Source organism: Corvus cornix, chromosome 1 (genome assembly GCF_000738735.6).
Source record: "Corvus cornix cornix isolate S_Up_H32 chromosome 1, ASM73873v5, whole genome shotgun sequence".
NCBI lineage: Eukaryota > Metazoa > Chordata > Aves > Passeriformes > Corvidae > Corvus > Corvus cornix.
This window is the reverse complement of record NC_046332.1, coordinates 116,030,069-116,314,856: the sequence shown is the minus strand read 5'-3', so window position 1 is coordinate 116,314,856 and position 284,788 is coordinate 116,030,069. Positions and strand designations below refer to the sequence as shown.

General features: G+C 45.7%; 6 protein-coding genes across 11 annotated transcripts; 4 read left to right on the top strand and 2 right to left on the bottom strand.

Annotated features, from left to right (window-relative positions):
• Nucleotides 1-112,366: 112,366 nt before the first annotated feature.
• On the bottom strand, nt 112,367-129,581 carry SETD4 (SET domain containing 4). Of its 4 annotated transcripts, XM_039553599.1 has the most exons (12): nt 120,069-120,130; nt 119,088-119,191; nt 118,554-118,649; nt 117,721-117,758; nt 117,408-117,496; nt 116,630-116,771; nt 116,342-116,524; nt 115,294-115,468; nt 114,710-114,791; nt 114,378-114,458; nt 113,086-113,209; nt 112,367-112,826 (listed from the first exon to the last, which is right to left on the bottom strand). In XM_039553599.1, exons 2-12 carry the CDS (start codon nt 119,155-119,157, stop codon nt 112,692-112,694), a joined length of 1,215 nt encoding a protein of 404 aa, XP_039409533.1. In that variant the 5' UTR covers nt 119,158-119,191; nt 120,069-120,130; the 3' UTR covers nt 112,367-112,691. The 4 variants fall into 4 exon arrangements, 3 of the variants coding, with proteins under 3 accessions (XP_039409533.1, XP_010409520.2, XP_039409526.1); XM_010411218.4 differs by lacking the exon at nt 120,069-120,130 and adding an exon at nt 129,343-129,581 and having other exon boundaries at nt 116,342-116,771; XM_039553592.1 differs by having other exon boundaries at nt 116,342-116,771.
• LOC104696752 (carbonyl reductase [NADPH] 1-like) lies at nt 121,400-126,557 on the top strand. The gene is made up of 3 exons (XM_010411217.3): nt 121,400-121,704; nt 124,285-124,392; nt 125,209-126,557. Exons 1-3 carry the CDS (start codon nt 121,419-121,421, stop codon nt 125,643-125,645), a joined length of 831 nt encoding a protein of 276 aa, XP_010409519.2. The 5' UTR covers nt 121,400-121,418; the 3' UTR covers nt 125,646-126,557.
• A 318-nt stretch (nt 129,582-129,899) lies between the features above and the next one.
• DOP1B (DOP1 leucine zipper like protein B) lies at nt 129,900-168,992 on the top strand. 2 transcript variants are annotated; one of them, XM_039553584.1, is made up of 37 exons: nt 129,900-130,045; nt 132,530-132,696; nt 138,987-139,168; nt 139,375-139,545; nt 141,325-141,514; nt 142,056-142,154; nt 143,157-143,280; nt 143,775-143,875; nt 144,308-144,422; nt 146,202-146,322; nt 146,767-146,886; nt 147,461-147,566; nt 147,649-147,840; nt 148,945-149,629; nt 150,848-151,116; nt 151,298-151,450; nt 152,073-152,173; nt 152,762-152,952; nt 154,948-156,544; nt 156,975-157,086; nt 157,433-157,621; nt 157,795-157,920; nt 158,434-158,568; nt 158,973-159,028; nt 159,354-159,458; nt 159,540-159,606; nt 160,670-160,811; nt 161,022-161,104; nt 161,298-161,407; nt 162,089-162,235; nt 162,542-162,603; nt 163,230-163,358; nt 164,305-164,441; nt 164,869-164,924; nt 165,318-165,467; nt 165,892-166,021; nt 166,314-168,992. In XM_039553584.1, exons 2-37 carry the CDS (start codon nt 132,559-132,561, stop codon nt 166,569-166,571), a joined length of 6,849 nt encoding a protein of 2,282 aa, XP_039409518.1. In that variant the 5' UTR covers nt 129,900-130,045; nt 132,530-132,558; the 3' UTR covers nt 166,572-168,992. The 2 variants fall into 2 exon arrangements, with proteins under 2 accessions (XP_039409518.1, XP_039409517.1); XM_039553583.1 differs by having other exon boundaries at nt 132,522-132,696.
• Nucleotides 168,993-172,131: 3,139 nt separating this feature from the next.
• MORC3 (MORC family CW-type zinc finger 3) lies at nt 172,132-192,137 on the top strand. Of its 2 annotated transcripts, none has more exons than XM_039553571.1 (17): nt 172,132-172,212; nt 177,461-177,533; nt 178,904-179,036; nt 180,078-180,292; nt 180,583-180,730; nt 180,989-181,136; nt 181,224-181,355; nt 181,601-181,720; nt 182,124-182,221; nt 184,016-184,120; nt 184,230-184,352; nt 184,464-184,538; nt 185,106-185,148; nt 186,105-186,289; nt 186,792-187,623; nt 187,737-187,900; nt 190,501-192,137. In XM_039553571.1, exons 1-17 carry the CDS (start codon nt 172,174-172,176, stop codon nt 190,652-190,654), a joined length of 2,787 nt encoding a protein of 928 aa, XP_039409505.1. In that variant the 5' UTR covers nt 172,132-172,173; the 3' UTR covers nt 190,655-192,137. The 2 variants fall into 2 exon arrangements, with proteins under 2 accessions (XP_039409505.1, XP_039409510.1); XM_039553576.1 differs by lacking the exon at nt 190,501-192,137 and adding an exon at nt 189,793-190,494.
• Nucleotides 192,138-194,240: 2,103 nt separating this feature from the next.
• On the top strand, nt 194,241-206,387 carry CHAF1B (chromatin assembly factor 1 subunit B). Its single transcript, XM_039553561.1, has 14 exons — nt 194,241-194,280; nt 194,741-194,871; nt 195,798-195,930; nt 196,063-196,180; nt 196,594-196,697; nt 197,472-197,568; nt 198,324-198,408; nt 199,361-199,454; nt 201,100-201,169; nt 201,264-201,355; nt 202,361-202,523; nt 202,773-203,180; nt 203,877-203,968; nt 204,350-206,387. Exons 2-14 carry the CDS (start codon nt 194,746-194,748, stop codon nt 204,469-204,471), a joined length of 1,704 nt encoding a protein of 567 aa, XP_039409495.1. The 5' UTR covers nt 194,241-194,280; nt 194,741-194,745; the 3' UTR covers nt 204,472-206,387.
• An 11,142-nt stretch (nt 206,388-217,529) lies between these two features.
• CLDN14 (claudin 14) lies at nt 217,530-218,239 on the bottom strand. The gene has a single exon (XM_010411222.2). The coding sequence runs from the start codon at nt 218,237-218,239 to the stop codon at nt 217,562-217,564; it is 678 nt and encodes a 225-aa protein (XP_010409524.1). The 3' UTR covers nt 217,530-217,561.
• Between the last annotated feature and the right edge of the window lie 66,549 nt (nt 218,240-284,788).

The window sequence follows — 284,788 nt, the reverse complement described above, 5'->3', positions numbered from 1 at the left end:
TATGAAGATAATACTGAATTTTAATCTGGATTTCTAATCTAAACTGCAGATTTAATCCCTGTTAGGAATTATTTTCTATTCATGCCTATTTAAGGTATTTAATTATGTTAAAAACCTTTTTATTCAAGATTTTGTTGTTTTATTCATTTTTTTCACTGTATCCTCTCACCTGGATTAGATTTAAAGGCTGAAACCAGATAAAACTGATTTCTGATGAGCAATTAATGCTCACTTTAATCCACAGTTAAACATTCCTTGGCCTTTAAATGTTTGATCCAAGAAAAACTCCCTTTAAATCCATCCTCACCTCCATTCAAACTTTGGGATCCCTCTTGAATTTTTGGGTATTTAAGGATAATTTCTGAGGGAATTCTGCCTCCCTGCCTGCTAAATATATGGCTTAATTAATAACTGATCACTTAATAACTCATAAAAACCTAGACTCAGCTTAACCAGAGCACAGCCACAGCTTAAGATGGATTTTTGAATTATCTCAACAAAATTTCTGTGGCCTGGACACGATTTGCTTTTAAATTTGTGTTGATTAAAAGAAAAATTCTTCTAGAAATATTTGATTTATTGCCTCGATATCCTCCTGTTTCTAGCAGTGTCAGTGTGCAGCCAGAATATTCATGAATATTCTCATTTCCTTTTTTCATTTTTAAAATAGTTCTTTTTGAGTCTGTGAACTTACAGAGAGATTTCAGATAAACTGAATTCTCCTTTGGCTGACTTTGTTTGGTTTTCTGAAACACAGAGCACAAAATAAGTGAAGTCCTACACTTTAGTGACTTCTTCCTTTTATTTTTAAGCCTCAAATCTTTGTTTTCATATTTTTTGCTGGCCATTAAAGCCAAATCCTGTTTATAAATGTCCATGAGACCACCAATATTCCGATTTTTCTGGGTGAAACAGGTTTTGCTTAACAGGGTACACATCACAAGCAAGTCTGGATATTTCTGGGGCGCGAGGGGAACAGCTTTACCTCTTGATTTATTGATCTTATTTCTGCCTTTTAGTCTTATCAGGGTAAACCAAATATCATCAGAGTTATCACGCAACTGCATCTCTAAATTTAGAGAACAAAACCACCAATGGCTTCACTGTTCTATCCTCAAATATTTTATTTGTTTTTTTGTTTTGTTTTAATTCTGATTATTTCCATTGTTTGAGCCAAGGTGGTTTTCTCCTTGTAGGGAAAGACTGGGATGAGGAATTCCAGCATCCACCCCAGGAGTGTTTGGTCTATAAAGGTACAGAAAATACAATTTATTATTAAAGCACTGCTGGATCTTATCCTGAAGATTGGAACAGCTTGGGCTGGTTTTGAGCAGCTCCTGCTTTTCTTCTCCAGGTGGAAAGCTCAGAGCAGGGGATTGGCTTTGACTCCCGAGTTGGCAGAATGGGAATATTTCCCATCCCAAGGGAAATTCCTTTGTATGCTTCGCTTGGCCTTGTAGCCCCAGGACATCCCAGTAAAACCAGTGACTCCAAGGAGGTGGATGAGAGCAGAGAAGGGGCAGGTTACACCCCAAACTGGCGCGAATGGAATGATAAGGGAACAACCCCTAGGAACTCTTGGGGTAGGGAACAATCAAAGCAAACAAGCGTGTGCTGGAAATTAAATCTCCCAGCTGGATTGACTGCTAATGGGCTTTTTTAAATTCCAGCCTTATTTACTGGGGAGAGATAAGAGCTGACTCCGAGCACTTTGGCTGATTCCGAACCTCGTGGAAGAAATCTGAAGATCACTCAAATTAAGAGGGGCTGGGAACTGCTCCCCGGGGGGATCCAGGGAATGTTTGTCTTGCCCCCATTAGAGCAGAAGAAGAGCACAGAGCAGATTCAGGCCAATCAGAGAGACCATTCCATGAAAGAGTAGCAGCTGCTTTCCTTTTTCTTGAGGAGCGTGGCAGAACACATCCATTCCCATTAGCACCACGCTTTCCTCCTTTGGTTTTCCTGCCGCTTCGTGTTTTCATCCGGCAAACTCCAGAGCTTTTTGGAAAACAACCCTTGAAATGTAAAATAATCTTTTCCAGGTTATCTGTTCTAAAAGATAGCAATGGATTCATTTGTGTCTGAACAGTTCTGGATGTGATTCCAGTTGTCTCCAGATGGGAAGGAGGACCAAAGGCACCTGGGCTGGATCAGGAATTGTGTGTCCAGCAGGAGCAGGGCAGGGATTGTCCCTCTGTGCTGGGCACTGAGAGGCCCCTCGAGGGCTGTGCCCAGTTCTGGCTCCTGCAGGAGAGCCCTGGAGGGGCTGGAGCGTGTCCAGGGCAGGGAAGGGAGCTGGGAAGGGGCTGGAGCCCCAGGAGCGGCTGAGGGAGCTGGGAAAGGGGCTCAGGCTGGAGCAAAGGAGGCTCAGGGGGGACCTTGTGGCTCTGCACAAGTCCCTGACAGGAGGGGGCAGCCAGGGGGGTCGGGCTCTGCTGCCAGGGAACAGGGACAGGAGGAGAGGGAACGGCCTCAGGCTGGGCCAGGGCAGGCTCAGGGTGGACAGCAGCAGGAATTTCCCCATGGAAAGGGAGCTCAGGCCTTGGAAAGAGCTGCCCAGGGAGGTTTGGAGTGCCCATCCCTGGAGGTGTCCCAGGAAGGGCTGGAGGTGGCACTCAGTGCTCTGGGCTGGGCACAAGGTGGGCATCGGGCACAGCTGGGACTGGATGGGCTGGGAGGGCTTTTCCAGCCTGAATGAGTCTGTGATTCTATAAAATATTTTGGATGGGATTTGTTGCTGCCTGTTCTGAGCTTCCCCTCCCCCCTCCCAAAGACATGTGCTCGGAGCTCTTTTGTTCCAAGCGCGGGCAAAGCCAAATGTAACTCAGACTCTTCAGCAGTGTCTGATTGGCCGCTCACCCCAGGTCCGCCCCCAGTCCTCCCCTTTCCCCTTCTCCTAATAAAAAATGGTCGAGGGGAGGGAAATGCTCTCTCTCTCAGCTCAGCGACTTTCCTGTGAACCTCTCTGGTTGTCTGTCTCATTTGAAAGCTTCTAACTGCAGGGAATTGAGCGGGCAGGGAGCTCTATTTCTCCCTCTTTGTTTCTGCTGATGGTATTTGCTCTGCAGCTGATTCAGGTACCGATTTTAGAGCTACTAAAGTGCTAGATCGCCCTTGCTACCTCTCAAGGCTGCTCGAGGCTTTCTAAGGCATTGAAATACAAGCGCTAGCCGGTATAAAGCTGAAAAGATACCTTCCACAGGGATTCTCTTTGGATTCTGAGGTCTTTCCTCCAGTCCTTCAGACCCTTCGATGCCAATCTGGTGCTGACAACTGCGGTGTTCTGGCACAGTGGGATTTTTGTTTCTTTTTCAGTCTGATTTTTGAGTCTGGGAAGGCTTTTCCAACCCAACTGATTCTGTGAAAGAGACTGTCTGGCAGAATAAGAATCTCCTGAGTTGTAAGATACAAACCAAGAAGCAAAAGAACACAAAACACCTGCTCTCTCAGAGAAGACACCACATTTTTCTCTGGCTCAACAGCCCTGAAATCCCAACAGAAGGCACTGCCACAACCTCTGAGTACCCAGCACTGATTGAAAGCTCTCATTAACTCTATTTTAGTTTTATATTCCCCAGGTGGCTCGGCCTCACAAATAGAGCTGTCACAGGCAGCAAGAAGTGGCTGTTCTTTCATTATTTTGAACTTTCCCAGCAGGATTCACCGCTCAGGCTTTTTTGAGCCACTTGTGGTTTGGAGCATGCAGGCCCCATGCATTATGTACTAGCTGGGATATTTCTACCTTCAATAGGTGGTGGAACTCTGCAGAGACTGAGTAACCTGTTGGCAAAATGCGACTCGCTCCAAACCTCAGCACGAAACCTCAAACCAAACTTTAAGATTAGAATTGGTTGAGAAAAAAAGGTTTCTGCCTCGTGTCTCTGTGGAGAATGGGGTTGATGGAAAGGGGCCAGCACCTTGGTACAGGATTAAAAAGCCCCAGGTTTTCTTCTTCCTGCAGCTGACAGAACTCCAAAATCGGGCTGAAAAAAATCACTCAAAATCAGGCTGGGAAAGAAAAATATTAACATTGCTGGAACAAACCAGTGGTCAGCATGTGATTGGGATTGAAGGGTCTGAAGGGCTGGGGAAAGACCTCAAATCAAAAGATAAATAAATCCTAAATATTTCATAGAATCCCAGAATAATTCAGGCTGGAAAAGCCCTCCCAGCCCATGGAGTCCCAGCTGTGCCCAATGCCCACCTTGTCCCCAGCCCAGAGCACTGAGTGCCACCTCCAGCCCTTCCTGGGACACCTCCAGGGATGGGCACTCCAAACCTCCCTGGGCAGCTCTTCCCAAGGCCTGAGCTCCCTTTCCATGGGGAAATTCCTCAGCAGAGGCAAGAAATTTTGGCAGGACTGGGATGAACATAGAGAAAAGTCCCCAGGCCCTGTCCCTTGGTGGAGATGAAGGCACCAACTGACGTGGCTGAAGGTGCTTCAAACCCTGTGGAAGTCAACAAGAACCTCGTTGTTCTAAAAGGGCTGGGAAATTGGGCATGGAAAAATGGATGAATCCCACACCTGGAAATAGCTTCATGTGTGTTGTCCAGAGCAGCTGGGGCTGCCCCTGGATCCCTGGCAGTGCCCAAGGCCAGGCTGGACATTGGGGCTTGGAGCAGCCTGGGACAGTGGGAGGTGTCCCTGCCATGGCAGGGGCAGGATGGGATGGGCTTTAAGATCCCTCCCAACCCAAAGTATTCCAAGATTCTCTGTTCTGGAGCAGATTGAGAACTCCCAATACCTGAGTCAAGAAATGCTTTGCAATCAGGAGCAGCACTTTTGTCCCTCAGCATCTTGGGAATTGCAGAAAAACGTCCAGTACTGAACTTTTCCTGTGCTCTGGAAAATTCTCCCTGCATGATTCAGCAGAGGCTAAAGCCTCTTTTTCTAAAGAAATTCTCATAAATAAGGATTTTCCACCATGTTCAGTTTCAAGAAAAGAAGGATATCGTCCAAAAGGGTTGGGAAATAAAGGCAGTGAAAATGCAAGTTTGTCCAAATCCCCTAAAGTTTTTGAGGTTTTTTTCCCCATTTTATTTCCTTCGCAATCTTATCCCAATCTCTTGCAGAACGTGGTGTCTGGTATCCAACTGAATCCATTTCCTTCCTATTCCTAGAGACAGATTTATTCCCAAAGGGAAGAGGAGGAAGAAAGGAATAATTTTTCGAACACTTCCAAATTTCCTACAAGCATTTAACGAACATCTGAAGGAAAATGAAGCCTTTCCTGGGGTTATTTAATACCAGTTTCAAGCCGAGCCCTTCCAGTGGTCATAAATAACAGTTTGTGCTCACAGGAAGCAAAATTATGTTTTGATGAAAGCTCATTAAAGAAAAAAAGCCCCACTTTTTTATGCTTTACCACAAATGCAAGGCTTTGCTGGCAGAGCAGGCTTCAGGAAGAGGGCAAACTCCATGGAAAAGGAAGGATTCCTTTCACACTGGCTGCCAGGGTTGCATTAGTATTTCTCAAGTGCTTCCTGATTTTGTAGTTCCCAAAAGAGCTGTTGGGTGTTTCACATTCCAAGTGTTGTGAAGTTCCTCAGCAGATCCTGGCTGGATCTGTCCATGGAAGCACGACCCACCTGCTCCAGCACATTCCCTACGTGAATTTTATTCATTTAACACCACTTAAAGTTAAAAAAAAAAAAAAACAAAAACCTTCAATCCAGGGGGAAAAATCCTGCAAAAATCTGCACTATTCCCCTGTGTACACATAATTCCAAGTGCTGGAATATTTTCTCTTGGATAAAAGGAAATAGTAAATTAACCTTTTTAAAAATTTATTTAATTGCTATGAAAACTTCCTATCAACTCATTTTTCCCTCCAAGATGAATCAAAAACCTACCAAAAAATCTGTTGGTGGTACAGCCCTACCACATTTTTTGTTCCTGTGTCCTCAGCCTTGTCCTGGAAATCTTCTCTCTGTGGGACACAGGAACATCCTGAGCTTTCCAGGGTCCTGGGAATAGAGAAAATTCCACACCCTGTCACCTCTCAGCCCTCAGTTCCAGGTTCTATTTCCCAGCAGGATGTTGAATTCCTGTACTTTTTATCCCCTCTGCTCCAGCTGAACATTCCGAGTGACCTCAGCATTCCTGGTGTGGTTTCTCCTCCAGGACCTGGACAGAGCCAAGGCAGGGCCAGGTTTGGGTTTCCTGAACTTTTTACCAAATCTCCTTTCTAGCTGAGCATCCCTAAACATAAACTCACTGCCTGGAAGTGATAGACACACCTTTCTTAGGGATTTTAGTAGGATCTGGGCCCGGTGTGGAGCTTTAACTCCATCCTTAACTCATTATTGGTGCCTTCCCAGCAGGAATTATCCGCTCCCGATTCTGCCTTGCTCTGGAAAGGCGAGGGAAGCATTTCCGAGGATCTTGGCTCTCCATGTTAAGAACAGAATGACACCAAAAGGCCGCTGGAAGAAATGCAGGCAGGGACTGGGAGCTAAAATCCTTTGGGAAGGCAGAATGCCGCCAGGGAACTGCTCCCGAGGCTCTGCTGCCTCAGTGAGCGCATCCCTCACCGCAGCTCCCAGTGCAGGGATGGGCATCTCCCGAAAATCTGAGTCCAGGAGCTGCAGGAACTCGTGCCTTCTAATCAATGAATCAATCTGATTACACAGAAGCATCTTACTGTTTCAAACACCCCTGTGCTCACACATCTCACAACTTAGACATCATTCCTTACTTATGCACTTTGCTTATACATTCTACCTACTTACACATTTCACTTGCTTATCTTACACTACTTATAATAAACACATCACTCTACTTATGCATTTTCTTACTTACTTATGCTTTTTACAACTTCTGCATAACACAGAACTTACACATTTTACCTACTTACATACTTTACTTACTTCTACATTTTACCTACTTACCCATTCTACCTACCTTTACACACCACTCTGCTTATACATTTTACAACTTACCCATAATACAGTACATATCCTTTTTGCAACTGCTGTGCAAGAGGTCTCACTTACTTGATTCATTTCTCTCTCTCATCCATGAGCTCTGCAGGCACTTTTCTGATAATATGATTGGTTTTAATGCAGCACAGCACAGTCCTTTTTTATCTATTCCTTGCTGTCTTGGTATTTCATTTTTCACCTTCTTCTTTCCCAATTTAGCACAGTTTACCTTTCAGACCTTGATGAATTCCTGAGGGCTCTAACAGGTGGGGCTCCTGATCCAGGCAAGCAGAGTTGAGATGATGACAGCAACAAAACCAATCCAGCAATAAAACCTATCCAGCAATCAGCAGCCAAGTTAGTCCAGGAAATCCAAACAACAAGCCAGCAAAGAACAGGGAGCAAATATAAACCCATCCCACCTCTCCTCAAACCTTCAGACTGGAGCTTAAAAACCCTCTTGGCGCTGATGTGCTGCAGCTGAAGGTGGAAAGGCCAGGTGAAGCCAGTGAGGGTAATTCCAGCCTGGTCCCACTCTGGTAAAAATCACTAAAAATGGTTTGGCAGGGGCACACTATTAAGGTTCAAATACTTTACAACAAGGCACCCTGAGTTCCAGAGAATTCCTAATTTTAACATTTCCGGCTGGATAAGGCTGAAAGAACAGAATCAAAGCAGAATTCAGCAAAGTGAAAACAGGGCTGAGAGCAGCGAAGAGGAGCAGAGACAGAAAATATCGTGAAAGGAATGAACTCCTTCAGAAAACCAGAATCAACAAGGTTGGAAGAGACCTTCAAGATCCTCCAGTCCCAACATCATCACCCCAAAGAACTCCTCGAATCCCTTTTTTTAATGTTCTGTTAAAAGAAGTCCCTGCATTTATAGGGAAAAGATCTAAAAATCCACATGGTTGTAGAAACTAAGCATGGAAAGAGTTTGCAGGCTCCACAAATGAAAACAAATAGCCTGAAACAAAATATTAAATGATCCAATTCCTCCAAACCTGCTCATTGAAGGACATTGGCCCAGTTAAAAAATCATGGGGAAGGGGAAGGGGAAAGGAAAGGGAAAGGAAAGGAAAGGATGCAACTGTGCTGTGCATCCTCCACCTCACACAGGGCACTCACTGCTCTGGGCAGGGAAGAATTTTTGCCCAGAACATTCCCAGAGCACTTGGGCAGAGCAAATCCTGTTTGGCTGTAGCTAAAAACTTGTTTTCCTTGCAGTGGTGTTGGTGTTCAGAATATTCCCAGTCCATAAGCACAGCTCAGGTGGTGCAGGTTGATTTTCTACGAAAAAGAGCTAACATGGAGTGAGGAAGGGGGGAAAAGGGAGGAGGATTAACACCAGTTTAAAACTGTCAAACCCAGGCAGCTTGAAATGCAAAAAGGAGCCAAGGTTAAGGTCTTTGCTTGATTCACTGTCACTTGAGAGCTACAGGAAATTAAACCACAGCAGCTCAGGTCAAAAAGCATTCATAAAAGCAAGGAAATTCAGGACAGAAAAAATGTTACGATGATTAAATGTCATTTTTTGTGTTTTGGGGACTCTCAGGTGAGGGTGTCCCGTTGTGCACTACACTGGAAGTGTGGCAGGAACTGTGGATTTTGGTGTTGTCACTGAGTTTTTCCAGCTTGGCTGGTCCCAAGTCCTAATGGAATATTACTCACACACAGCCTTAATCCCACCAATGCAGTGTAAGAACATTCCAGCATCTGTTGGGAATTGTGGCAGCTCCAGAGGGCACAGCTGATCGTGTTTGAAGTTGAGACCCTCTGGTTTGGGCAAGGAGCTGTGGTGGAGAAGGAAACACCAAGTTTCTGGAACAAAGGAGGGAATGGTTTTCCTTGTGGAGCCATTTTGTGTTGGCCAAAGGAATGGTGTCACTCACCAGAGAGCTTTGGGAATTAGCTAACTGGTCTGAAATGGTCTGAAACGGGGATGTTCCTCTTAAAAATGCCTAGATTGGAAATCTGGAATGGTTTCATCCATGCTTTTTCACCCAGCAAGATGGGCACCCTTTTCTTTGCAGTTCTATGGGAAGCCCTGGAATTTTTTGGTCTCTGGGCTTGCTCAGTCCCTGGGGTTTGGATGTGGAAAAGTGCCTGGGGATCATCCTTCATTCCAACCCTCTTGCCCCTTTCCCAGCACTTAAAAGAAAGCTGAAAGTCTCTCTCATCACAAAGGCACCCCCTTAATGGAAATCTTTGACATGGATGGAGCAGTGAAAACACTCAAACTGCTGGAAATGGCTGGGAGAAAGGGGAAAAAGGGGAAAACTCAGCAAGAACAAGCCCAAAATGAACTATGTGACAGAGAATCATAAGCTTGGCTCAATTATAAAAAGCTGCTTGAGCCCCCGTGTGCGTTCCCCGCGCACAACAATAAATCAAGATCACTTTGTTATAAAGCAGCCCTGCTTCTTTCTGGGATTAATGACTGAAAATCCTGCTAAAGATTAACTGGCTGGCTTTAATTTCATTAAGGGGGAGAAAAAGGCAGCATCTCCCACATTTTTCAGCTTTGGACAACCCCCACCTCGCACTTGGTTGTTGGGGTAAAGGTTGAGGAGGCAAAATCTTCCAAAATAGTTTTGTTTCAGGGAATTTGATTCCCCAAAGTGTTGGAATTCTATTCCTCTTTCTGCAGTAATTCCCACATTAATACAGAGCCCACTGGCTTCCTGAGGGTTTTGGGAATCAGCTGTGCAGGGCAGCATCGATGGGAACAGTCTGAACTAATGGGAATCATTTCCCCATTTCCCCCACAAAGACCAAATGCCCAACAAATCCTTCATTGCTTTGGGTTTGGAATTTTGAGCTCATCCTCCTGGGCATCCACTTTATTGGGGATTTTAATCATCTGCCATGGATTGCTCATGCATTTTCCAGGATTTGAAGGATTCAGCCACACAAACTTCCTAAGAAAATCTTGGGACAGAGTGGGCATCTCTTGACATCCCCCCTGGAGCACAGCAAGAGCTGGATAACCCGGTTCAAAGTGCAAAACCAAAGGAATTTTCCATATTTAAACATCTAATTCCCTCACAAAGCATTCCCTGTTTTCTCCAGGTAGGTGAGAAAGGATTGTGCACTCAGCTCTCCTGAAATAATTAAAAGGTCATCAATTTGCTGTCACTGTAGTGATAGGCTTTAATTACAGTCCACAAATCTATTGAACGAGCCATCAAAGGCAGATTATATTGCTGAGATGTGTTATTATTTTAACAACAAACCGATGTCTGTTCGGAGGAATGCATGGAAATATGATCTGGGCACAGCTCAGATGAATCCAAATCTTCTCTACTGCAGCATTATCGGGATTTGCCAAGCAGAGAACTGAGCTCAAAAAGGAAGAACAAAAGAAATTTAGACAAGCAGCAGATCTTGCACTTCAAGACTCAACATTATTTTGGGTTCAAATTTGGGTTCAGGCTGAAATAGGGGAAATTTAGGTTCAAATTTAGGAGGAAATTCTTCTCTGGGAGGGTGGGCAGGCCCTGGCACAGGGTGCCCAGAGCAGCTGGGGCTGCCCCTGGATCCCTGGCAGTGCCCAAGGCCAGGCTGGACATTGGGGCTTGGAGCACCATAATTCAGAAGTACAACCCATATCCCTAAATTTTAAAGTTGCATTTCCATACTCGATCCCAATGATCTCCAGCTGATTGGCTTTCCAGCATACTCAGAGGATCTGCACTTGGAATCTTAGCAGGAAGCTCAAATATGAAATTAATTCTATTTTATCCTATCAAAAGTGAAAGAATTCTCCCTCCTGTCAAACGAAATGGCACGGAAAGGTTCCTTCAAGTGGAATTAGGATAGGGAGGAAGGATGAGTTAAACAAAAAGAAGAACGGAACACAAGAGATTCAGAAGATGATGTCAAGGATTTATTGGAAGTGCCTGTTGGAAGGGGAGTTTTCCCTTTGCTCCTCACCAGGACCATGAGGATGGAGAAACAACAGCAAGAGAGGAAATCTTCCAGACCTGGAACTCTGTCCCTCAGCTTGGCTGCAGGTCTGGGACTCAAGTCTGCCTCATGAATTTTGCAGGAATAAAGGCACAATAAAAAGGCAGTTTCAGAAGAAAGGAATGAGTCAAGTCCATAAAAGCCTGGGGAATTTTGGTGCCTTCTCAGGAGGAATTTCCAGCATCCTGCAGGAAACGTCCCACCAAAATCATCCATGGTAAGATGGAAGACATCTAAAATCTCTGAGTGACAACAAAAGATTGGTGTCATCCTGTCCAAGGCTGCTGAAAGTGTCACTGACGTCTGTGTCACATGTCCGGAGTCACTGAGGTGTGCTGGGGTCTCCTGCAGGGCCAGGGAGCAGGAGGGAGGAGCAGGAGGAGTTCTGTAACTCACCAAAATCCAGACAAAAGGAGTCCAAAGGCACCACCTCCTGCCACTGACAGAGGCTCCAGGACACTTCCAGGAGTTCATGTTCTCATTATCCTTGGGGAGCTGCCAGGAGAGGAGCTCTCCTACATTATTATTACAAGGAGGGGACACTCCATGGACCCGGCTCCAGAATTGCTGAGGGATTTGAGAGTGGAAACTGCAGCCAAGGCACAGACCTGCATCTTATCACAGAATCCTGGAATATCCAGGGCTGGAAGGCACCCACAGGGATCACCCAGTCCCACCCCTGGCCCTGCCCAGACCACCAATCCCAGCCTGGGCATCCCTGGCAGCGCTGTCCAAACGCTCCTGGAGCTCTGGCAGCCTCGGGGCCGTGCCCATTCCCTGGGGAGCCTGGGCAGTGCCCAGCAGCCTCTGGGGGAAGAACCTTTCCCTAAAATCCAGCCTTGATTTCACTGCACTTCACTCGTCTTTGTCATCCTCCAGTATCTTGAAAGGATCTTGCTACCACCCCTTGATTAAAAGGTTCGATTAAAAACCTTTGATGGGAAGGCTGAGAGAGTTGGGATAATCCAGCCTGCAGGAGAGAAGATCCAGGGAGACATCAAGGCCCCTTCCAGTGCCTAAAGGGGCTCCAGGAGAGCTGGAGAGGGACTGGGGACAAGGCATGGAGGGCCAGGAGCCAGGGAATGGCTTCCCAGTGCCAGAGGGCAGGGCTGGATGGGAGATTGGGCAGGAATTGTTCCCTGGGAGCGTGGGCAGGCCCTGGCACAGGGTGCCCAGAGCAGCTGGGGCTGCCCCTGGATCCCTGGCAGTGCCCAAGGCCAGGCTGGACATTGGGGCTTGGAGCAGCCTGGGACAGTGGGAGGTGTCCCTGCCCATGGCAGGGCTGGAACTGGATGGGCTTTAAGGTCCTCTTAAGGTCTTTAAGTCCTCTGTGGGCAACCTGTGCCAGTGCACCAGAACATTTGGGAATGATTTGGGCAATACATTCTCCATGCAAGCCCAGAAAGTTATTCCTCTTCCTGTTCTGCCATTGCTCTGTGTTAGCTGACTAACAGCAAGGGAACAACCTCGTGGTACTTCATCTTCCTTCCCTTTAAATAAAAACCCTACAAATCCTGATAATTAGAAACTTTCCCTCTCGCCTTGTTACTGTGTGCTCAGAGCTCGGTGTAGGCAAGTGGTGTTTTTTCTTCTGAGTTACTCTCAGTAATTACCACAAACTTTTCCCAATAACAAGGCTGAATTCCCAGTGGAATTTGCTTGGAAAAGCACTCCAGCAAAACCCTGGACACTTTGGGAAAAGTTTTTACCTCAGACCAAGAGCAAGCAGCCACCTGAGGAACCAGATCAGCCGCACAGGAGAAGTGTCAGCCCTGAGCACACAAATCCTGGCTCCCACCACCTCCTCCTGGCTGGAAGAGCTGGATTGGGAGCCCTTTCCCTCCATTAAATCTGCCACCAGCCCTATGGAAAACACCCCCAGCCTGTGGTCAGCGGCCGCACGCAGACTTTGTCATTTTGCTTACTGACCACACGCTGCCATTGATCAATCCCAAATTGGATTATTGTTAGCTTTAAAAGCGCCTCAACAGCAGAAAGTGGCGGGGGAGGCTGGCAAAGCAGAGATGGATCGCGGAATAAACAGGCCCAGTGACAGGATTTCAGCCAGAATTGATCACTGTCAGCGAGTTAGTGGTCAGCTGTCTGACCTTTGGGGCCCAAAGCAAACATCAGAATAATGTTTAGACAAACACATTTGATTTTGGAGGTAATGGGTATGTCAACTAAATGACAAACCTTAGAAAGGTCAAAGGGAGAGCCATTTTTCAGGCTTTTTTCAGGCATTAATCGTTCGTTTGGGGAGCGGCGTCTTTTGGAGCTGGACGGAGGGAGAAGTTCACTTTGTGTGTGTTTGTGTGTCCTCACAGGTGCCAAAATTTCAGCCACACAGAGCATTCCCATCAAGCCCAGGCTGTCCCTAACCCCTGTCAATCCCAGCTGCCTAAACCCTCCCTAAAAGCAGTGGAGTTGGGATTTGGGGCTCTGCAGGAATTTTAGCAGAGCTTTAACCCTACCACAGTTCCCTGTAGCATGTGTGGGGAAAGGCAGCTGCTCTGAGCACCTGGATGAAATCCAGCGTCTCCACCAGCACTGGGAGATGCCTGTGGCACATCACAGCCTGGCACCACTCATCCCAGAATCCCAGAGTCAAGGATTCAAGGGTGGACAGAGCCCTTCAGGATCATCCAGTCCCACCATCACCACCCCAAGTGCCACATCCAAACTCCTGAACACTTCCAGTGATTCCACCACCTCCCTGGGCAACTCATTCCAATTCCTGAGCACTCTTGAGGGATTACATTTCTTTCCTAACGAATCTGAACCTCGCCTGGTGCAATTTAAGGCCATAAATGGGGTTTTCCCCTCACCCGTTGTGCCACATCCTCCAGGCTGAGAGACTCCTGCAGCACATCTGTACAGGCAGGAATGCAAAGGAAAAATGCTTGGATCTGTTTTGGAGAGGGTAATAACTAAGAAATCCTAAAGGGACTGGCATGTCCTTGTGATTTCACAAGCTGCAGTAGGGACAATGCAGGGAAAACCCCAGGAATGCTGGTGAAAAATTAAGAAAAATGAGCGAACATTGATAACACAAAAACCAAAAAAGCTTTTGGGTGGACTCTCACTGGCTCTGGCTCTTGGGCTGCTCTTCATCCAGTCTTGAGAATTCTTTTTTATTAGATTCTTTTCCTCAGAAGGGGTGAAAGCAGCCCACAATGTTCTTGCAGAAAACACCAGAGGGGTTTTTTTCTTTGAGAATCTCTTGGGACACAAATAATTTGTTCTTCTTATTAAATAATTTCTTCACGCCAACCCCTTGTCCCCAAAAAACATCTGAACAGCAAGGCCATGTTAAGGAAGGAAGACTCTGGAATTGGAAGCAGGAAGCAGCTTCTGCTGGTGTGTAGAAAGAGCAAGGGAACACTTGGAAAATCCTAATATCCAAATTAACAGTTTATCCCCAGGCAGATAATTTATGCCTGGAAATGAGGAATATTTTGCATTTCATGTTCTCTAGGCCTTGATTTTTAGGTCTCTGTCCTCACTGCTGGAGCTGTCAAAGCTTCCTTGTAGGATTGATCAAAAGTCAGGGATTTTGTTTGGCAAAAAGACTTTCATCCAAAACAGAAATATCCAAGACAGGAAAATTCTTTCCTCAGAGAAATTTTAAATGCATTATTTTTAAAGTTCTCCCAGTCTGATAATCATGACCATCTCAAGCTTTAAAGCAGCTTTCTCTGAAGAAAACCTATTTTAACCAAACTTTTGTATCAACATAATTAATTGGAAGGAAAGCACGGAGAAGTAAAAGTTTCCTCCTTATTGCTCCTACAGGGAAATCTCACAACAACCCTGGGATTTCTTTATGTTTCAGCACAGGAATATTTTAACACGGCCAAGGATATGCTGGATTTAGCTCAGACTAAGAGGGAAAGGAGATAAAAACACTCCAGAAGACACCTGGTGATCAAATGCAATTTTATTTAATTGTGGATTTGAAGTCATGGAAAGGCTTGGGTTGGAATAAAGATAATTTCGATCCAGCCCCATAAATAAATACATTTTATTTTTCCAATATTTATTTACAATCAGGTGTAGGTTCTGCCCCCAGAGTAACCCATCCCACAAAGTGGTTTTTTTCCATCAAGGAGAAGAGGAAGGGGACACAAGGTACTGGAGCTGAAATTTTCCAGCTGTTTTTCTAGAGCTCATTTTCCAACAGAACCAGATGGACCCTGGAGGTGGAATTGCAGAGGGACACCAAATTTTGGGTGATTAATGTGGTTGCCCAGAGAGGTTGTGGAAACCCCCTTCCCTGGAAGTGCCCAAGGCCAGGTTGGACAGGGCTTGGAGCAACCTGGGATAGTGATTGCAGGATCCCAGGCCCTGGAGTTTCTTCAGGACAGCTGGAAAAGCCATAACATGTCCTGGTCGCCTGGCCTCCCTCGGATGTTGGAATATCCTTATCCCAGGTTTCCCATCGGCCTGTGTTGGTAATTAATGTCCCTGGGCTGCCTGCACGTGCTCATAAATGAAGGAAATAAAATGAAAAATGAAATAAATTCAATATTAACGGCTTTAAGAAAGAAGGGCATGAAAATTGTCCAAAGGGAGGCACAGGAACATCAGGGAACAGTTGTCCTGGCAGGAACTGAGGACTGGCACGGGATGCAGAGGGAAATTGTGGAGTGCCCATCCATGGGGATACTCAAGTCTGGACCTGAAACTGGCTTTGGGTGGCTCTGCTTGAAGATTTGGACCTGGGGAACCCCAATGTCCTTTCCATCCTCACACATCCATCATCATCAGGACCAAACCCAACCATTTGTATCCCAAAATCCCTCTGCATATGGAACCACCAGCAGCGCTGTGCTGTTGTTGGAGCTTAAACTTAAACTCTGGCATTCCAGGCCAGACTTAACTAATCCTTGTCCCTTACACCAGCCTTTGGAAAGGTCCTTGCAGATCCGCAGGCTCTTCATCGATTCTCATGACTTGTACAATGGCTGGGGTGTAGCAAAGTATGGTGTAAAATGAGAGAAACTATTGATTTCCAGAAAGTTAATATTATTAAAAGGCAGTTGTATTCATCTCCTTCTGGAATTTTAGCTGGGGGTTTTCCTCTTGGAAAATCAATGGAAGTAATAGTCTTGTTATAGCAGGAGCACTTGTTAGGCGATGTTTTCACTCCGAAGCTTTTAAGTTGTGCTAAGAGCAGAAGAGTTGAAAGGCTATAAAATTATTGACTGGGATTTACAGGACTTGAATGACCAAAGGTTTTATATTCATCATTTTTTGGCACTTTACCCAGCAGAGAAAAAATTTAATTCAACAGGATTTTAATTGTGTCTGGGTTCTGTTTGCAGCACCAGAGAAACCTCCAAGTATTTGAGGCCAAATCTCCTCGTCCCAATTTGCTTCAATGATCAGATTTGTGAAAGGACTCCAAAATGCCTCAGAAAGATTCAAACTTACACAAATTCTGCAAATTCCTGGAACGTATGGATAACTGACAAGAAGATGTTTAATATTGCCCTTTAAAAATCCAGTTTTCTCTCTCAACAATTGCTCAGATTTTCTCCCATAATTTGTGGGAACAGCTCATTTCACCTTCTCACCAATGCAGCCCTGACAAGGCCAAAGCCAGGTCCAGTTTCAGCTGGGAATCAAATCTCTAAGTTTAACCAAAATCCATAAAATTCCCACAGTTTTCTCAGGAAAAGCTCATAATGACCAATTCCTTGACTCCAACACAGAACCTTCCTTTTTAGCCAAAAACCACCTTCACCTCATGTTTGCCTCTGGGTGTTCCTGTCCCTATTTTAAGCCAAAATATTATATAGATAATAGATATAATTTGTGTTATAAACCACCTGAAATCTCACCTGAAACATTTGCCCTGAACTGTTGCACGAAGAGAGAAAACTGGGGGCGTTGCCAGTCTCAACTCATGAGCCAAGGAACCATTTGGGCCAGGGGGTTCAGACTGAAGGAGGGCAGGGCTGGATGGGATTTTGGGCAGGAATTGTTCCCTGGCAGGGTGGGCAGGCCCTGGCACAGGGTGCCCAGAGCAGCTGGGGCTGCCCCTGGATCCCTGGCAGTGCCCAAGGCCAGGCTGGACATTGGGGCTTGGAGCAGCCTGGGACAGTGGGAGGTGTCGGGGTTGGAGCTGGATGGGCTTTAAGGTCCCTTCCATCCCAAACCATTCCATGATTTGATGTCACCCTGTCCCTGCTGCTTCTGCATGCTCAGGTGTGGAAATCACCAGCAAAGAGGGCTTGGATTTTTCTCTTTGCCCAGCTTTTGATCACAGGATGTGCAGCCAGAATTCCAAAGCTGGTGGGTTGCTAAAACCACTTGGTTTTTGGGAGCTGTGGTGGAAGGGGGAGCTCACACAAACCCTGGAGGAACATTCCCAAGGCGTGAATGGCTGGTGGCTTCCAAACCCAGGGAAAGGCTGTCTCCCTGTGATTTCTCCTTGCCAGTAAAACCACAGCCTCCTCCTTTCCTCCTCCATAACCCTCTGGCTCTCAACTCTGCCTGATCCCTCTAAATCTGTCAGGGCAATTATCTGCTCCGTGCTATCAACAGGGAACAAGTGCTCCATGTGACAAGAGGAGCACTACAACAACACAATTTGGAGCCAGATGAGGCTTGACAACAGCTCAGCTTCCCTGCTTTTGAAAATCCAAGGTGCAAAAGGCAAAATCCCTTCCCTCACGACGATTTCTTGGCCGAATAAATGATTTCTCCACGTCTACGTGGACCACACACCCCCTTAGGCTGAGAAGTGTTTGTAGAATAAGGAGCTGATAAATGGCTCCTGATCTGAATCATCAATAATTAATTACAAAAAATTAAAAAATCTGAATTAACCTTCTTCTTCCTGCAGCGCAAATGCGAGTGTTTCAAGCTGCAGTAAATGCCTACAAATTAACTTGTAGCACAATGAAGAGGGAAACATTCTGCTGTTCCTGTGTCACGCTGGTGTTTTACAGGCATTTAAGGAGAATGCCTCGCAGTGAGCTCACTGTGTGAACTCCTGGTGATCAAAGCAGGGCTCACCAATCATATCCTACACCCAGACTGCTTTTCCTGAGGAAAGCTTGGCACAGGAGTTGTTGGGTGGGAAGCTGGGAGAGGAGTGAAGTGCATGGCCTTTCCGGAATGGATGGGTCTGCAGGGCCAGGAAAGCTGACAAGGTGACACCACACGGAAGGAGTGCCACGGAAAACTCTTGTTTAATCTCTTCTTTCACAGGATCATGGAATTCTCCGTTCTGGAGCCAGGCTGGGAGAGCTGGAGCTGTCCAGCCTGGAGAAGAGAAGGATCCAGGGAGAGCTCAGAGCCCCTCCAGGGCCTAAAGGGGCTCCAGGAGAGCTGCAGAGGGACTGGGGACAAGGCATGGAGGGCCAGGAGCCAGGGAATGGCTTCCCAGTGCCAGAGGGCAGGGCTGGATGGGAGATTGGGCAGGAATTGTTCCCTGGCAGGGTGGGCAGGCCCTGGCACAGGGTGCCCAGAGCAGCTGGGGCTGCCCCTGGATCCCTGGCAGTGCCCAAGGCCAGGCTGGACATTGGGGCTTGGAGCAGCCTGGGACAGTGGGAGGTGTCCCTGCCCATGGCAGGGCTGGCACTGGATGGGCTTTAAGGCGTCTTCTGATGCAATTAGCACCTTAATTGTGTCTCCTCTGATGGAGGAGGCTTTTTAGAGTCTGTGCCAGGAGTCAGAGATGAGCAGGACTTTTGGCCTTCTCTCTCTTTCTTCTGTAGCTGTTTATTAAGTCTTATCAGAGAAGCACAAGCCACTGGCGTGACCCAGACATAGCATGAAGTAGAGAATGCAGCAAAAGCCGAATTATCAAGATTTGACAGCCTTTTTAAAGGTAAATCACCCAATGAAAACTTAAAACACAAGGTATTTTCACTTTTCTACCAATGTCTAATAAATCATCTAGTCACACAGGCAGGAACTGCAGAATTCTTTATCCAATCATCCCAGACTACTTCTGCCACAGAATATGGAGTAGATGATGAAGAAGAAGAAGGTCTGGAGACCAACAACAACAATCCTGCATTTTGATGGTTTTTGCTTTTATCTAACTATATTAATAAACCCAAAACCTCTAAATTTTTCACCCTGTGGCAATCTAATAATAATAATAATAATAATAATAATAACAATTTATTATTATTATTATTATACGTATAATAGATAATAATATTCTATTTCCTAATTCACACCATTGTAGATTCTAGTTCTTCCCAGAGGCTAGGCAATTTTCTCCATGGACAAAGGTCAAAACCAGTGTTGTCCAGGGGGGTAGAACCCTTCAAAACAGACAGAGAAGTATTCTCTGTATTCTGGGTTCCCACACCTTCCAACCCAAACCATTCTGGGATTCCATGACCAGGGAACAATTTCCATGCTGGGATTAAGCACCACATCCCAACACGGATACTTTTGGAAGCCTGCTGGGAGCCTGGACCAAGGAAAAGGGCAATTTGGGACACATCCACCAACTCACAGGTGAGGTGATGCCTTCTCCCACCACCCTGTCCCATCCCAAGGAGCTCCACAAAGGAAGATGGGGCTCAGGCTGTCCCAGTCCTGCTGCCCAGGGAGTCATCCAGGGAGCCCCAGTCGCCATCTGGGATGGGAACTTGCAGCCAGCTGAGCTGGGGTGCTCCTCTTTTTAAAATAATACAGTAAAAACAACAAAAAATATGATTTATGACCTGCCTGTGGGCAGCTTTATTACAACCCTATGCCTGGGTCTAATAAACCACACCACAACCCCCCACCCTCTCCCCAGTCCTAAATTATTAATTCCTTATGTCCAGTGATCATCAAGAGACGTGGTGGCCTTTGAAAAGGAAGATTTAGCAATATTAATAACTCCAAATTGCCCAATCTCACCCAGGCCACAGCTCAGGGTGGCTGGAATATTCTCAACAGAATGTCATTGCATTAAAATATGGTGTTTATCAAGGCTGGAATATTCTGTGGAGATTTATTGGGTTTGACCAACTTTTCTGAAGGTCAGGGTTTCTGTCTTGAGGCCTGCACCAAAATCTGGAGCTTCTCAATACAAAAAAATGGTAATTTTTGACCCAATTCCAACTAAGAAAAATGTTCCTTAAGTTTTGTTTTCATTCCAGTGGGGAACAAAAACATTGCTGGAACCTTTATATTTTCATGACACTGAATTTTTACTCTCTGGCCAACATCAGCAAAAATTCCCTTGGTGGGAGTTGATTGCGAATGAAACGTCTTTATTTTGTGGGTTTTGATGCTGTTCTGCCTCTGTGCATTTGTGTATGAATTCCATTCATCCTGTTCACGCTTTCGATTTTTTGGGCAGCTGATTTCTGTAGCCGTTTCTTGCTGTGGATCAGCTGGGAAAGACGGGACAGAAGAGCATTCCCAGGAGTCATGGAATCATCAAGGTGGGAAGAGCCCTCCAGGATCACCCAGTGCCACCCCAGCAGCACCAGCAGCACCCCAAAGCCTGTCCCCAAGGGCCACATCCAGACTCCTCCTGAGCACTCCCAGAGACAGTGACTCCAGCACTCCCTGGGCAGCTCATCCCAAGGCCTCACCACTCTGGCAGGGAAAAATTGTTTCCAATCTCCACCCTGAGCCTCCCCTGGTGCCATTTGAGGCCATTTCCTCTCCCCCTGTCCCTGCCCCCTCCTGTCAGGGACTTGTGCAGAGCCACAAGGTCCCCCCTGAGCCTCCTTTGCTCCAGCCTGAGCCCCTTTCCCAGCTCCCTGAGCTGCTCCTGCCAGGATGTGTTTTCCAGCCCCTTCCCCAGCTCCCTTCCTTCTTTTGGATACACTTGCTTCATGTCCAAAATAGAAACTACGGGAGGTGCCCATAAACACACCAATAAGTTTTTAATATACAATCATGGAATCAGGGAATGGTTTGGGTTGGAAAGGACCTTAAAGCTCATCCCATCCCACCCCCTGCCATGGCAGGGACACCTTCCACTGTGCCAGGCTGCTCCAAGCCCCAATGTCCAGCCTGGCCTTGGGCACTGCCAGGGATCCAGGGGCAGCCCCAGCTGCTCTGGACATTCAAAGCTTTTCCCCTCCTTTCTGTTCCCTATTCCTGCACATCTGACTAATGCTTGGATCTCCCAAAAGGCCACCTGAATCTTTTGCTACCACTGGAATGATCTCTGAGTTAGGGATTTTTATTCCTTTTCCCAAAATGCTGTGGGGGCTGAAGAGATACAGAAGAGTCTGGGCAGACTGGGCCATTATCTTCATATTTCACCCTGAGATGATATTTGTTTTTTCAGTTTTTGTGGTTGTGGCTGGGCAGGGAGGAACAACGTCGCTGTTAATTCAATTTTTGCGTCTTCTGATCCGTCCACATTTTGGACCAGGAGACCTTATTCCAAAACACTCTTCTTTGGGGGCATTATTGAGTAAGAAAGGGCTGTCTGGAGGGGGTTTTGAGGCTCAGGGGTGGGAAGTTTATCTCATATTAAGCCTTTCATTTAGAGAGAACCCAACAGCTCAAGCACCAGCGGGAATTCACTCATTGATTCCCAGGTTTCCTTTTCCACAGAGCTTCCCTTTGCCAGTAACCCCGTGTCATTTGTGGCTAGAAAATGAAGATACCCCAGTGTGTTATTGTCAGTCCCAGTCCCTGGTCAGGCTGTGACAGCCTGGAGAAGCCAAAGCTCACCAGGCTCCTTCTCCCAGCTCCCAAAGAAACCCAGGCAGCAGCAGGACGGCAGGAGGAATTTCCATGATGCCAAAATGCAAGTTGATTGATAGGAAGGCACTAATAAAATGTCATCTCTCATCGAGGGGGAAGGACCCCAGCAGCAGTGACAAAGTGACGTTGGCCAGCTCTGACAAACGGGCCTGGGAGCTGCCTTATCGACGCTGAGGGCTGCTATTGATCCAGCTGCCAGCTTGATCATATTACACAATTATGAGATTGGATTTGCATTTTTAATTCTTTTAGAAGGAATTGGCCCCGAGGCAATTACAAGAGGGAAATGCTGTGATGGAGCCTGCTGGTCCAGCCTCGGAGAGTCGGAGGCTTTTAGGGAGAAGCAGCCACTGTCAAAGGGAAGTTCTGACAAGGAAACAATGGGAGCACAAGAGCAATAAAGCTTAAAAGGATTTGTTCCCAACAGTCTGGTCTCGAGGGACAAAAAGGCAAAACCAGCTCACCATTAAAGCTGGGCTTAGAAAGGTGAGATTCACGAGATCTTGGCTTTGTATGGATCACAATCCCATGGATGTGAGGCCTGGAGAGCTTGGACTGCACAGCAGGCAAAGAAAACTAAAAGTATTTTAACCCCAGGCCTCCCTTTTTGCAGAAGCCGCCCAAGCTGGGTCTAACCATGTCAGGCTTTTGCAAGCCCGGCCAATGGATGAGTTGGACAAAATCTCTTCCCCTCTCTGACGTGCCCTGTTGTAGGATTAGCTCTCCTGGGATTCTGTCCTCAGAGGAAATGCCTTGAGGGATTTCTCTTGGCTCATTCAGGTCCTGTGAAGTGGGTATGGGGCTCTCGCTGCCTTTGCTGCAGTATCCGGGCAAAAGACAATTATTCTTCATTTTCACTATTTTTAATTGGAAAAAAGAAGAGGTTTGTGGTGTTTTGAGGCCTGATGGATTTGGTGGATGAAATGTCCTGAGCAGGTTCTTGACCACAGAGTTCTTTTTGGGAGTACCTGATTTTGGAGGAAATTATTTTTCCTGATTCAGCAACGTTGTATTAAATGATTCCTCCCTTCCCCAGTCCCAGCTTTTCTGCACCCAGCAAGCTCTTCCTTGACTCCCTTGACCTTGATAACAACAACCGTCTGATCTGGAGCTGTTGGAGATGATTTGCATTCAGGGATCACTTTTCATTTTTTTTCTGGAGACAAAAAATCCGAGAACCTTTGGATCTTCATCGAATCACAGGAGATCAGAGGATCTCAATGAAGACCTGACTGTAATTACCCATTAATTCCCATCAATCTCCAAGGCAAACCGTTCCATGATTCTGTGACATGAGTTAACATCATATAAATGGGACGAGCAGGGCAGAGGAATCCAAGCACCCTCCTCCCTGAGAGCCCTGGAACTCCACAAAAAATTGTGGATAAAGAGCTTGACACAGACAGGAAAGGAAGAAAAAAGAGACAGAAGCCCAGGCAGCTCCATCACAGAATTCAGGAGGCACAGGGATGAAGAGAGAGCTGCCAAAATTCCGAGTTTAGTTAAATTTTCTGAAGGAAAGGAGAACGACAAAACTTTCTTCAGTTATTGAAATAAAAGAAGAGTGCAGGGTGGTCAGGAGAGGAGCAATGCCAATTGCAAAACTGGGGAGGGATTAGGGATTTAATGTAATGCAGATGAGCTAAAAAAAAATTTAAAATTTCAAAATTAAAAATATTAAATATATTAAAGTTATAAAAACATTAAATATTAAAAATAGTAAAAATATTAAAAATATTAAACTATTAAAATATTGAAAATATAACAATATTAATATTTTAAAATATTAAAATATAATAGTAAAATAGTAAAATATTAAAATATTTAAAATATTCAATATATTCAAAATATTCAAAATATTAAAGTATTAAAGTATTAAACTTATTTAAAATATTTTAATTTTCCAAATACTCCAAATATTCCAAATATTCCAAATAATAATTTGCTTTACATTCACTAAGGGTCATTTAATACGGAAAATTGGAAAATGAAGGCTAGCCAGTGAAAATGAAAAGAAATGGCCACTGTTTGAGATGAAAACAAGATACAAAATTCTTCAGATCCTCCAGGATCATTGCAAGGTCCATCCCAGAATTCCAAAGGAGAACGAGGCAGAATTCCAGACAGTTGGACATGGTTAGGAAGGGTTTTTAATAAATCTGTCAGATCAGCGATTAGAGCAAATCCACAGAGAACAACAAATGTAGCACCTGAGGAATTCCTCCCCTTCTAACTCAGGTATCTCCCTGCTCATTAGCCTGACTTAACCACATGCAGAGTTTTGAGACAAATTTCGAAGGGAAGAATAATTAAAGTCTTGAAAGAAAATTGCCAATGTTATTACATCGACGTGGCACTGGGAAAGGGAATCATTCCAGGCTCATCCAGTGCCTCTCCCATGATGTGCTGACTGATTTATTCCGTTTTAAGTCAATTCATGTTTCAGGAAAACATCTGCTTTAGGTGCTGTAGGAGAAGTTATTAGGTAATAAAGGCAGATAAAGATTCTAAAAGAGCCATCAGGATCTAATTAAAGAGAGGTGATAATGAACTTGGATGAAAGGAGAATGTTTGGGTTGCTGAGAGGTTACAAGGACGCTGCCAAGATGAATTTTAGCGAACCAAATAAAAATGGAAATGAGCAAGGACAAACAGCAAGAAATTCTGGAAGTAATTAGGAATTTATCAGTCAGAAAAGACACAAGGGGAGAGATCTTGATATGCCTTGGTTTATCACAAATCCCTGTGGAAAGGCAGGTGGGATCCAGGGATGTGGGATGGGAAACACCACCAGGAAAGAGCTGAAATCTTGGATTTTCCCTGAGTTCTAATCACTAATGTTCTTCATGTTCTGGCTTTGCTCTTCCAGACAGATTCCTTGTCTGGCTGATCCAAGGGGATTAAGGGAAGAGTTTGAAGGAATTCTGCCCTGGAAATGCTGATTATTGGTGTTTTCTTTATGGCACACCCACGTCAACTTTTGGTGGGGTTTTTTTTGTAGCCACACTCTGGGCTGACCTCATTGTTCCAAACAAAGCAATTCCAGGCAGGATTCAGTCCTTGGGACCCTTCCCTGCCCCTCATCAGGCAAAGCCTGGAAGTTGCCATGACCGGGACTCTAAAATGTCCTGTCACTATAATTTTTGTGCTTTTTTTTGTTGTTTTTGTTGATCTGAGTCCCAAAAAAATAGCCAGAGTGGTCCTTCTAAAGATCCTTTTGGACACTGGGGGAGGGCAGTGGTGGGAGGGGTGTTTGGGAGCGTGTTTGGGGTCATGAAAGCCAATGGAAAAGAGGCCCATCCTCAGTTTTCCTGGGAGGCAGAAGGATCCCCCTTCCCTTCCCATCCTAACCCCGAGCTGTGGCTGAGAATCACCTGGAATCAAACTAAAGGCAATTCCAACAAGACTCACCATTTTTGGGCATGGATAATCACATTCCAGAGGCCAGGAACCACCACCATGCTTCATTTTAGCATTCTCTTCACTTCCCATGAGGAAATGAGGCTCAAACACCAGAATCAGTAAAATTCACGGGTCAGGTGAGGTGCAAGGCACAATTTCCTTGTCATAACCTTTCATTTATTTGCCTTAATCCCTTTATTTCCCTTAATCCTGCATCTCTCCATCATTCCATGAACTGTGCTCTGTAATCCCCATCTTTAGTCTCAAGACTAAGTAAATCTACATGCAAACAAAGGCTGATTTAATTTTCCTACACTTCTGCAAGCAGAAAAATCACTGCAACAAGGCCAGAAATCATCAGGACCATCCTATTTTTCTACAGGGATACAAATAAATCATATTTTAACGGACACTTATTAAAAATGGCTTTTCCCTGTGGGAAAGAAGCCCATGGATATTAATATATTTAAGCTCTCCTATGTTCTCTGGCAAAGTCGGGCTAAACAGAAGAGTTGGAGCTGAGAAGGGAATTGAGAAAACAGGAAATGAAGAAAAACAAGGAAAGAACCAACCTTGAACAATTCCAGGGATGAGACAGGCACAGTTTTTCTAGGCAACCTGTGCCAGGGCCTCCCCACCCTCACAGGGAAGAAACGTGGGTCAGTGCATCGAGTTTGGAACACCTTTAGCAATTTTTGACCACCTATAACAAGATTTGAACAGCTGTAACAAGTTTTTTTCCCCCCTGAACAGCTCCTTTCCAGAGAAATCTCCGTACCTCAAATATTTCCCTGCTCTTCCTTGTGTTTTGCCATGTCTCTGCTTCGCTCCTCTGGTTAGAAAACTCAAAACCTCCATTTTTACATCACTGTGTGAAAGAGCTTTCATTCCTTTGCACAAGCAGCCAAAACTTCAGGAGCAGCTTTTCGCCCATCCCTGACTGTTTGCCTTCAGTCTCCTCTAGCGGAGCATTACCAACCCTGACAGCATTGATTTTCAAACGTATGATTGCTGGTGAAATATTAAACCCTATTGATCCGAGATTCAGGATCGGCTGCCTGCGAGATCCTCTGCATATTTTGGGCCTGGCCAGTTTCATTTATCAGCTCCTCCAATGGCAGAATAATGAGAGCTCCATCATGTCCCTGTTTGGAGATGGAGAGTTTCCCGTCAGATTACGGCATCTGCAATCTGGAGAAGTGTCCTCTGCAAGATGTTTGCTAATTGGGCAATTTATCCTCCCTGGGAAGCTCTTCCATCCATTTCTCGGGAAATACGCTGGGACAAAGGCATCCATCTTTTCACCCGCTGAAATTTCGCATCATTCTCTTCTTCTTATGGAAGAAGTGATAGGAGCATAATGAAGATTTCCATGATTAAACCAAAAAATCAAGGGAGTTAGCATTGAAACAGAGCTTTTCTGGTAGGCTGGATTTTAGGTTTGGAGATGGAGAGTGGAACTTGCCCCAAAATTGCTCCATGGAAAGGACATGGTGATACAAAACACCCCAAAAACACTTCCTGTGGGACACTGAAGGGAATCCTGCCTAGGGTGTCCTTTGGAAACTCAAAAATACACAGAAATATAAAAAAACCCCATAAACCTGGCTCGTGGTTTTCATGCTAAGAAAGGCACTAAAGGATTAAACTCCATAAGCATCTTCCAAGATTGAATTAGTAAATGAGGCCATAATTTTAAATTTGGATTTTTTTGGGGCAGCCTAAGGCTAAACCAACCCTCCATTATTAAACAAACCAACTTATTTCTCTAGGAAAGCAACCTGACTTCGTTCAGCTCATTTACAATCTTCTGATTTCCCCTCATAGCAAAACTTTTTCACAAAAAAATCTTCCTTTCCTTCTTCCTCTGTTTCTTCACTTGTGGTTTTACTGTCAAGGTGAGATTTTAGTGCCACAAAGTGCTCGTTGCCTCTCCAAACGAAGGTGCCCATATCCACAGTTTTCTTCCACAGTCTCAAATAGGCTGACCATCAAGAACCTCAAATCCATCTGTGTCAAACGTGAATTTCCAGTCTTAAATAGAATCTTGGAATTGTTTCCATAACACTGCCTGAAATTCGAGTAATTATGACCATAAATATGTATTTTATAATTTTAAAAAAATCCCTCTTTACATTTTCTGGTACAGACACAATCAGCATGTTCTTAATTCCTGTGTGGATTAACCCTTTAAGGGATCTCAGGTTAAGAAATGATATTTTCACCACAAAGTCTCAGTCATGTGCTGTCACAAAATTCCGTGGTTTTCCAGCCATCAACTTTTGTATGGAATAAATTCCATTCCAAATCTGGGGAACATCTGTCTTGATGCCTGCCCATCTCTAGCTCATTAAACAAGTACATGGAGAAGTGTCAGGTTCTTAATTCTGCCAGGAACACTTCAGGAATTTAAAGCCAATATTTTCACTCTGCAAAAATGTTATCACAAAAATATGTAAAAAAACTGAAAAATATTCAGAGTTTGGACTTACACAAAGCAATCTTTATATTAATATGAGGAAAGAGTTGCTCGATTACTAGAAAACACTTACTTCTTAATAAAGAAAATCTGGGAATTCCTGCCTAAAATTGTGGCCTCGGACACATCTATTTGATCTTAAATCATTGCCACTGATATTTTCCATCCTAGAAGATCCCATGTTGAACCCACGCAGAAAAACCCTCTAATGCGAGCCTTGAGTTCTTCCACCTTCCCAGCCAGCTGGACTCTGCATGAACCAAGGGTACAGATGGATGTGGAGGCCCACTGATGGAAGAATCCAGATTTTCAGGGTTAAGGAATCGCTTTGTGGGATGGACAGAGCAGTCTGGACCAGAAGGGCTGAGCCTAGAGCTGGGTGATGTCTGCAGGCATGGCTGCTGTCAGCTGCTGCTGAATGAGGATCTCCCATCCTTTTTAAGGGGTCTAATTCCAAATATTACAACTTCTGCTCTCGAGAGGCAGGGCTGACACCTTGGAGAGTTCAAAGCCCAGTCAGGGAAGCACCAGGAAAAAAACCAGTGGAGGATCCAGCCACCGGTGTAGGAGAAAGAACTGTGATCCCAGAAGCCCTGCTGGGATCTGAGGGAGCTTTCCTTTAACTGATCCTCAGCTCGAAAGTCCTGATTGCTTTGCTTTAATGTAAAGGCAGCACAGAAAATCCATCATCCCTCGTGTCATTTTGGTGTTTGGCTTTTTAAAATATTAATGAACAGTCTGGGCCTTCCTTTTGCTGACCACTGAAAAGAGCCCCGAATTCCCCTGGGGAAACCAAGGCTGATTCTTTAAGCCTGCGATTGAAATTCACTCAAAGCTCGGGGTGAACGGAAATCATTTGTTGTGTGACAGTGACACGAGGCAGCTCCTTTTTGTTTGCCAGAGAGCTCAGGGATTCTGTGTCTATTTATTGTCATCAGCTGAGGTATTGATGGTCACCCAAAACTCTGTGGCTTTGGAGAGGGGACGCAGCTGCAGATTTGGCAGAGGCGGTGCCTGGGTTGGAACAAGAAGGACTTTGTTGGTGTCTGTTCAACAAACTCTGCTCAGAACAAGGAAACTCCAGCTGGTCTGTCTGGGATGGGGGAGGAAGGGCCAGGATGATCCCAGATGATGGAGGATGGATATGCCAGGGAAGCGCAGCTCTCTCCATCCACTCCCTCTGATGTCGTGGAATCCCAGGATGGTTTGGGCTGCAAGGATCAAAAAATCCTTGATTCAAAGCTCATCCAGCTCTGCCCCCTGCAGGGACACATCCCACTGTGCCAGGCTGCTCCAAGCCCCAATGTCCAGCCTGGCCTTGGGCACTGCCAGGGATCCAGGGGCAGCCCCAGCTGCTCTGGGCACCCTGTGCCAGGGCCTGCCCACCCTGCCAGGGAACAATTCCTGCCCAAGCTCCCATCCAGCCCTGCCCTCTGGCACTGGGAAGCCATTCCCTGGCTCCTGGCCCTCCATGCCTTGGGAATTGTCTCTCTCCAGCTTTCCTGCAGCTCCTTCAGGCCCTGCAAGGCCACACTGAGCTCAGCCCAAAGCTTCTCCTCTCCAGGCTGAACAATCCCAGCTCTCGCAGCCTTTCCTCCCAGCAGAGCTGCTCCATCCCTCTGCTCATCCTGGTGCCTCCTCTGGCCTCTCTCCAGCAGCTCCACGTCCTCCCTGTGCTGGGATGCCAGAGCTGGATGCAGCTCTGCAGGTGGGCTCTCACCTGAGCACAGGGGCACCATCCCAATCCCTTCCCTGCTGGTCTCCCCTCCTTGGATGCAGCCCAGGATGCCGATGGATTTCAGGGCTCCCAGCACTCACTGATGGCTCCTGTCCAGCTTTTCACCCACGGGATCCCCAAGTCCTTCCCCACAGGGCTGCTCCCAATGAATTCTCCTCCCAGTCCATGCTCATGGCTGGGATTGCCCTGACCCAGGAGCAGCCCCTGGCACTGGGAATTGTGGAACTTCCCAAGGTTCTCCTGGGCTGTTTCTCATGTTTGTGCCCTTTGCAGTCCCCTGCCTCAGTCTGCAGATGACATTTTGGGTTCCTGACTCCTCCATCCAAATCCCTCCAGTGTTTGGCACACACAGTGACCCAATCCAAAAATCTCCACATCACATTTATTTTTTCAGGTCTCCTGAGTGGACAATTCATTTTCTTCATGGAATTATTTGCTCCTGCCTCAACACTCAACTTTGGAGTTGCTCAGTCACTTCCAGCAGCCTTAGCAGCCCCTACCTGTGGCTCTTCCACACAGGATGCAGCCAAATGGGGATAAACAGCAATTCCTGATTTAAGGAATTCGAAACACTGCCCTGCCGTGGGGAAAAAAGGTAGGAAATTCAGCAGGACAAAAAGAGACAAAGCAAATTATTGCTGGAACTCTTAATAGACAACCTTCACATAACACAATCACCTAAGAAGAATCGTTTCATTTCCTGCAAAGGTGATGTAAAATCTGAGAAAAATGCCAAAGTGAAGAGATTTCTTGGGAAAAGCTTAATTGTGGTGCAACTTTTCCTCTTTTAATGGTGACTGCTTTGCAGGAGAAAAAAAAAGGTTTCCTGCTGGAGAAGCCAACAAGACTTTCAGCAGGACTGAGTCTGCTAAGAAATCTCCAAAGACAAAAAATTGTCTTTTTCTCTCGCACAAATATATTTTTCCAAGACAAAAAAAAATATAAATAAATGAACACATAAAAACAAATAAATAGAAATAAATAAATACTGCAACCTCTCCATTTACAGCTGAGACTCTGTGCGACCTTGGCTCCCAGGGAGGTTTAACCTACTCTGATTAACTTTCCCATGTTATTCCATGAAATAAAACCAGTTTTGACACCCAGAGACTGAGGCATCCTAGGGATAACACAATAACCCCATGGAATCATTCCAAATTGAGTTGCAATAATTCATTTAGGTGACCATACAGATTTGTTATGTGCAATATGAAACATTGCAAAATGAAATCAATAGGAATGTTTCTTGTTAATGAAGACAGACTGGGCTCTTCTGGGTGGGGTTTGGACTCCATAGCGCAGAAATCTGATTTGGATTCGGAATTCCAGGGTATCTGACTGCTTAAAAAATGAGGAAAACATTCTTTTATAATTATATGATTGGACAGCTGGGAAATGATATGCTGAATTTTGTTCCATGCTTTGCTCATTAAAAATGGAAGTACAGAGCAGCCAGCAGCACTGGGAGCTTGGCTGTTCTCTTCCACAAGGGCTTCACCCTACATTTTTTAGGGATTATTATTGGATTCCCAGTGAAATTCATCCTCCTGCCATGGGTTTTGAAGAACGTGAATTTTCATGGGTGGATTTTTTAAAACCTTCCAAATCTTTGATGCTGGTTTATTCTTAAGAAAGACAAACACACTCAAGTGACAGGAGGAGAGGAAACAGCCTCAAGTTGCTGCAGGGGAGGGTTAGGTTGGATATTATCAAAAAAAAAATTCACAGGAAGGGTTGTAAAGCATTGGAATGGGCTGTCCAGGGAAGTCATGGAGTCAGCATCCCTGGAAGTGTTCAAAAAACCTGTGGATGTGGCACCTGGGGACGTGGTTTCATAATGAACATGGTGGTGATGGTTGGACTTGATGGTCTCAAGGATCTTTTCCAGCCTTGCCATATTTATAATTCTATTATTCCATAAATGCAGCTGGATTTTATTAATGGCCAAGCAAGTCCATTTCAAATTCCCTGGAAGATCCCTGCGTTGCAGTGTGGAGTTACCCAGTGTTCTTCGCTTCTTCCTGCTTGTACAGAAATTCTCTCCGTCTTTGTTTCAGAGGCTTTCAGCCAAAAATCCAGGGACTGGCAGAGCTGCATAAAGGAGATCTCTGGGAAGAAGGAATAACCCAAACAACCATGGACACAGCGGAATATTTAACACCAGGTCCTGTGGGATGTCATCCCTTTTCCTGCTGGAAACATGGGATGCCTTTGGAGTCAGTGCAGCATCAAATTTAGGATAAAGTGGCTGAGTTTAATTTATTTAGGGAGATCCAAATTGGCTCCTTAAAGCCCTGAGCAGAAACTTGTGATGGGTTCAGCCAAGACAACACCAAGGCAAAGATTGGGACTCCATGGGAGGAAAAGGAGCTCTTGGAATGTTATGGAGAGCCCTGGACACAGTGATTAAAGGAGGTTGAACTCCTTGACCTGGCAAATCAAATTGGTGACAACTCACTATGTTAAACTGCATTAAAATTTATGACATTGAAGAAGAGGATCAATGTGTGAATAAAGCCTAAATTAAGAGATCTCTGGAGCAGGGAAAACAATCACCTGCAGGATTTCCAAGCATGCGAAAAAACGAAGATTCCACCTTCATTTGCTGGCCCCAAAAGAATGTAAAAGTCTCTTTGAAAGGGAGTGGAAAAGAGATAAAATGCCTTGAAAAACAACCTGAAAATGGTCATTAGAGGGAAAATCTGAAGAAGTTGCACAAAGTAGCTGTAAATGACTTTTTGTAAATGGCTTTTCTGGCTCAGGGAAACGACCCCGTGACAGCAGCAACCTCTGGCCAGGGATCAGGGCACTGGAAATTCAAACACCTCGGCCACAGTTCAGGTGTCAAGCAGGGCTTTGTGCCCTGCAAAACAAACTTATTATAGAGCTGAAAACTTATGATGAAAAGCAGTGCTTACAGCTCCTTAAAGCATTTTGGAATTTCAATAATGATTTCTGGAATTAAAGGGATGCTGTTGAGGTAAAGTCATTTCTTAGAATAAAAAACTTTAAACCATTTATTTTGCTAGCAACAGTCTTTTTTATTTCAGAACTTGGCATGGAAAAGCATTTATTTTTCAGTGGCTTCACCTTGAATTTGTATTTTTATATCGTCCAGCCTGAACTGACAGTTTTATTTCCATTTATAATCAATGTTATTTCTGATGAAAATAAAGAAATTCTCCTAACCCTTCCCTATATCACCTGTGTTTCCAAAAGAGGAAAAGCCAAAAACAAAGCCCAGGGATTGACTCTCTAAAGAGTTATCACTCTAAAACTGCTTCTCCTTAGCTCTATTTTGTAAATAAAAAAAAAAAAGGGGGAAATTGATAAAAAGCAGACACAAAGCCAGATCGAACCAACAAGAAGCACAGCTACTCTGAAGTTAAATCAAAAATTTGTTAAATATAATCCATGAATGCTTTCTCCTGCTTTTTAGTGCCACTAGAAATGTCCTTTCCCCATCACCTTGGCCACCACTGTTACACAGGAACACAGCAGCAGTTTCCACCTGCAGAATTTATCTTTCTTTTGTTCTTCCTCCAAAAGTGAAGAGCTTCAAGAGCCTTTGTTCACTTCCAGTGTCTCTCTTTCCTCTCAAAAAGATAAACATTTTTGAAAGCTGGGATGTTCGCTACACGTTCAAGGGCAGATCTCCAAATAATCCTTTGGAATCCCACGAAATATTTTCATGTATCCAAGTGGGTGACAAGAGTAACCCCACAGCGGCAAAACAAGCAGTTGGAGGGAAGAGGGAATTCCTGGGGGTTGTTTTGACTGTTCCAAGGTGTTACTTGGATTGGAGATGGGATTCTTCCCAAAGTGCCTGGATTCTGGGGAAAATTCTATTCTTGCATCAGGAGCAGGGTTTGAAATCCTCTGGTGTGGCTCAGTGATTTTTACACCCCACGGTCAGGAGATGAGATCCGTGGGCTTCTCCATTTTCCCAGTTTCCTCTGGTCTTCTGGGAGAGCTCCTCAGTGCTCCCTGAGCCAGAGGGACCCTGAGAGCAGAGCTGGTGGATTTAATAAGCAATAAATTAAGAATTTAAGCCACTTTGACTGAATCCACTCACATCTAAACGGCACCTCCGCGGTGCTGAAGGGATCCCTCAAAATGATGGATGAAAATCCAATAAAGATTTCAAAACCAGGAGGGGACAGGGAGCTGTGTGACTGCAGTCCTGACACAGAGCCAGCCTCTGCTCCATGGGCATCCCAGCCCCACATGGATCGGGATGAAAGCTGAGGTGGGTTGGGAAAGGTGCAATCCAGGCCTGGCAGAGTGCAGAGGGTGAGTTTGTTACGGGAATTCTTTGGAAAGATTATCCCGGGTTTTAAATTGGTTTTACACTGCCAGAGGGCAGGGCTGGATGGGAGCTTGGGCAGGAATTGTTCCCTGGGAGGGTGGGCAGGCCCTGGCACAGGGTGCCCAGAGCAGCTGGGGCTGCCCCTGGATCCCTGGCAGTGCCCAAGGCCAGGCTGGACATTGGGGCTTGGAGCAGCCTGGGACAGTGGGAGGTGTCCCTGGCCATGGCAGGGGTGGCACTGGGTGGGCTTTAAGGTTCCTGCAACCCAAACCATCCCATGATTCTATGAAAATATTCTGATTTCCTCCTAGCTGCTCCATCATTTCCCTCTCCTACCCATATGATGTTCCTAACCTGTGTCCCAGTGAATCCCAACCCTTGCCCACTCCTTCCCGTGTTTCCCCCCTCTGATTTTTCCACGCTGCTCTCAATCCAACTCCAGACTTGTGATCTCTCCTTTATTTCTCTCCCTAATTCCCCCCTACAAAAGCAGATCAGATCAAATTACACCCTGCATGCTCCTGTCACCTTTTCCCATGACCTTTGGCCGAACTGGTCCAAGAGCAGAGCTGGCCACCGGCCGCCAGCCCCGGGTGCCACGCGTCCATCCCGGTGGGAACTGTCCACCAGGAGCCGGGAGCTGAAGGATGCTGGACACGGGGACACTCCCACGCCGTGCTGGGACTGAGGGAGGAATTCCCGGAGGCTGCATCACCTCCCTCCAACTTTCCAACTCCTGGGAGAGCTCTCCCCAGAATGGTAAAGTAGGTGTGGGCTCTTCCTCTGGAAGGAAAAGGCCAGGAAAGATCCTTCAGTGTTTCCCCAAACGTTCAAAAATTTGTCTTCTCAACAAAAACAGAGGAAAATTCACCCCTGGAATTATTTCATCTGCTCTTAAGGGGCTTTTTTAATTTAAACATTTCTCCAGCCCCCCATTAGCCTTTGCCATGTCCTTTTATCACTTCTTTGGGATTTTTTTAGAAACTCAGACCTTGTCATCAGGTGGTGATTGCATGGCAACACATGGAGTTCGTGCTAAGAAAATGGAAATTAAATGGTTGATTCTTCTTTTGTGTGGCCAGCACAGCATCGTCTTGTGCCCAAACATTCTTCCCCTCCCTGTTCCTCCAAAAGGTTTCTTCTCTGCTGAGTTCTTAACAAAAGGAAAAAATAAAAATAGATTGGATTTTTCTGCCAGCTTCTGTTCCTGATCTTTGAGATATCCATGACAACATACTGGGACGTTCTGATGACTGAAAAACATATTTCTCATCTCTGGAATTTTAACTATTCCATTTATTTTAACTATTTTAACTTTTACAGTATGGGATAAAATGTCTCCTTTTCTCTCCCATAATTTCCCTGTCACGGCCTGCACAAAGTTTGGTGTTCCTATTTCATGGCAGAGACACAAAGCTCCGATGAAAAGACACCTTTTCTGCCCACTGCTTAATTTCTTTTTAAAATTCTGTCTTGCCAGCATTGAAGATGAACCATTTCATTTCTTTTTTATTATTAATGTGAATTCCTGCCACGCTGTTCTTCAGCCACAGGACTCTCCCAAATGGAGAAGCTGGACAGAAATCCTGTTCTCCCCAGGATTTTTCAGTCATTGATCCACGTTCAGTTACATCAGCTTCCGATACTTTTGCTTTCCAGTGCATTTGTTTTTTCCTGCTGAATTTTTCAGGACACTCATTTCACCTGGGAATAGTCTATTGAATGCTTTGGGGCCAGTGCTGAGATAAAGAGTTGAGTGTAAGCCCTTAATAAGGAACTTTGGAAGTTGTTTTATATTTGTGGGAGGGGAGGTTGTTCTTGGTAATTTATCCTATTTATAAATTGCAAAAATTTTATCATTTTAAATTTATAACAGTTTTTCTTGGTAATTTATCCTATTTATAAATTGCAAAAATTTTATCATTTTAAATTTATAACAGAGTTTTTCTATGGATCCTTTCAATGCAGGCAAAGTCCACAGACAATTTCCTGAGTAACAATTTCTCAGTTTTGCTTTACCCCTATTTGACAAGGCAAAACTCTCTGAGGTTCTGTCTGGAGAGCTGGAAAGGCCTTCAGTCAGGATGGGCATTATTCCTAAGAGAAGACTTAAGAGAAACCTGGAAGGGAAGGAAATGTGACTCCTTCTTGGTCAATCTTCTTGGATTTTAAGCTGCACAAGATGAAAATTCCCAAAAAATTATTCCACCCCTCTTTTTTGGACTCAGCAGTTTCAGGGGGGAGCTCCCCAGGAAATGGGCACGTCCCTGAGGCTGCCAGAGCTCCAGGAGCATTTGGACAACGCTCTCAGGGATGCCCAGGGTGGGATTATTGGAGTGTTCTCTGCGGTTGGGTTTGGATGATCCTTGTGGGTCCCTTCCAACTCAGGATATTCCATAATTCTATGATCCTCTGGTTTCTTTAATCTGCCCAACTCACAAGGAACTTGTCTCCTAATTAATGAGATCAAAATCCCTTGTCCATTCTCCCACCTCAGTCCCACAGCCTGGTAATGCTCTAAATGAAACATTTTACGGAAAACAAGGACTTGGACTTCTGCCTCCAATGCCACCGGGGCAGCCACTTAATGTTGTTAAACCAAACCAAAAAACAAAGTTAATTGAATGACAATTTCTAAATTTAATAGATGTGGATCTTCACTTGGAGCAGGCTGGAATTACCTTGAGTCCTAGGGAAAGGTTACCCATTAACTCCTGAGCTCTGATTGGAGGATTCCAATATTGGGATTTCATTAACAAGATTTATAGGAGCATCCAGTGACCACTGCAGTAATGATTGTTATCATTCCATAGCTGGAGAAATATTTTCTATATTTTTTCATTAAAGTCAGATTTCTTCTGAAATTCCAATGTTATTGAAGCAGGAAGCCTGATTTAATGACAAGTCATGACTGCAGTACTGTGACACCAACACCTCACTGTTTGTCCTGAACCCTACTGACACAAATGTCATTAATCCTAATTTCAAAAGGCCAAATTCTGCTGGTTTTAAAGAGTCCTCAACAAGTCCAGCCAATTTAGAGAGGAAAATGTTGTTTGATCCAAAAGAGGGACACTCAGAGAAGTTTTCCTGACTCCCTGCATGCAACACATCCCATAATCCATGGAAATGCTTGAATTCTGCCAGTGTGGTGTCCATGGGGAGAGGTTTTCCATATGAGGTCCTCCAGGTGAGGGAAGGGAGCTGGGAAGGGGCTGGAGCCCCAGGAGCGGCTGAGGGAGCTGGGAAAGGGGCTCAGGCTGGAGCAAAGGAGGCTCAGGGGGGACCTTGTGGCTCTGCACAAGTCCCTGACAGGAGGGGGCAGCCGGGGGGGTCGGGCTCTGCTGCCAGGGAACAGGGACAGGAGGAGAGGGAACGGCCTCAGGCTGGGCCAGGGCAGGCTCAGGGTGGACAGCAGCAGGAATTTCCCCATGGAAAGGGAGCTCAGGCCTTGGGAAGAGCTGCCCAGGGAGGTTTGGAGTGCCCATCCCTGGAGGTGTCCCAGGAAGGGCTGGAGGTGGCACTCAGTGCTCTGGGCTGGGCACAAGGTGGGCATCGGGCACAGCTGGGCCTCAGTGGCCTTGGAGCTCTTTTCCAACCTCAATAATTCTGGAATTCTGTGATTGTAAATCACAGAACGTGTCCCAAACACCTTCAAGTCAACTCTGTATCCCACACAAGTTGTGAGTAGAGCTGGGTAAACTTTTCACATCAAGAAGATGTGACCATGTATAAAATCTTCTGAATTTCCCCCTACTTTTATCTCCTCACTCACTCAGAAATGGTTTCTAAGTTCTGATGCCTTGGGAGAAAGTTCTAAATTATTTACTCTATTTCTCCCCTCCTCTCTCTCCTCTTAGGCTCTGTCACCACAGCGAAAGTTCTGAGAGTAGTGACAAGTCCAATATCAATAAACATAATAATAATCGATTTCTGGGAGATGAAAAATCTGAAATTAGTGGCAATTTCCCCCCAGTGTGTTGTCTGATTAATTTAATGTTCATCTAAGTCTAAGTCATTCTAATACTTATCTGCTCAGCAAACCTTTGGGATGTGTCTGTGGGCCAAAGACCAGAAGAAAGTGAAGAATTATTGCACAGTCCAGGGGTTTTTAAAGTTTCCAAACAAAACAAGGAAAGAAAGGCTTGAGGAGATGCTAAAAGTTGTGTTTGCTGTAATAATTTTAATTCTGCCATTTGTTTTTGAAGGAAAAAGTGACAATATGTGACAGGAGGAGGAGCAGGAAACGTCCCATCCCACAGCTGCCATGGAAAAGCTGGAATGTCTGAAGGAGCATGAGAGGAGTGATGGGGGAAGACGAACTTGGGCTGGGATTTATGCAAAGAAATGTTGTCAACATGATCAGGGACTAAAAGCCTGGGAGCAAGGGAAGATTTGAGACAACTTTAGGATATAATTCAAGAAAAAGGGAAAAGATTGCTTTAATGAATGAATTTGGCACAAAAAGGGGACCAGCAAAGGTTGTGCTGCAGCAAAGAATCTCTGGGAGGTTTCTCCATGTCCCAGCAGGAGCAGGAGAAGGGGGAAGATGTGGCCACTGACATGAAACACAGCACAATTACCTGAGATTGGGATGGACCAGCAGGGGAACAACTCAACAGTTTTCCAGGGAATGATCTTCCCTGTTAGACCATCCTGGATTTCACGGTTGCATCCTGAGCAAAACATGGACAGAAACCTCAGGCACTTTGCAGATAAAGCCCAAACTCAGATGGCAAAGGAAGGATCCTGTGAAACCCAGCACAATTCCGAGACACGGAAGTTTTCCTGCAGCCCATTGAAGCCATTAACGATTCAGACAGCCCCAGAAATTGTTCATTACTGGGGGAGACAGCATTCCTGTTGTTTAGGCAGTGGCATCCTTCATCAGTCCTTAATCATCCCTAAATTGAGCTCTCCTGAGTGGGCTCCCTCCTCTCGGAAAGGAGGAAGAAACCCTGCACGACAGGAACTGGAGTTAACTGCCCGATTCTTTGCACCCAGTGTGGTTTCAGAGAGGAAATAAAGAGCATTTAGAGTGACTGAATCCCATCAGATCTTCCAGACATCCTCATTAGGCTGTTCTAATTAGGGTTGTGTTGTTTGCTTCACTTTCTCTCGATGGCGTTAGCTGGCAGAGACTGATGCCTTTAGCCCTCTAATAAATTAATTATTAATGGCGGAGTTAATAATTCATGTTAATTGGTACTATGAGCTACTTTCCCCAACAAATGTGAGCAAAGGTCAAAACTTGTTAACAGCAGAGGTGAATTCTATTTTTAAGTTTTCTGTTCCATAATATATCCGGAAAATCAATATATAGCTTGCAAAATTAACTGGTTTTCAAAAGATGGGCATGACTGAGGGCAAAGGTGTGGCCTAGTCACTTGGTTGGATTTAACTGGGAGTTTCCACAGCTTTTGGCATATCCAGAGACACAGGGAACTTGGGATTGGCCACCATGGATCGTCAGGAAGTGTCTCTCAGATGGACCCAAACCTGAGCAGGGTGAGATGAACAGAAAAGAGACTGAGAAAATGTCAATTGGTGAACCTCAGGCTGTTATTTTAATGCTATCTGGGAAGTGCATTATGGAGTATGCATGGTGCCTTTCCTGGAAGAGAGGAACCTGTTCCATCATCATCGGGAGGTTCACCTTAGGGGAACATCAAAATAATTCCCTAGAATTATTCCTTGCTGCTCAGATAAGACAAATTCACCACTCACTCCTCGAATGAGGTGCAGTGCTTTGATCTCTGTCTTCCCAAATACAGCACAATTCCATGTGAGTGCCTCTCCCAGCCCCTTCATCTGCAATATTGGAGCTGGGATCTGCTTTTGATTTGATGGACTGTTTGAACAAGGCCATGTGCTGTCACATGTGTTCAGCAGCCATTTTCCCATGTAAGGAATAAATCTCTGGCCTCTCTTCCCCAGCCAACGGGAAATCGTGTCCTAGTTTGGGTTTTGTTTGCAAAACAGACATTCCAAAAATCAAAGTTTGGGAAGAGATGCGTAGAGCTTGGGAATGGCTTAAAAGGAAGCAGCTAAATATGCTTTTAATTTAAAAAAATTAGCTTTTATTAATGGTTTTAACAACCTATTGTAAGTAACTTATATAACACCTGGCTTTGCCAGTACTCACCAGAACCCAGCAACTCAATTTTCATCCTTTAAACACGAGGATGAGGTGGGAATTCATCCAACATCCACTGTCATCAGTGGGAGCTCTTCCAGTGCCTTGTGTGGGCGCTGGATCCAGCCCCTGCTCAGCAGGACGTTCTCATTCTGAGAAGAACAAGCAATCTCCTTGGAAAAGCTTTCCTTTAGGACATGGCCAATATATATCTACTCTTTTCTTGATATTTTGGAAAATCCAGCTGATGTTTTATAAGGAGAAGAGAGCACAGCTGAAGACAAACAAGCAGAGTCTTCTAACGCGTGGTTTTATTGACCGGAAGTGTTAAAAATTTGGATGGGAAACATCTCATGTCCTGTGTCCAGTTTTTCACTCTGAGTGTATCCAGTTTCCATGACATAACTGACCTACAGTTCCACAAAGTATGGCAATTATTCCACACCTTCCACTGTCCCAGGCTGCTCCAAGCCCCAATGTCCAGCCTGGCCTTGGGCACTGCCAGGGATCCAGGGGCAGCCCCAGCTGCTCTGGGCACCCTGTGCCAGGGCCTGCCCACCCTGCCAGGGAACAATTCCTGCCCAATCTCCCATCCAGCCCTGCCCTCTGGCACTGGGAAGCCATTCCCTGGCTCCTGGCCCTCCATGCCTTGGGAATTGTCTCTCTCCAGCTTTCCTGCAGCTCCTTCAGGCCCTGCAAGGCCACACTGAGCTCAGCCCAAAGCTTCTCCTCTCCAGGCTGAACAATCCCAGCTCTCGCAGCCTTTCCTCCCAGCAGAGCTGCTCCATCCCTCTGCTCATCCTGGTGCCTCCTCTGGCCTCTCTCCAGCAGCTCCACATCCTCCCTGTGCTGGAGCCCAGGGCTGGGGCAGCTCTGCAGGTGGGCTCTCACCTGAGCACGGGGGCACAGGGACAGAAATGTCACGCACTTGCAGAAAATTTTTCCCTGGCCCTCCTGTCCTTCCCTTATCCCTGCACTGCTGGATCCACCTCCCTGGATGTGGTGTGTGCAGAGGGCTCTACATCAACTGTTTACCTCACACCTCCTTCACAGCACTGCAGAGGTGGAAACATTGGAATCTGGTTCCAAGAGTGATCCTGAGCTCAATGTAACAGGCAGTGGAAGCAGGCAAGGAAAAAGGCAAACTGGTTTGGGCTGGGGGCAATTCCTCATTTCCTTCTCTGCCTCAGGCTCCGTGTTCCCCTCTTGTGCCATTGGGGCACAAATCCAAAACCAAGCCTGGCTTGGGTAAAGAAAAACCCAAACCCGATGAAATCCCAAGCAAAACAAAACTCCACATGATGATGCCGAGCCCTGACTCACACCAATAAAATAAACTCCATTTCTTCCTCCACGCTCCATGATAAGCAAGAAAGAATTTCAAGTCAAAGGAAGGAAAACTCCAGAGGAAATAATCCTGCAACACACAACTCGTAAAAACCCTGGAAATCCTTCTTAGGGCTCGTGGGAGGTTCCAAACACAGTTTGTGGGCCGGGGTGTGAATCACTGGGGCTGTTCATGGTGGGGGCACCACAGGAAGCATTTGCAGGATCCTCTGTGTCCTCCCTTCTCCATGAGCAGGAATTTTCCAGGCTGGGGATTGTCATTAATGCCTGGAAAGGTGTAGATCAGAGGGGGGTTGGTGAGTGGATGAGTCTTTCCTGGTTGTCACTCCCAGGGAAGGGAAGGGACAGACTAAAAGGCAACAACAGCAGCTCTTGGCATGGGTTGTTGTTAATTTTCCTTGGCTTGGAGTACCTGTCTGAAAAGCTGCTGCAGTGCAGGAAGGAAATTTTTCCAGAGATTAAACTGTTATTGTTTCCTGTGGGGCTGTCTTCACTGTATATGAGGGGGAAAAAAAAATCCACCAGCTCTAAGGGCACTTGAAAAGGGATTTGTCTGAATAGCAAAGTTGTTGTGATTCATCCCCCGCCTCCCGCCTCAAAGCGCCGGGATTTGGCCAATTTCCTCAGGAAAGTGGCTGATTAGACCCACGGATCTCTCCACATATGAGATGTCATAAAGGTGATTAATGGTGAACCCTCCATCATAGGAAGCCCAGAGTTGAGCAGAGCTATTTTCAAGGGCAGGGAAGGAAAAGAAGTCATTTGTGTTTTTGCCAAAATGCTCCGATGTTTAAATGCCTCTTTGTGCTCCTGGCAATTAATGTTGCTGCCTATCAGAGGCTGGGGGATTTTCTGGCTTTACAAGTTGGTTTGAAAAATGGATTCAATGTGTTGCAGTGTTTACCTAAGAGGATCTTGTGGAATTAAAATGAAATGTTTCCACAAGACCGGCGTTTGTTGCTATCCCCGAAACCAAGGATGTCGGAAGCTTTTTATGCCCCTTCCCAAGAAAAGGCTCACCTGGATTTTCTCCAGGAGGCAGTGCCATTATCGTGACACTTGATGACTGTTTGGGGAGATAATTACCTGCCCTGACAAAAAAACCTGCACTGAGGCTTTGAGAATTCACTGAAAGTTCCAAAACACGAGATTTTTTAGGCATCTCCTGTCTGACACTTCTTTAGTCCAATCCTTTTCCCCACTAATCTTGGTCCTCACGTATTCTTTTAATTTTCAAGTGTGGTTGGGCAAAATAAACACCACAGGGCACGAAGGCAGACTTAGATGTTTCTTTTTTTTATTGTTTTTGGTTGGGTTTTTTGATGCTGCACCCAATCCTCTCTGTAAGCAGTCAGGGATTTCCACCTGAAGTTGACCCAGGGCTGAATTTAGGGAAAACACCAGAGGTCTTCCACCATTGTATGGGACTGAAAACTCTGAAAAACCAGGACACCTGCAAACAATACTGTGCTGGGATGATCTACACCAGCAGGACCAGCTCTGTGTTGGAAAATAACTCCATAGATCAAAATCCTATGGAAGGAATTCAAATAAGTCCTGGTTCTGGTATTAGCAGAGATCCCAGGCTGCTGCAGGTGAGCAGGCACCACCCCCAGCCCTCTCCTGGTTCTCCTTCCTGGCCTCTGCTGACAGAACAGCAGCTTTTTCCCCCACCATGGAGTAAACACTTCATGCCAGGCATGGGGTGGAGGAAACCAAATCCATCTGGGCATTGTGCAACGTGATGCAACATCTGTTAATGGGAATTAGCTCTGGAATAAAAAACTGAGGGATCCTGACAAACTGGTTTCCCAACTGTATTTTTCAGAGCTGTTATTATCCAGTCTCCCCTTCCTTAGGGTTTTGTCCCTGCCACTCCTTCCTCTTATCACACTTTTTCCATAGCTGCTCCCATTTCCACTTCATTCCCATCATTCAAGTCCTTGCTCCCATTTTCCCTGCTCCTCCTTCCACAACCCCTTAACCATCATCAACATCTTTTATCCCTTTCTGTCTCTCAGGCCCCTTTCTGTCTCTCGACCCCGTCTTGTCTCTTCATCTCACCCTCATTCCCAGAATTCCTGCTGTTTTCCAGGCCCTTCTATCTTCTTACAGCCACAAGGGGATAATTTGCACCCTCACTACCACCAGAGATGATGCACAGCTCTGCATTTTCAACCTGTATGGTATTTTTAAATGTTATCTTCCTCTCTGCCATCATTGCGAGTGCCAGAATGTTTCTAACACAAACATTGCTCCCTGAAATGATCCAGGAAATTTGTCCCTTAAATGAACACCCTTATCCATTCTGAGATGTCATCCACAATTAATTGCTCACAGAAATTCCTATTTGAGGTAAGAGTTTTCAATTTTAAAGGAAAAGCCTTATTCTACAGGTTTCTTGTGTTTTTCCCAATCTGCTGACAAATACTGAACTTTGAGAGAAAACTGCCTAAAAAAAAGCCCTGGAAAACACATATTCCAGGATAGCTGAGATTATCACCTTCCCTCTGCCAGAGGGCAGGGATGGATGGGACACTGGGAAGGAATTGTTCCCTGGGAGGGTGGGGAGGAGCTGGGATGGAATTCCCAGAGCAGCTGTGGCTGCCCCTGGATCCCTGGCAGTGCCCAAGGCCAGGCTGGACATTGGGGCTTGGAGCAGCCTGGGACAGTGGAAGGTGTCCCTGCCCACGTCAGGGGGTGAGAACAAGATGATTTCATGATTCCATGATTTCAATCTCTCCAATTATATCAGCATTTGGAATTCATGAGCCACGCTGGAAAGATCACAAAGGGGCTTTGGTTTGGTTTGGCCTTTTAAGAATAAAATCAATGCTTTGCTTGGCCCTTCACCTTTTCTCCTGCAAATACAAGGCTGGAAGGTTCCCTGTCCATGGCAGCGGGGTTGGAACTTGATGATCTTTAGGGTCCTTTCCAACCCCAACCATTCCATGATTCCATGATTCATGATGACAGCAGGACTGGCCATGCACTGGTGAGCAGGGGTGGAGTTGATCAAGATTTGAGGGAGGCACAAAGTGTGAAAGGTCCTTTTCAGGGGATTTGTCACCAGGAAAAGTTGGGCTTCTCAGAGGAAGGTCTCAGCTCTGTCCCAAAAATTCGTGCCATGTAAATGGTAACACATGTTCGCAGGAATTTTAAATACCTGAACTTTTAGCAAGGTCTGTGGCCTTTCAACAGTTCCAACACAGCTTGGATTTTCTGGCTTCGACTTCAGGACTGAACTCCAACGTGGAGTAATAAAAAAAGGGAAAAAAACCTCAGCCTAGCACAGAGACTCTATTTAGAGCTTCCTGGCAGCAGGCAAGGGGGGGGGAGCTGTTTATCCTGAGCAAGGATTTCCTTAGGCGCTCATGGAAAACATTCCCGTTGTGAGAAGGGCCCGTGGTCACACGTAGAGGGACACTCAGGAGTCTGGGATCACCGGGGTGTGACAGGAGCCCAGACAGGAGGAGGATCTGCTGACTTCAAACCATCGACGTCCCACAGCGCTGACGACACCGATGACGACGGCCTGGGAAGAGGGAAAAGGTTGTGGAGTTCGTATTTTCCTGTAGGAAATGTCATCACCACCCATCCACAAGGCAAATAAAGCCCAGAGAACAAGAGGCACACACAAACTGCGTTTCCAGCACTGAGGGCTCCGACTGGAGCACAAATGGGAAGTTATTTTTCCTACCCACTGACGTTTTTGAGGAGGCAAAAAGAGCCCAGATTTTCATGATGACCTACTGGGAAGAGGATGCTCCATAAAATATCCAGAATCCAGTCACAGACTTGGGATATGGGCAGTGGGAGTTAAGTTTCTTGCTTCTCATTCAGCTGAATCACAATCCCCAAAAAGGATCACAGAATCATCAAGCCCTTCAGGATCACCCAGTGCCACCAGCAGCACCCCAAAGCCTGTCCCCAAGGGCCACATCCAGACTCCTCCTGAGCACTCCCAGAGACAGTGACTCCAGCACTCCCTGGGCAGCTCATCCCAAGGCCTCACCACTCTGGCAGGGAAAAATTGTTTCCAGTCTCCAACCTGAGCCTCCCCTGGTGCCATTTGAGGCCATTTCCTCTCCTCCTTTCCCTTGGGACACGGCAGCAGAGCCCGAGCCCACCTCACTCCATCTCCTTTCAGTGCTGAAGAGGGAATTTCTGCTCCTGCCCTTGGGAATAACAAGGTATTTGAATTATCAGGCAGCTCCAACACACCCATTTTAGGTCTGACCAGAGAGTCCAGCCTGGGCCTTAGTAAATTTTCTAAATATTGCCTTGAAGTTGGTCCATTCTCTCTAAAAAAAAAAAAAAAAATCAGATTTTAAGCCTTGCATGTGTTTCCTTGAGGCCTTTTCTAGCCACTCACATTCCGGTTCTAGAAACTCTCCCAGGAGACGATTTCCTTGCACAAGGACTCCAATAATCCTTGAGGCCCAATCCTGAAAACAAAGGGAATAATTCCATTGTCTGCTGTGCAGCCTGGTTTGGGATGAGGGACCAAAATAGCAGCTGCTGTAGGTGAAAATATCGAAATAGCTATATTTAGCTTTTTCAGGATAACCTCCTGACCAATTTCAGCACGTGGAAAAATCTCCACCAGTCAGCACTCACGTAATAAATCCCGTCTTTTTTAATATATTAGTAGGAATTCTCTAAATGCAGAACAGATGTTATGACCCTACAGGAGACTGAGGTCTAAAGCAGCTGTGACAGAGCTGCCAGTGGTAGCTTATTCTCGTGTAGTCCAAGCAAAAATTGTTATTATTTGGATATTCTGTGAGGAAATCCTCACTGAAGGCAAAGAGAGCAGTGGAAACCATGTGGAATTCAGGAATAACACAAAGTGAAGGGGTTCTGAAATCCAGCTCTCTGATTTTCTTGGATTTCATGTTCATAAACATGAATAAAACCAGTTCTAGCTGCCCTAAAACCAGTTCTAGGTACCTCAAATCCAGTTCTAGCTCCCCTAAAACCAGTTCTAGCTTCTCCCCAGCACTCTCACCACAGAGCATTGTCACAAAGATTTTGGCTAAAGCTGTCTCAGCCTTGTTGAAGAATCCTATGGAATTATCCAGGCCAAGGAGCTGATGAAAACCACTTTTTTTTTTTTTCCAAAGGGGCACCTGGAAATAATTAGAAGGAAAATACAAAGAGAGATCACGTCAAATGTAAAGTCTGCCATCTCTTCTTGATCATCTGCTTAAATTTTATTGGTCAACAGACACCGGGAGATGTTGCAGGAAAGAAGATTTCGTTCAGATCCCATTTTTCAGACACTTGGCTGATATTTGCCACCTGTTTCATCAACTGGAAGAAAACAAAATCTGCCAAACTGCCTCGTGGACAAGAGAAGACGAGTAGAAAAAGATGTAATTTGCTGTTTCACCCCAGTCCAGGACAAGGGAGAAGCCAGTGGGTGTTTGAAGTTTGGCACTGAACATGTCAGGGAGCTCAACATGGCTCATTCACATACCCAAAAATGTTTCCCCAGAATCAAAAAGTTTGGAAAAGCCCTTCAGGATCATCCTGTCCCAGCATCACCCCCCGCCCCACCATCATCACCCCTAAATTATATCCCAAGTGCCACATCCAGACCCCTCTTGAGCACTCCCAGAGTGACTCCACCACCTCCCTGGGCAATTTATTCCAATGCCTGACCACTCCTTCAATGATTTTTTTTAATATATCTGACCTGTTTTGTTGCAGAGAGTTCATTAATCCTTGCTCTAATTAATGGGGGAGTAGCAGCCCAGCATTCACCTGCTGCTTTCCATGCTAAGAAATGCTGGACACATTTCAGGAACACCTCCCTAAATTGCAGCAGGACCTCTGGATTTGGGAAGCAGATGGTCTCCAGCTCAGGCTGCATTTTGTGCTTGCTCTGGTCTCCATTCCCTCTTTGCCAATTCCATACTCAACCAATTTCTCCTGTATTTCCAAAATTTTCTCTTTATTCTGCTCATTCCCTGCATTTCAACCCATATAGCTGAACACCTGTGATTTGTGGCACATCCAGTGGCAATTCCTTGTTTTCCTACTCCGTTTGTGCCATGTGCACTTCCCTTTTTCCTTCTTTCCTTGCTTTCCCTTTTTGGACCTGTGGGCTGGGCTCACCTGGATGCATCAGTGGAGGCTGGAATTGCTGCCACTTCTGTGTCCTTGACTTCTTCGTGGGGAGTGAGTAAAGACTTGGATCTTATGGAATGGCTGTAGACTGAGAGGTAAAAGGGCACAACATTTAATATTATTACTATTAATAGGTATTATCAACATATTAATATATTATTAATTTATCAGTAGTAGTTAAATAACCATTTCTCCATAAAAAAAAACGGGGGATCAGTTGTGCAGATGGATTCTTTCATGGTAGGTAGTGTCCACTGCAAATCACCATTCCACTCCAATCAAACTCAATTAATTTCATTCCATTTCAATCAATTTCAATTAATTTCATTCAACTCCAATCCATTTCAATCCATTTCATCCAATTCCCATCAATTTCAACCCAGTTTGTTCCATTTCAAATCAGGAAATTCATTTCAAATCCCCGCCAGACCTCGCAGAAGGGAGGAGCTGACCAACTTCCCACCAAGGCCACCCTATTCCATGATTTTTCCTCAGCTTTTCAGGCCTTCAAAGGAAGGAAAGCAGAGCCCAGTTTTAAATCAACCCTGCCTTAAACTGCTGTTCCTTCGGAACGACTCCTACGCTGAATCCATCGATCCCTTCCCAATTAGCCCTGCACTACATTTCATCCCTGACTTCGTTTCCTAAGAGTGATTGCTCCTCCCGAAACATCCAAAGCCAGATTCCAAAACCCAGCTGATTTTATTAAGGCCCGTGATTCAATTTGCCCTGACATTTGCTGTTCATATCTGCTGGGAAGCATTTGGACCTCCATCTTTTTGGAGTTCATGTGGAGTTTAACAATATGAATTCCTTATCAGGGAGAAGAACTGTGTTCATCGGGGAGAGCCAAGGATAAGACGAATTAACAGCTATCAAATTCCAGAGGGAAAGCAATTTCTGTTGGAGGCTCTTGCCGGCTGTCAGAATTCCATCTGAGCCAGGATTTTCCTGTTTCTCCAGGCTCCTGATCCTCGTTTCCTCAGCAAACTCAAGATCCCAGCTCCCACTTCTCTTCCTACAATAGTCAAAAAGGATATTTTCCTTTATTCCCATGGAAATGGAGCTGGAATCTTCACCAGAGATATTCCAGCTCTCTTCTGATCTCCAGTGTTTAGATACACAAAGATGGAGCACTTTTGTGTGAAATGTTATTTTCTTGTCTGCTTTGTGATTTCTTCTTCCAATAAAAAGCCAAGATTTTCCAGGAAAAAGGGAAAAAAATAAAAAGCAAACAGCTGATTTCCATTAAAGACTTTTCATTAAAAAAAAAACCAACTGTTTCATCAGAACAAAAGTTTTCCATAAAAAAAAAAAAAAAAAAAACAAAAAAAACCAAACGAGTTGAATGGAAAAAATCATTTGTCAGACCAAATATTTGCCCATTTTAAATAAGTGGTTTGTGACTTATTCTTCTGGGAATACCCAGCACAGATTTAACTCTTTCATTGCCTTATCAGAACATCCCAGATTTTTCCAAGATATCCAAGTCCTAGTCCTGAACATTATAAGCCATTCCAAGGCTCTTTTTGGCCAAATGCTTTCCTTCTCTTCTTTCCCTCCTTCCCATTCCTAATTTGCAAATTATTTGGAATTTTCCATCTTCTTTTCCAAATTAATCTTTGTTTCCAAAGTTAGGAAATAAAATCTTATAAAAATTTAGTAAATATTTTTAAAATCACGAATTTTACCAAGCAGCACTACCTATACATAGATAAATGGATAAATAAATAGATAAATTATTCTAATCTGTAATTCCAAAGAAAAATAACCATGGATCTTTGATTCCACTACAAGATAATTGCAAGGAAATGCTGATTTTTTTTAGCAAAAGCTGCTGGGAATTTCTGGACTTTGGTAATGATCTTTCAGTCTCCATAATAGAAGTCTTTATCAATATTTTAAAATGTAATAAAAGTATTTCTATTATTTTATTTATTTCTATTAATATAAGTACAATAAAAATATTATAAAAATTAAAATATTGCCTTAAAAATAATAATAATAATAATAATTGAGTTGAGAAAAAAATGCTGAAGTCTGTCTCTACCTTTTCTCATGCTATTTAATTTTAGGTTTTTTTCCTACCTCAGTACATCAAATTTTCATCTTGCCCAGAGGCAGAACTCTGAAGAATGGAATAAAACTGCTTCATCCTGCAAATATTCCACATATAAACCACTATTTTTACAACAAATCTTTCTTTCAGGCTCATCCCAGGAAGGTTTTATATGAAAAGAGAAAAGAATTCCGAAATTCAAAGGAATTTTTTTGGTGTAGAAGTGATGGAGGTACCCAGGCAGGTCTTATTTGGATTATTCAAATAAATGAGGAGAATCCTCCAGGGAATAACACAGGGGTAGTTGGACCTTTTTGCCTCAAAATCTACTCACATAAACATCTTTTTTTTTTTTTTTTTAATGAGAATAAATGTGAGATGGACTAAATTGAGTGGTTGGATTATTTATTCCATGTTCTTATAAATTTTAGTCCCTGAACCTTCCCATGCTTGCTAAAAATGGGTTTAATCTAAAAATCAGAGCTGAAAATTCCTGTAAAGAGATGGAAGACCAATAATTCGGCCTGTGTTTCAAACATTACCTGGTATCTGCTGCAAAAAAATCCCAAAATCAGTTTTCACAAATCATCTTTGAGATGGCAACTTCAAGTTCTCAGTGCCAATCGGCCACCAAATTAATTTCCAGTGTTCAAACCAAGACATCTTGGAGTCAGTCAAAGATATTTTCCCAAATAAATGGTTTTTCATGGCTTCTACTGGACTGGCACAAGAACCTGGCTTTTCCAGATAAATATAAATATAAATATAAATGTAAATATAAATATAAATATAAATATAAATATAAATATAAATATAAATATAAATATAAATAAATGTAAATGTAAATGTAAATATAAATATAAATATAAATGTATACATATATAAATATATAAATATATAAATATATAAAGACATAAATTAAAGTACATTAAATATAAATATATTAAATATAATTATAGATATATATATAAATTTAGAAATAAATCTATTGCAGTGCAGTTTTGCACTCTCCATCCCCATGTGGAATCTTCATTAAATCACAAAAACCAGACAGTAAAACTCACAAAATTCTGTAAAATAAACTCAAAGATAAACACTTTAAAACTGGCGCTTCCAACTGATTTTTAAGCCATGCTGAACCATCCTGCACTATTTTTATTATAAATAAGAAGAAATTATCAAATAACTGCCATGTTTTTAACTCTGATTTTTCATTTATACCTGGATTTTCAGCATCTGAGTGCAGAATGTCACAAAATGATTTTATCCCCTGGTTTGGTCCATCTGCAGCACAGCCAGAGCCCTGTCCGTATAGAATATAAAAGATTGCCTCTAAAAGGTTTAGTCCATGAAAATGAGATAATATAAAACTATATAAATATAAAATAAATAATAAAATAATAAATATAAAATATAAATCAGTGAGGGTTTGAGACTTTTTATCAATATTTTAATTAGCATAATTCCTGTGAATGGGATATTCAAAGAAAAGGATATTCAGGCTGGATGGGGTTTGGGACAACCTGGCATGGTGGAAATTTCCCTGAATTTGAAGGTGCCTCCCAATCCAAACCATTCCAGGATTCCATGATTTTAAGTGGAACAGCTGGAGCAGGAATTAAACCTAATTTTTGTGTATCACAACTTAAACCCTCCCCCCCCCCCCCCATTTTATTATTTTTAGTGTTTTCATTAAAAATAATGAAGAATGTTTCGGTATGTCTTGAAATCATTCCTGCTCAGTTGAAACAGTCAATTTTAATGTATTTCTTAGTGGTTTTTACTAAATTGTGTCTGATTTCACCTCGGAAATCTCTCTGTTTATGATTTAATGAAGATGCCAATTAACCACGTTGGGGAGGAGCGTGTAAAACTACATTGCAATATATTTATTTTAGTTTCTTTTTAAAAAAATCAGGTTGTTCTGTCCGTGCAGTTTTAGTCATGAAGGTGACAATGAGCACAGAAAGTGTTCAATCCAGACATCTAAAACCAGCAAAAGCCAGAGGTTAACAAAATGTTCAGGAATTAAGGTGACAGAAAAATACAGAGAGTTTCAAGGACAGCAATAAACCCAAATCTCTGGGAACTGGAGCCTTCCTGTAATGAAAAGTGAAGGGGAAGTTAAAAAATTATGGGGGTGTGATTTGGAAAAAAGGAAATTGCCTGGTGGAAATCAGCCTGGAAAGGCCATGGATTGACAACACAGAGGATCAATCAGGCAATAAGAAAACATGGAACTCTCCTTTAAAATGAGGAGTTTTCCTCTGGCTCTGATTTTAAATATCTGCAGGACATCCCCCAGTTCCCATTAACACCAGTAAGAGCCACCAGTTTATATCTCCCAGCACGGGATTTATCCACATCTTTTCTCCTGTCACCAAGATTTATCTCACCCACTCCTTTTAAAGGGAATTTATCCAGGAGGAATAGCTCCCATGGGATCCAATGTGTGTTTTTCCTTCCATTCTGTTGGCACAAGAATGAGGATTCAAACTGGAAAACGAAGCTCTCAATGGGGTGCACAGGAGCTGGTCCTCGAGGCCTCAGGGGCAGGGTCCCACAGGAGCATTCCCTGGTCAAATACTACAGGTTTGCAACATGGAGCAAGAGGCAGAGCCATAAATTCCCACTGAAAATGGGAGAAGTGAAAGCCAGGATGAGACTTCTGGGAAGACAGAAAACGCAGAGAGGTGAAGTCTCTTGTCACAATATTACAAGCAATGAAGGGCGAGCTCTGTGTAAGAAACAAATGAATATTTGATTGTAGGCAGCTCAAAACACTGCTCAAAAATTGGATTAAACTCGGAGATGCCAAGAAAATACAACCACTTGGCATCTAAAATCAGCTTTCTCCTTTAGCCCAGAGTCTGTTTGATGGTTACCTAAATATACGAGCAGGCAATTCTGGCGTGGCTTTGCTTAAATGTGGTTATATAAAGTCATGCAAAAATAAGTTCTGGCTTTGCTGCAAATGTGCATAATGGAAAGACAAACATTATTAAAAAGCCCATCATTTTTTGAGATTAAAATAATCCACAGCAGAGGGGGGGGAAAAAAAGGAAAAACTCTTCTGTAACTTTCCCAGTTGCCATTTATCATAGTTTTGCAAAAAGAAGCCCCGGTAATTTCATTTTTCTTGACTTCTATTAAAAAGATCAATACTTATGATTCCAAAGAGTCTCGGCTCATGAAAAGATGGAGCTGCTCTGTAATCATAGCTGAAAGTATTGGTTGTCATTAGCAGGAAGATTGATCTGTAAAGACAGAGTGAAAGTACTTAAAAATTTCCATCGGGCTCCTGCAGAACAACAGTGCCCAGCAACCTTTCACCTCGCAGATAATTAAATCCAGATAACGAATTACCATATTAGGAGGAAGAATTGCATTGGGGATATTCAATAGATGCCCACTTTAGGAAAGGAGTTCCAGATCTCTGAATAATGATTTTGTTTTGTGCATAAAACCTAATGAGCTCCGACGGGGAAAAAGTCGTTTTTCAGCGTGCATTTCAATCTGACTTGTCAGGGAAGATATTAATGAGTCACCTGAGCTCCAGGAATTGCTGATGGCCTTGGAGCAGGGACATTCCAGGGCCTTGCACCATCTGGGCTCTCAGAACAGCATCAGGTGGGCTTTGCAAGGCAATGACTTTGCTTGGAGTCACAGAGGAATTCTGGTCCTGCTGAAACTGGTTTGGATGGAGAGGAAAATCCTCCTGGACACTTCTGACCCCCTTGTGTCCCACTCAGGTGAGAGCTGGGATTGTTCAGCCTGGAGAGGAGAAGCTTTGGGCTGAGCTCAGTGTGGCCTTGCAGGGCCTGAAGGAGCTGCAGGAAAGCTGGAGAGAGACAATTCCCAAGGCATGGAGGGCCAGGAGCCAGGGAATGGCTTCCCAGTGCCAGAGGGCAGGGCTGGATGGGAGATTGGGCAGGAATTGTTCCCTGGCAGGGTGGGCAGGCCCTGGCACAGGGTGCCCAGAGCAGCTGGGGCTGCCCCTGGATCCCTGGCAGTGCCCAAGGCCAGGCTGGACATTGGGGCTTGGAGCAGCCTGGCACAGTGGGAGGTGTCCCTGCCATGGCAGGGGCGGGATGGGACGAGATTTAAGGTCCCTTCCAATCCAAACCATTCTGGAATTCCATGGTTCCATGGTATGTCCCTCCAGGCTGCAGCTGCCCCACCATGAAGGAGGAACACTCTGCACCCCTTGCTCTTCCCAGTCCATGAGAGATCTTGGACAGCAATGGAAAGAGAAGAGTTTCAGGAATACCGGGCAGGAAGGGAGAGTCAATCAGTTGTTTTCAAACTGATCTGCTAAACTGAAAGCAAGCCAAATATGGTGAATTCCAAGGTTTTGTGATCCTTGGCTTCCATCAAATCCCTTGAAACAGTCAAGGACCAACAACTGTAGAGCATCAGCAGCTCTGCCTGGTAAAGGTTTTAGAAATGAGGGAGAAAATTGGGAAGACAAGAGAAAAATCTGGTATTTCCGAGAGGTGGAACGTCAGTGGGAAAGGGAAACAGCTGGAGGAAATAAAATAAAATAAAATAAAATAAAATAAAATAAAATAAAATAAAATAAAATAAATAAAATAAAATAAAATAAAATAAAGTAAAATAAAATAAAATAAAGTAACATAAAACAAAATAAAATAAAGTAAAATAAAATAAAATAAAATAAACCAAAATAAAATAAAGTAAAATAAAATAAAACAAAGTAAAATAAAATAAAATAAAACAAAACAAAATAAAATAAAATAAAGTAAAATAAAATAAAATAGAGTAAAATAAAATAAAGTAAAATAAAATAAAATAAAACAAAATAACATAAAATAAAATAAAATAACAAAAAAAATTAAAAGGGAATTCTGGAAATAAAAAGAGAAAGGAAGTGAGAAAGTCTTGGGGACTGCCATAATTTGGGATGCAAATTGGTCAGTGAAGAGCAGGAGTTTGTGTTTTACTTTGTAGGATCTAGGGTAGAAAGTCTGGGAAGAAAGGGAATATAATAAAAGGGAATATAAACCAGGAAAAAAATCTTCATTTATCAATGGAGAAGAACACAGGTGTTGGACACCTGAAATCTATTTGTGAACCAAAAGCCCTGGTGGAAAAAATACACATCCAGGAATGTCACAATTCCCTGGAATCCAGATAATCCCAAAAGTGGGTTTTTTTAAGCTTTCTGCAACTGCTCCATGAAAGAAACAAGCCCAGAAAATTGTGTTTGGTTTGGAGTATCCTGGGAAGGATATTCCTGAGGGTTTTCATGAAAAGCTCTTTTTCCCTCTTCTAAAGAAAATCATGGAAGAAAAGGTGTTTTTATGGAAATGCCGTAAGGTAAGGAATGCTGGGTTCCCTGGAATTTCCTGTAGGAATGCCAGAGGGAAGGTGTTTCCTTGTGTAATTCCACTGCAGAAAAATGGTTGTGGAAAGGCATTATTATTCCTTCCAAACCCAGAATTACCTTTCCCTTCTGAAATGTGGTTAAAATTAGGTTTTGCTGGATTATTTCACTCCTACCAAAATCCATCTCAAATCCATCCGACGGGAGATTTCGGCAGCGCTTCCTGACCTTCCATGATCTCCGAATCCCATCACAGCCAGCACGGAAAAAAACACCTTTTGGGTTCAAACATTAGTTCCCAGCAGAAAAACACCTCCCCTGCCATTCCAAAGTGCAATAAAAGAGGGGAACATGGAATGCAAGGTTGAGGAATTTGGCTGGAATTCGGCTGCCGTGTGGCCCTGCCTGTGTCACTGCTGGATGTCAGGACAGTTTTATTCCATGGTTTTGTTGGGTGTTTCCTGATGGAATGTTTTGAAGGGTGGGCCTTGTGTGGTGATGAAAACTTCACTTCTCCAGAGCTGCTTCGATGGATAATTGTGTTTGTTGTGTGGGGAGGGTGAGATTAACGAGCTCTTAAATTATTCATTTCCCAGCTCTTGAGTGCTCGTGTTTTGTAAATTATGTGATGGAGTCTTAACTGGCTTTCCAAAAACGTAAGGGAGTTTTGGCATCTCTCAGGGGCTTAAATGGTGTCCTAAAATCCCTTATGCAAATAATACTTCCCAAATTATTCCTTTTTAATCGCACATAGTAGAGGAAGCACTAAGAGCTCCTTTGGAACTTTCTTCTCCTATAGGATCATGGAATGGTTGGGTTGGAAAAGATCTTAAAGCTCATCTCATCCCACCCCTGCCATGGCAGGGACACCTCCCACTGTCCCAGGCTGCTCCAAGCCCCAATGTCCAGCCTGGCCTTGGGCACTGCCAGGGATCCAGGGGCAGCCCCAGCTGCTCTGGGCACCCTGTGCCAGGGCCTGCCCACCCTCCCAGGGAAGGATTTCTTCCATAAAAATTGACCTGTCTGGAGCTTTCCTTACTCTTCCAGGGAAACTGGATCCAAGACCAGGGAGGGAAATCAGGGATCTCCCACAGGACTCCGGGATCTGTCACCTCAGCAGCTTCTTGGTCTCCATCTGAAGGGTCAAAGGCAACCAGGGTTGATGTTTTCCCTTCAAAAATGTCCCTTCATCCCCGAGGTCAAGGGACACTTTTTCTTAGAAATGGCCTTTCCCATCTTCCTAAGCTACAGGGATCCCACCAAGCTCTAATGGATGGAATAATTCCCGGCTTTGCCCATTTAGGAATTGCCAGTTTTGGTCCCAAAGGATTCAGTAGTGTTCAAATCCCTTTTTCCTACAACTTCCAGTTTCTTTCCCAAGCAATGTAAACATTCATGGAGAGTTTTAAACCAAAGCACCAAGAGAATTTGCTTGTTATGTATTTGTCTGAGAGGGTAAAGCTTGTCCTGTGCCACCAATGGCTTGGAATTAGGGCTGTGCTGGGTAATCCCTTTGTGCCTTAATTTGGATGGAGATGAGCATTCCACCGGCAAAGTCCAGGCAATTGCTGAGGAGAAAATTGCACTGAAAACATTTTTCTTTTCCTAAAGCGAGCTCAGGGAGGCACATTTATTTAATAAAATGGAAAATCAATATAATTTTAATTCTAAGAAGTCAGAGCCAATGCCAAGCTGTCCTTTAAGGAAGCCTGATAAGAATTCATGACCCTTTTTTTTTTTCCCCTTTGGTAAGAAAAATAAAATTAAAACCAACATTGATTTAATGATCCTCCCCCAGCTTTGTTTAGAGTCTAGAAGTTTTGTTCATCACTTTTCCTCCAGTATCTTTGTTTTACTTGTGCAAAACCTGCTGGATCATCATGAATTGACTGAAGAGCTGGAACATGCATGGAACTCCTCCCTCCCTGGAAACTTGAGGATTAAATCCTTGTGGCAGTTGCTGGTGATAAAAATAGTGAATATGTTTACATGGCTTGGTGCAGAAAATCCGACACTGGGATTTCAAGTGTCTTGTGGGGCACGTAAAGAGAGGATGCCAAGGAATTTTGGCGTTTGGAATGGAAATGCTCTTAAATCTCTGGGATTTTAGCCTGGAGAGAGTGATGGCTCTCATGGGTGAGGGGGAACCAGTGCAGGTCTCTGAGTCACAAATGACTTCCCAAAAAACCTCCCAAACTGCTTTTGAGATATTCCCATTTTAACAACCTCAGGGAAAGCCACAGCTGATCCTCATCCTGAGGTTTTTTTATCAGTATTAATATCAACCAAGATGATTTTTCATTGTTCCAGGTACTGAACCACACAATGGAAATTATCACACCCCCCAAAAAAGCAACATTAATCCTTAACAAAACATCAAAGAACCAACTGTGACCTTAAAGGTCACACCTGGGCACTCATATTGCAGAATCAGAAAGAGAATTTAAGAGACATATTTGATTGTGGTAATAAATAAAATCCATGAAGGATTTGTGAAAAATCCATGAAATTTTCAGCCTGGAGAGGAGAAGCTTTGGAGTGACCTCAGTGTGGCCTTGCAGGGCCTGAAGGAGCTGCAGGAAAGCTGGAGAGAGACAATTCCCAAGGCATGGAGGGCCAGGAGCCAGGGAATGGCTTCCCAGTGCCAGAGGGCAGGGCTGGATGGGAGATTGGGCAGGAATTGTTCCGTGGGAGGGTGGGCAGGCCCTGGCACAGGGTGCCCAGAGCAGCTGGGGCTGCCCCTGGATCCCTGGCAGTGCCCAAGGCCAGGCTGGACATTGGGGCTTGGAGCAGCCTGGGACAGTGGGAGGTGTCCCTGCCACGGCAGGGCTGGCACTGGATGGGCTTTAAGGTCCTTTCCAACCCAACCCATTCCATGATTGTATGAATCTGCACTTCGTAGAATCCCACATTATTCCTACCCAAATCCAGTATTTTTTAAAACAAATAAACAGGCAGACCATTGTGTATTGACTGAAAAATAGATTTCTGAGCTGAAAGCACAAATCCAGACTAAATCTGTCCCCAATGTGTGTGTTTGTGTGGATCAGCCATGATGTCACTTCTCCAGCACGCTGAGGACACAGCCAGCTCTGGGAATTGTTTATTTTCCTCTGCTCCATCAGGATACAGAGTTTGGAAGTCGGGGAAGTGGCTCTCCCAGTCTTTGCTGGCCTTTCAAGTGGTGCCAAGGTCAGGCTGCCACTGCTACAGTGGCTGGAGTGACCTAAGGATGTCCCAATGCACTTCCCAAGATTTGGAGCAGACTGGTCCCAAGTCCAGGGACCCAAGAAACCATAAAACACACAATCCCAAAATTAACTGGTTTATATGTGTGGGGTTTGGTTATTTAAGGGACTTAAAAACATGACAGTGATGATGTGAATAATTCTCCTTCTCCTGTATTGATGAAGGGAGAGAAGAAGAATAAAATATTTTTTTTTTCTCTTGAGTGTTAATTAAGGGGTTTTTGACTTTTGATAAACTCCCCCTCAGAAAGGAAGTTTGGCTCATGTCCACAAGCCCGTGTGTGAGGGAGGAATATCTACAGGCCTTGATGGAAGTTATTTATATCCACTTGGATCTGGAGGGAGGGGACTCGGAGACATCAACAGGAAATTATTTTCTGCTGATACTCCCTGAAAAGTGACAGTGTTGAATCTATAACAAGCACAAGAGTGAGAGAATCATGGAATCACAGAAGGTTTGGGATGGAAGGGACCTTAATAAAGATCATCTCATCCCACCCCTGCCATGGCAGGGACACCTCCCACTGTCCCAGGCTGCTCCAAGCCCCAATGTCCAGCCTGGCCTTGGGCACTGCCAGGGATCCAGGGGCAGCCCCAGCTGCTCTGGGCACCCTGTGCCAGGGCCTGCCCACCCTGCCAGGGAACAATTCCTGCCCAATCTCCCATCCAGCCCTGCCCTCTGGCACTGGGAAGCCATTCCCTGGCTCCTGGCCCTCCATGCCTTGGGAATTGTCTCTCTCCAGGTTTCCTGCAGCTCCTTCAGGCCCTGCAAGGCCACACTGAGCTCAGCCCAAAGCTTCTCCTCTCCAGGCTGAACAACCCCAATTGTCCCAGCAACACATTTGATACAAAAAGTCAGGAAGCAGAGCCATAATTCATCCTCCTCCAGTCCATCCCCACAATTAACCAGGGAAATGTATCCTCATTTTTATGAAAAAAGAGATGTTTTTTTGTGACCAGCACATTGGCATGAGCATTTCTGTGCTCAGTTGATTATGAAATACTATTTTTTGGGCTCAGTATTTTTGCTGAGGGGGTGGAAATGTGTGAGAGGGAAAATCTTCCAGGAGTTGTGTTTTAAAAATGATACTCAGGACTGATGTTTTAATCTACCTGACATGCAAGGCTTAATCTTCACTCCTTACTCCTTCCATGGGATTGTTCATCCACACACAGGTGATTCTTGTCATTAATGAGGCCAAGATAAGATATCACAGCGCTTCCCAAAGCCATGTCCTGCCAGAAGTCTTCCTGAGGGAAAAATTCCTGCCTGTAGTTATTTCTCCTATATGAAAAGAATTTCCCTTGTGCACAGAACTTCCAGGAATGCTGGTATGGGGCAGTCCTTGGGAAGTGCAGCTGGGCCTGGATGCAGAAGGAACACACCCACGTGTGCTGGTTCTACCCTGGGCTCTAGGGTGTCTCCCGGGTTTAAATATCAATTGACTTTGAAATTTGTGGAAGCAGGCGGATTTTTGCAGCCCTTAATGTGATATAACGGCAGGGATTTGAAAGCTGTCAGCCCTTTTGGTGCAATTCAATCCAGGCTGCTTAAAAGGAGCAATAGGAAATCTATGGGAGCAGTTTCCAGCTGTCAGCTCCAATTTGCCAGGACAGCCCCTGATGCAGCCGGGCTGAGCAGCTCCGAAAGTGAAATTTGAATTCCTGGGCTCTGCCCTGGAAAGATGCTGGGAAAGACACCCAGAGCTCCAGCAGAAAAATTCTGTGGCCTCTGGGAGGATGGAAGAGAGCAGAGCTGTCAGTGAAAGTGATTTTACGGGGATTGGTTCTTGTGGCTCAGTGTCCTCCCAGAAAAAGGGGTGCTAAGGACAGGAGAGACCTCTGGGAAACCCCTTTATAGAATCCCAAAATTATCTGGGTTGGAGGGGATCATAAAGCCCCTCCAGTGCCACCCCTGCCATGGCAGGGACACCTCCCACTGTCCCAGGCTGCTCCAAGCCCCAATGTCCAGCCTGGCCTTGGGCACTGCCAGGGATCCAGGGGCAGCCCCAGCTGCTCTGGGCACCCTGTGCCAGGGCCTGCCCACCCTGCCAGGGAACAATTCCTGCCCAAGCTCCCATCCAGCCCTGCCCTCTGGCACTGGGAAGCCATTCCCTGGCTCCTGGCCCTCCATGCCTTGTCCCCAGTCCCTCTGCAGCTCTCCTGGAGCCCCTTTAGGCCCTGCAAGGGGCTCTGAGCTCTCCCTGAAGCCTTTTCCTCTCCAGGTGAGCACCCCCAGCTCTCCCAGGCTGGCTCCAGAGCAGAAGGATTTCATCCCTCACATCAACTTTGTGGCCTCCCCTGGACTTTTTCCAATAGGTCCATGTTTTTCCTGTGTTCTCCTTTGCCCCAGTATCATTCTCCTGTGGCAGTGACAGCATTCTTGCCCACAGTCCCTATCTTCACCCTGTTTCATCTCTTTCTCTTTAAACCTAACAGTGTTTTCAAATCTGTGCATCCAGCCTTTAGGCAGGTCCATAACAATCATGGGAATTGCTCAGGCCCCACACTCTGGTCCAGGGGTCAGACACTGTTTCTAACAACCACCTTTCCTTCCATGAACCTGAAGGATTGAATTCCCTACAGCACTACAGGAATTATTTTTCCACAAGCAAAGAGCAGAGTGCCCATCATTCATTTCCCTGGCTTAAGGGGCGCTGGAATGCCAGGCTGCTTTTTCTCCATTAGTCCCAGCCTGCCACAGTCAACTTTAAAGCCAGGCTTTGGCACACCTTATAAATAACAATACATTTATGCAATTGAATGCCTGAGCAGTAATTCAATCAAGGCAGTTCTGCTGCTGGTCATAAACTACTTAAGCTGTTTGAGTCTCAGCTTAAGACATCAACAGAGGGCCTTGATTGAATTGCAGCCTCAGATTTACCTTCTATTATTCAAGGCTACCTGTCTGTGTGGTGAAACATTGATATGATGAGTAAATCTTGAACTGCTACCAAAATAAACTGGGTTGCTTGCTGGGTGGAATATTCTGATGCTGATGTTGAGGGAAGTTTTACCTCAGATTTGGATGAGGCCAAGGCTGCAGGCCTTTAAGAGCAGAGTAGTTTGCAGAGTTCTTGTGATGCAGCATTTATAAAGGCAGGGAATAGCTTCCATCGGGCCAAAGAATTGGGGAAAAACTAAATTTGTGATGTTCAAGGCCAAGGAGCAACGCAATGACTCAAAGCAGGTTGGCCTCAAAGATCTCAGGGGTCTTGTCCAACCTAAATTCTGGGACACTGGGGGTTCAGGTAGGGAGTGACAGCTCTGAGTGTAACCAAAGTGCCACAGCTTGGGAGAAAAGCTCCTGCCCTCACTTGAGGAGACACCAACACCTGCCTGGAACCCTCAAATTGCAGCATTTTTGAGTATTAATTTTACCTTCCACATTTCTGTCATTTGAAGGTGTGGTCCAGACCTTCTGTGAGGATGAGGCCTAAAGCAACCACGAGCAGGAAATGTTTTCCTTGAAGGCCCTCCCATCTGTCTGTGGAAGTTCTGGAATGAAGTTTGGTTCATTAAACCATTTGGTTTCACCCAAATGGGAAGAATTGGTGTGAATGGTAAAATAAATTGCATTGGGGTGTTTGTGGAAGAACCAGAAACTTGGGCATTTCTGCTGTGAGGAGAAATTTATTTTAACTGTTTTTTGGTGGGAATTGAATGCATCACCCACCCCCATTTCTGAGGATTCCTCTCATCCCAAGGCTTCTCCACCAGCCCAGAGGGTGGAAATGGCCTTGACAAGTATCCAAAGGCCTCCTTGGTGTAGATCTCTGTTCACAGCCTCATCCACATCCCAGCCCCAATTCCCAGAGCAGGAGCACATCAGGACAAGCTGTGGTCTGGCCAGGAAAAAAGGGAAAGAACCGTTTTTTCCCCTCCCAGAAGAGCAGTGCTCATCCAGAGAGCTCCTGAGCCTGAGAGAAAGATCACAGACATCTCCAAGGGTGGATTTGGACAGAAAACTTTATATGGCCCAGAGGATTTCAGCTTCCGGTGCCTCAGACAGAGCTGGGAATTATATCAATATTTATTGCCAAATATAGATTAACAAATCCAGCTGCTCCCACTGCAGCGTGAAACAGCCTCTATGGTAAATTTTGTCCCCAAAACCTGAGCCCTGCACACAAACCCCACCAAAATATCCCAGTGAATGTGGAGAATTCTGCCCAGAGCTTTTACTGGGTGTAAATCACCACCATTTCTCACACAAATATCAGCAGATCTCAAGCACCTCGCAGCCTCTGACACACAGAACCTTCAAGCTGCCTCAATATTTCTTTTTCAGAGGAAATTCAGCAGAAAAGCAGCAGCACTGGGGCTTTTTTTTTCTCTACCAGTCCACGATCTTCAGAAAAAAACCACATAACAGAAAATGGAATACTGTGAGCAGCCCACATAATTACTCATGATAGATAACTGTATTAAAAATTAAACATAAATTATTGGAGGCATTACAGTGTTGGCACAGGATGAAAAAGGTGCTTCATATTCCTGAAAGGTTGAGCTAACTGCCTGAAAGTTTGGCTCCATAGAAAAGAGACTAGGCTGGATAAATGGAAAGCATTTATTGTTTGAAATATGGATTTTAATATAGCCCAGCACAACCCCAAAACATCAGTCCTTTTCAATAGGGTTAAAGTAAGATGGATCTTGCAGATTAAAGCAGTGGGGAAGATGCTCTTTGGCAGGGAGAAGCAGGAGAATGAGGAAAGAAAGCTCCTTGGAGTCACTCCATGTCTTTGGAGGAGGAATCTTCACTGTTTTATTGGGCTCCACAGAGTCCTGCCCAGCTGGTTTGTCTGAGAGCACTGGGACACGCTGATGGCTTGGCATGGGAATGCCCATCCCGATCCTGAGGGCATCCAGGAGTCAGCCAGAGGGGGAAAAACCCTGAGGTGGGAGTCAAACAAAACTCACTGCAGGCAGATCCACATCTCCCCAGACTGGCTGAGGAGAGAGGATACAATTTTCCACGGGTTTATAAAGTTCTATCACTGATGTAGAAAATCTTGGAGCATCTTGAAGGTGTTTTTTGCAGGGCTGATTCCCTCCTGCATTTGGCATTGCCGCTTTTAGCAGCTCTCAGCAAAGATTTGATTTTTCCATCATGTTCTGTAGGTTTGAAATATTCAAACCTGGCCTGGTTTCTTAGAATTTCACTTCCAGCTCTGACATCAAGGACCGACTCTGAATTTAAAAAGCTGCAAATTCCTGGACAGCCCTCAAACTGAGCCTGGCCTCTGACAAGAATGTGACTCTCAGTGTTGCTGGTCAGCTCAGAGCACTGCTGAGTTGTTCCTTGAAATGGGAAAAGGCAAGGAAAAAGCTTCTGTGCTAAAGTCCCTCCTCAATGGGAATTCCTGGGGAGGATTTAGCTGAAGCTGACTGGAATAAGAGTGGGGAGAGAGAGGGAAAGGTGTAATGTCACTTTCACAGACAATTAATTGAAGAATGCCAGGGGTCTTGGGATTTCCAAGTCCTTCCATGATCAAAAAGTTTGCACATCTGAAAATATCCTTGTGATTTTTCATACAGCAACAAAGAAAAGGAAAATGGCAATCAAGTAATTCTTAATATTGAGTTCTTGGTGTTTTCCTGGTATAAAAAAATGTCATAATGTAAAAAGCTGTGACAGGGAACTCACTTGTACCAGATATTCCAATTTTTCTTCTTGTCATTTCTCCTGTTGCTCCCCCAAGCATGACTCAGATGTTTCCAGAGGAAGAAAAAATGAAGATGTGGGACCAAGTGTCTCATCTTTCAGAAAAGATGCTTTCAAAGAGGAAATCCTGGGGAGCAGCCCTGAGGAACTTTATCCTGAGTTGTGTGTTATGGAGGAAACGATGGGATTGAGGATGGATCTGTGGGAGCTGTGGATTATACTTAAAGAAAAGCTTCTTCCTTGGTAAACAGTGTAACACTGAGATATTTATGTCTATAATGACGATGTATATCTATAACCAGGACAGCTATTCCTTCAGAAATTCCAGACAAGTCTTGGAAAATGCCAGGGAGAAGCCTCTCTGTGTCCAGGTGCCATTTTCATGACCCAATCCATGGGCAAAGGGCTTCCATGTGGTGGGGCAGGAACACAACCAAAACCAGCCCAAGGGTTTCCTCAATCTGCTCTCCAGGAGACCCCATGGGTCACCCAAATCAGGAATTTCACCTCTTTCCCAGAGCTGCTGCTGGCACAAGGGACAAGGAAATGTTGGAACTCCCCCCTTTCCTCCAGCCCATCTCTGACCAGAGCAACACCCAAGGAGCTGGGATTTGCACCCTTTGTTCTCCTGACCTCTCCAGGTCTTGTCGCCTTGTCCGAGAGAAGGAATTGTCCTGTCTGTGCTTTTTCCCCCTTCACCTTCTCTCTACTTCTCCAAGGCACCCTCAGGAGATTCCCCAATCCCTGTAAAGTGTCCCCAGCACTGGAAGGAGCACAGAAAAGTGAGATTGTGCCTCACATCCTTCACGTCGGTGGAGAAGATTTTGGGAACCTCTTTGCAGCCATGTTATCCCTTAATTGTGCTGCATCCCACAGCTTTAGGAAGAAATGTTCAACCACCACAGAACAGACTTAATAAAACCCCTTTAATGTGCAACTAAATGAAGAATTGGAGCTGAGCTGTGGGAATTTTGGGTAATTTTTTCTCCTGCCCATCTTCTCAATAGAGGGCAAGACAAAAAGCTGGAGTTTTTATTCCTAATCACAACATTCCCACTCCAGCTCAGCACCTGGCCAGGACGGAAAGAAGAGCAAAGCAAGGAGTGAGAAAAACGGTGAGGTCATAAAAAATTCATCCAGGAGGGGATCCAAGTGCAGTAATGAGGCCTCACACGCAGGCAATGGAGTACTTAGCACTAAAACCCTCTCTCGGTGCTATCTGGTTACCATCTTATCAACACGACACCCATTAGCCACTGATAATAGTAACTAATCAGCTGTTCTGCCGTCCTTTATTTGCCTCCCGAAAAGATCTTCTTCCCTGTGCAGCCCCTCCCCGCAACAATCTCAGGCACTCAATAATTCATAGCATTGAGGCACTGTCGGCCAGCCCTGATGTCACTTCCTGATGAGCTGGTGGGGTGTGCTGGGGACACTCGGAGCTGCTCCCATCACACATCCCAAAAAATGGCCCTGGTCACCTCCTGACATCATGGATCAGCTGAAGTTTGGGGCAGCATCTAGGTGTGCACTGGGACACGCTCCTCGTTGCATGGAAGGAGAGCTCCATCCCCGAGCTCATCCTTAGATCCAGTGCTCCTGATCATCACCAAATTACATAAACCTCATATTTTGTGTTAAAATTGGTGTCTCTAACCCAGGGAAGATCTGGCTGAGAAGCGGTATTAGGAATTTCAGGAGGAATTTCCTCATGGAAAGGGAGGTCAGGCCTTGGCAGGGGCTGCCCAGGGAGGTTTGGAGTGCCCGTCCCTGGAGGTGTCACCTGGAGGTGGCACTCAGTGCTCTGGGCTGGGGACAAGGTGGGCATTGGGCACAGCTGGGCCTCGCTGGGCTGGGAGGGCTTTTCCAGCCTCAGGGATTCTGGGATTGTGTGATTCCATGACATTTATCATTCGAAGTGTGAGATTCCACATGGTTTTCATCTATAAAAAGGACTTGACTGCTGAGGGGTTTTTGTTTTGTGGTTGAAGCTTTGAACTGCTGCACTGGAAAATGGGATTTGAGGTCTGTGGACACCCAGAGTGTTCCCAGACTTCCCATGTGATTCAAACACATCTTTTCTTCTCTCTTTCATTTCCCCATCCATGAAAGAGTAGCCATAAGTGCTGTGTAAATGACTTCTAACTCAGGACCAGCCTGAAAAGCCGAGGAAGAAATGAGAGCCTCAGGCTTAAGTTCATGGAATCATGGAATGGTTGGGTTGGAGGGACCTGACAGCTCATCTCATTCCACCCCTGCCATGGCAGGGACACCTCCCACTGTCCCAAATTGCTCCAAGCCCCAATGTCCAGCCTGGCCTTGGACACTGCCAGGGATCCAGGGGCAGCCCCATCTTCTCTGGGCACCCTGTGCCAGGGCCTGCCCACCCCCACAGCCAAGAATTTCTTCCCAATATCGAATCCCAACCTATTCTCTTTCAGTTTGAAGCCATTCCCCCTTATCCTGCCACGTTTCAAAAAATACTTTAACCATTGAAAACATTCTTCAGAGCTTTCTCCTTGCAAGTTTCTGGCTATTCCTAGTGGACCACAGGAGAGGAATCCCTGGTGTCTTTTAGGACAGACAAATTCAGGAGCAGCAGTGCCTTCCAGAGTGGAAGGAGGGCTTGCTGACAAGGCAATGACCTCAAATATTGCACAGAGGAAATGAGATAATCTGCCCCAGTCTACGTGCCTCGAGTCCGAGTCTGAGGATGTGGTTTCATCATCTCCTTCTCTTCCAAATGGAGAAGGGTTCATTTTGTCTCATCCCAAGTATTACCACAGACTGATTGCCAGAAATAATGCTGGAGCATTCAAAACATGGATTGAGTCACTCTGGGACATCCTTTCCCTTGAAATCTGAGGAAGTTCGGAGTCTCCGGTTTCGGATGTTCCTCTTCTCCAGTTTCACCATCTCTGAAGGGGAGGTAAAAGCAGGAGGCTGTGAGGATTCATTCAATTCCATGGTAAAAATAGGACCTGAATACTGAGTGGCACCAAAGCACAAGTGGGATAGTGGCATTATTCCTAGACAGTATTTTCAGAACTAATTCCATGCAGGGAGGAAATTGGGCACATTCCTTTGCCTCCATGGGGTAACAGGCATTTTGAACAGGATGCGAATCCTCCCCAGGAATGATTTCAGTTTGCCCAGGGACAGAAAGCAGGGATGGGATTCCTTTGGGCTCTGTCCATGTTTGTAAGGCACAGTTAATCTCTCCTTAAAATTCATCTTTGGGAATCAGAGAAGGAGAAACACCTCCTTCCCCCTCACTGACACCCCCTCCTGGGAGTTACTGATGGATGTAGGTTCCCCACAAGAGCTTTAAATCCCACCCTGCCCAAATCCTACCCCCTGACTACAGTGGGTTCCTACTAATAAATCTACTTCCTATCCCAATGGGACCATGGCTGTGTCAGAAGGGGAAAATCCACAATTTGGAAATATAATTGAGCTTCAAACTCTGAGAATCAGCCCTTCTCTTTCACAGCTTCATGATGTGACCTTCCAGAGCATAAAGGGGGCTTAGATAAAGGAGGGAGAGGGAGTTTTTATATGGCAGAAAGTAACAGGAAAAGGGGGAATGGTTTTGAGCTGCCAGAGGGCAGGGTTAGATGGGATATGAGGAAGGAATTGTTCCCTGGCAGGGTGGGCAGGCCCTGGCACAGGGTGCCCAGAGCAGCTGGGGCTGCCCCTGGATCTCTGGCAGTGCCCAAGGCCAGGCTGGACATTGGGGCTTGGAGCAGCCTGGCACAGTGGGAGGTGTCCCTGCCCATGGCAGGGGTGGCTCTGGATGGGCTTTAAGGTCCCTCCCGACTCAAACCATTCTGGGATCCTTTATGAAACCAGGAATCAACCCTGTTTCTAAATCATCTTGGGGATCAAAAGGCCACATCCTGGAAAATGTATCCCATATTCCTTCTGTAATTGGTATTTGGCTACAAAAATACAATAATATGATAATAAGGAATCATTTATACATCTAAAATAATGCAATTCATATAAAATGCATATAAAAAATACCACAACAAAAACCACCAGCACTGCGATCTGTTGGCTCTCTCCAAACACAATTTGAATTCAGCAACAATTAAAACACCTAATTCTACTCCATTCAGCTTTTCTAGTTGGATATTCCGTGGCCAAATCCACTAAACACCCCCTGAACTGGACTAAGCACTGGGACACCTTTCACCTTCCCAATCAGGACCTCCCAAAATTGGCACTTTGCCACATGGGAGCTGTGGAGCCAAATCTGACACCTCCAGCCTGGGAACAGCCTCTTGCCCTGTACCTGAAGACAAGCGAGACAAATTCCCTGATTTCCTGACATTCCCATAACACAGGATAAATCCATAGGTAGCCAAGATTGTTTTCACCAACTTAATCCTCAGGAGCGCAGGAAAATCTTCATCTCAAACTCATGACTCATCCTACACCTCTGCAAAGCCTGTAATTCTGCACATGAAACAACTCTTTGCTCCAATATTAATTTCCAGGAAAATGAAAATCTTTCCTGTTTCTGCTCAGGATTACAAAATCACACTTTGGAAGTCTTTCCATCTCAGGGTCCCCACTTTTGCAGGATATGTATCAGTGGAAATCTTTCACCAAAAAAACAAAAAGGAGAGAATTTGCAGCCATCCAAGCTGTTCCTATCCCAAAGGATTTGTGTTCCTGATATATTTAATGAGGACATGGAAAAAACAGTGGCAGAGGAGCTGATTTCTCTCTCCTCACCTAACCCGAGTGGCAACAAAGCACAGAGCATCCCAAAAATCCCATTGATTCTTTCTCATCCTCTGTTTCCCACCCAAATGTTGGATCCAAGCTGAATTTCCACACAGAAGTGGCGGAAGTGCTTCCTCTTTTGCAGGGAACGAGGAGATCCATGGGCAGCTCCGACATTCCCAAAGTCCTGTTGAGGAAATTGATTTTATTTTGCAGCAGGGACAGAGCAAACCACGTGTTTAGGAGCTTTCCTAAACTGCAATCCCTGTCTGTCCATCTGCCTGGGATGAACTGAAAATCGGGATTACTCATCATGACTGGGCAGTCACTGGATCACCCAGACATGTGACAAACACAAGAACGGGACAAATTCTGGCAAAAGAAACCTTCAGGAATATGAAGTCTGTGCTCCAGTTCTGCTCACGCAGAGTTTGGATTCCCTGCTGATAAATATTCCAGCAGGGATCTCCAGAGGCAGGGAAATGTCTCCCAAACACAGAAGAGCACAAGGCTTTTTTAAATGAAATTTTCAATCTCTGTGCAGGACAAACACGATTCCAGCCTTGTTTGCAATGAAGAGTGGGAATAGGCTCTAACAGGAAAAGGAAGCACACAAGGCTTTAACATAAATATCCCAATAAAATCATGGAATATCTTGAGTGGAAAGGTTTCATAAGGATAATCAAGGCCAATTTCAATTATCGTGAGATTGCTTTTGGGCAACTACAAGGTAAGAAGAAATTATTGGACAATATCTGCAAGTAATGGAGAGCTTTAAAAACATCTTCACTGGTTTGCAGATATTTCATAAACTAAAACAGAATATGCAACGTGAGCTAAAACTTTGGACAGATGGTAAAATCTGGAACCTGGAATGTTCAGGGGGAAAAACTGGGAAGAAGCACTGCTGAAATCCAGCCTGAGAGCTGGACAGAAAATGGAAAGTCACGGGTTGTCTTTTGGTCTGGCTGGGAATTGGTGTCCATGGGAAAGTGAGCTCCCATCGCCTGGAGTCCTGCATCCTGATCTGGGCTCCAGCACAGGGAGGACGTGGAGCTGCTGGAGAGAGGCCAGAGGAGGCACCAGGATGAGCAGAGGGATGGAGCAGCTCTGCTGGGAGGAAAGGCTGCGAGAGCTGGGATTGTTCAGCCTGGAGAGGAGAAGCTTTGGGCTGAGCTCAGTGTGGCCTTGCAGGGCCTGAAGGAGCTGCAGGAAAGCTGGAGAGAGACAATTCCCAAGGCATGGAGGGCCAGGAGCCAGGGAATGGCTTCCCAGTGCCAGAGGGCAGGGCTGGATGGGAGATTGGGCAGGAATTGTTCCCTGGGAGGGTGGGCAGGCCCTGGCACAGGGTGCCCAGAGCAGCTGGGGCTGCCCCTGGATCCCTGGCGGTGCCCAAGGCCAGGCTGGACATTGGGGCTTGGAGCAGCCTGGGACAGTGGGAGGTGTCCCTGCCCATGGCAGGGTTGGAACTGCATCCTTTAATTCCCTCCCAACCCAGGCCATTCCATAGCTCCATTATTTTCTCCCCTCTACCTGGGAAAGTGCAGAGATCCCTGGATACGGCCTCTCCACAGCATTCGCCATCCAAACCCCTGGGCAATGCAGAGATCCCCACACTATCCAAAGGATTTGACCTTTGGATGGGGAATAAAGGATTGAATAAAGGAATTCCAGAAGAGGCTTATCCTTGAAAAGTTGAGCAAAGAGCAAAAAGAAGCAGAGCTGAGGCTCTGGAGACCCAACAAAAGAGAGGAGTCCATCCGACCCTGGATACAGGAGGAGTCCTGGAGGAGGAAATCTCAGAGCCTAAAGAGTCCTGCTGAAGGATCCATCCACCACAAAATGGACTGTCCAGGCAAGTGGGTATTAAGTCTAGGATTTTCCTTGTGCCTCCATCTTTTTATGCCAAAAATCCCAGCTATTTCAAAAAACATGTTTTTTGTGGAATTTTCAGACATTTCCTCTGAAAGACTGTTGCTGTTTCCTAAAGTCCCAAAGCTTTATTTTTACATTCCATGGGTTCTCCTCTCACACATCCACACACAGAAATGTTTTGTGAATTAATATTAATATTAAGCGGGGTGTAGCTGACAACTGTGAAGCTTTTCAACTCCAAAGTGACTTTGCACTCCTGATTTTAATTAGAATTTAGGTTCAGGTGGAAAGCAATACTTTGTTGCTGTGCACTGGTTTAGGACTTCCCTGTGAGTCCATAAGAAATTCCAGGCTGTAGGGTTAATCCATTCTCTCCAAGAAATCCTAACCAGGATTAAGGCTCGGCCACACAAGCTCTGTCTCAAATATGGATGAGAAAGATGAAGGCCACAAGAAGATGTTCCCATCTCTGGTTGCAGATGTTCCCATCTCCATTTTCACCCATTTCATGGATTTCCTTCTTCCTGGCTCCATCCGTGCTGGATCCCATCCCACAGATTCTCCAGCCAGAGCACGAGGGTTTCTCTAAATCAACTTATCACCAGTTTAGCACCACATTGCAAAATCAGGGCTGCATTTTTCTGTGAAACTCAAGAAAGTGTCTTTTCTTTTCTGAATTGTCCCTCCTTGCCTTCATTTCCTGTTTCCTCCAGAGCCCTGCCTGGTTTGTTTGCTTTTCAGTGATGAGGGGAAGGGAGTGGGAATAGAAGAGAATTTATTTCTATTTATTTGGTTTGATTTGATGATGTTTCCATGATTAAGAAATTTCTTCTTTCCTGTGGCAGAGGCAGCAAGGAAAACTGCTTAATTTGAGGAAGTCCAGGGTAAAATAACCCCAAAAAAATCAGAATATTCATTTCCCTGGATGACTGTTTAAAAAAAGGTAATGAAACACCAAAGTGTTTTTGATGGGGGGGGGGGTTGCTGTGGAGTAAAGGAATGACAGAAGTCAGGGGATCCACAAAGCTTCCAAAGGTCTATTAATAAATCACACACCTGGAAATTGATATAAATTAGTCCCTGATCTCTTATATAAGCACATGGCAGTGGGATTGGATAAAGGGGAAGGGTGAGAGGGAAGAGAAAAAGATGGATTAAAGAAGGGGAGGGAAGGGGAGGGGAGGGGAGGGCAGGGCAGGGAAGGGAAGGGAAGGGAAGGGAAGGGACAATTATCAGCTCCAGCTGATGGAGTGTCCAGAGTCTTCCAGGCTTCTCCATATGCTTAAAAAATGAAGTGTCTTTAATCCTGTGAGACCTGACCACGAGCTGCTTCCTCCTGGCACTCAGAGAGACCCCCTCCACCTTCCCAAGAAGCTTTTGCAGCTCCTTTTATGGTTTTTATTTCCTTGCATTCAGAAATGAAACATAAGATGGAATCTTCTCTCCTGCCTGGACTCGCTGCTGGTGTTTCAACTGAGGGATAGTCCAGGCTGATCCCAGGTGTCAGAATTAATGCCCTTATATCATTTTATACACCGAAAGGACAGGATTCTCAGCTGGCACAGCTGAGCTAAACCCACAGCAACGTTCCCAGTGTGGTGTCCCTTTGGGAATGCCGTTCTAGGCTTGTGGGAAATGGGAATGAGGGGGATATTGCCTTAAACCCAACCACTCTTTGACAAGCTGAGCCTACACTTAACAGAAGCCTGGTAAGTGCAGGCACCATTACCTCGAGGGGTAATGGCAGCTGAGATTGATCTATTGTGAGTCCTACAAATTTGAACAGTTACACTAAATGCTATTAAAATGTATGGAACCTCTTTGTCTTCAATTATTAAATGGAGTAATTTATGAAACCCAATCTCAATAACCTCACTGTCCTACTGGCCATCCCCGCTGAAAGGAAGAGTAAATGTAGAGAACATTGCTATCGATCCCTCCTGCAGGGGGGAAAAAGAGGATCAGGCCTGTTAACCCTTCCCTGCAGGAGAAAGTGGTTCACTCGTGGTTTCTTTTCCCCCTAGAGGTCGTGTCCTTCTTTCATTTCTGGGGTCGGGTTTCAGTCTGACAAGTGGTAATTGATTCCGCTGCTGGTTAGGCTGGGGGTAAGTGGGGGATGAAGTTTCAGTGAAAACAAATAGCACTTCACAGGTCTGACCTTTCCTCTTTAAGCTTTTGTTGTGGTTTACTTGGGATGTGCAGCTTAAAGACTCTAAACCAGCGGTGTCTATCTCAGGAAGTTTCACTTTTGGCCTGGAGTTAAAGCGCTGGATTTTGGCTTTGGGGCTCTTGGCAAGCTGGCTTAGAAAGTGGGGGGTTTTTTCCATCTTCTTTCCCATGGTTTTGTATAAGACATGAGGAAAACGTGGTCCAGCAGGAGCTGGGACATTCTGCCAGCAGGCTGAGCTTCACAGCTCGGGGTTTCAGTGTCCAGCAGAGCTGCTATGAGACAAAATAAATATTAAAATAAAAAGGCAGCCACTGCTTCTCAAATCAAACTTCTCAAATCAAGGAGGGGGTGAATCTGCCACTTCTTTTCTCGCTACAGCTCCCTCCTTTTACCAGCTCAGCAGATAATTTGCATCTTTAATCCTCCCTCCTCGTGCTGCTTCGTGTGCCCAATCGAGCCTGGTTTCCAACCAGCTCCCTGGTGCTCAGTGGGCACTTTTGCAATAGATCCAGAGCTTGGCACTGGATTGCAGCACAGTGATTTCAGTTAATGAGAACCACTCCGATTCAGCGAGGGAAGAACACATTGACCTGTGTGGGAATCTTTATTCTGTACAGAGCAGAAGGGAAAATACCCACAGGGGCTCTGTCCCAATGCTTCCAGTCAGGGATAACATTTCTCCAAAGTAAACCTCTTTGTTTACAAACAAGTTGTTTTTGCCAAAGTCAGGCTTTATTTTAAGGTGTTCTCAGAAGAAGATCAGGGCTCCAAAATGTTGCAACCCACATGTTTTGCCAATGGTAATAACACATTTTTTTTGCTTCTCTCAAGCATCTTGAATTTCTGAGGGAGCCCTGATGATTCTTCTCTGCCACTTACAAGGAGAAGGAGGGCAGGGATGGATGGAATAGTGGGAAGGAATTGTTCCCTGGGAGGGTGGGGAGGAGCTGGGACGGAATTCCCAGAGCAGCTGTGGCTGCCCCTGGATCCCTGGCAGTGTCCCAGGCCAGGTTGGACATTGGGGCTTGGAAGGTGTCCCAGTGATGATTTTTAAGATCCCTCCCAACCCAAACCATTCTATGATTCCATAATTCTCTGGTTCTATGGCAGTAAATCCCTGCCCTTTAATCTGGACAAAGCCATTCCACAAACACCAGAACATCTCTGGATTGTGCAAGTGGGGCACTAATTTTTATTTCTAGATCTATATTTAAAATGCATTGGAGACATTGTGCCAGCACATGGACATCCAGTGAAATGCAAAGGATGAGGGATAATGACAAGGATCTTAAATCACAAAATGATCCAAATTGTGCATCCAGATGTGCCAGGGATCTTTTAGGCTAATAAAACCTGTCACACTGTATGAATCCTTCCTATTTGAAGGAAAGGGAACAAAAGGATATCCTGGAAAGGATAATCATAATTGCTCAGGTCAAATCCTGATTTATTTTAGCCCAGACAGGAAATATTTAAACATTTGTTAGGGCAGCCATGCATACCATGAGTTGTATTTTGTTTAAAATAAGCAGCACAAGTTTTCCATCTTGATAAAAGAGGAATTGAATTGGATTGCTAAAATAAAACAAGACAAACAAAAGCAAACAGATGTAATAGAAAACATCTCTGAAAAGGAAATTCATGTTGCAAAAACCCCTTGACTAATCATAAAGTGATGCAGCTTTGAAAGGAAATACTTTGATTGCGTTTTGACTCCTCTGAGAAGTCAGATATTTGGAAATACCCAGGATTTTTAAGAAATATTTTCTGCTGTGCACATAAAACCAAACTGCACACTCAGGAACTCGGGTCTGATTCTTATCTTTCATTTTAGTTTTGGACTCAGGTGAACCACCTGGTTCACAAGGGTAACTCCACATGCAAAGGTGGGGATATTGCTGGTTTTCATGGATGGGGAGCCTAGAGGAGAATTCACTGAACAAGATTTATAGGATTGGTGTTGTTTATCTGCTCCCCTGTTACAGCCACCTTGAAAATGCTGCAACTATGTCAGAGTTAAGTTCACCTTAAAAAGTAGGGCAATGTGTATATTAATAACCTTTTTATATTGCATCAAAATTCATGGAATGGTTTGGGAAGGAAGGGACCTTAAAGATCAGCCAGTTCCACCTCCCACTGTGCCAGGCTGCTCCAAGCCCCAATGTCCAGCCTGGCCTTGGGCACTGCCAGGGATCCAGGGGCAGCCCCAGCTGCTCTGGGCACCCTGTGCCAGGGCCTGCCCACCCTGCCAGGGAACAATTCCTGCCCCATCTCCCATCCAGCCCTGCCCTCTGGCACTGGGAAGCCATTCCCTGGCTCCTGGCCCTCCATGCCTTGGGAATTGTCTCTCTCCAGCTTTCCTGCAGCTCCTTCAGGCCCTGCAAGGCCACACTGAGCTCACCCCAAAGCTTCTCTTCTCCAGAGAATCCCAATCCTCACAGCCTTTCCTCCCAACAGAGTTATAAACTTGATTTTTTTTTTTCCTTGTTTTGCTTAAAAATGAAGTAGAAAATGTATTTTGCCTCCTCTCATCACCCCAAATCAGCAGCAAAGCAATGCCTGTGGTGGTGTCCGGTGAGTTCCCTCGGTTTGACACGAATCTCCTGGTGAGCCAAATGGAAGTGCAGACAGGCAGAGAGGAATAAAGGCAGGAATTCAAACATTCCCTGGTTTTTATTAACATTTGCCAGCTCCTCCCCCTCACACTTCAGTGAAAGGAGTAAGAGCCATGTTAAGTGGGATATGTTTTGTTGTAGCTTGCAGCCAGCTGGCTGAGGAAACACAGCACGGAATGGTCTAATATCTGCAAGAAAACTTGGGAAAAAAGGCTCTTCAGCTGCTGAATCCCAACCCTGTGGTTGTACACACCAGCAACATTAATTATGCTCTTTCCCCCTCTTTTTTTAGGGAAGCCTATCAAAAGACAAAGAAATAGAAGCAAATTTGCCGAACGAGCTGGCCCAGGCCACACTCCTGAGGAGAAATGTAAGAAAATAAACTGCCAGCTGATGCCCTGTCATTGTTGGCACTGATATACTCAGGGTGGGAATGTTTTGGCTGCAAATCCATGATTTTAAGCTGCTCAGCTGCTGGAATAACATCCCTGAGTCACATCCGACCCAGCCCCAGGCTCTGCTGGGATGACACAAAGGCCTGGTCCTTGTCTCTGATTATTTGTGGGCATTTCCAGCTCTCTGCTTCCCTGAGCCATGGAAAACTGAGGAAAACCACAGTGTTGGATGTTCAGCTGGATTTCTCACACCCCCCCCCCCCAAACCTCTCCTTGCCTTCACATCTGCCCTGATGGTGGGAGCAGGTTCTGCCCAAGCTCTGCCTCCATCAGGGCCTGACAGGAGCAGGAAATCTGCCATAGCCCTTCTCATAAATTTTAGGAAGCTTTTGCCTTGCCAAAGCAAAGAAATTAAAAGCTGTAGCGTGAGAAGGACATGGAAAGAACCTGCTAGGAGAAGAGTAATTAATATTCTTAAATTAAAAATTGAAATATCGTTTGTCATCTTCAAAATTCAGGCACGACTTCCCTGGGGTTTGCAGGCTCACCCCCACACAAAAAGCTGGACAAAAATCCTGGATTTGCTGAAACCAAAAAATTTTCCCCTTGTCTGTGGTGAATTTGTTGCCCTGTTTCAGGCCTTAAAAGAAATTCTTTTGAAATTTGGGAATCTGGAAGTGGAAAGTTAGTGGGAATTGTGAATCCTGAGTGGTTTTTGCCTCCCCACGTAGGTGAGAAGGGATGAGGGAAAAGAGAGAGAGAGAACAGATAGGAAGAGACTTCATGTATCCTCCCAAACCCTCTTCCAAAGCTGTATAAATGAGAAAAATAAATGGAATAAATGGGATATCCTGCTCCTGAGCCTTCCCCTCATCATATCCAGGTGGCCCAGGACAGACATGGACAAACCCTCATGGCAAGTGAGGGAAAAACCCTGAAAAAACCCTCTCAGTGCAACCCAATCCACCCTTCCATACATGGGTGGCCGGGGAAAAGTCTTTTCCTGATGGAAAACAGTTGGAAAAGGTATTAAAAAAGTGATTTTTGAGTGGGGGAAAGCAAGTCTCACTTGGTAGAGCAGGAGCCGGATTGCAAAAATACTCAGCTTTTACTCAGGCAATAAAAGAAGAGGCCAGGACTTCAGTGATGAGTAATATCAAAATGTTGTGTGAAGAAATGTTCTGGGAGACAAAACCCTTCATTTTAATGTTTTCGTAAGTGTTGTTGGGTTCAGAACAGTGCTGCAAACCTGAACATTATTTCTCTCTTTGAACGGAAGCTGAATTTTTTCCAGAATCTCCTGGGATTACGAGATCTGCGTAAGAAGGAGTTTTATAGAGAGGCACTTGGCACTTTGGGTAGCACAGAACACACTGTAGGAGCCCTAAAGAAGGAAAACTCCACTGCAGTAATAAAAATAATGAGATTTGGGGTGTTTTCATCCCAAAGAAGAACTTAGGATGACTGGCAGAAAAAGAAAAGAAAGAGATCCTCATCTGCATTTAAATCTTTTATTTGTCTTGAGGAGAAAAAGTCAAAACACTGGAAAACCTGAAGGATTCCAGGCAATTTATCACAAAAACCTTTAGAATGGAATCATCCTGTCCATCTACACTCCAGTAAGAGAGGGTTGGGAGGTGAAATATCTTTTAAAGAAGCAGAATTATGCAGAAAACAAAGTTTAAAGCTCTGGAAAAGGTTCATTTTCCAAGAGGCTTAATTTGGGGGATGGATTTGGGAAGCTGGCATTTTCCTGTTTATAAATATCTTTGTTGCTCTGACTTTTGTTCTACTTCAGGATCTTGCATCAGCTCCCATAGGGAAGGGACTGTCCTTTTTATATCCTTTTTATATCCTTCTTAGATGTTTATTCAGCATTTAATACCCCAGAACAGGGCATTTAATATCCCAGAATCATTTAGGTTGGAAGAGGCCTCATTTAGGTTGGAAAAGACCTCAAAATATCAAGAGATTTGGCAAAATAATCCCCACTGATTCCATGAGATCCCACAGCAAAGCTGGGAATAAATCCAGTGGCCTGACACCTGAGGTGCCAGTGATCCCTAAATCATGAGTTTCACTCAGGAAAACAATTTTTATCTTTTCCAAATCCAACATTAAGCAAGGGAACAAAGTTCAGGGGGCCTTTTCTAATAAAGCAACAGTGGAAAACCAGCATTGCCCTTGGCAAAGGGTGCAAATCCTTCGCTGCAGGTGAAAGGGTGAAAAAATCACCACGTTTCGTCTGTGCCACTTAGAATTTCTCCCAAAACCAGGCTCTAGGTGTAACATTTATCACAAATCTCCACATTTATCTACAACTCACAGCACGTTGTTCGCTGCAGTGCAATCTCATTTATTAAAAATCTTTAGGTGATAGGGTGGATAAAATTCTTGCTTCGATAAAATTTAATGTAGAAAAACCCTAGCCTGCTGCCTGAAAACTCTTCCCTCATTGGCAAACAGCTTTGCTTCTCATCACTAAAATTAACAGCCCAACTTAATGACCCAAAGGAGGGACTTTAATTGGGGAGCTCAGCTTGTCTTGCCCTCAATGACCACATTTTGCTAAATGTGTCCAATTCTTTACATGGAAGTGGAAGAACATCATCCAGGAGTGCAGGGAATGGTCACAGGAAGGGGGTGGGATGAGTAATTTCAATTTCAGGGAAGTTCTTCCTCTCTGACCAGCAGCACCACAGCCCAGGAAGGGAGAAGGAGCACCTGGCACCAAACACTTCAGGGAGAAGTGAGGAAAAAAAGCTGAGCAAGGAAAGATCTCTCCCAGATCTTCCTGAAACCAATGGGAAACACATCCAACATCTGTTGATTTGGACAGAAAATCAAACACCTCAGAACACTTGGAGTCGAGCTTTTAAGAAGGAAAAGTAATTTTTTTAGCATTACTTGCCCGCTCAGGTCATAGAATTGAATCCCAGAATCCCAAAATCATTGAGGTTGGAAAAGATCTCCGAGGTTATTGAGTCCAAGTTGTGCCCGATGCCCACCTTGTCCCCAGCCCAGAGCACTGAGTGCCACCTCCAGCCCTTCCTGGGACACCTCCAGGGATGGGCACTCCAAGCCTCCCTGGGATGAATTATTTCAACCCAAACTCATATTTTCACATTAAACCCCATAATTTCCCAGTTTTTTTACTGCTGTAAATAATTTCTCTCTCTCAGCTTGGGCAGCTTTAGTCCAAATTTGATGCTGTTGTACTTTTAGCTTGCTGGGCAGGTCGTTTTATCAGTGTCTGAGCTAAGCATGAATTTAATACTAAAATGGTAAATCGATGTGTTCTGACCCAAACTGGGCTGGAAACGTGGGATTTTCAGGAACGAGAGGGAATCAAGTCAATCACCTTGCAAGCAATGAAGAGCATTGATCTCAGTCAACAGCCAGATTTCATTTTTAAAGGTTACTGAGGCCTGAAAGTGATACTTGAGATGTCATGGATCACGTCACTGAGTTTTTTCAGGATACAAAAGTCTCCCTACTTTTATTCTCCAACATTTGGCAGCCACTTTGGGAGCAAAAACGCTGAGAGGAAAAAACTGAAGGACCCCTTTTTTCTTGGAAAAAAAATCAGCCTGGAGGAGAGAAAGTTTTGGAGTGACCTAACTGGGACATTCCAGGACCTGAAGGAGTTGTAGGAAAGACGGAGAGAGCCTTTGGGCAAGGGATGGAGCGACAGGAAAAGTGGGAATGACTTCCCACTGCCAGAGGGCAGGGATAGATGGGATTTTGGGAAGGAATTCCCAGAGCAGCTGGGGCTGCCCCTGGATCCCTGGCAGTGCCCAAGGCCAGGCTGGACATTGGGGTTTGGAGCAGCCTGGGACAGTGGGAGGTGTCCCTGCCATGGCAGGGGTGGCACTGGATGAGCTTTAGGATCCTTCCATCCCAAACCAATCTGGGATTCCATGATCCTAAATCAGGTTGGAGGCACAGGTGGAGACAGAGCTGTGCAGGATTTTAAAGCGGATGCAGCAGCCAGAACAGAAACAAGAGTTTTCCTAACTCAGGGCCACAGATAAACTCCCCATTCCTGGGAAAGCTGATTTCCAGGGTGTTGGTGTGGAAAAGGAAGAGGAGCATGGAGCAATCACACTCCCAGCAAGGGGAACAACACAGGATTTGCCATAATCCACATTCCAGACTTGGCAGCTTTTGATATCTCTGGTGTCAGACAGCTCTGGGGCAGGATGACTATTTCAGAGAGAGGCCCCAAAGTCCTGAGTGCTGCTCTGCCTGCTATTCTGCCACACAAATCTCCTGAAAGGAGGTGAAAAGCCTGAAGGTTTGTTGACTACAACAAAGCTCCCATGATTTGCACATCCTGAAATTCTCTTTTTTTCCTTTTTTTCCCCACAACTATTCCTATCAGGATATTGTAAGGTCTGATTTTCTCTTCCTTTGCTTTTGCTGGTGATAACAAAATCTCCCCACTGTGTTCCACTTTCACACTTGCTCATTCACAATTGGGGGAATAATAATATGAAGAAACCATTCTCTCTCTCTCCTCCAGTCTCACCATTAAAACTGCAGAAAAGGCCAAAGTGGCAGTGCAGGCCCAGTTTGTTGTTGTCTCGTGTCCAAGTGGAAGTGTCCGTGATCCGCCACAATCCGTGGAAAAGTGGCAGTGATCCCTCTCCTCTCCTTTTGAGAGTGGCTCATCATGGCAAAGCCCACACGTGACTGGAATCAGCAATGTTGGGGGGAAAATTGCAGAAGAGCTACTATAATTTAATTTTTTTGTTTATCCAGGCTAGCCTTGTTCTAGGAAAACACTGGGAGTCTTCCTGGGGCCTTAAGAGGGGTTTGATCATGGCTTATTTAATTATAATTAATCCCTCAGGGTTTTCAACTTCTGATCTTATTTTTTTTACTTCACTAAGTTTAAGAGATCATCTTCGAAAATGCTGCCCAAAGAATTCCATCCCTGGCAGTGCCCAAGGCCAGGCTGGATCGGGTTTGGAGCAGCCTGGGACAGTGGGAGGTGCCCCTGCCCATGGCAGGGGTGGCACTGGATGGGTTTTGAGGTGCCTCCCAGCCTAAATTCTGTGAGTCTTTCGTTCTATATTCTTTACACTCTTGTGGGTGATCAGTGGTGCCACCACTGATGTTTTCCCACACTCTGCTGTTAAATTCAGCTTCTTTCCTGCTTGCTGGGCATGTTTTAAAATCTCCCTTACTGCCATCCACCAAAAATCTGCAAAGCACAACATGAGCCCGCTCTGAAACAAATGAGACTCTTTAAAAGCCTACCTTTGTCCACTCTTTTGGGGGAGGGGAGGAATTGCAAGGTGAGGGATGAAATGCAGGGTTTTGAGCTGAGAAAAAAATGGGGAATAATTCCCCAAAGCACCTTGGAAATCAGCAGAGGAGGCACCTCCCTGGATGGCTGGAATATCTTTGGCTCTGTTCCTTTTCTGACCACACAGAGTTTGCAAAATTCTTTCATTTTGCAATGACCTTCATGGGTCCAGCACCCCAGAGTCCCAGGGAAAGCAGGAGGGAGCCCTGGAGAGGCTGGAGCAGGAATCACACACCGAGTCCTACTCATGACTCTTTTCACATGGAGCCCTTCCACATCTCCTGCAGACTTCACAAAGAGAGGAAATGTTCTCCAGCAAATAACATTTCCCACAGTTGTCTTTAATTGCTCCTGCCCTCTGGATAGGAGGTTTTATTTTTACTGTGGGCTGATTGAAGCTGTGCCTAAAATCTCAGCCCCAAATTGCCCAATCAAGCAAAAACAAGCAAATGAAATCCATGCAAAAGAGGCTATTCTTGCTCTGTTATTATTTGGGTTGTTCCCACATCCCATGGCACACTTTCCCATTAGCAGGGTTGGGAAAACAGCTTTTAGCAGCTACTTGTGGGCCTGGTGTAATTTGGTTTTGTTCCTAAATAGCAGAAATTGGGAAGAAAGGGAAGCAGGTAAATTGACAGGCAAATCCCTGTTTGTATCTCTGCACGAGGCAATAAATTTGACAAGCTTTAGATACCGAAGCAAAACATCTGCTCTCATTAAAGATTAATTAATGAAACAGGAAAGGAGAGACAGAAAAAGCAGAACATCCTGATTGTTCTTGGGATGCTTCCCTCAAAGCTCCTGATGTTGTCCTGGCAAACTCCTGACATTTAAAATTCCGGCACAGGAGCCTGATGTGCACCTCTACTCCTGGTTTCCCTGCAGGAATTGCTCTTCCCATTCAGGTTTCCAGAGAAACTAATTGTTCTGCTCTGCTGGGGTACACAAATGAGAAGAAAGAGATACAGAATAATGCTGAAATGCATTAAATCTGGATTTTTAACCTCATTTTCTAAAGTCTCTTCATACATATTCATCTGCTGCTGTTTTGCAGTGGCGAAGATCTTTCATTCCCTGCTCTTCCCTCTCATCCTCTCAGAAGCAGGATGGAACTCCTAATTCCTTGTGATCCCAGTGGAAGAAGCATTCTCCTACTCTCCAGGAAATATTAGGAAATTTGGGCCAATTTTTGCAGAGGGAGGTAGAAATCCCTGCCCCTGTTCAAATCAAAAATCCTGTTGACACCAAAGCTCTCTTTTCCATATCCACAGGGAGAGCATTTCCCTGGAGTGGGAGGGCCCAGGGAGAGGAGATTTCCAAGCAACAAAAATGGATTTCAGGTTTAAAAAGCTGGGATTTATCTACATTTCCTTTATACAGCTGAATTTTCATTATCATTTAAGGATTGTGGTCATCACGAGGATCAGGAGGAAGGAAAATGAAGAAGCTAAAAATTAGGCAAAAGGATGATTTGAGGCAGATTCATTCCGGGTCAAAAATAAACATCCTAGACTTGCAGCCAGTTCAGATGTTGTTCAGAGAGAATAAATCTCCTGATAACACCACAATTTCACTTTTTTCAAGAAGAACTCCTAAATCATAGCACTGTTTTATGAAAACTCTGTGTATACACAGCAAATTTTCCCTTTTTTTTGATACAAAGTGACTGTTTATTCCATCAATGCCTTATTTATAAAGGCCTCACAAAACAGCCATTCACCCACCAGTGACTCAGATTTTTGGGACTTTCCTGCTTGTCTGGGAATAATGTTTATAATCCAAATGGCTCGTTAATGAAATGCCATTTTCTGTGTGTCACTGACCTTTGTGTGCTGGAAGGAGCAGGGAAATAGCCCCGGAGCTTCTCCTTTTCTCTTGGAGACACGGGGCGGCAACGGCAGCGTTTCATTAGCAGGTGACACTGACGGGGCCTCTTTCCATCAAGCATTTTTTTCTGCATTTTTGCAACCAACATTTTTCCAACTTAACGCTTTGCTTTCCCTGGAGTTGGGTGTTTTGATTAGATAGAACTGGGAATTGTGGCTTTGGGAAGCTTTTCCCCTGTTTTTACACTGCCCAAGCCATTGGGGGAGGTGACAAATCCGTGAGAGTGATATCATGATGTGAGCAATGACACAACATAAACTCTTGAATTAATGACAAAGAAAAGGATTAATTGTCTAATTTACTTGGTTTGCCTCACAGCTGAGATGCACAAAGAAGAAGTTTAATTTTTGTCTCTTCCAGGAGTTTTTTCCTGTGGGTGAGAACCGTCTCATCCATGAATTCCCCACCCCTGGAGGTGTCCAAGGAACACTGGACGTGGCTGTGGGACTGGGTGACAAGGTGGGGATCAGTCATAGACTGGACTCAATCACCTTGGAGGGCTTTTCCAACCTCAGGGATTCTGGGATCCTGGGATCTGGGAGTCGGGGTGGAGGTGGTTCCTGTGCATCCCATTTGTCTCCTGAACACAGGGAATTCCTGTGTCCCCACTGCTGTGACAGGGACACTTTGGGCTCCCCCCACACTGCACTGGGATGTTTGTGGTGACTCTCCATCCTCCATCTGCTCCTTTCATTTGTGTCCCCCTCCTCCCTCCCTGCTTCTTGTACCAGAAGAGAAAACAGCCTTGGTAGTTTTCTTTCCAGGACTTCATTGGCTTTTCCACTCAATGCCGATTTTCCTCTTCCCTTAAATATCTTGGCATTTCCCCCCTCTTAAAACCTTATCTCCTCTGACCCCTCGTGTTTTCTGCTGGAGGAAGAGCTTCAAAAAAAGGTGACAATAACACTGAAATCAATGTCAGATGTTTTTGGGAGGCAAAATTTTGCAAATCATTCTCCCGGCTCGAAGCTGCTCTCAACATTTCAATTCCCAGGGGGACAAAAGAGGGTTGGGAATGGTTTGTGGTGTCAACAACCACAGTCTCCAACCTGACCCTCCCCTGGTGCAATTTGAGGCCATTTCCTCTCCTCCTTTCCCTTAAGAATAGGGACCCGACCCCCCCCCCCTCACTGCCCCCTCCTGTCAGGGTAAAAAGAATCCTGTTTTTAACTTCCTTTGCCTCTCACACCTGCCTGCGAGTGCTCCTGTCATTGCCATACGTTTCTCGGGTTTGTTTTCTCATTTTTACACATCCTCAGTCGTTGTCACTGAAAGCTGGGCACAGAAGAAGAGAAACCAAGTGGCTGAAGGTTGCAAAGACTAAAACAGAGCCCTGATATCTGCCAAACACAGATATAAAATAAACTGAAAAAGAGAAAGGACTTCTGCTCTCTGATTCGCTTCTCATATACACAGCATGTAAAGGAAAAATATTTACAACTCAGCACAGGCTAAATGGGCTTGTTTATGTAGAATCATGGAATGGTTTGGGTTGGAAGGAACCTCAAAGCCCATCCAGTGCCCCCCCTGCCATGGCAGGGACACCTCCCACTGTCCCAGGCTGCTCCAAGCCCCAATGTCCAGCCTGGCCTTGGGCACTGCCAGGGATCCAGGGGCAGCCCCAGCTGCTCTGGGCACCCTGTGCCAGGGCCTGCCCACCCTGCCAGGGAACAATTCCTGCCCAATCTCCCATCCAGCCCTGCCCTCTGGCACTGGGAAGCCATTCCCCCTCTCTGTCCATATAAAAAGTCCCTCTCCCACCTTTTTATTCCCCCTTTAGGCCCTGGAAGGGGCTCCAAGGTCTCCCCAGAGCCTTCTCTTCTCCAGGTGAACATCCCCAGCTCCCCCAGCCTGGCTCCACAGGAGAACAAACAGCCATCAACCCCACTGGAGTACTCTGGGAGCAGGAACCCCATGGGAAAAGTTAAAAAGAACACATTTTTTCTGGCTGATCTGCTCGCTGGTGGCTGAACAATGTGCACTTAAATCTGCCAGTGCTCCCTGTGTTTCCAGCAGCTTGTGTCCCATTGTCCATTCTCCAACATCATTCAGCCTTATAACATCTGAACAAAACCAGGGCAGCAGGAGTGACACGTTGGGGCTGCTGGTGATTAACTGCCCAGGCCCTGTCACCCCAGGGAAAGCAGAGGCTGAGCTCAGGGAATTTCTTTAATTAATTTTAACCTCACTGGTTTAAGATCTGCATCTCCAACTGCTGTGGTTTGGAAAGACAGAGCTGGGAGCCAAGATATAAATGTATATATTTGTATATGGGCAATTCACTGGAAACTTCTCTGAGGCTTTTCTTATTTCTCAGGGGACTTTCTGACACCAACGCTGATCCTCTTTGTGCCTCCAGCTCTCTGGGGATGAGATTCCAGCCAGGAAACAGCCAGTGAAGCACTTCAGCACTACATGGCAGCCTCAAAATAAGGCTTGGATGGTCCTGACTGGGATAGCAAAACAGAATCCCAGGATCCCTGAGGCTGGAAAAGCCCTCCCAGCCCATCAGGTCCCAGCTGTGCCCGATGCCCACCTTGTCCCCAGCCCAGAGCACTGAGTGCCACCTCCAGCCCTTCCTGGGACACCTCCAGGGATGGGCACTCCAAACCTCCCTGGGCAGCCCCTGCCCATGTTTAACAACCTTTTCCATGAAGAAATTCCTTCGGAATCCCTCCTTTTTCCCTGCCATACTCATTAATGCCAATCCAGCCTTTGGACATCTACACCAAGAACAGAATTTGCCCCACAACATTTTGGAGGTCAATAATATTCACCAACCTCCTTGAAGCTGAAAACCAAAGGAAGTGATTTTGTCCCAGTGAACCCTGCAGCTTCTCCTAAAAGAAACTTTCACACCTGCAATTTGTGCCCTAAAACCATGAGCTGGAACCTCAAAAGAAGCTCCCCAGGGAGGTTTTGAGTTTTCAGCTTCAAGGAGGTTGCTGAATATTATTGACCTCCAAAATGTCGTGGAGCAAATTCTGTTCTTGGTGTAGATGTCCAAAGGCTGGATTGGCATTAATGAGTATGGCAGGGAAAAAGGAGGGATTCCAAAGGAATTTCCCCATGGAAAAGGTCGTTAAACATTGGCAGGGGCTGCCCAGGGAGGTTTGGAGTGCCCATCCCTGGAGGTGTCCCAGGAAGGGCTGGAGGTGGCACTCAGTGCTCTGGGCTGGGGACAAGGTGGGCATCGGGCACAGCTGGGCACAGCTGGGCTGGGAGGGCTTTTCCAAGCTCAGTAATTCCAGAATTTTGTGAGTTGCTTCTCCTTCCTTGGACTATCCTGTTTGGAAACAAGAGCCCCTCATTCCCAACTCCCTGGAGGCTGCCCAGAGGTGCCCAGGAAACAGAATTTGACCCCTTTTTTAAGGATGTGCCTGGTGCACATCCTTGAGCTGCACAGAGAATTTCAGGGGGTGACTGAGCACCAGGAGTGAGGTAAATGTGCAACAACCCCCCAGCAGCAGGGTAACGAAGGGTAATGTTCGTTAATTTGTTAATTATGGAAGTTTTGCAGCTCAGCGCTTCATATTGACCAAATTGCCAGTGTGGCTGTGCACAATTACTGTCTGCCTTGATAAATATCCCTTTAATTGGCAGAGCTTGCGTGAGATGAACTTTTAAATCACAGCATTTCCACACAATGCAGCGTGAAATTTCTTTCCTCTCTTTTTTTTTTGTTTCTTTCCCCCCTAGAACTGAGTCACAAAGAGCTGGGTTTAAGATATATTGCTATCTCCTTTTTAAGTGGAGTCAGAATGGCTGTACCAGAGCCGAAATATTGCCAGCACTTGGTGCCAACACTTTGATCCATACACACGAACTGGATATAGACATAAGAGCTTACTAAACAAACTGGACAGAGTCCCAGTGGGAACACTCAAAAATGTATTAATCAAAGTCAAGCGGCAGAGCAAATTGAACCAGTTCATTAATTATGAAAATTCTCTCACCAAGTGACATGTTGTTAACTGTGTGAGGACTTAACACGTTTCAATCCGTGGGCTTCCCTCCCTACGTGCAAAATTTCGTTTTAAATGGGAGTTTTCTTGGTTTTCCTTCCCCTTCTTTGGGTTTCTAACAAGGAGAAAGGGCAGAGTCGGTAGCACGGATGCAGCACTCGCTGCAGGAAGAGACTTTGCAACGGTCAGGGCAGAAAAGAGTCGAGGAAAAACGGGATGGTCAAGAATTTTTGGAAGAAAACTCTTGAAGGACAGGTTGGAAAAGATCTTCAGGGTCATCCAGTCCCACCAGCATCACCCCAACCATGTCTTCAAGGGCCACATCCAGACTCCTCTGGAACACTTCCCTGGGCAACTCATTCCAAGGCTTGACCACTCTGGCAGAGAAAAATCGTTTTTAATCTCTGATCTGAACCTTTAGGAGAATATCTGGTCACCTGTTCCCTCTTCAAGAAAGACCAGACACCCACAGGTGCCCACAATACCCATCCCCATTGTTTTTCCTTGCTCCCAGCAATGGAACAGCTGCTTCCAGATCAAAACCTGGAAAAAAAAGATGTCTTTTTAAGGTGCCTTTTGCTGAATATGAGCTCAGACCAAATTCCAAGAGACAGCCTGAGACTCCCAGCAGGGAAGCAAAGCTCATTTTTTTTACAGTTCCTCTAGAAAAGGAGAGCAAGGTGAGTGGGAATTATCAGGTGTTGGGAAGGAATATCAGGTTCAGAATGCTGGGATCACCACTCCTATGGATGCTGTAATTACCAGCCCTGGAATATTGACATTTTCTCAAGGTTTTCAGCCCTTCTGTGCATCATGGATTTTAGACAAAAAAGAAAGAATGTGGTTTCAGAGGTTTTCTGCTTTTCAGAATGATTTAAATAAACACATTTTTAGTGCAGGAAAGAAGAGAAAGCTTCAATTCCAGCCTTCCAGAAGCTGGACATGAGGCAGCCATTTGGGATTCCTCTGTAATCAATAAAGACAGGCAGGTCCCAGGTGGATTCATCCTCCCAGTCCCACTCACCTCTGCTGGGATGGGATGAATCCAGAGCCAGGCAGGCTGAACTGCTGCCTTAGATTAAGCCCTGAACCGTGAGGCAGATGAAGTTTTTCTGGAGGATTTTCACACCCAGTGAATACTCACATTATGTAAAATATCCCTGGGGTGGACCCAAAGCATTCAACAACATTTAAGCAAAGGATGTGGGCATTCAAACTTTGTTTTTTAGTTCATCCAAAACTACTTCCATAAAAGCTCTACTCCACACTGATTAATTTTTAAAAATTTTTCTGACCTTTTCCTGCATTTTTTTTGTCTTCATCTCCACACTGAAATGAAATTTAAGGCCGAGAGTTCAACATTTGGGGTGAAATTAAATTCACTTTTGCACTGATTAATTATTATCCATTGAAACCCTCCACAGATTCCAAGCCATGTCACTCACAAACTGAGGGTATTGGAAATATTCCAAGAAAAAGGCATGTCCAGGAGTTAACTAAAAAGTGTTTGTCACCTGTAAATTCAATATTAGGGGAGTTACCAAACAGGAGACTGAGCTTTGCTTGAACATTGCCTGAGATCTCGAGCTTTGACTGGGATTTAAGGAGCACATTTTTCTGGGAATAGCTGAATTTTATCCCTCCAGGTGCCTGGTCAGGGAAAGGTGATCATCTTTTTGCTTTCCCTGAGGGATTACAGATGAAAGATGATTTTCCTTATGTGCCCATCACTCATTATTCCTAAATCCTCCCAAAACCCACAATATTCCTATAAAATCTTCTTTTTTTTTTTTTTTTTAACAGCAGCAATCAGGAATTAAAGAGACTTCTCAGTATATTTAATTTTTCTATATTTAATATTATTATATTACATTATTCTATATTTTATATATTAAAATATGTTATATAATATCATATATTTTCTATTATTCTATATTTAATATAAATATCTGTTTGATGTTGGTATCATTTAATAGAATTATTTAATTATTCCCATCTGCTTTTATCCAGCAGTTCTGGGAAGCAGTCCCATCCTGGGAATATTAAACATGGTTTTCTTGGGAAGCCACACTGGGGGAATCCCAGGAGGAATGAGTGACTCTCCAAGAGCCTGCAGGGAAAGGGAGAATTCCCTTGGTCCCACTGCAGAGCCAGGGCAAGGTCGTGCCTAAGTGACAGTGGCTGTTGGCCTAAATCCTTGTTTTTACATGGAAAATAGGATTTTCCTAAATATCTGAAGTGTTAAAAACTGAAATTCAAATTTTGGGGCAATAGAAAAATCTGCTTTGCTCTGTAGAGTCCATAAATAGGGATGGATTTATCCTGAAATTAAGGAAGTGGGGGTTGTTTTATTCACAGAATTAATAAATGGGGTGAAATCTCTCTGTGTGGTTATGGGGAGAAATGTTCTCTTCTTACACCTATAAAATCCTCAAACCCACTGCTAACACAGACACGTAGCAACATCTAGTGACCACAGCAGGATAAGGCAGGAAAAACTTGGGAATGAGATCCTAAACAGACATTTCAGTCTGAGGGTAAGCGAAAAAAACTGGATTTTATTCCCTTGCTTCATCAAGGTTTTGTTCCACCTTAAAATTAACTCGTTCCTACAAAAAATCCACTGGATGGAAAATCTCTCTCCCTAAAAAAACCATTAAATAATAATAATAAAAAAAATTTTCCCAGATCCCACACAACAAAAAGGGTCAAAAAAATGAATGTGAAACTCCTGGAAATTGTTGCTGTATTAATAAAAAACCCCTGCTTTTAATCAGGTGTAAAACCACTGAGATCTTCGTGGTACAGAGCAAGAACTACTTAAGGGTCCAGAAATTAATCTCTATGAATCTATTAAAAATTAATCTATTACATCTATTAATCTAAGGAAAAAATCTATATTCATCTATCAAAACACAGGTAAAGACATATTTTAATGAATATGTTGAACAAATGGTGTCTACCCTGCCTGAGTGGATGGAATTGTGAGCAGCAGGATATATTCTTTAAAAGTTTGGTTTTTTTTTTTAATTTAAATATTCCTTTTATTTCATGGAAAAAGCCAACGAAGGCAGAACATTTTCATCTTGCTTTTTTTAACCACTTCCATGCTCCAGCTGCTTCCCAGATGATTTTTATCAGGGACCCACAGGGCAAAATGCACAATTCCTTGAATAAACAAATTACGGGCAAAGAGACCAAAGTGGCAAATCTGGGCCTGTGTACGTCAGCAATTTCAGATCTAAACCCCTGGGGGGTAATTTGGAATGTGATCCACATCCACAAATCTCGTTGAGTTGGAAAAATTCATCCCAGCCATGACTGGATGGAAGTTTAAAGCAGACTTGTCCTTCCTGGGTGCCACCCATGTGTAGAAGTCTGACCTCACGGAGGAATTCTGCAGGAATTTGTGGATTTGGGGCTTAGGGAGATGTCTTGGTGATGGCACTGGCAGTGTTTTCTTCATGGGTGATGATCTGAGGGGTCTTTCCCAGCTTTAGCAGTTCTGTGATTATCTGACTTCGCTGGGTCTGGACAGGGATAACCTTTCAAGGACGGCTCTTCCAGAAGGAACCTGGACACAGGGAGTGAGTCCTGAGGGAAAGCAATTAAAATCACAAGGGGAGGGCAGAGGGAATCAGACTGGGAATCATAAAATCAGATGGGATTGGGTTGGAAGGGACCTTAAATCTCGTCCCATCCCAACCCTGCCACGGCTGGGACACCTCCCACTGTCCCAGGCTGCTCCAAGCCCCAATGTCCAGCCTGGCCTTGGGCACTGCCAGGGATCCAGGGCAGCCCCAGCTGCTCTGGGCACCCTGTGCCAGGGCCTGCCCACCCTCCCAGGGAACAATTCCTGCCCAATCTCCCATCCAGCCCTGCCCTCTGGCACTGGGAAGCCATTCCCTGGCTCCTGGCCCTCCATGCCTTGGGAATTGTCTCTCTCCAGCTTTCCTGCAGCTCCTTCAGGCCCTGCAAGGCCACACTGAGCTCACCCCAAAGCTTCTCCTCTCCAGGCTGAACAATCCCAGCTCTCGCAGCCTTTCCTCCCAGCAGAGCTGCTCCATCCCTCTGCTCATCGTGGTTCCAAAGCCCCTCCATCCACCGAGGGTGAAGCCCTGATTTTCCCAAATGATGCTCTAGGAGTCTCAACAGGTGAATGTTTAACCCCATTATTTCCTGTTTCATGGGTAACTTTTCCCTCCCAGACCCAGGAAACAACTCATTGAGTTGTTATTGATCTCTTTAATTCCGGGTGACTGGAAGTTCCCAAGAAAATTCATCTGATTATTTAAATGAATTCATTTAAATGAGTGACCTTTTGGTGATCCAAGCACCCCCAGTCTCCAAAAATTCCTAAACATGGAAAAGGAGCTATTTTGAGGCATTTCTGTTATGATTTTCCCTGAAAATCACTCAAATCCAAAGGCTGATCTCTCTGCCAGAACTGAAACTCCAATTTTGGGAGAGTGGAAAAGTTCCCCTGAGTAGCTGAACTAGAAAAAGTAGACTCAGAAAAAAAAAACATTATTAAGAATTCAGGCAAAAGAAGTATCTGAGATCTATGAATCTATTATTATATACGCTGAGATAAACCTGTCTGTTAACCCACCTATTTAAATCACATATTTCCCACAAACCAGCATAATCCTCCGTCTAGAAAAGAAAAAAATGAGTTAATTATTGTATTTCTGTGGGGCAGGAAGGTGAAACATCTCCAATTTTCCCAGCCAGATGCTTTCCTGACAACGCGAGGAGACTCCCAACCCTTGCATCCACATGTGCCAACTTTGGCTCTTTGAAAGCTTTCAGAAGTCAGGTGTAGCACACGTGAGTGCAGCCGGTGCCTTTGATTGAGGATATTGTTCTTGCTGAACACACTCCTGTCACATTTGCTCATCTGAGAGTGCCCTCGGAGGAGTTCTGTGCAGCACAGCCTTCTCCTGTTTGATTTTACACGTGTTTGTTCTCCTGAAAGGCTTTTAGCCCTCAGGTAAGGATTAAGCAACGATTTGGCTGCCTCAAAAGACATCAGGAATAAAAAGACTCTGCTGTCATGCTCAGAAGCCAGAGGCCTCGTTCTGTTTGCCACACTGGGGGTGCTGTTTCTTCCAGGGGATGAAAACCAGAATAATTTTGGCAAACTGAGGCACAAAAATCTCAGAATATGTGGAAATGGAAGGGATCCATGAGCATCATCGAGTCCAGCGCTTCAGGGAGTGGCCCAAACAGCGATCAACCCCAAAACCTGGGGATTTTTAGCACCAGGCTCTAACTGGGATTTCCAGCACGGTGCTGGGGGTGGAAGAGGGGAAATCTTACACGGAAACGTCAGGTCTGGGGTCCCCAACACAAGGAAGGTGTGGAGCTGCTGAAAAAATTCCAGAGGAGGCCATAAATTGATCCCAGGGCTGGAGATCTCTGGAGCCAGCCTGGGAGAGCTGGGGGTGCTCACCTGAAGAGGAAAAGGCTCCAGGGAGAGCTCAGAGCCCCTCCAGGGCCTAAAGGGGCTCCAGGAGAGCTGGAGAGGGACTGGGGACAAGGCATGGAGGGCCAGGAGCCAGGGAATGGCTTCCCAGTGCCAGAGGGCAGGGCTGGATGGGAGATTGGGCAGGAATTGTTCCCTGGCAGGGTGGGCAGGCCCTGGCACAGGGTGCCCAGAGCAGCTGGGGCTGCCCCTGGATCCCTGGCAGTGCCCAAGGCCAGGCTGGACATTGGGGCTTGGAGCAGCCTGGCACAGTGGGAGGTGTCCCTGCCATGGCAGGGGTGGCACTGGATGGGCTTTATTGCCCTTTCTAACCCAAACCATCCCAGGATTTTATGATTCTGACTTTGACAGCGGCACAGCCCCAGCCCTGGGATCTCTGCCTGAACAGGATTTGCATGGAGGAAACCTGGATGTGGAATGGCTCCCAGACAATTTGTACCTCAGGAACAGTGACAAGAGCAGGAGAAAATGTTCTCTGGTTTAAATCCCCGACATCCCAACAAACAGTGTTGGAGATTAACTCAGTGGTAAGTGGGGTTAATGCCCAGGTTTCACCAGAGGTGTGTAAAGAAGATATTGAACTCTTTTAGGGAACCAGGTGACTGAAAAATGAAGCCCCCACTGTTGATCAAAGCACCAGCAGAGAGCTAATCCTGAGGAGAATCCATCTGGTTTAAAAGCATTTGGTTTCAATATGGGAAAAAAAATAAAAGAGAACTTGGGCTACTGATCAACAGATCTGGCTTTCCTTCTGCTGTTTTATTAGGAATTATAGCAGGAAAAATCAGAAAAGCCAACAAAGAAAACAGCAAGGAAGCACCAAACAGAAGCTGTGGCAGGGTGGTGCAGAGAAAAAGCTGAGAGAGTGAATTTTGAATGCCAGCACTGTCAGGAAAGTCTGGAATCTGTTGCAAAGATGCTTCTCCTGCTTTATCCAAAGACATCAGACATTGACTGAAGCCTCTGTTTCAAACTGGAAACACCTGGAAGCCCAAAGTGCTTCCCAAATGCTTGAGGCTGAGAAGGGGAGAACAGGGTGTTCTCACCCACTTTTGGGAGATGCTCCAGAGCGTTATTTTCCAGACAACCTTGCCTTAGGTGTTGTAATAAAGAGGGAGGGCTCAGTCAGGTGACCAAGGTGGTCAGGGAGTCACCCTTGGTGCTGTCCCTGGGGCCTGCCAGGCTCTAAATGAGCTCAGCAGAGCCTCAGCCCACGATGTCCCATTTTTCCACCACAGTGGTCCCAGTTCAGTGTGTCATTGACAGAATCTGCAATGTAAAAAATATTGAATTTCATTTGTTCTTCACCAAGAAGCAGGAGGAACCCACTGTGCAAAAATCACTGGTTCTTCCACAAAGTTCAGCCACTTTTGGGTGACACAACCTTGACTGTGCTAAGTTCTTTTAGCCTGGAACAGGAGAAGGATTTGTCTGGTGATGTTGCCTCATTTTCCAGCTGATTATGATGTTAATGATGTGCTGCTGGATTGCTGCTGAGGAGGGAAAAAAAATCTCAAATAACTCAGCTTGGAAGGACCTGGGGAAGAAGAGGAGGTTTCAGGGAGTCCTCATTGAAGCTTTCTAGAACCTCAAAGGGGCTGTAAAAAGGAGGCAGAGGGATTTTTTAGAGGGGCAGAGAGTGAGAGGACAAAGGGCAATGACTTTTAAATGGCCTTGGACACTGCCAGGGATCCAGGGGCAGCCCCAGCTGCTCTGGGCACCCTGTGCCAGGGCCTGCCCACCCTGCCAGGGAACAATTCCTGCCCAATCTCCCATCCAGCCCTGCCCTCTGGCACTGGGAAGCCATTCCCTGGCTCCTGGCCCTCCAGCCCTTGGGAATTGTCTCTCTCCAGCTTTCCTGCAGCTCCTTCAGGCCCTGCAAGGCCACACTGAGCTCAGCCCAAAGCTTCTCCTCTCCAGGCTGAACAATCCCAGCTCTCGCAGCCTTTCCTCCCAGCAGAGCTGCTCCATCCCTCTGCTCATCCTGGTGCCTCCTCTGGCCTCTCTCCAGCAGCTCCACGTCCTCCCTGTGGCTGGGATGCTGGGGCTGGATGCAGTAGGAAGTGGGAATGCTCTTATTCACCTCAACGGAGCTTTGGAAGTGTCTGCAGCTGACAGGAATTCACAGTGAATTAATATCATGCATCGGCATAGCTGAAAATTCCTGTGTTTCCACAATTAGCAGCCATCACAACTCCCCTGAAATGTTTTTATCCAATCACGTCCCTCTGCTTTCGTATTTTTGTGTGGTTTATTTTACTGCTGGTGCCTTTTTCTGCTCTGTGGCTCAAACCAATAAACTGAGTCCATGCTGGTAATAAAAGCTTGGAGCTGGAGACATCCCACTGTCCTGGTGGCTCAGGGCAGCTCTGCCTCCCAGACAGAACTTATGGGAAAAGATGGAAGAAGCACATTCCCATCCTTTCTTCTTCTTCTCTGAGGAGAAAATATCCCTGGAGCCTTGCGAGAAGTGGGTGTCAACCCTTACGAAAATCAGGTTATAATGAGCTGGCAAAGCTGCTCTTATTGGTTGCATGAACACACGTCTGACGTGTAAACAAAATGGAACATTTGGATTTTTAAAGCAGGATTAAAGTCGGTGTTCAGTGATCAGGACCCTTGGCACAGAGTGCTCCAAACACCACCGCAGACATTTTTCCTTTTCTTTCACTTATTAAGGCATCAAAATGAGATTTCATCCTGCAAAGGCGGGGTAAACACGACCTTAAGACAGCACTTAGGAAAAGCCTTTGTTCAGTTCTAATCTCCTGAGCTTCTCGCTCTATTCTGGCTGTCCTTAGGGAGATTAAGGTGTTCCTTTGCTGTGCCCTGTTTGTTTTCAACACTCAGGCTCCAAACCCGAATCAAAGGTGAGATTTACTGTTCCAAAACATGAGCTCGGGGTTGTTTGAGGGAGACAACGCAGGGAGTCTCTGTACACTCCGCCCGTGACACATTCACCCTAATTTGGAATTATTCCATGTGTTTATTTCAGCCATCAGGAGCCTAAATCTACAGATTTCCAAGAGCTGGCACAGTTCAATTTTAATATATTTTTTGTGGTTTTTTTTTTGGTTGCAGCCAGGATCAGAGCTTAGACACAAGATCATAAAAACCATAAAATCACAGAATGGTTTGGGTTGAATCTGTGGCGTAAAAGAAGATATTTAAAAGCCTTTTCTGGAGAACAAATTCATCCATTTTTCAGTTTGTATCCAAAAAATAAAAAGCTAAAAACATCTCAGAGCTGCAATGAGGCCCAGCTCAGTGTCTCGGTTGGCAAACACCTGCAAACTGATGCCTCAAAAACTTCCTTTAAAACTGAAACCTCTCCTTTTTTTATATATACCACAAGCCCTGGAAGAAGGGTTACACAAATTCAGATATTGCAGGATTAGCAACCGACATCTGGCAGAAGAAATTAATTCCTGCTTTTCTTCTGAGCCTCAGTTTTAAGCAGCTGGTCCTGGCCTGGAGGACAAGATCCTAAAATCCAGCGAGGCCATGCATACAAAAATAAAGTTGTCAGCCTCTAAAGTGATGTGAAGAGGATGTGGGGTGAGAGGAATCTCGGAGGGAGGTTTGATTTCGAGTTTTCTATTAAAAGCACAAAGCATTTTTGCCATAACCCTGCTGTTTCTCACTGCGCTCGTGCGTCCTCGCGCCGAGTTTCTCCTCGCGGAACGACAAATTGCAAATAATTTTTTACTCCCGAGATATTTCCAAAGGGGGAAAAAAAAAAAAATAACTGACATTTAAAATCTGCGTGCTTAGCAGGTCATTAATTACCTCATTTGGGAGCTGACAGGTCTCATGTCAGGCTCGACGCTGTTTTTCAAGCTGTCACACCCACGCTCTGCCTAAAAGCTGTGGAGGACAAGCGTCATCATTTATAATGCAAAAAGGGGATCATTGATTATGGCCTGATTATTCATCATAATGCTTTCTTTCATGTCTACTTAATCATTGTGGTTTCTTGGAATATGCAAACCTTTCAGGCAAATCTTTCTGCAGTAATCCAAACAGAGCTCGGAGCTGACACCAGCTGGGCAAATAGGGCACGAATGGGGAACAATGCAGGGCACAAACCCCACCTCTGCAGGACGAAGGCAGGTTTGGGGTGGGGTCAGGGAGGAAGGACCTGTGGGATCTGCAGGGCTGAGTTCCAGTGCTGGAGAAATTCCTGGCTCGGGGTCCGTGTTTGCTGTGATGTCTTCGGGATGATTGTGGCAAACCCAGCCCTCTCCACACAGGGGATCAGCCAGCAAGAGTGAAAGCATCAGGCAAACAGAATTCACAGAATTCACAGAATTCACAGAATTCACAAAACCATTTTCATTTGGAAAAGCCCTCCCAGCCCATCCAGGCCCAGCTGTGCCCGATGCCCACCTTGTCCCCAGCCCAGAGCACTGAGTGCCACCTCCAGCCCTTCCTGGGACACCTCCAGGGATGGGCACTCCAGACCTCCCTGGGCAGCCCCTGCCAAGGCCTGAGCTCCCTTTCCATGGGGAAATTCCTGCTGCTGTCCACCCTGAGCCTGCCCTGGCCCAGCCTGAGGCCGTTCCCTCTCCTCCTGTCCCTGTTCCCTGGCAGCAGAGCCCGACCCCCCCGGCTGCCCCCTCCTGTCAGGGACTTGTGCAGAGCCACAAGGTCCCCCCTGAGCCTCCTTTTCTCTCCTCCCTCCTCCTTTTCTCTTACCTTTTGTTATCTCTAGACATAACAGTGAGGTCAGATAGTGATTTCCATCAAAAAATTCCCCTTGTCACTATTAACACGTGATTTCTAGGAAATCTGGTGGGCAGCAAAGTCTATCCATATCTGACCTCCAAAGAAAAGGATTTTATTCCAGTAAGGGGTGCAGGGGTGGTCAATACCTTCTTAGGTCCCTGTGGATGTTCTGGTTCTTGGGGCTGTTGTTGCTGCCAGACTGATTTGTTGGAGCACTCGTGCTCCCCACTGTATTGACGTGCTCCACACCACGGATGTGGGACTGGGAGTGCCACCAGCAGTGTCACCAGTGTCACCAGTGTCACAAGGCCATTCCCACCACTTTGGGCTCACACTGATCCCAGAGCACCAAGCCCTGGAGCAAAGCGGGAAGCTGCCTCCGAAATGAGATCCTCTTTGGAGCTCCACCTTTGCTCCTGTGAATGTGTTCTCAGAAAGCTCAAACCTTAAAATATTTCTCAGTGAGAGGAGCAGAGCCCTGAGGTCCCAAGTGCTTTGGGGAAGAGGCTTGAGGAGGCTGTTTGGCTGCATCTAAAAAAGGGAGCGAGAGCATCTCCAGACTCTGGCTCCGGCAGTGCCTCAGCCCACAGAGATGGAATTATCCCCAGGAGAGCTCTCTCCTATTAATACCTCCTTGCTTTTCACCTCTGTGAGCAGCAAGCTTGGGCTCTTTGGCAGATGGATAACAAAGTTCTTGGAAAGGCAGAGCATCCTTTTGTGGGATACTGTGGATATTGGGATCACTGCATGGCACAGGTCGGAGCAGGAGGCACCCAAAGCGTGGATGGCACCTTCCCTCTGGTGTGGGAGGCAAAGAGGGAGGGGGGGCTTGGAGTTTGGATCCTACAGGAACCCTTGTCACCTCAGGCAGGTCCAAAAATGCAGCACCTCCAAGGGCATGTTTATGGTTTTTAAACATTCTGCAACATCTGCTGTACCTTTACTAAAAATAATTAGTGGCTTGTTTCAAATCACTTTCCTTTGTCCTAAAGAGGCCACAGCATCAGGGGGGTTCAGATTAGGTTAGATAAGAAAAAACTTCCCTGCCAGAGTGGTGAGGCCTTGGGATGAGCTGCCCAGGGAGTGCTGGAGTCACTGTCTCTGGGAGTGCTCAGGAGGAGTCTGGATGTGGCCCTTGGGGACAGGCTTTGGGGTGCTGCTGGTGCTGCTGGGATCTTGCCAAATGTGAATTCCTTAATCGAATAAAACCCATTTACAGAAAGAAATATCCATCCACAATCCATATATTTCATTCGATGGGTAATTCTACAGTCCTCAGAATGGGGTTTTCCAGTTTTACAAAGGAAAACTGAGACACGCAAATACTAAAAGGCTGCCCAAAATCCATGGAGAAAAATCAGGGAGCTGAACAGACAGTGCCCAGTTTGCTGCCTGACCAACTAAACCCTTCCTCCTCTGTAAAATGCAATTTTGGGGACAAAGGGAAGCTGTTGCGGAGTCTCCAAAACCTGCAGGCTGAGAAAATCACCACCATTAAACGCTGAAGTTCCCGAAGCAGTGTCAATGTTGAGACTAAAACAGAGAAAGGCGTTACAGTTCATAATGGCAGAAAAAGTACCGCTGATAACATTATCTGTGAGGTTAGTGAAGGCAGAACCATTCCTGGGAAGCCTTTTCCTTTTGTCCCAGAGCGGGTTGTTTGCCCAGCAAACGCCAGGAGATATGTGAACCACCTACAGCAAATGTTCCTACAATGAGAGGCTCAGCGGTGAGCGGGGATGTTTGCTCAGGTTTCATTTCCAGCCACCTGCGCTGGGTTTACCAAGCGGGCTGGGAGCCCTCCCTATCTTTTGTGTTTCCAGCTTTTGTTGCCCAGCTCCCACTGCTCCTTCCCAGCTGTGGGAATGAAAATGAGCCCGGCCGGTTTCTTCCTCTGCCTGAAGCTCAGGGCTTCCAGAAAGGGAGCCTGGAAAGGGGATTCCCTGCCTTGGGACTCTGTCAGATGCCACGGTTTGAGATCCACAGCAGCGATTGTGGAACAGGGGATCCCAGGATCATCAAGGTGGGAAGGGACCTCCAGGATCACCCAGTGCCACCCCAGCAGCACCAGCAGCACCCCAAAGCCTGTCCCCAAGGGCCACATCCAGACTCCTCCTGAGCACTCCCAGAGACAGTGACTCCAGCACTCCCTGGGCAGCTCATCCCAAGGCCTCACCACTCTGGCAGGGAAAAATTGTTTCCAATCTCCACCCTGAGCCTCCCCTGGTGCCATTTGAGGCCATTTCCTCTCCTTCTTTCCCTTGGGACACGGCAGCAGAGCCCGACCCCCCCTCACTGCCCCTCTTGTCAGGAGTTCCTCCGAATATTTTGGTTCTACTCCCTCAGAAGGGCAGTGCACCCAGGTTTTATTGTCATGTTAAACGACGTATTTGCCAGAGCACTTTCAAAACAAACACACCCTCCCTGTGTGTCAGCCGAATTCTCTGTACCTGCTGCAATATAAAACAGGATAAAGAATTGGCTCGAGCAGGTCGTGGGGTAAGCAAGTGGTGGGGTTAAGGTGAGAGCTGCTGCTGTGCTGCTCAAGTTTTCTTTGAGCCTCTGGTCTTTATTTAAGAGGTAACAGATAACCAGATAATCTTGTAAAGGTTCAGAACGGAGACTGGAAACAATTTTTCCCTGCCAGAGTGGTGAGGCCTTGGGATGAGCTGCCCAGGGAGTGCTGGAGTCACTGTCTCTGGGAGTGCTCAGGAGGAGTCTGGATGTGGCCCTTGGGGACAGGCTTTGGGGTGCTGCTGGTGCTGCTGGGGTGGCACTGGGTGATCCTGGAGGGCTCTTCCCACCCTGATAATTCTGTAATTCTGTGGTTTTTAACATCTACCCGGGCTCTGTTGCCCTTTTCTGCAGAACCTGTCCTGTCTGTGAAGAGAGGGTGCTGTGCTTTTCAGGCTATCATTGGCAGCAGCTCTGACCTTGGGACCTTGAAACCTGAACTTCTTCAGCCTGAGCTGAAAGAAATAAAAATCGTGACCAACTTTTGAAGTAGCAGCAGCCACTCCTGTGGCCCACCCAGTGTTTCAAGCCTGCAGAGCACCACACTGAACATGTGTCAGGATGAGGAAAAGCCGCTCTGGCCAGAGCACCTCTTTCCGAGCTGAGGTTTCCATCTGTTTCCACTCGATCTGCAGGAACGCGGGCACCACGCCTCCTGAATATTTGAAGCTAACTGCAGGCTTCCAGTCTGAAGAGCAGAAACCTCCTTGATGATAAGATCTTTGATGACACATGGGGGTTTTCTGCACTGGAGGGTCACACATGTCCTGCACTATCAGCTCTGCACATGGAACAGCTGCCACCCTGGCTGAGGAAGTGCTCCCTGGATGGGATATCCTCCTTCCCAGGGCAGCTGTGGAGAGCTGTGCATCCCAGTGCTGAGGGAAACGGCAGGAGGGGGAAGGGAATAGGATCAGGACCACACGTGCAGTTGTGGTGTTGAGCTGACAGCAAGAAACCCATGAAGAGATTGCAAAGGGGCAGCAAGATCTGTGTTTGGGCAGCAGGAGCTGACCTGGATTAGAGAGGTGGATCTCTGACTCATCAGGATGGGGATTAATTTGTGTCTACAGGTGTGATTATCCTGGGAGAATCACACAGAATTACAGAATCATCGAGGTGGGAGAGGTCTTCAGGATCACCCAGTCCCACCAGCAGCACCCCAAAGCCTGTCCCCAAGGGCCACATCCAGACTCCTCCTGAGCACTCCCAGAGACAGTGACTCCAGCACTCCCTGGGCAGCTCATCCCAAGGCCTCACCACTCTGGCAGGGAAAAATTGTTTCCAATCTCCACCCTGAGCCTCCCCTGGTGCCATTTGAGGCCATTTCCTCTCCTCCTTTCCCTTGGCACACGGCAGCAGAGCCCGACCCCCCCGGCTGCCCCCTCCTGTCAGGGACTTGTGCAGAGCCACAAGGTCCCCCCTGAGCCTCCTTTGCTCCAGCCTGAGCCCCTTTCCCAGCTCCCTCAGCTGCTCCTGGGGCTCCAGCCCCTTCCCAGCTCCCTTCCCTGCCCTGGACACGCTCCAGCCCCTCCCGGGCTCTCCTGCAGGAGCCAGAACTGGGCACAGCCCTCGAGGGGCCTCTCAGTGCCCAGCACAGAGGGACAATCCCTGCCCTGCTCCTGCTGGACACACAATTCCTGATCCAGGCCAGCTGGACTAACCCTGCAGTGCTCAGTGCCAGGTGAAACTCCAGAGTGCCCAAATCCTCCAGACTTCTCGCTAAAACCTCTCCCAGAGTGAAGATCTCCTGGAAAAGCAAAAGACACTGAAGTGGTTGGTTGGTGATTCACGCAGAGCTCCAGGTGGGTGCAACATGGGAATGCAATGGAATCACGGAATGATTGAGTTGGAGAAACCCTCCCAGGTCACTGATTCCAAGCACTCCCCAGCACTGCCAGGCCACCACGAACCCATGGCCCCAAGTGCCACATCCACACCGCTTTAAATCCCTCCAGGAACGGGGACTCCACCACTCCCTGGTCTGGATAATCCTTCCTCACCTGGCAGACTTGAACCCTCCACAAGTTGAACAAGGCTCAAGGCACCATCTCCTGCAAATCCATGAGATCCTGAATATCCCACATATCTGGGAAAGGACCAGCATCCCAGGGCCGTGCTGCAGGATGCTCTCCCCAGGTATTTTTGCAGAAATCTTTCAGCACACATCCCCTGTCCTATTTCCTTGCTACAATTCCCTATAAATCAGTCAAAAGCACAATAAAATTATCCTTACAGGGAAAAAGCTGTAAAACTCCTGTCTTGAAGACATTTCTTTGGCTCTGTACCCACGTTGGGAGAATCATCCATGACATCACCTTTGCTTTGGGCTCTCCAAGGTGCCTGAAGCAACGAGGCACTTGAAATGTTGATTTTCTTTGGGCACACCTTTGAAAACTCCAGCTGGTGGTTTTTTCCAAGCAGATACATCCCCCCGGGAGAGTGACAGTGCTGGGAAAATCTTCCAGCACGGATTTGCAGCTCCCTCACAGCACTCAGTGAGAGCCAAGGACTCGTTTTAATTCCTCTGCAGGAGTGTATCAGCACTGAGGTTTTCGTGGTGAGCTGGGAGAGGAGTTAACAGCGCTATCAAACCTCAGTTGTTTTATCCCAACACGGCTGTGGTTTGGTCTTCAAACAAGCCCAAAGATAAGCAAATATCTGCTGTGACCCCTCTTGCACCATGGATATTTGATGAGAGCAAACAGCGCTGTGTAATGTGTGATTCACACCTCGCTGCTGCACCACAAACCGTGCTCCAAGGGCTTTTATTCCTCCCCAAAAAGCACTGGAATGAGCTGCCCAGGGAGTGGTGGAGTCACCGTCTCTGGGAGAGTTCCAGAGGGGTCTGGATGTGCCCCTAGGGACGTGGTTTGGGGTGATGATGGTGATGGTGGGACTGGATGATGCTGAAGGGCTCTCCCAGCCTTGATTCTGGGATCTGCTCTCCCTGCAGCCATAAGAACATCCAGAGGATCCTGTACTGGCTTTGCTCCAATTCTCACAGTGAATTCCTAGTGAAAAAACTGGGAAAAGTCAGCTTTTCTGATCCTATTCCCTGTTTAACCCCCTCTCTGGCACCCCAGTTACAATCCCATATTTGATGATTTGGCTTTGCCTGAAAGCAACACCAGGACTACACCAAGAGGAGAATTTTATTCCAGAGAAATTGCAAAAGGATTCTGGGAAGAGCAGGAGAAGGCACAAACCCCCATTCACGTCATGAATCACACGAGTCCAAGCCCAAAAACAATTGCAATATTTCTCAAGTCCCTCCAGACCTGACATTTAAAGCTCACATACATTTCCTGCAAGACTTACAAGAGCTTCTTAAAAATATTCCTGGCTGCAGATGAGTGGTGAGGCACCAAATCCAAGCCATGCACACCAAGAATTTTAACCCAACTATTCCTTAGTATTTACTCTTTTTAAAAAATGATTAAATTAAGGAATAAAAATCTGTGTGAGGCACACACTGAGCCACATCTGGAGGATTCTAAGGCAGAAATAAAACACCACTTGGGTTTGAGATAGATGATCAGGATCTGAAGGTCCTGAAATGCCACTAAAATCCATTAAATGTTTTTCTTTCAAACCCTATTGAGTTTTAAATTATGTGCAGTTAAAGGAGTAGGACACTGTGCCCACTTTTCCCTTAGAAGCTTGTCATGATTAAGTCAAACTTGGGAACCCAGAAAGGATTTGCCAAAGAAAGGTTCCTCAAGACTGAAATAATAAAAGTCTTGAGCAATTGTTAAGCCTGGCCTTAAGTCACAAAGTCAGAGAGCTTAGAGCAGACCCAGGGATTTGCACAGGGCAATTCCCTGTGAGGGTGGGGAGGCCCTGGCACAGGATTCCCAGAGAAATTGTGGATGTGCCCTCCCTGGAAGCGTCCAAGGCCAGGCTGGATGGAGCTTGAAGCAGCCTGGGATAGTGGAAGGTGTCCGTGGCCATGACAATGAGGTGATCTTTAATGTCCCTTGCAACCCAAACCATCCCATGGTTCTCTCCCCTCAGGAAGCAGAAATCACACCCAGTGCCCAGTGTGTGGCTTCTGGACACAGCACACACCTTCTGTGGGGATAGAACTCGAAGAGAGCGAGCAGCAAAAGCATCGGGGGTGAGGAAACCATCTGGCAGCTTCCCAAAAGAGAGAGAGGAACGGCAATTCCGTATGGGAACGAAGAGAATTCATCCCAATGTCCAGCCAGGACGGGGACTCCAGGGAAAAGCAGAGAACAAAGTGATGGTGTTGTTCCAGTTTGCATCCAGACCATTGGCGCTGTCCTTGTCTCGACCCTTTTGGAAACCGTTTCTCCTTTTGGCCTCCAGGACATCTTGAGGCAATAAAGCTCAGTGAACCAATTCCACACTGCTGGGAAAAGCTCTTCCCTTTTGTTTTTGGCTTTATAATCCCACCAGGCACCCCCCACTGCTTGTGTTTTGGGAAAGAAGATTTCATCTTTCCCTATCTGCCTTCTCCGTGCTATTTGGGATTTTATAGGCGCCCATCATGGCCCTTTCCTGCCCCTTTTGTCCATTTTCCCAAACTTAGGAAAATTTCTGGGTTTAAGCCTAATTTCTGCAGGGATCACTTCAGTCTCTGTTCTTCTCTTTAATTCTGCTGGATTCGAGAAGTGATGCCCAAAGGAGTGTGTGTTATGTTATTTATGTTATTGCATTATATTATATATATCACATATTATTACATTTTATATATTATTATATTATATTATATTATGTTATGTTATATTATATTTTTTATTTTATTTATTTTATTTATTTTTGTTTTATTTTATTTTATTTATTATATTTACTGTATTTACTAATTATATAATATAATATTATATTACATCATATCATATTATATTATTCCTGTCTAAAAGGAGGTACATCCATGAGTTATAAAGGACACAAAAAATGCTCTGTTCATTCATTTTTGGCTCTTGCTGAGCGCTCAACCAACATTTTCACCCACCACAACCCACCTACCCCAAGGTGACACCAGTACCCTGCAGGCAGCCAAATCCCCAAATTAAACATGCCAGTGAACTTCCAAGGTGGAGAATAAATCTGTAATGGAGTGAATCCATTTCTGAAGAACAGGCTGGAATATGGCCAGGGCATCTGGGATGGATCAGGACAGGCCGGATCCATGGGCTGAGGCCAACGGTGTGAGGGTCAACCAGGCCAAGGGCCAGGTCCTGCCCTGGGGTCACAACAACCCCATGGAGCTCCAGGCTGGGCAGAGGGGCTGGAAAGCTGGGAAAAGCCCTGGGGGTGCTGCTGCCAGCGGCTGGACACGAGCCCAGGGGTGCCCAGGTGAGCAAGAGGCCACTGGCCCCTGGGCTGGGTCAGGAATTGTGTGTCCAGCAGGAGCAGGGCAGGGATTGTCCCTCTGTGCTGGGCACTGAGAGGCCCCTCGAGGGCTGTGCCCAGTTCTGGCTCCTGCAGGAGAGCCCTGGAGGGGCTGGAGCGTGTCCAGGGCAGGGAAGGGAGCTGGGAAGGGGCTGGAGCCCCAGGAGCGGCTGAGGGAGCTGGGAAAGGGGCTCAGGCTGGAGCAAAGGAGGCTCAGGGGGGACCTTGTGGCTCTGCACAAGTCCCTGACAGGAGGGGGCAGTGAGGGGGGGTCGGGCTCTGCTGCCAGGGAACAGGGACAGGAGGAGAGGGAACGGCCTCAGGCTGGGCCAGGGGAGGCTCAGGGTGGACAGCAGCAGGAATTTCCCCATGGAAAGGGAGCTCAGGCCTTGGGAAGAGCTGCCCAGGGAGGTTTGGAGTGCCCATCCCTGGAGGTGTCCCAGGAAGGGCTGGAGGTGGCACTCAGTGCTCTGGGCTGGGGACAAGGTGGGCATCGGGCACAGCTGGGACACCTTGGGAATCTTTTCCAGCCTCAGTGATTCTGGGATTCCATGATCTGCTGGATGCTCCAACATCTCCATGGGTGTCTCGCTTCCCTTGCCTTTTCCCTGGCCATGCAGCCCTGCACAAAGTCAGAATCAAGTGACATTCTGTGGGTCTGGCATTCCACTCTCTCCTTCTGCTGGAAACCCTTTTTTAATAAAATCCTGATCACTTCTCACCCACATCACTGAACCCTCAGCTCCTCAGCAGAGGGGAGAAGAACGAAGGAGTCTTTGTGCATTTAATGTTCTGCTGATGGGTGACAAAAATAAAACAAGACATCCCTGAATACTCATAATAAAATTTACCAGGAGACAACAGGAACTGCTGGAGGATAATCACTAAACAGGCCCATAAAACTTTTGGGGACAGAAGACTGTCAGAGCTTGTCTTTCATTTTCCTCACAATATCACATGGTTTTGTCACTAATTGTGCTGTTGGCTTAAGAATGTCTGATGTGGCATTAATTTGGGAACTGTGAAAAATTGACAATCAACAGAGTCACAGCAGATGGGGCCCAATAGACACAAAAAACGCCAAAAAATTGTATTGTTGAATTGTGCACTAAGTGTGTTAAGGCACCAAGTTACTCCACAGGCAGCAAAAGTAACAATCCCTCATTTCCAGGGGTTTGAATCTGCCAGATCTACTGAGGTGGGGATTGGTGTCTTGTGCCATGTCCCAAGGGAAAGAAGGAGAGGAAATGGCCTCCAATGGCACCAGGGGAGGCTCAGGGTGGAGATTGGAAACAATTTTTCCCTGCCAGAGTGGTGAGGCCTTGGGATGAGCTGCCCAGGGAGTGCTGGAGTCACTGTCTCTGGGAGTGCTCAGGAGGAGTCTGGATGTGGCCCTTGGGGACAGGCTTTGGGGTGCTGCTGGTGCTGCTGGGGTGGCACTGGGTGATCCTGGAGGGCTCTGCCCACCTTGATGATTCTGTGCCATTCCCAGCACTCTGGAGAAGAGAAGGCTCTGGTGTGACCCTAGAGCAGCTTTTCAGTGCCTAAAGCAGCTCCAGGAGAGCTGGAGAGGGACTTGGGACAAGGCTTGGGACAAGGCTTGGAGGGACAGGACATAGGGAATGGCTCCCAGTGCCAGAGGGCAGGGCTGGATGGGAGATTGGGCAGGAATTGTTCCCTGGGAGGGAGGGGAGGGGCTGGGATGGAATTCCCAGAGAAGCTGTGGCTGCTGGCAGTGTCCAAGGCCAGGTGTCCGGGGCTCGGAGCAGCCTGGGATGGTGGAAGGTGTCCCTGCCCATGGAACTGGCTGATCTTTAAGGTTCCTTTCTACCCAAACCATTCCATGATGCCACAATTCTATGCCAGCTGTGCAGCCATGATCCACAGGGTTAATGTAACGTTCCGTCTGTCCTTTCTCTGGGTGACCAAAACTCTCAGGGGCAGAGGTGAGCAGAGCAGTGCCACGTTTGTACCACTGCAGGAGGGAAAAGCTGATTTTCGGCACGGGAATCTTGGAGCAAGACATCACTTAGGAGGGAGCCACCAGAAGAAATCCACATTTAAATACAAACACAGCTGAAATGCAATAGCCACAGCTATCACTGAGACAATCTGCCACTTGCCAACGAGCAAACCACAATAAATGGCTAATAAAAACCGACCTCTGTGAAGCACAAAAAAAAATGTACACGACTGTTATGTTGTGGTTAATTCCCAGACAATACAGCAGAACGAGGGTGAAGTGCTACTTCCTGTCCCTGAAAGGCAGAGAAACCCAAACAGCGAGAATTCCTCGGGCTGAGGAATGCAGACATACATCATGTCTGCAGGAATCATAAAAAGATCAAATGCAATATTTTCTTTCAGTGCAGACAACAGCTTTGAGATTTTCCATCCAGACAGCCTCGAAAAGCGCCTCCAGCATTTGCCAATTACTCCTGACAAAGACCATTTGGTAGTGAGTGATGGTTTAAGTGAAATAAAGCAGTGGAGAAAACTGAACATGATGAAAGGGTTCTTTTCCTCCCTCTGAAGTGCCTGGAAGTTCTGTATCCACGGGGTTGGGTTTGCGCTTCCTGCCGGTGACAAATCCCACGGGATGCGAGCGGGGAGGTGAAGTTTGTTTGACAGTAATAGGAAAGGAACTGGTTTTCATGTTCTTTTAAGCAGCCAGAGAGTTTCTGGCTATAAACAAAGGAGGAGTTGCTGGGACCTCTGTTCCACATCATCCCTCAGAAATTTAAGTGCATTAATGGAGGGAATGATTCCCCAATATCGAAGTGGTCAGAGGGCAAAAGAGGCTGGAGCTTTCTGCCACCAGCACTTGATTTACAAATCAGCTGCAACCAGTGATAACCAGAATATTCCATATTTTTTAATCATTTATTAACCGATGGAGAGCCTCAAGACAGGTAAATACAGCTCAGGCCCCACAACTGTGTTTAAAGAATGATTTCAATAACTCACTGTTAGCTCTCTTTTGACTTTTCTCCTTTTAGACAGAGGATTGGGGTCCATTTAGCTGCACATTTATATCTAAACTGTCAGGAGTGTTTGTCTCAGTCCTTGTGTCCTCTTTGCTGTCTGCCTGGGCTCACACAGCACCACAGCCCTGCTGCCTGCTGCCCCTAGAACACCAAATGAGCAGAAATTTGCCTCTTCCTCCCAAGGGGAGCAGCATCTTTTTCTAACTAACACAACCCACCAGCAGCAGCTGCTTTGTGAATTATCCAAGGAACGCTCCCATTCCCCCCTCCTTGACATTCAACAGTTGCATCTTGTTCTTGACTTAGATCCAACTCTTGAACCAGTGGGGAAAGCAGGGGGGAAGCTCCAGAGAATGTGGGTGCATTAAGAACATTTTTCACACTGTTTCAGTTTGCAAGGGTCTGGGGTTTCTTGGTTTCACAATCCTCTGCTCATTTCCTCTGACAAAAACATTTTATTTGGAAATTAGGAATGTTTAACCATTTGGTTTTTCAGTGTTGCTTCTCTTCTCTTTGTTTTTCTGGCTCTCCACAACTCCATGACCAATTTTTCTTGTGGAAGGTGTCCCTGCCTGTGGCAAGGGGTGGAACTGGATGGGCTTTAAGGTCCCTTCCAACCCAAAAAATCCTGGGATTCTGGGATACACTGATATAACAGAAGACTGGAATGGGAAATGAGAGATTTCCCACCTGGGTTCTGCGTTCATCTCCATCTGTGCATGGAGCAGTGACACACCCAGATGGACCAATATGACAAAAAAGGCTCCATCACTGCCAAAACAATGCCAAAAGGTCCCTCCTGATCCCTCCCCAACATCCTCTGCAGGCCATCCCACCCCCTCCAAGCATCTCTGTCCATGCAGAGCTCATCTCGTGGGAAGGATGCACAAATTCCCTGTCAGTTCCATCCCTCTCCATGCAGAGCTCATCTCGTGGGAAGGATGCACAAATTCCCTGTCAATTCCATCCCTCTCCATGCAGAGCTCATCTCGTGGGAAGGATGCACAAATTCCCTGCAATTCCTTGTTGGCTGCTTCTGGACAAGCTCTGGATGCCAGCCCAGGCAGGCTGGTACAGCCAGGAGTGGCACCAGCCTCCTGCTGGGAGTGTCCCTTGTCCCCTCACCACTGCCTGCCAAGGGTCACAAGGGCCAAGCTGCCCCTGCCAGCTCCTGCCAGAGCAGCCCCAGCAGGAGGGAGCTCTAAAATAACACATCCAGAGCCTCTGGAATGTGTCTGCAAGGGATGCAGAGCTCAGCTGATGATTCCCCCAGCCCAGCTCCAGCATCATGGAATCATGGAATGTTTGGGTGGGAAGGGACCTTAAAGATCATCCAGTGCCACCCCTGCAATCGGGACACCTCTCAATGTCCCAGGCTGCTCCAAGCCCCAATGTCCAGCCTGGCCTTGGGCACTGCCAGGGATCCAGGGGCAGCCACAGCTGCTCTGGGAATTCCATCCCAGTCCCTTCCCACCCTCCCAGGGAACAATTCCTGCCCAATATCCCATCTATCCCTGATCTCTGGCAGTTCGAAGCCATTCCCCCTCGTCCTGTCACTCCATCCCTTGGAAATTGTTTCTCTCTATCTTTCTTTCAGCTCCTTTAGGTCCTGGAAGGCCACAATGAGGTCACCCCAAAGTTTCTGTTCTCCAAAATCACCCCAGTGAGAGGAAGTATTTCAATGTGCTCCATCAAAGGACATTATTGAAAGGGATCTGTGCCGAAGATCCGTCCGGCCCCGAATTCTGAAGGAATAAAACACAGGAGCAGACCCTTCTCCACTGCAATCCCACTGATTAAACCAGCAGAGTGGAGTTCATGGAATCACAGAATCATCGAGGTTGGAAGAGACCTTCAAGATCATCCAGGCCAATGATTTGAACTCTGTGTTGAGTGACAGTTCCAAAGGGAATGATTAAAGCTGAGAGAGGAACAACTCCAACAAAGTTAAAAACCAATAAAACTGAGAGAAGATAAAAGACTACAAAGCTTCAAGTTTCACTTGGAAGCAGCAGAAAGAAAACGACATTTTCAACTATTTTCCTCAATTCGGTTGTGGTTTATCACTGATGACAATACTTTTTACTGTTAAAAACATAATACAGTAAATAGGATTATAATTGGATGTGGATATCCTGTAATTTCTTATTTCTCTGCAGTACAGCTGCATCATCTAGTGGAGAGCACAGAGATTGCACTGGTTTTGTATTTTATACAACGAATTTGGGATTAATTACCTTTGGTTTTCCCCTGAATACACTTCATTGCAATGCCTTCTAATAATTCTGGAATTATAGATATTCACCAGATCTTACAGTGGAACGAGTTGCAAATGTAATTTTTTCTTTCCATTTATGGAATGGTTTGGGTTGGAAGGGACATTAAAAATTATTCCACCCCCTGCCATGGGCAGGGACACCTTCCACTGTCCCAGGCTGCTCCAAGCCTTGTCCATCCTGGCCTTGGGCACTGCCAGGGATCCAGGGGCAGCCCCAGCTGCTCTGAGAAACCTGATCCTGTTAAGTGTTTAAAGAAACCCATAAAGTTTTGTTGGGATATTTCCCTGTGTCCCAGAGTTCATTTAATCCATCACAAGAGTCAGACACTCTGAATGCAAACAACCTCTTCAAATTCTGCCCAAGGGTGGCACTTTTTGGGCAACAACATTTTTGAAAGTTCTTTTCTTTGGGAATGTCATCTTGGCAATGTTTTCAGAGTTTATTTAAAAGCTTTAAGTATCGGGCTATGAAGTTGATACTCCCTTATCTCGTCCCAAACCAGACAGGCCTGGAGGCACTCAGCAGTGCTGGATGAGCTCCACAAATTACAGAAGAAAACTCTAAACTGGGAGCCACTTTCTGCAGAAGATCAAAGAAAATCCATGTTGTATTTACACAAATTGATGCAGCAAAGATATTGTCAGGAGGTTTGGTGTTTCTCATTTTTCAGTGACTTCAGTGACTGCACTAAATCAACACCTCTCTTAAAAAATAAAAAATCAAGCTGTGCTATTTCTGCCTCGAGCTCTTATCACAAGAAATCAGGTGGCTCTTATTACCCTTAGCAAACCCAGTGTCTTTGCTGCAGCCACTGAGCATTCCCACTTTAGCTCTCCTTGAATCCCAGAATCATCAGGGCTGGAAGAGCCCTCCAGGATCACCCAGTGCCACCCCAGCAGCACCAGCAGCACCCCAAAGCCTGTCCCCAAGGGCCACATCCAGACTCCTCCTGAGCACTCCCAGAGACAGTGACTCCAGCACTCCCTGGGCAGCTCATCCCAAGGCCTCACCACTCTGGCAGGGAAAAATTGTTTCCAATCTCCACCCTGAGCCTCCCCTGGTGCCATTGGAGGCCATTTCCTCTCCTCCTTTCCCTTGGCACACGGCAGCAGAGCCCGACCCCCCCTCACTGCCCCTCCTGGCAGGGACTTGTGGGGAGCAGTGAGGTCCCCCCTGAGCCTCCTCTGCTCCAGCCTGAGCCCCTTTCCCAGCTCCCTCAGCTGCTCCTCCCAGGATGTGTTTTCCAGCCCCTCCCCAGCTTTGTTGCCTCTCTCTGGCCACGCTCCAACCCCTCAATGTCATTTTTGTGCAACACTGCGCAAGCTGGAAGAGAATCCAACTCCCTACCCTGTTTGTGTCGCTCCTGGGCAGAAGCTGAGTTTATTCCCACTCTTGCTCAGATTTGCAGGTTCAATCTGAAAGGGAAGTTATACAAAGAGGGAAATCAAGCATTTTTTCCCACAGTAAGATCCCAGCTAAATCCCTTCTCAGGGAGCAGAGAGCCAGAGTCAAATGTTAACAGCACATCAGTGAGGAGGTCTGTTTGCAGCTCACAGTAGGGGCTGAGAGGGACAATTTTCACTCTGAAAACTTAATTTAATGTCCTGTAAAACAGGTGGAGAGCACTCCCAGGGCTGTTGCTTCCTCAGGCACCTCAGCTCCCAGCCCACCTTCGGATGCCCTGTCTTGCACATACTTTAGTTTGAGTCAAAAAAGTTTAAGCTTAAATTTAAGGTATATTTTTATATATACACATGAACTGCTGGGCTCTGCCTTCTTTCCTGCACTTCCAGACCCCCTTCCTGCTCTCCCTGGAGGGTGTGTAGGAGTTCCAGGAGCAGAGCTCATATCCAAAACCACCTGGAATAAATGTGGAGCCCCCAGTAAAAGCAAACAAACTTCTGTCAAACTCATATTCACCTCACCAGACACATTGTACAGGAGCTGGTCTTATGAAATAACCATCTCCAGGAAAAAAAAGAAACCAACCAAACATCCTTATCTCCTTTACCTCTGGCATCATTTTGTTATAAAATTATAAAATTAGAAACACAGCTGGTGTTAGAGAATGAAGAAGGGTTTATTAGAGGAAGGCAGGAGGTCAAACAGTCCCAGGGGCCGAGCCCCTCTTTGCTGTTGCCAGTCAGTGGCACAGAAGGACCTTGAGGCAAACTGGTGAGAATTCCCTACAGTACAGCATTCCCAAATCCAATGGAATCTCAGGAGGCACTTCAGAGCCAGAGAATCCCAGAATTGTTAAGGCTGGAAAAGACTTTAAGCTCAAAACTCAACCAGCACCACCACCATGGTCACCATTAAACCAAGTCCTCAATGCCACATCCACATTTTTGAACACTTCCAGGGATGGTGACTCCTCGCTGGGTATCCTATCCCAGTGTTTTACAACCCTTTCCATGAAAAAATAGTTCCTGATATCCAAGCTAAACTGACCAGGACTTAATGGGACTGATTAGAGTGTAAAATATGGTGGTAAGTGACTTAAAAATATAATTAAGGCAAATCTGAAGGTAAATTGGCCCCAAGGATGTAAGAAATGGAGTTTCCAGCTCCAGCAAGGATTTCAGAAAAATAAAATGGAGAAGTCTTGTAGAAAATGAAGTAATATATTTATAAAAATAAGCACTTTTTAAAACCACATCATGGAAAATAATCACAACACAACCACAACTACAAAGGAAGTTTCTGCAGCTTAAATATGCCCTGAAATGCTTTTAAAAATTCTCTTTTCTCCAAACCACACAAGGAGCTCGAGCGCTTCACTTCAGCAGAACCTTTCGTGTGAATGTCAGCAAAGAACAAAATTATTCTGATGAATTTTTAAATTATTCTTTGCTGCTCAGGTCCATTAAAAGAGTAATAATCTGGCAATAATCCCAGACCAATTACAGCTGTCACAAGTCCAGGGGGGCTCAAGCTGTTGCCAAATTCAAGTTGCAAAGAATCTCAGCTGATTTTTGAAGGATCTTGAGGTCTTCTGAGCGCAGCATTTCCACCAAAGCCAGGTGGGTTTTGAGGTTCTCTTTGTCCTTTTTCAATTGGGAAATCTGGGGTTTAGACAAATGGGATGAAAGGATTAAAAATTGAGATTATTTAATAGGATATGAAGAGAAAATTTGTGGAAATCTGTAAGGATTTCATTAATTATGTTAAAATAGTGGGGGTTTTAAATTCCACAAGAGAAACTTTAGTAGTAAAAAAGGGGAAAAAAAGGGGGAAAGGGAAAAATCATCACAGTTCTCACCCAGAAAATGACATTGTTATGATGGAGAAAGGAATCTGAGCTCCCTTGTTTTTCCAAATTACCTGGAGAAGGACATGCTGGGTCTCCTCTATTAAAAAATGACAAATTTTTGCTGCTGTGTCCAGAGCCTGCTGTTCATTCCTGGCTGAAGTGACATCACCAAGCAGGGTTCTCCTCCAGCAGGCACTGGAACCAGAATGTTTAAACAACACAGAATTATTTGCTGCACTCCCCAGCTGGATGCCAAACGTGGTTCTGCTGCACTGCCCCTCACCTGGGCTCGTAACCTATCCCAGGGATTTATTTTTACTTCTTCTATCAATTTATTCCACTCAGCAATGAACCTTCAAAGCACAAACAACTCTGAACAACCCTTTTTTCATTAATTTATTCCCTCCTTTCATTTATTCCAAGCAAAGTGCAGGTTACTATTTTCTATCTCTGATGTTTGAGGCAGATTTGCCATTTGGAATAAATGTTCCAACTGCACTGACAGTTGCTGGAGATGAATTTGAGCAACTTCCTTGGCCCTGGAATTCCAGCCTGTGGAACACATGACTCAAGGAAATCAAGGCAGGTTAAGAGCATTTAAAATTTCATCAAACCAACAGGAAAAAGGCCTAGAGTCTGAACCTTGAAGGAATATCTGAGGCTTGAAATAGAAAGGGAAAACAATGGGAGTGTGGTTATTAATACAAGAAAGAAAAACACCAAAGCAGTAATAGGGAAGTGACTTCACAGTGAATGGTGTTTTCTGTCTTTCTTCTTCTCACTTCTCACCTGGGGTCAATAAAACAGACACAGGAGACCCAAAAATTGTCCCAGTATGTCCCACACAGCCAGCAGAGAGCAAGAGTGAAGGGAAACAGAAAATATTGAAGGGTCTGGAAAACACATCCTGGGAGAAGCAGCTGAGGGAGCTGGGAAAGGGGCTCAGGCTGGAGCAGAGGAGGCTCAGGGGGGACCTCACTGCTCCCCACAAGTCCCTGCCAGGAGGGGCAGTGAGGGGTTGAGCTCTTTGGCCATGTCTCAGGTGAAAGGACGAGAGAAAATGGCCTTGAGTTGTACCAGGGGAGGCTCAGGTTGGAGATTGGAAACAATTTTTCCCTGCCAGAGTGGTGAGGCCTTGGGATGAGCTGCCCAGGGAGTGCTGGAGTCACTGTCTCTGGGAGTGCTCAGGAGGAGTCTGGATGTGGCCCTTGGGGACAGGCTTTGGGGTGCTGCTGGTGCTGCTGGGGTGGCACTGGGTGATCCTGGAGGGCTCTGCCCACCTTGGAAGAGCCTTGGTGATTCCATGAAATAAAAGCAAATGGCACCTGCACATCCACCAAATATTCAAGGTGCTACAACTTACAATTCATCTGCTCCCAGACTCAACACCTTGAGGGCTGTGAGGAGTCTCCAGGATGGTCCATCCCATCCAAAGGTCAGGTTCCTACAAAGTCAAAGTGATGAGATGAAGAGAAGGTGAGCTTTAGAGTGGTAGTTTTCTTCCTGAGACATGCCAGCCATGGAAGATCTCCAGCTTTGATGGTGGTGTTTACAACTGCTCTATCTCTCACAAGCAGTGAGTTTGCTAAAAACCAGATTTTTTTTTTATTGGATTTTGATACTAGAAGCAAAATCAGACTCCCAGAAAACCTGAATAAAAATCTCACCAGGAAACAAAGAAATTCAGATACCTACTCTAGGAAATCATGATCCTTTAGAATGGCAACTTTGGCCTTTCTCTGCTTGTCCAGTGGTGAGAAATATTTGAGGAGAGTTTCTGCAGAAAAATACAGTTTAAATATTTAAATATTTAAATTTAAATTGTATGTAAAAGAAACCACAACTATCAATTCTGAAATTACATTCCAACTATATTTTTCATGTAGGACTAAGATCAAAACCTGTTAAATTCTGGTGAACTTTCCAGAATTCTCAAAAGCTAACAGCAACCTCCAGGATTGTGTCCTTATAACAGAAATCCTGATTCAAACTGAAGTTAGGAACCACCCTCAGCAAGTTCAGCTTGTGGAGATAAGGATTTCAATCCTGAGGTCAAGGATGCAATCTAAGACATCAAGCTGGAATCTCTACACAGATGCTGTTTATAATCACAATTTTATAAAAGAAAATGTTAACAAAGAACTTTTTTAATTAAAAAAAAATTAAATAATTAAACTCTATGCAAAGAGGTATCAAACCCTTTTCCACTCCTTGAGAATCTACATGCTCAGTTCTCTGTTATTGTGCCTTTCAATGTGCAGCCAGTCCATAAATCCAACCTGCTGAGACATAAACGCTGCTGTGAGGGTTATCCATGGCAACAAATCCATATTCCAGCAGCAGCCTCTGATTATCATGAGGTCCATAGCAGATAAAAACCTCCTGATATTTTTTGCACTGTGAATTTGTCCGAATTTCATAGCTCCTTGTCTGCTCGTTAAATGCAGCCTTGACCTTCAGGGAATGAAAAAGAAAAGGTTTTACTCTTGGCAGGGTGCAAAAGGAAACAACCTTGAATTTTAAGACCCCAAGGGATTGAACTTCTTGTTCAATTGTGGGGACTTCTTGGAGAGGCCCCAAATCTGCAATCACAGCTGGTCCCATGCAGAGCTGGCCGCTCCTGTGCTGTCCCAGCTCTCCGTTGGCACACAGAGCCTGACAGAAGGTGGAACTGCTCTCTGCACTTCCCTCAGGCTGCTCTGAGGCTTCAGCCAGAGGTGAAGCAACACAGGGACCGTGGAACTTGGAATTCGTCTCAGGACAAGGAATTTGTCTTGCTTTTAGGAGCAGATCAGGGCTGTGTTTACAAGTGGCTCTTCCCAAAACCCGCTCTGGATGCAAATCTCCCCCAGCCACTGTGGGCTCTCCCTGTACCTTGGCTTTGCTGCACAAACTGAAACATCTGAATTACAGAATCCCAGAATGTTTGGGAAGGAAGGAACCTTAAATATCTTGTTCCACCCCCTGCCATGGGCAGGGACACCTTCCACTGTCCCAGGCTGCTCCAAGCCCCAATGTCCAGCCTGGCCTTGGGCACTGCCAGGGATCCAGGGGCAGCCCCAGCTGCTCTGGGCACCCTGTGCCAGGGCCTCACCATCCACAGGGAGGAATTTCTTCCCAATATCCCATCTAACCCTACCTTCTGGCATTTTGAAGCCCTTCCCCCTCATCCTGGCACTCCAGTTCCTGAGGATCTGAGATATCTTTCCCCCTGCAAGATCTCTCCCTGACCTCCCCACACTCCTCATCCATCACAGAAATGCAGGTGGCATTGACAGAGTGCATTTACAGATCAAGAAATTTACTGATCTATTTTGAGTTTCTTACCTGAACATTTGGGCTGTGGTTTAGCAAATCTAAATATGGTGCCAATGCATAAACATCTGGCTCCAGGGAAAAACATTCCCTGTGTGGATGTTTCATGTAGATTGTCCTGGTATTTATAGTGCACCAAGCCCACTCCAAAGCGCTGTAGTTAAAAATAGTTCCTGTGTTCTCAGCAAATAAAGGCTGCAGGGAAGAGAAGAAAGCTCTGGAAGATCTGAACAATTCTTGGATCATCATTTTTTGCTCCTGAGCCTTCTTTTTTAAGGGTTTTGGGAGAACATTTATTACATCATGGTCCAAACAAGCAGGGCAAGTGTAAGTTTTGGGTAGAACATCCAGGTAGGGCTTCCATGGAGATTTCTCCCCAGCGTGTTTCTCTGCTATCAAAAACGTGCACAGTGCCAGCAAAGGAGACACAGGGGGCTTCCATCTGTTGGAAAATAATATAAAATAAAAATAAAAGTAAAAATAAAAATAAATACCAACACAGCAGATTGGCAGAGGTGAGATGGGAAATGGACACAGCAGTGTTTCATCTCTCTCAGAGTTCTTTGGAAGTTATAAATAGCTTCTGTTTGAAACTTCTTTGTAGCTAATCTCCAAGACTTTTTTGGCTGATTTCAAAGGGGCAATAAAAGCTGGTTTGTAATAACAACTTCAGGTTCACCCCTTGGGTTGTTTTTTTTAGGATACACTACAAGTATTCGATACCCAACATGGGGCTTTGTTCCAAACTTTCTAAAAGGCCATGGCTTTGCAGCCCCATTATATCTTCCTTCTCCTATTGAAGCTTACTCACAAATTCCCAAAAAACCATTCCTAATTGATGTTTAGGTCCAAGCAGGCTCTGAGGCAACTCAAGCTCCAGCCTGTGCTCCCTCTCTCCAGCTCTGTGAAGCAGAAAGGGGATGCTCAGTATCCAAACCTCTCCTGTGTGAGCATTCCACACCCACGAGATGCTGGCACCACTCAGGAGATTCAGTTTGAAGCTCCCGCACCCCTTCCGATGATTCATTACTCCTGAACAACCCCCACCAAAGGCCATCAAGTGTCACTTGTCACTTACTTCACAATGTATCCTCCCAAGCAGCTGCTGAGGACAGTGCCCGTGGTGAGCAAACACTTCTCAGGCAATGAAATAACCAGATCTCCTGCCTTTGAGGGAGGAGAATAAAAAAATCACACACAAGGAATAGTAAAAATCAAGCGTAAAGGACTCATCTAATTACTGTGGGGACTGGTGGTTTCACATTATGGCCGCAACAATCTAAAAGTCAGAAATTACACTCACTACAGAATTCTGAGCTTTGCTTGCTGCAAAAACCATTAAATGTCAAAAAAATCTGAAGAGCTCCTGCATCAGAACCAACATCACTCACCTGAAGAGCTTTTGTTGCCATCAATCCTCTTCCTGTCCCTGAAGAAGGAACAAAGAGCAGGAGTAAATAAAGGTATACATGGAAAATCAGCAGTCGATGATCAGGTCAGCAAGGAAAAGCTCCAAAAGAGCAGACATTATGTCTTACAAAACATAAATCCAATTATGGACTGTTCCAGAGATATACCTCATTTCTTTTTCCTCCAGTTCTCTTTATTTTTCAGGATCTTTTCCCTGCATCTCCTGCAGCATTTGCTGGCCAGTTCTAGCAATTATTTGACTTTTTTTCCTCCCAGTTATAGCAATTATTCAACTTCTTTTTCTCAATTTTTTCCTCAAACACATCTTTCATCACCAGCTGCAGCTCTTGGTGTCAGATTTCTAACTAAACTTCAGGATTTCTAGTCACAATATTTTTCTCTGATCCATTCTATTCTTGATATCTCTGTCTATAATATTACAAAATGTTTTAAATATAACCTACATAAAGAGAAAAAATATAAGTATAAATCTTTACTGTAAACATTACTAAGTGAACCTCAGCTCTCTGCTGAACTTGCCTAGGGAAAAAAAGATGAACAAGTTACAATAAGGTTAAATTCCAATACTGGAAACTCCTTTATTCTTTAAAACTGTATTATTAACACTTCAAATTTTGGCTTTTTCAGGCCTCCATATCTACTTTTTAATGTTAAATTGACATTCCAAAAACCCTTAAAAGAGTAACTGGCTTTTTTTCCAGATGCCAGCCAGGTGCATAGTTCAAAATGAAAGCAGGAATCCAAAATTCTTAGACAAATCAGAAATTTGTACGATCAATAATTAAAGCATTACCCCAGAACTCTGCTGGCCTTAAATTAGTGCCTTCAAATCCTCTCTCTTTTAGCCATTTCTGAAGTTTAATGTATTCCAGCTTGTGACTGCAGTTGACTAAAAATAGGAAGAAAAATTAATGCTATTAAAGAGCATTCTGTTGGAAAATAAAAGAAATAGAAACATTTTACTCTATAGTCAGAAAAACCGTATTTTGGACATTTTAGAGCATAATAGAATAGCAAGAAAGGCTCCCATTGAACGAAACAAATTCTAGGCCTCTGGGAGTTCTCAGAACTGTGTGAGTTATCCAGCATATCGAAGGAATTTTAGAATAATGTAATATTTGCCATTAGGCAGAAAAGAGAGCTCAGAAAATTCACCGTGCTCTGCTTGGGACTGCAAAGCAATGCCAGAACATTTGTATACAAAAAAAGGTAACATTTATGGATGTATTTTTCCAAGCACAAAGGCTTTTGCCAAATATAAATAATAAAATGACACCTTGGGAAACAATTGGTTATTTTATTATTTAACTCCCAGGGATGAGGATACCTCCATCCATAAAACTCTTCAAGTGTTTTCTTCTTCTTTTTCGACCTGTTCGACCTCTACTTTTCTTCATATTAGGCAACAGATTTTGCCTTTTTTTAGACAACCTGAATTAAAAAAAAAAAATCAAAAAATAAGTGATTTAGAAACATTTAAAGTCACTTTCAAATTTCTTACTGTGAGGGTGGGCAGGCCCTGGCACAGGGTGCCCAGAGCAGCTGGGGCTGCCCCTGGATCCCTGGCAGTGCCCAAGGCCAGGCTGGACATTGGGGCTTGGAGCAGCCTGGGACAGTGGGAGGTGTCCCTGCCCATGGAACTGGATGGGATGGGATGGTATTTCATAGAATCATGGAATATCCTGAGTTGGAAAGGATCCACAAGGATCATCCAGTCCCACCCCTGGCCCTGCCCAGACCCCCCAGCAATCCCAGCCTGGGCATCCCTGGCAGCGCTGTCCAAACGCTCCTGGAGCTCTGGCAGCCTCGGGGCCGTGCCCATTCCCTGGGGAGCCTGGGCAGTGCCCAGCACCTTCTGGGAAAATAATATTTCCCCGATCTCCTTCCTCTTGCCAAAACTGCCCTGAACTGAACCTCAAAGCGCAGCTTTTCCCCGCCATGAGGGTCTCAGGAAACCGGCGTCACCCACAAGCGTTCGGGCTTCTCCAGCGGTGGGGCCTCCACTCCATCCCATTCCATTAGGTTGAAAAGACCTCAGAGATCATCGAGTCCAAACCCCATCCCATCCCACCCTCAGAAGTGGGAATCCTGTGCTATCCAGACCCCCATTCCCGGCTTAGCACAAACGCCCGGGACTGGAGGGAGAGAAACGGCCCCGGCAGCGCTGCGAGAGCGGGAACTTCCTGAGGGACTGCCCGTGCCCGCGCACCCTCCCCGGGACACCCAACCTCATCCTCCCCTGCGGGCCCAGATTATGAATCCCGAGTCTCTCCCGGGCTGGAAGTGCTGCCCGGTGTCCCAAACCCACCAGCCGGAGGGGACACAAGCACCGACATTCCCTCGCTGTCTCTTTCCGCGACTCCCCGCCCGCTCTCCCGCCCCTGAGGCGGAGCTGCCCCGCCATCTTAGGGGCGTCCCCGTTTCCCTCCCCCGTGGTTTGGAAGTGTCTGTGCTTTGGGAATAACGTGTCCTGTCTTCGCTGTGTGGAGCCGAGGGACGAGGGAGAGGCCCCCGCGGTGCTAGAGGTGGGTGATGGGATGCTGGATGTCCCCCCGGACCCTTCACCCCCGCGTCCCCCTCAGGGGGTTGGGGTTCATGGCGGCCCGCAGGTTCCCTTCCTGTGAGGGGGACAAGTGGGGACTGAAGGAGACTTGCGGTGAGGTTGGAAGAGGGCTTCTGACTTTGAGAAGTCACTCCGGACCTACTAGAAGTGTTATATCCTCGCTGGATGCCTGCTTAGGGTTACAAGTAAATTTGGAAGAGATAGGGCAGTGATGCCAAAAGGGAGCAAGCGCAGTGTTTAAACTTGCTTTAGGGGGGGAAATGCAGCTTCTTTAAATGCACTATATCGGTTAGAAAAGCAGCAAGCAGGTTTTCCTGATGGTGTGTTACACAACCAACCATTGTAGTCAGCCTGTGGGCTGCTGCTTCCCCCAGAAAAGGCTGTAATTGCTCCTCCTTCCTGGCACTGGAAGATAAAGCTATGCCATCCCTTTTTTTTTCATGGTTTGGGACCTTAAAGATAATCCAGTTCCAACCCTTGCCATGGATAGGGATACCTTGCACTACACCAGGTTGCTTGGGTTTTGGGCCTGAGTTTTTAAGTAAAACTTGAGCTGAACCAATTGAATATTCCTAAAAGATGGGAAGCCTTTCTGTGAGGTGTAAGTGCAGAAGAACTGACTCCCACAAAAAGTTAATTTAGTACTAAAAATGAGTCATTAACGTTTTTTAGTCCAGATGTTTCTTTCTTCTTTTTTACCCGTCACCAGCTGGCCTTTCTTCAGAACACTTAACACCAGATCTCTCTGTGAATACCTCCTGCTCCCTTAGGAATTTACATGTCTTGAACAGGAATGTAGTTTCTTTCACATAATCCGAGGTGGAACTTTAAACAGTATTTTAAAGAAAAACCACTTGCCTAGGGAGGCTGTGGACTCCACGCCTCTGGAAGTGTTCAAGGCCAGGTTGAACGGGGCTTGGAGCAACCTGGGATAGTGGAAGGTGTCCCTGGCCATGAGATGACCTTTAAGGTCCCTTCCAACCCAAACCATCCCATGATTCTAATTCCTTTTCAAACAGCCGTTTTGTCTGTCTGGCTGAATTTTTCTTCGCTGTTGGCAGTTCCTGGCACCTCGGCTCGCGTCCCGAGGGGACAATGTCCAACGTGCAGGTGGCTGTGGTGACGGGGTCCAACAAAGGGATTGGCTTGGCCATCGTGCGGGCCCTGTGCAAGCAATTCCCGGGGGATGTGTACCTGACATCCCGGGATCCCGGCCGTGGCCAGGCTGCCGTGGCACAGCTCCAGCAGGAGGGGCTGCGGCCACTCTTCCACCAGCTGGATATCGATGACCTGCAGAGCATCCGAGCGCTCCGGGACTTCCTGAAGGAGAAGTATGGAGGGCTCAATGTGCTGGTGAACAACGCAGGCATCGCTTTCAAAGGTAGGAAGTGCTCTGCTGGGATAGTCCTGTGTTCTGCCAAGCTGTGGGGAGAGGGCAGTGGGTGCAGCCAGCACTTCTGTGCCAGTGCTGTGCTGCATTTTCGCTTGGGCAAGCTTCCCATCTTAAGTATGATGTGAGAACAGTGTGCCAGGGGAGGTTCAGGTTGGACATCAGGAAGAATCTCTTCCTGGAAAGGGTGGTCAGGCCTTGACAGGGGCTGCCCAAGGAGGTTTGGAGTGCCCGTCCCTGCAGGTGTCCTAGGAAGGCCTGGATGTGGCATTCTGGGCTGGGGACAAAGTGGGTGTCAGGCACAGCTGGGACCTGATGAGCTGGGAGGGCTTTTCCGGCCATAATGATTCCGTGATTCTGTAAACATGCTTCCCTGGTGGGTTGTGTTTGTACCACATGGAAATATTGAGGCACACAGGGCAGGTGAGCTGGGTTGGATTAATTGTCTCAGTGCCCAGGAGTTTCACCAGGGCCATGGGAGCCCATCACCATCGGGAATATCAGCCCTGTGCCTCAGGGATCTGTGTTTTCTCTCTTCTCCACCCCCATGCTTTGGTCTTTGCATTATCTGCTCAGGGACTTCAGCTGATAAAAAAGAACTTTTGTCCCACGGTGGCTTTTGTCATCTCGAACTTTCTCAGGCCATTCAGTCACCTCTAAACCAGTTCACCCAAATCCTGCTGTGCTGAGCAAGAATTTAACCCTTTCACCTTCCAGTGGGCAGAAAGGCTGGGAAAGTGAGAAAGACACAGCAGTTTCAAGGTGCAAGGATGCATTTCTGTTATGTGTATGAAATCCAGAATCATGTTAGCTCCAGACAGAGTCTGGCTGATGGTTCTGTGGAGGGCATTGTGCCCCTGTGCCCCTGTGCTCAGGTGAGAGCCCACCTGCAGAGCTGCCCCAGCCCTGGGACCAGCACAGGGAGGACGTGGAGCTGCTGGAGAGAGGCCGGAGGAGGCACCAGGATGAGCAGAGGGATGGAGCAGCTCTGCTGGGAGGAAAGGCTGCGAGAGCTGGGATTGTTCAGCCTGGAGAGGAGAAGCTTTGGGCTGAGCTCAGCGTGGCCTTCCAAGAGGCAAGGGCTTCACACTGAAAGAGAGAAGGGAATTTCTCATGGAGTGGGAATGCAGTGATGTTCTGAAGCTCAGTCACTTTTTTGCCTGTTACTTTTTAGGGAAATTGCTTGTGTTCAAGATCAGCTTAATAGGGGGCAACTCTTAATAGAATTGTCTGAGCTTCAGGGTGTGCTCAGGAAAGATTCCAGCAGCAGTTACAGTATCCCTTCCAGGTGTTTAGCCTAGAGGTTCCTCAAGCTGACAACAACTGAGTCAGCAGCAGGGCACACAATTTAGAATGTGATAAAGGATCCTCTCGTAACTGTTGCTGTTTAAGAATTTGCTGTGATGCTTCTCTCGTAGTTTTGTTTTAATTCTTGCTTCCCAGATTGGTGTTTCTACCCAAGCTTGCTTCTTGCCTCATCAAATTTCTGCTGCCATCCCAGAATTTATGCTTTCCTTTCTTTGTTGTAGCATTGTGAGCTATTGCAGTCTGTCCCAAGACTTGCCATTTGGCAAATCCCAAGATTTGCCATTAAGTTTTGTTATTTTGGTTTTGTGCTGCACTTATCCAGCAAAGAGCTTAATCCAACAAAACCCATTCCTGTATGAAATGGTGGTGGAGCTGTGATTGTCTTCTGGATAACCCTCTCTGGGAAGAGTTGTCTAATAAAGCTCCTCAAATCAAGTGTAGATGTTACAATATATCCTGTTAGACACATGAGTGGCGTTTGAAGGTGGGGAAGTTCTCTCCCACAAGGAAGGGAGGGTATGGAAGCCAGAGTTTGGACTTCTGTAGGTTTTTGGCTCTCCTACTGCCATAACCCCAGCCATGGGTCATGATCTGGCTTCAGGTGTGAGATTTAAATGCAAGTAAGTGATTTGCAAGTGAGCATGAGTCATTAAACTGTGTTTTGCAATAAAAACCCCATCAAATAATAACCTGTTACTATTTCTCTTTTGAATTATCATGGGTTTGGAGACAAGTGAACACCTGCCCAGTCCGGGCAGGTGGCTCCATCCCTGCCCAGACGGAGCCTGGAGCAATGCTGGGACTTCAACTCTTGGTTCCCCCTCCAAGTGCAGGTGCTGAGCCCACAGCAATCCCTCCCCACTTGTGGTGGTGCCCAGCTGCCACTTCTGTGTGATGAAATCATCCCCTTCCAGAGCAGTTCCATGGTTTCCTTCCACTCACCTCAGCGAGCGCCTTTTCCTGGCTCCAATTCCCACATTTCACTTGTGATCTGTCACCTCAGGGGTGATTTGTGACACAAGTGTTGCTCACGTTTGGGGATGGTTGGGGATTTCTGTTAGTTTGGTCAGACTGCACCAAATCCTGCCTCTGCCCTCTTTGTAGAAGCTTTTCTTATATATTTTGATTTATCATATGCCTGTTTTCTAATTATTAAAAATGCCAGCTAAGGTAGACTTTTGGGGTTTGGTAACTTCTATTCAAACAGTATTACAATTCTGATTTTTGTTATTTTTTCCCATTCCTCCCACCTCTTATGACCAGTACATGACACAACTCCATTTGCTGTCCAAGCTGAGGTTACACTGAAGACAAACTTTTTTGGAACCAGGAATGTTTGCACAGAATTGTTACCTCTTATGAAGCCTTATGGTAAGTGAAACAAAGCAAGTAAAGAAATAGTTTTGAGGGAATTTTGGCCCTTTTAAATGGGAAATTCTGTCCAGTCTCAGGCACTGCACCAGTGTTTTGGAGTTTGATGTGGTGCTGTGATGTGTTTGCTGCTATAAATAAAATATTTCTCTCCTAACATTTAAATACATCGAGGTTTTCAAGAAAAAAAGAAGTCAAGTAGATGAAAAACAAGTTGTTAGTTCCCAGGGAAGAAGGAAAAAACAAAGTAAATGAATTTTGGGGAGAGAAGAAACAGTGCCAACATTGCAGTCTAGTCCTCTTGTACTAAAGTGAAGGATGACTGTGTTAATAAAGTCATTAACAGAAAGAATTAATTTCTGTGGTTTTTAAAATTAAATCCCCAAATTCACCACCAGAATGGCTGTGAAGTTGCAGGAAAGAGGGGAAACAGTGCAACATAATTTTGGAGATGACGAGTGATTTACTGATTCAGCTGACTTGTACCTCTTGCTGAAGTGCTGGGAGATAAATCCTTAAATTTGTGAATCTCTAGGTATTGTTCCTACTGTGAGTGTACCTACAGATTGTGAGGTTGTTTCCTGGAGGTTTAGCTGAAACTTTTGCAGATTCACACCTTAAATTACCCTCTGTAATGGAGTTTATTAGAAAGAAGAACATTGACTTAACTCTGATCTTACAGGAGCTCTGCAAAACAACCCACCAAATTATTTTACAGGTATTCACCTGAGGAGTGAATCCAGAACTGTGGAGCAGCCCCACTTCAGTGCTGGGCTTAAAATGTGTGAAAATAATCAGTTTTTATTCTCTTTTCAGGTCGAGTGGTGAATGTCTCCAGCATGGTGAGCAGCTCAGCCCTGGGTGGCTGCAGCCAGGAGCTCCAGCAGAAATTCCGCAGTGACACCATCACTGAGGAGGAGTTGGTGCAGCTCATGACCAAATTTGTAGAAGACACTAAGAAAAGTGTCCATGAGAAAGAGGGTTGGCCAAACACTGCCTATGGGGTGTCCAAAATTGGGGTCACGGTCTTGTCCAGGATCCAAGCCCGGTTGTTAAACGAGGAAAGGAAAGGTGACCACATCCTGCTCAATGCCTGCTGCCCTGGCTGGGTGAGGACAGACATGGCAGGTCCCAAAGCCACCAAGTCCCCAGATGAGGGGGCTGAGACCCCCGTTTATTTGGCCCTTTTGCCTTCCAATGCTGATGCTCCTCATGGCCAGTTTGTGAGTAACAAAACTGTCAGACCCTGGTGAGCTCAGGAAGGTGGGGGTGGAAAGGTGCCTGACATTGTTTTCCTGCTTTCACTCCTAATTCCATCATTGCCAGCCCTTTCCCCACTCCCCCTGGGATGGATCTCAGACATGGAGCTGGGATGAGGAAACAGGTGCCTTATCTCTCATCACAGTAGATCTTTCCAGGATCCAGAGCTGCTGTTTGAGGCTGCACAGGGTTTCCTAAAGAGGATGGGGTTGTTTTAGAGCTCCTGTGATCTGTCTGTGGGGGAGACTCAAGACCAGAATCACAGTTGTGCAGACATTCCTTACTATCAGAACTAAATGGAACTAGGTGAAAATAAAAAATAGCACTGATCCACCATTTATAGCCAAACATAATCAGTTGGTTTTATTAATATATCAATAAATAATTTCTGATTTATAGTCATCCAAGTGGCTTATTCTGGTAGTAAAAACTTAGAAAGTTTGAAAATATATTTTCATTTTTTGCAGCTAAGTTTGTGGCTGGAATTTGTGATGTCTGCACTGGATACAGAGAGAATAAACTACAGACCTGACACAACAAAGTGTTCCTCAGTTCCTTTATTGCACAGCCAATTTCCTTAATAAATTCTGGATTAAGTGCTTTCCACATAGCAGGAGTAAGAACTGTAAGTGGTGTGGAGAGCTCTGCATTTGCTTTAAATGCTGCTTATGGCCTTTCACATGCTCAGAGTTGAAAAATTACCTCTTCTGAGGCTGAAGGAGCTGGAAACAATTGTGCATAAAGCTGTTGTTAATAATGACAAATCAATAATGGGCTTGTTAATTGTTAATCAGGAGTCAGGGAGGCGATGCCAGAGAGCCTCACCTGACTGGGTTTGACATTAGCCTCCCCCAGAACAGGTTGGATTGGGAAGCCTTGGAATGGAAATAAACATTGGAAATTAATATTGTGTGGGGTTATTAATTGCTTATCAGCACAGAACAAAGGGTGGTTATAAGTTGTTTTTTTAAGCATACAGGAGCATTGTTTTTGTGAAGAATTACCTCATCAGTCATGCCCCAGAGCTCCTTGAAGGGAAGGCCAAAAGTTCTCATGGTGATCTATTCTCTGGGAAGAAAAAAACTCAGAGGCCTTGGGTTTAGGGGAAAAATTATAGAATCTGTGTAAAGTTTTGGCTGCTACAATGTAACTCAACCCTCCTGATGTGCCACAGAAAAAAAAAAACAGTCTGTGTGTGCCCTCCCGGTTGTGCTACTGGGATCTCAGCAAAACACAACGTGGCTCTTGGATTTCGTCAGAGCTTTAAGAGACTTAATCCAGCAGTGGGGAATCCTGCCTAATTCTTCTTCCCTCAAATGCAGCCTGAGTCACTGAGCTTCAGAAGCTGTGTGTCCATCTGCTTGGCATCTCCAAACATTCCAAACACACGTTGTTTCATGCAAGGACCAGAGTGGAAGAGTCCTTGACCACAGCCAGGTAATATCCAGTGCTAAATACAAATTAGTTTTTAAGTATCCCCTGTGATCTGTAAAGCTCCAGCTTAAGTCTAACTCAGGATCTGCTTTGTTGGTTTGGGTTTTGTTTTAGTGTGAGCCAAATTCTAGGTTTAGGATCTGCTTTGTTGGTTTGGGTTTTGTTTTAGTGTGAGCCAAATTCTCGGTTTGCAAGTTTTACAAAAGGTGTTAAATTCATCCTGGAGAGTTTTGTTGAGCTGTAAAACTTCTCTTAGAATGCAGCCTGGAGAAGAGAAGGCTCAGGGGGTGACCTCAGAGCAGCTTTTTAGTGTCTAAAGGGGCTACAGGGGAACTGGAGAGGGACTTCCCATAGGGGCATGGGGTCAGAACAAGGGGGAATGGCCTGAATTGGAAAGAGAGCAGGTTTTGATTGGATATTGGGAAGAAATTCTTTATGTGAGGGTGGTGAGGCCCTGGCACAGGTTGCCTAGAGAGGTTATAGACTCTCCATCCCTGGCAGGATGGACAGGGCTTGGAACAGCCTGGGACAGTGGGAGGTGTCCCTGCCCATGGCAGGGGTGGCACTGGGTGATCTTTAAGGTCCCTTCCATCCCAAACCATTCTGTGATGGTTCTGTGCATTTCAAATTCTTAAATTAAGCTCTTTGTTAAACCAACTTCCTCTGTGTCAGGGTGAGGAAGCAAAGTGGGAGGTGGTGGCTGGAGAGTCACTGTCATCTCTCATGGAGGTGTTGATGAGAAACAACTTCCCGTGGGATGAGCAGAAGGAAGGACAGGGGACAAATGTTTTCCCCACCTTTGCAGCTGTGGTGTGCGACTTGGGGAAGGAGAAGCAGCTGTTGGAGGTGGGAACAAGAGGCAGAACATACTGGTCAGGAAGGAGCGTGTCCAGGAGGAGCTGCACCCATTCCCTGCTGCCCCTAGAAGAGGGAATGTGCCCTGGGAAGAGAGCTGGGACAGGGCAGAGTGCCAGGGGAGGGCTGTTTGCTGGCAGCAGGCTCAAGCCAGACTGTGCCAGGCTGGGGCTCTGCACAGGGCATGCATTGTTCAACACAAATTTATCAATTATTTATTTCCTTTCTCTTTTTTTAACTGCCTTCCCGCTTCTCTCCCAGCTCTGTTGTGTGGGAATTGTTTTGTTGCTCTCAGATTCTGGCAAACTTGCTGACTGTCAAGTTTAAGGGTTAGAAAAGGATGAAATAATAATGAAATAATCACAAAACTTTTACACGTGATTTACTGGTCTTCTTTTCATGGCACGTCACTACCATTGAAGGAGAATCATGGAATCACAGAATATTTGGGTTGGAAGGGACCTTAAAGATCATCCAGTCCCAGCCCCTGAGAAAATAACTGGAAACCATCCTAAGTAACACACCGTACTTTAGGACATAAATGTCATGTCTTAAGGAAATCACCAAAAATCCAAGTTCTTTGCTCAGTCAGGCACATGCTCAGAAGCTCTGACTTGCATTTCCAAGAATAATTCTAAAATTTAGGAATTGAACCTTGAATTGGTGCAGCTTAGAAAGATATTCCTAAAATCTAGTTAGGAAGGGGAAAGGCAGGTATCAAGAAAAGAAACCAGCATACTGATGTAACAGTTAATGCACTTATTGTACTTAATGTAATGTAACTTAATATTTAATGCGTTACTTAATACTTAATGTAACTTATCGGCGATCCTTGCTGAAACAGTATCCATCCAAATCTGAACAGTTTCTCTTCTTTCACCTTGAACAACTAAATAAATGCATTTCCCTTGATTTTTTTTCCCCAGCTGCTTTGAACAACCACGATTTTCTGCCTGCGTGTTAAAAAAAAAAAGAGAAGAGGAAGAGGGAAGAGGGAAGAAAAAAAAAGGGGAAGGGTAAAAGGGAGGGAAGAGGGGAAGAGAAGGGATAGCAAAGGGGAAAAAAAAGGGAAGGGCAAGAAAACCCGAGGTTAAATAATATGTTTCCACAGTGTATGAATCCTTTTCGGGCACGATCCTGCATTTTACTTCCCACGGGTATTTTGATTTTGTTTGTTTTGTTTGTTCCTTTGTTTTGCTGTCAGAGAACTAAAAATCCTCCAGCACAATCACTTTCTGCCAAGCCTTTTGTAGCGAACAGATGGCTCCTTACATCGAACTCGAGCCCTCTAGAAATTCGACATTCGACCTCTCGTAAAAACCATAAAAATTTCCCAAAAACGCCTCTTTCCTAAATCCAGCTGGACCAGAAACGAAGCTGGAAGCGCTGACTCTCCTTTACCTGCAGGGCAGGTCCCGGCGGGGCGGGGACAGCTGATGTTGTCCTTATTTCCAGACCACCGGCGGGAGAAGGGAGCGGCTCGGCCGCGATGCCAATGCTCCGGTGCTTCCCGGGGCTCTCCGGTGCATCCCGGGGCTCTCCCGGTGCATCCCGGGCTCTCCGGTGCATCCCGGGGCTCTCCGGGTGCATCCCGGGGCTCTCCCAGCGCCGAGCGGCCGCGGGGGAGCGCGGAGCCGCCGCCCCGCCAGCGCCGCCAGGGGGCGCTCAGAGCCCCGGCCTGCCCGCCGGGCTGTACCATCTCCCCGCACGGTGGGGGGGGGGTCGAGGCAGGTGACGCGCTAGGAGCTTTGGCGCTCCGCGGCACGACAGCGGGTGACACCTGGAGAAGGGTGACAGCGACAGCGCCTGACAAGGACAGCGGGTGACAACGGCGGCGGCCTCGGCTCACAGGGAAAGCTGGAGCCCTCCTGCGGCGGGCGATGCCTCGGCGCTCCCGCGCGGCGCTCGGTGGTGCGGCCGCACTGCGGCCCTGGCCGCGGCGGCGGCGGGGCGGGCCGGCGTTCCTCAGGGCCGGCGTTCCTCAGGGCCGGCGTTCCTCAGGACCGGCTCTCCGTAGCCACTGCGGGAGCCGCTCCCGCCCGCCGCGGCCCGGGCTGCCTCACGTCGCCGCCGGCGCCCCGGGAGCTGCGGGGGCCTTGCGCAGGTACGGGGTGGCGGGGAGGGCACGGCAGGGGAGCCGGCTGAGGGGGCAGCGCTGTCCCCCGTTCAGCTGCCCCAGGACAGAATCGCAGGATCCCGGAATGGCTGGGGTTGGAAGGAGATCACCCGCTCCACCCCCTGCCAAGGCGCGGTCACCTGGAGCAGGTGACACAGGAGATGTCCAGGTGCGTTTGGAATGTCTCCAGACGGGGAGATCCACAGCATTGCCAGGGAATGGGCACGGCCCCGAGGCTGCCAGAGCTCCAGGAGCGTTTGGACACCGTGCCAGGGATGCCCAGGCTGGGATTGTTGGGGTGTCTGTGCAGGAACAGGAGCTGGACTGGATGATCCTGACGGATGTTCCCCAACTCAGCATATTCCATGGTTCTCCTGGGCAGCTGTTCCAGTGCTCCGCCACCTCCATGGAAAGAAGCTCTTCCTCGTGTTGAAGTGGAATATCTTGTTTTAATTTATGGCGATTGCTCCTCGTCCTGACCACTGAAAAGAGCCTGGCGCCATCAGTGCTGGAAGTCGACGAATAATCATTTACATCGGGATTTACTAAGGAAGTTTGTGACCTGGGATTTGGGATACGTGCCTAAAGGTCACTGACAGGGGACCTTTGTTTGGCTTTTAAAGAATTTTTTATTATTATTTATTTTCCTGCCTTTGTGTCCAAGCACAAACCCGATCTATTTGCCTTATTTAGATTATTGGATTTTATCAAACCTTGCTCACATCTGGCAGCTGAGGGGAAGGAACGTCAATCCACACTAAATCATTACTTCCATCCCTGCTCTTCTGGGTGGAAAGCAACTATTTACCTGTCTTTTCACTGCAAAAATCCAAATTAAATATCCTGAGACCTGATGTGTCCTGTCAGCAAACCGGCTCCCTGATTCTAAGTGATCCAGACAAATCTCTTCTTCATGGAAGTGGCAGCAGCCCTGGCTTGGCAGAGAGCTGCTGGAATAACTTCCCAGCTCCTGCTTTGTTCTCAGGAGTATGAAACAATCCCATGGTTAAGATCCTTAGATGAGATGAGGGAAACAGGGTTCCATTTCTTGCCCAGTGTTTGTATCAGATTACTCTTAAGTTTTGCTGACAGTATCTTGCAGTTTTTCCACTTTGTTGGGTTTTATGGGAGGATTGACTTTCTCTTTTTTTAAAATCCTTGTTGGAACAAGAAGAGCTGGATCTCAGATAAATGTTATTCTCTGATTTCACTGTCTCTGCTGGGAGAAGCACTGCAAACATCCTGATAAAAACAAAATTAAATCCTCTCTGTAGCCAAACAAACCAACCCAACCAACCCAATCTGGCCCTGATGACACTGTGTGATAATTTTATTTTTCCATGGAGGTGGATCCAGGTTGGCTGGCACAGAGTGGTTTTATTGGCAATGCCTGAATCCTGCTCACGGGACTGCAAAGGTGGCTTAAACCTTTCTCTTTTTTGGATTCACCCAGCATTTTGGGAGAGTTTCCTCCCCAAACCCTTCTATTGATGGAGTTACAGTTGTTTATTACAAAATATTTAAAGTTGTAAAGGATATGGAGGATGGCTTGGGTTTATTTTTGTGTCCTAACAGCAGGAGACTGAATGCAGATGTCTTTCAGAAATGTAAAATATTTTGTCACAGAGCTGTGATTTCTTTTCTGCATCAGTGATGCAGCAGGGATTGACCTAAACCTAAATCTAAGCATATTTAAAATATCCTAGATAAATATTTTTATGTCTTCTAACAGAAGTGGTGTCAGAGGTAGCAAAGGAGACAAGGAAGGATTTTTAAGCAGGGAAAATCCCACCATGCTTGTTTCCCATTGTTCTAAACCAGGTGTATGTTGGATTTTCAACCTAAATGCCTTGCAAAACACAGGAAAATCAGGTCAGAACAGCTTATTTTTAAATATAAAAATATACAGATCCTTTTTGTTGAAATGCAGGAAGATTATAATGCATGGCTTGGCATTTTGGCACAACACCTTGGACTTGTACTTGAGCATCTGCTGCTGCCAAGTTGAGATCAGAGCTCTGAGAGCTCCTTCTGCTGTGGGCTGAGAGCCCTTTAGCAGCATTCCTCTGGAAAGCAGGATTTTGATTGGGAATATTTCCCATTCCATGCTCCAGGTAGCCTTGCAAAGCCCAGGTGATGAGCTATGAGAGCCATTCCCAGCTCCCCAGCTCCTTGTCAGCGCTTGGAGTGGCACTTTGGAGTCCTTTCCTTTGTTACTGTGTGACATCCACGTGCATGGGAGGGAACAACACGTTCCAGAAATAGGAAAAAGTGACTGCAAAGCTTTTGGAAGAGCAGTGCGGAGTTACACTCATGGCCAGGGAATTATTTTTAACTTTGTGTTGAAATTTTGATCTGCTGACCTGTTCTTTGTGCTCTGTCAGTGCTTCTGCATATTTATCATTACCTCAAGTGTGCCAGAACTGAAATTTGGGTGATTTTTGTAACTCTTTGCCTGTTTTAGTTTACCAGGAGGTTCCACCTTGCTATGAGAACCCAAGATGGATCCAGAAGAGCAGGATTTACTTGGGGATTACAGATACAGGAATTATTCTTCAGCAATTGAGAAAGCTTTGAGGAACTTTGAATCATCCAGTGAATGGGCAGATCTGATCTCTTCCCTTGGCAAACTCAATAAGGTACAGTGTGAGGGGAGTATTTTGTTATTTGTTTGTGAGATTTGTATTGTTATGAACTTTTCTGTTGCTTCCAGCTCTTGGAAAAATTGAAAATTCACTCAAGAAAAATAATGGAAGGAGCTAAGTCAGTATTTTTTATATAAATGTGAGAAATTCTGGTGAAAGCAGCAGAGCTTTCCTGCAAATGGTATTTGCTGTCTTTATGCTGCTAAATTAGTTTAATTTTTGCATCAAAATGCTGCTACTTATTCTAAAACAGCTAAAAAGCTTTTCTAGAAAACAGGAGGTGACCAGTTTTAGAATATTTTCTGAGTCAAAGCTTGTATTTAAAGGTCACATTTACTTGACTGTGCCCTCCCCTTAGATTTGGGGAAATTTGGTGGTGTCTTTTGTATGACCATGGAGAGAGACAGACAGAAAGAAATACTGGTTTGGAACAGGAGCTCCACATTTTTGCCTTCACTGTTTCATCCTGATTGCTATTGAGTCAAGAGCCAGAGACCTTCAAAATGCTTTTCTCAAAAGGGAGAATAGGAAATAATTAGAGTGAGAGGTGGCTTTGATCTTTTCTCTTGATCTAGATGAACACACTGAACTGGTGAGCACCTACCTGAGACTCTTACTGAGGTGCAGAATTGCCAAAAGATGTGGCAGCAGAGGAGAAGCCAAGGGAAAAGCTTTCTGCTGATCCAGCAGTCCATCTGCTGTGGGATTTTATGGATTTAATCTTTTTAGGAGCTTAAGAATTGGTGGAGCAAATCATCCCCAGTGTTCATCCCTGTCTGTTATCTGAAAATCAGGATGGTGTGGCAGGGGAAGGTGTTGCCAAAAGGAAGACTGGGAAAGAAGATGTCACTAACTGTTCCCTGAACTCCTGGGATTACTTGGTCTCCTACAGCCTCAAACAGAAATATTATTGTTGAGTTTTATCAGGGTTGGAGTTTCTGACAGAAAAGCCTCTTTTTTCCTGTAGTCAGTGGGGGAGGTGGATGAGCAGGAGGGAAGAGATCAGCAGGATCTCAGTGAGAAAATTGCTTTTACACACTGCATGTGGTTATATTAAAGATCCTGGGGGTCACTTGTGTGCAGGGAAAACTGACATTAATCACACATGAAACTGCTGAGAAAGGGAAGGACAAAACACAAGAAATCAAGAAGTTCCAAAGCTCTTTCCCAGAGCAGTGTGAAATCTGTTCTTGCCTCTATGGGTGTAATATTTTCTGAGGCTTTTTCTCCTGCAGGCACTATTGAGACACACAAACACTCTCTTATTTCCACAAAGCTCAGTGGCATCACCCTCCAGGTAATCCAAAGTCTGGAGAAAGCAAGACAGGCTCTTACTCCTTAAAAATGAGGTAAAAAAATGGAGGTTGGTGAAGAGAAACAACTCTGCTACTTCTCTGTTGTTATTTGATGATCTTAAAATCTCTTCCAACCATGATGGTTCTACTCAGGATAAACTGGAGGTTGTTTTTCAGTTTCTTTGTTGCTTCCACAGCTCTAAATAATATTTCATGGAGACTTGTAGAACCAGGGAAGCAACATCTGAATGCTCAGCCAGAAGGGTCAGTTGGCAGATCTGGAGAGATTTTATTTCATCATTTAAGGGAGATGAGCTTTATCTGACTTGACACGACTTCAGCACAGACAGCTTCACCTTGAATTGCTTTTAGACAGGCAGAGGAATAAAAAAATAAAACTATTTTTTTGTTTTGTGACTCACCTCTTCCTTAAAGTAGGTCAGATGAGCATTATCCTAAAATTGTGTGTGTTCCTCATGGGTTTTATGGGGAGCCTGAGGTGAGTTACTGCAGTTTTACCCATGGTTTTGGCTGATTTTTGGGTTTCTGAGGTCAGGTGAGATGAATCTCCCCTTCAGAGTTAAAGAACTGCAGGCACCAGGTGTGAGCATGAGGGAATTGGCAGAATTGGCTCGTTTATTTTACACCCCAAGTTGATAAGGGAAAGATCTTGGGGGGTTATTTTGAATAATGTGGCTGTAATATAACATTATGGGAAATGAGAAACAGTGGAAAGTAATATTTATAATAAGAATATAATGAGCAGATGCACACAGGCGGATGAAACAGGCAGTCAATATGGGCACCAATGTTTTAAGGAAGCTTTCAGCTTCATTTTCAGTGAGAAATCACTTTCATACTTTGATCAAAAAGCTGCTGGGCTGGAGAAATGTGGCCTTCTAAACTTAGAAACAGGTGGTGGTTCAGTGTAGGTGGGTTTGACAATGAAACTGGTGCTTTTAACGTTGTTTTTATATCCACAATGCCTGTCACTCTATTCAGAGTATAAACACATAGCAAATGCATATAAAATGTTCATGTAGTGGGAACTTCAGGCAATTAAGAGGCTAAAAATATGATGAATTTAGGAAAATCCAAATTTTTAATCCTGATTATAAACAGAAATTTTCCATAAATTTCAACTCTGGGTGTAGGTAAGTAGTAGATAAGTGGCACAATTTGCAAAATGAACAACTAAGGAGTAGAGAATATTGGATTCTGCATCCTGGTTTTGTAAAGAAATTAGGAAAGGGGGGATTTTTAAAAACTCTGAAATTTGTGGTGGGCAGGCCCTGGCACAGGGTGCCCAGAGCAGCTGGGGCTGCCCCTGGATCCCTGGCAGTGCCCAAGGGCAGCTTGGATGGGGCTTGGAACAACCTGGAATAGTGAAAGGTGTCCCTGCCATGGCAAAGGTTGGAACAAAATGATCTTGAAGGTCCCTTCCAACCCAATCCAATCTGTAATTTTAGTAGTATTTGCTCTGAAAACAGCACTTTCAAACTGTTTTTATCCTTGGACATAACACAGCTCTGTAAATCCAAGTTTTAATCTTTACTTTGCAATTTCAAAGTAAGTTTTTAAAAGATCAAACTGCTAACAGAAAATAAATCGGTGACTTTTTAGTTCTGAAGACTTTTCTTGCCTCAGGAACTTTGAGGTGAACCTGATCTCACCCAAATCCTTGTTCTGTTTGGAGGGAAAGGCAAAACAAGCCCCAAAACTCATTGCAGCTGCACATTCATTGTTGGAACAGCAGCACTCAGTGTCACAATCCGTCTGTAATTGAGGGAGAGGAGGATTCTTCTCAAGCAGGGATTTAATGAGTGCAGCCATTAATTAAGCACTTGCTTCATATGAAAACTCAGACATCCAGGGCTTTAAACCAGCTGCTGGCTCAGCTTCAGACTTCTGCTGAAGGTAAACTTTATTTCTATTTTTGAGAAGTTCCTTTATTTTTTCCCCAAACCCAATGGACAAATTCAAGGTGCAGGATTAGGGATATTTTAAACACCTCTTTCCCCCCTTTTTAAATAGAACTCCAGCTCCAACCACCTTTAAAATTAATTCTATTCATGGTATTTCTATGGAAGCTGGGACTCTGTTTGCAATTTTTTTTTTACTTGGAAAATGAATCAGTGGAAAATGGAATCACAGGTTCTCCTTCTCCCCCTCTCCTCACAACCACTGTTGTTTAAACAAGAATTATGGTATCTCCTAGTTGAAGTTAAGCTTAGAAATTGATGCTACCTGTTCCTGGAATTCTAGTAATGGAAATAAAAATATTTGCTTGATTTGCACAGGGTTTTTATCATTTTTTTAAACAGGTTTCTAGTGCAGAAGGAATTAAACCAGGAACTGAGGAAATGCAAATATTGCTCTGTGTGCGTGGTTTAATTTTAAGGCACAGGTGCAAAAAATAGCAAGTTTTCCCTTTTTAGACAATTCTGTGCTTTTTATAGCCCAACTTCACAGAAATTCTGAGCATCCTTATGTGCTAGTGTTGCAAACAATGGTGTGGGATGGGATCTCAGGTTTATTCACCTCTCACAGCCAAAGTTGTCATTTCAGCACTCCTGGATCCTGCTTCTGTGTTCTTTTTTTCACTTGTGGAAGCTCAGGATATTTAAAAATCCACCTTCTCGACTTTGCCTGTCAGCTCAAGGGGACTATTTAGCATTTAGAAACCTGTCTATTATCGTGTCACTCTTATTTCAGTGAACACTTTGAGATCCCTCTGCTAATTCGTGCCTTTCAAGCCTTTTGAAATCCTTGGATCTCTGCAGTTCTGGGGAAGCTGGGAAGAACCTGGACCTTTCAGCAAAGCAGCAGCCAGGGGCTGCTGGGAGGGCTCTTGGGGCAACCACAGCCTTCTAAAATGTTGGAGTGTGGTTTAAAATCCCTGAATCTGCTGGGAGATCAGGGATAACTGGGAATTTTTAACACAATGGGATCTTGGGCAGGAATTGTTCCCTGGCAGGGTGGGCAGGCCCTGGCACAGGGTGCCCAGAGCAGCTGGGGCTGCCCCTGGATCCCTGGCAGTGCCCCAAGGCCAGGCTGGAACATTGGGGCTGGGAGCAGCCTGGCACAGTGGGAGGTGTCCCTGCCCATCCCTGGCTGATCTTTAATGTCCCTTCCAAACCATTCAGTGATTCTAAATATTCTGCTTATCTATCCCTGATGTCTGGGGGAGGGAGTTATTTTCTTCAAATCCGTAGGAAAGCTGGAGCCAAACCAGCCATTTGCTGAGATGCCATTATTTCTGTAGTGGATCTGATTCTCTGTATGATAAACAGTGAATGTTTCCATTTTCTGCCTGGCTGATATTTCAATTCAAACTGTTGGAATATTAAGATGGTATTTGTTCAGGCTGAACACTGAGAGGGAAAATATTTACCACTGGCCTTTTTTTTTTAAATTAACTCCTTTTAGAACTGTAAATATACAGAGAGGGTGTGGGCAAACACATGCCAAACAATATAAATAGAAAGTTTCAAAGTCCAGCTTTCCAGAAATCTTCAAAGTTCTTACAGGTATTAAGGATTTTAATGTTGAAATAATATTCCTCGTGTAACACACAGGGAAATGTCTCAAATGTAAAAGGTATAAAAAGGGTAACTGCACAAATATAACCTGGTTTAGCTAAATATGTGCAATATTACTCTATTGTTGGATTCTGGTTTTTATTACCCATTAAAATGCAGCTCTGCCCATCCTGGGGGAGGGAAGGAAGGAAACGAAGTGGCTCTGAGTGACATCTGTGTGTCTGCTGGGATGGGGTGACATTTCTGTTTGCTGTTGTTATAAACTCTCAACCTTTTCTCTTCTTGAATAAATTTACTGCTAGCTGCTCTTATTAAAAGGTGATGGATTTTATCTCCTCCCCTTCCTGCTGAGAAGTGTTCAGGGTTAAGTGACCTGGTCTGAGTTTATTCCAGGAAGGGTTATTCCACTTCCTGCTGCTTTTCCAAGCAGGATAGAAGAACCTCAAGTTAAAAATGATTACATAGGATAAGGCCATGATTTAACTTTAGGGAGAGATAAGAATTTGCCTCATCCTGAAAACCTCCCAAATGTCCACGTGCTCTGGAACATCTGCTTGTGTTTGCAGACCGATCAAAGCCTGAAGTGCCCTTGACTTGCAACTTTTCTTTTTAATTGTCTCTGACTTGAAGAGAAAACTTACTTATTTCCCTGCTGAAATGCTTTACTGGCTCAAGGAAAGGAGGAACCTTTCCCAAGAAGAGAGGCACAGTTTTTCCTAAAACCTGGCCCAGCAGCAAAACTTACTTAAGTATTTCCTGTCCTAAAGATTCTTTACTTGTACATCAATGCAGTGAGTTATTCAACTTAGTGAATCCAGCCACACAGAATTCCAGATCAGAGGGTTTTGTCCCATTTCATCGTGTCTGCTTTGGGTGGAAGGTTTGTTATTTTTGTTTCAGATATTAGGAAAAAAATTCTTCCCTGTGAGGGAGGGGACACCCTGGCACAGGGTGCCCAGGGAGGTTGTGGGGTCCTCATCCCTGGAAGTGTCCAAGGCCAGGTTGGACAGGGCTTGGAGCAACCTGGGATAGTGGAACAAGATGATCTTGAATGTCCCTTCCAACCCAAACCATGCCATGATTCCACTCATTAAATGAGAATTTATGAGCAAAGATAAATCTGTAATTCTTTCTTTATTCCTTAAAAGCTGAGATTCTTTTCTTGTCACTTCCCTTCTTCCCCTGGAGGTAGGATAAGGATACCCTGTCCCAGTCCTGTTCTTTGACTTCCTTTTCCCTCCTCTCAGCAGAGTCAAACCAGGCTTTTCTAAATTTTCCATGGCTGATTCTATATAAAAAATCAAATGCAGAATTGTGCTGTTTCAGTGTAACAAAATGCAGTTAGGAGTTAAAACTCTTCTCAACATTCCTCTCAACCTCTAACTTTCAGTCATTATATATTTTGTATTTCACATTCTAACTATTTATTCTCTCCTTTCTCCCCCAGGCTCTGCAGAGTAACCTGAAGTATTCTCTGCTGCCCAGAAAACTGATCATCAGTAAAAGATTATCCCAGTGCTTGCACCCAGCCCTGCCCAGTGGGGTGCACTTAAAGGCTTTAGAAACCTATGAAATAATCTTCAAAATCATTGGCACAAAATGGCTGGCCAAGGATTTATTCTTGTACAGGTAATTTACATTTTTTTCTAAGGCGTAAAATGGCTTGCCAAGGATTTATTCTTGTACAAGTCATTTAAATTTTGTTTTCTAAGGCATAAAATGGCTTGCCAAGGATTTTTTCTTGTACAAGTCATTTAAATTTTGTTTTCTAAGGCATAACCATCTCAATCTATTTTAATCAACTCATTTTTTTGGTCTTTCTTTTGGATTCAAAGCTCTGGTTTGTTCCCTCTGCTGGCAAATGCAGCAATGTCAGTGAGACCTGTTCTCCTTGGGTTGTATGAGAAATATTTTCTCCCTCTCCAAAAGTCTCTCCTGCCTGGACTCCAGGCCTTTGTAATTGGGCTGCTGCCTGGCTTGGAAGAAGGATCAGAAATTTATGACAGGTAAGATTAATTATTCCATATTAATTGAAGCAATATGCAGTATTTTGATTTTGAAGGGAATTCTCGAGAAATTTCTGTCAGACTTCTATAGATAAAAGAGCTTCTAAAGGGGGATGAATTGTGGGACATGGGAAGATGTTGAAGTAGAAAAACCCTTTCCCCTCTGTTGTCATCCCAGGAGGAGAAGAGAAGAGGGAAAGGAGGGTTAAAAATAGATGTGCTGAGAGAAAAGAATAAAAACTATTTCTTAAAGCTCCTCTGTACTCCTAAATTATTCACCTGACTCCCCAAACCACTGCTCTGGAGATAAATTCTATTTGAATACTTTAACACGAGAGAGCAGCTGAATTCTTTCCAATATTTCTATGTAACTTGACAAAAATATGGAGCAGGGAGTTGATGGGAACTGCAGATGAACTTCCAAGATCTGACCTCTGGTTTTATACCTTTCTTCCCCATTTCTGATGGCATCATTTTCCTCTTTGCCTTGAGCAAACAGGATCACATGGTACTGACCACATATTTCATAAATCTTGTGATGTATTTGTGCTAAAATTCATTTAATGGGAGGTTTTTTGGTGAAATACAAATTTCCATGAGGAAGTTTTTCTTTGTTTACTCATTGCAATGGTTCTGGTGCAAGAATATCATGACAGAAGATGTGTTAGGTTAATTTTCAATTCTTTTTCATGAGAGGCTCTCCACTGAGTGTTTTCAGAACCTTCAATACTGCAGACTGAAATTAATCCATCTCCTGCTGTTCCTGAAAGGGAGCGAAGTGCTGAGGTTGTGCTTCAGCCTAGACACCATTTCCTGCTCAAAATATTCCTGAGTTTGTGCACTCACACACAGAAAATGGAAAAGGAAAACTGGTTTGAGGGATTTTTTTATAAGGAAATGGAAAAGAACATCACACTGGGAGGATGCTTCCTCTTCTGCGCTGGGCTTTTTCTTCTTTTCTCCATTTGCATTCCTCTCGTGAGGTTTTAATTCCTCCTTTATGGTAAAATACCGAAGTATTCCAGAGCAGGGAATGTGCCTCCAGTCACAGGACTTCCAGTGGGATGGCCTGGAATTCATTTCAGGGTGTCCTGTGTGCAAGGTGTTTTATCTCATGGAATCATGGAATGGTTTGGGTTGGAAGGGACCTTAAAGCTCATCCAAATTATCCTATTCCAATCCCTTCCAAGGCCAGGGACACCTTCCACTATCCCAGGTTGCTCCAAATCCTATCCAGCTTGGCCTTGGACACTTCAGGGACCCAGGGGATTTCACATCTCTTGTTTTTCTTCAGTGTTTTAAAAATTAACCCTGTTGTTTTGAAAATAGAAATTTTTAGGATAACTTCCAGCTCCCAGACTTATAACATTTGCTTTCAGACTTCAGCATCTGCTTAAATTCCTTCCAATTTAGTATTTCACACCTCTGCCCATAAACCTTTTGCAGTCAGAGGTACTGCAGTTGTTTGGTCAGAGCTAAATATTTGCAGATATTTCCTGAAGAAGTTTCCAGTGTATGAACAGAAACTTTGTTTTAGTGACAAAGAATTGAGTGGGTTTGATTGTTTTTGTCCAATGAGATTTATCCATCATCACCTGGTCTAGGGGAAGCTTCCCTGCCCATGGCAGGGGGTGGAACAAGGTGGTTTTTCAGGTCCCTTCCAACCCAAACCATCCTGAGATTCAAAGACATCATCTCAACTCTATATAATTACATTCCTGTGGTACAGAATCAGCTAACAAAGGGGATTTCTCTCCTGTGGGCTGTGTCTGTGTACAGAACAGATGCTCTGCTGGTGAAGCTGTCCCTGCTGATGGGCCAGGAGGTGTTTTATGGGGCCCTTTGGGGCAGCGTCCTGGGCAGCCCCTCCATCAGGCTCCCTGCTTCCCTCTTCGTTGTCAGCCACATCAACAGAGAACTCTCTGGCAAACAGCAGAAATTCATGCTTGGCACTGATTATAAACTCACAGTAAGTTCATTTTCCACTCCATAATCCCAGCAGATTGGGTTTTCTCTGGATTAAATTAGGATACCATGCAGTTAACAATATTTGGAGAAGAGAGGCTGAAAGGTGCATGATAAAATTGCTTCCTACATTTAATTTGAAGAGCAGCTTTTCTGGTTACAGTGTTTAATGTGTAGCTCCCAAAGTGTTTGCTGTTCTGAAATTTAGTGTCTTTTTAGTTTTGCACTAAAATGGAAATCTTCTGTAGGGAGTAATTCATGTTGAGTGATGGAATAAGTGTAAGATTAATTAGAGTACTTTAATATCTGCATTTTGGGAGGTTTTACATCTTGTAACTCTGGGACATTCTGTATTGTTACAAACCCAATATTAACAATTCTTTTAATAGCCACAAAAGTTTGTTTTAACTCATTTTGGGTGCAGGAGTTAAACTGTAATTTTCCTCTTATTTAAACAAAATATTGTTCATAGGTAGCCAGATTTTCTTCCTTTCCTTCCTGTGATTATTTGATGGTCATTCCAATGTTGTGTTTTCCTTTTACAGATAAAGTCTTTGTGTGTGTCAGTGCTGGATTCCAATGTCCTTGTGCAGAGGAACACTCTGGAAGCAATCCTCTTCTTTTTCCCATTTTACACAGCTCTGGTAAGGGGATTATTTTGGGATTGTCCCATGGAAGGTGTGTTCTGTGCAAGCAGCCCAGCTCCTCACCTCTGTTATTGCCAAAATTTGAATTTTGAACCTTCAAAATCAATGAATTTTGTGGTTTCTTGTGCCCCATCAGTTCTAGGAGTGGAGGAGACTCTGCTGATTCTCAAAGTCTTTACAGCTTCCAAGGCTGAAGATGTGATTTCACAGGGGCTTTTGGGGGATATTTGGGATGTGCTTGAAGTATTCAGTCATGTGGAAAAAATATGGAGTTTATTCAAGTAGGATTTTAGAATTTGGAATTGTCCACATTAAGTTATTTCTGGTAAAGAGCAGGGTAGAAAATATTACTTAAAACAAAAGTTGTTCCATTGTTTCCTCACTTACCTGTGGGACAGGCAGTGTTTTGGATGAAGGAAGGATTTTTAAGTCATAAGGAGAAGAGAAGCTTTGGGCTGAGCTCAGTGTGGCCTTGCAGGGCCTGAAGGAGCTGCAGGAAAGCTGGAGAGAGACAATTCCCAAGGCATGGAGGGCCAGGAGCCAGGGAATGGCTTCCCAGTGCCAGAGGGCAGGGCTGGATGGGAGATTGGGCAGGAATTGTTCCCTGGCAGGGTGGGCAGGCCCTGGCACAGGGTGCCCAGAGCAGCTGGGGCTGCCCCTGGATCCCTGGCAGTGCCCAAGGCCAGGCTGGACATTGGGGCTGGGAGCAGCCTGGGACAGTGGGAGGTGTCCCTGCCCATGAAGGGCTTGGAATAGGAGGATCTTTAAGATTCTTCCCAACTCAAACAATCCTGTGATTCCATGATCACAATTGTGTCAGATCCTTTGAGACTGTGTCACATTTCTTGAGATTTTTAGCACACAAACCATTTTCCTGTTGATGGTTTGTTACCTTTATCCCAAAACATTACTATTCCCAGGTAAAAACCCCACCCCATCACCAATTTGACTCCTTTCAGTGCTCACAAACAGCTGAAATATCTTTATTTTCCACCCTAGGACTGCAAGGAAAGCACCATCCTGCTCCGAAGGGCTGATCTGGTTTATATCCTGTCAGCAGCCACCCAGACACTGCTGAGGAGAGACATGTCCCTCAACAGGAGATTGTATGCATGGCTGCTAGGTACTGTACAAAATCCAGGAATTTTCAATATTCTGGATATTTGAGAGCAAAAAAAAAAATCAGTGTTTAAAATTATAATATGCTTTAGCTGTTAATGAATGATGGTAAAATAAAATGGTGTTTATTTGCCATTTAAGTGCCTTAATGCAATGAAACATTTGGCAAACAGGGCTTCTCTTGGTGAATTTATTTCCCTCTGAATCCCAGGCTATCTGATAAATTCTGGTTCCACCCACAGTTTGTTGTGAAGTGGTTCAGTGGATGGAAGGAATAGGGCACTATTTTAATCTTATTTTTCTGGAAGAAATAGTAATTCCCACATTTATCTGGCCTTGATTTTGATTTATGTGCTGTGCTGAACATCTGGATGCCCTCGAACTCATCATTTTGTGGAAATGACAAAGGTTAAAAATGCAGTGTAATTTCAGTGTAAACCCCTGTGTTCAGTGCTCTGTGCTGCTCCCTGAGCTCCTCCTGCCTCTGCTTTCTTGTAGGCTCTGATATTAAAGGTGGCACTTTTGCTCCAGACTCCACCACTTCTGAAGACCATGCTGTTTATTTCTTTGCAAAATACTCTAAAGATCTTTTGGTTGAGGTTGGTGTCCATTTTATACAGATATAGTCCAGATAAATTCATGATCCTTTAAATTTTAGCACAAACTGTGTCCAGAATTACTCCCAATTATTGCTTTGTCCTTCCCTCTCTGTCCCTGTGGTTACATTTCCATCCATCTCAAAGCCTCTGGGCTGTGTTTATCCCAATATTGGATGTGCTTACGGAATCTAAGGAAACCAAAGGGAAGCATCTTGGCTGAACTACCTGAATTATTTAAAAGTGTTTCTCTGGGTAAGATCAGCCCTGAGTAGAGCTGATGGAAAGATTGCATTGATTTGTTTACCCTGGATGGAAAATTGGAGTTCATTTGTAGTCAGTCCTAAACAAAATCAAATTTGGAAACACTTCAGCACTTAATAAGAAGACACTCTGTCTCTGATGTATAACATTGGGATGTTTTCCTTTTCCTAGAGTTTGATTGTGATTCTGCATCAGAAATTCCCAGAGTCTGACCCAGAGGAACAGCACCAGGCTTATCTGAAACCCTTCCGGATCCTTATCAGCCTCCTGGACAAACCTGAAATAGGTAAAGTGTTTGTCCCAGCTCTAAATAGGACTTAAAACCCTGCACAATCCTTCCTGACCCTGACTCTGTTTTCTGGGAATGTGCAGGAGGCTGTTCCTTGCCTTGGCCCTGCTCTGGAACAAGGTTCCCTCTCCAGGTTGTCTCTGGCCACCCCACAGAGCCCTGCAGAGCAGGGATGGATCCCAGTGAGGGAAATGCACATCTGTGCCCTCCTGCTGGGTCAGCACAACCCCAGGCTGGGGACAGAGTGTCTTGAGAGCTGCTCAAGCTGGGAAAGGCCCTGGGGGTGCTGGTGCCAGCGGCTGGACACGAGCCCAGGGGTGCCCAGGTGGGCAGGAGGCCACTGGCCCCTGGGCTGGGTCAGGAATTGTGTGTCCAGCAGGAGCAGGGCAGGGATTGTCCCTCTGTGCTGGGCACTGAGAGGCCCCTCGAGGGCTGTGCCCAGTTCTGGCTCCTGCAGGAGAGCCCTGGAGGGGCTGGAGCGTGTCCAGGGCAGGGCAGGGAGCTGGGAAGGGGCTGGAGCCCCAGGAGCGGCTGAGGGAGCTGGGAAAGGGGCTCAGGCTGGAGCAAAGGAGGCTCAGGGGGGACCTTGTGGCTCTGCACAAGTCCCTGCCAGGAGGGGCAGTGAGGGGGGCTCGGGCTCTGCTGCCGTGTGCCAAGGGAAAGGAGGAGAGGAAATGGCCTCAAATGGCACCAGGGGAGGCTCAGGTTGGAGATTGGAAACAATTTTTCCCTGCCAGAGTGGTGAGGCCTTGGGATGAGCTGCCCAGGGAGTGCTGGAGTCACTGTCTCTGGGAGTGCTCAGGAGGAGTCTGGATGTGGCCCTTGGGGACAGGCTTTGGGGTGCTGCTGGTGCTGCTGGGGTGGCACTGGGTGATCCTGGAGGGCTCTTCCAGCCTTGATAATTCTGTGATCCTGTGGCCTGAACTGAGAGGGCCCTTTAAAAAAAGCACTTCCACCCTCATCTCCATATTCAGCCTCATTTGTTCCATGGAGTTTCTCTGCTGGAATGCTCTTCCCTGTGCCGGGTCTGTCCCGTTGTGTCCGTGCAGCACCAGAAGGATGAGGCTCTGCCCATCCTTATTTTCAAGGGCAAACTCACCTTTCTGCACTAAAGAATTAAACCAAAGTGACATGACAAATGTATTAGGATTTAAAAATATTTGGGGTGGGGAGTGATGTTGCCAAAGAGGTTGTTTCCATTACAAATGTATTGATTCACCTAATTTAGAAAGTAAATGAGAGACATCGCCCTACTGGCTGTGTTGCTTGGCTGCCTGACAATCAGCATTGATCTAAAGTACAAATAAAGGGATAATAAATCCCTTTTAAATCAGGGATATTCAGCTAAACTGCATTATCCAGTTTAATCTTTCTGTTCCAGTCAGCACACAAAGTTTAACTCCTTCAGCCTTAAGCCATTAAGACTTTCACTCCCTTTGGAAATGGATTTAACGATGCAACTATTATTTAAAGGCATCAGATTAAACATCACAAGAATCTTTGACCTTTTCTGCTGTTCTTAGTCACTTAAACTTGTTCTTTTCATTTTTGAAAGCACTCATTGCAATGCTTTATACACTACTTTTTAAAAAAAAAATTTAATTTTTAATTATTCTATTTAATTATTTTAATCATTTAATTAGAATTATTTTTAAATTATCATATTTTTAATTACTATTTATTTAATTAATTATTTTAAGTTACAGCCATTGAAATTATTATTTCTTCAACCCCTCTGTAGACAACTCTTGGATTCTTTTTTCCCTTCCCTTGCAGGGCCACAGGTTGTTGGGGATCTGTTCCTGGAAGTTCTTAGAGCTTTTTATTCCTACTGCAAAGACACCCTGGGTTCTGATCTCAAACTCAGCTACAATCAAAGTGGCAACATCCTGGCAAGGTAGAGACAAGTTTTCAACTGAGCTGAAACTGAGCCTTTTTTTTGAAGCTAAATTGTTAAAATCAAGCAATTTAAGGAAGGTTTGGTTTGTAACAGGATGACTTTCTAGAGAGGGGATCAGTTTTTTTCCCTGACTTCCCCTTTTCCCCACACACAATGGATTTCTCTTGGATTAGCAGAGAAAAAATTAAGTTCCCTGCGTGTGATGAGTGTTGAGTAACCACAGGGACATCAGGCTGCTGACAGAGCTCAGCCTTGTGATTTCCATCATCTGAAAGATGCTCCAACTCCAGCTATTCCAGAATGATTTAGTCTTTGATTTAAAATAATCAATGTTTTTTTAGCTTGTAGAGAAAGGGGGAAAGAGATTTCAGAATGCATCAGCTCATGGGATGTGGATCCTCACTGACATCTGGTTTTCTTTTCCTTTTCTTTCCCTTCCAGTGCAATCAAAGAGAACAAAAATGCTTCAGAAATTGTCAAAACAGTGAATTTGTTGATCACATCCTTAAGCACTGATTTCCTCTGGGATTACCTGACCAAATGCTTTGAAGATTGTTTCAGGTGTTTATGTTGTGCTCTCAAAAATGCCACTTCAGAGCTGTCTGTTAAGGATAATAATATTTACTGAAGCTTTTAAGGGACATCCCACATGGTAGAACAGCCAGATCTGTAAGTTGTGTCCACAAATAATTCAGGAATGCAACCAGGTAAACAATTAGATGGAAATTTCAACCTGGGAACAGAAGAAATTCCTTTCAAATCAACAGATAAAGGAAAAAGGGTTGGGAGGGGAGGTGGAGAGGCCTTTATAGAAGAAAAATAAAGATGCTAAATGGTCTTTAAGGCCCCTTCCAACTCTGATTTTATGATATCTCCCTTTTTATAATTTTCTAACTCTAAGAAAGAAGATTCTGCTTCAAGTAGTGAGACACAGTCTGAAAATTAGCAGCTCTTCATCATCCCACACAGAGTTTAGGTTGTTTTGACAGAGTATTTTCTCCTGCTGTGTTAGAAGCCCTTTGCCTCAAAGCTGTTCATTTTGTGCTGATTTTAATGAAGCTTTTTGTTTTTAACCAGAATTTTGCCATGAAAAAAACCAAACAAACCTTACATAAGAATGTGTCTTTCACTCCAGAAACAAATCCACGGAGATGAGATATCCTCTGGAAAGCGTGAGCACTCCTCCCACCATTTCAGAGCTCTGCACCCTGCTGGTGTTCCTGCTGGATGTGATTCCTTTGGTAAGGCAGCCTGGTTTATCAATCACTGCTCAGTGATGGAAGAGATGTGAGAACTCCTTTAAACATTCCTGATTTATTTCAGGAGCTCTACTCCGAAGTGCAGACCCAGTACCTCCCCCAGATGCTCAGTTACATGGTGCAGTCTCTCCTGGAAAACATGGAAGTGTTGGGATTGCCAGAACTCACCCATGCCTTAAAGACCTGTTTTAAGGTGCTCAGCAAGGTGCAAATGCCCCCTTCCTACCTGGACGTTGAGACAGGGAGTGGCAATGGGGTAAGTGATTTTTCAACCCCTCAGAGATGGTTAAAACCCTTTAAAACTGTTGGTTTAAATAACTTTGGGACATAATTTAAAATGCTAATTGTCCTTCAGCCTAGATGAGAACTGCACCTGAAGGGAGCCACAGGAAAGATGGAGAGAGACAATTTCCAAGGGATGGAGGGACAGGACAAGGGGGAAGGGCTTGAAGCTTGAAGAGAGCAGGGATAGATGGGATATTGGGAAGGAATTCTTCCCTGTGAGGGTGGGGAGTGGCTGGGATGAAATTCCCAGAGAAGCTGTGGCTGCCTCATCCCTGGAAGTGTCCAAAGCCATCCTGGACAGGGTTTGGAGCAGCCTGGGACAGTGGAAGGTGTCCGTGCCCCTAGCAGGGAGTAGAACTGGATCATTTTTAAGATCCCTTCCAACCCAAACCTATAATTCTATGAAATTTGTAACTGCAACAGTAAAGATTTTTTGAAACTCCCCTTCTTTGGCTCCTTCCACAGCACTTTGATGCCTTGTTACTCTCACTGGGTGTTCAGTTGTGGCCTGTTTGAGTTATTTGTGGCACTGAAGGAGTTCAGTCCTGTCTCAAACTGGGGCTATAATTCTGCCCCTGAGAAGGACGGGATCGAAATGGTTTTGGAAACAGAATGCAGTAGCTAAAACCTGGAGCTGCCAAATGCAGCCCAGCTTCACAGCTGGTTAGGTCTGCAGGGCTTTCAATTAATATTTCAGTGGAACACAATGGGGCATTGTTGGTGTGCAAAGGACCATGCTAAGGAATGAGGAATAAATGGGATAAAGCAACCCCACAAGCACAGCCTGCCAAAGAACAAGCACCTGCATTTGAGCAGGAATAATGCAACAGATGGAACACTGCTCTGGGGGGAAATTGCTTTTAAGGGAACACACCCCTCTGCTAAGTTTCTGTTTGAGTCAGTGTGTGAGGTTTATACAGACATTTGTTGGGTTTTAAAGGGAAATGAATGGAGCTGCTTACAAACAACTGTGATCCTGGAAATCACAAACCGGAGGTTTTTTTGTCATTGCTGTTCTCCAGTTTAAATCTCTGTTGGCAGTGCCACATTAACCACATCCGTATCACTGTTCCAGAGCCCAGTGCCAAAGGAAGATGTGGATATAACCCTGGAGACCAAACCTGTGCTGCAGGAGGAGGATGAGGCTCCCTTCCCTCCCCTCAAGTCAGAGGACAGTGGCATTGGCCTGAGTGCCTCCTCCCCAGAGCTCTCCCAGCACCTAGGGGTGCCCACGGTGACCCTGGAGAGGGATGATGTCTGGAAAAAAGGAGGGAGCATCCAGAAAACTCTCTATTGCATCCAGGAGCTGGTGGCCAAGTTTTCCAGCAAATATATTTTTGGGGTGCAGCTCCAAGAAATGAGTAACGAAGGGATTGCAGCAATAAATCTGAGTGGGAAGGAGAAAAAGGAGAATGGCTACAGGTTACCTGAGAGTGGCAACAAGAAAAAGAGTCCTTGGGATGCCAAGCAAATCACGGTGCCTCAGGTGAAACAAATGCTCTCCGAGCTGTTCTCAGCCCGGGGCTCACCCTTCAGGAGCAAGAATTCCAGTCCTCTGCTCTCTGAACACAGCTCTGGTCACAAAAAGGAAAAGGAGGAGGAAGAGTGGGACTTGCAACTGGTGTTGGGACCCCTCCGAGGTGACTGCAAGGAAGCTTTCTCTGCAGCTTGTCACCTGCTGCTGGATTGTACTACATTCCCAGTTTACCTCTCGGAGGAGGAGATGGAGCAGTTGTACCTCTCTCTGTTTCAGGGGCCTGGTAAGAAAAGCTTCCTTTCCTAGACAACTTGAGCATTTTTAGGATACAGACAATGAGAGCTGGGCTCTTTTCAAGGCCAGAGCCAGTAAAAAAGCACTTTGACAGGGTTGAAGGCAAATTGTGAATTAAAGACTCACCCACCTCAGCATCTGGGGTGTGTCTGGCAGCTGAATTTTGTCAAGCTTTTTAAATTCACTTTTTTTTGGAAAACTTCCACTAGAAAATTTGGAGCTGAAGGGATAAAAAGATCTCCTGGCCTGTGCAGCCTTGTATGGTTCAGGATTTTCAGGATATCCATCCCCTACTGTCCATAGGTTGTGTCCCCCCCAAACAACGGATGTTTTAGATGAAGATGGGTGTAGGTGTAAAACTGAAGCTCTAAAACATAACAGAGGCAAAAATCATCTCTTTTCCCAAACCCTCAGGATTCAAAGGAGTTCAATGTAACAAATAAGAATAATTTTGTATAACTGGGGGGCCTGTTTGCTGTTGGAATTCCAGTTCATTCCTTAGCTTTAGCAGGAGCTGTGATTGGCCTGAAGGGTAAACTCACAAAGAGGTTTGTAGGGAATGGAGAGGTGGGAAACTGGAAAATCGGGTTCTGTTCCTCACCTCACTCCATATTCCAGCTGTCTGATGATATTCCCATTATCTCTGTGGGTGAGCACGGTAGGGACATGGAATACTTCCATTGTTCCCTCAGGAGAGGCAAAGATGGCTTGGATTGATGTCAGCCACTTCAGTTAGAAATTTATACATCCGAAATGAGGGGCCTCAGTGCTACTGGAAGAGCATCAGGAGCCCTCTGGGGTTGTTTGTGATGATGGCAGCTGGAAAACAGCAGCTGTAAATAATGCTTGGGAATAAACACAAATGGGAAAGCAGAAATCCTGTAATTATTTGGGTCCTGCAAGAGCTTTCTGCTGGGAGAAGTAGAGAAAACACAGAGAGGTTGTGGCTGCCTCATCTCTGGAAGTGTTCCAGGCCAGGTCGGAGGGGGCTTGGAGCAACCTGGGATAGTGGAAGGTGTCCTTGCCATCTTTAAGGTCCTTTCCAACACAAACCTTCTGTGATTCTGTGAGATACTGACGATGTCAGCATGACAGTGGGATCTGGGCAGTCATTTTGGTCCTGTGACCTTGATTAAAGGATTTTTGGGAGTATGACCCCAACCCTGAGGTTGTTTCAAACCCTTTCTGTCCCTTCCCTTCTGAGCAGGAGGCGATCCCAGCTTCCCTCTGTGGCTGAAGTCCCTGATGACCATCTGCTGCTGTGTCAACGACTGCTACGTGCAGAACGTGTCCATCTTCACCCTCCTGGAGGTCATCAACCATTCCCAGTCCCTGGCACTGGTGATTGAGGACAGGATGAAGAGGTACAAAGTGTCTGGCCACAACCCTTTCCTTGGGAAGCTGCAGATGGTCACCCTGCCTCCCATTGCTCCTGCAGTTCTGAAGATGATCTCAGAGAAAACAGATTTCTACCAGGTGTCCATTTTGTTCTCCTTTTTAACTGTCCAGCTACACTGACCCTCTAATTCATAGAATCCTGGGATTCTGAGGCAATTTGGAAATGCCTTTTGCTAACAGGAAGCCAGGAAAGAAATGGCTCTTATTATGAATATAATTATTCTTAATTATTGATATAAATATTATCCTTTTTCCCTAGAGAGTTGCCTGTGTGCTCTGGAATCAGCTGAACAAGGAGACTCGGGAGCACCACATTGCCTGTGTGGAATTGTTCTACAGACTGCACTGCCTGGCTCCATCAGCAAATATCTGTGAAGACATCATCTGCCAGGCCCTTCTGGATCGGGATAAAGTAAGTCCTGGATGCACTGAAGCCCCTCCAGCACTGTGGAATTGTTCCAGTGCTTCCCAAATTTCCTCCTGTTCCCTTCTCCATGTCTTGACTCCCGTGGTTGCTGTGTCTGACAGGCTCTGTCCATGCTTTTACAATTCCCTGGGATTTGTTTTAGTGCTGGATTTAATCCCTGGATACAAAATCTATCAGTACATATTAGCTGGAGTTTTTAGTTCAAGCCCAAATCCTGTAGTGTCTGAAAACTTGCAGCTTTTGTCTTTATTTCCCACTGCCCCAATATGTGTAAAATCACTTTATTTTAACTTGATTTTATAGTATTTGGTTTCACAATGAGATGTATTTTAAGTGAGCCAGTTATGAAGTAATTTCCTTTCCTTTTCCTTCCCTAATTTAATGACAGAGCAATTCTTTGACAACCAACAGTACATTTTGCACAATAAAACTTCAACCAGCCACTTCCAATCTTTGCTATTGTTTTCCTTCCCTTGCAATTTTGAAACATAAAAGTTTGGAAACCTTTTTAAAGCTTTCCACCAATAACCACTGCCTGGATACCAATGTGTTCCCATTTTCATCCAACTTGGAAACCTCCCTAAATCTCCCTTGTTTCCTTGCCAAGGGGACAAGGCTGGAAGCTCTGTTCAGATTCTCTGTCATGTGGCACCTGACCAGAGAGATCCAAGGCAGCAGAGTGACTTCCCACAATCGCTCCTTTGACAGGTATTTCCACTACCATTTGCATTTTTATATTGAATTATACTGGGCTTTATTCTCTTTTTCTGAGGGGGGGAGGAGCTCTCTGTAGGGAGAGTAAAAAGTGAGCAAAAGGAAGATCTTCCACTTCTTGGAGTTTATCTTTGCAGGGCACTCTGTGCATGCTGTGGTTTTTTGGGTGAAGGAAGTTGCTGTAAAAATAGAGAGAGCTTCATAAATGAGGAGCAGCTTTTCTGGAGAGCAGCTCTTCTTTATTTTGGAGTGAATTAAATTTGCCTTCCAAAGAAAACAGCACCAGCTCCTTGTGAAAATAAAAAGTTTAGTTTTACTTCCTAGGGGATAGAATGAGATAAAAGCAAATAAACATGGGAAAGAACTTTAAAATCTGCTGCTTTGCAGAGTGGGAGGATTTGTGTGGCAAATTCCTGACCTCAGTGCAGGAAAAAGTGCTTGACCAAAGCTGTTGGGAGCAGACCTGAGCCATTGGCTGGCGCTTCCTTCAATACACTCTGGATGTTCCCTGCCGGGATTTTGCTGCTCGATTTAACTTTTTTTCGGGATTTCAGCTGTCCTTGGTGCTGGTTTCTCCCTCAGGTCCCTGTTTGTGGTGCTGGACAGCCTGAACTGCTCGGACGGGGCCATCGGGGCGGCGGCTCAGGGCTGGCTCATCCGGGCGCTGTCCCTCAGCGACGTGGCGCGGATCCTGGAGCCCATCCTGCTGCTCCTGCTGCACCCCCGGACCCAGCGCACCTCCATCAGCTACATCAAGCACAGGAACTCCCCAGGTACAGCTGGCACCGCTCACAGAGCTCCTGCTGAAGGGAGCAGTTGTTCCCCTACATCAGATCCATGGATTCCTGCTCATCCCGTCCCTGTAGTGATGCCTAAGGCAGAGCTCAGGACTAAATCATTCTAATTGAAGGATCTTTCCTGTTCTGGTGGCTGCACCTCCCTGATGGTTTGGATTGCTCCCTGCTTTGCTCTGGGATCTTGTCCCACACTTCTCATTTTGTTCCTAGATGATCCACACTGTTCACTGTTTTCAGGATCCCTTCCAGAGCAAAACTAGGTCTGCAGCCAAAAGGAGTCCAGGAGCAGATGGGTGATGGTGTGAGGAATATTTTGCTGTTTTAGGCACACAAAAACAAACCCCTTCCTCATCCTGCTGACTTCTGAAAATTGAAATATGTGTCCAAAGATCTGTTTTCATTCAAGAGCAGAGCTGAGCCTTTGTGGCAGAGGCATCCCAGAGCTAGGATGTGGAAGCAAAATATTTGGAATTGAAGATGATGTCCAGCCACCCAGATTTAAGGTTTGGGATTGCTGGAAGTGGAACGGATGTGAGACACTTGCATCATTTACAGGCTGGGGCCAACGGTGTGAGGGTCAACCAGGCCAAGGGCCAGGTCCTGCCCTGGGGTCACAGCTACCCCGTGGAGCTCCAGGCTGGGCAGAGGGGCTGGAAAGCTGGGAAAGGCCCTGGGGGTGCTGGTGCCAGCGGCTGGACACGAGCCCAGGGGTGCCCAGGTGAGCAAGAGGCCACTGGCCCCTGGGCTGGGTCAGGAATTGTGTGTCCAGCAGGAGCAGGGCAGGGATTGTCCCTCTGTGCTGGGCACTGAGAGGCCCCTCGAGGGCTGTGCCCAGTTCTGGCTCCTGCAGGAGAGCCCTGGAGGGGCTGGAGCGTGTCCAGGGCAGGGAAGGGAGCTGGGAAGGGGCTGGAGCCCCAGGAGCGGCTGAGGGAGCTGGGAAAGGGGCTCAGGCTGGAGCAAAGGAGGCTCAGGGGGGACCTCACTGCTCCCCACAAGTCCCTGCCAGGAGGGGCAGTGAGGGGGGGTCGGGCTCTGCTGCCGTGTGCCAAGGGAAAGGAGGAGAGGAAGTGGCCTCAAATGGCACCAGGGGAGGTTTAGATTGGAGATTAGGAAAAATTTCTCCATGGAAAGGGTTGTAAAGCATTGGAATGGGCTGCCCAGGGCAGTGATGGAGTCGCCTTCCCTGGAAGTGTTGAAAAATGTGTGAAGGTGGCACTTGGGGACATGGCTCAGTGCTGGGTGATGGCTGGACTCTGCTCTTGGAGATCTTTTCCAACCTTAACAATTCTGGGATTTAGCCCAAATATCCAAGTTTTTTTCCTGGAGCAGAGCAGGAAACAGCAGAGAAGTTTCTGGGAGTTTTATGTACAGAAAGCTGCTGTCACCTGCGCTGTGCCTGTTCCCAGGCTGTGCTCTCAGCATGATTTTTTGGTGTCAATTGGCAAATAAATGTCACGCAATTACAGCATCCACAGGAATGCTATAGAAACACAGAGCTGATCTACTCCTTCCTTATCCCACAGCATTTAATCAAGGAAAACATTAGCTCTTTAATTAATTAATTAAGCAATCCCTCTGTTGCCATCCTTCTCATTTCCCTCCTGATCTCCACAAACACTGAATATTCAGGAAGCATAAAAACAATTGTCTCTCCTAGGGAGTCTCAGCCTAAAAGTGTTTCATGTTTTGATCCTGCTCTCTTTGCAGTAGGTTAGAACTGCTCTCTAACCACTTTAAAAGAGAAATAATTCTTGCCTTAAGAATAATTCTTGCCCATTTTTTTAGCCCCACTCATTACAATTAATATGGGACTGGAGCAGAGTAGCTTTACAAACCTTTTTTAAAATGATTTATTGAATATAAAGCACGTTGTGTTGACTAAATGACCATTAAAGGTCCCTTCCAAGCCAGACTATGATATGATTTTATGTGTGAAATAGAAAATTAAGTGAAAAAAATTATTTTTTTCAGACTATGTTCGTGATTGGCTTTGCAAGAAAAAGGCTCCTTTGAAAGAGTCTGGCATCTCTGAGAGCAATTCCGAGGAAAACCTTCCCTTGAGCCACTTCACTGCTGTGGATAGAGAAGCAATTTGGGCTGAAGTGGAAAATGATCCAGAGAAGGCAGAGCTGAAAGCTGAGCAGCCTGAAAACGATGGATCTTATCAGGACGCAGAGGCTGATCCAGACACCAGCGAGCACACGGAATCTGCAGACACCAGCACAGGCCATGACAGTGACAACACCTCCTCCTTCTCCCCTTCCCTGGAGCTGCAGGAGCTGAGCAACGAGGACAATGAGGCCACTGCTGATGGCAGAGAGGCCCCAACCCACGGGAATTCCCTCAATGCCTCCCTGTCCGAGAGCTCCAAATCCAGCACGGGGCCCAACCTCGTGAGGGCCGACTCCGAGAGGACTCAGGCCTCGGAGTCTCTGTCCAGTGACGAAGAGGTGGACTTGGAGCTGCAGGAAATCACCCAGTGCAGGCTGCTGAAGCAGCAGAAGGAGAAGCAGGAGATGGCAGAGGCCCTGTTCAAGCACATGCTGCTGTATTTGCAGCCCTACGACTCCCGGCGGGTGCTCTACGCCTTCTCCGTGCTGGAGGCGGTGCTCAAAACCAACCCCAAGGAATTCATCGAGGCTGTGGCCACCACCAGCATGGACACCAGCTCCACAGCACACCTGAACCTCATCTACAACCTCTTGGCTCGCCACCAGGAAGCTCTCGTAGGGCAGAGCTTTTATGGGAAGCTGCAGCCTCAGTCGCCCACCATGTGTCCCCATTCCCTGCTGATCGAGCTGCTCACCTACCTGTGCCTGAGCTTCCTGCGCTCCTACTACCCCTGCTGCCTGAAGGTCACCCACAGGGACGTCCTGGGCAACAGGGATGTGCAGGTGAAAAGCGTGGAGGTTCTCATCAGGATGATGGCCCAGCTGGCCACCGCCGCCAAGGCGGCCGAGACCAAGAACGTGGAGTTCATCCACAATTTGCTGGGAAGGTGCAAAGTGCAGGAGTTTGTTCTGCTCTCGCTGTCGGCGTCCATGTACGTCAGCCACAAACGCTACGAGCTGCTCGTGGCTGATGGCGCCCACCACGGGGCCCAGGAGGAGCTCTTTGAGGAGAGCCTGATCAATTTTGGCCATGATCAGATCTGGAGTGAGCACCCGCTGCAGATTGAGCTGCTGAAGCTCCTGCAGGTGTTGATTGTCTTGGAGCACCACCTGGGACAGAGCCCTGAGGAGCAGGAGAACCAGTCTGACCTCTCCAAGGAGTGGCGGCAGGCTGTGAACTTCCAGCAGGCCATTGGGGCCATGCAATACGTGTATCCCCATCCCATCACTTCCCAGGGGTTGTTTGTCTCTGCTGTGGTTAGGGGGCTCCAACCAGAGTATGGCCATGGGATGCATCCCACGTGGGTAGGATTGGTCACCAGTTCCCTGCCCTATTTTGGGAAGTCCTTAGGCTGGACCGTGGCCCCGTTTGTGGTGCAGATCTGTAAGAACCTGGACGAGCTTGTCAAGCAGTATGAAAATGAAGCTGTGAAGACTTCTGCCAAAACATCTGCCAGGTAAGAGCCACTGGGGGGGATTTGTTATCCTGAGAATTCCCCTCACCACAGAGCAGTGAGTGTGTAGGAACTCCCTGGGTCAGCTCCATGGCTCCCAGGGTTTGATCCTTAATTCCTGCTGCACCTGTCCCTAGAGTGAGCTGGAAGCAGGATTGTTGCAGCAGCTGGAGGAGGAGAGGAAAGAGGAGCAGCAGCTGTGGTACTTCTGTCCCCCTCTGCCTTCCATCCAAGTGTAAAAGTTCCCAGTTTTATGGATCCTTTTGTTTTGACATTCCTGACCTGATATTCCTGACCTGACATTCCTGACCTGATATTCTTGATATTCATTCCAGTTTTAGCTAGGGAATAGAAGCAGGAATGGAATTTTTAATCAAGGAAATACCTCTCGACTTATTAACCTGTTTGGTTTTTTTTTCCCCCCCCTCCAAAGCTTAACTTCTAAAAGAGAAAACGTGACTCCTGATTATCCCCTCACCCTTCTGGAAGGGCTGACAACCATTGGGCACTTCTGTCTTCTGGATCATCCCAATCCAACAAAAAAGGTACGTGGGAATCCCCTGACAACAGAGGCACTTCCCTTTTCCTTCCAGGTGAATAGAAGCAGTGAATTGTACAAGAAAATAACCTCAGAGAGGCCTCATAGCACACCCAAAGAACTGAACTGAGTCCAAGTGGAAGGACTGAGCTTCATTTTCTGCATTTGAAGCCTGCAAAGTGAATTTTAAATCATTATTCATGACGATCATGGTGATGCAAATATCAGTCCTCTGTCATCAACAACCTTTTCTTTTCTCTTGGGTTGATGTTTTGATGTGTTCCCTACAATTTTTAGGCTCTTGTGCATAATAAATTATTTTCATATTGATATTTTTGGGGGTTTTTTCCCAGTCATCCTGTTCAGCTGAACCTGCCAACCTGAGGAATGCCAGGAATGCCATCCTGGAAGAGCTGCCTCGCATTATGAACACCATGGCCCTCCTCTGGAGTGTCATAAAGAGAGAAGACTCCCAAAAAAGACCAACTGACTTCTTTGGGACAACTAAAGGCTCCTCTTCAGTCTACTTTAAAGCAACCAAAGTAGGAGCTCTTTTAAAATGCTGATTTTTTTTATCTCTGCATCCTCCCCAGTGCATTTTACCCAGAGTTCTTTAGTTGTTATTTTCTGTATATCCTGGGAAAAGAAATGATGTTTTATAAGATAGGAGGTGGCCTTTGCCTTACATTGATAGTTATTTTTCTCCCCTTTAAAGACACTAAGAACAAAAATATTGGATTTCCTGAATCCCTTGACAGCACAACTTGGAATCCAGCTGATGGCAGCAATTGCAGCAGTGTGGAACAGCAAGAAACCTCACAGGAGTCACAGTAAAACCAAGGTGAAACTAAAGAAAGGCACCCTTCCATTTCCTAGATAAAGGCAAATGTTACATTTATAGGGTCAGTTCTCAGCTCTGTAGATTCAGACTGAAAAATCTGAGATGCTCTTATTTAGAAAAAGCATCAGGACTACAATTAAACCTCAATAACCAGTCAAATAAAACCCACACCGTGGCACTCTAAATCTGAGAGCAAAAGCCTTTTTTTTCTTCAATACTGGACTGCAATTGGACAATTATATTTTAAAGACCATGAATCAATTTGCAGAGAAAGTGAGAGCTGTCTTCTCTGGAACTCATTATTTATTCTGGGCAGAACCTTTTTCTTTCCTGCTTTTACTGGAGCAGAATCCAGATGTTTCCATAAGGTGTTGGGAGAAGATCTTTATATGGCAAGGGCTGTGTGTTTGATTTAACCTCTGTAATTTACATTTAATTTTGATATTTGAGTAATCACACAAAAAGCTGGTTTGGTCTGAGGGATGTGTCTTTTGTTTTGTTCTCTTTTGTCAGATTCTCCCAGTGGCCAGTGCATCTCAGCTTATCCTTGTGGATTTAATTTGTGCCCTGAATACACTGAAAACTGACACCATATTATATCTGGTCAAAGAGGTGGTCAAGAAACCAGCACAAATCAAGGGGGAAGAGGTAACCAGGAAGATAATTCCATTTTCTTAATGTATTCCACCCTGGATCTGTTCCAATGGGTCTTTAAAGCATTGTTAGAAAGGTTTTCTTTTCAATGTGGGGATTCTCTTTTGCTCCTGAATAAGTTTTGTTATCCACAATGTGGTTTGATCCACAATGAGTAGGTTCTTTGGAATATATCAGGAGATGGTGATGGGAAAGGGGGAATGGTTTTAAATGATCAGAGAGCAGGGTTAGATGGGATATTGGGGATAAATCCTTCCCTGGGAGGGTGGGCAGGCCCTGGCACAGGGTGCCCAGAGCAGCTGGGGCTGCCCCTGGATCCCTGGAAGTGTCCAAGGTCAGGTTGGATCTTCTTTTTCCTTCTGATGGCAAATAAATGTGGGTTTGCTTTTCTTTTCCAGAAATCTTCTCTCGTGGATATCCCAGTGCTGCAGTTCAGTTATGCTTTCATTCAGAGGTAATTCAGTCCTGCTAAAAGAGAATTTTCTGTTTGACTCCAGTGAGAGAACAGCCAATATTGTCATTTCTGCTTTCCTTTGATCTTCATGTCCCAGAACACTTCTCTGCAGGAAATGTGCTGTCACTTGGTTGGTGACACACAGACACAGAGTGCCAGGGCTGTGACACTGGAAGGGGAAGTGACACTGACAGTCAGCAAGGACAGGATCCCAAGGACTGATCCTGAAGCTTTTAGGCCGCCAAGTTACCCCTGTGTGTTGTTTTTTGTTCTTTCCCTAACTCCACCTTCACTCAGGTGTGGTTTGGTTTTATTTTTTTTGCAGACTCCCCGTCCCAGCCCTGCAGGAGAACTTCCAGCCCTTATTAGGGCTCCTCAGAGAGTCTGTGCAGTTGAACTTGGCTCCTCCTGGACACTTCCTTCTCCTCAGGTACTGCATGAGAGAGGAGAAGTCTTACAGAGGTTTTACACTGTGCAATTCCTAACTCAGAGTGCTCTGCTCTCCCCACAGCACCCTGAATGACTTTGTGACAAGGACACCCACCCTGGAAAACAAAAAGGACCAGAAAGATTTGCAGGTACAGTGGGTTCATGTTTACCTTTGAGTTCCTAAACCTGGCACTGTTCAGGTGAGGAAAAGTGGAGATGACCTGATCTGTCCTTTGTACCTGCATTCCTGTGCTCTTGGGAATGCCTGAACGTGCATCCACACATTCTGGCTGAGGCCTGGTGAACAGGGGAGACTCCAACACGAGAGACAAACAGAATTTTGCCCCAAATACCTGAAATCTTTTCCAAGCTGTTTTCACTGTGCAATATTATGATCTTTCTCAGAACTGAGCTCGTAACACAAGTGGGATGTCATGAGTTCATGTCCTGTGTGTGAATATTGAAATCTCCAAGCTGTCTAGGAAAATCAGTGGCCTAATTACCCTTGGAGCAATGGGAATGACTGACCTCAGCTGTTGTGTAAAGAAAGGGTGGAGCAGAGCAGGGTTCTCCTCCTGTACTGCCTGATTTTACCAGGACAGTTTGAACACTGCTTACCTGGCTGGTTTTGGCTGTGAGGAGCTGTTGTGGTTACAGGACTTTCGTGTGCCAACAGAGAAATTCGATCTCCCCTTCTGCTTCAGAGTCCTGCCAGCAAAATGGCAACAATGACAGAAAATGGTGTCATTTTACAGCCTCTGCTTTGCTTTGGCTGGATGGTGTGGATACAAATATGCAGCTGGCAAGAACTTCTCTTGCTTCTTTCCAGTCCCGTGGGATACTTTTCTCTCTCACTGAAGATATTAGCAGAGTTCCATAAGCTATGAACACCTGTGACCTTGCAGAGCTTTGTTTATGGTACAGTAGAAAAATATTTTGACAATGGATGTTTTAGGATTTTAGCCAATCACCCCAAGGAGTGGCTGATCCTTTGATCAATTTGACTATGAAGAAAAAAAGTCTATAAAAGAGTTGTAAAATAATTAAATAAATGAATCTTGCTGCACAATTCTGCCTGTTGGATCTCTCTTCTCCTCCCAACCACTGCGGGATGCCGTGATAGGATGGGATTTGGTTTCACTGCAGCTCCTCACTTCCCTGGGAATTAAACACACCAAGTGTTCATCTGATGCCACTTTGGTTATGTTACAGGAGGTGACCCAAAAGATCCTGGAGGCTGTGGGGACCATTGCTGGTTCTTCCCTGGAACAGACCAGCTGGCTGAGCAGGAACTTGGAAGTGAAAGCTCAGCCTCAGATTTTACCAGATGAATTCAACGTGGAGGATGTGAATGGTAACGTGGCTTTCCCTGAATCCTGCTGCTCCCTCTCCTCTGCTGGAGGCACTGAAGAGCACGAGGGGTTTGATGATGTGGGGTTTGCATGAGTTTACATTTCAGTGTAACACCAATGTGCAAATAAATGTTCTGTTTGGGCAGCAAATTAGGAAACAACAACATTTAGACCTGTCTGAGGAGAAAACTCTATTATTTTGCCTCTTTTAGATACATCAGTGGCACCATCTTCCATGGTTTCTGCCTCTGCTCCTTCAATCTACAGTGTCCAAGCCCTTTCTCTCCTTGCAGAGGTGAGACCCTCTCATCTGGGGAGTTTTTGGGGTTATTAAGGTGAGGAAGATTTTCCCAGTAGATAAAATGGGAGTGTAAATCTTTTGGGGACCATTCCATTGCCCAAACTTCCAGCCTGAAACATGGCAGGCTTTCCCCTTTGGCCAGAAGTGCCAGCTGTGGGTTTGAAGAGTTTTCCTTTGCCTTTTGCAGGTCCTGGCCTCTCTGCTGGACATGGTTTACCGCAGCGATGAGAAGGAGAAGGCCGTGCCCCTCATCTCCCGCTTGCTCTATTACGTGTTCCCGTATCTGCGCAACCACAGGTGAGCCTCTCTCTGCTCCTGGGGTTTCCCTGTCTGATCTTTTTGACACTTGTTTTTCCCTTGTTCCTCCATTCCCTGTTTCCATTCTAACAAGGTTTGAGCTGTGTTTCCCCAGGAGCTGAACCTGTTGTTGTTGGAGTTCTGTGCCAGCAGTTTCTGCTCAGCTGTGGGGGTTCCCCACCTGGGATTCTGGGCTTCCCTCAAAGCTCCCTTTCTGTGCCTGTCAGGGAATGGGGATGAGGCAACAGAGCATGGGCAGATCCCAGGATCCACCAGGAAGCAGGGAGAGAATCATCTCTCCCTATCCCCTTCCTGGTTTTTCACCAAAAGCACAGGTGTGGGAGAGATGGATGATATCCAGTGGAGACACAGGGCATGGAATCCAGACTGGTTTGGGTTGGAAAAGACCTTAAATCCCATCCAGCCCCACCCCTGTCATGGCCGGGACACCTCCCACTGTCCCAGGCTGCTCCAAGCTCCAATGTCCAACCTGGCCTTGGACACTGCCAGGGATCCAGGGGCAGCCCCAGCTGCTCTGGGAATTCCATCCCAGCCCCTTCCCATCCTCACAGGGAAGGATTCCTTCCTAAAAATCTCATTCAAACCAACCCTTCTGTCAGTTGGAATCTCTTCCTGAACTTTTGAAAAGCCTATATTGATCATTTTTGTTCTCTTCCCCAGTGCCTACAACATTCCCAGTTTCCGTGCTGGTGCTCAGCTGCTCAGCTCCCTGAGTGGATACGCCTACACCAAGAGAGCCTGGAAAAAAGAAGTGCTGGAATTGTACATGGATCCATCTTTTTTCCAGATGGATACTTCCTGCACTCAGTAAGACGTGGGGTTGTACCACTCCAAGCTTGGATTCTGAGTTTGCAAGGAAAGGATTTAAAGGAGAAGACTAAAATTGGGAAGAAAATTCCATTTAGTGCTTTCTTATGGAATGGGATAATGTTAAAAATGGGTCTTGCCACTAATTCTGCTCCATTCATTCTTTGTTAACCCAGATAAGAGTCTGCGTATGAATCCTGTTGGGAAACTGTTTCCTTGTATAAAAAGTTTGACCCAAATCATTTCTGAGGTGAACCCACACCACAGCTTTCCCTGGATATCTAATTCCTTCTTTCTCTCCTGCAGCTGGAGATCCATCATTGATCATCTCCTCACACATGAGAAAACGATGTTCAAGGATTTGATGAGTAAGTATCAGCTGCTGATGATTTATTTCTACCTCAATTTGTAACCTTTTTGCATTTGAGCCACTTGGGTGCATTTTTAATACCCTGCTGTATCCATAAATTGCTGACTGTGCATAATTGACCTTTTTGTTAACTTCATTCCCAGCTAAAGCTGAGTTCAATCCAGATTTTGGTCATGTCTAAAACACACCAAAGGAGGCTTTGCTGTGCTCCCACATTCACATTTTGCCCTAATTTTGAGTTGTCTGAGTGTGACCTTTTCCAGGAGGAGACTTTGGCAAACGCTGCCCAAACTCTGCAGGTGTCTGCCGTGAGCTGTGGGAAGGTGGAGCAGCAGTGCAGCAAACCCTGGATGAATGTGCTTTGACCTCTAATTCAGGCTTGAGGAGAGTGTGGAAGAACAAATCCTGAGGGAAAGGATGTGATAGGACCCCTTAAATTGGCCTCAAGCAGCTTCAGTCTCTTTTTAAGCCTTTCTAAAGGAATAATGGAGAGGTTACAACACAAATTCATGGTCAGTGACCGAGAGAGTTTTCCTCTGTAGAAGATTTCAGAACACAGGGATTACTTTCAGCCCCAAACCCGAGCAGTTTTTCTGGGGTAGCTAACTCTGCTCTGTGTTGCAGACATGCAGAGCAGTGCCCTGAAGCTGTACCCCAGCTTTGAGCAGAAGGCAATGCTGCTGAAGAGACAGGCGTTCGCTGTCTTCAGCGGAGAGATCGACCAGTACCACCTGTACCTGCCCCTAATCCAAGGTGAGGCTTCATCCCTGCCTTTCCCTTCAGCTGCAACACAGATCCCTTGGTCCAGAGCAGCTGGGGCTGCCCCTGGATCCCTGGCAGTGCCCAAGGCCAGGCTGGACATTGGGGCTTGGAGCAACCTGGGACAGTGGGAGGTGTCCCCACCCATGGAACTGGCTGATCTTTAATGTCCCTCCCAACCCAAACCACTCCATGATACAGATTCTGCAAGAAAGCAAAGTCACCTCTTTGCCAGCACAGGCTTCTGTTTTTTTTAAATTTTGAACAAAATTTATGAATCTCTGAATTCCAACAGATAAATGTTCTCAGCAAGGAGAGACAGCAATCTTGGTTTCAAGGCCTTTGAAATGTTTGGAAATACAACTGGGAACGTGATTATTTCATGGCAATGTTCCAGCCACTCTTGAGCTGTTGTTCTCCTTAAATGTCACTTTGACCAAGTTTTGTGCACTATAATCCCTTTCAGGCTGTGTCTGAATTTCAATTTAGTTATCCAATGCAAGGAACTCAGCCCAAAACTGATGGTAAAGTAAAGAATTCTGTTTTGCCACCTTCTGTAAGGTGGAGAGGGACCTTTCACAAGGGATGGAGTGACAGGACAAGGGGAATGGCCTTAAGCTGAAGAAACTGGGATAGATGGAATATTGGGAAGGAATTGTTCCCTGGGAAGGTGAGGAGGGGCTGGGATGGAATTCCCAGAGCAGCTGGGGCTGCCCCTGGATCCCTGGCAGTGCCCAAGGCCAGGCTGGACATTGGGGCTTGGAGCAGCCTGGGACAGTGGGAGGTGCCCTGCCCGTGGCAGGGGTGGCACTGGATGGGCTTTAAGGGCCTTTCCAACCCAAACCATTCCATGGTTCTACATTTCAATTCCCAAAACACCACAAATTCAGGAAAATGCTACTTTTATTTCATTTTTTCCCTTTTTTTATGCTTCCTCCAGAGCGCCTGACTGAGAACCTCCGTGTGGGCCAGACTTCTCTGGTGGCTGCCCAGATGTTTCTGTTCTTCAGAGTTCTTTTGTTGAGGATTTCCCCTCAGCATCTCACCTCGTTGTGGCCAATCATGGTAACAGAATTGGTAAGGAAGAAGTTTTGAAAAAATATAGAAAATATTTTTAAATATAAATATAAAAATATTTTAAATACATTAAAATTATTACCTTTTCATTTTCTATAGAAAAAAATTTAATATATTTAATATTTATATTAAATATAAAAATCTATTTGAAAAAATCAGCCTGTGGGTTTTCCCAGTTTACCTTTTTCCTCTTCCCTGTTTGGAAATGCTTTCACAGTTTTACATTAGTCTGATAATTTGGGGGATGAAGTGAAATTGTCATTAGGAAATTCCTTTTGGATCAAATTTGTTGCTGTTAATGGAATCTCTTGCCTGATTCATGAGTTTGTTACAAGTCATAAAGGTTCCTTTTCAATGTAAAGCATCACTTTTAGTTGGGATTGAGTTGTATGAATATTTCAGCATCTCCAAAATTGCTTCTTTAAAGATCCAGACATTTCTACAGCTGGAAGAAGATTTGACTGAGGAAGAGGAACCATCAAAGTAAGAATTGCCATTTGAGAGATTTCTTTAAAATAATTAATTTAATTAATGCGCTGGGATAGGGAGGAGTCAACAGGATATTTTGCTATTGCACTTTTATATTCTGGTACTGATAAATCATAATTTAGGGATATTTTTAGCAGCTAAATTAGTGATATGCTTAAAAATACAGGTATTAATTATTGGTTGTGCACAAAAATAAAGTTAAATGCTAAGTCAGCAGTTGGCTATTTTAAAATGCTGCCCTTTTTTGGTATATTTTAGATTATTCCCACAGAATAAAAATAATTGCACAAAAGCTCCTTTGTGTAAGTGTGGGCATTTCTCTTGTGCTGACTGAAAAACCTTGAGTGGATTTGTGTTTTAAGGGGACATTTCTTAATTTAAACACAGGAGCAACAGCAAAATGAGCAAAGCTAAAGGCTCTGGAGATGGCAGTGGGGCTGAGATCCAGCCCAACGAGCTGTGCCTGTACCTGGCAGCCTGCAAATTCCTGGACACAGCACTTTCCTTCCCCTCTGACAGGATGCAGCTCTTCCAAATGTAAGTCCCTCTTCTCCTCTGTTCCCTTATCCCTTAAAGGAATCCTGTTTTCCTCAAGATTGCATTTTGCCTTTCATCAGTTCCTCCTACAAGTGGTGATATTGAGATCAATGGAATTTAGGGGATTTGGGAGAATAATTTGGTCTTGGTATAGGAGGATTTCACCATCATTTTTAGGGCATTCCTTAACTTGGAAAATTGGGAGAAGAGAAAGGTGGAGATTGTTTCACATCTGCCACACACCTGGGAATGTTTTGGAGCTGGCTGTATTTAAATATTGACAAATTAGTAATGTGATAGTTCATTAATAGCAAAAGAGAACATTTATGACAGATCTTTCTAGAAACAACCAGTGCTGCACTAAACCAGGCATGATGCAAACAAGGGTTTTCATCTTCTCAAGGAATCAATCCATTTGTTCCAGGTACAAATGGGCCTTCGTGCCAGAGGTGGACACGGAATCATCTCCTGTCACCTCTCACCTGGTGGAAAACCACCAGGAATGCAGACCCCACATCGTGAGGATCATGGATCTGCTCAAGATGAAATATGGGGTAAAGAAACTTCTCCTTTCTTTTTCTTTAATCCATTAACTTACTTTTCCAAACACACGATTTAAAGTCATTCAAGGGATTTTTAGATATTCCCTGTGAGGAAGGGGAAAAGGCTGCCCAGAGCAGCTGTGGCTGCCCCTGGATCCCTGGAATGTCCAAGGCCAGGTTGGATGGGGCTTGGAGCAGCCTGGGACAGTGGAAGAGCTCATGGATGAGCTTTAAGGTCCCTTCCAACCCAAACCATTCTTTTTCATTTACCTTTAGTAAATCCCAGATCTTTTTTTCCTTGCAGGACCCAAACCACCCAGAGGGAATTCCCAGGAATCCCAGATTCCCCCTGCTGACCCTGCGCTCCGTATCCAGCATCACCCAGCTGCTGCCTTTCTTCCAGACTCTGTGCTGGGCATTCACAGCACGTGGCAGTGACTCCCAAAATTCCCAGCCCTGCGTAGCTGTCTCCATGGATTCTGGTGGCAGCAATGGCATCAGGATCCTGCAGCAGCTGGAAGACAGTGTGGAATGTGACTTCCTGGAAAACATGGAAAGTTGAGCCTCATGTGGGACCCTCGTGGTGGATCAACAGCAAATACAAGGAAAGCTTGGCTGAAATTCCTGTTTTTCCCCCAGATTTCCAGCTACATTTTGGGATTTCTCCCTGCTGTTGCAGAGTGCTCTTCAATTATCCAGGAGCTGGTGGTAAAAAGCAGGAATCTCTAGTTCCTGTGGTGGGGAAAAAAGGGCAGTTTGGTGGGAATTTCTCAGAGTTACTGTATTTTCCTTGTTTTCCATGGGAAGGATTAAAGACATTTTGTAAATAAGGGAAGAATATTTTTGACTTGGTGGAAGTAGCAGCTGCCCTGTGACTTCTCCAGGACTGTGAAGTGCTTTTGGAACTGTGTTCTGAAGGAAAATTGAAGGAAAATCCAATGTTGCATGTCAGTGTACAATCAGTTTGAAGGTGAGTCATTTGCTGAGGTGAAAGCCCCTTAATTCGGCCTAAATTGAGCAAATCCTAAACAAGTCCCCCAAATTCCTCACAGGTGGATTTTCTAAGTCTCAGCATTGTGCAGAGAACTGCAGCTTTGCCATGTCTGTAATTCCAGCTCTGTGCTAGAACAGCATCTTCAGGCTTAGCAATTCCTAATGAAACAGAAATGTGCATAAATCACGAACCTATGCAGGGACACTTTGTAATCAGCATTGCTTGAGGGGCTTTAGATTTTAATTAATGGATCGAAATATTAAAATTCTTTTTTTTTTTTTTTTAATTAAAAACTTTGGTTCTTTCAGTGACTCAGGTCACTGCAGCTTCTGAAATGCAACTCAATGAAGATAATGCTGTAAAACCAGAAATTGCTGTATTCCATCAGCTTAACTAAAATGAAAATAATATTTTTTTTTTCTTTGTAAAAACACTTTTGGTACAGAAGAATGTATTTGGCTGTTCCTGGATGGTGAGAGAGGTAGGGGGATCACCCCAGTGCTTCTGCTTAATTAAAAAGCATTAATGAAAAGGGAAATACGTGGTTTAGTGTCAGTAGGTTGGGAGCCAGGGATTTATTTTTCCCAAACTCCCAGGACAAACATGGGAGGCTTCTCTGCAGTGGCTTTTAGGTACAGATGGATGAGGTTCTCATCTTGGGATTATAAACTAAAATAATAAAACATCCTTTACTCTGCTAATACTGGAATGCTGCACAAATATAAAGCCACAATAGGCTTATGCTAAACTTACTTAAATTCTTTACACTTTTACAGTGAAGGAAAGTGGTGGACTGAGGTGTGGTCATGAAGAATGTGAATTATTTGTATTAATATAATTTATTAATAGTCTATAATGCTGTTGGAATGAGCACAAGTGAAAAGTTACCCTTTGAAAGCATTACTTGAGTATTGGAGCAGGCCACTTTTTTTAAAATGTTGGTGTTTATTTCCAACCTATCTTCAATAATTTTTATGGATAATATGAATACTCAGGAGGATTTGGTAGTTTTACTTTCAGTTTCCTGCTGGTTGCATTCTATACTTGGATATTTCCCTTAAAATGCTGATAAAGGAGAGCAGGGCTAGATGGGAGATTGGGCAGGAATCGTTCCCTGGGAGGGTGAGGAGGGGCTGGGATGGAATTCCCAGAGCAGCTGGGGCTGCCCCTGGATCCCTGGCAGTGCCCAAGGCCAGGCTGGACATTGGGGCTTGGAGCAGCCTGGGACAGTGGAAGGTGTCCCTGCCATGGCAGGGGTGGCACTGGATGGGCTTTAAGGGCCTTTCCAACCCAAACCATTCCAGGATTCCATGTTTCTATTATTCCATGATTTTATCAAATGACTATTAAAATCTAAGACAACTTTTTGTCATTAAAAGTTCTGTAAAATTTAGTATCGAAACAGATCTTGTGTAATTATCAACAGCCTGGGGATAAGGAGGATAGGTCTCAACTAAAAAAAGTCCTGCTTGAGTGCTGGAGGGGCACAGTTCCACAGGCCCAAAGGGGAATATTTTACTCCTTCATTCCATAACTTTATTGCTTTTCCATGTGGGACTAACAGTAGCTGTTTGCCCCTTATGCTCCTGCTGATAAATCCACTGAGGAAGGGCTGTCCTGCTCTAAGCTGGTCCTACCAAAGCAGAACAACTTCACTGTCCATGAATCTGGAACAGTTTTGCCTGGAGCTCCAGCCCAGGAGAGGAAATGCTTTTGCTTTGCTGTGCTTTTGCTTTTTGGTCTAACCAAGCTCAGCTTTATCTTTCGGATGCGCCAGCTCCGATACAGCAGAGCCACAGTGCACAGAGGGAGACTTTGAAATATTCCAAAGGATTTCATTTCCCTGAAAGAAAAAATTAGGAGGTGCAAGCAAGGTAAACTGCTGAAGAGCAGCAGGACTTGAAGTGTAGAGCATTAAGTGATGGTTGTGTATCCCATACCATATATGAATGTAATTCTTCTAATAATATTAAATGTTATTTTGCAATACCTTTTCAAATGCAGTTCTTATTTTTCAACCTTCCTTCACTGCTCATTCACCAACTTTTTAATTTTTATCTGACTCTGGAAAAGCTCCCAAATTCAATTCCAGAGTCATTGGAAATGATCTCCAAGACCATCAGGTCCCAGCTGTGCCCGATGCCCACCTTGTCCCCAGCCCAGAGCACTGAGTGCCACCTCCAGCCCTTCCTGGGACACCTCCGGGGATGGGCACTCCAAACCTCCCTGGGCAGCTCTTTCCAAGGCCTGACCTCCCTTTCCAGGAGTTAATTCCTCCTGAAAATCCCATTTTAGGGGATGAGGGCTGTGTATCCCAGCAGCAGAGCTCACTGCTGGCCCCTGCCTTGGGGGAGGCTGTGCTGCTGCCTCCCTTCCCTTCTCATCATCACACAGCCCTGCTGCTCCACCTCCTGTATCCCTGCTTTTACATCCCTGGAATTCCCACACTGAGATCCCTGTCCCTGCCTGGGACAAGCTTTCTGTTGTGACTGGAACATGGAGCACGTGGAGGCAGCTGCTGCTGCAGGGATCGTGGATCCTGTATGGAGGGAGAGACTTCCCAGGGAATCGGGGGCTGCTGCTGCACAACTCCAGCCTGAACATTTTCACATATCCAAGGGAAATGCCCTGGAAGTGCTGCCTTTCCTCCAGAGGGAAGAAAACTCTTCTGTACCGTGAGCTTTAACACCTCAGGCTCGAGCAGCGTGGTTTAAATGACTCTGGGAAAGCTGCTTTTCAGATTTCACCCTTCCCCTGTATCCAGGGCCTCCCCTGGAATATGGTGTGAGGGATTGATGTGGATGTGCCAAACACCGAGAGCTGTGGAGCCATCCAAGGATTGTTGGTAAGGACACATTATGAGAAAGAACAGGATGTGGCTGGGGAAGGGGCCATGAGGAGGTGGAGCAGCAATTTCTGGGACAAACGGCATTGTTCTGGCTCCTGGAGATCAGCACAGGCACAGGGATGAGGTCAGGGAGTGGGTAAGGACTGTCAGACAAAATTCCCAGATGCTCCTCCAGGGTCACCCTGCTATGCTCCAGGAGACAACCTTGGCTGCTGGGGTCAAAGAAGAGAATCACAGAATCATCAAGGCTGGAAAAGACCTTTAGGCTCTGTCACGGTCCAGTTCTTAAAGTTCTTAAAAATGCCTCTGCCTGCATTAAGGTGCAAACGATACTATATGCCAAAGTCAATAGTATGTGATAGTAAATATGAGAGAGGAAAGAAAGAGATAGAAAATAGGTGTGGGGGGAGACAGAAAGAGAGTGACAAACTAAAGAAAATATCACCATCCGTGGATCCCAACGCTGGACTTCTGGTGGTGATGGTCCCACAAAAAGCACAGAATCCCATGGGTTAGTAGAGCTCAGGCCAGGCGGGAATGCCCGGGTGTGTCCCCTGGTGGGGGAGTTTGTCACTTACAGCAGACTCTGGATCTGTTGCATCCCGTGCAATCCTGTGGTGCAAAGCCTCTGGGGAGCCTTTGGGGGGTCTTTGATGGATTCTGACACCCCCTCAGCTGCCTTTCACGTGAATGTCCTGTGGATGTGGCCTGTGGGGTCGGGGGTTCCACAGCTGGGCCGGTTTGTGTAAGGGAGGATGGGTGTTCAGTGCCTCTGAGCAGAGGTTACACCCCAAACCTCCCCGCCCTCTCTGGGTAAACCTGGCCTCCGCGGGCTGTGGAAGAATCTCCGCTGTGTTTGGCTCTTTCGTGGACGCATTCCTCTCCCTCAGCCTTGTTTGTTTTTCCCGAGGCTGGGATGATTGAACAATAGCGTATCTAGGCAGCTTAACTTACAGTCCAAAGTTCCACTCGGATATCCCCAGGGAGGCTTCTGTGGTTGTAGCTTCTTTGCACAGTTTTTGTTATAATGGGCAAAACTCCTTCATAACAATGTTTAAGGCATGGACCATTTCAATCCCAGCACCACCATCATGTTCACCATTAAACCCCATCCCCAAGTGCCACATCCACAAGTTTTTTTTAACGTTTCCAGGGATGGTGACTCCACCACATCCCTGGGCATCCTGTTCCAATGCTTTACTACCCTTTCCTGGAAGAAACGTTTCCAAGTATCCACCCTGAGCCTGCCCTGGCCCAGCCTGAGGCCGTTCCCTCTCCTCCTGTCCCTGTTCCCTGGCAGCAGAGCCCGACCCCCCCGGCTGCCCCCTCCTGTCAGGGACTTGTGCAGAGCCACAAGGTCCCCCCTGAGCCTCCTTTGCTCCAGCCTGAGCCCCTTTCCCAGCTCCCTCAGGAGTTCTCCAGCCCCTTCCCAGCTCCCGGAAGCAGAAGAAATGCGAAAGCAGAAACTGCTCTGGGGAGCCGGACAGGGACACGCCGGGAGTCTGCCTGGAGAGCAGCAACGCTGTGGGAAAGTGCCCCGGTGGGAAAAGCCCTGGGGGTGCTGGTGCCAGCAGCTGGACACGAGCCCAGGGGTGCCCAGGTGGGCAGGAGGCCACTGGCCCCTGGGCTGGATCAGGAATTGTGTGTCCAGCAGGAGCAGGGCAGGGATTGTCCCTCTGTGCTGGGCACTGAGAGGCCCCTCGAGGGCTGTGCCCAGTTCTGGCTCCTGCAGGAGAGCCCTGGAGGGGCTGGAGCATGTCCAGGGCAGGGAAGGGAGCTGGGAAGGGGCTGGAGCCCCAGGAGCGGCTGAGGGAGCTGGGAAAGGGGCTCAGGCTGGAGCAAAGGAGGCTCAGGGGGGACCTTGTGGCTCTGCACAAGTCCCTGACAGGAGGGGGCAGCCGGGGGGGTCGGGCTCTGCTGCCAGGGAACAGGGACAGGAGGAAAGAGCTTTAAGCTGTGCCACGGGAGGCTCAGGTTGGACACCAGGAGGAATTTCCTCTTGGAAAAGGTGATCACGCATTGGAAGGGAGTTTGGAGTCCCTATCCCTGGAGGTGTCCCGGGACGGCCTGGAGGTAGTGCTCTGGGCTGGGTGACAAGGCGGGGATCGGGCACAGGCTGGACTGGGTGATTCCGGAGCCCTTTTCCAGCCGGAACAATTCCATGCCTCCGTTTCCCCTCACACCGCCCTCAGCCCCGGCCCCGCGCGCCGGGGAGGGGGCGTGGCCTCGCGCCAAGCCCCGCCCCCCGCGTGCGCGCGCCCGGCGCCGGAAGCGCCAAAGGGCCCCGGGAGGCGGAAGCGCGCGCGGGGCCGCGGCCTAAAGATGGCGGCGAAAACACAGGGAGGGATCCGCTTGAGCGCGGTGAGTGTGAGGGGGCGGCGGCACCGCGGCCGGCCGGGGGGAGCGGCCTGAGAGACCAGCTCGTTCCAAGCCGCTGCCATGGGCAGGGACACCTTCCATCATCCCAGGTTGCTCAGAGCCCCGTCCAAGCTGGCCTTGGACACTTCCAGGGTCACTCCCTCAGCGAGGGCGGGGAGCGCTGCCTCGTCTTTCCGGGGGGACGTGGGGCCGGGAGCTTTCCCGCCCTTATCCCGGCTCAGATCCTGGAAAATTAAGTTATATCGGTCCGGCTGGGCTGTGCTGAGGGGACGGTGAGGGCTGGGGGTGGGCTGGGTGTTGGGGGCGGGTTTTCCCAGCCTCTGGTGAGCGCCGTGACCTCTAATTGCCAACTTGTAACTTCAAATCTTAACTACTTTTATTGCAAGCGGCCTCATTACATTTTAACCCTAATTACATCTAAGGGGGGTGAGTGTTCACGCAGTTAAATGCTACTGTGTTGTGCTTTTCAGTTGCAGTATTGTTGCCGAGCTGTTGCGGCAGTTGGTCGTTTCTTTATTTGTGCTGATATAAATGGAGTTAAAGCTGCTTTTTCAGATGAAACAGGAGGGTTTTTTTCAAGTCAGTGCCTCTAAACCTCACCTTGAGCTACACCTGGCTCATCACCTTGCTTACAGAATGGTGGAAAGAAGCACGAGTACTACGATGAGTAACGTAGCAAATATTTGAGTGAAAAAGGTGTGTTAGGATATGCTCAGCACTGCTGGAATTACAGAATCATTTAGGAGGAGAAAAACCTCCAAGATCCTTGTGTCCAACCTCTGTCTGAAATTTTATCACCTAATATCAATTGATGTTATCTGAATTTCAATTTATATTACCCTAATAAAAGTTGCCTTGATTCTAGAGACGAGCTCTAAACATCATCTTCTTGAAGTTCAACAATTGCATTTTGATTGTGATTTCAGGCCTTTAATTCTTGCAAGTGTTTAAAATCCACAGATGGTGTGATATTTTATTAGAGCTGGGTTGTTCTGCTTGTTCAGATAAAGATTTTGATTTATTATTACTTTTTGGACATATCATGAGTCTTCTTGAGAGAAGAAAGTATCGATAATCAGCCTTTGCATCTGGTAGTTCAGAGTTTCAGATCATTCTCAGGTTGAAATCACTTTGGCAAGCTGCACTCTCAGAGGTACAAATGAAACAAGATGCCCTTGGTAACTTTCTGAATTATTTTTAGGCTGCTCTTTGGTTTTGTCTGTCGCAGGCTCAACTAAGAATTTGCATTCAGTGGCTTTCCAGTGAAAGCTGTGGGTTTTGTAGAGTTGTTGGGTTTTTTTTTTTCCTCAGGTGAAGCAGCTGATGCAGTTTGGGGCAGGTTTGTAAAAGGCTTTGTAATCCAGAGAATGGTGGGGAGAGCTGATGGTCCCAGTTCTTTGGGAATAGAAAGTATTTCCCGTGGTTTCAGAAGCACTTCCAAACAGCACAGGCACTTGGAAGGCCTGGTAACTCATTCCCACGCTGGAATTTCTCTCCTGCTGTTGCTCTGGCAATATTTTTGTCCAGCTGAACAATGAAGCAGCTGAGGGAGGGGATCCAGGTTAATATTTTAAGAGCGGCTTTTACTTTGGATCGATCCCTTGATGTGGTTCATTGCACAGTCGTGGAACTGGGATTGTGTAGCTGGGAGGGAGAGGAGGAAAAATTTCAGGAAGTTTCAGGAGGAATTTCTTCCTGGAAAGGGAGCTCAGGCCTTGGAAAGAGCTGCCCAGGGAGGTTTGGAGTGCCCATCCCTGGAGGTGTCCCAGGAAGGGCTGGAGGTGGCACTCAGTGCTCTGGGCTGGGGACAAGGTGGGCATTGGGCACAGCTTGGGCTCAGTGGTCTTGGGCGGCTTTTCTAACCTAAACAATTCCGTGAAAATGGCAGTGTTGTTCCCAAGAAGTTGTTACATAAGTGGAGGATAAACCAACATGCATTTTTCCACTCAAATGTGGGATAAGTTACTGCAGTGATGCCGTGTAACAAAACAGAAATTTATTATGTGCAAGCAATAAGTTCCAAAATGAGGCAAACTCTGCAATGGTTTTGGATTTGTGCAAACCTTGGGATCTGCAAGGGATGGGACAGTTCTGGTTTGCTTGGAAAACTAAAATTCCCAAAGCTGCTTGTCATTTTTGAGAGATAAACTGTTTTGTTCTTCAGTATTTGCTGGTTGTAACTGTAGGGGATGCTCTTCTCAGGACACTTTAAGTTCAGATATACCCAGCTGGAAGAAGTGGGACATTTGAGTTGTATTTGGCTGCACTTGGTCTCCGGAGGAGAAATGAAATTACTAAACAAAGCCTACTTAGTAACGAGATACGTTTGGCTGAGTGAGCAAAACAGCTGGATTGGCAAAGTGAGTGTTCATCTGGGGACCAGCTCTTACTGAACCTCAATTAATTATGAGCTAATTAAAGCGGTGCATTGATGAATTAAGTGTAAGGGGACAAATGGACTTAAATATTTCCTGATGAGTTCATCAGGACTTAGGGAGTGGTTGCTGACAGCCGGATTGCTCTGGAGGAAACTACAAAACTGATGGCCTTAACCCACTGTTCTGTTCTTTAATCTGGTTTTGTGCCCTTGTTTCAATGCCTGGTATGATGAAAGCCAGGCTGGATGGGGCTTGGAGCATCCTGGTCTGGTGGAAAGGGTCCCTGCTTGTGGCAGGGATTGGAACTGGATGATCTTTAAGGTCCTTCCCAACCCAAAGCATTCTGTAATTCTGTGATCAGATGGTGCTGTCTGCTCTGAGATAACTTTCCCATGAATTTCCTGTGGGATACTTGCTCGCTTTTTGCTGAGGGATGGGAGATGTTAGAGCCAAGACCCCATTTGTTCCAGTTCCCATCTTCCAGCCCTTCGACGACCTGCTACAATTCCCAGTTCTGGGAACCACCTTCCAGCCTTTCTCAAACCCTCCCCCAAGCAGTGGTCCAGAGAATATCAGCGCAATTCTAGTGATGTTGTTTTCAGAATTCCCAGTGGTTCACAGCAGTGAAATGAAGGGTGTGGAGCTGTTGTGTTACACAGGAAGGTTTTATCTCTGTGCACCCAGAATGATTTGGTTCACAGGGAAAAAAGGACATTTATTGGTGATGATGGCACTGTGGGTGACACTGAGGTTCTTTCCATCCTTCCTCAGCATTGTCTGATGGTCAGGGGAGGTGCTTCTTCCTTTTCAGGAGGAATTTCCTCATGGAAAGGGAGGTCAGGCCTTGGCAGGAACTGCCCAGGGAGGTTTGGAGTGCCCATCCCTGGAGGTGTCCCAGGAAGGGCTGGAGGTGGCACTCAGTGCTCTGGGCTGGGGACAAGGTGGGCATGGGGCACAGCTGGGCCTGGCTGGGCTGGGAGGGCTTTTCCAGCCTCAAAGATTCCATGAGATTCCCAAGTGTGAGTTGATGCCTCTGTCAAAACCACAGTCAGGACTTCTTGCCAGGTCCGTATTGCTGAAATTCCAGTGCCAGCAGGGAATCCTGCACTTCCAGCCTCCTGTGTGGCTGGAGTTGTTCTGTATTTCAGCAGGGAGCTGATCAGATGCAAATCCCTGAATGTGCATCCCTGTGGTGGGTTGGGATTTTTAAAAGTGATTTTGTTTTGCCAAGAAGGGACTTCAGGTGGGAAAAAACCCACTAATTGTTTGTTGTGTGTTTTGATCCTGAAGCTTAGAAAACAAAGGAGCAGATGCTGCCAGTTCTGTGGAAGTGAAGAGAATCACCCAGGGATCTGAGGATCCCCTGAGTTCCTGTACAGCAGAGGGAGAAATCCAAAGATCCTTTTGCCCACGTGCCATGGCACATGTGAAGTTTCCATTAATAGCCCAGAGGAATTTTCTCTCGGATTCAAAATTATTTGGAAGCATCTGTTGGGGGCACCCCTGCTTAGCCTGACTCAGTGCACCAGATTTTGTAAACCTGGAGCTCTGCAGCACAGATGGCAGCGAGGAACGTGGTGTCTGTTCCCACTTGTGCTCCAGGGAGAAGTGCAGGGATTAAGTTGCAGTTGGAAGTGTGTCATGTGCTGCTGTGACCTGAGAATCAAGGTGACGTTTCTGTTGCTCTGAACCAGGGGTGTTTCTGCTCCCTCTGCCTTCCTCCTGCTCTGGTACCTGGTTTGTGACTCTAGGATTTGCTTTTAGCATCATTCCTTTTCAACTTGGAGCCTTGAAGTGGTTGCTCGCTTTTATTTGAGCTTTACTTTTATTTACACTTTATACTGTTATAAAAGTGCTTGTCAGTGAGTAACCGTAAAAATTAAGTATGGATGTGTACACAGTATTTTAAAACATCTTTCTGATTTTATGTATATAATAATGTGGATTATATTCTGGTTTTTGTGTAACTCAGTGGTACAAGGGCTGTTTTCAGTGTTATGTGTCCATAGGTGCTGCTTTTTCTGCCATCAGCACAACTCTGGCAGTAGGGCTCGAGCCAATTGGTGCAGGGGGGTTTGTGTTAAAGGCCTTGTGAAAAGTGTAACCACAGATTTCCTCAGTGATAATGCAAACACAACTATCAGTTGCAGCAGTTAAAATTTCACCAACAGTTGCATGGACAGATCCTTAACTTACATGGATATTTAGTTCTGGTTTTCCTAGTCTTGAAGTGAATATATGTGAACCTAGGATGGGATGCTTGGCAATGCTTTTGTCACTAAGTTACATCCCATAAAGAGGTGCTTTTTTGCGTATTCCCACCTAATTCTGGTAGTGGCTGTGCCTTTGGTTACATAAAATGTGTGAGATCCAACTGCTTAAAGCACAAAGCACCCCTGGAGAGGGTCTGAGAGGTGATTTTGGTCACTGTGGGCACAGACAGTGACCCACGGAGGGTATTGGGTGCTGCTCACTCTTGGCATGAAGTTTGAATCCTGGTTTAAGATGTGAGTTTTTAACATCTGAGAGCTTCTCTTACTGGATTTGGAACCACAGCTTTGATGTTTTCTGTAGTCCCTGCCATCATTATATACTAGTAGTGCCTTGTATTTTTATAAAGATGAAGACTGCTAGGATGACAATATAACCCATGCTCAGAATATGCTGAGACTGTGCTGGATTTCCTCTTCAGGAGCTGAATCAACGTTCCCTGCCAATACCCAGAAATAAATTCAATTACAGCCTTTTGATAGGGATGTCCAAAACAGCTTCATGGAATGTTCCTTCCTTTAACAGACTGTTTTCTGCCTTGGAGAGCACAAACTAATGCCCTTGCTTGTGGTTTATTCCAGCTGTGCCCAAAGTTCTTGCACACCAACTCCACCAGCCACACCTGGCCCTTCAGCGCAATTGCAGAGCTCATAGGTAGGTGATCAATAGCTTGGAATAATTTTTGTTCCTTGTTACAAAACCTTTTTCCTTCAGGTAGAGGAAGACCCGGCTGAAGATCCTCAGTGTTTTGCTCTTTGTTCTGGTCCTGTTACCTGCATTACCTGGGGCTTGTGCATCTCTTTATTAGCTCCACCTTGCCTTTGATTTTGAACAGAAGTTAACGGGACATGTCCAGTGTTCCTCTTTTCCACAGTCAGGGAATGATGAGCAGCCTTACCTTCCCACACCTTCCCACACCTTCCCACACCTTCCCACACCTTCCCACACCTTCCCACACCTTCCCACACCTCCCACACCTTCCCACACCTTCCCACACCTTCCCACACCTTCCCACACCTTCCCACACCTTCCCACACCTTCCCACACCTTCCCACACCTTCCCACACCTTCCCACACCTTCCCACACCTTCCCACACCTTCCCACACCTTCCCACACCTTCCCACACCTTCCCACACCTTCCCACACCTTCCCACACCTTCCCACACCTTCCCTTCCCCCTAACAAAAGAAAAGAGGGATTTTTCAGCTGGATAAGGCCAAAGCTGTCGTAAAGGAGGAAACCAGAGCCCTGTGGCTGTGGAAAGGACTGGCTGTTTTGGGAGTAAAATATGTTAAATCATTTCAGCTCTTTTAACACTCCAGCTACTTCCAAACTTTCAGGTGTACCTGTACATCCTCTTTTGTGATGTGGAAATACATTTTACAAAATATTTCACTGTGATGCAATTTGGACTTAAAGTTTGTAGGAAGGAACCTGCCAAGCTGCAGTTCCTTTTATTGGCTTGAGCTGTTTTATGTCTCTCAGTTGAACCTGCAGAACAGGCAGTGAGGCAGAGGTGCCATCACATCCCACCTTTCCTCCCTCCTCACAGATCCCAGGGGGATGAGGGGAAGAGATGGAAGAAAGTGGTGTTGGGGCAGATGGGGTTGGGCCTGGCTTTGCTGCCAGGAGTGGTTTGTGGTGTTCTGGTTTCTGTTGCACTCGTGTTTCACTCTTTCACATCCTGTAAACACAAATTTGAGTCTGAAGCATTTTGCAGTTCCCCTCTGCAAGAGCTGAGAGAAAGTAAACATTGCACCAGCTGCTCTGCAGACAGGAAATGAAACTGGAACCTTGTCTTGCTTTCATTTTCTGTTCTCATGTGAGCTGCTCACCTCCAGCTACACTTTTTGCCTCTGTGTTGCTGCCATCGATAATCTGGGGAATTTTGTGCTGGTTTGGGTGAGGTTCTCCTGGTTTGGATGCAGCTGTTCCATCCCAACATTTTTAAAATGTGTTTGCACTTAAACAGTTGAATTTGTGCTGTTTAGTCTCCCACCCTGTTTGCTCTCCTTGCCCTCAGATAATGCCTATGATCCAGATGTGAGTGCCAAGCAGATCTGGATTGACAAAACCGTCATCAATGACAACATCTGCCTGACATTCACGGATAATGGGAATGGGATGAACTCGGAGAAGCTGCACAAAATGCTCAGGTAGGCAACCTCTTTACCTGCCTTGTGGAAATTCCAGTTCTGGTTCTGTTACTGCTCAGCTTATTCCTGTTTCTCATCTCTAATTCACTGATTTTGCTCATAAATTCAGCATTTCTGAAGGTAAGTGAATGTCCAGGTGAGACTCCAGAGCAGACAGGTACTACTAAAGCTTCCCTGTAACTTTGTCAGGGAACTTTCACCTCTTCGTTTCCTTTTATCCCTTCTCTCAGTGTTCCCTTGATGCTGTGGAAACTCTGTAGTGCCTACTAGTGGAGATAAGGAGAATTCAGAGCTTTTTCTAATTACTATCATCATAATCATTATTACTATTATTAATTGCTTTAGTTTAAGTTAGTGAATGAGAAAAGAAGGGAGATTCAGCTCAAACCCCTTGGAGTATTACTAATAGAAGCTATTGGAGAAGTTTTAATGAATGATAATGTGACTTGTCTTTTTATCTTTAAATATTCTGTGGGGTTTGAACTGATTTTTCTCTTATTTTTACAGTTAGCAAAGAGCTTTCTGTCCAATTTCTCTTTAGTATAAAAAACTGCTCTGCCTGCAGATTTAAATTTGAGTAAGATTGAGTTCAAGCTGTTATTTCTCTGTCAGATACCATAATACCACAATAACAGCTGCCTAAATTCCATATGCAGTTCCCTGCTTTACTTTAAGTGTGACCTGTAAATGGAAATGCAAACTTGTGGATCAAACATTTCCTAGGAAGTGGAGAGAGGAAAAAGACAGGGTTAGGGGCTTTTTTTAGAATGCCATAAGAATGCTTTTACACCTAATTCCAGACAGATGATATTTCTATGCCATACTTAAAAGCTGGGCGTGGATTTTCCCAAGTTTTTGCTGTGTGGTTTTAGCAGCATTGTCCAGGTGATTTTAGGATGTAATTGTGCAGGAGTCCCTGACCTCTGAAACAAGAGAGAAACTCGTTGGGTTATGTAATTTGGCAAGTCCTGCACTCGCATCTGCTGAACTCTCAAGTTTTCCAGGGATTTTTCCACTCTCCTCATGTTTCCCATGTTTCAGCTTCGGCTTCAGCGAGAAGTCGGTGATGAACGGCCGCGTTCCCGTGGGACTGTACGGGAATGGCTTCAAGTCAGGATCCATGCGCCTGGGAAAGGATGCCATTGTCTTCACCAAGAATGGGGAGACCATGAGTGTGGGGCTGTTATCCCAGACTTTCCTGGAAGTCACCAAAGCAGAGCATGTCATGGTTCCTATCGTGACATTCACCAACCAACATATCCTTTCAGCATTCCCAGTGAAGGGTTGTGGGCACATCCCAAATTTGGGAGATAGCATCACCAAAGGAAATCCTTGGCTGCTTTTATGGATGTTTATATCAAAATTTTCTCCTTGGAGAGGAGTCAAAAGGCAAAAAATTCTGTGAGATGCCATAATTTGTTAAAACCTTGAAGCTTGTAGGAGCTCTGAGATGTGGAATGAGAAGCTGGGAAGTGAGTCCAGAAATTTCCTCATTTTTTGGGATCATCACTCCATTCCAAGTCCCTCTCCTTAACACAGTGCCCACGGCAGATCAGTGATCCAGCAGAATCCAAGAACAGCCTCAAGGCCATCCTGACACATTCCTTGTTCTCTACTGAGGAGAAATTACTGGCAGAGCTGGATGCCATCATAGGGAAAAAAGGCACCAGGATTATCATTTGGAATCTTAGAAAGTACGATAAATCCAGTCTCTTGTCTCTCATTAATTTTACATTTTATTTCAGTGTATGCAAACACAGAAGGGTTTGGGGGTTTTTTGTGTGTGGAATAACTGGAAAAAGGCTGTGGGCACTTAAATAACTGGGAAGCTGGACTCAAAATCTATGAGGAATTCCCCTTTTTTTCCTTCTTTCCTGGCTCCACCACAATACCTCCCCTTGTATTTGCTTTTTTCCCCTATAATTAATACATTTTTCCATCTTAATTCTTAGAGATAAAAACGACAAACCAGAATTTGACTTTGACAAGGATAAATATGACATCAGAATTCCAGAAGACTTGGATGAAACAGGCAAAAGAGGCTACAAAAAACAGGAGAGACTGGACCAGATTGTTCCAGAAAGTGATTATTCGCTAAGAGTACGTGTTGGAATTTTAAAATTGGATTTATTTGTGGAATAAAAAGGGTGTATATGTTTTAATTTTAATATAATGTCTGTTTTGTAGGCTTACTGCAGTATTTTGTACCTGAAACCAACTATGCAGATCATCCTGAGAGGACAGAAAGTGAAAACACAGCTGGTTTCCAAAAGTTTGGCCTTCATCGAGCGGGATATTTACAGACCCAAATTTCTCAATGTATCCTTTAATATTTCCATTGCTGAGCTGAATTCTGTGACTTGTTATGGCTGGATTCTTCTGGGTGTGTTGCAGTTCCACTGATAAAATTTGGATTGTTTTGGGGGGTTTTTTGGTTTTTTTTGAAGTCATACTGAAGGAATTATCTCAATATAAGAAAAGAAAGTTTTTAGACCCACTCAGAGTAACTCTGGTTTTTGTGTTCCATGAGATTCACCCTATTTTTCCTTAATACCTGCTAAAAGGCCAAAACAGTCAGAATTACTTTCGGATTTAACTGCAGAAACAAAGATCATTATGGAATAATGATGTACCACAAAAATAGACTCATCAAAGCTTATGAAAGAGTTGGCTGTCAGTTAAAGGTAAGAAATTGAGCCTTCAAAATATTTTAGCATCTTGACAAATTTCATTCAAATGCTGATTTTAAAAAAGAATATGGATGGAAAGTAGGATATTGATGTATACTTTATAAAATCACATTTTTTGCTGTGTGCAGCAGTTAAAAATCATATTAAATTGTTTGGTTTTGAGGTTGTTTGATACAAAAATATCTGAGCATATCTTTCAGGACAAAAAGAGGGGTGGAAGAGAGGATTTGTTATTTAGGGGGTTTATATCAAGATTCTCTCCTTGGAGAGAAGTCCTAAGCCTAAGAAAATCCTTTTTACCCAATGTAGATGTAGTTAATGATTACCTCCAGCAAACTCTTGCAATATTGGCACGGAATTTGGGTTGGTTTTCCTGATAAACCTTCATTCCTTGCAGGCAAACAACATGGGCGTGGGTGTTGTTGGGATTATTGAATGCAACTTCCTAAAACCAACTCACAACAAACAAGATTTCGACTACACCAACGAATACAGGTATTTTTATCTGCACTTTCTACCCCATATTGTCATTTCCTGGGAAATACTTGATATAGCTGCTTCTTTAAATAGGAAGAAGAAAAGTTTATGGTGTTCTGGCAAAACCTGGTTTAAATGCAAACAACTCCTTTTAGACCCCTTTTTCTCTGCCCCCTCTTTGTCTCCTTCTGTTTCCTTATAAACTTTCTCCCACTCCACGTATCCATACCAGCCTTGTTCCCATGTTTTTCCCTGGATGTTCTTTTCCCTGGCTGTTTCCCTGGCTGCTTAGGAGGAGGCATTTTCCATGTGCCCAACAGTACTTTTCATGTGGATATGGAAATTTGTGATCCCTGAACCATTTCCTGTGTGAGGCGCCAACAGTTCCCTTGGCAGAGGGGCAGGAATTGGGAATGCCCTTGGCAGGCACAGTGAGCAGGGAATGTTTTCCACTTGTTGGGCTTTTTTTGAACACTCACATGAAAAGGGGGTTTCCTCAATCCCTTGGGTTTGATTTGTCTGTCAGCCCCCCAATAAATCTGGGACCTTTTGTGTCCAGCCAGTCTGTCCAAAATATAATTAAATCAATATCCAGACAAGTGGGGAGAATCACAGGATCCTTAAGGTTGGAAAAGACCTCCAAGACCTCCAAACCTTTGAGTTCCTGGACATAACTTTGGGGTGGAGGTGTGAGTTAATCTTACAATTAAATTATAATGAACCAAGTTGTTCTGAGGAGAGTGATTTCACCCCAGCTGCTGCTTCAGCAGCAAAACAGCTTCTCCTGTCTTGGCTGCTCTGTGCTTTCTGAGCTTCTGGTCCCGTGGAGTTCCCATTCCTGCAGAGATTCCAGCAGAACCTGGCTGTGGTGTCTCTGCTTTGCTTCACCCTCCTCTCTCTAAGCCTGTGCTTCAGGTTGCTGTGTTAACATCCAGGGACAGATTCCCTGCATGGCAACTGCATTCCATCCAGGAAGCAGAAAGTGCATTTCACCTTTAATTTCAGTACTGTTACACTTTTAACGGGAATGGAACTTCCCAGCTTTCTCTGATTTTTACCCCCACATTTGGCATGTGAGTGGGCACAGTGATACCACACTTGAAAAGTCTTCTAGAAAGGTTTTTCTGCCAGGAGTGCTCCAGGCTTTCAAAAGATGGTTTTGTTTTGGGCTGGGAAGTTGTGAACCTGATGTAAAGGTGCTCTGCACTTCCTGCCTCCCCAGAAAAGGGATGTGATTTGGAATGTGATCCCATCCATGCATCCCTGCTCATTTCTGCCCTTCTGGTGCCTCCTGGCTCAGCAATCCCTGCCTGGGTTCAGAGGTGACCTGGATTCAAACTCTCTGGGTCACATGAGTTCACTGCACAAACATTTGTGTTGGTTCAAGGCCCGGGGCGGTGTCAGGTGGCTGGGCCTGGTTACTCATCCACTGGATTGCTCAGAGGTGAATTCCACAGGCTGACAGGAGGCTGTCCTCACCTTTAGCTCACCTGTGGGGTTTGTTATTGTTCCTCACCTCTCCCTCCTGTGTGGGCCAGCTCTGGGAGTCCCTGAGCTGCACGATGAGCCCTGAGCAGGAAACAAAGCTAAAAATGAACCTGGGTGAGACTGGCCTGCTCCTTTAGCAGTGTGGAGACTTTATCCTGCATTAAAGTGACCAAATGTTTGCCAGCTCCAGCTTTTTTCCCACTGTTGTGCAATTAGAAATACTAAAGTGCTTCATGCCCTTATTCTGTCACTGGAGTTAATAAAGGTTCTTTCTGTGCTAGAATTGGATTATTCAAGGTGGTCTTTCAATTCTTTTCTTTGTAGACTCACGATAGCAGCACTGGGAGAAAAGCTCAATGATTACTGGAACGAGATGAAAACCAAGAAAAACGAGGAATATCCCTTAGCTCTGCCCGTCGAGGAGATCCAGTGAGTCCCACCGTGACGGCAGAGAGCTGAACACACTGTCACTGCTTTATCTGACATGAGAACACTCTGCCATGTGCAAACCCTGATTCATTTTGGTTTTTTACCCCAGGAAACAGCCTGACCAGACGTGGGTGCAGTGCGACGCGTGCCTCAAGTGGCGGAAGCTCCCGGACGGCATCGAGCACTTGCCAGAGAAGTGGTACTGCTCCCTCAACCCTGACCCGCAATTCCGGTAAGGACACAGGCCAGGGGCTCCTCCCAGTCCTTACTGATCACCTGGCAGCAGCAGGGGTGTTCAGCTCTTTCTGTTGTGGGTTTTTTCCTGTTCCTTTCCCTCCCCCAGGAATTGTAATGTGCCAGAAGAGCCAGAGGATGACGATTTAATACATCCGACATATGAGAAAACCTACAAGAAAAAGTGAGTTCTGGAGACTTTTACAAGGGGCTCAACACTAAAAACTACCAAGGAGAGCCAGCTCCCACAGCTCCCACAAGGATGTAGCTCCACAGGAATTGGCAGTGTGGGAATAGGTTGGGATGTCCCAGAAGCAAAATCTGAGGGCTGTTAGGAGACCTTGGCTTTGTTACTTTCAAGGTCCACATTGAGGCAGCTGAAAAGCTCAATACATTTATTTAAGAATTAAAGGGTTCTTTGCTAAGGTGTATTACAGTGTATGACAAAAACTGATTTGGGTAATTGTAATGCTGGCTCACATTCTAGAAAGGAGAGTTTGGGGTTGTTTCAATATTTTAAAAATAAATAATCTGAGAGGGAACTTACTTGAGGTTAAGCTAACTTCAGACCATACAAGCTTCCAGGTTCTTGAGGAAATTTTCATTTAATAAACAAGAGTACTTTGATTATTGTATCTAGCTGAGATGAGGAGTACTGTGTTTGCTTTTAGATCTTAGATTTCGTCTTTATAATGAATGAACAGTTTGAATCTAAGCTTTTAATTTATATTTTTTCCTTGCTGCTGTGCAGGGACAGGGAAAAACTGAAGAGGCGACTGGAGTACAGCCACCAGGTAACTCCTGAAGCTGGCAGGAGCCTGCCCTGGGTACAAATGTCTGCTTTAACATCCAGTTTTACTCTGATGGCTCTGCAGGATTTGCTCACCATGAGGAAACCCAAAATCCCCTTTCTTTGCTGCTCAGTGATGGAAAATCCACCATTTCTGTCTCATTAGGAAAGTGTTTGAGAGGGACAAAGGCCTTTCGCCAAAACTAAAAGATATGTCAGTCACTTGTGGCTGTTTTTATGGCATGAACCCAATTCTTGAAGGGGGATTTGTTGGAGAGAGATGTCATGAGGATATGAAAGTAAAGATACCCTTAAAAGTGGGGATCTCAGGGGGTGGGGATGGACAGAGCTGGAACAGCTACACTTGTGCAAGGAGATGCTCAAATTCAGATTAAATCCAGATGCAGACCAAGGTGTTTGATGGGAATGTCTGAATTGTAACTCAGAATCAAATTTGCTAAGTGTGATTTAATTTCAGTTGCATTCAAAGTCAATTGCTGACCTAAGATCATTTCTGGAGAAGAGATGCTGCATGTGTTGTTTTAACCTATTTATTTCATTTTATTGTTTCTCTGCCATTAGATCTCCCCCAGTACAAAAGTAATTTCTAGAAGTGAAACAAAAATTGCTCATTTTGGGCAAACTGAGTGAACCCTGAGCATCTTTCCCAGGGATGTCTGTCCTGGAGTTTGTGTCTGATGGGCAAACTCCAGACAGAGACACAGCTTGGGAAAAGCTCTTGCCTGGGATTCTGCACAGCACTTTCAAATGGAAAACTGGGATTTGCAATAGTCTAGCCAGCCTTTCTCGTCCCAAAATCCTGAGCCTGGGTTCAAGGAGGTACTTGGATATGTAGGTGTCAGAATTTTAGGTGTTGGTATATAAAGAACTGCTTAAATCTATCCCGAAGAATCTACTAATATCTGTTTATTTCCATTCTTAACTTACATTGTCTTATAGATCAATAATGAAATGTTTTTAAAAACATCTGTTTCTTCAAGTAAAGACTTCAAAACATTCTCAACTCCGAATGCAAAGGAAGCTCTTCCAAGATTACTTTTACCAAAATCATCAGATGCTTCTGTTAGAAGATCTCTGCCTATTTTAATTAAAGTATCTTCCCCTCATTTGGATCCTGACAGCAGGTGAGTGGACCTGCACAAAGTAGATTCCTGTTTATTTTTAAAATTAATAACTTCTTAAGGAAAATGATGGTGTTGGGGGCAGCTTCAGCTACTAAAATTCCTGTGGGAATTCTGGGAGCACAGGAAGCTCCAGGTTAAAGGGACCTGGAGACTTTGTCAAGTACAAAAGTGAATGCAACAAAATGACAAGGAGCATTTTTAGTGATTTGTCTGCTTAGGAGCAGAGTTTGTGTTATCCACAGGCTGTTCTCCTGTAGGGATGTTCCTGGGAATACTGAGTCTGTTTCAGAATAATGTGTGAGTGTGTTGATGGCAGGCACTTGTTTTTACAGGAATTTAGTCTGGCTACACAAATTGAAATCCCCTGCAGGGGGACATCCCTTTCTAGTTCTGGAGTGGTGGTTTTTGAACAGTGCTCAGAAAAACACTGAACATGGCTGGAAACGAATGATTTGGCAGCATCTGAGCAATAAACTGATTATTTTAATGTTTTCCTCCTCAGTCTCAAAAGGAAGACACAGAGTTGTGTGACACCTGTGTCCCTAAAGACACCTCGGCTCGGTGACAAAACATTCAACAACCATGAGGAGGAAGATGATGATGAAGATGTCATCATTTTAGAGGAGAGCAGCACTCCAAAGCCTTCAGCAGATCCTGATGTTCCCGTGGTAAAAACGGAATGTATCTGTTTGGATCAGGAGGAAAAGCAGAATGTAAACTCTCCCGTGGGAGAACCCTGCAGTGCAACCACTTCAGAGGCAAAAAATGAACAGCTGAGCTCAGCAACACAGACAGAGCTCCCAAACCTGGTGGTGAAAAAGGAAGAGGTGGAAGACATCCCAGTCCAGGTTCCTGTGGCAGGGTTGGAAAGGGAACAGCAGAAGGTGAATGGTGTTCCTGAGACATCTGTAGAGATGGAAAATGAACTGAAAAATCAGCTGCAATTATTGAACAGAGAAAAAGAAATGTACCAAAGCAAATGTGAAGCGTTAACCAAACAAGTGGAAACACTGGAACAGCAGCTTTTGGAGATGAATAATAAATATGTAAAAAAGGAAATGTGCCATCAGGCAACGGAGACAGTTCCCTCCTTTGGAGAAGGAAGCACTGACGGGAGGAGTTTGGCCGAGGTGACAGCTCTGTATGAGCAGGCCTTGGGGGAAATAGCAACGCTCAAGGAGCAGTGCAGCACCCTGCAGAACCTAAAGACTGAGTGCAGCAAATGTGCTGATGGTGAGAGCAAGAGTGAGGTGGATGAGATTGCTGTGCAGCTGGATGAGGTTTTCAGGCAGCTGGACAAGTGCACCATTGAGAGAGACAGATACAAAAGTGAGGTATGTTTGTTAAAACACTTCTATCACTTAAATTATCTCTATTTTTACTGCCTTTTCATAGCACACAGTGTTTTGAATAGTTTTGACAGCTTTATTTTTATTTTGATTGCCAGATTGAAGTCCTAGAAGTGGAGAAAAATCAGATGGCCTGTCAGTGTGAGGAGCTCAAGGCAGAGCTGGCACAGTTAAAAGCTTCAATCCCACAGGCTGTAGCACATGCAAATGAGTCTACCACCAGTAAAGTAGAAGACTCTGTAAATTTTTCTGATGGAGAAAGGTATCAGTTTTGCTCTTTCTAGATGTTATTTCAAGATTTTTGCTTGTTGGTTGTATTTGAAATGTTTTGATGAAGGTTATGTCTGATAATTGTATAATAAAATGTGATGCTTGGAATTCTTTTCTACTGCCTTTTGTGACTCCTAACGAATGTTGATTTTTTTTTTTTTTTAATCAAGTGATGTTTGTGATTTATGATTTGTGTGAGCAGGGTTAGCCACTGCACAACAGAATGGCAAACTGATACTTCTTAAAGTATCCAAAATGTTGGATAATTTCTGAACACAACTTGCAAACCAAGGAAAGAAAAGGGAGGCAGGAAAGAGGGTGATCATTATTTCATGCTGTGTAATGAACTTCACTTTGAGAATCTGTTTTTCTTTTGAATCAGCTGAAAAAGAGTCTGGATTTGAAACCTTCCTGTATCAACTCCTTGCTGCAGGCAAATCCTGTGGAATCAGGGTCCAGGGCATGTCTTGGAAGGGCTGAAACTTCCAACTAGAGAGCTTGCAGCTCTTGGAAGTGGGAACAGCACACATGCGAAAAAACCCAGAGCAGGAGCTGAGGTCCCAAGGGGGGAAGCATCACCTGTGATAGAAAGGGACTCCGTTAAAGGACCATTTAAACAAATTGATCCCTGGGATGAGAGGCATTTCAGAGGGAGCTGGCCTTGTAGTATCTCCAAAAGTTGACATTCCTGGAAAAAGGCAGTTGTTATGCCCATATTTAGGACAGCCCGAGCTCATTCTGGCACTGTAGCTTCAATCCTGGGGAAAACATGGAATAAATCTACCTGGAAGCCACCTGCAGCCCCTTGAGAGTCAAAAGGGAGTAAGGACAACCAGCATGGGGTGACTGAGGGCAAACTGGGGATGAGCAGCAAGGCCAGGAATGGAAAAGGCCTTTGCGCCTCAAGTCCTGTGTCCAGTTCTGTGTCACTTCAAAAGGACATTGAGGGGCTGGAGTGGGGCCAGGGAAGGGGCTGGAAAACACATCCTGGGAGGAGCAGCTGAGGGAGCTGGGAAAGGGGCTCAGCCTGGAGCAGAGGAGGCTCAGGGGGGACCTCACTGCTCCCCACAAGTCCCTGCCAGGAGGGGCAGTGAGGGGGGGTCGGGCTCTGCTGCCGTGTGCCAAGGGAAAGGAGGAGAGGAAATGGCCTCAAATGGCACCAGGGGAGGCTCAGGGTGGAGATTGGAAACAATTTTTCCCTGCCAGAGTGGTGAGGCCTTGGGATGAGCTGCCCAGGGAGTGCTGGAGTCACTGTCTCTGGGAGTGCTCAGGAGGAGTCTGGATGTGGCCCTTGGGGACAGGCTTTGGGGTGAGGGTGGAACTGGGTAATCACAAAGGTCTCTTCCACCCCTGAGGATTCTGGGATTCATGGCTTGGGTGACAGACCAAAATGAACTCAATAAATTCCTGATGCCATCAAATTGGAGGGAACTCAGGAGGGCAGAGCTGCTGCTGAGGGACTTTGACAAACTGGAGAAATGGGCTGGGAAAAAAGCTCCTGAAAATTCCACAAGGGCGCCTGGGAAGTGCATGCAGGAGAACCAGCTGGAGACAGCTCCTGGGAAAGCAGCTGGGAGGAAGGTGCCTGGTGGTGCTGGGGGCGTGGCAGTGCAATGTGAGCTAGCAGTGCACTCTGCTGGTGGCACAAACCAGTGCCTACTGGGCTGGACTGGCCAGGGCTGGAGAGTGACTCGTGCTGGGCACTGAGAGACCAACCAGGGAGTGTTGGATCCAGCTCTCACTCCCTGCTGTGACACTGGCAGAGGGTGGCAGGGGAGTGGAGGATGAGCTGGATAATTTCCAGAGACCCTTTTCAATCATAAAGAAGAAACTTACCCACATTAAAATTGATCCGTCAGCATTAAATTTTATTTTTCCTTATAGCTCTGACTTGTGTTTACTAAAAGAATTAGCAAATAAATGCAGGACTTGGAAGTAACTTCCCCCACAAGTTGATGGAGATATGGCAGCACTGGGAGAACTGGTTATGGAGATGATAAAGGATCTGAGAGTAGAAGGAATTGGGCCACAGAAGGGATGGCTCATGGCAAAACAATTTGATCAGGAAGAGGACACAGCAAGGACATCCAGGAGAGAAACCAAAAAAGGGAGGCACAGCCTTTTCCCTGGAGTATAACTCTTATTTTCTATTCATATTTTAAAGTCTTTGGACAAATTCCTCCTTCTTGCCTTCTCCTCTCTTTTTCTCTCCTTTTGTTCCTGTGGGTTGTGGTAGTTGGGGTTTCTAAATGGATAAAAATACCAGGATTTAATACTGCTTTGAGAAATAAAGCTGGTGTGGGGTGGAGGATTGTACTAATGCCTACTCAGAAATATTTCTGATGGGAGTTCAGTTTAGTATTGGTTTGAAACTAAGGGAATATTCACCTTCTAGCTGAAAAACTGAAGAGAAGCTTGGAAAAACTGGTAGATTTAGAAATAATCTTGATGCAGTTTTACCTGCATCGGTTTTTTTCTTGGTTTATGGGAGTGATGGAGCCTCTCCAGTCTGGATTAGCAGTCCAGCTCTGTTAGGTGAAGGACTCTGAGCATTCCACCTCCATCTAATCCTGTCTAATTCTCTCTCCCCAGCCTGAAGCTCCGCTCTCTCCGAGTGAACGTGGGACAACTCCTGGCCACAATCATGCCTGACCTCGACCTGCAGCAAGTGAATTATGACATTGATGTGGTGGATGAAATCCTAGGGCAAGTTGTAGAACAAATGCATGAGATCAGCAGTACTTAATAGCTCAGTGTTTCAGCAGTGTTTTATTGCTCTTCCATTATAACCTTTAGGTTCCAGATTGTAAATAGAGCTGCTTCACTTTATATATTTGACATAGGTGGATCTCTCAGTGTAAATATTCCACATGTTTAGCTGTTCCCTTCACTTCCTCTTCAAGGAGCACTGTCAGTACTGACCGACCCTGATGTACTTAATTAAGGATTTTGCTTTGGAAATGTATTTGTAATTAAATTTGCAGATATTTTTACTATTAGGAATCTTAATACTTTTCTACAGACACCTTTTCGTTGACTTTGGATCTTATATAAGCATTAATACCTGTGAGTATTTCCTCTTCCAAAGTAGTGGAATATCTTAGAAATGCAAAAAAACCAACTTCCTTGATTTCCTTCCCAGAGTTGTTGTATCCCAGTGTTGTTCCATTGCTCCCAGCAATGTTCTGTGTTGCATCCATGGGATAGAAATGTAAGTAGTAGGTGAGAATTTGGGGAATATTTGTGTGTTTCTACCAAAAGAATGCTTCTTTAAGGGTTTTATCCTGAAAACTGGTGATGGACCAGTTGGATGGAAGCACTTGGAAAAGGAGGGATGTTTCTTCATCTGTGGTGTAAACTACAGTGAGCTGGAGCTGAAAATGTTCAACTGCTTTAGACAGTTTTTATTATAGGAAAGGTAAGGGAATTCCTCTTTTTCACATCTCCCCTTTTAGAGTTCTGTGCTCTAAATCTTCCCATTTGTCCATGGAAGATGGGTGGGAAAACCTGGAAGCAACAGTACCGAGAGAAATTCCCAGCCAGCTGCAGGGGTTTCTTTCCAAGTCACTGGGAATGACAAACTGGGTGGCAAAGACAGCAAATCCATCTTTTCCTCTGTGGTGGGACTGGTCACCCAAAGAGCCATCCAGAAAAATGGGTCTTGCTTAAGTATAAAAAATAAATTTAAAAAATCATTTGAAAATCATTTAATTAGTGTTCAATATGTTAATTCTTAGGAAGTATCTTGTTGTTTTTTTTTTTAATTCAGCCAGTATTGGCTTTTGCACTGCTACTGTCCTGAGTTAATTCCTTGGTGTCCCTTTCAGTTGTAGTTCAGTGGAATTTTTTCCATGGACAGTATTTCAATGGAAGATCTCTCTCTATGCCAATAAGGGGAATGCACTACTGTTGTACTTTATAAAGGAGAAATTGAATGTTTGATTTGGGAAGAGGTGGCTGTAATATAACTACGTATGACTTTTGCAAAGTTTATATTTCCCATTTCTTGGTGTGTAGCTTTTCCATTTCTTAATCATTATTTATTACGTTTCATCAGACTGTAGCTGAATTTCTTGTAGACAACTGGCAAAATAGAGCACATGTCTATATAAAAAATGGCAAATTTACAATGTACATTTACACTTTGGACAATGGTGGACTTATGGAAATGGTTTCTATTTACTTGTTAAAATGTATTTTTTGTAAAAAATAAAAAGATATAAATCTGAGTTTGCAGAATCTCAGCTTGTGTTCGTTTCTAAATAAACCCCGTGCGGAATGGCTGAAGTGTTGGGTGTTACAAGGAATCCTGGCTCAGTCTGGTGTTGGACTGGGCACACCAGTATGGAAATGGTATGGGAATGTCCTGGAGATGGAAAAAGCAGCACTGTTATAATCCAGGGGGTGTTAATGGAATGGAACTGAATTTCAGGAAGTTCTGGTGTTGGATACATGGATGTGCTTCCCTGCCTTCTGCTGCAGGAGTGGAAGTTCACCAAGCACGTGGACTTGCACCATCCTGGCTTCCTAAGGGAGGTCCTACTGCCATGGAACTCCTCATGACTTTGTAAAAATAATTTTAAAATCCCCTATGCTGTACACATCCTTCTCCCTCAGCTGGAACAAGGATAAGGAAGGGGTTGGATGGTTGCATCCAGAGGGTTGTGGGTCAGGGTCTGGAGAGCAGGATTGGGGGTCCCTGGGGTGTGGAGACTGGGATTAAGATCGATGGAGATGGATGAGGAGAGGACATCTGTCAGGATTTAGTTCAATAAATGGTCTCAAACACTGCTAAAGGAGGGAGTTCCCACTGGATAACTCACCTAAGACATAGATGGCAAACAGGAAGGTGTATATTCCAGGCCTACATGGAGAGGAAAGGTTTGGGATGAGCACAGCACAGGGCAGATTCCACTGTCCAGACAGTGGGAAAAGTGCAGATTCAACACCAGGAAGGTGCCAGGCTTGGTGAAGCAGATTTGGGTGACCTGTTTGGACAAAAATTCCCACCCTGGCAAACTGGGGGAAGAGGAAACAACTGCCATCCCAGTTTGTGGAGGGAAGGGCAGCTGGAGCCGGGCCTCATCCCTCTGTGTGGACAGGCTGCCACCTCTGCCATGGCTGCCCTGCCCAGGGACCTGAAGGGACACTCAGAGCTGTGGCACAGAGGTGGTGAGTCTGGGGGAGATGGAACCACAGCCCCACAGCCCATCCTGGGCTTCTCTCGCAGCCCAACAGCCCCGTGCTCAGGTGTTATTGTCCCCCCTCAGGGTGGCACAGGAGGGCACAGCTCCTGCCATGGAGCACTGGCACAGCACAACGCTGGGAAGGATCTGAGCATCCTGTTGGCCCCGGAGCTGCAGCAGGAGCTGAAGAGGAGGGCCCTGGCACAATGTGGAGCCAGAGGGACTTTTGGGCTGTCCCAAGGAGAAGACTCCAGAATGACAATGACAGTGAGCTGTGCCACAGGGATGACAACAAAGAGCTCTCCCATGGGGATAGAAAGGCTGAGAGAACTGGGATTGTTCAGCCTGGAGAAGGCTTTAGGGTGACCTAATTGTGGCCTTCCAGCACCTGAAAGGAGGTGACAAGAAAGATGGAGAGAGAAAATTTCCAAAGGATGGAGTGACAGGACAAGGGAGAATGGATTCAAAGTAAGAGAGTAGGTTTAGATTCGATATTAGGATGAAATTGTTCCCTGGGAGGGTGGGCAGGCCCTGGCACAGGGTGCCCAGAGCAGCTGGGGCTGCCCCTGGATCCCTGGCAGTGCCCAAGGCCAGGCTGGACATTGGGGCTTGGAGCAGCCTGGGACAGTGGGAGGTGTCCCTGCCCATGGCAGGGGTGGAATGGGATGAGCTTTAAGGTCCCTTCCAATCCAAACCATTCCATGATTCTATGATACAGAATTAGTTTTCCTTTGTTCTCTGCTGCTCCCTCGCCTGCTGTGGCAGGCCTTGTGGGGAGCTCTCAGAGCACCATTTTGGGCTTCAACCGCCTGCCCAGCAGCTCTTCTTCCCGTGAGCAAGAAGTGAAAGCAGATGCCATTTTCTCACTATGTAATTTTTCATTACTGTTTTCCAGGCAAAAATTTGCACTTGAAACAGGGACGTCTGGGAACACGTTACCCTTAAAGACTTTTATATATTTACACCGGTCAAGCACAGCAATGCCTGGGGGGAAAAAAAAAAAAAAAAACCCACTCTTTTGAGGAAGTGCGAGCATCGGGCTTTTTTCATTTTAGGTTTATTCTGCTGATTTGTGGGCTTTTCCCTCCAGCAGCCCCCGACGGCTCCTGAGGCGGCGCGCGGGCGGGCGCGCGCATGCGCGGGCGGCGCAAGGCGGGAGCGCGCGGGAGCCGCGGGCGGGCCGCAGGTGAGGGAAGGGGAAGGGAGGGGGCCAGCGGGGGGAGCCGCGCCGGGATTTGGGGGTCTGGGGAGTAGGATCGGGGGTCCCCGCGGTCTGGGGAATGGGATTGGGGATTCCCGGGGCTCCGGCAGCGGCCAGCGGCGCCTCTTCCCTTCCCCTGCCCGCGCCGGGCCGCCCGTGCCCGCTCGTTGTTTGGATTGCTGACGGGGTTGTTACTCCAAAAAAGTTTTTCCCTCACGTCTTAGACTGATGCACAGGGCTTGATACCGTCCTCTTGCAATCCCCAAACATGAACTTTAGCTATAAGAATCATAACTTTTAGGAACAGCCTTCCTCAAAGCATCTTGTCAGTCTCTGCAGTGCAGTTCCAGGCTCTGCTGGCGGTGCCTGGGAAATCTGCACAAAGTTTGGCCGACTGAGCCATAAAGAACAAGAATTGATATGGGGTTTGCTCTGTTGTCTCCAGGAAGCATGAAGGTCATCACCTGTGAGATAGTGTGGCATAATAAGGAGCCGGTTTACAGCTTGGACTTCCAGCATGGAGCGGATGGGAGGATCAATCGCCTGGCCTCGGCAGGGGTGGACACAGCCGTGAGGGTGAGTTAAACCTGTCAGGGTTGGGTCCGGAGCATGTGCAGGGTGTGGGGGTTTGTTATCCAAAATATTGGGTTATTGGCAGGTACGTGCCACGGGGAGTGGATGGTTTGGGGAAAGGGTGTAAGACTGCACAGCTGTCTGCAGAATTATAGGGTGGTTTGGGTTGGAAAGGGATTTCATCCAGTGCCACCCCTGCCATGGGCAGGGACACCTCCCACTGTCCCAGGCTGCTCCAAGCCTTGTCCATCCTGGCCTTGGGCGCTGCCAGGGATCCAGGGGCAGCCCCAGCTGCTCTGGGCACCCTGTGCCAGGGCCTGCCCACCCTCCCAGGGAACAACTTCATCCTAATACCGATCTAAACCTACTCTCTAATAATTTGAAGCCACTCCCCCTTGTCATTACATATTCTTGTATATAGTCTCTGTAGTAGTTTATTCCAGCTGTCTCAGCTGTCTTTTCTCTGCCTCACTGGCAAATTGACCTCTTCTTCCCTGGTGGTGCATATGTTTCAGGGATTTTTTTTAATACATATTTTAGGGCTAGAAAAATGTCTGCTTTCTTTGACATAAAAGATGCTCCCTGACAGGAGGGGGCAGTGGGGGGGGTCGGGCTCTGCTGCCGTGTCCCAAGGGAAAGGAGGAGAGGAAATGGCCTCAAATGGCACCAGGGGAGGCTCAGGTTGGAGATTGGAAACAATTTTTCCCTGCCAGAGTGGTGAGGCCTTGGGATGAGCTGCCCAGGGAGTGCTGGAGTCACTGTCTCTGGGAGTGCTCAGGAGGAGTCTGGATGTGGCCCTTGGGGACAGGCTTTGGGGTGCTGCTGGTGCTGCTGGGGTGGCACTGGGTGATCCTGGAGGTCCCTTCCCAGCTTGATGATCCTGTGACATTACATCTTGTCCTCAAAAGCTGAAACACTCTTGTAACTAGATCTGGAAAGTGGAGAAAGGCCCAGATGGAAAAGCCATCGTGGAATTCCTGTCCAACCTGGCGCGCCACACCAAGGCTGTGAACGTCGTGCGCTTCTCGCCCAGTGGGGAGATCCTGGCCTCCGGAGGGGATGGTGAGAGCTGCTTCTCCTCTGTCTCATCCCAGATAATTTTGAAGTTAAACTAAATGAAATCCACCTGCATTACGTTTTGCATGAACAAAAAAGAGTGGGGAATAAAGCGGCCTCCTCTGATTTCTTCTATAGATGCTGTCATTTTGCTGTGGAAGCTGAATGACAGCAAAGAGCTGGAGCCATTGGTTTTTCAGGATGAAGATGAAGCTCAGCTCAACAAGGAGAACTGGGCAGTCATTAAAACTTTAAGGTAATTTATTATTTGATGAGTCTGGTTTCCTTTTCAGTGTTTTTCGTTTCCCCAGTGCCTTTTATCACGTGGTGCAGTCTTCAGTGTGTGTAGAACTTCAGTGCTCTCTACAATTCGCTTGCTCTAATATTAATCCTTTTAACTCCCTGTTAATGGGGCTCAGAAAAAGGAGGGAGAGGGACATTTTAAATAATCAGAGGGTGACAGGCCAAGGGGCAATGCTTTTAAGTTGAAGAAGCAGTTCCTGGCAGCTGCTGAGGTTGATGTGAGAAGAGTTTCAGAAGTGCTTGAAGCACCAGCAGGAGTTTTTATTTGCCTCTGATTTTTTTTTTTTAACCTGAAAATTCATAAAACTCATGTTTACACGTAGCTTTTAATTTTCAAATTAATAATTGGTTTCTCCTGCCTTCTAGAGGCCACTTGGAAGATGTGTATGATATTTGTTGGACCTCAGATGGAAATTACATGGCATCTGCTTCTGTAGATAACACAGCAATCATGTGGGATGTCAATAAAGGTAAATGCTGCAGTTTTCCCTTGAAATTCCAGACGTGCTGGAAGTGCCACATGGCATTTCCCCAAAAAAATTTGAAACATCTTTCTTGTAATTGGTTTTTTGTGTGATTTTCTGGGCTTGTGAGGCTGTGCTATATATAGGTATAAAATAGTCTCAGGCCAACAAAATTTACACCTGAGGCATCTGTTCACCTTGGAGTATTTAGGATAACTTCACACATTTTTTTCCCCCCAAACTCTTGCACAAACATCTTTTATATTCCTTAATCCACTTTTTGGTGTTGTGCAGCATGGCCTCAGCTGTGTTTTTATCATCCTTTTGAAAAGCTGTTTATTTTCTTTGAAACTTCTCAGCTTCTGGGATTTCTTTGCAAGAAAGCAACACTTAAATAATAGGAAAGAATCCTTCCTGTGACCAGTATTCAACAAAGTATTTCTAAGATTCTCTGTAACTTTGTCTCATCAATGTTTTGGCTCTGAGACCTTCACTTGTGGAACATTACTGGGGTCAGAGAGCTCTTGACTTTACTTATCTGAGTTCTAATATTAATCTAAAATTAATTCTAGTTAATGATTAAGTTTGTAGTGAACAAACCTTAAACTGGCACTTCAGAAGCAACTTTTTCTGATATTCTTATCAGCCACCATCCAATGAGCACTTTTATGTTTAAAAAATTATTTCTCTACATTTCAAAACATTTTTGGTCTTGTTTTATTTCTGCAATGTTTGGAAACACATTTGAATTTATGATCTGAAAGCTGTTTGTGACTTCAGGACAGAAAGTTTCAATATTGAATGAGCACAAGAGTTATGTCCAAGGAGTAACCTGGGATCCTCTGGGCCAGTATATCGCAACCCTGAGCTGTGACAGGTGAGCTCTTGGTCCAAATGCTTTGCCTTAATATTTTAACTTGTAGTTAATTGTTTTTAAGGTGAGTTCCCACTCTTCAGGAACCTACAGTGCAGGTAGGAACACCCTGGCAGTTCCCTGTTTCCTAATTCCCTCATTCCTCCATAAATCCATGTGCTGGGACTTCCCAAACCTTATGGAGTCCAAACATTGCCAGGGTTCTTTAGACATCAAAACACGTCCCTCTGGAGGTGTCTTGTGAGGAGAATTTTAATTAGTGATTATTTGGTGATCCAGTTTTATATTTCGTGGTGCTGACTGAGAAGGGAGGTCCTGGGGCATTTTGTGGAACTTGGGGTGAAAGGAAAGGCTGGAAGAGCTGGGATTGTTCAGCCCGGAGAGGAGAAGCTTTGGGGTGAGCTCAGTGTGGCCTTGCAGGGCCTGAAGGAGCTGCAGGAAACCTGGAGAGAGACAATTTCATTGTGGGATGCAGGGCCAGGAGCCAGGGAATGGCTTCCCAGTGCCAGAGGGCAGGGCTGGATGGGAGATTGGGCAGGAATTGTTCCCTGGGAGGGTGGGCAGGCCCTGGCACAGGGTGCCCAGAGCAGCTGGGGCTGCCCCTGGATCCCTGGCAGTGCCCAAGGCCAGGCTGGGCATTGGGGCTTGGAGCAGCCTGGGACAGTGGGAGGTGTCCCTGCCCATGGAACTGGCTGATGTCCCTTCCAACCCAAACCATTCCATGATTCCCTGCTGGCTGACTCTGCTCTCCCACACAGGGTCCTGCGAGTTTACAACACCCAAACCAAGCGAGTGGCCTTCAATGTCACCAAGATGCCATCAGGATCAGGAGCTGAAGGAGAGGTACGTGGTTCTGCTGGGGCTGGAGACTCTGCTGGGTGCTGTTTCATGTGGGCTTTCTGTTCCATGGAACCAAAGGATCAAATATTTTCCATTCAAATAATTCCTATGCCCCAGAATCACGGAATCATCGAGGTTGGAAGAGACCTTCACGCTCATCCAGTCCCACCGTCACCACCCCAAAACCACATCCCCAAAATTTCTTGCTGATTCAAGCAGTAACACAATCCCTTAGTTGTAAATGTTAAAAACTGAGGAAAAAGGTAGTACTTAACAGGACAAACTTCAAACATATCTGGCAGTAGTTGAGTTTATTAATGGATGTGACATCTCAATAATATTTGAAAGTTAACAGCCTGGAATTTTCAAGAAGGTAGTTAGGTTTTTAAGAAAAATAGGAACTTGGGATAATTTAGGAAATTCTAACCCTAAGAGGGAAAAGGAAGAGCTTTTTTTTCCCCTCCCAACCAGTTCCAAGTGATAGTAAAATAACACCTCCAAGCTGGCTATAACTTTATTCATTCCTTCTATTCATTCCTTTTCTTTTTGGGGGAAAACATTTGTAAGAGTTTTATAGACACTGAAGAACAGGCCTGAGAGCAGGCACTTTGCCGTGAGAGAAGTTCTCTTTTAACCTCTAATCCTGGGGTTAGAATCAAATGCCTGAGGAACACTGGGTGTTAAATAATGTTGTTCTCCAGGTTATGACTATTTTTTGATGACTGGTTTAAGGCGACAGCTCTGGGAGTGTTTTGCTTTGCAGCTGAAGAGGGATCAAGGACTATTTTTCTTAGCTGTGAAGAATTTATAGCGAGGTTGAAGGAGCCATGGCTTTTGAAATGTTTTAGTTGAAAAGTTCCATCAGGCTGGATTGTCCAAGTGGATGTTTTGTCTCGCTGGGATTCCAGCTGGCACATTCCTGGCCCTTCCCACAGTCCTGTTTCCCGTGTTGCAGGCGAGGAGCTTTCGGATGTTTCATGATGACAGCATGAAGTCGTTTTTCCGCAGGCTCAGCTTCACTCCTGATGGCTCCTACCTGCTCACTCCAGGTATGAGAACATCTCCTGCGACTTGGGTTGTGTCACAGAGGTTGGAAAAGATTCCCAAGGTCATGGAGTGCAGCCTGTGCCCGATGCCCACCTTGTGCCCAGCCCAGAGCACTGAGTGCCACCTCCAGCCCTTCCTGGGACACCTCCAGGGATGGGCACTCCAAACCTCCCTGGGCAGCTCTTCCCAAGGCCTGACCTCCCTTTCCATGTGACACTGAACTGTGCCATAAGTAAATCTCTCCTGATGGGAGAGGGTGTTTTAAAGTCCTTGCTAGGAGTTTGAGAGACAAACTGAGACTTTCCTGGAGTTTCACTGCTGCCAGATAGTTGTTTATTAAGTCTTCTCAGAGAAACAGAGTCACTAGTGTGACCCAGGCATAACACAGAGCAGAGAATGCAGGAGAAAAGTATAATTACCAAGATTTACACAGCCCTTTAAAGATAATTTAGCCCATAGTTACTAAAAAGGTACATTATTTTCACTTTCCTGCCAATTATTCAGTAACACGGCCAGGAACTGCAGAATTTTTTGTCCAATCATCCCAAATTACTTTTACTGCAGAATATGGAGTAGTAGAAGAAGAAGGTTTGGAGAACAACAACAATCCTCCATTTGGATGTTTTTTGCTCTTACCTATTTACTACAAAGAGAAGCTCAAAACCTCTAAATTTTTCACCCTGTGACAATCCTACATAGTAGTCTATCACCTAATTCACACCACTGCATTTTCTAGTTCCTGTCTGACTGTTGGTAATTTTTTCCAAGGCTGGAGGTCAAAACAGTGTTGTTCAGGGGGGTAAAAACCCTTCAAAACAGGCAAAGAAATATTCTCAGCACTCTGGGTTCCTACACCATGGGGAAATTCCTGCTGCTGTCCACCCTGAGCCTGCCCTGGCCCAGCCTGAGGCCGTTCCCTCTCCTCCTGTCCCTGTTCCCTGTGAGCAGAGCCCGACCCCCCGGCTGCCCCCTCCTGTCAGGGACTTGTGCAGAGCCACAAGGTCCCCCCTGAGCCTCCTTTGCTCCAGCCTGAGCCCCTTTCCCAGCTCCCTCAATCTATTACATTCTAGTTTGAATGTTCTTCAGTATTTCCAACATGTCAGGGATGCCGATTTATCCTAATTAATCCATTCCTCCTTCTCCTTATTAACTCCACTAGCAATCCACAGCATCAGTTTTCTCTTGTGATAAAAGTGATATTTGTGGCATTTTGCTGAATAAATTGCAACACCAGAACTCTTAAAATAAAAATGAAGGATATTGAGTGGTTTCTTTTGACTGGCCTCTCTTTGTTTGGGTCCTTCCCTCAGAACATTCTGCATTCAGAGTGAAAACAACCCTGCAAGGAGGGATCAGTTTGTGCCTGTCCAAGCTCTGCTTTTATTGATGTCTGGCAACATCAAAAAGCAGCTGTGAGGAGGGAAGTGTATAAGGGAAATAAAACCAGCACTAAATAAATATTTGGGATGCCTTTTTAAGTTGTATTCGAGTTGCACAGCTTTTGCCCAACTGACAAGCCTAATTCCTGGGAATTAGAATGTTTATGGACAAGCCTAATTCCTGGGAATTAGAATGTTTATGGACACAAGGTGTGTGCTCAGGAGCTCTCTGAGGTGATGAGTAATGTTGGAACCTTTGTTTTTGCAGCTGGCTGTGTGGAATCAGGAGAGAACGTTACAAACACCACCTATGTTTTCTCCAGAAACAATCTTAAAAGGTAGGGTTTAGTGACATAAAAATAGGTTTTTATTAAAAAATAAATAATTCAAATCGTGCAAGGCTGTTTTCTGAACTCCTGATTCTCTCTGAAGGCCCGTGGGTCACCTGCCCTGTCCTGGCAAGGGAACTCTGGCTGTTCGCTGCTGTCCTGTCTACTTTGAGCTGAGAGGAGCATCTGCTAAAGGTATTGGCAGGCTTCAGGGAGTGGGAACTCACAGCAAATCTGGGAAAAGATGTGGCTGGTCACTATTTTATGCCCCAGCCTTTTAGCATTCCTCTAAGACAGTGCTGTACCACATCTTAGAAGCTGTTTCCTGATTCTGAGACTCTCAGTTCACCACGAGTCCCCCGTGAGTAGCTTTTGGTCAAGTGGATAAATGTTGTTCCTTGGCTTCTCAGGCTGCAGAAACACTGTTAAATATTTTGCTCGAACTGTTAACCATTTTGTGTTCAAAATAAATAACCTGGTTTAGCACCAGAGGAGCAATCCCATGAAATAATTCCTGTTAGTCTCAACTGCCCACATCACAGGGAGTTGGAACAGTTTGCAGCAACCACTGGTGTTTATTCAAGGAAGCAGTGCTGGTGTTACTGGGCAGAACAGGAGTTCTGAGCTGGGGATGGGATTGTGTGAAGTTGCACAAGAATTTATCTGGGGATTGAAATCCAGCTTTATTGTGTGGCTCCAGGAGTGTTTATATTTTAACAAGACTGACATTACTCAGGTGAAAAGGCAGAGCTTGGCTCCTTTCTTTAAAGGTTAAATCTGGAGTATTCCTTACAGGATTTACCTGTTCTATTTCCATCATAATTTTAGATCCATTGTGCTGCAAAGGAAGGAGATGAGGATCTGCAGTTGCTCTCTGTAGCTCCTCTAAAGGACCACTTTAGTATTAAAATTCATGTAAATACACTGAAAAATTCCAACTGGAAAATACAGAGCAAACTTTACAAAACAAAACAGCAGCAAACCAGAGGGAGAAAGATTCTGCCAATTTTTCTTCAACTAAGAAAATCAAGTAAATTTCAGACAACAAAAATGTTAAATTTTATGTTTTACACAAGCGCTGTCTTCTCAGTGTTTATCTTGGTACTGATTAATAATGTAATTTTATTTAAATTAATGGCCAAGTGCAGTCACTATCTTGCAATAAATACAAGAGAATTCTCCCTGTTCTTTTCTTTGCAGATGAAATCAGTCCCAAATCCCCCCCTGCCCTGTTTAACCTGCCCTATCGGTTGGTGTTCGCTGTTGCTTCAGAAGATTCTGTGCTGTTTTATGACACTGAGCAGTCCTTCCCCTTTGGTTATGTTTCCAACATCCATTACCACACCCTGAGTGACATTTCATGGTAAGGAATTGTATTCCTAAGATTTTTTGGGGGGAAATGTCCTTTTTCCATGTCTAGGTTCTGTGCAGCACCTTGAGCCTTGCTTTGGGTTTATATTTCATTTATGACACACACATGGTCACTCATCAATGTCTGAGCAGCAACCCACCCCTTTTTTACAGGAAATTAGAGAATTGTGGCTCTTAATCAGTTGGGTGAAGGTTGAAGTAAAATCCTGGCCTTTAATGGAAAAAAATAAATCCCAAACAGGTCCAGTGATGGATCCTTCCTGGCCATTTCCTCCACGGACGGGTACTGCTCGTTCGTCACCTTCGACAAGGACGAGCTGGGAGTGCCCCTGAAGGAAAAGCCCCAGATCAATGTCAGGACTCCTGGTGCAGCAGACAAGAAAGCCAAGAAGAGCCAGTCCCACAAAGTGATTTCCCCAGGCTCCCGGCTGGCAGAGGGGACCCCTCCCAGCAGGGATCCGCCCCTCCAACCTCGACCCCCTGGCACTGCGGGCAAGGACCTGCCTTCCACACCTGTTGGCATCAAAACCATTCCAGTGCCATCCTCAGAGGAGAGGAGAAGCAGCCAGGCAGCCAACCAGAGCAGCAAAGCCCCCCAGCCCAGGAGGGTCACCCTCACCACTCTACAGTCCTGTTTCAAAACACCCAGGTGAGATTCCAGTCGTAAATTCAGGGGCCAAGACAAGCTGTGCTTGTGCTACGTTTAAAGGCTGAGCTTTGCACACAAATTCCCAACCCTGGCTGTGGGTAGGAGCTGTCTTGATGTGGGGATTTTTGTTGTACTGCAAATGAGAGGTCAGAATGTCTCCTAAATGTGGAGCTTTTAGGTTTCTGCCTGAAATGTGAGGCAGCAAATTCACGTGACCCTTCACAACAAAAGGCGTCTGGCTTGGCCACGAGTTGGACTTTGATCCTTGTGGGTCCCTTCCAGCCCAGAATATTCTGTGATTCTGTCTTCAGGTCCAGTTTTCTGTACAAAAATGATATCTGAAGCCTTCAGCTGCCAAGAACTGTTTAAAGACCCTTCTGCCAAAGAATATTTTAAGAAGTGAAGAGTGCAAGTCTAGACAGGCCCTCTGGTTTTTAGAAATTGCCAGTAATCCAGGTATTGATTGTATCAGGGCTCTGAGCACCCTGCTCCAGTGGAAGGTGGCCCTGCCCATGGCAGAGGGGATTGGAAGTGGATAATGCTCCATTCAGTTTATAAAAAGAAGGAAAAATGTGCAGTAAAATATATCTGAACTACCTTTGCAGTTAACTGATTCTATATGAATTAAATCTTGAAGTGAAATAGTCATGGAAATGATGTCTATAAAGCAATTCAGCTGTTTCTGTTCTTTTAAAGGAGAGTAAACTTGATTTCCTTGAAGCCAGACACTCCAACCTCTGCATATCCAGACCCAGCTCCTGTCCCTCCTTCCTCAGAACAGGAACATGGTGAGTTTCTGTGGCTCTTAATACCCGGCCAAGTCTTTTCCCAGTCAGTTTTTTTTCCATTATAGATTTATATTATAAAATAATCCTCACTCTAATTGCAAATTCTAAAGCTTCTCCATTGTCTCTATGTGTCTGAAAGGTGCTTTGGGCAATATGAAATGTGTTCTCACTGCTCTGGGGCAGCTGATTGTGACTGTCCCTACAGTTTTATAGCAGTGAAACCTAGGATAAATTCATGGATGTGATGTTCTCCAGTTTTTAAAGACTTTTGTACTTCCACCACATCATTGTTTCAGGTTCTGGACTCTCTCAGACCAGGGTGGGGTTTTTTTTAATATGGATTTATTCACTTGAAATGATTTCCCTGTCTGCTTCTTCCAGAGAGATCACTGCCCTCTGATGAGAGCCTCCAAACTCCCCCAGCACAAAAACGTCCCAGGACTGAGGAATTGTCCCTTCCTGCCCCTGCTGGAGATCAAACCAGCTGTGATCCCAACAAATAAAGGCTGAGCAGACTCCTCACAGCCTGAAGTCAAAGCAGCCATGTCTGAGTGCATTTCTTTTTGCAAAAGTTCAACCCTCAACTCCCAATTCAAGTTCCCTGTGCATATTTGATGTAGAACTGTGAAGAAGCTGCCAGTGGAAGACACAGGTTTCAGGAATGTGGTTCTGCCGTAGAAGAAATAATTGGGAAGTGACTTCAAGAATAAGGAAATCAGGGAAATCTGGGGATTAAAAATCCATCCAGTAAGCTGTGAGTCTCCATCAGAGTTCCTAAATCCACATTTATAAAGCATTATGTCTGCCAGTAATGCGTCTGGCAAAAAGAATTGAATGCATTCATAAGATTTGATGTGGTTCAAGACCTAAAAAAGGGGGAAATTGCAGCATTTTGGTTTATTTCTTCAACACTGTGTCAAATAATGCTCCTTGGTAGCTGTGGAGTGGAGCTGATTGACTCTGAAAGCAGCAGCAAAGATCAGGGCTGAGATGTGGAAGCAGAAACGGGAAGATTGAACTGCAAGAAACAAGCAAAGGGAGGAAACCCTCTGAAGAGCTGCTGTAAGAAGGAAACAGCAGCAAGTTCTTGTTTAATTTCTGGACTTAAAAAAAGAAATGCAGGTGTGAGATTTTCCTGAGGCAGCAGCATTTGAGTGTGTACATTGAAATTTCCCCTTTCCTTTTTTCCCCAATAACACCCTTAGCCAATAAAACACACTCCAGTGGATGGGAAACTTCTAAACCTGACATTTTTTAGCATTTAATACTTCATAAAAGCAGAAGTCTCAATATTCCAGAAGTGACTCACAGAAGTCTCACAGGGAGGAAATATTAACAAACACCTCTGTCAGTCTTTCAGGCAAATGAACTCTTGCCTACAATTAAATTTCAACAATTAATAAGCAAGAAGTTGCAGGAAGCTTGATGGGAGCTTGGTTTTCTCACTGTGCTGAGGATGGATCTTCATTAGACTTAATTAAACCTGGGTTTCCTTCTAGTGAAGAATCATAAACAGTTAATTCTTACATTTATTTCTCTGGCTTGCTGATAGATCTTTTTAAAAATTACATTTGTGTCCTAATTCTGCATTCTTGATTTTTTATCTGTCCATTCTCTGCAAAAAAAATTGTTTCTATTCCTTCTAGAATTACATTTTATAGTTGACTGAGGAAGATTCGTCCTTGAGAGCATTTCTCAGTTGGGAGATGCAAACTGAAAATCCTGAAATGCCACAGGCAGCTCCAGCTTTTCCATGGGTGTCTTTAGCATCATTTCTGTGGGATAGGGAAGCCCTGTGGATCATCTCCAGTGCAAACTCTCCCTCAAAACCCACTTTTCCATGGTTGAGTTTCTGCTCATGAAAATCTTGAGGATTTCTTGCTCCTCCCCAAAAGCACGTGGACATCCCACCTTAAAATGCAGAAATTTCTGGGAGCCACTGAACTGGGCAGGCCTTGTTCCATAGAGCTTTGTAGGTAACTGCACCAGGGGTTTCAAGTAGATTTTGATATTCTTCAGATGGGTTTCAAATAGATTTTGCAATTTTTTAGTTGGGTTTCAAGTGGATTTTGCGGTTTTTCGGATGGGTTTCAAATAGATTTTGTAACTTTCTAGCTGGTTGAGGATTCACGTTTGTCTTGTTCCTGAAAAGACTTTCTGCTGTGTAATAATGGTGAATTTTTAGACAGCCAGACCTTGTACTCCTGTGCTGTTGAAGTTTTAATTTTTAGCTATCCAGATGTCAATATTAATTTATCTTGTCATTAATTAACCACTGCAATTTGGTCAAAATTTCCTTGATCCTTGCCCATGGATTCCAAACAGACTCTGTATTTTCTGTGCACATTCCCTGTGTTTATATGAACTTTGTTACCAAATAAAGAGCATAAAGACCATAAAATTAATCAAGAAAAACAGACTTTTCAGGGAACTCTGTGTGTTTCCTGCTCTGGCAGCTGCAGGATCCTGAAGAAGAGGCAGATGAATTATGTGACAACAAAGTGTCATGAATTAAATGACATCAGGGACGTGATTCCACCACTTCCCTGGGCATCCTTACTTTGCCAGGAAGAAATTTTTCCCCTAATATCTGATCTAAACTGGACACAGCCCTCGAGGGGCCTCTCTGTGGGACAATTTTTGGCAGTCCCAAATCTCCTAAGTGCTGCCTGTGCACTGAAAAATGGAAATCACGGAAGGCAGGCAGGTGTGAGATGCTCGTGCCCAGGGGGAGCTCCTGATTTTCTCTGGCCACGTGGAAGGTGGGAAATGGTTGAAAAGGAGGAGGGTGTCCATGGAAATGGAGGTGGCTGGGGGAGGAAAAGGGACAGGTAGGGAGTAGTTGGAGCTGGCATGTGGAGAGAGGCTGGAGAAGGAGACAAAACTGGCATTTGAGGAGAAGAAGTGGATGGGAGGGAAGCTGAGAGGGAGTTTGGTATCTCTGGGAATTCCTGTGCAGGACTCAGCCCAGCAAGGATCCTTCTTACCCAAGAACACCTCATTTTCCAGGTTGGGTTTTAGCTTGGAGGTTTTTTGTGGGTTTTTTTTCCCCTCTGGGATAGGGAAGCTCTTTTTTGCCACAAAAAACGCCGGTTTTTCAGTCTCCTGCCAGCAGGTGACAGCGTTCCCTAAAGCAAAGCAAACGGAGCAGAGCTCCCCTCTCCTCCACACTTCCATCCCTCAAGACATTTTTCATCATCTTCATTTTTTTGTTGTTCTACCAAGTGATTATTTCTGGCTTCTTTCCACGTGGTTGAAGAAGAAAACAGGGTTCTACAGGAAAGAATTCCTCCAGGAGGAAAACACCACAGGATGACTTCAGTCCCGAGTTGAACAGAGCACGGCCTCTCCTGCTTCACTCAGTGAATCCAAAGGTTTTTCCAGGAGGAATTGGCACTCCAGAGTCTGCAAGCAATGGGCCTTGGATTAGCCATGGTCGTGGGCTGAGGTGACACAGATTCCCAGGACTGCACATCTAGCAGAGCCTCTGGCTGCAGGTACAACCCACAGAGGTCCTGGCAGTCTTTATGGAGAGACTGGTGTGGATTTGGGGTTTTGGAGAAAAGTCCACCAAGGGAAGAGCATTCAGTGCCTGGAGGAGGTGACGAGAAAGGAGAAGGAATGACAAGACCCAGGGAATGGCTTCCCAGTGCCAGAGGGCAGGGCTGGATGGGATCTTGGGCAGGAATTGTTCCCTGTGAGGGTGGGCAGGCCCTGGCACAGGGTGCCCAGAGCAGCTGGGGCTGCCCCTGGATCCCTGGCAGTGCCCAAGGCCAGGCTGGATAAGACTTGGAGCAGCCTGGGCTAATGGAAGGCGTCCCAGGGGGGTTGGAATTGGATGATTTTTAAGGCTACTCCCATCCCAAACCCCTCTGTGCTTCCCCAGGTATTTTCCCTGCTCGTTCCAGACCTTCCTGCTTGGGAGATCTCTCAGCCCTGACTTGGCAGCACTTTTGCCAATCATCTCCGAAGCAAAATCCCCACATTTGGTCCTAATTATCCCCTCCCTGAGCAGCCCCGAGCCCCACACAGCAGCTCTGTTCTTCCTCAGGTGTGGGATTTTGGGATGCTGCCATTCCCCTTCCAAGGGGAGCTGGCAGAGCTGCAGAGAGACGGGGCTGGGGGTGCCAAGACTTCTCCTCCTCCTTCCCAATCCCTCTGGGAGAAGTTTATCCATGCAGCCTCATCATCTTGGAGTCTCCCTGCAGGTGCTCCAGCACAGCAGAAAAGCTGGAATGGGCAAACTGGGAGCAGTTTTCCCTCCCGTGGCTGCCGAACTTCCAGCCAAGGGACACTGATATCGCTGAGCTGCTTATTCCCTCAGCTGAAAAATCCCAGGAAAAGCCACGGCCCCAAGGCCTCCGGGCCTGCAACCCGAGAGGATTCTGCCTCTCAGAGCATGAATAATTAAAAAGGTTCACAGATTTCTTTATGTCTGGAAACTGGGCATAAACTGGGGCTCTTCAGTGCCTGGGAAAAGCTGATCCTGGTGCTCCTGAAAGGACAGGAACCGGTTTCTGTCTTTTAAGTTGTTGCCATCTTTTCTGGGAGGGCTGATTGGTGTTTAACACCCCAAATCTTCGTGCTTGTGCTCCAATTGTTTGTATTTCCCACTTAAAATGTTTTTCCTTGCTGAGAGTTTAACCAGGAAAGCTCCATTTTGAAGGGAATTGTTTCTCTGTGCATTTTCCCCCCTCAAGACTCCTCAAGATTTGAGTTTTAAGGATAACAATGATAAATTCTGATGCTAAATAATGTCAGGTTTTGTCTCAGCATAAACTTTCCCCCTTCGGCCACCAAAATAAATAAATAAGCTAGGCAGGCATTTTTGTTTTGACTTCTGCCAAGCTGAAATAAGGAATTTTGGTGTTGTTTGTGAAGGGAAATGGAAACGTGCCAGGCTGGATTGGGAATGGCTGTGGGATCTCAGCCTGGTCGATTGATCTCATTTAAAATGGTACTTTGAGCTCACTGAGTGCTCCTCCTGCAAGCCAAGAGCTGCAGGAGCCCGTGGATGGTTTTGTTTTCCCTTTTCCTGGCACCAGTGGGGTTGCACCAGCTGCATGCACTTACAAATAAATAGCAGGGTAGGGAGGAAGGTGTGGATTTACTCTGCAAGGAGAAGGGAGAGAAGGTGTTGGCTGGGTGCTCCAATATTCTAAATTTTCAATCCATAAAATAGCTGCATCTCTGCTGTGGGATGGATTATTAAAGGAAGATAAAATTGACAGCCAGGAACAGCCAAGTCTGTGTTCCTTGCTTGGAGAAGCAGGAATAGCCCAAACCAGGCTCCTGCTGGAATACTTGACTGGATAAAATATGTAATTCTGAGCAGACAGTGCAGGAACAGGGATGGGTTATTGTCCATGACAATTATTCCTTGGAATGGGGAATCCTGTGTAGTGGGAAAGAGTTGGCATAAAACAACTGCACCTTGTGCCCAGACAGGATTTTCCACCAAAAAAACTGGAGAAGTTTGCCAGGACCTGGGATATGTTTGTTCCTGGAGCAGGTGGGGTGGGAAATTCACCATTGTTTCTATCCACTCTCAGCTTCCCAGGAGTTGGGAAACAATTTTCCAAACAAATCGCAGGATCACGGAATGGTTTGGGTTGGAAGGGATCTTAAATATCCAGTGCCACCCCTGCCATGGGCAGGGACACCTCCCACTGTGCCAGGCTGCTCCAAGCCCCAATGTCCAGCCTGGCCTTGGGCACTGCCAGGGATCCAGGGGCAGCCCCAGCTGCTCTGATGTGGGCTGTGGGAATTGCTTTCCTTGGATTTTTCTTGTCAGTGTAGAAGAACTTGGTGTGATACTGCAGAGAAGGGATTGTAAGAGAAAATACAATAAAATCACTGAAAATCACAAGTTATTCTAGCAGTCATAGGATAAAGGAATTCAAGAGCTGGAACATTACAATTTCACTTTCAAGCCATGTCAAAGATGAAGGATATTGAAAATGATTCCTTATCCTTTTTTCTTCCTTCTTGTTTCTGCAGGAAGAGGGGATTTTCACTTCTAGGATTTCTGCTTGGACAATTTAAGATGAATTTTGGAGTGAGGTTTTAAATATGATCTATAAAATCCCTGAGGATCAGGGGCACAGTGGAAGGGCTGGGATCCCCTTTTCTGTTGTACACACGTTCTTGCTATAAAAATAATTTCTCTAAATATATCCTGTAATAGTGACAACTTTAAACGGTGTCTCTGAGCTTCCACAGCAGGATCCAGGTGCAATCTGCTCTCTGCTGATTAATAAATTCAGGCTCACGGCCGAGCCTTTGCTGGGAGCAGCCACATGATGGCAACATTGCTAATCTTTAACTTTGTTCATTGGAGCAGCTCCTGGAGCTGGGCTTTCGCTCAGAACAAGGTGGGGAGTTCTGCAGGAGCACTGAAGTTCTCTGGGATTTAGAGGAAACCTTTCTTTCATGGTTGCTGGAGTGACAGGACAAGGGGGAATGGCCCTAAGCTGAGGGAGGGCAGGGTTAGGTGGGGTTTTGGGAGGAAATTCTTTATTATGAGGGTGGTGAGGCACAGGTTGCCCCTGGATCCCTGGCAGTGCCCAAGGCCAGGCTGGACATTGGGGCTTGGAGCAGCCTGGCACAGTGGGAGGTGTCCCTGCCCATGGCAGGCGTGGCACTGGGTGGGCTCTAAGGTCCCTTCCAACCCAAACCATTCCATGATCCCATGAAATCAAACCACTTTACAAGACACTCTGTGGCTCTCAGCTCAACATGGGCAGGATTTTAAGAGGCAGGAGCAGAAAATGCCACTTTCCTCTCTTTTTTTTTTCCTTTCCCCCCCTCTTTTCTTATTTCTCCCATTTTATAAGCCACAGTGGAACCTGTAAAAGGTTTTTCCCTGGTGACAACCAAGCAATTCCTGAACTGGTACAACTCTGAAACAAAAGAACAGGATCTGGCACTGCTGATGGAGCTCAACAAAGTTCAAGCAAGATCTTCATTTATGCCCTCAAATCCTGGACGTGATAAATACGGGGGAGTTTTGGTGGAGACTGGAAGAAAAATGTGTCCTTCCAGCCAAAGTAACTCTCTTCCTGACAAATGTTTTGCTGGATTGTTATTTGAATGAATATTTAATAGAAAACATGCAACCTGCTCTAATAAGAGCACATTCATAATTTCGAGCAGGCGAGCCCTGTCCAAAATTCCCTTGGCTTTGCTCTGGGTAAGGAATAACTTAAGAAGGAAATGTTGGACTGCAGCTACTCTTGGCTGAAGGACACAGTACAGCAGGAACAGCTGTGGAAGCAGATTTACTGCAAGAAGTGAGGCTGCTAAAATCCTGACAGTACTTTGATTTTTTTTGTTGTTTTTTTTTTTTTTTAAATTAAAAAGTCCAATATAGAGTTTATGACTTTTCATACAGTTATTTATTTTAGGAATAAGAGAGCTGCCAAACACAGCAGGTAGTTAATACCCAATTCAGACTGTGTTTAAATAGGGAAGGAGCTATTGGCTGCATCCTTTGGGATTCTGTGATTGACCCACAGGGAGCTGGAGGTGGCTTTTTCCAGAGGCTTTCAGGTGAAACGTGAGCGGGAGTGTTGGCTCCCTTGGAGGGCAGTGGAGTTGGAATCAGATGTAGCAGATAACTCAGCTCATCCTCTACTGAAATGAGCTTTTCCTTTGAACAGGGAAGATGGATCTGCTGGAGAGAACCTGGAGCTGGGATGGAGATTCAGTCTCTGCCTTGTTCCAGACATGGATCTTTCCTGGTGAGGGTGGTGAAGGTTCTGGAGTCAACCCTGTGAGGAGCGGCTGAGGGAGCTGGGAAAGGGGCTCAGGCTGGAGCAAAGGAGGCTCAGGGGGGACCTTGTGGCTCTGCACAAGTCCCTGACAGGAGGGGGCAGCCGGGGGGGTCGGGCTCTGCTGCCAGGGAACAGGGACAGGAGGAGAGGGAACGGCCTCAGGCTGGGCCAGGGCAGGCTCAGGGTGGGCAGCAGCAGGAATTTCCCCATGGAAAGGGAGCTCAGGCCTTGGCAGGGGCTGCCCAGGGAGGTTTGGAGTGCCCATCCCTGGAGGTGTCCCAGGAAGGGCTGGAGGTGGCACTCAGTGCTCTGGGCTGGGGACAAGGTGGGCATGGGGCACAGCTGGGCCTGGCTGGGCTGGGAGGGCTTTTCCAGCCTCAGGGATCCTGGGATTCTGTGACTCCTGTGCACAGGAAGGAGGGTCAGGGTGCTGTGCCCCAGCTGAGCTGCCCATGAGTCATTGGTGTGAGCTTTGAGAGTGATTCTCCCTGAAGATCCCATGCCAGGCAGCACTTTGGGACCAGCTCTGGAGGCTCCATGTTCGGCCCCTGCTGTTCCCAGTCAGCCCTGGCATCTCAGGCTGGTTTGGGGGATGAGAGGGCTCAGCCACATCCCAACCCACAAGGGACTGGGGGTCACTGTTTGGTGCTGTACAGTGGCCACTTTTTAAAACCCCTGTAGTGAACTTGGCAGCATTCACTGAACTCTCCTCTTTGTTTGGTATTCACCATAAAAAAGGAGGGACAGCAATCCTTGCATCCCTCCCGAGTTTGCTCTGAAGTTAAATCATGGAATCACAGAATGGTTTGGGTTGGAAGGGATCTTAAAGATCATCTGGTTCCAACCCCCGCCATGGGCAGGGACACCTCTCAGGAGGTGATGGAACTCATCAAGGAGAAAACAAAGAATATAACAAAGTTGGCCAAAACACATCTTCAAAAGGTGTTGCAGGAGGAATAGAGGAAACTTTGGCTGAGACTGGGAAAAGGGAAGCAGCTCTTGCAGCAGGTGGGGTTGACAGAAATTGCTACAGGTCTGGTCATACTGAGGGAAAGCTGGAGCTGATGCCCAGAGACCACAAAACCTCCAGAGGAAGGGAGGGTGCTGTGTCCATGGAGTGTGAGCTTCTCTAAAGACCAACATTCTCCTGTTTGGCCCTTAGAAGCAACGAGACATTCCAGAAGTTCTGTTCACAGCCCATTTCGGGCTTTATGGATCGGTTTGCTCGTGTCTGCCAGGTAACTCCTGCCAGGAGGTACCAAACAACAGCTGGAAGACTCCAGATTGCTTTGGGATTGTGGGAGAGGAGGAGTTTAGGCTGTGGGAGGACCCTGAGGTGCCATCAATGGGGTTCAGGGACTGGTGGTTGCGCTGCATATTCCAGTGCTTGGGATGTGCTGCTGGACATGGGATCAGCACCACGTGCTGAGAGATCCCAAATGGGGATGTTTGGGATCCAGATTCCAAACTGGATCCAGATTCCAACCACTGGATGAGTTGAGAACTGCCAAGAGCTTCACTCCAGGGGTGAGGGAGTGGCATTTCTGGTGGGGCATCTGCCAGCTCACGGTGCCAGGACTTATGTGAGGATTTGGATCCAGCACAGCCGTGTTCGTTACGTGTGCAGACCACTAAAGGAACACTTGGGTATTACTGGGGATGGAAATTCCTTTTCCTTGCTCCCACTTTTCTCCTGCTGGCAACATCTACTTGATGGTTTGCCCCTGTAGAGGAAGCAAATACCAATTCCATAAAACTCTAGAAATCATCAACAATTGCAAAGCTGATTCCCTGAGTTCATAGTGTTCAGTAAAAGGAAAATATTTCACTGAACTGTCCTGATTTCCAGGTTCTTCCTCCTCAACTTCCTTTCAAGAGTGAGGGGATTTAACATGATCTAACTTTGCATCCATGATGAAACCCAAATCTGGTATTGCCTTAGCTGACCTTTACCATGTATTTCGCAGAATCATCCACCTTAGAAGGGGCCTTCAAGAACATCCCTCCCCTACCATGGGCAGGGAAACTTCCACTATCCCAGGTTGCTCCAGGCCCTGTCCAGCCTGGCCTGGGACACTTCCAGGGATCCAGGAGCAGCCACAACCTCTCCCAAGCAATTTAGTTCTAACTCTGTTTCCCAAGGTTTGTGAATACCTCTTGGTTTTTGCTCTCCATGTTTTCCATGGAACGATAAAATGGGACTAAATAAAACAAAGAGGCAGCTCAGGGCAGGTGGAAGGCTGGGACTGCTCTGTCAAAGAGCCTTTTTCTCCCACAGAGAGCCATGAAAAGCAGCTGAGGTTCATTAGCAAGGCAGCCTAATTGGCTGGAATTTCCAGGGATAGCAATAGTGGCAATAGCCCGAGCCTGGATGGATTTGAGAGCACCCCCAGTGATCAATACCAGTGATTATGACATTTTAAAAATAAAATTGCTTGTCCTTGACTCCAGTGGAAGGGAGAACTCCCTCACACATCCCACAGGCTGCAGCTGCTCTGCTCAATACCAAACACTTTGTGAAATGGCCAACAAAAGCCTTTCCTTGCCATCCCATCCTTCTTAGGGGGAAAAATCCCCCTGACTTTGATTCTCTTTGCTCTGGAGGCCTTTTAGTTAAAAGCTCTCTAATAGATTTGGGAGTATTGACAATAATAATGAGCTTATGGGTGAAACTGTGACCTCAGAGAAGTCAATGGAGCTGGAATTCCAGCGTTTTAAATATACACACATCTCTATGAAGTCCACACATGTGCTCTCAACAGGTCAGATCTCTGCATTGATTCACTCTGTTTATTCACTCCACTTTCTAACAGTTTGCTTACCAAACATCTTTGAAGTGTGAGCTGATGAAATTAATGTGTTTTCTTCCTGCTTAAAGCAGAAAATAAAATTAACAACCTTTCCCCCCAGGAAAAAGGAGGGAGGTTGGGTTTATCCTGCCTTTCTTGTCCATAAAGCATTTAAAACCCATTCAGATGTCTGAGTTTATGGAAAAGTCAGTAAAGGGTTTAAACAAATCTTCTGATGCCATGTGCTGAAGCATTGGAAAGGATGATCCAAATTAAACTGGGAATCAACATGTCCAGATGCCTCTTTAGTGATAAGAATAGGAAATGTGGATAATAGGGACATGTGGACTAAGTTATATTAATCATTTTCAAGAAAACAAGTGAAAAGAACATCTCTCTCATGTTGCAAAGTGAGGTTTGCAAGGAAGGGGGTAATGTCTTTTGGTAGATCAGAGAAGGAAAGAAAAAAAGAAAGAGAGAAAGAGAGAGAAAGAGAGAGAAAAAGAGAAAGAGAGAGAAAAAGAGAGAAAGAGAGAGAGAGAAGAAAAGAAAAATAAAGAAACGAAAAGAGAAAAGAAAAGAGAAAAGAAAAGAGAAAAGAAAAGAGAAAAGAAAAGAAAAGAAAAGAAAAGAAAAGAAAAGAAAAGAAAAGAAAAGAACAAAGAAATTTATGTCAGTTTTAGCATGGAGCAAGATCCACTGGTTACCAGCTCTGTGAAAGAAACCATTTCCCTCTTTATTGACATCCAAGCACTTCCAGGTATTTTTGCCAGGACTTTATAAACTCTTCCCACTCCTGTCACATATCCTGCCTGGCTGGGAATTGCTGCAGTAAGAACAGCCCTACACAGGAGTATTCCCACCACACCAACACTTGGCAAGGGAAGGAATTTATCAGTATATGGCAAAGAGCCCCCCTAATGACCCACAGCCCATTTCCTCACTTGGAATTGCGCTCCAGCATTCATGGCTGTCCAAAGCCCTGGCTCAGGTTGGTATCTAATCACTTGGCAGGATCTGTTACAATGGAAATACAGGAAAAGCCCACGGAATTGACCACCTCCATTGGGCTGAAAGTCATCCCAGAAATCCATAGTGGACTACGAGCAGTTTGTCTCCATCTTCTCTAAGAAGCCATTGTGCAGTTTGTGTTCATTCCCTGCTCCTCAGGGTCTGTCACTGAGATGTTTGCAGGGTCAGTGATCACAGAATTTGGGCTGGAAAGAACCTTAAAGATCATCCAGTGCCACCCCTGCCATGGGCAGGGACACCTCCCACTGTCCCAGGCTGCTCCAAGCCCCAATGTCCAGCCTGGCCTTGGGCACTGCCAGGGATCCAGGGGCAGCCCCAGCTGCTCTGGGCACCCTGTGCCAGGGCCTGCCCACCCTGCCAGGGAACAATTCCTGCCCAATCTCCCATCCAGCCCTGCCCTCTGGCAGTTTGAAGCCATTCCCTGGGTCCTATCACCAGAAATAACCAAACTCTGGTCCCAGATCCCTTTTATTATTATTGGTCTCAGCAGATTGCTTAGAAATTCCATTTCTTTTTAAAAATTCTGGTGGTATTAACTTGGATCAATGCTGAAAACCCTCTGTCCCAGTTCAAATCACCTTCAAACAAAAGGCAAAGGTGATCAGCCACAAAAAGGAAGGTTCAGGCTGGAACCAGGGGAAATGCTGAAAATTGCCCAGCTCTGGAGGTGACACAAGGTGATAATATAATTACAAACAGAGATTTTTGCCAAATTAAGATCAGTTCCCTCACAGATCTTGGAATTAATTTTTTTTCCAGTATGTTGGTCCATATGTTGCATGTGGGAGACCTGTAAATTTCTGGTTTAACAGGAATACAGTGATTCTATTTTTTGTTATAATTTTATGTCATAATATGTGTGCCTGGGACTTCACTGTAACGTGAAATGGAGAGGGCTGGGCTTCTCTGCTCATTATTTTGATTTTTGATTGTTTGAATGCATTGTGGAATGATGGAATTTTGTGAGGATTTTAGAAGGAAATGTCTGGATTTGATACTCCTGACAAGCAATGGTCACAGTCCATGAGTGTTCACGTGGAGGGTGCCCTGTGCCCCAAATGAAAATTCCCCCAAAATCTCCAGAGGGGATGGAGATACCCTTGCTAACCCTGACACAAAATACCAGCACTCATCCCAAGAAATGAGCACATTTCATTACATGGGATTTGGGAATAGGATTTAAGGAACTGTTTTTCCACTCTCTATAATGCACAGATTGTGCAGAATGCTAAATCTGCCCAGAATCTAAATGCCCATTCTGTGACAAATTCTGAGAAATTTGATTTTAAATTTTAAAAATATGTTTAATATCAAATGTCTGGTTTCATTCTATTCCTGACATCTGTAAAAAACCCCAGCTCTGAGCCACTGAGAGGGTTTGCTTCCCTCGTGATGCATTTCAAAAATGCGCTGAAATTTTATTTTGATCAGGTCAAAACATTGTAATGTAACTTCAAATATTGCCTGTAACAGGCTGCCAAATACGTCTGTCACAGTGCCATTGAAATTCATATTGCAAGGGACTGTAAAAAAAACAAAAAAAGTTAAGTCGAAGCAAAATTAATACCTTGTCATGACGAAACGTTCATGAATTACGGAAATGAGGAACCAAGCAGGCAATCAGTGCTGGAAATCACTGTGTATCCCCAAGACATTCCAGGTTTTAGGGAAAACGGTGTCTTTTTTTGGGAAGAAACAAGGAGTTGTGGCCAGTTCTGCCTCGCAGGGCACCAACTCCAAACCAAAGCATTATTAACAAAACCCCCCTTGATTTACCTGCCTGCAAAGCCCTGATTGGAGGTAGACAGGAACGTGCTGCCTTGGGAATACCCCATATCCTTTGCCTTTATTTCCCAGGTTTTGCAGGCAGCAGTTCTGCATCCACACCCTTTCCTCCTCCGGGACGAAAGGAAAGGGATAAACAACTCTAACATCAATTCCAAGTTCTCTCATGCCACGCACAGAATCCTGAGGCAGCTGTGCCAGATCCCAGGAACTCACACGTAGTCACTCAGTCTGTAGCCGCTGTGGGACGCAGATGTCAGGGAAGGAGCGTGGTTTCCCTTGGAGGCGCCCGGTCCGCTCCCGGAATGCGGCGGGAAAGGCGGCTCCTCGCCGAGGCACGATGCTCCCAGCAGAGCCCCACCCAGCATGGTCAAGGTTGAGGAGACAAATCCAAGATAAAGAGCCTGCCCTATCTCATACTTCATCCCAGCGGGCAGCGTGGGGTTGTAGAAATCCATAACGATGTCGCTGGTGCTCCATGAGACCGGCACCAGGCAGAGGAGCCCGGCCCCGATGAAGCCAATCCCGCCGGAGCCGGCGATGGAGGCCTTGGCGGGGCTGCTCTCGGCGCAGCGCGTGCACTTCATGCCGACGACGGCGATGGCAGCGGCCAGCACGGACAGCAGGCAGGAGGTGACCATCATGGCACGGGCGGCGCGGAGGTCGGCGGGCAGCGCCAGCTGGGAGCGGTGCGCTTGGCACTGGTAGACGCCGGTGCTGTGCCACACGCACTCCATCCACAGCCCCTTCACGTAGGCCACAGCTGTGATGATATTGGTGCCCACGTGTGCCGAGCGCCACCAGTGCGGCAGGATGGTGGCAATTAACGTCCCAATTAGGCCCAGCAGGCTCAGGGAGAAGCCGAGCAGCTCCAAGGCCCAGCTCGCCATGGGAGTGTTTGTCCTGCCCGGTTCTCTTAATGAGGCACCTCCGTTTGGGTTCCCTCAGAAAAACACGAGCTTTTCTTGGAAGATGTGCAGCTGTTTTACTCTGACACCTCCTGCTCGCCTAATAAAAGGTAATTGAGGAAAAAAGCAGTTAATTATTACCCCAAAGCATTGCCTCTCCAGCCAGTGAGGTGCATTCCAAGTGCAGTGAGGGCAATAATTAGCATAGTTATCGCTGTTAATCGTATTTTTGTGGAAGTAATGGGAAAGCAAGCTTCCCTCTTCCCTTATATAAACAGCCTTCTGCTGCCCGCTGGGAAGAGAACTCAAGACAATTTATGAAATGGAAAAAAAATATTTTAAATGCAAATATTCCTCTTCCCAGCAGGCTCTTCAAAAAAACAAACATGATTTCCTCTCTAAAGCAGAGAATTAGGTAGTGTTAACACTTGGAATGAAGGAGATTTATAAAGTAGGGAACTCCAGGTTGCTTTACGCGATGAAAACATTCCCAGAAGGTTGTAGCAGGACTAGGAAAACAATAAGGGTGTATTTGCTCAAAGTAGGGAGCAAAGAGAGTGATTTAAAACCTGTGGAAGAGGATAACAAATATTGGATTAAAGTCGCTTTCCTGACTGGCCAGTATTTCTTGAGGTTGCATTTCAATAAAGCAACTCCAAGGGGAATAATTTTCATTAGGGTCTGTGGAGTTTCACGTCGTGATTTCAGTTTGTGGGTGAAATGTGGAATCAGGTGAACATCCTGGAACTTCTGAGGGGCAACACCTTCACAGTTTGGTGGTGTATAAATCCAAGCTGAAAAACAAGGAATGGCAACTTTTCCTTCTGGATAAATCCCAGATTGAGTGGCCTTTTCCAATGGCTGCCTTGCCAGCTCTGTTATACATCATGCATCATGTGTGTGGGCAGAAACCCGATATTTTAATATATAAAATAACCCTTGTGTCACAATCCAGCTTGGAATTCAGAAACAGGAACAAATTTAGGCTCCAGTTCTGTCAAGCCCCATGCACGTGCTGAACTCCTGCTTGGAGGAGAAAGTGGAAGTGTTCGCAGGACCTGGCCTGAGCAGGAAAAGGGAGGAAAACCATCTGGATCAACACATCAATGCCATCAGGACAGCCGAAGGATGCAGAGGGAGCAAAGTGAAAGCTGCTCCACATTCCCCTTGTCTCAGACTTGTCTCTAACGAGTCTGGAGTGCTTCAGGTGAACATCAATCAGTGCCAGGGTGTGTCTCCGTTGTTGTGGCATTCACTGATCTCTGCCTGACAGCAAAATCATGGAATCATGGAAAGGTTTGGGTTGGGAGGGACCTCAAAGCTCATCCATCCCATGGGCAGGGACACCTCCCACTGTGCCAGGCTGCTCCAAGCCCCAATGTCCAGCCTGGCCTTGGGCACTGCCAGGGATCCAGGGGCAGCCCCAGCTGCTCTGGGCACTCTGTGCCAGGGCCTGCCCACCCTGCCAGGGAACAATTCCTGCCCAATCTCCCATCCAGCCCTGCCCTCTGGCACTGGGAAGCCATTCCCTGGCTCCTGGCCCTCCATGCCTTGGAAATTGTCTCTCTCCACCTTTCTTGTAGGATGGGGCGTCTCTTCCCAAAACAATCCCTTGGACATTGAGAAAATAAAGGGAAAAATGGAAAAGCACAAGGATTTTATGGCCTAGGCAGGACAACACCACAGGCTGAGGACTCTGTACTTCCACTCACTCCTTTCACTTGGAGTGTGCCATGGGATGGGGAGGAATGGGATGTTGGATTTGCTGGCTGGAAGGGAAGAGCAAAGCAAAGAGCAGCTTTCCTTTAGTGTGCCTGGTTTTAGGAAAGCTTTTTCCTCCTGTTGCGACTTTCTGGCGTTTCAGATCCTCTTTATGCAACACTTAAGTGAAAACACCTGAGTTTATGTGGCTGCTGAAGTAATTTGCCTCATTTGCATATCCCGAGACAAACACAGAGGGTTTTATATCCGAAATCATTGTTCCAGGGGAGGTCAGGCTGCAGATTCCTCTCAGCTACCACAGATATGACAGGCCATGGGTTAGGGCCAAGCACAGCACAAAGGAGCAAACCGTTACCTCCAGCACTACTGGAGATATTTTATTTCTGTTCCAACCACGAGAAGTCCTCAGTGTTTGTTTTCCCTGCAGGTTATATGGGTTTGGTTCCCATATTAAGGAAAATTAAGCAGCATTTTCCCTTTTTATGTTATTATTTGTTTCCCGTGAGGCACATCTGTATCCAAGCATGCCACCCACCTCAGGGAAATTATCCTGGGAATATTCCTCCAGGATCAGGGAGATCTACACATGGTTTTGGGCCATAGCAGGACCATAAGGGACCTCAAGACATCACACAAGATGTTGGCAACCGAGCTGGAAATGGAGCTTGTGTCTCCTGTGTCCTCAATCCTCTCACATCCCCGGTTTTGCCTGGTCTGGGAATCTCCCACTCCCTCATGATGAGCAGATAGCACGACCCAAGATTATCCTCTCTAATTCCTCATCCCACACACGGCATCCACACATTGCCCACATCCAGAGGAGTGCTCCGGGTCGCTCTGGTGTGTTTGCAAAGAGGCTCCCAAGGTCGGGCACGAGGCTTTGCAGCTGATCCCGGGGAGAACACGACCTCAAAGGAAAATGTGATTTACACCACCAGTCCTGGGAAATGGACCCCCGATTTAATGGAGGTCAGAACACTCTGGCGCTCGGCAGCAGCTATTTTTAGACGTCATTAAGGTGTTACTTTTAAACATTAGCCATTAAAAGCTTTCTAATTTAAGCAGCCAGTGTTAATTAGCCCCGCTCGCTCGGCGTCATGTTTTCCATGTGCCTTCCTCAGCAGTTCCAGCTGCCCCTGGTGCTCAGTAACACTTTCCCTGCTGGGCACCAGCCTTCCCCTCCTCGCTGCCAAGTGGCAGAAGCAGCAGGAACTCAAGACATTTATCTCCAGGAACATCAGCAGCCTTGTGGAAATGTCTCACTTTACAGCTCAGCTCAGGAACATTCAGTGGGATCAGATGAGCGGCAGCTTGGATGTTCCTTGTGGGCTGAGCCAGTGAAATATTAAATCACAAATCAGCCCTTTTTTTCTGCATGGGTTGTGTTTGTTGATATTTCTTAAGGAAGTGAGCAAATTTTGCTTTCTCACTGGGGAGTCACCCTTTTCTAGCAGGGAACAGGAGGAGAGGGAACGGCCTCAGGCTGGACCAGGGGAGGCTCAGGTTGGACACCAGGAGCAATTTCTTCCTGGAAAGGGAGGTCAGGCCTTGGAAGGGGCTGCCCAGGGAGGTTTGGAGTGCCCATCCCTGGAGGTGTCCCAGGAAGGGCTGGAGGTGGCACTCAGTGCTCTGGGCTGGGGACGAGGTGGGCATTGGGCACAGCCGGGACTCCATGGTCCTGGAAGTTTTTTCCAACCTTAATGATTCTGGGATTCTGCGAACCAGAGCCAGCCTTTGTGGGGAAGTAAAGATGGCATCTGGGATAAAAACCAATAAAAAAAGAGACACAATGTCCATGTTTAGCCTTCATGACCTTCAAGGCCCGTCTAAGCACTGAGTGACTGCGAAATGATGTGACAATTTATGAAACTTTTGAATTCCCTCACCCTGCCAGCTCCTGCCAGCTTTATTTTTATGAGCACAGGGGCTGGAAAGACAGTATTTCCATACAAACTTTAGTTCTGCCTGATGCCATGTCTGGGATAAATCCTTGGGCTGGATCCATGGGCTCTATCCCAGCTGCCTCCGCCTTGGGAGCCACGGCTCCAGAGTAAGCTCCAAATAAACAGCAGAATCTGATGTCACTAATCTGGGTATTTACCCAGGATTAAATAACAGATGCATGTTTTACTGCTGTCTCTTTCATTGTTTCTCATTTTACTGTTTCCCTGCCTGTAGCAGTCTTATCCTTTTGTTCCTGCTCTTTCTAAGCCCTTTCTCCAGACCTCTGAGTTGCTGCTGTGGCTGCTGTGCCCCTCCCCTGGGCTGCAGGTGGTTCTGCCAATGAATTCTGACCCAGGAATTTTGGTATTTCTCTGTGCACCCTTCCCAACTTCAGTTGTACCTTCAGCACCCACTAATTCTGCACCAATTCCCTCAGAAATGCCAGAAATCCCTTTCAGCCTCCACACTGGGAAGGCAAAATGATGAGATGTCCTTCTTACAATGTGCTGGACCTCAGCTGAGCCAGACCCTTAAGTATGTACTCATTTTACTTTTGAAATTAACTTTCCTTGATTAATCTCTTACAACCTGACTAATTAATGTTTAAGGCTCAGAGCTTTGGGGCGTGCTCAGGTTCACCAGACAGGTGAGTGAGGTTCCACACCCTGGCATTGTAAATTCTGCTGTTTCAACTTCCCAGGCCCTCTCACTGCTCGCTCCTGCTCAAATATTTCCAGGGGGAAAAAAATAAATTGCCTGGTAAGAAGAGCTCCCTGCTTGGATGTGGGCGAGGGTGGGCAGATCTGAAGGGAAACAAGGCCCGCCTGGCTCACAGCAAAATTCTTCTCTTCATTCCCACCCCTCTTTACTTTTTGAAAGAGGAGATTAGGAAATCAATAAAAGTTTGAGAGGCACATTGTAACCCAGCCTGATCCTACACCTACTCCCACCGCCTCGCTGCCACGGATCAGGGCAGTGCAGCTGCTGTTCTCTCTGCCAGATGTGCAGCAGGAGCCCTCCTCACATCCCTGAAGCCTCCAGCACCTTCCCTGTGTGGCTTCATGGATTTATAACCGGCCTTGCAGCACCTCAGTATTTTCCCAAATTTCCTCATCGGAGCCAGGGAAGGTTTTTGGGGTTGTCTTGGCGGTGGGTGCTGCCCTTCAGTTCATGGCTTGTTCCTGCTTGGGACCAGTCACACATCATCTCTGCTGGATTTAAAATGATCTCTCTTTGAAATACTCCTCAAAAGACACCAAACTTTTTGTTTCCATCATGGAATTATGCAGCTTTTCGTGGCGTGTTATTTGGGGTTTTTCTTAGAGGAGCAAACTGGAAGTTTCATCTTCACCCTGAATTTTTATAAAAGTCAATAAACCTGGAAAAACTGGACAGGCCGTGAAGAAAACGGGATCAGGTCCACATTTTGGCTCCGTTTAATTTTACTCCCCAAATTTTAGAGTTTTGTCCCCTCAGTCCCACAGATAAAACCAGTGGCTTTAGGGAGAGTTTTATGTCACATATGGCATTAATTGCCAGCCCCCTCGAGGGCTGCCACCTGCTTTTTGGGGTGGCTGGGTGGATCATTTGTCACATCTCTAACTCATTCTCTCAGTGTCCTCCCATAAAATCTGTGGTGTGGCAAAAAAAAAAAAAAAAGAAAAGAGTGAAAGATCAAAATTATCTGACTGTGGTTACAAAAGGATTGATGTGGTCGGAGGAAGGGATATACACATTTAGCTCTTTGCTTGGCACATGAACAAAAGCTCTTGCAGCTCACAGGATCTCATTTTTTTTTTGCTGAAGGAAGCCAAGGTAATTAGTTTTGGATGATAACAAACATCCACCAAGGTATAGCAGAGAGGAGGATATTTTAGCTTATTATATCTACATTTGTATTCTGCATACAATGGGAGTATTTAATTCTGCCCTCTGTTTAGAATATTAAAATACACACCAGAAACCTTCATTTCTGTGCAGAAATTCACTGGAATTGGTTTACTGAATCCTGGAGGTGTTTGTTTGCCTGTAGGACAATGCTGGAGGAGTCAACACCCCCCAAAAAAATGGCTCTTTTCTTGCACTTGACTGTGGCTTTGGAAGAGTTATCAGTACCTGTCTGAATAATCTTAATTTGGATCTGCCTGCAAACACACAAACACTGTGAAATCCTGTATATGAACACGATAAAGCAACATTTTTTTCCTTTAGAGCCCATCCCTCATTTGGTCTGGAGTAAAGGATGGTATTCAGGGAAAGGAATAATTCCCAAAGCTCCTGGGGAGTGTTGGGCAGATCAGAGCTGCCAGATTTCATTTCCAGGGGGTACCAAACATGACAAGAAATTCTGTGGCTGGTGGGACAAAGTGATGTGCTATGAAATTCTCAGTGTTATTAAAATCAGGTGATTGGTTCCACTGGCCAAACCCCAAACACTGAGTGACATTTCTTGATAATTTTGACTTGTCTTCTCCATGAGAATAACTCCAGCTGAGGGTAAATTCATTGGTGCTTCAATCACTGATGTTTTAGAGTGAGACCACGAAGCCTTTGCTCTAAATTTCATGCAGCATTTTTTTAATAAGTTGGGAAAAAACAAGGTAAGAGTTTATCTCAATATTTACACGTGGGATTGGGGTGAAAACAAATCTTTGCCAAAAAAAAAAAAAAGAAAGAAAGGAGATGTGAGAAGCAAAATATAATTTTTCCGTGCACCAGGACCCTTTTCCTTCCAGAATAAAAGCAGCCAAACCAAGATCAGAAAGTCTCCGTGCTGGAAACAACCATATCCAGTTGTGGAACATGATCTGCTGGAGCCAGGGGAGGGCTGTGCGTAGGCTGGGCTTTTATCAGCCCCTCAGATTAGAGGGGAAGGGGGGCACCAACATCTGCACAAAGGCTTGGGGCTGCAATGACGCAGAACTTACGGGGGGCTCGGTGCCCTGGAGGATTCCTGTCTGCGAGTGAGAGCTGGCAAATTACCGAGAGCCTCGGGGATAAATCAGGGTATTTGTTACCCGGAATGCCAGCAGATGATGGAGCTGGTGTAGCCCCGGGGGCAGGAGCCCTCGGGCCGGGCTCTCAGCCCGCATAAATCATCCACACACCTCGGTGAAGGGGAAGGAGCTTCACCAATTTACCCCAGCACGGGTTTGGCTGCTGGGAGCTTGGGAGGCAGAGTTTGGAGCTCTGTTCCCCCGTTCCATGTGTGCAGTTTGCTGGCTACCGATTTTATCTGAGTTATTATAATTTATAGCCAGACACCTCTGTGTTTTCCCAGCCTGCCTCTTCCACGAGCGTTTCCCTCCAGATTATTCTGGGTGATTTTCCCCCACTCATTTTTTAACTGGCTCAAGCCTTGGAGTTTCCAACATTTCCTGCGGCAGACTCCTCCACAGTCTGCTACGCTCCACAGAAATACACCCTGAGAGCCAAACCAAATGCTCGTGCTCCTTCTCCCAGCTGGATTTCCTTGCCTCAGCCCAAACAAATTACCTCGTTCATGTGCATGCTCTGCCAGTATCTACTGAGAGCAATCCTGCCCTGTTTATTATCCGTGTCTCACCTGGGCTCACCCTCCTCCTCCTCCTCCTCCTCCTGCTCCCCACTCTCGCGCTATTTATGTTCTTTAATAGTGCTTAAAATGATTTTCAGCCCCATTTAACTTCACCTTTGTTGCAGGGTTTGTGAGTTTTGGGCTTTAAGCTACCTTTGGCTGTTCAGCCATGGCACGGCCTGGTGTCAGAAGGGGATCGTGATCCTCAGACTGGCTCAATGCGAAATCTTGCTCAGTGTTATCCCATGGTGCAGGTGCTTCCAGAAACTTCTTCCAAACATTTCAACCATCGCTTGTTAAAGACCAAAAGGAAATTCAGCGTGTTGCCAGCGGCACAACCTGCTGGGGGTCTGTGTCCTCAGCTATCCTCTCACTGCCAGGATTGCTGGTGGCTCCCCAGAAGGCAGCACAGCCCCTCTCCTGACCCTCCTTCCCCAGGCTCAGCCCTCGGGGGGGTTGCTGTCCCACATGGAGGGGCCGGAGCTCTCCCGTGGAAAGATCTAAGGGAGAAAAAATGCGCCAGTGCAGACCCTGAAACAGGATCTGGGCTGCCATGCTGCACACGAGGAGGGGGAAGGGGAAGGGCAAGGCCATTTGCTGGATCCAGGCTAAGCTGCCCGGAGTCAGCAGGATGTCTCCCCATGATTTCCATGCTCATGGACTCAGGGCACCCTTCCCCTCTCACTTCTGCCCCCGTGTTGGCCCAATAAACTTCCATCCCACAGCTGCCTAGGCATTGTCTCACATCTTTTATTGTATTTCTTCGCCTTTTTTGGTTCCCATGTTTCTCCCAGGCTGAATTGCAGGCAATGTCTGAGCAGCTCATCCTAAACACAGAATCCCTGAGGTTGGAAAAGCCCTCCCAGCCCATGGAATCCCAGCTGTGCCCGATGCCCACCTTGTCCCCAGCCCAGAGCACTGAGTGCCACCTCCAGCCCTTCCTGGGACACCTCCAGGGATGGGCACTCCAAACCTCCCTGGGCAGCCCCTGCCAAGGCCTGAGCTCCCTTTCCAGGAAGAAATTCCCCCTGAATTTATACCTGGCTGTGTGTGCTGCACAAACTGCACCATGCCCGAATAGATGGGATTTGTGGCACATGTGGCACCCGGGTTTGGCAAACACCAGGAGCTCAGCTGGCATTGCTGCTCCAAAGGCATTTCTGGAAGGGGTTTGGCAGCCCCAGACTGGCCAAACATCCCCATTGTCCTGAGACACCTCTGAGAAGAGGTTTGAACTCGCTGGTGTTGGTGTGAGCAGAGAGCAGCTCCCCCAGAGTCATCTGATGGAAGGGATGGTATCAAACATGATCCAAAGATCTTCTCCCTTAGGTGTTTACCTTAACTTTGGACTGGTGACACACTCATGGATACCCCATCCCTGGCAGTGTCCAAGGCCAGCTTGGACACTAGGGCTTGGAGCAACCTGGGATAGTGGAAGGTGTCCCTGCCCATGGCAGGGGGTTGAAATGAGATGAGCTTTAAGGTTCCTTCCAACCCAGACCGTTCTGGGATTCTGGGATTTTGCACAAAGTTTCAGGCCCTCCCACTTGCACACCTTCATTGGACACATTTTATTCCCAGGCTGACTGAGTTCCATGGCCAAACCAGCCCACAGCTGACTGACACAGAGCTCAGGAAGCTCGTGGCTTCCTGCACAAGACCTGGGGCACTGAACCACACATAAAAATCCCTGGAAGCACCAGATTGTCATTTTTCCTTGGAGCTAAGCCCTTGCTGGACTCCTCACTGCCACACTTTACCCTGTATTTGCTCCCCTAGCTGTGCCTTTGGCCGTGGGTGAAATTCTCCCCACATCTTTGATATTTTCATTTGTCTTTCAGAATGACATCAGCACAAACAGCGCTGTCAGCCCCAAACTCATTCATCTTCCCTGTGGCTCTCAGAGAGTGCCATAATTATTTAGCGTCTTAAAACCTTCACACTCTTACAGCTCTCATAAAGTAGTTATTCAGCTCTTGATATTTTCTCCCCAGCTGTGATGATTTAATCTAGCCTGGGGTTTGAAAGGCTCAGCCAGGAAAATCCCAGAGCGCAGTACAGCTCATTTATAAGGCTCAGCATTTCTGCAGTACCCAGCCCGAGCTGGGCTCTCCATCTGCCTTATCTAAACACTGCCATCACCCTGCATTTAGGGTTTCATGCTAAGTTAAACCACCACACAGAGCTCAGAGAAACTCACACATCTGGCCTGGAAATGTCATCCTGTATTTGAAACATTTTGTGCCACAGCTCGGTATTAATTCAGGTAGAGCACATTTGTTTGGGGAGGTTTCGTTCTCCTGCCAGCAAGGGGGAAGCACTGTGGTCTCTTCACCACAGAAGTTCTTAAAAAAACCCCCAAAGATTAGCTCGGTTCCCTAACTACATAAATCACAGCTTTTTATAAGCATCACAAAGTTATTCCGAGGTGATTATAACACAGGTGAAATTCCCTTTCTTTCCCAGCGATGACAAAAACCCCGAAATAACTCAGCTATGCAGCAGAGCCATTTTATTTCATTCTGAATTCACCCTCTGAATTCCACAGCCAGGAAATTCTCATGATTAAGATGCCTCTTCAAGACATTAAATAACCACTATAGTTTCTGCTGCATGTTAATGGTCAACAAGAAGAGTTTTAAAGTTTAAATTTCACACAGAAATTGCAAGTACAAACCCCTCACACTACATATATTTGCTGTTGCTGAGCTAACATTGAAAGACACGTACTAACTTTTTAAATTTCCTGACTTTTATGATTGCTCAATTTTGCAACCTTAACATTATTTTGAAAGTAGGATTGTGTAAAATTTCCCCCAAGGGACTCAGAGAACTCTGTGCTTTTGAAACGTGGCCTTTCTGTAGCTAATTTCCCTCGTTTTCTTGAAGGGTTTGGGTTTTTTTTTTTTTCCCCCAACCTTGCAGACAGGAGCAAAATTGCAGGACCTCAAAAATAATCAAGCATTTTTCTGGTACCCTGGTGCCTTAATTTTGTGCATTTGCTGGGTTTTCATTCTGCAGTGCAGGTGTGCATCTGCTATGGATCACAGCCCTGTGCAGGAAAGCACTTGACATCCCCAGAACCACTCCCGGGCCTGAGGTGAGGAGCTTTCCTAAGGGCTCTCCTGGACAGGGGAATATCTTCAGAGATATTTAAAATTGAGAGGAAATGGAATTTAATATTCCTATTGATGCACGAGGGGTTGAAACAGATGACAAATTACAGGTAAATGGCTGCTGTGTGCATATTCCCTGAGCAGGAGTGGGAAAGGAATCCTTTCTGAATATATGGAATTATAAAGCAACACAGTGAGTAGGAGAAACTGCATCCATCTGAAACAACCACAGGTTGTTCTCAGCTTGTTTTGAATGGCAAGGCTGAACTGGTTTCTGTGCCCACCACTGCCTGGTTTGCTGGGGGCAAGCACAGAGTGGGAGCTCTTCCCTTAAATGGGCTTTTTAGGTGAAAATTCTCCCCTTGTGAGGGGGCTTAGCGGAGCCACACAACATTCAAACCCCCTCAAAGAGGATTAAGCAGTGTCTGGAGGTTAATGCTGCCTCTCCACAACGAGGTGGCTTTGGGAAAAGGGAATTTTGACAGCAAAGGAAGGACAACCTCCCTCAGCCCAACTCCCCGACACGGAGCAGTGCCAGGCACCTGCACTTCACCCAGTCCTCTTCCCTTGGCAGCAAGAATCCCAGAATCCCATAAATCCCACCCTCCACCTGGCTGGGCTGGTCTGGTTTTGTTACTAACCTTAAATAGCCCTCAGAGCAGACGTGTTCACCACAGGAACTCACCCCTACGAGCAGGACCAAGGGCTGCAGTGGAAAACCAATATCTTTTTTAAACAAGCCAATCTCTCGTGCTACAAAGAGCACAAAACCTTGTGGGAGCAAAGGTCTTCCAGAGGGCTCAGTGTCACACAGGAGAAAATGATTCACACTGCTGGCAGCCTGGTTTGAAAAATCTGTACAGTGATGGGGAGGTTAAATTTGGGAAGTACTGGGTGATGCAGGTGCTTTTCCTTTGAATACCCCTGAATGCCTTCCCCTTTCTTCCTTGATTTTTAGAAGAAAACCCCAAACAGCATCCCCTCTTGGTCCACAGAATGAAGGCATTGTTTCCAGTGCCTTTTTCCCAGCATGGAGCAACTTTTCCTATGGTAGAGATTATTTGCAGCGTCAGCTTTTACAGGGACTCAAGGATTTGGCCATTACAGCATCACTGCCTTATTAATCTTATTATTCCTGATCTCTTGCTCCTATTTCCATGGTGTCAATACGCTTTTCAGAGGCAGTCACGCCTTCCAAGGAGTTTATCAGTGCCCATCCAGAGATGGAAAAAGCCTTATGTTGTTCTGACTGAGCTTAGCCCAGCAATTACCCCGCCAGTGCTTCCTTGGAGCAGCGATTCCGGGTGATGAAAGCTCCAGACCTGCTGGCTCCGAGGAGTTACTTTTTACTGTATCAACTTTTCACATGTCATAAAAAGTGGAGCCACATGAGAAATTGAAGTTATCTGTGTAGCCCCAGGTCGCAGGGAGCAAAAGACTTCTAAAGCAAGTGATGTGATTAGGGGAAATAAGGAAATGAAATCATTTAATGGGAATGCGCTGCGCGTAGAAGGGATCAATAAAGAGTTCCCAGGAGTTATCAAGGGCCGTTTAGTGCTTTTTTTGGATCTAAACTCTCTAATCCCTGCCCCTTCTGGTTTATTTGTCCTCCATTCTAGCACATATTGCTGGGCTGTGATGCATCCTGAGGATCCCAGCAGCTGCTCAGCCCCAGGATGGAGGTGTTGCGGGAAGGTCAAGTTTTCCTCGTGTTCCATCTCGGATTCTCCCTGAGAACCCTCTGGCTCTTCACAAGTGCTTTAAAGCCTCATTAAGGATATGGATAGAAGCTGGTTTCCATACACAGCGAGTTACCTTCCTCTTCCTGTGGATTAATACCTGCTATGGAATACTCATCCTGCGGGATTGCCCGGTAGCAGCGAGTCCATCTGGATGCTGATGGACAAAGCAGTGCCTGGCTGCTGAATCACTTAAAAAAGCAGTTATTGCCGAAAAGAAAGGAGGTAATAAAAGCCTACAGGCCTCCTGTGACATCTGTGTGACCTTGCTGTGACTTCAGAGTCTGTCCCTGGATGTTTTTCTGAGTTACCTACCTGCGGTTCTTCTAACAACACAAAAGGGACGAATAAACAAGGATTGAAAACTGTCAGGCCTGAATTCAGCAGCCACTGACATTCCCCTTCACTTGGGCGGGTCCCGGGCCAGGGTTTTAATTCTGGGTGGTGTCACGTTATTCCCTTGTCGCTGTTGACAACAATAAGCTTCACTCGGGTGAGTGCTGATCAAAAACTCAGAGAGGGACAGGTTACAGACAGAATTTGGGCCAGCAGATGGTTTTAACGCAAGGTTGTGTTAAGCAACATCAAAATTTTTTGTTTGGTGGTGCCTGCCTGAGCTGAGGAAGATGTGCCAGCAGCCAGTGGGGAAGGTTCACTCGTGTCCCTGCACCTCTGTCACGCAGCCAGGCCTCTTTCACTGCAACATCTTAATTTTTGACCCTTATTACACCCTATATCCAGTCAGGAGGATGGCTCTGTCCACTGATGTTTCTTTATCATTGCTAGAAAAACTCAAAAATGCTTCCCTGAGGGCAAAGGTCCTACTTGTTCTGATGGAAACTGAGCCGGGCTGTGGGATGCTGAGGAAGGCTTCAGGCTTTGCCCTGTTCTCCTGAGGATTAAAAGCTGTTATCTGTGGAATGGACAAAGTTTTACCAGATAAACAATGTACTTTTAGTCAGCCTGAATTTCGAAGTCAGGATATCCCTACATCCAGTAATTCTGTGTACCATGGGATCACACCAACCCTAAGGCTGAAGACATCTAATTTGGGAGATCTCTGTTGCGGTTTAGACCGAGTTTATAGTTGAAGTTGTATCTCAATGCACAGAAGTCTTTTTGAATGAGTTTTCCTCATTCTCTGCCTCAAAAAATGTGTTTTACCTACAAATGTAAAAATTGTGTTGGGCTAGATCGATGTCCCAGCACTGCCAATAGCTGAGGTTTAGGAAATAAATAAAAAGTGGAAGAGAATGTGGCATTGCTTTTTCAGAATGTTGTCCCCACAAGCTGATCATCACAGATTTCTTGACCCTAAAGTGTTAACTCAGTGATTCACCTTAATGATTTTTTCTTTCATTGTTCCGTCCAAGTACTTTTTGAACACCATGAAGGTGTTTGACGTCAATTCCTCCGTGACAAAAGGGACAAAACTCTTTATTTTCTTGATATTTTGAATCTTTTACATCCCAATTTCATTTCATACTCCTTTTTCCCTGTGTTAGAACCATAGAATGGTTTGGCTTGAAAAGACCTTAAAGATCATCTCCTTCCCCCCTCCCGCCATGTGCAGGGACACCTTCCACTAATCCAAGTTCTCATTCCCAATTTAACATCTCTGTACTCATGACTTTGGAACACAGGTGCCACTGTGAGGACAATCCAGACCCACGGGGCTCAAATGTATTTGATATCAGGAGATATAAACCAGTTTGGCTTTTCATATTGGAGCTCCATTTCCACCTCTTTCCCTTTTCCCCCCATTTTCCACCATTTTCAACCTGCAGCTCTCAGCATAATAAAAGGTAACCAGCGCGAGTTCTTGGCAGATGGAGGGAAGTTATTGAATGCCTGTGGAGAATCTGTCCCCATATGTTTAATAAATGCTTTCTTTCAATAAATGTACACTCAGCTTTAAGGAACATGGAAAACTACAGGGTTTTTTTGCATCCAGTGCCAAGATAATAATAATCTGGCAAGTGACTGCTTACTCCAAGTAGTAAAAGGCCAGTGAAGCCAAGACTCGCTGTTACCACTATTTTAATCATTATTTGCTGGTGACCACCAGTCTTCAGAGAAAATTTCAGGTGCCTCTGGTATTTTTCAATTTTTGCTGAGTGCCAGGTGACTCAGGGCCCAGCTCTGCTGCTCTTTCTCACTGAGTTTTATCTGATTGAAAATCAGCCTCCAAAGACTCAAGCTGAAGCAAAAAACTCACTTGTGCTGAGGAACAGCAGCAGAATCTGATCCCGTGTTTCTGGTCTCTAAATGATTTTTGAGTAGCTGGCACCAAGGCTTTACATTCATCTCTAAATACTGGAGGTCTGGGGTTATTACAAAACCTTGGAGGTTTTGTTTTTTTTAAATAGAAGTATGTTATTTCTATTAGATTCTGTTTGTAAAAATTACATATTGTTAGGCTGAATAGTGCAAGCTCCGAAACAAAAAGTAAATGACAAATTCAGACTTCTGGAATTGTGTAAGTTCCACTGAGAAAATAACCCCAAAGCCCCACCAGCCACATCTGTGTATATCACTGCTCAATTATTACCCTTTTACTAGACTGAAGGTTATTTTGCCTTACACCCAATGGTCCAGGGAAAAAAAAAAAGCCCTTATTGACAATCATGGGGAAAAAGTTAAATCAATAAAATGAAAAATTATCTGACAATAATTACAGTTGCAAGGCTTGCTCCTGGGCACACCATGAAAGCAGTCTGAACTTCAAACCTCTGTTATTACACTGCTCCAGTTCAGCTGTACAACAATCCACTTTGGGCCTGGGAGTGCCAGATGCTGAAATCACTTTTTTGGGGGGAAAGTTAGACTAAAAAAACCAGACTGAGAGTATTTTAAAAGCAAAGTCTGAACAAGGATGTTGCTTGAGTAGATTTGTGTTACCGTGGAGCTCAACCCAAAGAGAGTTACCCACAGACGGTGTTGCACTTGCTGCTGGCAAGGAGAAATGGGGGTACAGGGATAATGGAACCATGGAATATCCTGAGTTGGGAGGGATCCCACCCAGTCCCACCCCTGGCCCTGCCCAGACCCCCCAACAATCCCAGCCTGGGCATCCCTGGCAGCGCTGTCCAAACACTCCTGAAGCTCTGGCAGCCTCATGGCTGTGCCCATTCCCTGGGGAGCCTGGGCAGTGCCCAGCAGCCTCTGGAAAAAGAATATTTCCCTAAAATCCAACCTAAATCTCTCCCCTGGCCCAACTGCAGCCATTCCCTGGGTGCTGTTCCTGTCCCAGGGAGCAGAGATCGGAGCTGCCTCTCTGAGGAGCTGCAGCCCCTGAGGAGTCTCCCTCAGTCTCCTCCAACTGGACATTCCAAGGTCCCTCAGCCACTCCTCTTCCCTTCCAGACCCTTCCCCATCCTCATGTCCCTCCTTTGGATGCTCCCTAATAACTTTATATCTTTCTTATACTTGGTCACACACAAGACTGGGAGGAGCATGTGGCACATTTCCTGAGGAGGAAACTTCTCCAGACAGAGCTGAGGTCCCTTCTGAGGGCACAAATTTAAGCCCAAATCTTCCTGGCCACACCCCAGCAGCAATTTTTCGAGACAGGCTCTATGATGTGGTCTTAAATATCAGCTCAGTGAGGAAATAGGGGGCAAGCAAAGCTTTGTGCTGTGGCAGTGGCTTCCCGTGGCTGCATCTCCATCTGTCTGGGAAGCCTCCCAAAAGACAATTACAGGAATTGAAAAATGTGGCTGAGAAAGCAAGCACTGCTCTTGCAGAATAATTGCAAAGTAAATAAGGGTGCACACAACATTTGCAAATTTTACAGACATTAAAAGAAAAAAAAAAGGAAAACGAAACCACTCTTGTAACCCATCCAACCCAAGTCTTTCCAGCAAGAGCTCAGGATCAAAAAGAGCCAGGATAATCTTATTAGAACTAATGCTTCTGATTGCATTCTCTTCTGATACACACAACATAAATAAGTATTAATCACCTACTCATTTGCATTTACTCCGCTGTACCTGGCTTTTCAAGACTACTGAGCCCAGAACAGGGTTTCATTGTGATCTCCAGCATAAGAGCCTGGCTGTAGGATATCAGTGTGCTGATAAGGCGTCCCATATTCAGCACAGCCTGAGTGGAAGGCCTCACAGAGTTCTCTGAAATGCCAGATTTCAAACCCATCAGTCCTGCCTTGAAGTGACTCTCTGCTGTCTGAGTGGTGACTGTTCCCATGAGTGTCAAAGCCCATGTGAGGACCATTTCAGAGAGAAAACCTACAAGGACAATCTGTGATAAACAACCTGAGAAGCTGCTGAAATGTGTGGCCTTATCAAGGATCTGTGACAGGAATCCCGTACGAGCTGACAGCACCTCAGCAGCAAGCAAGAGACCTACGCTGCCACTAGGAGAAAATCAGCTGGTGGGAGTGGGCAGGAAGGCTTTGCAGAGGGATCTGGACAGGCTGGATCAATTGGCTGAGCCCGTGGAGCTCCAGGCTGGGCAGAGGGGCTGGAAAGCTGGGAAAGGCCCTGGGGGTGCTGGTGCCAGCGGCTGGACACGAGCCCAGGGGTGCCCCAGGTGGGCAAGAGGCCACTGGCCCCTGGGCTGGATCAGGAATTGTGTGTCCAGCAGGAGCAGGGCAGGGATTGTCCCTCTGTGCTGGGCACTGAGAGGCCCCTCGAGGGCTGTGCCCAGTTCTGGCTCCTGCAGGAGAGCCCTGGAGGGGCTGGAGCGTGTCCAGGGCAGGGAAGGGAGCTGGGAAGGGGCTGGAGCCCCAGGAGCGGCTGAGGGAGCTGGGAAAGGGGCTCAGGCTGGAGCAGAGGAGGCTCAGGGAGTGTAGCAAAAAAAGGGAGAAGCCACCAGGTCTGAAGGAGCTGTGGTTTCATGTCTGCTGTCAGGATTAGTCCTCCTGCAGCTCAGGTGGATGGGGACCTAAGGTCCCTACTGCTCTCTCTGCTTCAGGAAACCAAAACAACAACAGGAAAACCTAATTTCACCTCAAACTAGCCAGGAAATTGTGCCCCTCATGTTTGGATGTGGAACTTGGCTGAGCAAATTAGGTTTTCATCACCTTCAAGTTCGACTATTGCAAGGAATATATTCTCCAGCTGGAGTCGGCCACAAAAAGGCACTCAGAACCCATGGCTGCTTCAGATTTGTCTACTGAGTCAGACATGCCAAAAAAATCACTTCCCACTAGTGCCCTGAACTCCCTCTGCTCTCCTGGTCCAGTTAAACAACGAGGCTCAGTGATCTTGTCTTTCAGCTGTCAAATCTTGAATTGTCCTGGGCGTGGCTCAGGAACATCTTTCTTTCAGAGGAAGAGGGATCAGTAAGGCCAGCAGTTACCATTTCCAAAACATCAACAGGAATTATGAGGAAAAAATTGTTCCCTGGGAGGGTGGGCAGGCCCTGGCACAGGGTGCCCAGAGCAGCTGGGGCTGCCCCTGGATCCCTGGCAGTGCCCAAGGCCAGGCTGGACATTGGGGCTTGGAGCAGCCTGGCACAGTGGGAGGTGTCCCTGCCCATGGCAGGGTTGGGGCTGGATGGGCTTTAAGGTCCCTTCCATCCCAAACCATTCTGGGATTCCATGACTTAGGAGCCCTTATCTTTGTACTTAGCAGTGGCTTCATCTTCTACCACTCTTGGACATTTTCGAAAATTTTATACACGTGAGCAATGTGGAATTTTGAAGATCTCATGTGCAGGGCAGAGGGGTTCCCAACTGCAGACCCCAGCTTCAGACTGGAATGTGTTTGAATGAAAAGCAAGGATTTAGGATCCTACCTCGCCGTGATGTTCTTGGCATCAGGAATCAGGTAATAGGCACTTTCCCTGAGAACAGATAAAATAATCTCCTCTGTCCTCCTAGAGCTCGGGCAAGGTGACAGGTTGGTGATTAGATTCTCCCTGGAGCTGCCTCATGGCCCCACTCTGGAAGGTTCAGGAGTTTACTTGGCTTCTCTGCTTCAAGCCGGGTTAAAAATCCCACAAAAAGTTCATTGTGTGTGGAAGTATCCCAGCAGACAGGAGATAACATTTTCCAAACCAGCTAAGGACTGGAGGAGCTACATCATTTCCATAATAGTTCATACCACACGATTCAGCAGAAATATTCACAGAGTGCCTCTAACTGTATATTTAAACAACAAATACTCCATAAAAACTCATGGAAAATCCTATTATTTTCCTTAAATTCAATTTTTTCCTTTTCCTTTTCGGTGATCTGGAGATTTGACAAAAGAAGCTGTGGGTCCAGTGACCCACAACACCTTGTATAGAGAAGAAGTGATGGAAAGAGAATGAATCTCATTGTGGATGAGGACTGCAGAACTCACACGTGAAGCAGGGGTAAGGAATAATAAAAACCACTGAATGGGAGTGAAAAGGGAGTGTGACAAGAGATACAGACCCCTTGCCACAAGGGAAGAGGATGCAATTCCTGGAGCAGAGAGGCAGGGAAGGGAGATGTGGAGCAGGGCAGGGGATGGAGGGCAAGAGCTCGAGATGTGTGAAACACATTTGGTCTGCAGTGATGTTCTCCCTTTCCTCTGGCTCCTTTGTGTAGCTGTTCCCCATGACTCACACGTCTCACTTTGCCTCTCTCTCAGGGCCCATTCCTCGTTAAAAAGGCTGAATTTTAAAACATCTTGAGGACAAATGGAGCCAAAAGTGTGATGGTTGCCGTGGCTCAAAGCAAGCAGAGACAAATGTGAAGGACAGATTACAAACCCGACAGGGGACATCCCTGGGGGCTCTGTCAGGAAGGTGTTTTGATCAGATGCTTGTATGAACCTGAAAATCAGGATTTTTACATCCTGAAAAATGGGAAGGAAGAAATAATAACTGCTGATCTCTCCTAGCTGAGGCTGGTAGAATAGAAAAGAACAAACCCTGTGTTTTTCTCTGCTCTATGACTGCTGTTTTCTGATTTTACACTCTACCTTTCTTAACATATTCAAAGCTTTCAAGAATCTTCTAAGAAGTGGTTTGGATCTAATAAATTCTTTTGTTTTGAGAGCCAAGTCTTGTCTTACTCACGAGGATCTTCCAAGCACCCACCCTGCAGTCCAAGGAAGTGGAGTTTTATTCTTTAATTCAAACCCTGTGACTGATTGAATTGCCCTGCGCTTCATACACTGAATGTCACGTTCCACACTTATCCTAAATCCATCTTTTACAACTCACCCTAGAAATTCTTTTTAATTCAACGAGAAGCAGACAAAAATTTCTACCATATTTATCATTACTGACTTTGGTTGTACAAATAGCAAAGTTTAACCAGTGCGGTAACAGAGCAAAATCTGGGTTGGTTTCCCATCACATTCAGTTCCCAAGGAGGAAATTCATGGAGTCTTTCTAGCAGTTATTCCATGAGCAATTTAGTTTTTGAGCTGTGAGGATGACATGCAAGGGGCAAAAAGAAGGGCAGCCACACAGAACCTGCAGCTTCTTTCATATAAACTGGAAACTTCTTTCTGTGGCTGGAGATGGTTCCAAAGAGATTGTGGGCAACTCTGTTGTAGGAAATTCAGCCCAAATGCCAAGGTCCGTGTGGATGGGCCCAACATTTAACACAACAGGCTAAGACAGAGGAGGAATTTTTTCATGGAAGGGGTGTCAGGCATTGGAAAGAGCTGCCCAGGGAGGTTTGGAGTACCCATCCCTGGAGGTGTCCCAGGAAGGGCTGGAGGTGGCACTCAGTGCTCTGGGCTGGGGACAAGGTGGGCATCGGGCACAGCTGGGCCTGGCTGGGCTGGGAGGGCCTGTTGGGGTGTAGAAGGATAATGATCCAGCTGGGAAATATTGAACAATCTGGATTTTGGGTGACCAACGGCAACACTTTCTTGATTGCTGAGTGTTGGAAAAGGAGGCTTTGAGCCGGTGTTTACAAACAGCTCTGATAAAGGAATCTCTGCAAGGGTGTGGAAACTCTCAGCCTGGGGTTGAATTGCTGTCCTCAAACACTCCAAGTGGATCCTTCTGTGTAATAAGGGCTTTTCCAAATCATCTTCTTCCTCCTCTGGGAAAAGGAGGAATATGAGGAATCTCTCAGCTACCACCACTGCTAAGCACACACTTCAGTTTGCTTTCCAACAGGGAAGGATTTAAGGCTCTGCCTCTTCTCTCACACAAATTAATTATCACCTCTTTTATCTTTAAGCAAACTTGGGATCGACCCGAGGAGAAGGACAGAAATATCGTACTGCAAAGGCAATATTGACTTGATTATTAAAGCTGTAAAAAGCCAAGCAAGAGGAGATGAAGGTGGAAAAGCTCCATCAGCCAGACCCACGGATTTATGGCAGCACCCATTGCCTGGAAAAGGACGGGGAGAGGAATAAAAGCTCTCACTCAGACTCATAATATGTTATATTTTGGGGGTTTGGTTACATTTCCCCTTCTTTCTAAGAGTAAAGGAATCAAACCCTTCTGTGCAGGATGCAACTGGTTCAAGTCTTTGTCCTCTTGCACCTTTTATCCAGGTGCAATTAATTACAGCCAGTTAAATACTTCCATTATCTTTGTGACAGCAATAACCACAAGCATTTCTTATCACACACATTGGTTTTATGTGTGTGCATAAGTACACTAAATAAAAAATGTCCCACTTCTCCAAAATTTAGCCCAGTCATGAAAATTGGATATGAAAGAGAAAACATCAAGTTTTGAGGCAGGTGTTTTTAGCCCACCCCAAAAATTCAATAGGTAAATCCTGCTGGAAGATTAAGCGCAGCATGGGAGGCATCAGAAATTAAGTTCAGATGTTATTAATTTTGTTGCAGACCTTTTACTCTTAAAGGCTTAGGGTCAAGGCTAAAAGCAGGGAAAGAAACGTGCTTAATCTTCTTGGGTTGTTGGGCTGGAGAGTCCTCAGCTCTGCTTTGTTGGGAGTTAAAATGCAGAAGAGAGTGGGGAGAAGCAGGTTTAGACTTTGTCTGTCTGTGTTTGGAGGAGAAAGGGTTAGAAGAGTGTAGCTCTGTAAAAAATGATATCATTTACTCACTTCTCCTTGTAAGAGCTCTGGTTTACACAGGAGTTTTAAAATTCCCCAGTTTTCTGGCTGTGGCTGCCTTCACTGAGCCAAAGTGCTTCGTAGCTGGAGTGAGAGCTCATGTGAGGATGGCTTTGGCTCCCAGCTCCCTTTTTGCTGCTTAATGTTTGCTTCTTGTTCTTCCCAGAACCTGAAACAGAAAAGATTTTCCTCAGCTTCTCTCCGTTGGGATAATGAAACGAGCTAAGGCTGAGGAAATTTGGGGGCAGGGGGGTTGTAGTTAACCTGTGGTACTTTTATTTCTTAGGGAGGTGAGGGGGTTTGAGTAATTGGTTTAAGAGTTGGGACCTGCACTCAGCACCCACCTCCCTCTGGAGGTCCTGTACAGCTCCAGGTGGATTTCAGCAGCTCTCCCAACCCTCTTCAGGATGATCCCAGCCCCCCCATTACTTGGTCTGTAACAAAGTGAAGGTTTCACAGGACAAGAACAGCCTCAAGCTGTGCCAGGGGAGGCTCGGGTTGGACACCAGGAGGAATTTCTGCGTGGAAGGGGTGGTCAGGCCTGGAGTGCCCATCCCTGGAGGTGTCCAAGGAAGGCCCGGACGTGGCACTCAGCGCTCTGGGGACAAGGTGGGCATCGGGCACAGCTTGGACTTGGTGATTTTGGATCTCTTTTCCAGCCTCAATGATTCTGGAATTCTAAGTACATGAATTTACTAAGAAGTGGGCTGAAAAATTGTGTTTCCTGCAGAGCAATGAGCATCCCTGTGGTGAATTGTGCTGTGTAATAAACGCAGCTTTGCTTCTGCCTTTCCTACCCTGGAAGCATTCCAAGGACAGCTTTCTCTGCCTCACTGCTTATTTTCATAAAATGCTCAGGAACCTGATATCTCAGAAGCTTCTGCTCTCTCAGGGCTGGTTGATGAGTTCAAAATTAACTTTCAATGTGTGTTTCAAGCATAGTCCCAACTGCTCCTCTCTAATCTGTGGGAAAAGTGACGTCCAGGTCACAAGTTTATCCTGAACAATGATCTAACAGGGAATGTCTGTAAGAGACAAACGCAGCCTTATTGATGACATTTGCTATTTCAATCATATCATTATGGCTATGACTCAGGAGCTGAGATGCCCTTGTGTCCTGATTTTCTCTAAGTACTGAGGGCTTGTGAAGGAAGTTTGGTTATTACTTAGGAAAAAAAAAGAAATATAGCCTGAGTAGAGAAGAAAGGCAGGGGGATCTCTCAGAGGCATAATTTTGTATTGTGTTTGCCTCTATTATAAAATTGTTAACATACTCCCTCCCTCCCCTGGAAGGGTAATGGCAATATTAAAGCCAGTTTTACAATTTTCATCCTGTGTCTAAATCCTCCCTCATCCTGCTGCCTTCTTACAGCACTGAGCTTTTCTACAGTATTCATTACCCCTCTCCAACAAATAAACACCCCACACCTGCGAGTGGAATTTCATCTGGGCAGGAAAAATGGAAACTTTGTCCTGGTGGAGCAGGGTTTGTGCAGGTCCTGCCACTCTGAGAGGCATTGCTGCAGCAAGGAGTGAGCTGAGCACCTCCAGGATGTTAAATTGAACAGTCTGCACTGGCAGAGAGCTTGGAAAATGATGCCAGGGGAATCAGGTTACTGCATCAGCACTTCCCTCAGGCAGCAATGTAGGCCACTGGATCTTAAGAAGGTGGATGTTCCCTATTCCCCTTCCCTGGTTTCTGAAATAGCTGTAAAAAGGTGAGCAGATTTTGTGGCTGCAGAGTGTGAGTTAATATCCTCAGTTCTTGAGTTCCCCTGCTAATCACAGCTCCCTTCATCCCTGTGTTGTAAAGTTTTTCCCAAACAGTTCAACCAGAGTGGGAAAACCATCACAAGAGCAGCACAGACCAAACCTGCAGGAGCAGCAGACTCAGCACCTGCACTCTGTGAATTAATAAGTTCTTGGGCTTTATTACAGGCTGGCTCTGTTTGGGTTAGTGCTTGGCAGAGATGTGTTCAATTTGTACTCAGGAGGGTGTGAACCAGTTTTCTGGATCCTTTCAAACAGTTTCTGCTCATTCAGAACTGTCTGCACTTGTCCAAAAGCTAAGAAGGCTCCAAGAAACTTTGGCAACCTGTGCTGTGAACAGAACACGAGAAAATGCTCTCCAAAGCCTGAAGTTTGTACAGAAATAAGGTGGCAACTACTGCAAAATGAAACTTTGCACGTCTGGGCATCTTTGGCCTGACTTTCATTTAGATGTAGAGGATGGTGTACTTTTCTGTTGTTATTATTATTATTTATTATATTATAATATTTTATTATTTAAAAAATCTGAGCCTTTCACAGATGGACGTAAAATTCAGTGCAAACTCCTGGTGTTGACTTGTGCAGCCATGGCAGCTGTTTAGAAGCAATCAGTGAGGTACCAAAAAAATTCCTTTGGCTGGTGCTGTTTAGTTACAAACAACAGGAACAACTCCTCTGTGTTCACAGCAGGGACAAGGAATAATCTCTGTATTTCCTTAGGTGAAAATAAACCACCCTAAAATCACTCCCACCCCTCTTTCCCCAAAGTTTCATGCCTTCTTAACACATGGTGTTGCCCCAACTGTTTTTCCCAGTGCTTAATAAGTCAGGAGAAGAAGGATCTTCATTTGGAGCAGCACCAAGCAAACATCCCACTCTTATAAACTCAACCTGTGGAGGAGCTGGAATTGTTTTAAACCCAGATTAAAACATAAGCTTACATATTTCATCCTGCAAATAATCAGCTTTATATGGCTAAGGAAAACACCATGAGCAGGTTTTACTATCCGCTCTCTCTCACCCGTGCATTTAACAGGAAAGACAAGAGCCTGTTCCTTCTCCACCCCAGTGACTTACGTGCAGCTCCCTGGAATCCCAGCAGCTCTTCCCTCTCTGTGCTTCAGGGACATCAGCTTGTGGAGATGATCCCTGGTGGGTTACAGGAGCTGAGGAGTGACACCATCACCCCCTTGGATGTTCCATGTTCTCTGCCAAGGGAAGCGGAAAATCCATGGCAGGCAGGGAAATGCTCACCCCAGCCCAGGACTGTCCTGCTTCGTGGTAAGTGAATAGCTGATCTTGTCTCTGCAACAGCTGCTTTCCTAGAGGACTCAGAGATCTGACCTGGATCCTTCAGAGATGGCACAGATCCCTTGGAGGTGCCATGGTTCCCTTGGAGGTAACATGGATCACCAGGAGATGCCACGGAGGACGAGCCCGGCAGCTCGCAGAGGGCAGGGTTCAAGGAGACCTCGAGAGCAGGAATTCCAAACTCATCTTCCCACCTCGAAATGCTCCAGGCAGATTTGCTGAGGAGGAGCCTCGTGCCAGTACCCAGCTGGGAGGACATGACCCAAGCTGGCTAAATCTGTCATGGCAGGGGAGGTGTCGGAAAATGGAGCGTGCCTGCTCCCGGCAGGATACAATGCTGGAAAAGGAGCATCGGGTTCAGCTGACTGTTTACAGTCTCCTAGAGACCAGGGCTGGGAGTTTTGGAGGGATGGGCACTGAAATGGAGACTGGCTGGGATGGGGTCACTTCAGTCTAATATCCATGATTAATTCCCTTTTTCCCTACCGCAGTGTGGATTATGGCAGGGACTTCAGCCTGCAGGATCAGACAAGGATGGGTAATTAATTTTCCTATCTCACTCCCCCTCAAACCCAACACCAGAGCTCCTGGTTTTTCGTAACATGAACTTGGAGGGATGTAGCTAAACTAAGGAAGAAAGTTGTATTAAAAGGATGTACCGGAAAATATTTTACCTCCTCTTTTCCTTGTCCCTTTCTCCTGCTTCATTCTCCTACAAGGAGTCACTTCTCTTTTTGGGAAGGTGTGTTGAGTTGTCTTGTTCCTCTCAAACCCTAAAAGGGCACATGTCAGCTGCACCTGGAAAATAGCTGGAAACTGTGGCCAAAATAGGGATGGGACAAGGAAGAGGCTCATCTTTCTCTGTGTTAATCACAGAATGATCTGAGTCAGAAGGCACCTTAAATATCATCTTGTTCCAGTCCTCTGACATGGACAGAGAACTTTCCACTGTCCCAGGCTGCTCCAAGCCCCATCTAACCTGGCCTTGGACCCTGCCAGGGATCCAGGGGCAGCCGCCTTTCAGGCCCTGCCCGATGGCTGAAAATCAGTGAGCTGCAAAACGCTTCTGTGAACTTTTTGGGGGGGATTTTTTTGCCAGCACAGGACACAACCCAGTGCTTTCCCCAGACCCCACTAGATGTCAGTGTGCTCTGCGGGTCCGGGCGCCGAGCGCCGGGAGCGCCGGGCTGGGCTGCGGGAGATGCTCCAGAGCTGAGCTCTCCTGACACCAAACTGCTCCAGTTTTCAAGGAGAGGAAGTCAGGCTGTTGTTGTTGTTGTTGTTGTTGTTGTATTCCTGCCTTTGGGAATCACAGAATCGTCAAGGTGGGCAGAGCCCTCCAGGATCACCCAGTGCCACCCCAGCAGCACCAGCAGCACCCCAAAGCCTGTCCCCAAGGGCCACATCCAGACTCCTCCTGAGCACTCCCAGAGACAGTGACTCCAGCACTCCCTGGGCAGCTCATCCCAAGGCCTCACCACTCTGGCAGGGAAAAATTGTTTCCAATCTCCACCTGAGCCTCCCCTGGTGCCATTTGAGGCCATTTCCTCTCCTCCTTTCCCTTGGCACACGGCAGCAGAGCCCGACCCCCCTCACTGCCCTCCTGGCAGGGACTTGTGGGGAGCAGTGAGGTCCCCCCTGAGCCTCCTCTGCTCCAGCCTGAGCCCCTTTCCCAGCTCCCTCAGCTGCTCCTCCCAGGATGTGTTTTCCAGACCCTTTCCCATCTCCGTTCCCTTCCCTAGACACGCTCTGGCCCCTCAAGGTCCCTTTTGGAACGAGGATCCCAAAACTGGACACAGGACTCAAGGTGGGCCTCTCCAGTGCCACGCACAGTGGGAATGGGCACTCAGATGGATGAGCACAGATTTGGGGATACCTTTGGGTGGTCAAATCTCCTAGATGGGCAACCCTTCCCAAAGAAATGGGTTTGGAGCCCTAAAGTGCCCTGGGACTGTTGCAGACACCAATATTTGAACTGGAATCTTGTTTGTTTTATCACCAGGTCGCATCACCAAGAAGCATTTATTAAATGACTCTCCCAATATTCCTCTTGAATAAGAGGCTGTCAATTTTCTTTTTTACTGTTTTGTGAATGCTGCCACTGGCAAGGACCCTTTGGGAAGTGCCAAGCCTTCCAAAGGCAGATCTTTGCATCAGCCACTGAACTCCCCATCCCTGCCTCCCTGGAAAGGTCAGGGACGTTTCTGCCTGATTCCTTTGGTACAAATCATTCCCAAGTGAAGAACTGGCCCAACATTGGATCCAGATGTGGCTTCAGAGCTCCCGACCCTCCCTGTCCGTGCTCACACGTGTTGGAGGTTTCCTCACCCCATGTTCTGGGCCTGCCTCAATCGCAGACATTTCACTCTTGATTTATTTTTTAAAAATCAAAAAAAAAATCCCGCTGCCACTATATCATCAACTCTTGGCAGATCTATAAAAATCTACTTGTTATGCTGTTTCAAGGGACTGTCTCTTGAATAATATTAATATTCCTGAGGTTTGGTATTTAACAAAAAAGTCTGGGTCAAACCATTGCAGGTGGCAAGGCATGAGATCCCTCCTTCAGATGTTTGATGTACATCCGAACTGGGAGTTTGGCAGAGCCTTCCCAAAGCCTGAACAAGTATTTGAGTCAGGTATTGGAGCATTTTTGTCTTTTATTTATTCCATGATGGATGTACAGGGCCAGCCTGAGATGCTCTCCAAGGGAAGAGCTGTGCTGTTCAATGTAAAGCGGATTAGGGGATGTAAATTCAAACTGAAATGGAGCAGGGGAAGCCAGATATCCACCCTATTGATCTCATCACTACATAAAATATTAGGGAAAATTCCTGAGCTGACCAGGCTTTCTGGACTGTGCAAGGTCTCCCCAAGGTGATGATGCACTGGGTTCCTAAATTAAGATTTAGAAAATCTTTTTGTTTCAGCAAACAGCAGAGATGTGTGACCAACTGTTTCTAGAACCATTCAATGTCCTGTGCTCTGAAATGCAGAGGACATTTAGAAATTAATAATTATTTAACGTATCTCAATAAAATTTGTTCCTCCCTTGAGGCATAGAAACATTCTTCTGTCCATCAGAAGAGTGACGTGGTCATTTTTTTTGGAACTCTGAAACTCTTTCACAGAATCTCAGGATCACTGAGGCTGGAAAAGCCATCCCAGCCCAGTTTGTGCCCAATCCCCACCTTGTCCCCAGCCCAGAGCACTGAGTGCCATGTCCAGTCCATCCTTGGGCACCTCCAGGGGGAATTTTCCACAGGAATGTGCCTTCATGGTGCTCTACAATTCCTGAATCACAATATTTCTCATTCTTAGTGCTGCTGTGACATCATTTTCCTTTGGGGGAATTCCACCTTTGGGGGGTGGATTTTCATGAAGAGAATCCTACAAACTCTACAGGCTGCAGACGTTGAACCCACAGCAGATACTGAAATACTCGTGAGTAATTAGAATAATAAATCATAATTGTTGGTACGGTCAGGAGTGGACAAAGTCAAGCAGGAGAAAGCGTTTTGAGCTGTGTGAAAGGACCAAAGCGTTTGTGTACCGAAGTAAATTGTCTGCTCAGGCTCACAAACCCTGCTGAGTGGTCAGAGCTCAGCTGACTTCTCATTAATTGCCCTTGGGCTGCTGCCAAAATCAAATGTTCTGCTCCTGAGAACAAATTCCAAGGATGGAGGTTTAAATGGAGAAGGGAGGGATTTCACAGCCTGGAGCTCCTGAGGGAGACTGGTGGAGGGCAGAGGATGGATTCTGGATGAAGAAACACAAATATCTGGATTCTGGACCAAGAAAGTTTCTCTGAAACTCTTCTTCCCACACCTTTGAGTGCAGGACTTGCTGAAGGAAATTTCTCCTGGAGGAGCTCAGGCGTTGCAGGAGAGCAGGACTGTCCCATGGAACACTGAGGTTGTTTGGGATTTTAATAAAAGCTCAGAAAAGTGGGAATCAGCTGAAACCAGGTGGTTTGCAGAGGGCCACGTCCTGTTCCTGCCAACCATCACTGCAAGTAGCTCAAAAAGGTTTGAAAAATCCATCTTTTGGTGAATCCCAGGTGAGGAACCCTGAGTCCTCCCACCTTTGTAGACAAAACCAGAAGAGGGGTGTGGGTGTTCTGTTTGGAGGTTTTTAACACTGCATTTTTTAAATCCAGTTATAAAGCAGGGAAGCTCGATGAGGTTTGCAGCACATAGGTTTGAATTTCAGGTAATGAGTGGGAATATCTGAGTTCACCCTGAGGTGTCTCCTTTGTTTGAGAACAGCCAAAAGAGCCTTCACAGATGTCTCATGGCTGTCTCCTTCCAAATCCTTTTGGGTGATTCTTCAAGCATTATTTGGATACAAATTTTTAATTTTGAAATTTAAAATGTTGGGTTCTTCCAGGTTTTAACTATGTTTCCCCACAACATTTATTTATTTATTGGTAACAAAGGTGGGGGGATGTTTTATTTTCTCATGGTGCCAGACTGTGGGCCCTACTTAACCCCACAGCTTGGTTGGAAAAGACCTCTAAAATCACCAAGTCCTACCTCTGACCTTTTATTTTAAAGAAAAACCATTTTCTTTTCCTAATGGGGGCAGAGCACCAACGTGGCTTGGATGGGAATATCCGACTGCTGGCTTTGCTATAGAGAATAAATTCCTAAAAAATGGCACTTTGAAGAATATGGAGGAAGATCATTTGCAGCTGAACTCTCCAGCTTTCTTGTAGCCCCTTCAGACCCTGGAAGGGCTGTGAGGTCTCCACACAACCTTCTCTTGTCCAGGCTGAGCAGCTCCAAATTTCTCACCCTGTCTCCACAGGGGTGCTCCAGTCTCCTTATCAACTTCATGGCCCTTTGGGGTCACATGTTCTGTCTGTGTCCCCTCCCAGTCTCCCACTCACCCCCAATTTCCTCAGCAGCCTGACAGAATAAAATCCAGGAAAACCCTTGGTTCTGTGTAAGCCCTGCTCAGTAATAACAAAAAAAACCCAAAAAATCTCTGTATTATCCCACCTGTGTCCAGCAAAAATCCAAAACACAACTCCGTAACAGCCACTGGGGGAAAAGAAATGAAGTTTACCTCAGCCAAAAGCAGCAGAGGTGGTAATAATGACAATTATGAGTTTTGGGGTGCAGCACAGACTGTGGTTCATATTTAGCCTTTGGTAACCAAGACACAGATTTCCCCCCAGAGCTGGCAGACTGACTGTTAGCAAAATGATTTTTGTATCACTGCGATTTGCTTCGGGGTATGAAAACCAGGAAGAAATTTGTAGGTGAAGATCTTATTTATTTTTTTAACTAATTGAATCTCCTTGCAGGTTATGTGAAAAGTAAACCCAAGACTTTGTGCTTTAATTTCTGAGTGGTGCCCAGGCAACAAAGGTTGTTAAATCACCAGTCCCAGAAGTCACTGTGCCTGTTGAGGTTGGCAGTGCCTGTTAAACACAAAATCAGTCAGGCTCTATCACCCAGAAATATGAGACAACAAAGTTGGTCCTGGTCTCAATTTCAGCCCTAAGAACTGCAGCACTCTGCTCTTCTGTGTTATCTTAGCAGATACCAATCTGGTTACGGGGTGGGATCAGGATTGTGCAGGACCCTCCTCAGTAAAATAATTTCTGAGGCACAAATTCAGTTCTTGTTTGGGTTATTTTTAAAGGTTGTTGAATCATTTGGGAGTGGAGTCCCAGCTTTATCATCTTCCACAAAGGGATGCAGGCACATGTGAAGGTAATGCTGGAACTGCTCTATCCCTGGGTCTGAGATCCCTGGAATCACAGGATGGTTTGGGTTGGAAGGGATTAAAGTTATTTATCCCTCTGCCATGGGCAGGAACACTTTCCAATGGACCAGGTTGCTCAAAACCCCTCTCAACTTGTCCATTTTCCATGGATCTTGCACAGAAATTAGCCAGTTTGGAGGACAAGCGTGGATAAAGATTGCTGAGCATGAAGTAAGTGAGGGAGCAAAAGTAGCTGCAGCATCAGCCCAGGGTCTAATTCCTGCTTTTCAGCAATCCCTGTGCCAGTGGAGGAGAAGTCACAAAAAGAAAACATCTCGCAGAGGCACAGCCAATAATCCTCACATTACATGCTGAAATCGAGCCTGTTTCATTGTGATCCTAATCTCAGCCCTCTGCTTCCACATCCAAACAGGTCTGGGTGGAGGACAGATTCCCTCTCCATCCCAAGGAATGCAGCAGGTATGGAGCTTTAACCTCTTCTCTTCACTATTTTGGCCATTTTTTTCATATTTTAGACTTTGAGCCTCAACCTCAGCAGCTCTTCAGCCTGTCTGAAGGCTCCTCAGAGGGTCCCTCCTTTGCAAAGCCCATGTCACAAACATTAAATCTGTAATTACAGACAAAATTAGACTTTGCTGGGCACGAGGCCTATCTCTAAATCAAACTGGCGTGAGGCAGGGTGGCGTTACTGGAACAGGCTCAAAATCAAGTTATGAACCATGACTTGGCTCAAATTCTCTCCCTAGTCCTCAGTCATTAGGTTTGATATATACAGGAATTTTGCAGGGACACACTGGAATTTCCAATTCATTTTTGATCAAAGTCTCCAGCCAACGGGACAGGAAAATTTTGGCAGTTCTGTTATCACCGAGATCTTTTTTAGGTTCATAAATATAACAATTTCAATTAAATTTGCTGATAAATTAGGAAACATGAATTCAAACCTTCCTGGTAGATCAGACTGACACTTAATTAGGGTGCAGCTACTTCAGTGATCTCCTGATCATTGCCACTTACCACGCTTTGGCTCAGAGCACAGAGCAGGCTCTGAGCACAGAGCAGGCTCTGAGCACACAAACTGTGCTCCTTTTGGCTTAAATAAAACCAGACAATGTTCCAGTGTTGCTCTTAATTCTCTCCAATTATTTCTACGCCTTCAGCCCACAGGCCCAGACTAAAACCAGCCTGATGTCAACCCCCTTGAACATCTATCATCCTCACATCAGATACTCAACACTGGCTTTTCACTCTATAAATCCACTTTTATCAGGCCTCGTGCTCGCTGATGCAGATTCAGCCTTAAATTTGCAGTTTGTTTGACAGAAATCACTTGGAGAATGTTTCTGAGAGGTCCTCAGACTCCACAGTGAAGCTCTTGGCTGTGGATCCATCCCCCTGTGTGAGCATTTTGGATTTAAAAGCTGTCTTTAAAATCCTTGTGCTGTCAGAATTTGCCAGAGGTTGCGGGAAGCACATCTGAAGTTTGGGGCTGTGATTTGCAAGTTGTCTCTTTTGACGATCGATAACAAATTAACATCCAAGGATTCCTGCTCTGCCAGTGGCGCCTGAGCAGCCCCACAGGATCTGAGGCTGTAAACAAAGCTGAAAGGCTTGGATAGAAGGGATGAAAGTCCAAACATAGAGGCTGTGTTGGGCGAGTGGTCACTTCTGAATATTCGGCCAGGAGGTTTCTAAAACTTCTGGTGTTCTTGTAGCATCAAAATCATCAACGAAAGAGAGAATTCATCATAACATCCAAATCCTCTTGGACGGATGGGAAAAGACAGTAAGGGAGAGAAGCAAGAGGAGAAAGTGGACAAAAGTGAGGGGAGGAAGCACTTTCATCTCATGGCAAACTTCAAGTGAAAAGAACTGGGACAAAATAGTCACAGAATCACAGAATCACAACTTCCTCACAAGGGGCGGTGGAGAAACACTCTGGGAGCAGGGACAGGGACACTGAGGGAGCAGCTGGAGCTGGGCCAGGGCAGGGTTAGGTTGGATTTTAGGGAAAGGTTCTTCCCCCAGAGGCTGCTGGGCACTGCCCAGGCTCCCCAGGGAATGGGCACGGCCCCGAGGCTGCCAGAGCTCCAGGAGCGTTTGGACAGCGCTGCCAGGGATGCCCAGGCTGGGATTGCTGGGGGGTCTGTGCAGGGCCAGGGGTGGGACTGGGTGATCCTGGGGGTCCTTCCAGCTCAGGATATTCCAGGATTCCCTGATTCTTTGATAAATAGAGCCGGAATGTACGTTTGCCTTCAGGAGATGAGTCTTTGGCTGATCTCCATAAAAGCTGCCAAACCAAACTTTCTCTTTATGTAGTCATAAAGAAATGCCTTTAATCTGGTGAAAACTTGCTTTCAGCTACTTGTCTGCTACATAAACTCAGTTCAGATTGAAACAAAAAAGAAAAAACTCTTTGTTTTTCCACAGGTTCTCGTGAAAGGAACTCCAACAATTACTCCTGGAATTGTGTGAAGCCCGGTTGTTCCTCACAGCTGTGGTAATGCCACAGACATGGACCACCCCGCCAGCCTGTCAGCCTTAAAGTACTACTTCTGGAATAATGAAAAATTGCCAGTTTCTCACTATGGCTTCATGATTTATGTGCAGCTCCTCAGAGATTGATCCGTTGGTTTGTTTCCTTACCTGGAATGAATGATGAATATTTTAAAAAACACTTAATGCTGGAGCTGGTGCAAATGAGATAATTTTACAGTGACTTGTTTAGTTGTTTCCAGAATAATTGGACATTATTACCTGCCCACCATGCGTGAACTATGGGTCTCTGGAGGGGCTAAATGCCTTCAGTGGATGTTTCCTTAATATTTCCATGGAGTTCATCTGCTCTGTTCATACAGGAGCTCTCACCAGATGGTTCTCCAGCCCCATAAGGACATTTCACATTTTCCATCTATTACTCACCAATGGAAAACGAAACAATTTGATTTGTAACTTTTGACTGAGTCACTTCTGGACCTGCACTAAGGAATTGTGTCCAGAGTGTCCCAGGGAGGTGAAATTGGGAAGGAGTTTGCTCTTACCTGGAGTGGGATCAGTACAATATTGAAGGGAACAGCTTGCTGTCCTTTATGATTGAAGAACAAAGTGGGGTTTGTAAGGCTTTTCCTGGGATGGTTTGGCAAATAAAACAGTTGGGTATCTACCCTGAGAGTAATTTCTTAAAAATTCATGAAGAATCCATCATAATTTGGATCTGCTCCTGGGAGAAAACCAGGAACAGAAGTACCTCGGCTTTGGCGCATTTTGGGCAGTAGGGAGCTGAGGGCAACACATAATCCAAGCTTACCTTTGTTTCCAGACTGGGAAATGTTTAGGCAGGGTTATTTTATTTTATTTTATTTTATTTTACTTTATTTCATTTTATTTTATTTTATCTTATTCTACTGGAGGGTTCCGTTATGCTTTTTTTACAAATGGACCTTTGAGATACTCAGTGTCCTTGTGTCTAATAAACTACCGACATTCCATTTGTCACCAAAGATCTTCAGCATGGATCAGGGAGTGGGAAATGGCCACCTTTGAGAAGACATTCAGAAAACTGCTGTTTCCAAACATAATCCTGCCTGTGCTGTCAGAGTTTGCAAAGCAGGAGCTGGATCTGAAGACAAACATGGCTGTTTTGTGTTCTTGTTATCCTTGTTAGTCTCCTTTGAAGCCACACTCCTCCAACTTCTTCCTTCTGGAGCTGCTGGAGAGAGGCCAGAGGAGGCACCAGGATGAGCAGAGGGATGGAGCAGCTCTGCTGGGAGGAAAGGCTGCGAGAGCTGGGATTGTTGAGCCTGGAGAGGAGAAGCTTTGGGCTGAGCTCAGTGTGGCCTTGCAGGGCCTGAAGGAGCTGCAGGAAAGCTGGAGAGAGACAATTCCCAAGGCATGGAGGGCCAGGAGCCAGGGAATGGCTTCCCAGTGCCAGAGGGCAGGGCTGGATGGGAGCTTGGGCAGGAATTGCTCCCTGGGAGGGTGGGCAGGCCCTGGCACAGGGTGCCCAGAGCAGCTGGGGCTGCCCCTGGATCCCTGGCAGTGCCCAAGGCCAGGCTGGACATTGGGGCTTGGAGCAGCCTGGCACAGTGGGAGGTGTCCCTGCCATGGCAGGGGTGGGATGGGCTGAGCTTTAGGATCCCTTCCAACCCAAACCATGCTGTGATTCTGTGCTTCTGTGATTCTGTGATTCTGTCTCAACACCGTTTCCAGTTTGACCTTTTTCTCTCTCAGCTTTGATCTGTTGGCCACAGCTCTGAGCTCTGGCTACCACAAAGAACCATGGGGTGACAGAGCCCAATCTCCCATTGCTAGGAACAAGCATGAAGAAGCACTTTGCCTGGAGAGCCAAATAAAAAAATTACTCCAGCCCCAAAATATTCCTCAGGACCCTTTAACAAACTCTGTGTAACCACAAACAGCTTGCAGCAACTCCAGCCGTCACAGTGCTTGAAGAAGTGAACAAGGAGATCACCAATAGCTCCAGCCATGCCTTAAATGTGAAAAACTTCCATAATTTGAAGTGGAACATGCATTGAGATGGCAAAGGAGCTTTCTAGAGCTTCCCCAAACCCTCAGGGTGTCTGAAAAGTTCTCCACTTTTTAGTAACCTGATCCTACAAAAACTTTTTGTTCCAACATCTCTTCCCTGCCTGAAGTCCACTTTGCTACTTGACACGTGGATTTCTCATTTCCAGTGATCCCTGGCTTCTAAAAATGTTCTTGCCTGGAATCTTTGGGGTCTTTCTGAACCCATCTGTCTGTAGGGATCTTTATGATAAATGTATTTGCTGGGAAATCATTCTTTTGTGGTGGCGAGGAATTGGGTGTGGGGAGACCGCTGCTTGCTCCTTGAATTGTGCTATTTCTTGGTTTTGTCTGTGTTATCTCCATCCCTGTCCTCTCATTCCAGGCAATTTTGGGCCATGACTACCTGTGACTGTGTGTGCTTTCCCAAATAACCTCACTGCAGTCTGGAAGTGTTGCTGAAGGCTGTTAGGAGAATTTGACATGGTAGAAATCAAAGAAAGGAGCAGATCATATTCAGAGTTGCACCATATTATTTTGATGTCAGAAAATCATATGGAAAGGGCTTTTTTCCACTTTTCTGAAAAAAAGATTTAAAAAAAAAAAAAGAAAAACTCATTTTTATTCATAAAAGAGGCTGCTTCTTTAGCTGGAAAGAATTTTTCCCCTCTCACTAGGAATATAAATAATGCAAGTAGAAAAGAACAGAGAAGCCACATTAATCATGCATGTATGGATATATTTTATTTCAAAATTATTTTCTTAAATCTAAAAAACATCCATGACTGTCTCATTCGAGCACAGTAGTTTTCATAATATAGTGGACATATATAAGTATTTATTTCTTTCCTCAGAGACCTGGGGTTTGAAACATTTTTCTTTTTAATATCCAGAATTCATGTAAGGTTTAGGATTGACTTAGGCTGAGGCCATAATTCTTAAAGGGCTTGTGCATGTGGCTGACTTGAGGAATGTAAGTCCCTCTCAGTTCAATAGAACAACTTTGTCTAAGTCCAATGCTTGAAGAAGATCAAAGCCCGAGCCTAACTTTGCAAATACAAGTCAGGAACATTTTTTATAATGATCTAAGCCATGCAGAAAAATAAAAAGAGCCTTTGGAAAAGGCACTGCAGTTTCAAACATGACAGGATAAACCATAGGTGAGAGGTGGGGCTGGATCCGTGCTGGTCCCAGGAGTTATCCCCCCAGGAAAACCAGGTTGTGCAGGAGAAGTGGGAGGCAAAGCAGGCCAAGGGAAACCAGGGACTGAAAAAGAGCTGAGCTCTCTTTCAGAAGACTTTTAAACTCCAAAAAGAGGTAGAAAACCACAGAGAAAACACTCCCTGGCTGTGACTTTCTGTGCAAGCCCTGCTGGTAAAAGCTTCAGCACAGACCCCATTGCACCCAGTGAGAAGAAAATATTGGTAAATATTGATTTTGACTTGAGACAACTGCAAGGGACACACAGAGTGCCTGGACCTGAGCTCCAAGCAAAGCAGGCAGGCTGTGGAGCTCTGTGGTGAGCAGGGAGGAGGCTTCCAGCAGAGAATTCAGCAGTTGCTGCTGGATGCCTTTGCTCCAGAGGCATCTTTTCCTCCTTGTGTGGGTCAGGCTTCTTTCCATCTGCCTTTTGCACAGCGAGGTTATCAGCGAGTTCATGTGGCTGCTAAAGGAGTTGAGGGCTGATTGAAGGGAGGGGCATGCTGGAAACTTTGAAAAAAAATTAATTTCCTGTCGAAATATGTTTTGTGCCGTGGTGAAATTGCAGGACCTGAACGTGCTTCTGGTTTTAATAAGAAATGTTTAGGGCTTGGTTTTTGTTTTTGTCAGTCAGAGAAAATTCAGCCATCTCCACTACAAAGAATCTTCTCCATGTGAGAGAGCAGATGGGAAGCTTGGATCCCCAGATGGTGAGCAGGGATTCTGCAGTGCTGGATGGACTTTTCTGCTCCTTTCCCATGGAGATCTGAGCCTGCTCCATTCCCCAAGGAGGGAAGGGAAGGCTCCAGGAGCAGCTACCGTGTCAGAAATGGGGAGGCTCTGGAGGCACAGGCAGAAGGAAGAGTCCCTGGATGCGGCTCAGGGAGACAGGAAAGGAGAGGGAATATCTGAAAAATCCTGCAGCAGCAGGAAGAGCATCTGAAGGGGTGGAGAGGAGACCACACAGCCCAGCAGATGCTCTCTGGGATGCCAGTGGTGCCCTGCAGTTGTGGCACTCACCCCAAAAGTTGTTCTCGTATTTGTCCTGTTTCTGCAGCCTGGATCACTGACTGTATCCACATAAATTTGCATCTTCAGGGAGAGAGATATTTTTATAAAATATCCTCCAAACACACCAGGAAATATTTTCTCTACAGTCTTTAAAACACACACAGAGCCTTGGTAGAGAATGGGACGATGTGAGCATTTCCCATTTTCTTGCAGGGCGCTCTCTGGGATGAGCTTTTGGTCAGCTCTTCCTCCATGGCCACTGCCCCTAAATTACATTTATTTACTACCAGAACCCTTTTTGTTTTTACTTAACTATTTGCACTGCAGCGTGGGTGGTAAAGGTTTTAAATGCAGTGGTTGCTCGGTGGGAGGACTGATTTTTGCAGTTCTTCATTAGAAACAAACTGAATAAAACTTGAGGAAAAATGGATTCAGTTCCTTGGCTTTCCTGGCTCCTGAATGCCTATTAGCAATTTGCAATTACTGGCCCTAATTCACTCAACAAATATTTTAGTAGACATATTATTAGCAAGAGGCATGGTAGATACAGCAGAAATATTTATTTCTTGCAGCTGTGAGGTTTCTTGAAGGGTTTGATGTAGTCTTTCAGTACTTCATATTCCAAATTTGCAATCTAGAACAATTGAGACTTAAGACCAATATTAATGCATAGTCTCTGTTTCACCACTAAACAAATGCAGCTTTCTCAACCCGGGGTGTGGAATGAAAATCTTAAAGCCTCTGAAGGTTTTCCCCAAGTGAAGAGTTTGTTTTCTATTTTTTTTAAGAATAAGCAGCAAAAAAAAAAAAATCCCCCTGAGACAGGCGTGTGCTGACCTAGATTTAAAGATTAAAAGCACAAACCATTTTGTCCTACACCTTTCAGAGATTTAGTTACAAAGGTCACAGTAAGATTTGTTGTCTCAAAATATGGAGTTTCAGGGAAAAAGAGTGTGATAGCAATATCTCAGCTATACAAGTTATGGAATATCATCCACTGGGTGGAAGCTCGAATTTGCAAAGCAGATTTTCAGCTCTTTTGAACTGTGCTGGTGCCAGTGAAATAAATCAAGTTTTGACAGTCAGCCATAGCTGAGTTCCTATTTTGAGGTGTAAAATTTGGGAATGCCAAAGAGCAGCAGTGAGGAAGATGAAGGGATCTGTTTGCAGCAACTTGTGGCAAAATCTATTCAGGCTCAGAAATAGATGGTTGGAATTTTTGAATTGTGGAAGCACCCTAAAAATCCACAGCCAGCAGGGAAGGGATTGGGATGGTGGCCCTGTGCCCCTGTGCTCAGGTGAGAGCCCACCTGCAGAGCTGCCCCAGCCCTGGGACCAGCACAGGGAGGACGTGGAGCTGCTGGAGAGAGGCCAGAGGAGGCACCAGGATGAGCAGAGGGATGGAGCAGCTCTGCTGGGAGGAAAGGCTGCGAGAGCTGGGATTGTTCAGCCTGGAGAGGAGAAGCTTTGGGCTGAGCTCAGTGTGGCCTTGCAGGGCCTGAAGGAGCTGCAGGAAAGCTGGAGAGAGACAATTCCCAAGGCATGGAGGGCCAGGAGCCAGGGAATGGCTTCCCAGTGCCAGAGGGCAGGGCTGGATGGGAGATTGGGCAGGAATTGTTCCCTGGCAGGGTGGGCAGGCCCTGGCACAGGGTGCCCAGAGCAGCTGGGGCTGCCCCTGGATCCCTGGCAGTGCCCAAGGCCAGGCTGGACATTGGGGCTTGGAGCAGCCTGGCACAGTGGGAGGTGTCCCTGCCCATGGAACTGGATGGGCTTTAAGGTTCCTCCCAACCCAAACCATGCCATGATTTTATGATGAACCCCATCAGGTGCCTGTTTCTCCCCTGTATCTGTAGCTCCTCACAGAGCCAGCCTTTGCCTCAAAGACTCTAAACATACAAAAAAAGATAGGAAAGGCTGGATAATTGTGTTTTAGATCCCTCATGTCATTAAAATGACATTGTCTGGGGCCATGAGGCAACAGAGAATCAAAATCTTTTACCTGAAGGACAGTTTTGTTTTACTTTATTACTGTAATATTTAATAATTCTGAAAATACAGGTAAATTGTGAACATGGGGAGACCCTGAAGTGGCAGAACTGCATTTTAAATTCTGCAAAAGGAGAAAGATGCATTTGGTGTTGAAATATGAATAAAAGAGTCAATTCTCTGACTTCCAGTCCTCAAAATAAGCTGAGATAATTTCACTAACTTGAGGCGTAGGTGCTTGGTAAATGATTCCTGCAGGTATTCTGCCTGTATTTGTCCTTCCGAGACATTTTGGGTCTCACTCCTCATTGGCAAGCTAAGAAATGAAGAATTCTCGAACACACCCCTAAATAAATTATAACCACCTGAGTAATCCCTCCTGGAATTCCTATGGAAGAGCAGAGCATTGATCCTCCTTGTCCCTGCTCATTCTGAGCGTGGTCAGGGTCAGCAAAATGAAGGAGTTGTAAAATATTCCAGCTCAAGCTGTTGCTGCAATAGAAGCTCCTAATTACTTAGGCCTTGCCTTATTATCCTGATGTAAAAGTCTTTATACCCCTTCCGAAATGCACAAATCCTCAGCAAAGCACCTCTGGCTGGTTTTATTATTTGTGTAAATCACAGGTGATGTGCTGAGAGGAAAAAAATATCAACAAAACGAGCAACTCTTAATGATAAACAAGTTTGGAACTGAAAAGAAGATGAATAAATGAGCCAGGCGAGTGCAGGGGCTGTTCTGGGAGTCACTGATTTTTTTCCTGAAAAGATGAAGTGCATCATTATGAGGGGAGAGGAGGCAGGGAAGAAAGTGGCTTTTATAAAGTGCAAAGGATGGCAGGTAACTGCATTTTGACGCTGGGTTTTCTTACAGTTGAAATTGTCCTATTACTGCTTTTAAAAGTTCATCACTGCAACAACCCTGCTGCATTTATTTTTATGAGCAGCAGACCAATCAAGGAGTTAAACAGCTTTTTTTTGATAATTTTCGAAAGTTTTTTGGTTGGTTTTTTTTTTTAATCGTAAAAAAGGGAAAGTGCTGCCGTGCCAGCAAACATCCAAGATTTGCTAATGGTAAAAAATAGGATAAATGGTAAAGTTACTGCATTCATCAGTCAACCACCCCAAAACATTTGCAACCCATTATAGATTTCAAAACTTGGCTGGGAGTGCTGAGGTTCCCTGTAAGCAACTTTCTGCACTTGTGCCAGATGCAGGAAAAGTAGAAAGTACTGCTGAAACATGTGCTGAGAAAAATACCTGACTGTTGTTGCTGCTGTAGTAGGAATAGTAGTAATAATTACAATTATAATTATAAGAGGCCAGAAGGACAGGAACAGGTTTGGGCAGGTAGTGAGAAGACTAAAGTTACAAAAATTAACCTCAATAAAAATGTCTTGTGCGCACACCATTTCCTATTTTATTGTCTATGAGCTGCTGTTAAACCATGCTCAGGTTGGGGCTCTTCCTGCTCTTGCTGGAATATTTATCATGAGAATGAGGTGCCAGAACCTGAGGCCTTGTCCTGGGAGAGGGAATTGTCACTCAGGGTTTGTTGCAAGAGCCTCCACTAATGGTGGTCCTCAAGTTAACAATATTTTCCTTCCTCCTCTTTCCTTTCTCTGACTCATGTCTGGTATGTCCTGGATTTATACAAAACCTCCTTACCCCACACATTGGACATCACTCATCCCTTTCCCACTCTCTCACACCTTCTTTCTCCTTCCTTCCCCTCATTATTCCTCTTTCAAGGATGTCAGGCTCCCACACAGACTTTGGGCCGTGGTCTTTGTTCTTTCCCCCTGCCTTGCCACCAGGGATGGAGGGAGAAAGCTGAACTCCTTGGATGTTTCATTTCTTGGTCACTGGGCTCTGGGATGTTGCTGTTTTCTGTCTGTTCTGCTTCAACAAGAGCAATTTTTAACTTTCTGGTGATTTTTAGGTCGCACCCTTCCTTCCCTGTGCTGTTCCTAAGTGATTTTGCTGCCATTTCTGGTCCAAAAGGGTGGGAATGAGCTTGGGACATCCTTCAGGATTGCAGTTGTAAAGAATATTTCAAGTAATAAATATGTACAAATTCATCTGTGTATTGGAAATACGTAGGGCTTGCCTGTGCAGTTGCTCCCGAGCGATTATGACTCAATTTTAATTACCTGTGATACAGATTTTTGGGTTTAAAATCCCCTACATCAGATGCATTTTTTAAAATTCAGGGCAAGGCTTTGTCTCTTGCTGCCTTCTTTGAACAGATGTCACTGGATTGGTATTCTGAGCCTGTGGTAATTTAGTATCACTTTTTTTTTGTTTGCTTCCCTCTGCTCAGGTCCTCCTGCTAAATTACAGGGCTCTCCAAAGCCCTTCTTGCTGTCCATAACTTCTGGTTCCAATCAAATTCCCATTCCAGCCCACAGAAGTATTTTCAGTAATATCAGAGCGCTTGGAATTGAGCCCCAGTCGAGACAGACATTGGTGAGCTGAGAACCGTGTCCAATATTGGCTCGTGGAAAACCTGGAAGAACAACCCAAAAAAGAACAGGTTTGGAGCTCTGAGCTCCTGAGTGGTTTGTGCTGAGGCAGTCAGGCCACCTGCTTTGGTTTGGGGTTTTTTCAATGTGTGTTTTACATTTTGGGCGATTTGGGCAGCTGCTTTTACCTGAAATTTCACCGACTTGTGGTAGCTCCACACCACTCTCTCGTTTGGAGCAGCAGTGTAAGGTGGAGACCTGGGGTGTCCTTTTCCAGAAGTCCAGTGGAGTTTCTGCCCTGGACAGCTCTGATCTGAGCCTGGAAAAAAGGAGGCTCAGGAGGGACCTTGTCACTCACTAAAACCATGTGAAAGGAGGGTGTAGCCACATGGGGATCGGGCTCTGCTCCCAGGGAACAGCAACAGGAGGAAATGGCCTCAAGTTGTGCCAGGTTGGACACCAGGAGCAGTTTCTTCATGGAAAGGGAGCTCAGGCCTTGGAAGGGGCTGCCCAGGGAGGTTTGGAGTGCCCATCCCTGGAGGTGTCCCAGGAAGGGCTGGAGGTGGCACTCAGTGCTCTGGGCTGGGGACAAGGTGGGCATCGGGCACAGCTGGGACCTGATGGTCTTCGAGCTCTTCTCCAACATCAGTGATTTGGGGATTTTGGGATTCACTGATCCCTGTTTTTAAGCTGAGCCACTTTCCTGGCCCCAAGGGAAGGGAGCTGCAGAGAGAAGCAGTGGTTGGTACCACAGCCAAACCCAGGAAGTTCCAGTCCAGGCAGAGCTCTCCTGCTCAGCTCCTGCATGGAACTTGTTGCACGTTTTACATGGACCATGTGGACTTGTTGCCTCACTTAGCTCATTAGCCATTAACAAGCAAAAAATTAACAGGTCCAAGGCCACCATCTACATTAAAATTAAATTTTAGGTAAAATAATCTGCAGGGTAATGAAGAGGAAGCTATTCCTGAGAAAACTTTTGGTCCTGCTTAGATTATCCTGATATATCAAAGACTTCTCCAAGTCCCTCCCTGCTGACTTCTGCACTATTCATTAAAACTGGCTCAAATCAGAAGTTCACTTTATGAGGTCATCACAAGTCACATTTAAAATGAGGGGAATTTACTGGCTGATGTTGCTTTTTGTAAAAAAAAATTACTAAGTGAAAACACGTCCAATTTCTAAAATCCCCCCAAACTGAGCTTAATTCCTGGGTCATGACAACTCCAAACTAATCACAAGGATTTTATATCCTGTTTCTAAGAGAGTTTGCTTCAGACAATACGTCATCCGTGCTGTCACCTATGCTGAATATCTTCCTGGGCTTGGTTGTTATGTCTTTAAGGCAGTTCAGCAGCAAAAATGCAGAGAAATGCAATTTAATTGCAGGCCTATTGGCTAGAACAAAGGGGCACAGAAACAGATGCTTCCAGCTTCCTCATCTGGATACTGGGGAGTTTTTTCCCCTTCTACTGCATCTCGGAGGTACTGAGTTTGAGGAAAGGGATATGGAACACAAGGCTATCATTCTTCCTAACATGATTACAAAAATCTGATTGTATTAGCAGCATTCCAGCTTCCCTTACCGAGTGCTTAAGTGAATTAGTGAGTTTTATTCTCAAGTGAGAGCCCACCATTATTTAACTCTGTAATTTACTATGAAATCCTCATTGCTTTGTCCCAGGAGTTTTATGATCGTTTTTCCCTTAATGATCGGAGTCGCCTTTGCACCAAGGAAGTTCGAAGGGGCTTCTTTTGTTTTTGATTTAATCATGGTCTTAAGAGATTTGAGACTCCAGGGATTAATAAAGGATCCCCCAAATCATAAAGCAAATCACAGCATACCAAATCATTCCTCCTTTGAGACCGGTGCCAAACATTTTCTGTGGTGTTCCAGTGAAACTGGACACTCCCAGCCCAATGGCTAGTAAAGTCAGGGAAGGGAAAAAAAAAGGCACCAAATTTTATTTTCAGTGCATAGCTGGAATTTCAGCCTCTCTGCACACAAGTCCTTGCCATTACAATTTATTAGATGTTTTATGCAGCAGATTTTATTGAATGATTTAGGTAGCCTTGGCTTGATCCTTTCCAAATGTGTTCAACGGTATTCAGCTACATGCAAAAAGTGTTTTTATATTCTCACTTTCATGTAACCAAAGCTCCCCAAATCTAGATGGAGTTACCCGCCTGCTGCACGGATTGTTTTGTTTTCAGAATTAGTTTGGGAAGGCCTGGCCTCTGCAGCCTTTTCCAGAAGATTTAGGATTATAAATCAGCTGGAGCCGGAAGGAAGAAGGAGGGCACTGGAACCACCAAGCTGACTAAGAGCTATGAAACTCCTGGGAGTGGGAAGGGTAGGGATAAAAGGAAATGGAGAATATTAAGGATGCAGGAAGTACATTTTCCAGAGCGTTTCTTGATTCCATGGTGTACTGGTGTACAGCCCTGGAGTTTGTCAAATGAAATACCTCATCTCCAAGAAAATACCTCATCTCATGGAAAACACCAGGGGAATGAGGGAGAAAGGCCCAGGAATTGCTCTCCACTGAAACCCAGGGAATTCCTCTGCTTCTGTGCTAAGCGTGGAACACAAATATTTGGATTTGCCTTTACAGGCAACCACACCGCAGCAGGATTTACAATCTTTGTTCTGAAGGGAAGGGAAAGGCTTTATCCTCCTGAATCACCTTGTAACAATAATTCCTCTGGAAAAACAGTTTTTATGTTACACAGAATCTCTCATGGCAGCCTGGAACCTCTTCTGAGATTCACCAGGGCCAGATCGAAGGACATTTTATTTTAAAAAAGCTGCTTCAAAATGTAGGAGTGGCAATTCTGGTATTTTCAGGTGTTATGAATTCCTTGTCTGAAGGTAACTTCTTACCAAGTCTGAATTAGGCCTTAATTTTTAACTGTAACCAGGGCATCACTCTAAGTCTCAGTATAATGGATTAAATTGTCCAGAGCAGCTGGGGCTGCCCCTGGATCCCTGGCAGTGCCCAAGGCCAGGCTGGACATTGGGGCTTGGAGCAGCCTGGGACAGTGGAAGGTGTCCCTGCCCATGGCAGGGGTGGCAATGGGTGATTTTAATGTCCCTTCCAACCCAAACCATTCCATGATTTTAATCACATTCTGCTCCTCTAGCAATTCCAGGTGGCACAAAAAACAACATTAAAGGCCAAAGGATTTAATCCATGAAACCAGTTCTGGTAGGAATGAGCAGTGATCTGAAACATGCTTTAGTTTCACTTTTTGGTTGCTCTCATAATATTTACAACAAATAAACTGAATTTTTTGATGTGTGTTTTGGTCCTATAAATGCACCAAAGCTAGGAAAAAAAGGATGTTTCAACCTGAGCTGGGAGCTCACACTCCCAAAGCGATCTAGAGAACGCCCAGGCCCCAATCTGCCCTGCTGAATGAATATATAAAAATATGAATATGTAAAGAAGTGAGCAGATCCTCAGTGGGATGAAAATGGCCACTGGCTCCACAGACTTCTATCAGTAGAATATCAGGTGCAAATATTTCCACCAGCTCTGTCTATGCTGTTCTCATTCAACTGCTCCTTTATTTCACTGGTGAACTTTCTTATCAGTGTCATTCTGAAGAGCTTTTAAATTATTTGCGGTTGCTGGTACCTTGAATTTTCATTTATTTCAGTTACCCGACTTCTGGAAATAAAAAATATCTATGTTTGCAGCTAGTTTTGTGCCTTAAGGGATGCAAAGTGAAAGGAGTAAATGTCAGGTTTATCAGAAACACCTCCCTTTTCAGCTGAATTGAAAACCAGGCCAAATGTTTTCGGTGTTTCTTGTCTTGCCCTAAATCTCCGCATCATTCACCTTTACAATTTCGTTATGTTTCAGTAAATTGCATCTTTTTTTGTTGTGTTTTTGAATCTTTCCAGATCAGGCAGGGAAAGCTAAGGGCTTAATGTGGATGTGGCAGGGGGATATTCCTGGAAAAAGCTGCAGCATCATCGTCTTCATTGCTGCACCCTTATATAAACGATATTTTCTTTTCAACCTTGTGTTCCACATCAGCTTATTTATCTTCCTACTCTGTTTTATTTTGTGGTGGAAGGGATGAAAATGAGGGGCAGAGAGCAGTTTAGAGGCTTCATTGTTGCTGTTGTGCTAATGAGGTGTTTAAATGAAGTGCTGGCCCTTTTAAGATTTACCATTTTCAGCAGCAGAAACCCAAATGATCCTTGGGCTGAGCGTGATCATTCCAAAGAGGACTCTCTGATGATCATTTAAAGTAAATGTGTAATCTTTTAATCACTAGGAAGTTTATTCATGAGAGTAATTACCCTGGCATTAATCCAAGCTGGATGCTATTAATGCACTGATTGGCATGGCTGGAACTCCCTTATGGATTTCTAGGGCTCCGTGGTCCAAGACTAAGGGAAATTCAGGCTCTCTGCCATGGAACTCTGTCCCAGTCTGGAATAAGAATCAGGCCTAGCACACAGAGGAGAGGTTGAATTCCTCAGAAGAGACAGAAGTAGGCTGAAATCTTCTCTTCACACCAGTGGTAAATTGAATTTTGACTGAACAGAAGCAGAGAGGAACCAATTCTGAGACAACCTGATGATCCTTCCCATATTCCACTCTCAGATTTGCACACAGGTCTCGTCTCTTGGTGCAATTAGTGATTTCTTTGGCATGTGGAAACTGTTTCCCACTCTTTAAAAGCAGCTTTGCAGGGTGTATTTTTGATTTCTGAAGGATTTCACACCAGACTGTACCACTGAAGTGTTTGTGTTGGAAAATAAAACATCACCTGCATCACTGAAAAACAGAGATCATTTAGAGCAGAGATCTTTCTTCTCCCCTGGAAGGTGGCTTCAAACTGCCAGAGGGCAGGGATAGATGGGATTTGGGGAAGGAATTGTTCCTGGCAGTGTCCAAGGCCAGGCTGGACATTGGGGCTTGGAGCAGCCTGGGACATTGGGAGGTGTCCCTGCCATGGCAGGGGTGGCACTGGGTGGGCTTTAAGGTCCCTTCCATCCCAACCCATTCCATGATTCCATATGGAATAGGAGAGGGTCTCCCATAGCCCCAGCCATGCCTGTCTCAGCAACTTGCCCATTATTTCTTAGAAGATGCTTTAGGCATCCAATGTATCCAATTTTCTCATAAAATGCTGTCATTTGGCTGATCATAAAATATATTCTCCCTCTGTTGCTCAGTATTTTCTCTTTACCTGTCAGGATTCAAGAAAAAGAACCTTTAGCGCTCACCCCTCCCAAAATACAGGATGTTTTTCAAAGTCTGGCATGATCTCCACAACAATATTTTTATATCCTGTTGTACTTATTTCTTTTTGAAATTGGGTCAATGTATTTAAAGATGCTCCACCCTGGCACCTCTCATAAAATACAGATGCTCTGGCATTAGAACAGCCCCATTTTTGTGCTCCCACTCCTTCATTTGATCAATCTGATAAAATTTCTTCCACTGCAATTACGATTTCAAGGCCATTTCCATTTTGAAGTCGCCTTCCCATGTGGCCTCACGTTATCAACAACAGCAAATTTCTCAGAAGATGAGGCTGGATATTAAAGGTCACCTGAATCTCAAATGAATGATCTTTAATGCTTGACTTATTCTCACTGACTGGGATTTTTTTTCTTTTATGGATATTCTGGATGAATCTTTCTCTATTTGTTTGGGGGTTTTTCCCCAAAAATTTACTTCATCTTGACTCTTAGAAATTGTCATTTTTTATTTACATTTCCTACTTAAAAGACAGTTCCCAACCTTTTTTTCCTGCCCTTTACTCTCCATCCTTGAAGCCCTGTGCAACTACTCTCATTTTGTAAAGCAATATTTGAATTTATCCCTTTGGTCTGGAGATCTTCCTTACGAAAATTGTCCCTTTTTGGTAGGAAAGCTTTTCTACTTTTGCTTATATAAATTGAAACCCTCCTCCACCCTGAAGTTCCAGAGGTCTCCAGCTGAAGTTCCTTGACTGAATACTCTCAGATTTGTCACTTTGAATTATTGGTCTTTTAAGCCGCTGTCATTATTTTCCTGAGGGTTTCTATCCTGTATTTCAGCTTTTCCTCTTTTTATGGAACAAGAAGCACATGGAATTTTTCCCTTCTCTCAGTGCACTCACTCATGTGTTTCTCTTCCTACAAGGTGCGAAATCTCTTTTTTTCTGAAAATCAACTGCAGGCATCTTGATTTTGTTCCTGCTTTCAGCTCTAATTCCATAGGAATCACAGGAATTTAATTTTTCCAGCTGATTTTTTCCGAGTGCTCATCCCACCTCAGTCTGCCCAGGGTTAATTAGTGCAGAGCACTTTTCAACCTGCTGGTTTTAGCTTTATATACAACAGAGTCAAGGTTTTAGGTTAAAACACTAGAGCAAAATCCCCCAAAAGATGCAAATGTTGGTGTAATGCAAATAAAATGTGATTTACAACTCCCAGGTGTTGTCCCTTCCTTAAGGATAGGATCCATGTGCAAGCCAGGGAATCTATGGATTGCCCAATGTGTGATTTTTAAGGACACATTAAAAGGGAGAGAAGGGAAGCTTGGAATTGCATTTTGTTTTGTTTATTTATGGATATATTTCCACGTGCTCACATATACAGGCCAGGAGTGCTTTCGTGTAGATATTGCAATGCTGTATTTATAATAATGTATTTATTCATGGTCCCAAACCCCCAGAGAGGCAGGTTTGGAGCATCACCCCCTTTTCCAACAAAGGGGAAAAATCCATAATGTAGAAACAAACCCATCATGACAAAGTGGTTTGATTTCAGATACAGACCGAGCAGAAAACAGGGAAAAAATCCCAATTTTGGAGCGCACAGCCTGAGGTAAATTGATACATTCATCCCCAGTGCAGACTTTTTGGACACTGATTACTGGGCTCTCCTAGCAGTGTTTGCAGGACAGCTTATCTGCCAGCTTATCTATTCTCCTCTTCTATAAGAGACACTGTTCAAAGAGCCTGAAAACACAGCTGCCTCTTCCCAGGCTTTCCCTGCCCCTGAAAAGCAGGAGAATCCCGTGCCTGGGGGCTGGATGCCTCCAGCAATAGAATCCCGAAATTAATCTTCACGGAAAGTGGGCAGCCTTGTTTGGAGGCAGCAGAAAAGGAAAGCACTTGGAGGGGAAATCTGCTTAAGACCAAAGGGAAAACTTGGAGGGAACCCCTGTGAAAATGCCAGGCTGGAGAAGCTTCCTGGGCATTTGGAACAAAAGGAATGAGATCTCCGGATCAAAGGTTGGAGTGGGAGAGTTTTCACCGTGAAGAGGCAGTGCAATGCCAGAAGTCTGAACAAACTGGGAGTTTAATGTGGTGTTAGAGCCTCTCTGCCTGGCACTGGCAAAAAATTCTCCTTTTCCTCACCTTTTCCTTCCAAACAGAAGCCATGACATCAAACCCATCAAACCCACCAAACCCATCAAATCCATCAAACCCATCCAACCCATCAAATCCATCAAACCCATCAAATCCACATTTGCTTCATCCTACCAAGCAAACGGGTGATGGAAGTAAGTGCATCCTGACATCTACAGGCAATATCTCAATAAATTCCAGCTTTTTCATTATTATTTTGGTCAGCTGGACAAGCACGAGGCTGGAAAAGGTGGCACAGGGACACCTTTTCCAAGGATTTTCAGTCTTGGTGTGATTGCACTTTCCAGTGTGGGCAGGAGGGAGGGTTTGATGCTGTTTGACATATTCAGGATGTTTTCCAGAGGGAAGAACAGCTCTCCTCCATCTCACCCTGGCTGGTGCCACCCTGTAATCCCAGATAAGGAACAACAACTGGAATGGGATGATCAAGGTGGGAGGGCAAGAAAAAATCAAGGTAACAGTAGGAGAGGTGAGGAAAAGGATGTTGCAAAAAGGGGCAGCATCTTTGTATAGACACATAACCCAAATATGGTGTTCAGTGAAGATCAGAAGCTTTTGGCTCCCATTTTAATGAGTTTTCGTGGGAAGCAGAACTCCTCCTTTGCTTTGTGCCAGTCTTGGTGCTTTGCAGTCTCACCTTTGCTCAAATAGATGTAAGAGAGAATTTTCTTTCTATTATTTTTAGGGCTCTGCTGAGGATTTTTGGTACCTGAAGATCTAAGACACAGAGGAGGGGATGTACCCATGACCTTGTGACAAATCTGCTGCGCCAGCTCTGTGGCTCGCCCTGCTCTTTTGAAAGTGACTCCTTTGCATATCTGGAATTAAGTGTCCTGCCTGCATTTCTGTGAAGTGAAGAGTGGCTTAAATATTCTTGTTTTCCATCAAAACACTTCGTGTTTGCTCCCAAACCGTGGGGTTTCCATATGCAAAGCTCTGCACCTGAGACAGTGATATTTACCGATATTTACCTTTTTTTTTTTTTTTCCATGCTGGTTTTCATTTCAAAACCAGGGCTCTGGTGAGAAGGAAAACAGCAGCACTTGTGATATGAGTGAGGGCAAGTTTCCCTGGGGGTTTCCAGGTCCCAGTTTTGCACCTCAGCAGTCCTGAGGCAGCAGAAATTGTGCAATTCTGTTTCTTCTTGAATTATCTGCAAGATCTGCAACCCAACCTTCCTGTAAACAACTCACAAGCTCCCACTGCCCCCATCCCAGGGAATTTGCTTTTATGGAGACTGGACTGATGTGTGAAATCCCAACATTGACCCCCAGCACCAGTGAGGGGCCTTGGCCTTCAGTTTTAAAGCTCAGAACTGCCCAGTGCTGGTCCCAAGTGTTCCCAAAGTCCAGTGGGCTCGGCTGCAAGCAGAGCAACTTCCCACTTCCAGACAAAATCCACTCCCCAAGCTCAGCACAGCAAAATGCATCCAGCAGGATCTGACAGCAGATGTAGCTGAGTGATGTTTTACAGTCCAAATAACACAATTATTCCCTTTCTTCTTTCATTCTGCCATTTATTAATCTTTCTGCAGTCCCACAGACTGCTTCTCCTGTTCTGTAGGAAATGCAAGTTAAGGAGGCTGCCTCTGAATTCAATAATTTGTCTGGACTCCCTGCACTTGATAATTTCCCATTCAGTGAATTTCTGTGCAGGAAAAAGTATTCCTCTCTTTCATCTTTTGAAGCAGAACACGACTTAATAATTCATTTTCATCTTAATTGGGGTTTCTTAAATCTTTCCACAAGAGAGCTTGCTTACAAAAATATTTCTTTTACTTCTTACCTGTGATCATTCCTTACATCTAAAGCCACAGCTAATCCCCCATGCCTGGTAATTTATATTCAGCCAAGTTGCCTTTAGTCATAAGAAAGATTTCTGTTGAGTCCAGTGAGGAAAATCATCCCCAGCCAAAAATGTTGCACCAGAAACGAAGTGAAGATGGCACATTTTAAAATAACAGATACTCAAAACGAATCAAAAAAATCCCAGTGGTGCATAAAACTGCTGCTCAAAAGCATTTTCATTCCCTGAGTGAATCCCTAAGTGAAATATTTTCTCTTTTTTTGCCTTGTGCAAAGAGGAATATTGGGTGGGATTGCAGTTTAAGTCAAAGGGGGATTTCTTCCACAATTGGGGAATGGGACAAAGGAAGAAGAGATGCAAGAGAAAGAAAAAAGGAAAATCTAAAAAGCTGGAATCCTTGACCTTGTACTAAACCACTCAAGCCACATTCCCTCAGAATCATTTCAGAGGAGCCCCTGGGTGGTCTTGCTTCCAAAGGCAGAGATCCCTGCTGGATGCATTTTGCTGTGCTGAGCTTGGGGAGTGGATTTTGTCTGGAAGTGGGAAGTTGCTCTGCTTGCAGCCGAGCCCACTGGACTTTGGGAACACTTGGGACCAGCACTGGGCAGTTCTGAGCTTTAAAACTGAAGGCCAAGGCCCCTCACTGGTGCTGGGGGTCAATGTTGGGATTTCACACATCAGTCCAGTCTCCATAAAAGCAAATTCCCTGGGATGGGGGCAGTGGGAGCTTGTGAGTTGTTTACAGGAAGGTTGGGTTGCAGATCTTGCAGATAATTCAAGAAGAAACAGAATTGCACAATTTCTGCTGTTTTTCACAAGAAACAGTCTAAGACACTTGTGCCGCGTTCAACACTCAGTTCTTCAAGTAACAGCTCCCTCTACACGGACCAGAAATGGGCTGGGCAGGGCTTGGATCTGCCCTTCCACCCTCATGGAGCACAGGAATTCACAGGGAGTTCCATCAGAAACCCCACAGCCCTCAGAGATCCCTTCGAGGGTGTGCTCTGCAAGGCTGCTCTTCCAGAACCCTTCTTTCCTCCTTGTTCAAACTTCCTTATAAAATCAAAATATCCACGGCTTCCCCGAAGGCTGTGGGGAGTTGTGCTGATCCTATTGGTATTTTCTGCTGGTGAAATCCTCTGGAGTGCTGTTCCTGAACCATGTGGAGTGGCCAGTTTCGTCTTTGGCCTCACTTGGGCACCAGGACACATCCTGGAAAAATGAAGGAGGGATATCTGCACCCACAGGGAATGAGGAAGGCGTTTCTCCGTGGGATTTGCTGCCCTCTCCCAAACATTTTGATCTTTGTCCTCACAAAGTTTCTGCTCTCCCACCAGGAGAAAGAAGAGTCTGTTCCCTGTGACAGGGACAGGAGCTGAGGGAAGGGCTGGAGCTGTGTCTGGAGGGATTTAGGTTGGATTTTAGGGAAAGGTTCTTCCCCCAGAGGCTGCTGGGCACTGCCCAGGCTCCCCAGGGAATGGGCACGGCCCCGAGGCTGCCAGAGCTCCAGGAGCGTTTGGACAGCGCTGCCAGGGATGCCCAGGCTGGGATTGGTGGGGGGTCTGGGCAGGGCCAGGGGTGGGACTGGGTGATCCCTGTGGGTCCCTTCCCACTCAGGATATTCCATGATTCTGTGAGTAAAGAGCAAGTCCCCAGGAATTACTAAAATCCACATGTATTTTATTAATTTTTCCCCTCCAAAGTCTGTCTCTAAATTCGAATGTTTAAATGCTTTTTAAAACAGCTTAAAAATACCTTTAAATCCCATTTTCTTTTACAACTACATCTCTCTGGATTCTTGTATTGCAATTAAACCATTTTGCCTTCATTTTTGCAGAGTTCACCTGCTTTTTATTCCAGCTGAATATACCTGCTGGAGCACTTGTGAGCTGTTAAGCCCAAAGATATCCTGCTACTTTTGTGTTTCCATCCATCACCTTCCTCTGGTCCCTCTCCCATCACTTGTTTGTCTCCATCTCCTGCCCCAAAACTTTGGGGCCAGGAGCCCTTTGTCCCAGCCCGTCTGTCACTGCCCTGTTTGCACAGGGCCTCTCATACACCATAAATTATGTTCCACAATCCAAAACAGTGTTTTTCCAGGGGGTTAATCCTCACACGTCCTCCTGTGGCTTAGGTGCAGCTCTTGCCTTTCAGGGAGCAGGAATCTCCGAGCTCAGAGGTGCTGATCCTAAAACTGGGGTTGCTTCCACTACCAGAGCAGGCAAATCTTCCCCAGGGACAGAATCCATCCTGTTTGGTCCTGGCATGGACAATTCCAGCTCCCAAATTTCCCTCAGGGGTCTATACTGGAACCAGAGTTGTTTAACCCCTTAATTCATCAATTAGACCAAGGGACTAAGGGCACCCTCAGCACATTTGCAGGTGACACCAAGCTGAGGGAGCAGTGACACCCCTGGAGGACAGGGTGACATCCAGGGGGGCCTGGACAAGCTGGAGAAGTGAGTCCACAGGAATCTCATGAGGTTTCACAAGGCCAAGTGCTGGAGCTGCCCCTGGGATGGGGCAGCCCCTGAGATCAATCCAGGCTGGGGATGAGCAGACGGAGAAGACCTGGGAGAAGGATTTGGGGGATAAGAGCTGGAGCTGCCTCCATGCCCTGGGCCGAGCCCCCAGTGTGGGCAGCAGGGAAGGGATTGGGATGGTGCCCCTGTGCCCCTGTGCTCAGGTGAGAGCCCACCTGCAGAGCTGCCCCAGCCCTGGCACCAGCACAGGGAGGACGTGGAGCTGCTGGAGAGAGGCCAGAGGAGGCACCAGGATGAGCAGAGGGATGGAGCAGCTCTGCTGGGAGGAAAGGCTGCGAGAGCTGGGATTGTTCAGCCTGGAGAGGAGAAGCTTTGGGCTGAGCTCAGTGTGGCCTTGCAGGGCCTGAAGGAGCTGCAGGAAAGCTGGAGAGAGACAATTCCCAAGGCATGGAGGGCCAGGAGCCAGGGAATGGCTTCCCAGTGCCAGAGGGCAGGGCTGGATGGGAGATTGGGCAGGAATTGTTCCCTGGCAGGGTGGGCAGGCCCTGGCACAGGGTGCCCAGAGCAGCTGGGGCTGCCCCTGGATCCCTGGCAGTGCCCAAGGCCAGGCTGGACATTGGGGCTTGGAGCTGAGTATTTCCCTGGAGCACAGATGGGAACTCTTTGCTCTGAGTCTCCTTTTGAACATCCCGCACCTCCTCATACCTCTCATATCTCTCTTGTAGCCTTGCAATCAAATTAAACTTCACATCCACTTCACCACTTTGAAACTCTAATTTCCATGGACAGTTTATATTAAAAACTCCCTTCCTGAATCTGTTCCAAAGTTTCTGTATGAAGCAACAAAACAATTCTTTCTCCCAGGAATTGTCTTCCCAGCAATAGTTGATTCAAACCTGGAGATATCTTTTATAATACTGGTTGATTAAAACCTGCTGGTTTCCCTTGCTTTTGTCTTTTTTCCCTACAATTCCTGGATAAAATCCCACCTTTCCCCCTTTTCTTCTCTGTACCTGAAAACCATGCCAGATTCCCACTGGAAAAATCCTGCACATCATCTGTAGATGAAAAATTATGGTTTCAGATTTTAATTATAAATGATTTCCAGTAAATGTTTTTTTGTTTTTTTTTTTTCCCATGAATTCAAATTTCACCAAGTTATTTGCATGGCTATTTAAAGAAATTTCATAAAAATAAAATGAGAATATGCTGGTTTAGGCACCAGCTGAGCAATGTGCTTAAACTCATCCATTAACACGTGTTTGAGTGTGGAATAAATCCCCTGTGGTATTTCAAGCTTGGAGAGCGTTGAAGTATTTTTTTGTGATCTCAAATCCCACTCCTCCTCAGGAGGAGGAAGAAAATTAGACAGAAACACTTCAATTTTCTTTAAAAAATATAAAAGAGTGTTGATGGTTATAATATGGCCAATGTTTTGGGGTGGGGAGACGCCAACAAGGAATTTGTCTCACTGTTGTTACGCTGGACTTAAATTGCCCCCTCCTGAAGGAGCAGCCAAAAATTTTGGAGCTGCCAACACATTTTCACCTCCTGTTTTCTCCTCCAGCTCTGATGACAAAAAAGGGAGCGAGATTCTGCAGAGTAATTGAGAATGAAACTAAAATCTCCGGTTTTAATGCGAACTTCAGACAACCTTCAACTTTCAGTAGCATCTCTTTGAAGAAGTTCTCTGTCAGCTCAGCTTTTGGATGAATCCACGATGAAAGTTTGATGAGAGATGCAAAGAAAACACTTGAAAATCTCCGTGCTTGCTGAGGAGGGTGGAGAATTGTTTTTCCGAGACAAAAGGCACATTGAACAAAATAAGAGTGTGGCATAAATCTGCTTCTCTTTTGGCTTCTACCTGAGTCCTGAAAGAACTCAGGCATAACCTGGATAAGCCACTAAATGTGACTCAGTTCATTCACACAAACTGCCAAGAAATCTGTATTTATTTAAAGAAAAGTCTCCAACAATAGCCCTACCTGCTGCAGCAAGCAAGGTAATGCCAGGCTGGAGAAAATATTATTTTAAATGCAGGATTTCCCCTCTTGCTGCTGTTTGAACAGATGGGTTTGTGGCAACAATTCCATGCCTCTTTTTATTGTTATTCTTTTCTTTTAATGCTAAACTTGTTTGAACCACAAGCTAATGAAAGCAGTGCAGTATTAGGCTTGAAAGTGTCATCTCAGTGTTAAACTCAAAAGGGTCTAATAAAATACCCGAGGGAATGATCATTGAACTATCCCAGCATTCTCCCTGCCAGTGCCGGTGCTGGAAATGCCAGGGAGAGCTGGAAAACTCTGGGATTTTAGCCTGAGAAAAAGGATGAAAGTGTGGACACAGGTGGGGCTGGACTCTGTTGTATTTGAGGGGAGGAGGGAAGGAAAGGGCAGGTAGAGAGGGAGCGTTGGTAATGAGGGGGGGATAAAGTCGACGAGGTTGTTTTCCACATAAATCAGTGCCTGTGGTTGTCAGAGTCCCCAAAACACCAGGAAGAATCCCATAACCTTTATTACAGGGCCAGCAGCAGCCAGCATCCCCTCAGCAGGGACAACATCCTTTTCCTGGTCCTCCACAGCAAATCCTTCAAGTAACAGCTACACGATTGTGAAGATTCATCTTTTGAACTCAGTCCCATCCTCCCCACCCCTGTTGGACTCCTTCCTTCAGCTCAGCTCCTCAGGGAAGCTGCTCCCAGGCTCTTGGAGCATTCCCTCATCCCTGGCACACCTGGCTGCTGCTCCTCCTGACTTGAGGCATTTATTCACTGTGCAGCCACCACAGAGAACTGGATCAGCCAGGCAGGGCTTCCAGGCACTGGGATGTGTTTTGGAGGAGCTCACGTTTATCTTGAGTCCCCCTCTGCAGTTTTTGGAAAGGTTGGAGGCATTCAGGGCCCTGTTGCTCCATGGGGAGGTGGGAAGGAGGGTGGGAAAGTAGCCTTGATATGTGAATTATTTATTCTTTTGTAGCAAAGGTTATTCATGTGCTTTCTAGGAGAAAAAAAGGTGGGTTACTGGCCCAGATTCAGCACAGATATGAAATACAGACTGAAATAAACCTGCTGGGTCAGAGGGAAGATGTTGAAGCGAGAGCAGACCCAACATCCAGGTAAAATCCTGCTCCAGCTGGCAGCCAAATCACCACTGGTTTTAGCAGCTCCAGGTTTGTGTTGTCTGCAGCCCCTCTCTGCATTTCAATCACTGTGAATTTTGAGAAAAACATGTGCCTAAATCCCCAAAACACTTGTTTTGCTTCAAATTTAGCTCTTTCAGAGGTTTTTTTGTAACTTCTTTAGCCTGACTAGAGCTCTACTACCTCTGAAAAACTGCATTTCTGCTTCTGATAATTAACAAAGAAGATGAACCCAATTTCACTTTAAGACATCAGGGCTGGAAATTGTGCAAACACCGCTGGATATAACACAGAAAACAGAAATGAATTCCCAATAGCACCTCTTTTTACAACATCATTGTGGGCTCTGTTGACTTTAGACTGGCTTTTTTTTTTTTTTTTCCGTGGATGCCATGGAATTTGAGATGACTCGAAACACTCAAACGAGCACATTTAAATGTGTGTATTTATGGGCGAGGGAGGGGGATTCCCACTTTAAATCCTAAGTGCTGGAATTAGCTCCAACAAAGCCTGGGTGTGTTGACTTTCAAATGGGTTCAGCTGATGGAGCAGAAATTTGCTGCTGGCTTCAAGGGTTATCTTTTATTTCCCCCACTCCAAGAACATCTTTGCCAGTTACTTTGGAAAAACAAAATAAGTGCATTGTGTTTAAACACGGAATTTTGGCTCCAGAGTGATGGGATTGGGCTTCAGGATCCTTTTGCTGGTGGAATTTGGGGAGCCCTGCACTGTCCCTGCTGTTCCTTCTTTGCAAATGCTCTTCATCTGCCCTCAGTCCCAAATCCTGCACCCCAAGGGACTGGGACAGAGAAACTTTGGCAAATCCTGCCACAGAAACTGAAGATATTTATCAGGGTGCCCAGATGTTGTGTCCTATCAGGGTAAGCAGCACAGCAAAACCATTTCCTCTTCCCCTTTTACAGGAGGTGATAACCTGGGATGAAGTGGGAATCGATGGCTGGAGATGTCCCTTGGAGTTAAAATCTGAAAGCTGGAACTAAATACAAACAGAATGTTCCAAGGGGCAGCTGGTGTTGTTAGGAATGTCTTTAGAGCAGCTCTATAAATCAGATTAATTGTAGAAATTGCTGCAGATTGAACTTGGAACCAACCTGGCAAATCGCCTCTCCTTTGTGTGGTGTTTGGGAATTCACATTTTAAACCACCTCCGCATCACCTGTTGCAGTTATTTTTGCAGAATCCCATCTTCCCGGCTTTTCTCTTTGCCACGGATGGTGCAAACACCAGCTGGATGCTGTGGGCAGGATGGTGCTGCCTTCAGGGGCTCAGACCAAGGATTTTCGGGATGTTTCTCCACCCCACTGCCATTTTTGTCTCCAGGCTATGAAAGAAAGACATCCCACAAAGATCAATACACCTGGCAGAACCCCTATAGCCCCCAGCACTTGCTGGGGAAAAATAAAACCCCAGCTGAGCTTGCTCTTTCCTTCAGGAGAGGAAAAAACTACAACCTATGTGTAGGTTTTGCCTTATGGATGCAGCGTGTGATGGATTTATTTACTAATTTATTTATGTTGAAGGTCATAGAAGTTAATTTCACCTATTGTCTTTCTCACCACAAACCCACTGGAACACGAGGATTCCCAGCAGTTCAAGACAGTTCAGGATGGCTCACAGGGGGTTGGCTGGGGGGCAGAATTTCCCTCTCTGTACCAGAAAAGCGCCGCATAATGCAAACATTGTGTGCCTGACATATTTTTCTAACAGAGCACTAAGAAAATACTCGCTACCTGAAATATTTCTGGAAGTCACTGGAGCAAGCAATCCAACATGTGGGTTACATTACACTCAGGGCTGATCTCAGCTTTGTAACACACACTAAACAGCAGCACGGAGGAGGCTCAGCTTTAATAAAACCAAAACTTTCGCTGCTGCACGCAGCCAATAAAGATTTAAGCATGCTGGGCATGATCAGCATACTAATTGCTGCATTAATAAATCCTGAAGCCTGGCTTGTTTTGAAAGGCAAATAAAAATATTGTAGAGAGCTGGAAGAGCATTTACTTAGAAAAGTTAGCCTGTGTGTGCACTGGGATGTGTGTGAATGTGAAATGCCAGTGATAACACTGATCAGAGGGTTTTCCATGGTTTTTTTCTGGGCAATCAGGACTTCACATCTGATGTTGAGTTGTTCTGCCCCAGTGTTTACTGACAAAACAGCACCAAGCCAGGCCTGCTTCTGTAGCTGCAAGTGATAATGGAATTTATCTCTCTTTTTCATTGAATAAGTACCAACGAAGAGATCCCAAAAATAAAGCTGGACAGAGTCGTCTGTTCCATTAAAATTTCTCAGACAACAACCACAGGCAAAAGACAACCCGGAGGGAATTACCCCAGCAGGAAAAACTGTGCCAGGATTCTGTTCCACCAAATTCACTACTTCCTGGGAGGCAGAGAAATCTTTTTGGTGTGGAAACACCACCTCAGGTGGGTCTGAATTTGGGCCAGCACTCAGGGTCTTGTCCCTCTGTCACCAAGAAGTTCTCTATTTTCTGCTTCCCCTTCTGTCACCAAGAAGTTCTCTCCTGTATTTTCTGCTTCCCCCAGCAGGAAAAACTGTGCCAGGATTCTGTTCCACCCAATTCAGTATTTCCTGGGAGGCAGAGAAATCTTTTTGGTGTGGAAACACCACCTCAGGTGGGTCTGAATTTGGGTCAGCACTCAGGGTCTTGTCCCTCTGTCACCAAGAAGTTCTCTCCTCTATTTCCTGCTTCTCCCCAGCTCCTCACCAGAGCCACTCTGCCCCCCTCATGCTGGCTCTCAACAGCAAGGGGTTTTCAGCTCAGGAAGGTGGAAAGAAAGAGTAAAAAATTAGCCCTGTGAGTTTACAGAAGTGGAAAGTCCTCAGTGCATTTCCAAAGCTGGTGATGGAATAAAGAAGGCCCGACAAGCAAACCAAAAATGTAAATAAGTGTTTTATTTTCACAGGCAGCTTGCCTGCCTGGCAAAAAAGCACACCCCGCTGCTGGTTGCTTCTGAAATAAAAATTGTTTATTAAAAAGCTTGGCATTTTTTTTCTTTAATGAATGGTAAGATTAATGAGCCGTGCTCAGGCAGCAATGATTCCTGCCAGCTTGTGCATTAGTCAGCTATTAACATACTTCTTGGGTAATTTGAAGGCATTTTTTTCATAGTGCACTGGAAATCACAAAAGCCTCGTTGAACTCCACGGGATCCTTATCCCAGTTACCTTTCCTTGCAGCCTGTGGTTGTTCCAGTACATCCCGGCATTTTTCTCACATTTGGAGGACAACACCAGCAAATATTTTGAGGTGAAAAATGCTTCCTTTTATAGACACCTCATTTTTAGCACAACAGCCATCCCAAATCTCTCTCTCTCTCCTTCTGCTGCTGCTGTCATGTGGACTGTAAGAACGGGGAAGTGGGATCTGGGGGCAGAGGGGATGAAATCAAAATAAAGGTTGCCTTTTTTTCCCCATCAACCCCCATCTGCCCAGCCTGACAGAGATAAGAGGAGAGTGTCAGACTCTGAGTGCTGCATCTCCAGCAGGATGTTTCCAGCAGCACGTGGATTATCCAAGCACGGCACCAGATATTCCCACTGGGAGAAAGTGATGAGCAAAATGTGGTTTGTTATTGCAGTGCCAAAAGGAAGCCCCGGGCTGGAGGAGCTGTGGTTCCTACTGAAAATTAGGAGTGAAATATGAATGAATGGATAAAAAAAATACATGTTGAGGCAGCTGTTCTGGCAGTGGTACCTCAGAACTCCGCCAGCAGCTCCAGTGGAGCAGGGAAGTGGGATCGTGTTAAAGGAACTGGACCCAGATTTTAAATACCAGACAGGGTTGTCAAGCCTGCAGCAGATTCTGTAGGGGATGTGCATCAAACTGATCTTTCTGTGCCTCAGTTTCCCAGCTGTTAAGTGGGGGGAACAGAAGCATTTGGGTTTTTTCCAACATCTTTTATCTCCTTTATTGGTTTCCCTGAAGAAAAAGGGACCAATTTCTGTAAATCATCTTCGATTAATTATCTTCTATTAATCATCTTCTACTAAGCGTCTCTGCTGTTTGGTCTCAGCTAGATCTGGGGTTAATCCCGCAGAATCATGGAATACCCTGAGTTGGAAGGACCATCCAAGTCCAACTCCTGGCCCTAGACTGGACAATCTTTGATTTTGGATTACAGTGGCTCATGTCCTGAGTCAATGACAGCAGTTCTTAGGCTTCTGTTCTCTGGCACTTCACCTCCCGAAGCCCCTTTTTCCTGTGGCTAAACATTTTTTTCTCCTCTTGTAACAGCTCTTGGAACAGGCAGAGGTTTTTTGGCCTCCAATTTGCTCAAAGGCAAAGCTCAGGCTCCCAAACACATCTCAGAGGAAACCTGCAGCTCCTCAAGGCACCTTTCCCTCCTTTCTTCTTCCTGAGTGTCAAATAAAATGCTGCTGAGGACATCACAGCAAGAAATAGCAGACCTGTTCCAATTCAGCCCTGTGAGCAGAGCAGGATCCTCCCCAAAAACCCTGCCTGGAGCTGTTTCCCACAGTGATTAACCAGAGTTTGCTGCACAGTGGAGAAATGCCCCTTTCCCTGATGAGGATCTCGAAGATCCGCTGCAGGAATCCCTGTTCCCATAAGGCTGGGAATGGGAATACGTGGCTGTGGCTGCCCTGCCTGCACAGCAGCTGCTGGGGATCCTTTAATGCCCCAAATCCCCCGTTCCCAGTGCAGACGTGTCCTCATGGTTACAGATCTTTCCTTTTTGATGCTTTCACTTGGAATGAATCTGACTCCTTCTGAAATCTGGTGACCAGAGCTGGAGGGAAGCGTTCCATGCTCCCAAAACATGGCCTCATTGTCTTAGGAAATATCACAGAATCCCAGAACTATTTAGGTTGGAAAAGCCCTCCCAGCCCAGCCAGGCCCAGCTGTGCCCCATGCCCACCTTGTCCCCAGCCCAGAGCACTGAGTGCCACCTCCAGCCCTTCCTGGGACACCTCCAGGGATGGGCACTCCAAACCTCCCTGGGCAGCCCCTGCCAACATTTCACAACCCTTTCCACGAAGAAATTCCTCCTGGTGCCCAGCCTGACCCTCCCTGGCAAGTTCTCCTGTGTATTCCAAGCTTCCTGTACTTCCCAAGCAGAATTCAATCCTCCTCCTGTTACAACCCTCTGTCCTTCATAATGACAGAAGTTTAGGATTAATTTTTAAATCCTTCAAATAGGAATTATTTCATTTACAGTGAATGCTGCTTCCTGACTCTTGTTGCTGCTGCTGAGCTCAGTTTGGCAAATTTGAGGCAAGCACAGCGTAAGGTTTAAGCAAGCCTGAGTTAAATCATTACCCAGGGGTGGAAACTGCCACAAAAGAAGACCAGAGCTGAGTTTCTGGGGGTTGAGTTTTGGTTTCATTTGTACAACAAACTCAAAACTGAAGATGACAAGGTCGTTTAAAAGGTACTCCTGCGTTTGCAACACAATCGCTGGGCCATGCTCAGCCCAAGTGAGGAGTGACTTTTAATAAATTAATTCTGTTTATTCAGACCTCCAACCACTACAGGTATGCTGGAAATCTTTCTGCCCTGTGAGATTTACTGGAAATACCATGAAAATATTCCATTCATCGTACTTGTTTTATCACTCGTGATCTTACTCAAACCCAAAAACCAAAAATTGCTGTGCTGAAACGGCAGATACCATTTTTAAAGCCTGCTAATCTCACGTTTTTATTGCTTGGCATGAGTTTCTAGGTTTGTTTTTATTTTACTGAAGAGCAAAAAAAGAGAGGGGAGGACAGAAATTGCTAATGAGCACAATTATGTGCTGCCCAGACTGAAAATGCCATCATGGCTCGCATGGCTTGGGGGGAAGATTTCAAAATATTCCAAAATATTCCACCTTGTGACTCAAGTTAAAACACACTTACCAGGGGTTTCTAGCTGCCTGCCAGCTTCATGTGTAATTAGCTAAAATAATAAGGGCTGATCAGTTAAAAAAATGGCACTGATTTAAAATAAAAAGATGTCAAGTCCACTCAGACTGCCCTCTACAAAAACAAAATGCTGCCAGCAACTTCCTTGAAATAAATTCTTTTAAAATATCAGCAGTAATGTGATCCACCAGATATAATAGAGAAGAGAGAAATTTCACTTTCACATTTTCACTGCTCCATAAATGAGACATCTAAAAGCAGATATGCACTGTAAACCTGCACTCATCGACTGGTGATAACCGATTTCTGTTGGGGTATTTGATGTTGCAGCTCCTGCCATACTTCTCTGGGTGCTCTGTCCCCCACAAAAAGTAGAAAACTAAGACATGAAAAGTAGAAATTTTTTTTTTTAATTATTTTGGAGTGATTATAGAAAAACTAAAGAAACATGGCCTGCTTATAACCCAGAGTAAATAAAAAGTGATGAAGGCTTTTGAAATAAAATATATATTTAAAATATCTCAACCCAGTCCGTTTCTACATCTGCCCAAGGTAAGAAATTCTAAATAATGAACAGGGAGAAAGGCAGAATTAATAATTGGCCAGATTCAGGATGTATCTGTGTTCCATTTGTGCTCCTGTGTAAAAACAGGGAGTCTCTGTGGCCGCTGTGCTCTTTTCTCAGGGAGGAAGATGAATTACGTGTCTCAGCCCTCTTGGCAAGAAAACACACGGCCCCCACATGTCAGCAGAGGAATCCTCATCACCACTCATGTAAAATCTAATCCCTGCCTGTCATGACAGTCTCCAAAACATGGAGCATTCTCTGAACCACGGCCAATTTTTCGGTGGTTCAGTGCTCCAGGAGCAGCACTCCCTGCTCCGCGTGTGTGTTATGCCTCAATGTATAAATACTCCCAGTTTTAATGCAGTGACTTTAAAGCTGAGAGGGGCAGGAAATCAGTGGGAATCCCATGGGATTCCTTTGGAGGGCTGACACGTGAAACTCGGAGTTTCATTCACGACAACACGGAACGAGCAGCGGCCTTGCCGTGCCTCTCCCGCGGGAATTGCCGGCCCAGGAGCGTTTCCCCCAGCCTCATTTCACAACGTGTGAGTGAAATCCAGGACACAATGGATGGATGGGGCTGCTTTAAAGAAGCCTTTGTCAGAACTTTCTGCAGTGGTAAGTTCTCCCAGAAACACGAGCTGAATGTGCAGGGAGCAGCAGGAATAGGTGGGGATATGCGGTGAGCAGGACGAATGTGGCCGGGCATAAGCAGCTGCAGGGCTGCAGACGTGTGCCCTGATGGGAGGTGAGTGCTGCCTGAATTGCTGCTCTGCTCCACAGGCACCTGTTGAAATAAAATACAGCCCAGGAGCACGAGAGGCTGTGCTGATGGGGAGATCCTGGGGAGCACGTGGGTGTCTGAGCGTGTGGGCAGCTCAAAATAATGGGAATTGTTTTCTTTCCAAGCAATCTGAGGGTGCTGTTGGCTTCCCACCAAGAGTCTGGGGCTGGAGAACGAGAGGAACCAAGGCAAGGTGTGGATCCTCTTCAAAAGAGAGAGGGAAAAACCTCAGGCTGGGCCAGGGGAGGCTCAGGGTGGACAGCAGCAGGAATTTCCCCATGGAAAGGGAGCTCAGGCCTTGGGAAGAGCTGCCCAGGGAGGTTTGGAGTGCCCATCCCTGGAGGTGTCCCAGGAAGGGCTGGAGGTGGCACTCAGTGCTCTGGGCTGGGGATGAGGTGGGCATCGGGCACAGCTGGGCCTCGATGGTCTTGGAGCTCTTTTCCAACCTTAATCCTGGGATTCTGGGACAGAATCTGGATTATCCAAGTGCTACTGAATAAATGTGTGGACTGGTGTGTACCACAAGCGGTGTTTTGATGCCTGGATCTAGTTTCAAGTTATTTGAAGAGGCGGGCAAGTTCTTGAGAGGTTTTTGGTATTTCCTGGTCACTTTGGCATCTCGTCCTTCTCCTCTCACAGCTGGAAAATTCAGAGCCTGTGAAAGACCTGGGCACTGAAATACCAGAGGGGAAAATAATTTAATTCTATTTTGCCTCATAGGTAGAGGGGAAATTTCTGAGGGTGATTCAGCACTGCTTAAAAAGAAGATTCTCCCATCAGTGGCCTGCACTGAACATGAATTTCATGGCCCTGGAATCATTGTGGGTTCTGGTTTTCCTCCCCCACTGGCGGTGCATTAACACTGGACACTCCAAACTTGCCAAAAAATTCAGGAAAACAGATTATCTGGAATTAAGCAGGTACCACTCAGCAAAAGGGTGAAGCAGAAGAAAAAAGAAGTGAGCACCAAGCTGTGAATGCAAGTTTTTTACTCCTTGGTGTTAATCTTCCTCTTCATGGGGCTGAAAAACTACACAGCCTCAGGACCTTGCTCAGCAGGGCAGAAAGAAGAGGAAAAACATAAAACAGTGTGATTTTTAGCAATATTTTTTGTTGAGAGTCAGAAATTTAAGGTTAGCATGCCATCTGAATATGACTATTATTGTTATTATTATTATTACTACTACTATTATTATTATTAATCGCCAAAACAAGAGAACCCCCCTAAAAAGCTGAGAGCAGCTTGTTGGCCCTGGACTTTTACAAATTTCTTTCTGGGGAAAGCTTTTAAGAACTCCTAGTCAGGAACAACATTTGTTACTCCAAACAATTTATTACCTGTTCATATCCACATATTTAGATCCATATTTACAATTTTACAATCTGTTTAGAGTGCCTTATTCCACAAATTAAACGTTATTTCACTTAGATAAATAAAACATTTTCAGAGTCACAGTGATATTACAAATACAGCAATTGTTGGTGTCAAACACCTGATCCCACAAATTGTGTGACAAAAACTCCTCCTGTTCTGCTCTAAACCCACTCCAGGCCAAAAATTTAATTTATTACAAGGCTTTAATGGGGAAGGGAAGGGAAGGGAAGGGAAGGGAAGGGAAGGGAAGGGAAGGGAAGGAAGGGAAGGGAAGGGAAGGGAAGGGAAGGGAAGGGAAGGGAAGGGAAGGGAAGGGAAGGGAAGGGAAGGGAAGGGAAGGGAAGGGAAGGGAAGGGAAGGGAAGGGAAGGGAAGGGAAGGGAAGGGAAGGGAAGGGAAGGGAAGGGAAGGGAAGGGAAGGGAGGAATGATGTTAACTGGACTTCTACTCAAAATTTCTTGATCCTGCCTGGCTTAGTCTAAATGCCAAAAAGAGGAGTCTGATTTCCCAAACTGCAGAATGTGGAAGTTCTGTGCAAAGTGGATTTGTGAACTAAATTTCACCTACACAGGGGAAAATTTTCAGAGTGCTGCTGCATTGTTCTCCATGGAAAAAAAGAAAAAATAACCTCACAACTGTATTTGAACTGCTTCAGTAGCCAACAAGTCAGGTCTTGCAAATAGGAAACAATTACTTGCACAGGTAATTATTGGTTTAGTTTGAATGTCTGTTAGCTAATATTTACTTTTCAGCCAGCAGATTCTGATGCTTGCAGGAGGACAGGAGACATTTGCTGTAGGCTCCTCCATTTACAAATCTACTGCATTTTTATGGCTTCTTAATGTAGTCATGAAGCTGAATTTATTTTGTCCATTAATATTGGCTTTGCATCTCAGCATATCTTTGCAGTGTGGGTTTTTTTTTTTCCAAATGAAAAATTCATTTTTGCTTGGAGCAACCTGGGATGGTGAAGGTTCCCTGCCCATGGCAAGGGATGGAACTGGGTGATTTTTTTAAGATGAACAGGGAAGTTTTCAAGCACAAAGAGACGAGAGTCTAATTCATACAGGTAAGGACAGAAGAGGCAAACAAGGTTCTGTAGGAATATTTAACATTATTATGGACTGCCAGAGTTCTCGTGGCACTTACTGGTCAGTGAGAAGGAACAGTTCCAATTTTTTGTTCCAAACGGCACAAAATTTGTGCCATTTCCAGGGCACAAGTCAGCAGTGGTTCTGTAATCCTAAAGCACCCAGGGCCATGAATCATCCTTTTTCCAACAGCAAAAAAGAAAACATACGAGAACTATTTGTGTTTTATATACATTCAGTTCCTGATTTTTCTTGCATTATTATGTCTTAAAATATCATAGAACAGCCATGGCATTTAATCTATCACCAAAAAAAAAGAAAAGTCCTGTATTTACTCTTAATGTAGCTGTTGCCTTATGGGCTGTGCAAACATTAAAAAAAGAAAACAGTAATTCTGTGATAAGCACAACAGGAAATTGGAGCTTGCTGCTGATGAAACTGATATCCAGCTGGTAATCTGAGCAATGAAGTCACTAAACCTTTCCTGCACTATAAATTTTATTTCCTGGGACGTATTTAATGTTTTTGTTAGATTTTTTTTTGATAGCCCACACTGGGTCTTTTCATTTGAGAATCATCACCATGATTTTGTGGTGTGATAAAAATAAGTGCTGTGATAAAAGCACAATAGGGGAGCAGAAATGGAAAGTTTGCTGGTGTTTGAGTGTCAGAATTTCCATACAACAGGGGCTGCTGTGAGATAGCACCCAAGAGCTAAAAGGGGGAGGGCGTTTGAGCAGTGCCCACTCTTCACAAAGGCTGCTTAGTAACCCCCACCCCATTGCCTCACTGCAAGCTTGGTGTTTGTTCAGCTATTGCATTAAAAACCAGCAAAGAGCCCTTCTGGAGGGGAGCAAGGAGTGGGAGCAGCAGCCAGAGAAGGGGAAATGTAATTCTGGGACACTGAAGCCTTTCCTGGACTAC

Coding starts and splice junctions, on each gene's coding strand:
- SETD4 (XM_010411218.4), bottom strand. CDS start 119,157: ATGAAGAAAAGTAGAGGTCGAACAGGTCGAAAAAGAAGAAGAAAACAC. Junction 118,650..119,087: donor GAAGAGTTTTATGGATGGAG/GTATCCTCATCC, acceptor TCCTATTTTTAG/TCAACTGCAGTCACAAGCTG. Junction 117,497..117,720: donor TGGCAACAAAAGCTCTTCAG/GTGAGTGATGTT, acceptor CCTCCCTCAAAG/GCAGGAGATCTGGTTATTTC.
- LOC104696752 (XM_010411217.3), top strand. CDS start 121,419: ATGTCCAACGTGCAGGTGGCTGTGGTGACGGGGTCCAACAAAGGGATT. Junction 121,705..124,284: donor CGCAGGCATCGCTTTCAAAG/GTAGGAAGTGCT, acceptor TCTTATGACCAG/TACATGACACAACTCCATTT. Junction 124,393..125,208: donor ACCTCTTATGAAGCCTTATG/GTAAGTGAAACA, acceptor TTCTCTTTTCAG/GTCGAGTGGTGAATGTCTCC.
- DOP1B (XM_039553584.1), top strand. CDS start 132,559: ATGGATCCAGAAGAGCAGGATTTACTTGGGGATTACAGATACAGGAAT. Junction 147,841..148,944: donor AGACAGGGAGTGGCAATGGG/GTAAGTGATTTT, acceptor TCACTGTTCCAG/AGCCCAGTGCCAAAGGAAGA. Junction 162,236..162,541: donor ATGGATACTTCCTGCACTCA/GTAAGACGTGGG, acceptor TCTCTCCTGCAG/CTGGAGATCCATCATTGATC.
- MORC3 (XM_039553571.1), top strand. CDS start 172,174: ATGGCGGCGAAAACACAGGGAGGGATCCGCTTGAGCGCG. Junction 184,353..184,463: donor AACCCTGACCCGCAATTCCG/GTAAGGACACAG, acceptor TCCCTCCCCCAG/GAATTGTAATGTGCCAGAAG. Junction 184,539..185,105: donor GAGAAAACCTACAAGAAAAA/GTGAGTTCTGGA, acceptor GCTGCTGTGCAG/GGACAGGGAAAAACTGAAGA.
- CHAF1B (XM_039553561.1), top strand. CDS start 194,746: ATGAAGGTCATCACCTGTGAGATAGTGTGGCATAATAAGGAGCCGGTT. Junction 194,872..195,797: donor GGGTGGACACAGCCGTGAGG/GTGAGTTAAACC, acceptor TCTTGTAACTAG/ATCTGGAAAGTGGAGAAAGG. Junction 201,170..201,263: donor TCCAGAAACAATCTTAAAAG/GTAGGGTTTAGT, acceptor TTCTCTCTGAAG/GCCCGTGGGTCACCTGCCCT.
- CLDN14 (XM_010411222.2), bottom strand. CDS start 218,239: ATGGCGAGCTGGGCCTTGGAGCTGCTCGGCTTCTCCCTGAGCCTGCTG.